Consider the following 288,358-nt stretch of genomic DNA (forward strand, 5'->3'; position numbering starts at 1 on the left):
CCGCCTTTCCACGACCCGGCTCACGGCTCACGGATCACGGCTCACGGCCGATAAAACGCGACCACAGCCACTCAAAACGATCCCACCGAACCTGTAATTACGGGAACGCGAGACTTTCGACGGTGCTGCGCTCACGACCAATCGAATTTCGACCGGATCGGGGGCAAAAGTCTTGTCGAGCGGGGACACAGGGTGAACTCGGAATCGGTGGGGTGGTTGCGCGAGCGAAATGGCCAAGCGTACGATTTTTGTTAACATTTACTCGACCGAGTGACTGAAATTAGCCAGTTCAGTGACAATCGCCGAGACGAAATGGTTAATGCGGTTGATCCCCGAGGTTTGAACCATTCCGAAATACTGTCCGCTTCGAACGAAAACGCGACGTTCGAACGAAGAAGCAGAGTAGACGCTTGGTCGAGGTCTCGCCTCTAAAAATGAATTAAATCTTCAATGTTTTAAGTAGGAGAACTATGTTCAAACTTTGAGGATCTACCGCATTAGGTATTCTAGTCAATTGTGTCTTGTAGAAGTCGAATCACTCTAGTTTCTTTGAATTTAAGTGAATTATCTAGTTGAGCTAGGGTGTTTGTAATGAGTTAACATCGAAGCGATATTAGTTAGAGTTTCCGTTCTTTTAGTTACAGTCTTAACACTGTAACTGCCATGTCACCCATATGTGGGCGACGGAATTATTTGTCCAGGTTTCAAAATGAATTTTTACGTTAATATATGCATTGCACCAAATTTGATTAGGATCTGTAAAATGCAAGAAAGTCGGATGACTACTCAATATCATACAATTATTTCGTTTTCAATTTTTTGAGGTTTCTAGTTTGGCAGTCAAGTAGTTTGTGTACTCGTATCAAAACTGTAGTCGTTCGTTTGCACAAAACATTTAATTTCATTAAAGTAGTGCAACCAAGCAGAAGCTGCATAAACTAGTTTTAACACTTTATCTACCGGAAGCCTGTTAATCGGCTTTTCAATAATTGTGCTATACCAAGTGGGAGCTTACAAATCTTCTTTTACACAATAATTCCAAACGAAATTATTATATTACGCTATTGAGGGTAAGTTGATGGTTCATGATAGAAGTTTCTGATGCTCTAGAAGGATCTATTTAAAAAATCCTCAGCCATGGGCCACAGACTTCCAAAATTATAGAATAATCGGCCCGGAGATAATGTGTTAAGATAAGTTAGGTTAAATTGTGCGTGAAACTATTATGTAATATGTTACTATGTTCGTGTATTGTATGTACTACATAAACCATACTTGGTTCAAAGCATTAAATAAATAATAATAATAATAATAAACTTTTAACTCTAATCTGTGTTCCCATACTACTTCGATTTATTTCGCGATGAAAATATCCGAAAGGACAAGTCGATCCCCGAAAAGAAAGACCGCGAAAGCGATAGAAATCGAAGATCGCGCGAGTTTGGTGCCCGGACAGAGCGATCCAGAGCGTTTCCGTGAATTAAAGTGATTAGCGCGCACGCGGTTCTATCTTTAGTCGCGAAAACAACCACCGGCATACCGATTCAAAGGGTTAATCCCGCAGAGCGGCTGATCTATCAAGCCTTAATCTACCATTAACCCCCGAACAGCCGTATCCAGGAATATCAGGAATGCCGTTTGATCGGACAAAGAGAAAGAATGCCGTGCGAGAAAGAGAGACGTTCGACGTTGAATGGTATCCAGCACGGAATGAAATTCATTCAACCTCGGAGATCGTGGGACGGGTCTCCCGTTGAAAAACCGAACGATCCCCGTGATCCCATCTCGCGCGGATCCAGCCGGGGAACAATTAACGAGCCGAAAGACTCCCCGACACCATCGCGATCTTTCGCGCGGGCTTTCCGTTGGCCTAATTTTAGCCCGATTCCCGACTTAGTAAAATATCTGCGAACACAATCGCTCGTCTCGGTGGCATCGCTCAACGTCCAACGCTACAAGGCCCGATGGCTAGAACGCCTTCGTCCCTTGTCACCGATGAAAGAGGTTAAACGGGGACGGTTGCATAAGGCTGAAACCCTAAGTACAGCGCGGAGTCGGAGAGAACGTCTTGGAACAGGCTGGCTACGGAAAGAGGAGAGCGGCAGGAAAATTACTATTCCACCGGAATTGTTAGCTCAATTCCTCCCTATCGATCGAGGTTGTGCCACGAAATTGTTCGACGATGTCGTTAGTAGACGCAGTATCATTTTTCAGTAAAGCCTTCCTGCGTTCCAAGTGAAACTCTAAGTAAAATTAAATCGCTTCTTTTAGAACTTGATGTTAGAAAAAGTTCCCTTTTAGGAAGAAAGGAATATTTTAGAATGAAGTCTTTGATGTTATAAATCTCATAATCGTGAGAGGACTTCGATTCAAGTAATTTAATAATTAGCTTGGCTTTTGCTTGGCACCTTCAAATTTGAAATCTCTGCAGCTTCAGTGGAGAAATTAAGCTGTTATTATGCTATTTGAGAATGATATTATTCAGATAATTTTGGTGTACGTTAGGAATTTTCATTCGCAAAACCAAACAAACGTTCCTGAAGCTAGTTCGCAGAGTGAAAGCAATAAAAATTCCGTTCAACATCCTCCATTAATTACTACCAGTTGATCAACTTACCCCACGGAAATCCTACTTCTACCAGCACTTACAAATCGTCGATTGTGTTCACGTTTAATTCAGAAAGTTCTGTGCATTTGTGGATTTACTGGGAAAAAGAAGCCGAAGTAAGAAACGAAAGCGGCGAGATGGAAGGACGCGCCATTTGTACCGCAAACACGGTTGCAATTTATTAGGAACTGCATTAGAGCACTCGGTAGGCGTCCCTCGTGTGTATAATTCCCGGTGGATATTCTCATTATTCTCAGGCAATTATAATCCCTGATGCACCGAGGCGTCGAGGCTATATTAATTCGCGGCGACGCCGTCTGAGAATGTCCCGCGTATTAACCCCGGGGCCACTGGACTAGCGGGCCTCGCAAATTTTCGCCAATGAAAACCTGCGTTCTTCTGTAATGTTCCAGAGTCCGGGCCGATTCCGCGTCGAATGATTTAGGAATACTCTCACCGCCTAGACGCTTCTACTCTTTCTGCTTCGCCGCGTCTTTTTGCCGGAATCCCGCTGAACCATGCTTGTTTGGTAGTTAGACGTCCGCTGAAGCTAATCCCCGCGACGCGTTATTACCGGCGTCGCAACAGCTTAACGATCAAACGACTCTAATTGCAACGGGAGGGGAGAAAAAACAGGGAAATCGCCGTGCACGGGGGCATGATCGACGGAAATCAACGATCCGACGAGTATACGATCCGCGGGCTCGTTCATGATAATTTAACAAACAACCGGGTGTCTTTTTGGAAGTTGAATCGCGATGAGCATTCGCGCAGGATGACGCGTATACGAATTTTAACATTTTCCACGGTTTTGTCTTAAAATAAAGGTATACGATAATATAAATGGTTCGGTTTATTTTGAGATATGTATTTGAATTAAGAAAATAGCTATAGTGACGTCATCGACATTAATTCGTCCGACAGCTGCGCCATAAGCGACGTGGTGCGAGTGTGTTAATAAAGCCAGTCATCGTAACGATACCGTACAAGTACGATTTGGTAATAACAAACGATGACATAGGAAATTAGTATGAAATGCCTACAGAAGAGACTGCGAAAAAATCTCGTTATAAATTTTACTCCGTTTGAGTAAAAAGAATCGTGGCATTTGCAATCGTAAAAGCTCCGAAAGAGTGGAACATAATAATCCTGGCAACATAAGCGTACAAACCAGAAAATGCTGGTGAAACAGTTTCACCGTGCATGAAATTACAATACTCGTAAAATGAGAGAAACTAGCGCGTGTAAAACGATCTACAAATTAGTTCCAATTAAGGGTGCGCAATTAGAGACGTGTAGAAACGTGTAACTCGTGATCGGCGGTATCGGGGAACAGAAACTTATCGACTGTCGACGTTGATCTCTTTGCGTCAGTCATCGATTCTCAGGTGCACAATGTTGAGACCATTACGTTGCAGGAATCTAATCGGCGAATCTCTGTTATGAATTATAATCCGGTGCCACGGACGATAGGTGGAGTTAGTCAAGTGTACAACGTGCCACGGACGCGTTTTGCTGTCGAGCGCGAGAAAAAGAAAGAAAGGACCATCCATTCCCGGCAGGATAACGCGAACAGGATCTGGAACGCATCTCGAGTGTCGCCAGGACATTATCGTTCGTCCTTCGAGAGGCTCGTGACTGCCTGCCTACGCAAGCGCGCGAGTACTCGTTTCGCGATTGGATGAACAGCCAGTTTAATCGTGGAAGAACCTGGTTCCACGTTATCCACCTTTTTTCTTCTGACCTGACAAATGAGCAGCACGCCCCCTCCTCGTTAAACATCGTCTCCATCGCCAAGGATGAAAAATGCCAAACTGAAGGATACTCGGCTCGTTGATACTTGAAAGCGGTTAACGAGTCCCCGAAGCTCTCCGTATGGTGGGATAATTATGATTTAAAGAAGATCCGGATCGGGCCACGATCGTGTCCTGCATCGAATTAACGTCGATGCCGCACTTACTCCGATAAATGTATCCATAAGTATACTTCATCGCGGATTAGCGATAGCGAAAGTCGACTCTATCGCAGGTTCTTTACGGTTTCTCCGCAATCGTTTCATTTCTTACGCATCTCTAACTGTCCCGGCTTTTTCTCGGCTATTCGGACGTCTTATTTGCTTATCCGATTTCGTGTTTCGTGATTAGGCTGCGAGACTTTATGCAAATGCCGTGTAAAAACCACCGGAGATCTGTAGAATGCATGGTTTAACCCTCGTACGATCCCAGGCAGTGGTTGTGGAGAACGTTCTGTGATTCTTGTTCAATTATTTTGGTTTTCTACTTTAATTTAATCAGTGGACTTAACGAAAATGATGAAAAAAGGGGAAGTCGAACACTTTACGTTATGCAGGATGGAATAGGAATGCATTTTCATTGAAGGTTCATAGAGTTTTATTCGTCAGTTTACTTTTGATGTTTAATCCTTCGCAATACTATTTATTTTGTGATTATAATCATTAGGAATTCTTCATCGTTCAGAATTTCATAGAAGAGAAAGAAAGTTTATATTTCTTGTATGCCTATGTTTTCTCCAAAGGATATATATATAAACTACAACAAAATAGAATTTTATTTCGGTTCAAAGGAAATTAATAACATATTTATTAGGCTCTGTCCAGAATCTTCATCACGAGTGTGACTCGATATTGTAGAGCAAGGGGTTAAAAAGCATTGATAAAGAGGGAGACATTGTTTTGACTAAAATTTCTGAAATTTATACTACCACCGAATGGCAACAATTGAGAGAACTTTTCAGAATAAACGCACATTATTCCATCAATTTTCTTGACATTTTTCGAGGAGTTAATAAATTTGATAAATGAGGGGCTCGATTGTAGAATGAACCCGCAGGTATTCGACTGTGTCAGGTTCAGCGTTGAAAGAGCAGGTAGCTTACGTTCCCTCGAGGGTAAATGAGAATCACTGGTCTCCAAAGAAGCGAGCGAAGGACAGAAACGCAAGGTACGCGGGGCTGTCGTCCTTAATGTTCTAACGAGCCGCGTATGTTAAAATGATGTCGCGCGCTGGACCGGGTCGTATATGTGGTTGCACCAGACTAGTAGTATAGTAATGCAGGCAGCCGTCGGGAGACGCGAGCGCCTTCGTCAGATGCATCGAACCGTTCTCGAACGGGAGGACCGGGGAAAGAGAGAAAGAGAGAGAGAGAGAGAGAGAGAGAGAGAGATCGCGGCGTGATTCAAGAACCCGTGGATAGTTTGCGCCGTCGATCAGCCGCCCTGATCCGGACTCGAACTAAAATTGCAGGACGGTTTGCCGCGGCTATGCAAATTCGCCGTAGGTATGCGACACCTTTCCACAGTTCGGCCATCATAACCGGCCGATCCTGGACGTCCAGTCGCGTTTACGCGGTCATATCATCGGCATCTATCGCGCGAAACTGCTGTCGACCCGACTGCTTCGAGAGACGAGGGAGCCTCGCGACAACCGTAAACAGAAACCACAATAATCTCGCGTGTGCAGCAGCGTCGAACGTGGCGCCAGGCGCGGCTTACTGCATCGGAGAACCAGATAATGCAACGGCTGGAAAGTTCGTGGCTCTCGGACAATCGGAAAATTATTCTAATTCCGCTTCCGTAACGCGCTATTACCGCTCCGACGAGCCTGCACCACCGCGGCCGGATGTGAGAAAGTTGCTAACGAGAGACACATCCCGGACCCGTTTCCCCGGGGGATTTTTCAGCATCGAATTCTGAAGCGACAATACTCGGCAACGCAGCAGCCGCCTGCGCCCGGGATCGTTCGATCGGCACGATCGGCTGTGATGTTGCAAAAAGGACCGAGGTTGGATAGCAGCGCACCTTGCTACGTCCTCTACCAGTTTACTCCCGGCACCGCGGAGCACTGTCAGGACACGAGAGCTAATCTAGCGGGAGCGAACGTCGCCGATAGGTTGCAGGATACTCGGTATTATACGGACAAGGTACGTACAGCCAGGAGATATTAGTGGAAGGAAGGACTCGCGGTGCAGCGAGTGAGCGAGGGTCGATATTAATCTACATCCAGCGCCGCGGCGAGGGACGGCCAGGCATTCATCATCTTTATTTTAACCACACGACCGACCAGGCGGTATATCTGACTGCGATCTGCACTAATAACATTCGCGTTATGAATGGCGTGCGCGATCCCTGGAACACCGCGAGCATTAATTCGCTCGGCCGAAAGCAGATCGAAAATTGCGGCCGATCCACGACGGCCACCGGAGGGCCGAGTCTTTCGGCGATCCTCGGAACGCCGTGGACCGGTGAGAAATCCTTATTCCGTGGAGTATGGAGTCGACAGATTTCGATGATCCGATTGGACAGTCCAGGCAATCACCTAAAGCGAAGTAAGTTTATAAGAGTGGCAGAGTTACCAGAATACCTAAGTAAGGAGGGAAGAGGGGAAAGTCAAAAGTTAGTAGCCCAAGTAAGATGCGGAAATGCAGAAAACTGGAACAAATACTGGCTGGGAGACGAAGCAAGAGGATGCGACCTGTGTGGGGACAGGTATGGCAATCTGGAGCATCTAACAAGAGAATGCAGGGAAATGGAGGGAAGGATCAGGATGGAGGACATAGTGAGTGGGAGGATAGATACAAATGTTGAAGCGTGGCTACAAAAGCTCAGAAAGAAGAGAGATAAGCGAGCAGAAATATAAAGGTAATATAAGGAAGCGTAAACCAAAGATAACAGAGTAGGAAATGGTGCAATAATCGGAATAAGAATAGGAACAGGCAGAATATAGGTAGAGTAGTCAGGGTAGGGATGGGTGAGTCGAAGAGGGAAGGGGAGAGAGAGAGAGAGAGAGAGAGAGAGAGAGAGAGAGAGAGAGAGAATTAATGCGTGGATAAGATAGTTATTTTTTGTATTCATAGGTTATTGTAAACCGAGTCCAATTCTTGGCCGTAAGGCTGAATAAAGCAATATTATTATAAACCTAAAGCGAAGTTCCTTGCAAGCGAATCGATCAAGAGTTTGATCCGCTGGACCCTCTCCTCGTGCTATTTATTATTGCGAGATGAAACGATTTGACTTGGAAGGAATGCGGGTCTAAGTGGTCGAACTGGAACGCGCGCACGCCCCGAGTCACACGTATTTTCGGCGCTAGCGACATATTGGCCGAGGCGGTCACACATACTATGTAGCGAGTGACGTCAAAGCCTAAACGTTGGGACCACGTGAGCGTCAACGGTGGGGATATGCCGACACTTGTGCCGTCGCAAGGGAAATCTTTTCAGCTCGCTATAGTACACAGTTGACTCCAGTGATACGATGAATTGATGCTTAGAAGTACAGTAAATTCTCGATATATGTCACCAACACGGGTCTTGCCAGCGTCGTGTATCGTCCAGGAGACATACCCGAGCCGTGTTATTTTTACACTCCTCGATCTCCGAAGGTTTCTCGAGCTTCGTGGTAGTGGAGATAATTCTGCGACGTTTATCATCCAGGTCTTGACGACATATATAGAGAAATCACTGTATAGCTTCTATTTCAGTCATTTTGTTCGACTCGAACACGTAAAATCGCATATAATTACATTGGTATTCAAATATTCCTGGTCGATAATGTTTCAATTTCGGCTGCATTGAGGAAATGTACCTTGAGAGTGTGGATCTTTGTAAAGCAAACGTTCTGCAGTCAACGTGTTATAAATAAATGATCATTTCTGTCGACCACCAGCAGTGAACAATTCTGAAATCAGTGAGTTTTCAAAATCTTCAAAGAACCCCTCCTCGCAAACCAGTAAAACATTTTCAAATTGAAGAACCAACAACCAGAATCAAGTGAAGCTTTCAACCATTTCTGCGAACGTTTAGTCTCTGGACGATCGCAATGGAGGATCCGCGGGATGACAAATGGCGCGTGGCGAGCAAATCGTCAGGCGTGTTGGAGGCGAAAACGGCGATTGGCGTAACAAGAAAATGATCCTTCTAACTAAGTCTCGCGAGCACGGCACAGGGGGAAGCAGTTACTCATCCCGTGGGATCGAATCGTCGAATCGAAATGGCCGATCGCGAGTCGCCACGTGGGCGAGGCTCTCGGGTTCGCGATGAAAGCCTGGACCCGAGGAAATTAGTATCTCGGTCGGTCCGAGGCAAAGTGTGGAGCACCGGGGCAGATTGGAAATATAGAAATGTCAAAAAGGAAGGCTTGAAGATCGGCGATGCATCGGACCCGGAGCGATCCGGGTGTCATTAATCTGCCGTTATCCGGTAGATTCATCGAGTTCGATAGAAATTTCCGTGGTTCGCGGTCTCGCCGGTCTAGGCCTCGGATAAATTGACTCCTCTAAAGTTAGCTTAGCTCGGGGACGGAGGGATCGAGCGGGGCCGGTCGTAATTAAAAGACCACGAGAGCGCAAACAGCCATACATCATATCGACCCTTTTATCGTTTATTGCCCGATACCGATCGCGGATACGATTCCTGGCGCTTTCTCCAGACGCGTGTTGCCGGGTCCGGACGGGACGATGCACTCCGGAACACGAGGACCAAACATATCGCTCCGGTTGGCAAGGGTGTGGTCGGATGAGAAAGGAGAAATACCGATATGGATGGCGTTAATGAGGGGAATAATCGAGCTGGCTTCCACCGTCGGAGAAAGAGAAAGAGAGAGCATAAAAGGAGCAGGACGATCCGTCAGCGCGTGCAGTACCACGGAAAAAAGGAAGAGACGGACGCCGAACGGCAGGAGCAAAGAAAATACGGGAAAGAAAAAACGAAAAAGAGACAAGACACAAGTGGGGGAGGGGGGGGAGACCGAGAACGGTCGCACTGGTTCGAGATAGAGACAGTCGCACAGACAGACGGCGAAAGAGAAAAAGAGAGGACAAGCACGAGCGAGCCTGAACGGTGGCGGGCTGAACGCGCCCAGCTAAATTAGTCCGCAGAAAATCGCGCGATCTATTCTGCCCCGCGGCTCTTTCTTTCCTCGCACCAACGTGTCCCGAAATAATTGGCAAAAGAAAAGCCTGGACTGCCCACCATTCCCGACGGACAATGTGAATTATTCGAGTTGGCGGCGTAGGGAGAGCAACGCGTATGTTACGTCGTCGCCGGCCGCCCTCTTTCCTCTTAGCCCTCTCCTGACCCTCCCATACCCTCCCCCGATAGCTTCGGGTTCTTCGTCGTTCTCTTCGGTGCAGCGTACCGCGAGATGCGCCAACGGGACCACGAGCAAAACGAGCGGACGCTATTGAGCAGCCGAGGAAAATCGCTTCCACGCTCTCCATTCAGTCGAGAATGCATTAGCCTCCTCTCTCGCGTCAGGGGACATGGAAGAGGCCAGAGCAGGAAGAAGCCTGCCCGGTTTGCGCGACACGGCACCTCTGCTCGTTGAATAGAACCCCGCGCGCCTCGAACAAATCGAAAATAGCACGGTTCCTTGACGATCGGAGGAAAATAGACGTCCCAACCGGCCGGTGGCTCTGATAGGCGTCGAACCAGGCCTGCGCCGCGAGCAGAAAGGATTTACGGTGACTGAACCCCTCCACTGTCTACTCCTCCTCTTCTTCCTCTTCGTCGTCGCCGTCGTCGTCTTCGTCTTCGTCTTCGTCGTCTTCTTCTTATCCTATCAAGGAACGTGAAAAAGGGAGCACGGTCGTCAGAGGTGTCGACTTCGCTTTTGTTAGGGGATGGAGGTCAGCTCCTCCGATCTCACGTTCGCGCGTGCCTACGGTGAACGAAAGCACGCCCCGTGCTAGTCGAAATGCTCCATCTAGGTGCAAATTCCTTGGTGTATAAATAATCTGTTGAATGGGTTCATATCGGGCGTCTTTAGTCGTCTATTCTGAGCTCGATCGAATAAAAATTTTACTGAGCTATTAGTATTATTAAATAACACGAGCATCTGTTCGACAATGTGTCATTATTTTCTACGTTTCCTCTGACTCAACCACGCCATTTATGTTCTTGAAATATTATTCTGGATTCGCACTGCCGCGCATGCAACGAAAACGATATGGACTTTCAAGACAACCTGATATTACGACATAAACTTTTCCATTTTCGAAAGATTAGAGATATTTAACCGGTTAGCTGTTGCGACCTCTTTGAACAATGTGTACCTAAATTGCGTCGCAAAAATGATGCGATGACGAGTATAGTCGTCAAACACAGAGTATGTGTAGTTGTTATAATATGGCATTAAGTTTTAGAAAGTTTTCGCAAAGGAAAAAGTTATTTCAAATCACCTCAGGGATCACCTTCAAAAGAAAACAATACATTTACAAAAAATATTTATTCTATCTTCAGTTTTCTTTTATTTATATATTTTTATTTCGTCCTGACTTCCAAATATTTCAAACATCTTGAAGTTTACCAATATATTTTAGTTTTCACTAAAATTGCAATTTAAACGGCAAATTGTAACTAATTTTTACGCATGACGAGTATACTCGTCATAATACAAAATATTGCCTTTTCTTCATGACGAGAATACTCGTCAAAATCAGCTGTCGGGTTAAACTGACATAAGTTTATAAAAAAGCAACGCAGAACAATATATCCGAAATTATATTAAAGTTGAAGTCTCTATTTTCAATACCCATCGTTTATTTGTTTTTAAAACGTTTTTACAATATGTAGCTGATGAAAGATACGGAGTTTCTCGATACTGTTACGAATTGAGACGTGTTTAAGGAAATTGGACAATTTTTTTAGAATTGAATCTACTATAGATTTGAAGATTGCAACTGTCCCAAAACTTGATATACGATTTCTTTTTGGTCGTCCTATTGAGCTTTGAAAAAAAGTGTACAATGTTTACTCAATATATATCCAAAACACGGGTCTAACCACGGACATATATCGGCCTGGATTCTTTGATCCACGCGACCTTACACTCCTCGGCGACTGAGGCATACCCCGCGGTGGTGGGGATAATTCTTCGACATTTATTATCCAGGCCTTGGCGACATATAACGAGAAATCACTGTACAGCGAATTTTACAATGATACAAGATACATCATGAGAATCTTTCCGTGGCCGAACTCGTGTCTCAGTTCTATTTGATAAAACAACTTTAAAAAATCATAAATCAAATTTCATGACAGAAATGAATACATGACACATGAAACAGTAGAAACATAAAAGGGATTTAACCCCTTGTTTAAAGTGACATCTCAGAGACATCAGTTTCGTACGACAAACTTTAATTATTTTTAACTTTCCATCATAAACGTTAGTTTTAAAGTTAGTTCATATGTTAATATGTAATAGCAACCTAACTTTTACAGTTACATTTAAAGTTAGATTGTTTTAAAATTATACAAAAAAATCTGATAAAAAAATTAACTTTTTCCGATTGAAATATTGGGCTCATATGCATTGGAAAAATATTACAAATGAAAAATTAAATCAAAATCCGTAGTATAATGCCTAGATAGGTGTGTAAGGAACAAAGTTAGCATTGATTGACCTTAATCAGTCAATTAATTACTGAGTCATCCTGCACACCAATTTAAAAAATGTAGTATCGAGAAAAATGCGTTTATAATTTAGTACTGACACTGTTACTTCGAAGCATCGTTCTCCTACAATCGACGCGACTGTGATTTCAATATAAAATTTTCAGTATAGAATTTTGGGAAAGCATTTTTAAGGTTCTAGACTTTTACAAAATACAATAAGAAAAGGAAATCGAGACCGATCACTTACACGAGAACCTCCACTAAATAAGGAGGAGCGGAGATCAGAGGACGGTGATGCACGCGCGAAAACCATATTCTCGTTTTGCAATGATCGCGGGTCGCGCGATGCCGTGCACTCTCGCCTGGCCTCGGTTGTTCGTCGGTTCGGCTGCTCCCGAGAGATAACTCACTGTATATCCCGGGCCGGTGTATAAATTACGGGCAAATAATAGTGCGCGAAACAGTCGCGTGCCACGCGCCCCTTTTCGTTTGGTTTGCTTGCTCAGTTCGCCGCTGGGAAGCCGAGAGAGCCGTGTTCAGCCGCGACCTTTGCCACGCGCGGCCAACGAAAAAAAAAATGAAAAAGAAAAAGACTGGCCACGACTATCGCGTGCGCCGATCTTGCTCGATAATTCGGCGAGATTACGAGCTACCGAGCTCGACAATGGACGTCGGCGGTCTCGGGAACCGGATTACCGGGTATTCGTTAACCAATTAACCGATTACCGGGGTTACGATTATACTGAACACCGGCGCGGTCCGTTGAAACGCCGCGCCGCGCCGCGCAGCGCTGCAAACCCCTCCGGTCATACGCGGAGCGGTATGAAAATTGATACTCTTACGTCTGCTACTGCACACGCTATAGCTGCTGCACCAGGTGCTGAAAGAGAGATGGAAAACATTTTCTTTACACCGATTTTCGTTGAATATTCCGACGCCCAGGGCCCTTGCAATCCGGCTTTTTCCTGCAGGGCACGTTTACGTTGCGGCTGCGATAAACGATCATCAACAGAAATGATGGGTATTCCGTAAGTAATGCGAATTTCGTTTCATACTTTTCAAGGGTGGAATACGAAGAAACAATCGCAATCATTAGTCTTAGATATATGTATATTATATAGGTCGTAGATAATGAAGGAAACCATACACATAGAATACTAGTGTATATGTGATATGCACACTATTATTTCATAACGGGAGTGTTCATATCTCTATGCATTTTTGACAAAAGTAGATTAGATACAAAACAGTACAAATATTCAAGGAATCTGACAATGACTGTATCACTTTCAGCTCGTTAAAGTTAATAATAATTTAGACAATTTTTATCACGTAAATGTTGGGCATATATTTGTAGAAACTTGTAATATAATGAATAAGAAGTAAAGTGTCGTCACTATTGCCTAACAAAATGTGGCTTTTACGAAAGTAAAACCATGTCCTCTAACAGGCTGTCTCCACCATCTTCACAATTATCAGAGAAAGAATGCCATTCCTATCAATTTAGGTTTGAATATGCATAGTAGCAGGTGTTCGTTACATCAATCAATGGCTGTTTTAAATATACATAGACGTTCGAGGAGAGTCTGAAAAGAATGCTCTCGCGATTAACTTCATTCGAGATTAATAATCGCACATTTTTGTTCAATAATTCGTTGGTTAAAAACAGTTCTGCCCCCCTGGTATACATATACACGAATTGTAATAGAATTCTTTAAGATTCATAATTAATACTGCCGACGCTTGTACGAGGACGGTATATAAATTCCATGAAAAATACGTTGCGTCCATGAGAATTCGAAATAAGATGCAAATTGTATACAATGACAGAGCAGTGATATACCAAAGCAGCGATAAAGTCTGGAAAAAATGGTGATAGAAAATTTCCGCTCGTGTGTATCAATCTACATTAGAAGCGGAATATTGAAATGCTAATTGACACACGCGGTACTATTTACCTTTTACAAAATGCACGCGCATACCGCATTTTAAGAAGGCGAAATATTTTTCACAGCGTCGTATGCCTGTCGAATTCCTGCGCGTAACGGAGAAATCATTTCAAATTTCAATGGCAGCATTTCAACATGAAATTTACATGAAATTTACGAAGATAATTAATAAATTTAACAAGAAATTAACAATTTTTATAAAAAACATTTATTTTTAAAAACTAACAAATTTAAAACGAAATTAATAATAAATGAACCATATATAAAATTAATAATAATAAACTTAAACACATTATAATAGTAGTAATCAAAATTAACGAAGTTAACAAACCGAATTTATATAACATTAAATGTTCCTGTCTCAATCTACACAATTACATAGAAAAATTCATGTTTCTCTATAAATTCCACAAACTTTGAGCACAAGTGACATAAAAAACACGATCACTAGTTTCATTTATGGCTTCCATAGTTACAATATTTTATTGAATGCAAAGTATATCTTTTATCAAATACGAACAAAAAAAAATGAATAAAGTAATTTGATTTTTGCAGATAAAATATGGTACCGGTTCTTGGCGAACATGTTAATTAGAGTGTCGATGCATGTTTCGTGAAATGATCGCCCGGCACGAAAACAATAAACTTTCATCGATGAATCGGAAGGAATTGTCACGTGACCGTGCGCAATGCTGATCGAATGCAATCGCGCTACCCAATCGCTAGCCTTCGTAACAACAGGTGTGCAATCGTGTATGAGCATGGCGTCAGTGGGCCATAAACAAACGATGCGTGATCACTCGCATTATACTTATCTTGTACTCGGAACAAATTTCGTTCCGAGATTGACATCGGCCGAATGACCCGCAAGGAACAAATATTTGTCTGGAATAATTAAATTTGTCTTGTTCAATGTGTCAATTATTCATCGCACTTCACGCAATTTAATTTGTTTGATCTACCGAAGTCTATTTAATAGTTCTTTGAACAACGTAGCGACTATTTAATTGTATTAACTGTATAGTTGAAAACATAGAATGCTGATGTCGAAATCGAAATGTCATCGTTCGGAGACAAGATATCACCACTGCGACTCGAAATATGTAGTAGTCATTAGAACGACCTATCTCGGATGACTCATCCCGGCTAATAATATAGTGCTGAAATATGTATAATCGAGTATATCACTATTATGTAACATAACGGTCTTAAACAGTCGCGTTAACATTCGATCATCGAACATGTTCCTTCATTACTCTTTGTAAGATTTTTCACTTTACAGATATTTAAGGATTCTCTACTACCAGAGGTCGTAAACTTTATACGTTCATAGTGAACGCGATTACCCAAAGTCCACAATCCGTATTAACTATATGATCTTATGTAGATCTCAACAGCGTGAATGAATTCACGTTTAATTCCACCCATTTTAAATCAGATGGTAACAGTATATATTTGCATGTACTCCCATAATGGATCAAACACACTTTAAAACTGAACAACTTTTTTTTACAAATTATCTTAACTTTTATGTATAATAAGTCCCTAACAATTACAGTTGAAGGGCATGTTTGTATTATTTGCTTCAAATTGCATTCTAAATCAACTGTCAAAACCTGAATTTCATAGCGTGAAACACTCTCGAAAAGGTTAGTTTTTAGGGGTAGTTTCTCATCCTAACAAAAAGATAATACTAGAATCGGGATCTATAATCCCAAGAAACTCTAAAAAATTTTCCATTTGTAGGTATAAATATATATAATTCAGATATTTATTAGCTTGGTGCAGATTTTGGTGATTTCGGACCACTGTACGGCCGTTTTACCGGAAACCTGATGGAACAATGTAACGTGGCCCGTAGATCTCCCTTGCGAGGGAAGATGGTGGCCAGATCGAAATAGATCGCCGACCCACAATCCATGCAGTCACACTGGTCAGTTAATCACCCCGTCTTCGACGCAATTATCCCAAGTAGGCGCGAGATCGGTGAGCGCGATCCACACGCATCCGTGCATCGTGCTTCTGTTCTCTGCGATTCTATAACTGATGCCCACTGCTCAGCGTAACCACGAGCTCATGGCTCACGGCTCATGGCTCATCGAGCGCGCGGTTGGATGCTCGTCCATGGATCTCGATCGACCATCGATCCTAACCGCGCATATCTCGCGAGCCCGCAACACGGATCCGCGTGTTTGCCGATTTTTCAACCGGTTCCCTTTCCCGAGCACAAGACGCGGAGACAGCGAGGAAAAATTGCTCTAGAACATCATACTGTGGCTCCAGAAAGTATTTGAACACTTCCAATTTTCAAGTTATCCATATTTAACCCTATGCACTCGAAACAATTTTAACAACATAACGAAACATTTCTTACGACCTAGAATATTCCCTTCTATATATTTGTCTCATGTTATACATACGAAAATGGTGGAATTTACTCGTACAATACTGAAATGTTTAGTAATTTATTAAACACAAACAAATTTAATAATGTAAACAATATTTTGAACAATGATATAGCAATTTTTTTATAGCAATTTGACGCCTTATAATACTATCAGATAGGACAAAATCATTTCTACCTGATTTCTTTTTTTAGAAGTATCGAAATTATAAACGTATTGTCCTTTATTAAATGAATCGTTTTAAAGCTCGAAGCCTCTTCTTTTATCATTCACAGTTCATTTTTTGATGACACAGCTACACAAGATATTTTCGTACGATGCAGCAGGTGGGGAACTGAAAATACGCTTTACATTGAAAATGCTACCAGAAACTGTATTGAAACGTTTCTAAAAATGTTGAAAAAATTTGTTCGTGACTGAATTTATTGTAGGTTCGAAGATCGAAGCTACCTCTTCACAATGACTCAATAAAATTAGATGTACGATTTTTTTCTACTTTTTTATTCACTATTAAATTCAAAGTGTATCACCAATTTTACATTAATATACAAACGGTTTCTAATCTGGCGGCACAACCGAAGAGGGAATAATTCTAAGGATAGAAGTAAGTAAAAAATATAGAATAAAATTTGTTTAAACAAGGCTTCATTTTCGAGAAAATCAGCTTTAATTTGTCATGAAGGGCGACACAATTTCTCGTGCGTTAGAATTTACGAGAAGTAGAAACGGCGGTTCATGATCAGACACATCGCACGAACCAGTGACCGAATATTCGTTACAGTATTTTCCTCTTAAGATTTTTCGTAATTGTCGAATTCGCTTTATCGATTTGTCTTACTTGATTTATTTAAATTAGTTACTTTATCCTGTTCATTTTATATATTTTACCTACTTTAGTTTATTCCTATATTTACTTCACCTATTTAATTTATATTATTCATTCTACTGTCCCCATTATACTAAAACAGACTATTCCTACCAACTCTGCTTTTACTAACACGACCACCATGACGATTTAGCGTCGTGGAGAATAAACTCATTGACCTTTAATGTTCTTTTCAATTTCACGGTTTTCCAGGAGACTAGAAAAATTCCTATAATGATACCGCCTGATATAGTCTAATCTAATTCCTTTTTCTCCTACGCCGAATATTTTTCGCTTCACGCTCGCGAAATGTTGTCAATAAGCGCGGAATCCGCTCGCGTACGCTTAGAACTTAGATAACAAGCGTTCCCCCTTTTAACGCGCCACGTCGGATTATCGGTGAAAGTACCGATTATCGTTAAATACGTGTCGGGAGCCTCGTGGCGCCTATTTAATTACCTTGGCACGGAGCCGCGTGTCCAAGTGCCAGCGGCGATTATTCTTTTCCGAATCTGGTTTAATGAGGCGCTCAGTATACCGTTCAAAACCCGCCGCAAAACGGTTTCCCACCTCGGACACCCGTTTTCCCAGAAAACCGATGCCCTGATCCGATGCTTGATCTCGCGGAGAGAGTTGCACACCGACAGATTATCTGCGGTCTAATGACAGCCTGAACATGCGCCGGCAACTGCGGCTGCAATCGCGTCATCGGACGCACGGCCTGCCGCCAATCAGAACTCGAAAAAGTGAATGAGGAACCGGGAGAAATGGATCGAGTGAAAGCGAAGCTTTGTCTAGCTTCGAATCTGTCCGCCCTTTCTCGCCGATATTCCTTTCGATTCCTCCCTCCCGCGCCGCTTGACTCCGCCCTACTCGTTCCTTTTCTGCTACTTTGCGTTTTAACAATTAGGTTACAGGTTACTGCGACGATAACTGGACAGCTCCAAAAGTCCTTCCTTTCTCAGAAGCGTATGCTTTGTGTTTGCGCAAACTTAATGATTATGTCTGCGTTTGTTTCGTTTGTTTCAATTGTACAGGGTGTATAAAAATTATATGTCAGGACCATCATAGCGTGATTCTACACCTCCGGACCGGTGAAGATCTGTGAAAAAAATGCACCGCAAAATTCATTTTGACCTCGGAACTTAAGGTCAAAGTATCGAAAAATTTGAGTGATGAGTACTATACGATGCAACAAAAGAAAGTTTGTCGACACTTTGACCTTGATTTCCAAGGTCACGGTGAATTTTGCGGTGCATTTTTTTAACAGATTTCCACCGATCCAGAGGTGTAGAATCATGCTATGGTGGTCGTGACATATAATTTTTATACACCCTGTACATCTGAATATGAATTCTTTGTTTTGTGATAGAGCGTTCTATTGAAATACGATTTAATCAGTTTGGATCTGGAATTAACTCAATCGGAATATTATGATAGTTTCAGTGTAAATACAATTGAGGAATATTATGATGTTTTCATTATAAATACAATTGAGGACTAGGAACTATTTTTATAGCATTGTTTATACCTTCTGCTTGACGCGAGTGCGTAAGTAAACTTTCTTTTTAACGAACTACGCTACCCACGGTAAGTTGAAATAGATTAAGAAATTTGTACAGCGTATTTTGAATGTTTCGTTGTGGTCTTTAGCAGTTCTTCATACCGAGCATGATCAATTGTCTTTCTAACCTTTAGGAGTAAGGCTAAGCAGTATTTCTTAGTTTCAAAGGCAGTTATGACTTTATTCAGTATTCTAGAAACGAGAAAACCAAAATGGTCTACAATAACAGTATAATGCCAACTATAAGGTTATAATGTATTGTACAATGAATGTAACCGGACGTCAACCAAATCCAAAAGGCACAGGTAAATAAATAATAAATAAATTGTAAGGATTTGTTCTACTCTAGCAGGTTTGTCTCTGCAAACAATTGTTTAGCGATTATTTCTTTTAGTCTGGTCAGGATAAATTCCTCTAAAATTTTGGATAATATTGGTAATAGCAATATTGGTGTGTTTGAGAAAAGTTTAAGTAGATTTGTGTTCGGTTTTGATACCCGATTGTTCTCTATTAATCAGAAATTAACAAAGTGGAAATAGAAGCTCGCAGACAGAGAAAGTGCGACTGCCGTAGATCGAGCAGCGGCGGGTTTCGAACGCGTGAAATGACTACAACGTCCCGAGCATACGACGAATTATCGCTAAACCAGGGAGGTGGCAATTGTACTTACATCGCACATCAATTCCCGTGACTTTATCGCTAACATTTGTCTTCGTGTTACTATTGTGGGACCGCAGTACTGGTTGCGCGGAGCGAGCGGATGGAATATAACAGATGAAAATACGTCAGACTTGGCCGGGAACCGGGTAAATTAGATTCGCGAGAGATCGATGCCCCCCCCCCTGATATTTTGCGCGCGACAGAACAGCACGGCCCGCTAAAAAATAACGAGACTGCAATTTTATTCGACTTCATATCCTGCTTCGACTGCTATTTCTACGTACCCGTCGCGTCGCCCGATTTCTGGTTGCCCTCCTCGCGAAACTGTATCCAGTAGACGTATGGTTACGTTAATTGAAGTGAAATGCTTGCTATCGGCTGTCCATTGCTGTCTATTGAGTTACTGAGAAATTTATATTCCTGTAAAAACGTGTCGATTTGACATATTTGCTTTGGATGATGTACTTCTATCTTAAAATATATGAATAAAATGTTGCTTCAATTTCCCTTCAAATATGTTTCAACTAGATAGTGGATTTTACGCGTTTACAGCAAAAACGAATAGAAGAAACACATCAGAAGAATGTTACTGTCACTTTATTTTCAATTTCTTAAAATTGCCGAAGAAAGAAATAACTCTGTTTGATTTTCGTTCCTCGAAATTCACGAAGACATTTTTTTTTAACCACGAATAGAAGTTGCATTAAATTAGAAGTTGTTCTGACAAACGAAACGATATGAAAAATTTGTTAGAGTAAGAGTCTTTCCAGAATAGGATTAAAAAATGACACATCAAAATGTATAATATTTTTTTAATAGATAGCAAAATGTACAGTATCTGCTATTGATATTCGGACACTCTTCAACAGACTTTTTTTTAAATTGGGTTAGAGGACTAGAATCTTTGTTGTGAAGTTAAAAAGATTAGTTTAGTAGATGGCGTGTAGAAGAAATTCCGAAAAAATTGCAACTGATTGGAGCCTCGGGGAATCTACCAAAGTGTTTATTATTTTCTTCTTTTCTCCAGACAGCGATGATACTGAATAATCAAATCCGTCAACGGCTCGTCCGTCGAAATATTTCTAATTATCCGACGGGTAGCTAAGAAGTTCCGTCGAGCAGTCCATTGTCACAGTAGGCGCAAGTTTTCGTAGCGGTAAACGATTTCAATGCCGTCTCAAAGCCCACGGGTGCATGCGACACGCAAAACAGACATCGCCGACCGCGGCCCCGTGTAGATTGTGTTTTCTTAAGCGTGTTAACGTCCCTCACAAAGGGAGTCACGCTGAAACCCGTATTAATCAAACGCATTGCGAGCCAACGTTGTCGAGCGGACACAAAGGACTAATTAAGATTTCTGGCCGGGCAGCGGTAGCTAAAAACTGAGAAAGGCGACCTTGCGCTCGTTATTTAGTGTTGATTTACGATTATTTTCAATGGGCCTCTCTATTATTTTCATCCTCTCCTCTCACCCTCTCTCTCTCTCTCTCTCTCTCTCCCTCTTTCTCTCTCTTTCTATTCTCCTCTGTCCGGCAAGACTCGCTCTCCGATTCGTTTTGCTCCGACCGGCAAGTGGCACGGCGCTCGCACTCGTATCGGATTTTACGCCGTGTCACTCGGCCCTCGTACCGAATTGCGACGCGTTAATCATTCCGCCACCCCGTAATCATCCGTCCTTTTAACTTACACTTCGACTCGTTCTTACAGAACTGCGACGATAACAACTTCCGTGTCCCCCGTTCCTCCAGGTGAGAGCGACCGAATCCAGGTGCTCCCTGCTCCATCCCGAATGTTTCCAGATAATTCGTGCTCACTGCTAACAAAAAGTTTCCGATTGAAATCGTGAACGGAGAAATCACTTTCTCGCTCGATAATAACAAGTAGACTGCGGATCTTCGTGCCAAGTAAAATTTTTACGCAAAAGATTGCAGTCACTTGGCAATTTCTTTGTCTCTTTAAAAATTTTAGTACGTCCAAAGCACGTCTCCCCCCTTCCCCCAAGCTTCCGTTACCTGCTATACATCAGTCTATTAGTTTAAATTTCACAGATGAATACTTATAAACAGAATTGAATGAGCTAGAAAGAAAGATTTTTGCAAATATCTCGGTAGCTTGTAATTTCCGTGAAAAATGAAAATCATATTCGTTTCCAGCGCTTCAGAACAAAAGGGAAAAGCTTTCGAGGGCAAAGTTCTTACCAACTAATGTTACGCTGGGCTGTAGTTCGTCTAGCAGAGGTTAAGAGCTCGTACATTACGAGTGTTAGCATTAATTGGTTCGCATAAACGACGTTCTACTGTACACATTTGCACAACCGTTCTAAAACAAGCTGACGTACGAATTTTCTTAAAGAATCTCAACGTTGGAGTCGCAGCCTCGTCAGCGCGCCGTGTACTGTTCCGCAGCATTAATCTCCGGCTCGACGCAAGCGCCACGAACCGAGATTTATCTCGCGTTGCTCGATCCTCGATCTCCGTCTAGGAGTACCGCGTAGTCGATCCGCGGAACGAAGAGGAAGGAAAAGCCGATCCGCAAACGGACCGATTCTGGTTCGAGGATTTTTCCGGCTGGGTCTCGGTCCGGCTTAACAGATCTCGGATAGACGATAGCGGCAATTAAAAGACTTTCCGCAGGTGGCCCGAGGGAGATCGACCTGGACCGTTGAACAGGTGACAACTTCATTCGCGAATGGAAAATACGGTTGAACGCGTTCTGCCGGAAGTTAGAAATCCGCAACAGATAATCGGCAATAAATAAGACGACTCGGTGACGCGGCTGCTTATCTGCCGCCCAGTCGGGTTTAATGACATTAGCAATCGCTTAGGAACCGGTAAGAATATCGTTCCGAGGTTGTAAACGATGACGTTAACGCGACTGAACGTGAACGCGCCGATAAAACAATATTTCACTGGAATCGCCTCGTGCGTGCACGCGCGCTCACGCGCACGCGCACATGCACGGAAAAACGAGGAAACACCGCGATAAGATTCGAAGATCTCGGCTCTATTAATCAAGGGCGGACGAGCAAAACGACCAGGAGGACTTTCTCGGACGAGAGACGCCCCCGTCCGCGTGCAGGAAACGATTCCGTTCCGTCGCTGAAACGTGGAAACGTCGTCTTACACCTAGGCAGCGTGACGTCGCCAATTATTCATCGCGTATGGTTGCGAGTAACAAATCGCCAGTCAAGTGGCAACACCGTCGGCAGCTTGCGCAAGCGGTCCGAGATGACAAGATCGGGAAACTGACGAGACGCAAAGGGGGGAGGTACGTTCGCGAGACAGAGACGCGGTGATCGCGAGGAGAACAGGGAGAGGACGAGGCGGACTCCTCCCACGTACGTCTAGATGCGCGTCACCAGAACGTAAATTTAGCACTAACGCATTATGCACGCTCGGGCTGCGTCGCATTGGGTGTACGATACCAGTAACAGTGGCTTCTGTTACCCCTGGCAAAACGTACACTGGGGTGCAAACTTAAAACTATAATTATATTCATTGCTTCCCCTGACACGCTCGCTAGTCACGTACACCCCCACTGAAAACTATGTAAACGCTTATCATTTGTATGAAATTTCTGAAGTATAAGTTATTTTAGTAACCCTCGTGTAGCCATCAGAGTACCCGGGTACCCACTTTTTACTGCGTTTCTTTCGATAATTTTTTAACGTTCCTCTACAAATATTACAAAACTGATCTGAGTGTGCAAAAATGTTAAACACTAAAGATTTTTAATTGTCTATACATTTTGATCGGCTACACAAGGGCTAAACGATTCTGCATTGTTATTTGAATTTATTCTAACAGTATAAGTGGAAAGCTTATTCAGCTTTATATTCTAATGCTGCATTATATTCTGATACATATAGACGGTTTCTTTTATAGACTTTCTTCTTTCATTTCACGACGAACTCATGGCTTCAGTATCGTCTGATGTCTCTTCAAGACTAATATAAACATTTAGGGTGGTGTAAAATTAATAGCCAGGACGCCTCAACTGAGTGATTATAAAAGCACGGGATGGGTATGTAGATGAGAAGAAGAAAGAATATAATTATTATTTATTATTATTGGTCAGATATCTAATGAATTGTTATTGAAATATGTTCTCTAATACTGTTCTCTAATGTACTAGATGTCAATATTGAGCAGTGTCCTGATCATCACAAACACAAATGAAGAATCCCAGTCATTGATCCTGCATTGCTAAGCTCTAACTAAATTATGTACAATGTCACTGATAGTATGAAATAAGGAGTAACACTATCCACTGGAGATCCATCACCAGTCGCCAGCCGCTCACGAACAGTCATCTCGATAGCGCCAAACATAACGAAGATGGGGCCAGGAGTCTGTCGCTAAGTGTCCGCGAGTCATTAGCCGGGCAAATGGCGTCACGGTAGCTGTAGCACGTGGTATGGGGTATTCCGGTCTTTCTCTCTTGCTCGCAGACAGGACAGACGTGTCATAATCAGCTGGCGGTGGAAACAGACGGAGAAACGCGCAGCCCATTAACCGAACAACATCGGCCACTGTTCCGCGACGGAAGCGTACAGTGGTCCAAAATCGTAAAAATCCGGACTAAATTCATAAATCTCTTAATTATACGTTTCTACTCACAAACAGGGCAATTTTTAGAGTTTTTTGAGATCATAAATTACCGATTGTGGTACCACCTTTTTATTAAGATCAGAAACCTCCCTTGATACCATTCTGGTAGGGGATGTTCCACGCTATGAAAGCAAGCTTTTGCCGGTTGATTTAGAATGTAATTTTAAGCAAATAAGTATATAGGGTCTCCCAAAAATATTGTAATTCCTTGAAAGAGGTGATTCCTGAGATCATTTTAAGTAATCTTTTCATTTACAAAAATGTCCTCCGCGGCTTTGCTAAGGAGCTATTAACGAAAGACACCGGACAATCAGGATGCAATGGACGGATTCCGGCTCGGCCAATGCCGACGTCACGCTTAGCGGGACCTGTCGCCGAGCCGGAATCCGATTGGTTCGTGTTTTTCGTTAATAACTTCTTAACAAAACCGCGGAGAACGACTCCGCAAAGGAAAAAGTTACTTGAAATGACCTCAGGAATCACCCTTTGGAAAAATTACAACATTTTTGGGACTCCCTGTATAAGCTCTCCTATATATTCATATACAGGGTGGCCCACATAACTCTGAACAGCTGAATATCTCGAAAACTATGCCATCGATTTTAAAGTTCTTAGTCTTAAATTGCATGGAACTGAAGAGCCTTTCTGACTACATAAACGTGAAGTTGCCTCCCTTCCCCTTTAACGGGGGAGGGGAGGTACCTTTGTAATTTTAAATGGAACCCCCTATAAAATGTTACATATTTAGATTCTACCGGAAAAAACAAGTCAATTTTGTCTGAAACATTTTTTTGTCAGATACTTCCATGATGAGATATAACAGTTTGAAGTTTCGAGTTGTGGGTACTTGAAGCGCTCGGAAATAGCGTTATGGAATTATACGCGCTTGAGTCCTTTGCTTATTCATGAAGAAACACAAACAATAATATTTACAATTCTTGAGTTTGACTCACTTATCTATGAAAACGTTTTCAGTTTAGAGCTGTTATTCAAGCAGTAACATTGTGATTATGGCTACTTTTGACACAGAAGTGAATATGTTATTAACGTTAGGTGAATGCCAAAAAAATTATCGGCGTGCAGCAGTGATGTTTTTTGAACGTTATGGGATCAAAAAATGTCATGCAACATTTCATAATTTAGAAAAGCGGATTCGCGAGCACGGTGAATTGTGTAAAAAAACTCGCAATAAACCTAAAGCTGTCTCTAATGAAAATAATAGTGCCAGTATTCTTGCTGCAATTACATTAAATCCTTATATTAGTCAACGTACACTTGCACAAACATCACATATTAGTCGTTCATCAATTCAACGAATTTTGAAACGGCAAAAGTATCATCCATATCACATGGTTTTATCACAAGAGCTTTCGATAGCAGATTACGATAAGATTTTGTGAGTGGCTGTAGGGTGTTGTGGAAAATGACTTTTTGTGCAAAATACTTTTTTCCGATGAGGCCACTTTTATGAATTCAGACAAATTGGATGCGATGTGTTCCCTTTCAACATCGATGGTCTTTAAATGTTTGGTGTGGCCTAATAGGAGATTTTGTGATTGGACCTTATTTTTTTCAAGAAACTGTAACATCTGCAAGTTATTGTGATTTCTTAAAAAATCATTTGCCTGCGCTTTTGGAAGATGTGCCACTGCACGTTAGAAGAGAAATGTGGTTCCAACAAGACGGCGCTCCTCCACATTTTGCAATCATCACCAGGCAATTTTTGAACGAAAAATTTGGGAACAAATGGATAAGTCGTAGGGGACCTCGTCAATGGCCTCCTCGATCCCCCGATCTAACACCATTAGATTTTTTCTTATGGGGATATGTAAAGGACAAAGGTATGTTTGAACCACCGACGACAAAAGAGGATATGAAACAAAGAATACGTGACGCTTGCGCTTCAGTGACTCCCGAAATGTTAAAAAATGTTAGACCAACTTTGATGTTTCGAGTAAATAAATGTTTACAAGCCCGTGGTGGTCATTTTGAACATTTAATTTAAAGTACATTTTATTTCTTCACGAATAAGCAAAGGACTCGAGCGCGTATAATTCCATAACGCTATTTCCGAGCGCTTCAAGTACCCACAACTCGAAACTTCAAACTGTTATATCTCATCATGGAAGTATCTGACAAAAAACTGTTTCAGACAAAATTGACTTGTTTTTTCCGGTAGAATCTAAATATGTAACATTTTATAGGGGGTTCCATTTAAAATTACAAAGGTATCTCCCCTCCCCCGTTAAAGGGGAAGGGAGGCAACTTCACGTTTATGTAGTCAGAAAGGCCCTTCAGTTCCATGCAATTTAAGACTAAGAACTTTAAAATCGATGGCATAGTTTTCGAGATATTGAGCTGTTCAGAGTTATGTGGGCCACCCTGTATATTAATAATAATATTAACATTATTTTATGTAATGAAACAGGCGTATGGTACTGATATCGCGACGAACAGATCAGCACCCTGTCGCGACGACGCGACGACGGGAAACGCCACCGTGAAGGTGGTTACGCTTCCATTACACGGTTTCGCGAAACTCATTCAGCCGTTTTCGAGCGGTTTCAATGAGATCGCCGCGGTCCGCGACGCTGATTCATGGAAACCGCTAACGAAAACGGTATTTATAGGCACCAAGGGACTGTCGTTTCGGTAGCGCGTCACCGGCCACGCGAATCATAATGGACAAATTATCTGTTGTTTAATTAGCATTATGTATCTCCGACGGGGGACAGCTGTTTCAATTATGACATTCGCGGCGGGCATTACGGCCGAGTGGCATCCCGGATTCCGCCGCGACGACTATTCGGGGGACGTGGTTGACATTCTTTCGTTGTTTCTATTAGATCGTTGGCGAATTCTGTTGCGTTATTCGTCTCGCGTGTTAATAAGATCAACATTAGGCGTACCGAGCAATAAAAGTCGGCGGCATGTGTCGTTTTACAGACATTACAAGCTGTACTTATTCCGATTTTTCGCAATTTTCATAATAACGCGTGCTCGAGTGAAGAAAAATTTACTAAATAATTTCCGCTGGAAGCATGTCTGTAATTCCTATATTTGCTGAATAAGACGCGCGAAACCGGTCATTTGGCTGGTGATGGTATGCTTACCGTTAAAATAATTTGTAGGAAGATGCCTGAGGCTTCAAAGCCAGGCAGAATCAGTACAAAAACAATAGAACAGTATTGTTCACGTCTTTAATACTTTGACTACCAAACTAGAAACCTCAAAAATTCCATAAATTCAAACTTAGTTATTTAATGAAATAAAAATTGAAAAAAATTTAATTATGATATTGAGTAGTCCTCCAACTTTCTTGCATTTTACAGATCCTAATAAAATTTGGTACAATCAATATATTAACGTAAAAATTAATTTTAAAACCTGGACAAATAATTCCGTCATTCACATATAGGTGACATGGCAGTCTACGTGTTAAAGAAATAACAGTACGGAGTTAATCCTCGCACACAAAATATGCAGGAACCAAAAATCAAAAAGGACAAAAGGGCTAAAAGGACAAAAATCAAGGAAATTATGTATACAAATGAATCTAAAAATTGAACAGTTGTTAAAAATAATTTTCTGTTGTCCCTGAGACGTCATTCGAGTCGCATAATGAGCTGCGTACGGCGCCGGTCGCGCGCAAAGGGTCGAATAATCGTTATCAATCTAGTAATCAGAAACACGGGCAAAAAAGGGGGGCGTCACCTTAATCCGACACTTGAAACACAGACGCGCGTACGGAATATCTGATCCTCGGCTGACAGAGACGTTCTTTCTTTTTTTATTTTCCCGTGACAGGTTTCGTGCTCCCACGCAAACATCAGGCACACACCGTTCTCGTGGCGATCAGTTATCTCCACGGACAGAACACGAGCGTCCCAGAGGCGAAGGACAAAATCGTCGAGAGACAGACGAGCGACAGGTGGCGTTCCCTCCTGGTGGACAGACCGGAAGCTTTCCCTTGGCGCGGCTAGCCGACGACGATGGAAGTGGGATTTTCGCGTGCTTGCACCTTCTGCACCGTGCGTTCGACGTCCGGCTACCGATCGCTGACAGGTTTGCGGTTCTCCTTATAACAGCAGCGAACCGAACACTGGCGAAACCACCGGTCGCACAGCGAAACGAAACGATCTGACAACGATTAAACGTCGATTTCCGTAACATTGTAAATTAGAAAGATATCGATGTTAACTGAGAGAGAGAGAGAGAGAGAGAGAGTTAATTGCAACGTAATTATTGGTAAGCTCCATTTTTTAATATTTCCTTCCGTTTTCTTGTGACCGATTCTTAGAGTCTTACGATTCCATAATTTGATTTCATGGAAATTGTATTTAACAAACTCTATCAGAAAGTCTATCAACAGTCAACAATTGAAAAACGATTTATTTCAAAGGCTATATCAATAAAAGTGAAAATAGTGGATGATTCTATCCAAAACTTCTATCTAAATATTCTATCCACCAAGGCTTCGTAACAACTCGTGAAAGTAGCGATTCTATATCAATAACAATCACAGTGACGATGAATACGTTCAGCTAGTAAACGCGCAAGCAAAATGTGGCTACAAATTACCCGTGAAAGGATGTTTAACTTGGAAGAGGAAGACACCGATTGCTCTAGTTCTATTATAAATGTGTTCCTGCGAACTGGAAGCGTACAGGTTGCCGATCATTAAAACATTAGGTGCGCGTAGCTGCACGATAATTTTCGAGGCACGAGGTAATTTAAGTTACATACCATCGTCGCCGGCAAAGTTGGTCCGATAACGTTACCTTGTGTTCACAGTATGCGTACATGTATATCGAAAGTATGTAACTTTAATCACTTACGTCATTAAAATGACCGGGCAACCACACCTAATAATTTCCATACATATTATCGGGCGGGGAGAAATGCGTACTGCCATCCCGTACGAAAGTTTATTATAATCGAAGTCGGTCGATCGGGCTGATTCCCTAATTAGCCTGAGGAACAACGTTTCAATACCGCTATTTTGTTCGCGTAGCCAGCCAATTCGGTTCTCGGCAGGTGCTACCATGTTGCGTTCGCCCGCAGGTGAGCCGAAAGAGATGAGACCGCAAGAATGATCTCTGTCTCGGACACCGAACGAATTTATTACCGGACACAGAGAAATTCGCGGAACTCGGCGAAACGCGAGCCCGATTTTTGATGTAGTGCGCGTAATTACGCGTGTCCTTGCACGGGAACGAATAAGGGTGCTAATTCATACGGCCCCGTAATCCCGCTAATTTGAAAATATGTGCGGCTTAATGTATGGACACTTGTTAAGACACCATAAATCAGTCCGCGAATATGAAATACGCGCCACTTTGCGTGAGGATCGATTGGTCGAACGTCGGGCTACTTCGACGCGGATGGTGCACCGTTTGTACGAATAATTATTAATTATTAATTACACACCGCCTCGCGGCAGCTGAGGCGCGCGCGAGTTACAAGCGTACGATCGAAGTTTCTGCAATGACAATTATTGAAAGGCGGGGTGAATTGCCGTAGGGCAATACATAACACATGACTAACGTGAAATATCGTGATATTAACTTCGTTTAATTTTGCTAACCAATTGGAAGAGGAACAAATTTTTCTGATCGATTTTATTGTGAACATTTTTTTGCAAAGTGTCCAAACCGTTGTTATATTGTACCGTTAACTACTACCAGTCGAAAAAGCGTGAATTTTCCTACAAACCCGTAACATTTTAAGTTTTTATAGAAACATTGCAAATAGATAAATTATCTGCGCGACATACATGTTTCCTGTTAGGGTAACTCACCCCATAGTGAAAGCAACAGATCGAGAAGCGATTAGGTAACCACATATTGAAATACTAGAATGTACTCACCGCAATTAACAAGCCTATTAGGTGAATGTCGCCTCGAAGACGAGGATATTTAATACCTAAACGTTCGTGCTTAAAATTATTATGGCGGGATAACCCGTCGGACTTGTTCAACTTTATTCCCGCAAAACCGCGGTTTCAGTTAACTTTGTCGCGGTCGGTCAACAATTTTATTAACACCTAAGGCGATATCGGATTACCCATAAATTAAACGAGCGTCGATAATTCCCGCCGTTCGGAATAAAGAACGGCGCTAATTGCGAAATCGAGACTACCGTTGACGTTATAGCTACTCATTAGCTTAATGGTCGGCTGCGACAATGTGGTACGTCCATTTCCAGCGACAGGATTCCATTGGTCCGCTTCGATACCGTATTCAGGCAACATGTTCCGTCGCGATGCTAATCTAGACAAAAATAGTCGGACGTCGGCCATCAAACCATTTCATTTCAATTCATATGTAACTGTGTTGTGGCCGCATGCATGCATCAGCCATTACTTCCTAGGACGGTATCGAATCTTTCCTTCTCTTTTATTATTCCTGGCATCCTTCCTAGGTATTCTTTCTTATTTTGTGTTAGAGATAGCATCCGCGGCTGATCCTTAGATTATGTACCACTATATAACAGTATACACCATCAGGCATACAACATACCGAAGATAACGACAAAGTATCTCGAGCGAACGGTGCCAGCGAAATTGTATCGAAAATATGCCCGGATGCGCAAATTGTGGCGGTGATAATGCGATAGAATAGACCTGGAAATACAAAAATAGATGGTATAATTTATGCAGAAGAAATTATTGAAAAGATTAGTGATTTTTAAAAATTTATGTAATGAGTAGACTACGGATGTTTATGCAATTTTCAATTTTTGTAGGCAAATTTTAGAAAGGCGGAGAAAAATAAAAATCGTACCAAATTCTGTGGAATTTTATATTATAGCATTTTTGGAAAATTTTCAGAAGCCATAAATGCATCAAGATCCGCAGTCTAAGTAATGAGACTGCTTTGAAAAATGGAGGAAGAAATGGGGATTAATGACATGCGAATTAAATTAACACGTTCGTTCGACTGCTAGTAAAAAAATATGTTCCAGTTATAAGAATTTGGATGCAAGTCACTACGGAACTAATGAACTCATTGTAAAACTGTCATATGCTGCGGATCTTTAGGAAAAACTAAAACTTTCAGTCAATTGTAGAGAACAGAAATTAAATAAAAATTCTTCTTTTGATAATTCTAATAAGTCAAAAATAATGTAATAAGGTGCTCCAGTTCCTTCGACATCTTCACAGTTTCGTATTTCTTCTATTCATTTTTACCATACATGAATAAAATCAAATGATTACACCGCGGAAAAAAATATTTTATAAATTAATTGTAACAAACAGGAGTTGAATAAAAACGTATTCCTTCCTTCTTTCAATCATTTTAATGAATCGAAGATGATGTAACAATATTTTTAAATTCTTCTACCATCTGTACAGTTTAATATCTTCACTACCCATTTTCATCAAGAATGCATAAAACTGGCAGTCTCCTTCTATTCAGAGAACATTGCAGGCGATCCTCGCCCATGTTCTACTCGAGTGAATGGTGAGGGAGAGCTTTCCGTAGGAGACACTAATCAACGAGTGATACATTGCGGACAATATTAGCGATACAGTCGTTAATGGTTGTCACGCTGCCAGACGCGCGTCAGCATCATTCGTCGAGCTTCCTCGCCGGACGCTTTTCAGCGATGAAGGAGTCGTGCGAGGGAACCGGGAGACAACATAAAAACGACAGAAACAGATTTATCGATGCAGACAGTGCCCACACTGTAGTGGATATACAATATTTAGGGAGTGTGCGTCACATAGTTTCTGTAAATGTTATCTCCTCGTGCATTCCTCAAACGCGTCGCAATAAGAAAGGACGCGCGGATAATCAGTGAAAGCTTCGCGGGCTTCTCGATTGCGCAAACGAACAACTGATCGAAAACGAAAGAGACAATGAGTCATCAACCATAGCTCCCGCTACCAAATCGGGACACTCGTATCCTCCGTGCCCATCAACCCATGCTTTCACTGTGTACAATAACTATTACCGCACATAACAACACGAATACTGATACCAATTACTGGACAGCTTTTCTGTCCTTCCAGACAAAACGTTACCGAAAGTATAAATTGACGTGTCTTTTAACTTCAATTTTACGTATACCACTTTCCGCTAAATTAAATTAGAGCACAGGTTTCATTTCGTCCGAAAACAAAGCGAATAAAGAATTCGAAAGCAGAAAGACTAAAATTCGATGAAAACCTCGAGGCGGAATACAAAGCCAACGAGATTCAAATTTGATTGAATGTCCACGATACACCGACTGTCCACAATACAGCTGCCAAGACAGTCGCGCGAGGGTGAGCACAATCGCGCGGTTGAATCATCCTCGAGCAGTGAAGATAGTCTCTCCTCCTACGCCTCCCACGTCAAAGTCGATAAAGAAACGCGGCTCAGGCTAATTGTTACGATGATGGATCGCCGGAGAGGAACACCGCATTCCCCTCCGCCGAGGGACGATGAAATATGTTCCGTGGTTGTTCGCGATAGGAATGCCATCGGGCCCCACTGTCTCTTGCGCAGAAGAAGCCGGTAAACCCGTTTCTCATTAGATAACAGATAATCGTCGCCGGTTTTCCCACTTTGCGATCGACCTGTTGTCGGACGATTAAAACCGACGACAATGAAGACGTCGACCGTGGAGAAATTGATCAGAGATCGCCGCTCTCTTCGACGGGATCCTCTTCGATCTTCGGGCCCCGGCAGTGTGACGGTTGTCGCGATAGTATAACGACATCGACACTGATGCCCCCATAAACGCCTTGTAAAACGCTCAGGCGCTGAACGGCGACAATTTATACGAACGGTACCCGGATCGCCGCGTTCGAGAGATCGAACGGGAACGTGGACTTATCGCGCGACATCGCGTCACCGCGGCCGGCCGCAAATCTCCCGCGGACGACAGGGGCCCGTGGTCGATCATCGTCCCTCTCGATCTCCTCGATCCCGGCTAGAGGAGCGGCCACGAGATTCCACGAACAGCAGAGGGTTCGAGTCACCGATGGACCGAGGTCACTCGAGCTTCTTGGCCACTCACGGGGTACATCCCGCGGCAGCGGGGATAGCTCTGGGACTTTTATAGGCTAGGCATTTGGGACAAATATACAGTAAACACTGTAGCCTGATTCGCTTAAGGAAACAAATGAATCTTCGGAGCATGATTGGAATAGACGAGTGTCCTGTTGAATACTCGCGTGATCCAGGCACCTCCCGTTTAGCTTAGGTGGGCGTGAGGTTTTAGTGGGTAGTCTTCAGGGGGTTCCCCCTGGAGATAGTCCCACAAAATCCCGGCTCTCCCCAGGGAGCCAGGGTATGCGAAAAGCATTTCCTCACGATAAAAAAAAAAGAGTTAAGGTGACGATGTTCCTCCGGAATCTATAATGCCTATTACGGTAGCGTTAAGAACAGGGTCTCAGAGCAGAGTAAGACGCGTATTGAATTGATTTAATAAGTCCTAACCCCCATTAAAATGTATGAGAAATTTCAATATTCTATTCACGTTCCCTATAAACTATCGGACACTTACGCTTTGACAAACGGTATTCTGCACTACGGCCGAGTTTTTGCGACAATAAAGAATCTTGGCAGGAAGCATTGACGCGCGAGTTGGCGCTATCTATCGGAGCAATATTCCACGAGAGGAGCGACCCTTCTCCCGGAGAGAAGCGGCGCGCGGTGCTCGCTGGCTATTAATTCGTCGAAGGACAATGGAGATATCATTCCGCGGCAGGGGATCTCGCGGGGAGCAATAATAATTTATTAACGTCCCACGTAATGCGACGCGTTATCTCGCGTCCGCCCACGCGTTCGGCTACCTCTGCAAGAGAGCTCCGCGACTAGCAACCCCGTGGACGGCTCGCGCTGGCCAAGCGGTCACCCGACACGCCGGACGGCAGCCGATCGTGTCAGCCGCAATTGTCATTTATCGTTCCGAGGATTTACGGTTCCGTTTACACCAGCGCCGATACCGGGACCGTCCCCGAGTTTCGAGCGATTCATCAGCAACCGATCGCTCGTATATCCTCGCCGACGACAGCGCAGCACCGCTCGTACGCGGTGAGCAAGTACCACCTTTTACCGGGACCGCGTATCTCCGGTTGCGTCGCGAGCGCACCTACAGCACCCTGCACCGAGGACACGGGCCACAGCCCTAAGGAGAACACCGCCCTTCCGACACACGACAACCGGGCACGGTCCTTCCGAGGTGCTCCTTCCTTTTTTCTTTTTTTTTTCTTTACTTTTTTCTCTTTTTTTATTTTGTGAAATTCTTCTTTGGGACCGGGGACCTCTTTGCCAATCGCTCGCGCGATCGAGAGCAGCCGGATGGGGATCAGGATGTCGAATGGATGATTCTTCCTGGTTATTTCAGTTCTTCCGGTCGATACGGATGTTCTTGATGATCGAGCACATCTGGGAACCTCGTTCTGTAAATGAGATGTATCCATGAATGTTTAACCTGTTCGCTACCACCATTTGTCCCGCTGCTTATTTATAATGGCAAAATGTTTTACTAGATGCAACGTACCACATTTGAGTTTGTCAAAACAGTTTAGCAGAGGAAAGTCGTGAATCCTCTGAATGTATTATGCTGTGCAGTATGCCTTGGAACGACAAAGGGTGTGAAATTATTATAACTATCTTATTCTGCCATTTTCTATTCTAGTCACCGTACCATTTGTAGCACTTCTCTATTGTCGTGTTGTAATTCGATTCATTTGTGCCAAATATGAGATTATAAGTAAAACGTAATTGATCAAATTAAAGTGTGAATGGATATCTACCGAGAATCTTCTGAATAACTATTTTGAATAGAGATATGGAAAACAATTTGTATAAAAATGCATTCACGGGACACGGTCGAATGAATTCCCTGATTCGAGCACATATTACAATCAAATTCGCGTAAAATCGAAATGAATTCAGTCGTGTCACATTTAGAATCCAACACCTACCAATCACTTTACGCACTCGACGTTAAAGTACACTGTCGAGAGATTTCAGTATAATTTTGTTCGCCGATAAATTCATCGGCTGAAAAAATAAGATAGAACTACATTAAATTTCGATTTTTACGGTCCATTTGCGAGAAAAAATAATATACGGCTGGAAACAAGTTGGTTGCGTTTGTTGTAGATTCGCCACGCGAGAGCCTATCGAAATCGCTGACTAGTCAGCCGTGTCCTCCCCTCGTAAGTATAGCCTAAGAGTGGCAAGCAGGTTTTATATAACTGTATCCTTGCTGAATATATCACATAGAACGCAAGCGTATACAGGCATGATATTGAGCTAATTCACAAGTCTTGTGCAACAATTACGTTACGTCACGCACGATGAACGGAGGAGGTTCGTTAAAAGAGAGAACTTCAGAGTCGAATAGCATTCTTAGCTGGTTGAAAAATGCGGCTTTCATGCGCGCACGCGTGTCCAATATTTTTCGCCGGAAAAATCGCGACGAGGCATCAATCGTCCGTCGATAATGGGACGGACTATTAACAGAAGAATGTTAATTCCATCAAGAACGAAATCCCGACGGAACGGTGTGCGTTACCGTGAACGGACCCTTTGTACGGTGGCACTCGTTGCCGGCGAGCAAGCCAGTGGAAAGCAACAGGTTGACAGTTCCCCGTGACACGGTAATTAAGGCCTGCTGGTTGACTCCGGCGATCGCGAGATCGAACCTTGCAATCATGTTGTAATTACCGCAAAAGCGATAGAAATATCCGGCCTCCGCAAGGGGATGAGTCTCCTTATTTCCGCCGGAGTGGTTGCCTTTTTGCTGACACCTATTGCGCCTTAAGCGCGAACGAATTATCCCAATACAACCGTATCAAGGATGAAGCGACAAAAAAGAATGTCAATTATCATAAGTCCTGTGCAATCAGATCCGGAGCAGGTATTCATCTTCGAGTCAGCACTGATTACATAAAACGCGACCGGAGGAATCGCGGATGGCTCGAGCCTCGCCCGAACGACTCCGGGCCAATTTCGACCCTTTATGTGCTCATTCTGGCAAAAACTAACAGTAAAGATAATGAAAGGGAGCTTGCAAAGGGAAATGATAATGCCCGATCGTCGAGTAAGTCTTCTCGTTCTCTTACTGTATTTCTTATTGCGAAACGAAGTGTAGAACAGATTCTCTATTTAATTAGCCCTCGTATTCTGCTCGTGTAATGGCTGAATGCGTGCACTCTTTTTTTTTTAATTGTAACGAGATTGAACAGGAAATCGTGAAAGACCGATCATTTGTATAGGTAGATGCCTTTGTAGAATTTATTGCTAAAAAATTTATCTGGAAGTTTTCCTTTTTCCTATTATTTAAGACCTCGATACCTAATCTACTTCTCCGAGGAAAAGACTGTTAGTATTGTTCTTTTGATTCCGTTGCAAATTCAGTGCCACTATACAGAATATTTATACGGAGCCAACAAAATATTGGTTACACTTCGTCCAAGATAGAATCTAATAAACAATCGTCCGATTTGTAATCGCTACATCAATTGCAAGATACATGCACCGAATGAAATTTATTTCTCTCTTTAACCTGACAACGGAGTCAGGGTCTATTTTGACCCAGAGTATTAAAACTTTCGCTTAACTATTCAATTTCTAACCATTGGATTGAATGAGTAAAATGTTATATTGAGAAGAACAGAGAAACTAATGGGCAAGAAACATCTTTAAAAATATGTAGTAGAAAATTGACAAATAATCTTAAATTACACGAACCTGTTCTCGTCGAAAATGCATAAAATCCAGTAATTAGCATTTCCAAAGTCGAGGAAGCTTTGTTAGCTTGCAATGCAACAGAAAGCAATCGATTCAAACAAAATGCGACAAGAATAGCTTACTATGGAATAGCAGAGCTACGAAAATTTGTATCTGGGTCCAAATAGACCCAGACTCCATTATCCAGTCACTAGGTCGACCTGATCCGCTGCAGGGGAGTAGAACACGGGAGAAATCGAGACTCGCTCGACTCGGCGATAAACTAAAGGAATTCTGACGAGCACGTCGGCGAGCGTGCAGCGATACGATTTCGAGAAATAAACCCGAGAGAGACGGGGAGACCTCCGGGGCCAACTTTCCTGAGATTCTTACGTCCGGTTATGTCGTAATTGTTTAATTCCCGGAGAGGCTGTAGCGGGTCAGATGAAAGGCGACAGATAGGGCTTCCACGACGCGGGAACAGGCCTCGGAAATGCACGTAGGCAGACGTCTCATTAACGAAGCGTGACCAGGTAACAGCGACTGGTTACGAGTGCGCATTTACACGTGGCAACGTGTTACACGGATATTATGGTAACTCTTATCTATAGCTGGCATGTGGTCGGAGAATCTTCGGAGACCGTGCACTGTCCGGCGTAGATTCGCGGAAACGTTGTTCTCGTAAACGTCACCTCGCAAACGAATTGTCGAGCTTGTTCAACGAGTACCACCGCGACATTATGTGGGGAAGCTGAAAAAATACTCGCCGAGATTACTGAACCAGCAACTCGCTAATTAAAGACCTCGGACGGTCTTCGAAAATTCACCGACTTCTTCATATTTATTCTATTCTTCTTAGTAAAATTTCGTCGGTAGTACTCGTTCTAAATGTTAAATCGTAGACAGGCTGAGAATCTTGTACGCAAAATAAACATAGTCTAAGTCGATTGCAATAAACAGAAGTAAAATGGCAATTCGGTAATGTCCTCAAATTCTTCTAAGGTTTTCACAATTTTATGTTTTTGACCCGGTGTAGTAATTCATTCAGTGCTTTAACAAATTCATTCGTCTTATCTGCACCAAATTTTAGGCAAACACAAATAATTCTTCTTCTTAAAATGGTCGAAAAGAGACTTGTAGACCCTGCAGTTGTTGCACTGTGTTGTTTAAGAACCAGTGCAATTTCTTACGGTGTTATACGAATTTTCGTGTAATTTAAGTACTGTGTTTTTCGCATGTTTTTTTTTTTTTGTGAAGAGCATATAAGGGTTAAAAGAAATTCATCGAAAACGAGCGACGAATTCCTCGAAATCCTTGACCTTTTAGATTTTTATTAAATAAATTTACTCCGTTACAAATCCGGAGGAATTGAAAAAAGGTAAAGCTTCCCCGCAAATCACGGATTGCTCACGCTATGAAATTCCACGGGCCGATTGTACTCATAGCAGCGCGCGTGCTCGAGACAACGGTCCATTTTAGACCGTGCATTTACAGCTTGATAATTTGCACCTTGTAGGTCCGCTGAACACTGGCCGCGTGTAATATAGACACACGCTCATCGAACAATCGTTTCGCACATGTCACTGGTACTCGGCGAGCAACACGCAAGGAAAATAAAGATATTGACTCTCCGGACAGCTTCATCTTGCATCGGCCAACAAGAGAAACCTGTATACCGATGGCCTCGATGGAAACATCAGGATGCGGAGGACCGTCAGAAAATAATTTGGCGCGTGCCATAAATAATTTCGTGCAGTCTCTTTGCAGCCTGGAGCAGCACGGAGGTATCAGGATCCGAGGGGGGCGAATGGAAGGCTTCTTAGAAGCCCGGGTACAACGTCCTAGCGGGAAACGTTTGAGGCCCACGCTCGAAGGCGGTGGATCCAGTACCACGAAGAGCACCATGACCTAGAACCATGAATCACATCACGGCCGAGAAACTTCAAGATCTTCTCGGGTACCTCGGGGAACAACAACCGTCTCTTATCCAGTGATGATCTTCGTACGCCAGGTTTCAAGAAGCGTAGTGGCCCCAGCCTCGGGACCAGCCATAACACCTGATTTTTCTTATCTGAAGAATTAAGAACAGGCCGATGATGAGGCCCGCGTCGGAATACGCTCCGTGGAAGTGATACCCTTCGGCGCGGAGCAAAGAGGCCGACCAGGACCGGCGAGGGTGTTAAAATCCTCGTTATGGGGAGTGCAAAGGGCCGTGAGTAAGTTCAACGACCAACCGGATTCATGATCCCATTCCGGATCGTCGTATCAGATTCTCGGAACGCTCGTTCCCCCCTTCATCCGCGACCGTCAACGACGATTACCGTCGCCATGAAAATCTGTTAGAAATTCGACCTTTTCTCACGCTCGTAGCGACGACACGGCGACATTTCCACCTGTGATAAATACCAGGTGAGTTACACGGGTTCACGCTGAAACGGGTGGACGAACTTTGGTAACGCTCCTCCTCGGCACGAGGAACGATCTCGAGGAGCACCGGCCAGAAAACTCTTCTCTTCCGGAATGCGCGCGTTTGTTCCGCAAAATTAACTCTCGTCTTGACAGTCGAGGTCAAAGGGTTTTATTCGGATAGTGGTCTGTGTGCATTCTTCACTGAACGCCGGGAACGAATTGCTTTCGGGCAACTGTTTCTTTAGAAATTGGCGATCGAGTTTCGTTATCAGTTATTTGGTTCTTGTTCGTACGATCGTTGTGTTTATCAAGTGTACTATCACGATGACGTTTAGGTTGAAGTTTTTCGAATTCGATTCTCTTTATTATTACATTCGTGCTAACTGTGCGTACATTCTTCTAAATTTTCATACGCACTGGTATCTTTGTACAACTAAGGTTTAGCCCTTTGCACTCGGCACTATTTTCAATGTAAAATTAAATTTTTCTTCCGTCTTACAATATTTTCAATTTATTCAAACGAAACTGATCCGATTTCTACATATAGTATTTGAATGTTTAGTAATCTATTAAATACAAATATTGTAATGTAACAAATATTTTGTAATATTTTTTGTAATTTCTTTGAAATAATGCCACAACAATTTCTGGTGGTGCTTCAGAGTCACCATTCGAGTGCTAAGGGTTAAATTAACCCTTTTCACGCGCTATTTTAACCCTTAGCACTCGAATGGTGACTGTAAGGCGCCATTAAAAATTGCTGTATCATTATTCAAAATATTTTTTACATTATTGAAGTCTGTATTTAATAAATTACTAAACATTTCAGTATTGTACGAGTAAATTGCACCATTTTCGTATGTATAACATGAAAAAAAATATATAGAAGGGAAATATTCTAGGTCGGAAGAAATGTTTCGTTTTGGAGTTAAAATAGCTTCGAGCACAAAGGGTTAATTCTAAAACTAAGTTTTTCCTCCGTCTTAGAATATTTTCCTTTTACTCATACGAAACTCATCTGATTTCCACATATAATATTTAAAAATTTTGTAATATTTTTTGTAATTTCTTGGAAATAATGCCACAACAATTTTTAGTAGCGCTTCAGAGTCATCACTCGAGTGCTAAGGGTTCATTAATTTATGTCAGTGCTCATGCCAAAAATCTTGCACTGATCGAAACAATCCGAATATAAATTTTCGAAAGAAATTTTGTGTTACGCGAACGCGTCCGCGGCTAGACTTTTTCGAAGTCGACGAAGGGCGTAAATCTCCGTCCGAATTTCATTCGTTGTCGCGAATCGCGTTGGATCCTGTCACTGGTTATAGGGATAGGGCTGATAGGGTGTTTGACGTAAAACAGAATGATTCGATTAACAGAATATAATTTCAAACTTCAGCAAGATATAATGTACAATGGTACAGTCGCGGTATGGTTGACAATGTGAACGGTGGACGCGCGTGGTCTTGTCCTTTTTGAAGGACGCATATTTATACGAACGTTAGTCTTCGCCGGACAGCCAATAAGCGTGATTTTACGTTTTGATTGGCAGCCTGATTGACAATGAGGTTTTTCCAGATGGGATGAAAAAATGACCTGGACCATACTCATAAAACTTTGACTCCAGGTATCTCGGAATTTTCTCGATCGGTAGGGTCTCCTATTTGCAATTATTGGGAGCTATGAAGTGTCTGAGATTTTTGCCTGTAATAAACGGATTGCATCTATAAACTAATGAACTTTGAATTTCGATTGCGGCGCGCGGCAATGAGGTTCTCGTTGGTTTTTTCCGTTACATTGGGTGCGTAACATTTTGAAACAGACTTCATTTGTCGCAGATTCGAAATAAATCGTATCGTGATCAGGTAGAAGATCGAGTACCAAAATGTGAAAACCGAATCGTCAGGGGACAGTTCTGCGCGATCAGGCTCGGAAGTATCAACGGTCCCGCGAGATTGATAGGACGCGTGGCGTGACGAAATCTTGATAGCGTGTAAATTGATTCCTTAATTACCCGCGAACTGCACGTGGAGTCTGGAACAGTTTTAGATGGAGTTAATCGATACAGTTGGTCTAAGGAAGTTCGCCGGTTCGATGATCACCGATGAACGTCATGCATCGGCGAACAGAGTATCGGGATAGAGGGACGGTGGAATAAATTTATTTTCGAAGACAGCATCACCTCTCAACCGTGGCTGCCTCGTAAATCGTATCCCCGAGCGGGACGACAAGAGCAAAATGGAAAGAGAGCAAGAGAGGAGAGCGGCAACAAAGCGCAAGAGCAAGCGAGGAAAGCAGTAACAGAACAAAGGAAAAAGGTAGGAACAGGGCAAAGGAGCAACAGAGAAAAGTGCCTGTACAGCAAAGGAACAACATGGCAAAAGAGAAAAGGTGTAGAGGAGTAAGAAAGCAAGGGGGCAAAAGAGAGTTAGGGGGTAAAAGATAGCAAAGGAGCAAAACAGATCAACCAAAGGAGCAAAAGGGCAAAGGGGCAACAGAGCAAACGAGCTACATAGTAAAGGAACAATATTAGAAAAGAGAAAATGTGTGGAGGAGAGCAAGAAAGCAAGGGGGCAAAAAAGAGTAGGGGGTCAAATAGAGCAAGGGGACAAAATAGAGCAAGGGGGCTAGACTAAGGGGGCAAAAGAGATCAACCAAAGGAGCAACAGAGAAAAGTAACAAGAAAGTAAACGAACAAAAAAGCAAAGAGGCAAGAGATCGAAAGAGAAGAGAGCAAAAGAGAAATAGAGCAAGGGGACATAAGAGAGCAAAGAAGCGAAACAGCAAATGGAAAAGAGAGAAAAATGGGGGGATGGGGGAAGCAAGAGAAATAGAGAGAACAGCGATCTGCCTACGCCCACGCGTCTCGCCCACAACCCCCGCGAGCTCACGGAATTGCCTCGAAGAGCTCTCTGAATAAGCCTTCCGTTCATCGGTCACGTCTTAATCGACGCAGGGCTCTCCGACAGCCGCGGTTGGGGGTCGAGTATCGACGTAACCAACCGAATCGTTCGTCGAACCGAACGATGCCCGCCGCTCGTGGCACTCGTGGAATGAACAAAACGAGAGAGAAAGGTATTTAAGAAACGGTCGGAAACGCGGCCCGGGCCGAAACCTTCGCCGGGGTCGAAGGGCAAAGGCGCTCGCCTCGACGCTGTTCTACATGGATCGGCCATCAGCGGCGGCGGATATGCGTCGACCACCTGTGTGCCTTCGATCAGACCAGTCCTCTAATCGACGAGGCCGCTTATTAGCTTCGAAGGGAAAAGTCGTCCGTGACGGCCAACAATCGATGAATCGCTAGCGAATATCCTGGGGGCTGGACGAGTTTGCGTAGCGCAGACGAGCGTGCTGCGGAGTCTTTAGAAGTAACATTTTTCCTCGATCGTTGATGTGCGATTCATTAAATCTTATGAACTACCTCATGAATTATCTTAGGAATTACCTTCCATGTTGTTTGAGCTTAATACATTTAATGTCGATACCCCAAATCGGTGGCATAGCCTCTACCATATCCCCATTTACCAATTGAATCATTTCTGGATGTTCAGGGACAAATCCAGGCTCGTCCATATAGTAATAAACTTCCAATCTTAGGAATTACCTTTGTTCCTATTTTTGTAGAACGATCTATAAAACTGGGAATTTATGCGAACATTTTCTGCTTGTTGGTAGCAACGGTTAAGTATAGTCCCATAATGTTGATTCTTGATTGCGAGTTTAAAAATATCAACAGTCATCATCGGAAAAGTGAATAAATACGTAAAACCCCTTCGGGACTGCCATTAGAATTATTGAAACAGTAGCGAGAACGAAGTGAATCTTTGTCGAAAAAGAGCAGGCCGCTTCGGACATCACCTCGAGGATATCTGTGTTCCTTTTTATTTCCAGCGATACCGTACAGCATATTAAGTTGCTCGGACATATAAGATCCTTGATAAACATCCATTAGAATCGCGGTCTATACTTATTGGCTTAATATTATACTTGCCGAGTGGTATTAGTGAGAACAGTTCCGCTGCAGGCTAAATGGAATTCTTTCTCTTTATCCAATGGAAAACGGATAGACAGGATTTATGTAGCAACCTGATATTAGCTTCAGCCACCCTTGGAACCAGTTATTCTACTTCTTCCAGTGGTACTTCTACCTCGTTTTTAATCGCAACGCGAGAGCTCACTCGAAAATGTACCCTCGCAACATCTCAAGGCAGAGAGCCGACGTCGAGACAGGTGTGTGGACCTGTAAGGAAGGGTTGACCGTCGTGCGATCACCTCCGAAGGTGTTTCAGAGATCTTGATCGAGACAGTACTTCTCCGAAGTGTCCTAAATGTCACAGAGGTTTTTCGGTTCGCGACCGGGGACACGCGGGTTAACGGGCCTCTTGTTTCGCGACGAAGATGCCAAGCGTATCTCGTCCCGTAAACGAGGCGAGATTTTACAAGGATGAAAAAGCGTTGAGTCAGTGAACGCCGGAACAGACTATCGAAGGCATCCCGGCGAGTGGCAGATGGGAGATTAGCGGGACGAATCGTATTCTCTCGGCGGCGTCAATTAACCGATAGGCTGCAATCGAGTAACCCATTCACCGTTTTCATCAAACTATATACATTTTAACAAGAGCGTGACCGGCATAATTTAATAACTACCTGTTGGGCCGACAGAAAAATCATTCTGTAAATTTTACTCGCTAAGCACGCAGCCGGTGTTGACGAGAAATTCTTTATACCGTGAATGCACGCTTTTGCACAGTGAATTATACATTGTATATGTACAGTGACTCGCAGCAATATTTCGACACATTTAAAAAGACGGCATGAGTTTTTTTGTCAAATTTTTCAGAGTTTAATTACTGTGTGAGTCACTGTATATTTTCGAAATGCGGACTTTCAAATCATTTTATCTTACGATTGAATTTCTATTTGAGATTTTAAATGGTAACAAATTCGCGCTGATTACAGGATTATTATATTTTTATGTGAATCAATTAGTATTTTATTTGCGATGCCATTGTTATCGACGAACTGCCGATTTCTATACCCACTTTCATAGATTATTTTACAAAAATTTGGAATTTCGGCAAAGTTTCTCTTTCATCGGTTTGATTAATTTGTTGTTTATTTACAAACAGCCAAGGTATATTGTAATCTCGAAAATAATCTCCATCGCCTTCTACGCGTTTGTTTCATGTTATGTGTGACTAATGCATCCGCTCTTGAGAAAAAGATGCAGCGAAGTTATCAACGATGTTTTATCTTATCCAGCGCTTTGAAGTGTGTATCAATCAGCTGGTGTGAACGGCAACGAAACAGGTGATAATTTGAGGTAACTAGGTCTGAGTAAGCTGCATAAGAGAAAACTACAACTCACGAAATATACGACTTCCTGATTACTTTTATCGAATGTACCATGTTCGTCGTGCAATAGCAGTATCAAGTAACGTGGACTTTGAATCTTCTGCAATTAGAAATTGTTCGTTGAACGACACGACATTCAAAACATGTGAAAAATTGTGCATAAAGATTTTATTGGATCTAACAAAATAATAAAAAATAATCTACTATACATGTTTATTATTGTTTCTTATATTTCTCTATTATATACTTACCAAATAATTATATATTACATATAATTATAAATAATTCTCTCAACAAATTCTTGTATCAGGACCTTGAATAAGTTCTCGCTGTTTCTTTTACAAAATAAAAGCTTTATTTAAATTATAAGGAACAAAAACATTTCATTCAAAGTATTGCCCATCACTAGCGACCACTTTCTCCCATCTTTCTGGCAGTATATGAATTCCGCCTCGGAAAAACGACATGTCTTTTGAGGCTATCCAAGAATCGATCCATTTTTTAGCTTCTTCATAAGAATGAAAGCGCTGGTCATCTAGGCCATGTGCCATCGAACGGAATAGGTGAAAATCAGAAGGGGCTATGTCAGGTGAATACGGCGGGTGGGGTAGAACTTCCCATTGAAGCGTTTCCAGGTAGGTTTTCACTGGTTTTGCAACACGAGACCGAGCGTTGTCATGTAGCAAAATCACTTTGTCGTGTCTCTGCTCGTATAGCGGCCGTTTTTCTTTTAAGGCTCGACTTAAACGCATCGATTGAAGTCGATAGCGCTTCCCCGTGATAGTCTCATTCGGTTTGAGCAGCTCATAATAAATTACACCCTGCTGATCCCACCAAATACAGAGAAGAAGCTTCGAACCATGGATATTTGGTTTTGCAGACTATGTTGATGCATGGCCGGGCTTACCCCACGATTTTCTACGCTTTGGATTATCGTAGTGTATCCACTTTTCATCGCCAGTCACGATGCGGTGCAAAAAACATTTTCTTTTCTGCCGTTGAAGCAGTAGTTCACACGTGAGAAAACGCCGTTCGACGTCTCTCGGCTTCAATTCATACGGTACCCAATGTTCTTGCTTCTGGATCATTCCTAAAACTTTTAAACGTTCTGAAACAGTTGACTCATCTAATTGTAATGTTTTTCCAAGTTCTGCTAGCGTCTGACATCGGTCTTGATCGAGTAATTCCTCCAACTTTTCGTCTTCAAATTTTTTCGGTGCGCCAGAACGTTCTTTATCCTCAAGTTCAAAATCATTATTTTTGAAGCGTCGAAACCAGTCTCTGCATGTCGTATCCGACAAAGCATTGTCACCATAAGTCTCAACAAGAATTCTATGTGCTTCAGCTGCAGATTTCTTTTCAATAAAGTAGTGCAATAAAATTCCCCGCAAATACACTTTATTTGGCACAAAAGTAGACATTTTCAGAACTAAGAAAAAATTGCTTTGTTTACACTAAAGTGAACTACCATACACTGAAATTTAAGGTTAGATACACTACTACCTTGCATGTGTGTTACCATTCGAAATTCCACGAACGGGGTACTGCTACTGCCATTTTTGAAGAAACAGCGAGAACTTATTCAAGGTCCTGATATAATCATATCGTATAATGTTATTTACAGTATTTCAACAAAATAATGACAAACTTTACAGTCAAACTCGAAAAACCCTGTGCACATAGGAAAGGTTTATAATGGGTCAAAACGACCCGGCTACCGTGCGCCGCGTCGCGTTCTCACTAACATCCGTAGTGCGAGGATTAATCGACAAGCAGAACGTTGCTTCCCAACGCATTGCAGAAGACTCGTGGACTCTGCGGGGAGGAGAGCAGAGCACGGGCCCATTTCGGGTTTATCGTGGATTATCTGCGCGATTGCGTGCTCGATAAGATTTTCTGTCCGGGGGCTGTGATCGCCAGGTAGAAGGTGCCTCGTGTTCGGTCTTGTTGGGTCGCGGAGCAAGGAAGTCGCGCGGGCCCAGCGCGTCGGGCTCACGGTCGTATATTTTCGTCGTTGGATAAGCGTGGGCCCACTCTGGACCACTTATCGCGCCGCACCGGCTCGTATTATTTAATTAATGAATACTCAATCGGCGCCGATTGACACGCGGCGATAACTGTTATTACGATTTTTACACGCACGGGTGCCGGGGACTACGTGTCGCCGCGATATCCCGCGATAACTCACGGCCCCGCACAAATGGAATCGTGGGACCACTTAGAGGGCCCCGGGCAGAGAACACCGTCCTCAGTTCTCGGCGACCCAACGGTCCCCCGAATTCATTTTTCCGGTGATTTCCTCCACCCACCGACGAGATATTGCGTCGTGCCCGTGGCTCGCGACGAAACGTTTTCGGATAGGGCCCCGACTAATCGGTGAGGAGTGTCAGCTCGGTGAAAGGCGGCCGTAGGACCGCTTAATGGCGCGTTCTTTCGCCTCTGCGACTTCCCTCGTTATCTTTACGGGATGTTTCAATTAGCTCCGTCGACGTAAAACGACTCCAATGTAAGTAAGTTCCCGTGGAATGCGGCTTTATAGAGTTTAGAAGTAATAGATTGCTCGCATCATCGTCACTGTCCAGACGTTCGCCGCATGAAAATGAGGAGGACCCGAAGAGACTCGAACGTAACCCGAATTTTGACGTTCGGCTCATTTTACGAAAGCTTGTACCAACTAAAAATATAATCAGTGTCTAAAGCGATCGAATTTTTGTGCAATTAGTCGAGCATTTAGAAACATTAAAGAAAACCTATTGCTGTAGAACAGGAACGTCACTTAGGACGACTCTTGTATATTTTTAGAAACATGTACAGTGTTTATTTTATACATGTCCCAAATGCCTAGCCGATAAAAGTCCCAGAACTATCTCCACTGCTGCGGGGTATACCCCGTGAGGGTCCATGAAGCTCAAGGACGCGTGGATCAAAGAATAGTATCTCCTGGCCGATATAGATCCGTGGCTACAACCGTGTTTTGGACATATATCGAGTAAACACTCGGCTACTCTGTTTTGGACCTTGCACAACTGATGGACACTTTCATAGTCCTTTGATTTGTTTGTGTAGCGCGATTGCAATATTTTTGACATGAGAAGCAACAAGAGTGTCTCGTTCTCAATGTCATAAAAATCACAATAATCGTAAAAGAAGGAATCAAATTCCTTTTTGCTTTTGTAGAAATTCATGCGGACAAAACACTAGGGGGCTAGTCAAAACGGATGCAAATTTGATATTTTATAATTATTACTCAAATTATCGAAGATATTTCTCCACTTAAGTATAGGTTATATTATAAGTGCAGTCATGCTTCATTGTTGCTCTTATAAAAGAATTCTGTAGCGGTCGCTTTCGGTAATCTATAGTTGAAGCGAGTGAATAAATAAATAATCAATTTTGGTCTGTGCATCCTCAAGTACTACAATCTGCGAGGAGCAGATCAGGCCGTCAGGTCTTCATCGTGGTCCGCGGCGACGTTACCCTAATAAAATCTCGAGAGGGGCTATTGTATGAATAATAATTTGATGAACACATTACAACCCGCTGAAACGGCAGTAATAAACAACGAAGAGAAACCGGCGGTGCATTAACTCGACGACTTTTATTAACGATCCGGAGGATCCACGCGGCGGATTCCGTACCCGCGGAGTGATTCATTACGAATCCATCGGCGGTTTCGACGGGTGCCTCGTGAAATCGATATTCCGTTCGACGCGGGTTTCAACCCCGTCCCGGCCGGTGAAATAATAATCGACGGGTCCGCCAGGTGGAGTAGAAGAACGAGAGGGGGTGGGGGAGATGCGTTCGCGTGTGACTCGCGTTAATTACTCATGACCATTAGCATTTAAATCGTTTTTTAATTGCGAACGCGCCTGTGCTATCTCGCGCAGCGCCCCATACCTGTTCTCGAAGCTTACGAGAGCAGGATTTCGGGTAGCGTACGCCACGAAACCGGCCATCCGTCGATTATTTATGGTTCACCGTCAGATATTAAGCACCGTGGGATCTCCGTAGAGTCTGCGTAGAAACTAATCCTCCTCCGGTTGTCACCTTTTCCATCGCATCCCATTTCTTTCACACTCTGTCTCTTACTATCTTCCTTGTCCCTATTACTTACCGCCTCTCTTGCCCCCGACTACTCTCTTCCTACACCTCTCTCTCTCTCTCTCTCTCTCTCTCTCTCTCTCTCCTTCTCTTTTTCTCTCTATTTCTATGGTTCTTTTTCTCTCTTTTTCTAGCACGATCCCCAGTCGCGTTCGACATCGCGAGACCTTGATGACAAATCCAAGTACGTCGGATAAAGTCGGCAGGTGCTCGAAACGCGGTCCCCGCGGGATCCGAGAGCGTTTTCTAAGGAAACTTTCGAAACCTTGCCGTTACGTAACTCCGTATAATACGCTCGTTTTTATTAATGTATTCTAACGGTCGGAAGGTGTCCAACGGAGGCTGGGTTTCGCGCGAGGCCCACCCACCGTCACGTGCGAACGACGGACCCCGGACCGAGGTTTTATCCTGCACCCAGTCAAGCGGACGCTCGCTGTATACGCGAATTTCAGACGAGTCCCATTGTATGGTTTCTGTAATACATATCAGCCGAGAGAATGCCCGGCACCGGAATTCCTTGCAGCAAGAAGAGCCGGCCGAGACAACGAGCGTCTCACGAGGAAAGTTCGGTAACCCGAACGTTCCCGGGTTTCTTGAAACGTTCAGAGTTTCTGGAGGATATCGATGTAAGCGTCAACTAGCTGTTTTTGATACAGTGGACGACCGAATTATTAGAACCACTTGCATAGATTCACGTGTTTATGGTAAAACAATCAATGTTTTAGTGAGACTCCAGCTACACTGCATATTTTTTGTTTTTTTTTTTTTTTTTTGTGAAATGTTTACGTTTCAAAATTCGAACTATATATATTTGACAGCACCGTAGGCAGCATTATCTGTCGCATTTCAGTATACACTGTGGCTTTAATAATTTGTCCAACCACTCTACTTTTCTGTTCCTTAGGTAACCCCTATAAATTAATATTAGTATTATATGTTTTGCTAAAGAAATTTAAGCCTATAGACATTTTTTTTGTTAACTGTTTCTGTAATTGTAAGGAAAAATTTTGAAATGTTTTGGTATAATTGTAGTAGTATAGTATACGTCTCTTCCAATCTGCTAAATACAACTCTCTTGTCTTTAGATTTATCTTATCAATTTATGTGTGCCTAGGTGTCATATTCATATTTATTAAGATTGGGACTTATCGAGATATATTTATTTTTTTAACATTTTAGTATTTTCTACCTACAGCTACCATTAACAGAACGAATGCAAAAGACATTACTGTCTGCACTGAAAGGCAGGAAATTCGGCTAAAATAGATGATGTTTTGAGTTCTCTATTGTTAATGGATTTCTGTTATTATATTTTGATTTCGAGATTGAATTCCTCCGATGAACTTTCTTTCTACTACATTATAGTATCCATCTTCCAAACATTGATTAAGACCTAGCGAGTGTGATTTATGATGGGATAACCACCCACGGAGTATTCAGATGGTTGGCCTACAACTCCAATTCGAAATAAAGAATGAAACAGCTACCAAAAATGAACGAGCAAGATAAATTGCTCTATCATTCTTTAATCAGTTAATTTTTAAAAAGAAGCTTGAAAGCTGAAAAAATATCTCAAAAGCTAAATGTATTACTCTTAGAAATTCCCAAATTGATTCCACAGCTCAAAAAGAAGTAAGACAAATTATAAGTAACTTATCTACGGATACAACCGTTTGTAAGAGCAAATGTTCACAATGTACATAATCGACACCGGTCAACAAAACGTATTTTTTAAACTTTCAATACAGGCCCACACAAGAATCAACTTTTAGTATTTTCTCTGCAGTCCCGACCAATTGTAATTTTACCAAAATTTCTATTTCACTTCATACAACAAATAAATTGTTCTAACTTCTCGGGAAGAAAAAACCCAAGTCGTATGGTGTAAAATATTGCGATCGACTGTAATTCTCTCGTTGTTGTTCGAGCCGATTTTCAAGGTGGCCGACGAGCTAGCACGGGCCCAGAAAATCGCAGAAGCGGAGAGTAGACGAGTTGTTGCAACGGTCGTGTCACCAACGGTTGTCGCGTGAAGAAATAAATTAGGATTCGTCGTAAAGCGCGTACGTGCGTGACGGCCGACAGATTTTCTCGAGCGGTTAATTAATAGCCAACGAGGAGATCGTACGCGTCTTTCTTACCGGGAGCGCCTATTATCCAGGCTCCGGCTCGGATTAACGCGTACGAACGTTTTTGCGACACCGCCGCAACGACCGCCAATCCCTTTCACCGTATTGATTGACCGCACCTGTCGCTCTTACCGCTTTCCGAAATTCAGCGTGCGTCTCTCGCACACCTTCTATCGAAGACGCCGAGAGAGCCTCTCCCGGGAGATCATACTTTTCCACGCAGGTTAATCGCGAAACGATTAAATTCGAACACGGCCCGAGCGAACGAGCGTTTAATAAGATAATCACGAAATTTAATTAAAGACGGTCACCGCGCGCAGCGGAGATTCACGCGATAAACGCGAAACGATTAAACCAACACGATCCCGGTAATAAGTACAAGAGTACTCGATCGATCTAATTTCGACGCGTGTAACGAAATTGACGCTCCGAGTCACGGGTAATTGAATTATACTCCAATGTATTCCGGAACGTCCCGTTCGAGGTGGTGCTATAAATCACGAGCGCAGCCGGCTTGTCACTGCAATTCTAAACTATTTTACAGGACGTTTCCCGATGCTCGTCACCCCATTTCGCGTGAATTAATTTCGCATAACGCGACCGGCTCGCCACGAATGGACCAGTTAACGCCGCGATAATAACTCCGCTCGGCCGGGTAACGTTTGCAACGCGAACGTGACTCGGGATACACTCGATGCACCCGATGCAACGATGCTTCGTCTAAGCTTGAGCACGGTGATCGCGATAGAGACCCATTTACGATGGGCAATAATCTAAAGAATCCCGGGGAATGACGGAAACGAGCGCCGAGGAATTTGATGGAGCTTTAGGAGAAACGGTCGTGCTCTTGTTATACTTAACGTTAAGATGGAAGTTCGAGATTCTATAGTCCCTATCACTGGAATCGCGGAAAGCATTATTACCAGAGAAAAGTCATTTGGTATCTCGAGAGACTGCCAAATTTCGGTTTTTAAAACATGGATACGATTTGATTCGATCAGTTTGCGTAACCGCGAATGATCGGCATGTTTTCTGAAAAGTTTGCCAGTTTTGTAAACGCTTTATACACGCTCATACAATATTTACCATTGTATATTGATATTCATAGAAAGATTTGTACGTGTGTTTCTGGTTTTTATGGTGGTTCAATATTCAGAATGCTATTGTTTTATTTTCAGCATATGGAAGCTTATGAATAGACTGCGGATGTTTATGCAATTTCCAATTTTTGTAGACAAATTTTAGGAAAATAGAGTGAAATAAAATCCTATTTTTAATGGGAACGGCCTCTGCAGACTCAAAGCAAATAAAAATCGTATTAAATTCTATCGAAATTTATATTATAACATTTTTTGAAAATATTCATAAGCCATGAATGCATAAAGATCCGCAGTCTACTTATGAAACAGGAAAGAGGGTAAACCAACCTACGAATGAGCAGTAGACAGAAAAATCTAAATTACAAATTTTTAAATCGTTAAATATTTACCGATGACGTGCAGTTGTACTTTCATTAGGCCTACTTTATGTTTTGAACCTGGCTTATTAAAAAAACATTAATAAGCACTGTTTCTATCGAACATATTTTAGGCAGTATTTGCGGTCATTTGGTACACTCTTAGACGTTTCGTTGTTTATTAATTTTTCATAAAATATTTTAAGAATAACTTATTTTTTATAAAAATGTCAAGAAAGATCAATTTCATTGCAATTTTGAGCAATTGTTTTCTTGTCACAGATGAATGTATTTACCTGACCGGTTCACCCTAATTCCTTTTCAACAACTTCGGAAAGTTGCATTTGCATAAAAATTCTATCAGAACGTTATTCTAACTAGCACAAGAATTCACTGATCAATTTCAGATATTACTCGTGACACGTTCGAGAGAAGGGAAATTTGAACTGTCTCGACGTTGTTTTCAATCAACATTTTCGCCGGCAGTCAAGTCACGCAGCCGACGAAACAATTACGATGGATTTGCTTCGAGGAATCATCGAACACCCTCGAATCACAGTTAATCCCTGCTGTTCAGGTGGCAATCTCGGTGTAAGTACAAGGCAGGCTGTAACAGGCGGGAAAAAAGGGGGGGGGAACAGCGTTGCCTGAAATATTAATCCCGATAAAGCGTCTGGGCGCCCCGGTCTGTAGAAAATTGCCTCAATTTAGTCGCGAGATAGCTATCGGTGGGTTTTTTCCCGTTTCAAGGTATTCGTATCCTGTTGCTGATTATCCGCGAGGCGCGCGGCGTTGCGTAGAGGCTCGGAACAAGTCGGGCCCGGGCCCAGGCCGGGCCGGATCGGGCCCCTCGTGTTCGTATGGTCGTCGCGCGCGTTGCGGCATCGACGCACGTGCGTTCGCGCTGCGTAGCTCGGCTCAGCGCCGCGGGAAAGGCGCGTGCGGATTACGAAATAACGAATTTAACGAAGCCGGATAGAAAGAACCAGAAAGAGAAAGAGAGAGAGAGAGAGAGAACAGATTCATGGGGCACAATATTCGAAACGATATTGTAAGCCGATAACTTTTTTACACCATTGCTTGTTGACTTATCTGGCTGGGTGCAAAAGCATTTTGGACTATTAACTGCTAAGAGGCAACACTTCAATAATATTGTTAAGGCAACATGTTCAATGCCTTATTTATTATCACATTTGAAACCTGAATAGTATAGCTTTTTATTTTTCTTACATGTGCAATGAGCAATATAAAATGCATATATTGTTTCTGTATAAAATTTTTATTACTTACATATGTGTACATATGTTAACCTTCATCGTAGAATTTGACGGCATCTATGGGAGATACAGAAATAATAAAGAGAATAATAACAGAGATAATAAAATCTGAATAATATTTATCTCTAACTGCATGACATCGATTGCACGGAAGGAAACTGAGAATCAAGCGTCATCCCTGAAGGGTGAACGTTTCCGGAAGCAGTAGAGCCGGCTTGATCGTCGTCACCGATATCGAGCGATGGTTAATAGAGCCGCAACGATTGCGAAACCTTAAGAAAGCGGTTTCAAAAGGAAATGGCTCGCACCCGAAAGCGCGAACAGCAAAAACTGTCTTTTTAAAACAGTTCTCCAGTCTCCCGGGCCGGCATAGTAACCGAAGACAGGTACCGGGACACGGAACCGGGTTGGCAAGCCGTACACGCGATTACCCGCGAAATAATCGGCTGTTTTATACGTCCCGCGAACCGGTATTCCGCTGACAGATAAATCGAAACACGAGGCGGCAATGCTGGAGGAAATCGTGGATGTCCTACTGATAATGGTCGTCGAAGTATCGTGATTATCGCGTTGCTGCCCCGCGGGTACCGGCTTCGATCGTAACCGGGCGACCGTTCCCTGAATCATCTAACGGTAGCTGCTCGTTCCCTGCTCCCGGACTATTGGGTACGTTAATACAGTTCTCCCTCCGCGAAGTAGATCGGAAGACACGCTCAGACCTTCGAGAGGATGCGGAAAGTTCGTCTGCAACTTCGTTGATCATTGATGTTTCGGAAATCGACGTTGTGCAGCGCCATTGTTCCGGAAACCAGAAGTGAAGAGAAACGGTATCGAGTAAACGAGAGAGAAGTAATTTTTCTACGAAAGTTTCAAGGTTATCTTGGCATTCGAATGTTCATAATTTTGTACGGGATCAATCATTCTTGTATATTTGTATATTTTTAGATATGGGGAACATTGGTCAATATTGTGTCATCCTTGAGCCTATAATTGTACCATGGGGCACAGGATGATACATATAAAACATTACGAAACTGTTCTCAAGGTAATCGCTTAATAGATTTCTTCATACTAACATTAGCTGGTTACCTTTGGTAAACCAGTGACTCTTCTGTGATGATTGCTACTTGCTAGCTGAAACGGAACGATACAACGATTATTCTGTTTGTGTAGCTCTTAAACAAACCCAATTACATTCAGAAACATCCTGTTATCCAGCGTAAAGACATACAAGTATGTATGTTTACGACAAAATCAAATAGGGAAGATGCTGTATCAACGCATTGTCCCCTCAATCTGCGTTCTCCTGATAACCGCTTATTCCGCGGCAAGAGCACGTCCAAATGAAGAGGTTTCGCGACAATCCTCGCTTTTCGCGATTTCCCAAAGGGTGGAGAACAAGTAGGCGCCAACGATAATAGATACGCCCCTCTGGATAATCCTGTCGCATAAATACAGTGATCAGACCGCGACGCGCTCGGTCGTTCAATTTTAGTGTTCGCGATTTCTTCTTTTTCCGAGTAGACTCGCTCTAGCAACGATTTCCAAGAAAACGATCATCGCGTACATTGTCCTATCAGGAAGACAGGCAATTATCCGCTGTTATCGCTAACCACACGTTTATGTTTCTAGAAAGCGTTTAGGCGGTCGCGGGCCTCTCTGATATGGGGAAGGAGAGTCTGCGAGGCTGATTGATAATCGTGTCTCGCATATATCGCGATTATCTCGCGTAACCTGAGCAGGAACGTCTGTTCCCCACGCTGGTACACAATCTTCACACTGATGTCGGGATCCATGTATACTTATGTCGGTATTTAAGTCGGCGCTTATCATTATAGTGAAACAACGACATATAGCGAAAATAAACAACGATACATAATAATACAACGAAAGGACATATAGTGAAAATAAGCAAAGAGCGAAATACTTATAAAAGTTTTAGGTCATCCCATAAGTAATGCAGTTTTCCTATCGATTTTCATCCATCATTCTTTTCTGGTCGTTTTAACGTGCCAAAGGCGAAAAATATTGAAAAAATCAATAAGCGTGTAGGCACATGGACCGCCTTTTTTTTTTTGTTTGTTGCTCGTGAGCGAGAGCAGCCCGTTGCAGCATGAGCGGCTGTTCGACGGGCCAGCCGCTGCGTGTTTCATGCAAGCCGGTAAATATCGAGGCGATGAGTCGCAGTAAATTTCCATTTCGTAATTACGCGGCCCCGAGCCCGGGTACGCGCTCCACGGGGCGAAAGATCGAGCATCGAGCGATACGCTAATTTGATCGGTCTATTCAGCGGGACCGGACGGTTCGTTAAGGATCGCCACGTTCCTTTTTCCGCGCGCGTACGTTTTTACCGGTCGCCACTTTGTCGGCGTTTCTTCTCTTTTACGTTTATTATGCAGCAGCGGTCCCGGACGCGATCCAATTTTTTTCGCGAGCCGCGATCCGATCCGATCCCGTCCGATCTCGGTTCGGACGGCTGCCCGTTCCGGTTATGCTCGCCCTGCGCTCGATCCTCTCGCGTTTTCATCATTTTACGCTCAGCTCCCGATCGCCGATCGACGATCGCGCGATCCCTCCGCAGGCAATCGCGGTTTTTGCCGCGCGCACGCCTCTCCCCCCTCCTCTCTTTCCAGGGAGCATTGCGGTTTCCGCGCAGACCGATATTTCGCCGATTCTAATACCTCCGCGTTGCTATTTTTCCCCGGTTTCTTTTCTTCCTCCTTTTTTCCACTTTCGTCGATGCACCATCGCGATGGTTTTTACTTCCCCCTTTGACGGCGAGATTGTTTATTGCCGCGAAAGATATTTGCGCAAGACCGTGATCGCGGATCTCCGCAATCGTCGCGATAATAAAGTCCCGAGACGCTCAGGAATTGGATTTATCTATCGGATCGAATTGTTCGCTTCCTTCCTCCTGTAATTACGTATAACTTCAACGGTAGGGTCCGAGTAATTTGTAACATCTTGACAAAAGGATATCTCTGTACTTCCACGAAGTGGTAAGGGAAATAAGATAAGACTCTTAGAACTTTCCACATTTGTGTTTTTAATATAAGGTATGACTGATTTAGATCAGCGCCGTGTTCCGAGAGATCGAATCTAGCTCGACAGATCTGCATCTTTATGTTTTTTCAACTGCAAATTGAAGTAAAAACATATGACTTTTAACTATACTAGGTAACCCTTTTCGGGCGAGGATATTTTAAAATACTAAAAATGTTCACCTCAACCCTTTGTACCGTCACATGGAGTCAGACTCGTGATAAAGATTTCGAATAGAATTTATTAAATTTTTATGTTATTGATTTTCTTTGACCCTTTGCACTACGATTTATTTTACGGTTTCAGTGATTCGAACTTTTTTTACAGTTCGTAATTTCCTAAAAAAAGGAGAAATTTATATCTATTGTATGCCTACATTTTCTCCAATAGCTGAACGTTAACAAACCCAAAATAGAATTTTATTTCAGTTTAAAGGAAATTAATAACACACATATTTATTATACTCTCTTCAGAATCGTCAAGAGTCTGACACGATATTGTAGGGCAAGGGGTTAAACCAAAATAAAATTTCCAGAATTTCGTACGTATCGCGTTTGGTAACGAACGAATACTAAAACCTAAACGAAACGAGCGACGAATGTGCCAATGGGATTGGTTGGCACAGAAGGTACAGCAACAGAGGTGTTACGTTCCACGGAAAAGGAAAGACATTGAAATGATCGCAATTTCGCTCCCTCGATTCCCCGTCCAATGTTTCATTACGCCGTAAAAGGATAATGATTCTATTCGCACAGGGAGCACTCTAAAAACTCCGTGTGCCCTATCATTCCTCGCAATCCCAATCTCTAAACAAGCAGCGAAAAAATCTGCGCGCCGGCTTTTTCTGCATCCCATTATACTCGTTCTGTTCAATCTCGTTTCGCTATAGCGATTACCAGCGGCGCTCTCCAGCCATGTATAAATCGACGCGTCGATCTTCTTGCCTTGTTCCGCGGCGGGTTCGATCAACGAGGGATCCGTCGATGGAACGAAATCAAACAGCGGATGTAATTCAAGCTGGATACGCGCCGATAAAGAGCGGGACACCCGCCGCACCGCTGCCGCCCCGAAGGTTTCCCGAAGGTTGCGGCGGGCGTTAATAAACCGTGTCGTTAATAAACAACAGGAATCCATTATAGGAAACACTTTCGAGCACAATGTAGTTAATGGCCATAACGATACAACGATGCCGGGAGAGCGAGCACACGCGTGCCCCCATGATCGTGTCGTAACGCGAGCACCGTGCAAGGGCATGTATGGTAGTTTGTGCACCTTATGCTCGCTCTCGGCTCGCTATCTGCACAGCATCGTTCCGTGCCACATACCGGGTGACTTTTTCCTCCTCCTTCTTTCTCTCTATCACAGTCTCCGTCTCTGTCTTTTACACGTCCGGAGATGCCGGCCACCGATAGCCACCGCCTCTAATTGCTTCTGCACTTCGACGCACGTTCCCATCCAGTTTCATTTAGATTAATTGCGTACCGTTTATCCGGAGACTTTAAGCATTTGTTCCGTGGCGCTATAAAAATACCAGCCCGCTGACGTGGGTTCCGAGAACGACGAAACGCCTGACGATTTCGATCATTCCGTCGGGAGCGCAATCGATTATCTTGGTCACCGTAGATGCTCCGCAGTGAAACCAATGGGGGAACGTGGGGACGATGTTCGCACACGAACACCCGTTAGACGGAGTTCTCAATTCTTACGGTACGCGGGTTAGGTGTATCTACCTGTTCAAGGCCCCTCCCAGCTCACCTGTAGTGAAAAAGGGTCAATAGCACACGGAGACCGAGACACCGCGAAAGTCTGGACCGGGATGCTGCTCCGAAAGATCGGCCCCGGGTACAAACGTCGGCCGACAATACTTTCGCCGTGAGCGCGGTGCGGTTCGTGCCGGGAGAAATAATTAAAACAAAACGAAAAACCGACCGGCCAGAGAAAAAAATGGAAAGGCAGAAATCCAATCGGGAAATGGCCCCGTAGCTTTTATTCCTGTTCTTCTTCTTCTTCTTGTTCTTCTTCTTCTTCTCTTCTTCTTCCTCGCCGCGAGTAACGAACGACGCTTCTGGGCGACAAGACACGCTCGTGATTTTTGTGAAAGACGTGGGGGCAAGCCGCTCGAAAGTCCTACCGAGATGACATCGGCCGATAATCTACGCGACGGAACTGTGGGAAACGGTGAAATCCGAAAATAATGATATTCATGGGATTGCGTAATGGGACGACATTGTAGAAAAATGAAACCGTCTGTTCCTGGCGAGCACAGATTACCATAAACATCGAATTATCTACGTTTCGATTTCGGGACTGCCCTTTGAGATGCCCGACACCGTTCGGCTAACTAGTTTTCTCTGTTTGGTAAACTTTGTCCGTGGACCTGTCTCGAACAGTTACAGATAATGGCTTGTAACGCGCAACCGACTTCGAGCGCTTCTTTGGAAATTTATCTAACGAGATCCAATTTCAGGTTCAGTGGGAGAGAGCGAAATTGTGTAAGTCTTGTTAGAAAATGAGAGATGTTGTTGTTTCACCACGATTGTTTATGCAAATACAATAGCACAGTACCAGCATCTGCTTCGTAGTTAAATCGTTTCATTAACCCTTTGCACTCCGGAATTATGTAAACAGCTGTTAAGTGTCGCCTCAAACTCGACATAGGAGTGCAAAGGGTTAAATTGCAACATTACACCTTTATGAAATATTAATCCTTTGACTTTGGAGCTCTCTATCTTAATACGTTCGATGCCAACATTTGCTTTACTGCTTAGCTTCTCTGTTTGACGGTTTTATTAACTGCAACGTAACTTTTTTAGGAAATATTAAAATCATTTAACAGGAAAAAAAAGTCACGAAAATTAGTTTCAATATATTTAATATATTTAAGTAAATTGCAAGATTGTGAACATCACACATCTGTGACGAATAAATTGCGAATATTGAATTCGAAGCCTGAATTTATGTACTGTATCACAAGAACTAGGATTACGATCCACATAAATTCAGAGACTCATTTATAATACTTAATTTACCTACACGGAATTTCTAGGAATCGTGTGCATAAAATGTACAGTTTGGTTATTATTAAACTGTGGCATTTACGCAAACATTTTTCGTAAATTATTTCATAAAAATTGGAATAAGAAAAATCACATTAAATTCATTAAATTACAAATAACTAGACTAGCATTTTACTCTGATTCTGAATAAGTACTATGTTGTAAATAAATGCTAATTCGACTCAAATTTTCATATGCGAAGTAGGAATTTATAAAGTTAATTATGTATGTTTCCATCACATTAACATTGTCTAGACTGCGAATTTTTATAATAATATCTTTCTTTCTACAATAATTTCTTTAGTAACTTGTTACATGAAAGTAATCCGTCGATGTTTCTAAACCTGTTTCTACTGTTTTAAATTTCACCTGCTTATTTTTTAGCAGGTTTTCAAAGTGTCAATACATTTTTAATGCGCACGAAAACGCATTTCGTCTTCGACGGTAGAATCCATGAATCTATGAATTTTTGACAAAATCAAAATCGACGAGAGACACGCTACCATTGCTTTCACCATTGATAAAGCGCTCAAACATCGGATTGATCGCTGACACTTTCTCCGCGTCTACGAGTCGAGAAACCCGTCACGGTGAATCAATAACAACCGCATTTACGAAACTATTGTCGCTTGTCAAGCTTTTCTTCTAATACAACGATTAGCGGAGTATCCTCTATAATTACATCTCCTCTAATTGATGGATACGGTAATTGATTATCGCCTTCGGTAATTGAAGTCCCCGGTAGTTTTTACCGTCGGCTATTGAGCCCCGGCGCGCGGAGGAAACGTGAATTACGCCGGCTCGAATGGCCGCGCGTACAACACGGCGAATCGTACGGTACCGACGGGTCCTTATTGCCCGATTACTTTTGACGGACGACTTCATCACCGGTGATCCTTTTATCTCCGCAGGACAATCAGTCGGGGCTGACGTAACGAGAGGGTCGTTAAAGTTTCGTCTCGCGCGACCGCGATACGTCCCGCGCGCCCGTTCCCGTGAGCCTAACGGGTCCGCGTACGCATAATGAGCGGCTCTGTCGAGAGCATAATGAACCTTGACCGGATAAATAAGGGCCCCGCGGTTGTCAAATTTGTCACGCCGCCTGCGAGGGCAGTTAATAACGCGTAATAACGTCCCGAATAATTCGGCTGTTACGCGTTGTTCGCTAGCCGGCCACCGGACTCCGCGTTACGTACAGGTAAATGGGTCGTACGCGTCGAGGGTCAGTCAAATATTAACAGAATTTTATGTTTCTTTTCTTTTTATATACACGGCGTCCCGCATACCGTTCGCTACCGATTGGGAAGTAATTCTACACGCGAAAGTGAGTCGAAAAGAAAGAATCAAATTTTGTTGTTTGACGTCGCGGTTTCGAGAAAAACGAGTTTAAAGTTTATACGAGGTTATATGTGCAAGAAGTAGAATCGGTAAGTCATGCTCAGACGCGTCAACTGTTTCCTATTTAATAGCACGCGTATTCGCTCAACTTTCGAACACGATTTACTCAGAAACAAAGCGTTATATGAACAAACTTAATTCTTCCTTTTCGACTCACTTTTGACTCACTTCCCAATCGATTGTCCACGGGATACGGGACATCCTGTATATCTAAAGTTGCAATAAGTCCGTAATTTTCAATATAATAACTGATTGGACAAGGACATTTATACCACTATTTTCCAGAAATGAATTCTTACAGTTTCAATGATTGTAAAATATAAAGCCGGTCATTTTGACTGTGGTAGATTTAGCGTTTAGATTTTCCGATATTTAGTAGCCGGTACCAGTGAAAGATTATGCATATGCGATCGAAAATTTACCTGCACTTATATTTGATACTCAGAAGCGTTTACTTATTTTTCTGCATACGACCAACGTTACCTGCGATACAATCGATCCACGCAAAAAATATAATCTCGCCGGGCATTCTGGGTCGACGCGAATCGGGTCGCATGCGCGGGTACCGCGCGTAGACACCGCGATCCGCGATCATTCTTCTTACGCAGGTCCCCGGCAGGAATGCCGTTCAGAATGTAAGCGGTTTATTAATTACAATTGCCAACGTCGATTACCTTCTAATTACGTTAGGCATGGTCTTAATGCTGACGTTAACTTCCTCGCTGGATACACACGCGTGCTTAATTGTAGCGACGAGATGCAAAATGGTTTTGTCGCAACTACCAGTCTCTGTCTTCGGAACGTTTCAATGAGCCGTTAATTGATCGCGAGTTAGATCGATTCGAATTACATATCTTCTCGCCGGGCGAAGATATTGCCGCTCTACGCGGCGGCTGTTACATAACGATTAACATAATTACAGATGTTTGCCAACGTTGAATCAAACTGTGCGGTAATTAATAATATAATTGTGTATGGCATTTGAGGGAGCTATGTACTTTTACTGCAGCGATAACTTCTCGGACAACGACGGAAGCGATGCAAGTATTAAATAAATACTGTGTGGGATACATGATATTAAGGATAGGGATATGATTCTGAATTGTGATTGTAAAATACTGAGTAAACATTCCACAAGATTGGAGCCCTTTATTCAACACGAAACCAAATTTCTGATGCAAAAACTAAAGAGATGTAATTTTATACTTTTGTCGCGTTAATTACTCTATGGCACGTCCGACTAAAAAAGAAATGTTAAATTAATTAATCCTTAAATTTCACTGTTAGGAATATTTAAAATTTGAGAATGATTCGATTTTGTACAATCGCAATGAAAACATTTGTTCTGTTCACCCATCATTTCTTCTGAAAGGATAACAAGCTGTTTCAAACGACAGAGTAACTAGCCACGATTGTCCCCATATACAGTGCAAGGTTGCAGAAAATGTAAAGCAGAATTACGCTCGTGCGAAGAAAGGGAACTTTGAATTTGAATAAAACAATTTGTCTGAGCATTTTATCTTCCCATCACATCGATTTCCTTTCATTGTTGTGACAACTTGACACCCACAGACAGACTAATGAAAGGACTGGTAACTGAATATACTAGACGGCTTGAACCTTGAGTTATAATATTTACAATACAGGATTGAATTACAGCTTGTAATTACGTGCTTCGAAGCCGGCATTTCCCAGCAGTTAAAGAGGAACGTACAGAAGCATAGACAGAGAGGAGGAGAAAACAGAAAAGTTGAAGCTTCCCGCTGCCACCCCCGTGCTTTCCCTTGAGCCATCTGGAACTCCTCCAGAATTTCTTCCTCCGGGTAGCCGCGTCATAAAGATCCGACGATTCCGGACAAGTACACCTACATACTTTCCTCTTAACGACCGTATTCGCATACTCGGCGGCGGGCCAGCCTAACCGAGCGGGTTGGCTCGCCGATGGTTCGCGGGAGAGCCTAATAACAAGCTGGGACGAGCGCAGGGAGAGACTAAGGAGAGACGTTAAGCCATGCTCGCCGGATTGTAAAGGCCGTCGTTTAGGGTTTATGGAGGGAAACATAACGGAATCCGCTGGAACGTGGCCCCGAGTGCCGAAAGTAACGCGCGAGCGCCACGCGGAACGGTGCAGTATCCTCTAACGGCATCGTTCGCAACAAGTGTACACGCCTAACCGCTCTCGGCGGTCCCCGAACGCGGATCTTTCTCTCTCTTCTTCGTCGCCGGAAACAGGGGAAAAAGGGCAAACAGAGAGAAATAGGGAGAGAGGGAGAGAGACAGAGAGGAAGGAGAAAACAGCGGGAGGAGCAAAAAGAGGAACGGGACCGATCGATTCACCCTCGTCGATACTAATTCGACTCCCCGTTAACAGGCCTGACGTTAACACGGTTCACTTGATCGGGACAACCGGCCCTCCTCTCATTTTTTCCTGGTCGTTTTGTCCTCATCCTCCTCGTCATTCAGCGAGACGCTAGAGATGCTATCGTCGCCGGTATCGCCTGCCACGCTCGCCGCGAGTCCTTGAACCAGTGGAGGAAGAGAACGTGGAAGGATGAAGGAGGTGCGTGCAGTACACAGCGAGAAAATCAGCGTTAATAACGAACGCACGATCCATCTTGATTTCTTCGGCTCCTTTCACTTTCGACAGTGCTCGATTCCTCTGCCCGCGGATGAGAATCCCGAGACCGACGAGGGCGGATGAGAGCGACTGAGAGATGCTGAGGACTGGACGCGCAGGGTCGCCACAAGTTATCGGCCTGATCTACGTCAATATTATTGTCTACGGGGGAAGCGGATGAAAGTTGCGTGGTTACGTCGCGCTTCGGAGATGGGACGAACGAGATTTTTGGAGGTGGAAGCAGGTTCAGAGATTTCTCAGAATATTTTTTTAGGTCGTCCCAAATGTTCTTGTCTTTTACTCCTATACTCCGAACTTGCACTTTTGATATCAGTCGAAAACGAAACGAACTTCTTCAGCGACCTGACCAGTGCAACGGAGGCGTCAGGAGAACAAATATGTCTTAATATGTTAACACTGTTCTCTTTCTTAATAGCCTCGCAGCACATTAACACTTGCGTCAATATCAAACATTTTCTACGACGCACTGTGGTCCAAATCGAGGAATTAGCTGCTCACAAAGATTTTAGCATTGTTTCGAGACTTAAAATCATAGTAAAGTAGGTCAAGGTAAGGTGAATAGGTAAGTAGGTCAGTAAGTAATTTTTTATTTAACAAAAAAATTTTTTTTAATTTTTTACATTGAACTTTATAGAAGAGTAATTACTGATTAATTTTTGTTTGAAACATTTTCTTGTCAGAGTATCGGAAATGTCCAAAAAATTGCGATAACATGTGAATAATGAATGATATTTAGTGTATTATTGAAACAAATGGTGATATTTGAAATCTGTCTTTGCAGGTGTATTTCTTCTAAAAAAACACACAATTTTGCCATGTACACCATTTTCCTACCTGCAGTAGTTTCCAAGATATTCGTGGAAAATGTTTTTTACCCTTGATTTTCAGGTTTTGACATTCGCTGTTGATTTTTAAATGCTTGTTATAATCACAATTTTTAATACATCTCGTTAATTTCACCGTTTCCGAATGTCATGGACATTTAAGAAGCAACATACATCCAATAAACATTGATACGATCAAGTTCCGCAACACAAAAATGAATCGAAAGACGAATGGAAACAAAGTTCCAGTCAAATGTTAAAATGTAATGTTGTAAATGGGCCATAATTTGTTCATTTCAAATGCAAAGCAAAAATGGATGGAGCAATTATCCTAGGATCTTTTACTCTAATATTTCTGAGAGTCGCACGAGTACGGTGGAACCTCGTGTGTCACAATAGAACAAGTACTTAATTACAATAATAGACTCGATCTTTATTTGTACAAAGATTGAGCTACATACTTACACGTGAAGCATGTTGGGCTACTAAAGACTTCAGACATCAGAGGTGACGGATAATCGGGGTCCTACTGTGTTAACCCTTAGCACTCGAATGGCGACTGTAAGGCGCCACTAAAAATGGCTGTATCATTATTCAAAATATTTTTTACATTATTAAATTTATTTCTATTTAATAAATTACTAAACATTTCAGTATTGCACGAGTAAATTGTACCATTTTCGTATGTATAATATGAAAGTAAATATATAGAAGGGAAATATTCTAGGCTGGAAAAAATGTTTCATTTTGTAGTTAAAATAGCTTCGAGTGCAAAGGGTTAACACTAAACCTACCAAGTGTTACGTATGGACAAGTTTTTCTCCCACAGAAGAATTTTCTAATCTCTTTCCTGAGAACGAAAAGCATCCCAATATGCCCCCTTTTATTAATGGAAAGATACCGTATGACTTCTTTTCGTAGAAATTCTTAAGAACACTCCCTTCTGGCATCCGTTAATTAAGTTTCTGATAGAAATAGCCTAGATAACCTTCCATTAACCTCCTTTTAACGAAAATCTAACTGAGGCCTGGTTTTCATTAGAAGTGACAAAAAATGTGAGTGCGATCCTACGTGACGTCAAATTTTAAACAGAGCACCCCTTTCATTTTCAGGGTATATAAACCTGCTCGTTTTCATCCTCTTCGGTCAGTAGCCGTGTAGTCACGTGTAGAATCACGTCGCGTAACACTCATAAGAGTCAATTCTAGCGAGATCGGGTTAAAGTCCCTTTCTAATCAAATCGTAACCTTATGGATTCCGTTAGTTCGGTATAGATTCTATTTGGCATTCAATAATTGCTCCCCGCATTGCCAGTGCGCCAAAACCGTGCATCATAGATAAAATTTCTTTAATTGTATACTTATTATAAATTCATTCGCGACACCAACACTTGCAACACAATTTTCAATTCAGATTATATTTGTCTTGTTTGGTAAATCGCGTAATCTACAAACCCTTAATTATTGTCCAATATCCTAATCCAATAATTGAACGTTCCCACATGATACAATCTTACCGCTCGGATTGTATCAATTAAATTATATATAAGTTACGAGGCTTATTAACTATCCTAGCGGCTCCCTGCTTTCGCATCAGGTTCGTCCGCGATATACCATAGTCCAACAAAGATTTCTCCAACCTAGTGGCTCCCCAGTTTCGCATTGGATTCGTTCACGAAAATTATATCATCCTAGCGGCTCCCCAGTTTCGCATTGGCTTCTTCCGCATCCTACAGCTCCCTGATTTAGCATCAGGTTCGTCTGTGAGTCATCCAACCTCCCAGCGGCTCCCCAATTTCGCATTGGGTTCATCCGCGCTGTTACACAACCTCCTAGCAGCTCCCCGGTTTCGCACAGGGCTCGTCTGCGCTTGACTCCATTCCCAGGGGCTCCCTGATTTCGCATCAGGTTCGTCCTCAACGTCTATTATCCTAGCAGCTCCCCAATTTCGCATTGGGTTCGTCTGTGTACCTTAACTAACAAATTGAAGCCATATTCCTGGGGTAATTAATAGCCCCTCGCCGGCCTCTCGCGTTGCTCGCAGCCCTGGCTCGTAACACAAGCATTAACCCTTTCCACTCGAAGCTGTTTTAACTCCAAAACTAGTTAACGTCTTCTGACCGAGAATATTTTCCTTCTATATATATTTTTTCATGTCATACAGACGAAAATTTATTAAATACAACCAAATTTAATAATGTAAAGAATATTTTTAATAAAGATCAACAATTTTTAGTGGCGCCTTACAGTCGCCATTCGAGTGCTAAGGGTTAACACTATCTGGTAAATATTGCCCTATACAAATGGCACCTCTACATTTATTCAGATTGTCCGCAATTTTTAGTATAATAAATGCTTGGCCAAGGAAATTTATTCTACTATTTTCCATGAATGAATTTGTATAGTTTCAATAATTGTAAAACATAAGACCGATCATCTTGACCGTGGTAGGATTAGTGTTAAGAAAGATGCTGAATGAAACTCGCATTTAAATATCAGACAATGGTGTACAAATCTTCAATAGAATAAAGTTCAATCAAGATATCTGGCTCAGAAGAGACACGAACGGACCCTCTACGGGCTCTCTAAGAGTTGTGCGAGGGTTTTCGAGGGTATCGGAGGGTATTGCAAAAAGCGCACTGGCTACCAGAAAAGAAAGGGGAATAATTATGGGGTATCGATTCCCAAAGCCGAGGCGGTGGCCAGTTGCGTGACTCGAAACCTGGCGATTCCCGGGACAATTCATTTCGTACACAAATAATGGAAGGAAGACGGTGCTCTGGTCGCGAGATGCGTGCACGAGGATAGAAAACGATCGGAGGGGAAGGGGGAAACGAGCCGCGGGAGAGAAATTTCGGGTGAATTTACCCAACACCGATCGGATCGTTTTCGGCCGGCCGAGAGAAGAAGAACGCGGCCGATTTTTGACTGGCAGACGAACCACGTGACGACCCGTGAGATTCGTCTCGGTTCGAATTCAATTCGCCGTTTCCGTTCCGTGCGTGACCGGCAAACACCAAAGACTCCCCGATTCGTCGTGCTCGTTAAATTATCTCATTATAATTCGAACGACCCCGCTCGATCGCCGAAAGGGAAACGAATCCTGCCGCTGGACCGCGCTGGAATTTGCATAAGCGTCTACGGTAGTGCTCTCTTAATGGGTTCGAGAGGTTTAAACAGCGATTCGACGTCTGATAACGGTCTGCATCCGTGGTTTAATCAACGTCCGTTTCACCTTCTGAACAGCGAAATCGTTGCAACCGAGGAAGCGATTCAAGCGAAACCATCCTGCGGAATTGCGATGGTATAGGAAAGAGTCATCTTCCGGAAACTGATCGTCGAAAGCCTCCGGTGCTGCCGCATTTAAATAATTCCACGAAACTATACTGCGAAACTACTATCGGAAGCCTTTCTCTGCTGGTGATCACAAAGGAACAGCCACGATGGCCAAAGAATAACAGGACGAAAATCAACAACTCCTGATCCTCGAAGAAGAAGTTGTTAGAGTCGTTGCTCCAGTTAATCCTCCAGCAATGCGAGTTATTGAAAAATGCATCCTATCTCTTCGTCGCTGATCGACCGAGATAGTACAAGTAGAAACGACCAGCAATGCACAGACAGTGGTAACAATAAGTGGAACTGGAATACGCGAGTCAGGCTGCTCGGGGGCGATCGCGTTTCCTCGAAAGGACGCTGCGTACGAAGCGATTTCAATCTCAACTTTCAATTCGTTTTTACCAGCGTGCATAACCAGCGGTCACTATTAAATCAGCGTGTTTGCTATTTCAATAAGATAACTATAGAGAAACAGTTGGCAATCCCGACAATCTAGCTGCGGCAAGCCTACAGTGACTTCGAACACTCCGGTGATTCCGCGGTACTCCCGTTCTACGAACTCTTTACCTATACTTAGCCGACGGTCACCTGCCGGTTAGGACTACGAGCGGTAAACGAGTAATTTCTATTTCGTTTGCAGCGGAGTCTTTATTGCTATCCGCCGTTGCCAGATTACGGAGCAAGCCCGGTCGGTGGCAACCTGTCGAAAATCATTATCCGGTCCGAGTCTCGGCTTGGCTGGAACGAAGCTCGGGCAGAAAAACTCGGTTTCCGATAGGAGTCGGGGCGCATAGCGAAGGAGTAACGATCGGTAGGATAACAGCGCGCATTACGACAATACCAGTCGTTACGGGCCGAGTCCGAGCCGGTCCAGCAGAGAGGTCTTTTGCTTAAGGCAAAGCTCTCTCGCAGTTTCTTGCCCGACCCCTTCTTCTCGTCCGTTCCAACAGAATCGATTTACGAGCAAACGCGTGCACGCCGTTGCGTCAGTCCCGCGGAACAGCGACCAACAGCAGCGCACAACCACCACCAGCGATCTCGCGAAACCTCGGGACCGGCACGTGTGCGCACGCACACAGCCGTGCGTGCAGAACCGTGATTCTAGACACGGCTCGTACACGCTCGCCTGCACGCGTGCGCACCACTAGACGGGAGGCAAGTGGCCTTACAAGGACGTGCCACGATACGCACGGCCTGCGACGCGCCGCCGCTAACGCCACTGCGCATAGGCGATACACATTAACGGGACGGCGCATGCGCGATCGCTACCGCCTACTCGCACCGGCACATGCGCGATGGATCGTCGATCGGCGCTGTTTCAGTCGAATGCTCGCCGAACCGGAAGGCTGGATGCGCGCCCGCAAGGACGCCACTGTTGAATCATAGATCACGTTGACTCACGCTTTCGATGGGTCGACTGTCTCGACTAACGTGCTGCTAACCTAAGTTTCGAGACGTTCTTTGCGAATTTGAAACAGATTTTATTCGAGACTTGCTATCTACATGGAAACGAGGGAGTCAAAAATGAGCAGGAAAAAGACAAAATACACTTACTTACTTACTTACAACCTATACAAATTATTAAAAAAAGAAATCAATTTTTATTTGACTCCCTTTCACAGCTATTGATGCAGGCAATTTTTATTCTGCATATTGATCCGCTATTTACTCATCACTATTTCGTGACTATCCCTATACCACAGCTGGATGACTCAATTCTGTTTAGTCTCGAGTATCCTCGTTTAGGATCACATGCGGGCTAAAATCCTGCTATTCATTAGTTATCTTATCGGTAACAAATTTAAATGTAAGCGCTAGAAGTGAACATTTTCACTAAAACTAAGAGAACGCAACGTTCGTTTATTGTATTGACACTTACGTCCATCGTCACTTAAACGCCATGGACTATCACCGTTTACTAATTTTATAGATTTTAAGGAGAAATTGCATGATAAAATGTTCATCTGAAATTTGTTAATTTACTTTATTTTGTTAAAAATTGTCTGCATCAATCGCAAAAAGAGAAGATTAACAGAATATTTTTCTGATCTTATTCAGTTTAATCAGTTACGAAAAATATTGATATACAGGATGTGAAATTAGTGTTTTAAATTTTGCCGCATTGACTCTATCATAAATGAAATTTAAAATCCACAGTCTGCTAATCAGTATTCCCCTCAGATTCTTCTGTCGAAAATCCCAGTATTCTTGAAATGACCAGGAAGGGGATGATCCCACACAAAAAAATACGCCAGACGCGTCAAACGTTACCTATCCAATGGCGCGCGCCATTTATATTTATATAAAGGAAGCTACATTTAGAAAAATTTCATTCTATATTTTCTACCTACTTTTGTATCCTCTTCGTGATTGTGTAATGTATCCATATAAAAATTTTATCTTGATGCTTTTTGCGAGCCGAAATTTATTTACAAGTAATAAACTTTTCGCCATCTGGCACACAGGTACGCTAAACCTCGCAATCAAGCACTAACCACGATTATTTTCTTTTTTAAAGTTAACATTTCATATGCAAAAAAAAAAAGAAGTATATCTCCCACCTCCTTTAGAGATCATAGATACCACAAGAATCATGGCACTGATTGTGAAGGGGCCCTCGAAGGATTAACACATTCGTGGTAGTTTCTAAAATCGCGGCTACTAAGAAGACTTCATTTTATTGTAAAACAATCAACGAATTAGGTGTAGACCGTTCAAACAGCTCGTGTGCGGAAACTTTCGAACGTCCCTGCAAAATCTTCTTCTAATCTCGAATTACGCAGCTATCTTCACGTTAATTCAACAATATTGACACTCTCTACGCGCAGCGTACACGCGTGCGTACAAATACAACCCGCGGCAGTGTCGAAACTCGTAAAACACTGATTTTCCAAACGAACCCCGGGCGCGAGGATCTTAAAACGCTTTCACCGTTCAAACAACGCTCGCCGCGCGGAGATATTTACACCGATCGGTACACAGTGGAATAGTTCCACGAAACCGAAAACCGCGTAAGAACCGAGCACGCGTGCCAAGAAACCGCCGCGCCGCGCCGGTGACGCAACGCGTATCGCATCCCGACGCGACAACGACGAAGACCACGACGACGCGCGACGGTACGGTGTAACAAATTATTTCCTTCTAATCCGACGATTCCACGGTTACCAAGAAGAGGCAGGTGGTGAAAACGAAGCACAGAGAACGATCCGCGCAAAATGGACGCGGCTTCCACGTGACGCAATCGTCGGGATCGCTCGCGTGTCCAGCGATGCGGTTGATAGAACGAATCACGGCGTTGATTGCATTCGTAATTCCGAGCATCAAGTGTATCAACTTTTTCGCGCCGGCCTCGGCCAATTTCTTTTGGGAAGGCCGCGAGCGATTAATAAATTAACCGATCCAACGTGAATCATCGTGTCCGTTAAGCGACTCCGGGCCCAGGGACGCGAATAATAAAGACTTTTCTCTTTAGAAGTGTTTTAACTGCCTCCTGTGCGCCTTTCTCTCACCGAGGAGCCCGATCAAGCCCGGATCAACCGTAAAATCAGCCACCCGGCAGAAGATGAGATCCTGACACCGCTCGCTGCGAATACACTCGAATCGGTTGGACATAAAACTGCATTTTAATTAAAGGTAGCAATTTGTGTTATCTTTTCATTAACTTCAGGAAGTCGAGGCTCTAGAAGTTACCGTTGCTGTTCTAGATAGGGTGTAAATCATCGTCGAGCTCAGATTATATCAATGTTCCTGGTCGTTCGATTAAATTGTTCAATTCGTAGCTTTGCAATTGACGAACGCGAGCGTTTTGTTTAAACGATCTTTCGCTGAAGCAAATGGATTTTAAGAACTCTTTTTAACAAATATTTTGTCATACAGATACATATCTATATTCTTGCCAAATTATTGGAATTAGTAATTTAATTTTTTATATTCACATAAATTTTCCTTGAAAAAGTGTGCATAAGTAAGGAGATCTTACCAAAGAACGTTTTAAAATGCATCGATGGTGGTCATAGATAAGTAATTTCCATGTAATTATAGTATTGTTGCACTGGATTACGCAAACCTATTAACAGATCAAACTAAAATCGTTTAATGTAGCTATCATGTTTGGAATGCACCTAAATATCCTGTATACCTAGGAAAATTGATAAGTACAGGTTTCAATGGGTCTATAGTCGTTCGTTCGTTCCTCAGAAACGTTCACCTTGCGGAGGCTTGCAACGGATATAAGTATTAATGATGTAGAAAGCAAAATGCAGCCTGGTCGGAGCTGAAAAAAACAAACGCAGACTTAATTGCCAAGCTCATTACAAGATCGCGAAAACTGCGTAAACTATCCAAAGATAAGTAACTATTAATTGCTCTGTGGAACGCACATACAATTTTATTCTTTTTCCTCTTGTTTCGAATCTAATGGACCATAGAAATACACTGTTGGTTATTGGAAATCGCGAAACCTCGTGAAATGTAAAGAACTAGATTAAATCGACACGTTTAAGTATCTAGAAATAATTACATTAATGACTTAACCGTTGAACAACGGAAATCGATCATTTTGATCCGATGTTGTTGCAATGAGAAGACAAATAAAACAGTGTACAGAAATAATATCGATTAATGTTAATTAGAAAACGTTTGTGTTACTAATGACTCATCTATACATGTACATGCATGTATCAAACATTTGCATACTCTACAAAATGTCAAAACTGACAGAACCATTTGTAGAGCATACAAGTAACGTGTACACTGCATAAATTAACTTAGGTTGTACGAAATGTCTATATGAAATATAATATACATTAATAAATAGCATGAAGGTGTAATTCTGTGTCTACTCCAATACTATTTTTAAAAAATAGTGACACAAGAATGATATAATCCGCATATGTATAGGTGCACTGTGTCAACTAATGTATGTGCATATTTTCTAATCAGAAGAAAGTCACGCCACAGAATTTTATAAAAATTGTCAAATGCTTCCAAACTTCTTAGATTATTAAAGTCACATAACGAAAACAATATTTATTGACCATTGACAGCTGTCTATAACAATGTTAAACGTTTATTTGCAATTTGGTACTTTATAATATACTCTATAAAAATAATAACAATTCAATGCAGTTATACTTTCATTCATAAACGGTTTGTTTGAATATAAACTGGTCAATTTATGCAAGCGGTTCTAATAATTTTATCACCGATACCGGTAGCGTCAATGTTGTTTATAAAATTGCAAACTGTCACAATTGTTTAGTACCAACAAGAAGTACCATTTCTAATTGATTGTCGTATTCCACGATTTTTAGTACATCCTGCATGGTATTGTTAATTACAACGTCGTCGTTACGAAAAGATATCGGCGCATTAATTCCGGGGGGTAGAAATCTGCGGACCGGAAGCGGTTTCCGCGATGGCTTGAAAGTTGCGTGGACAGGATCGGTCCGCTTGTGTGCGCGCACGCGCGCGAGCACGGAACCAGGAACGATTTATATCTCGTAATTACTACCCCGCCGCGGCACAATACGATGTGATAAATTAAACGTTTCGCGGTACCGGAGCTGCCAACACGTGAAAGGACGAATGGTAATTCGAACGTTGCCCGTTATCGCGGCAATCGGGACCACACGCTGGTTGTCTGGACAACCAACCAACCGTCCGTCCCTCGGGCTTTCCTGGTTTTCCAGGGGAAAGTGGCGGGTAATTATTAATGTTCCGCCGTTTCGCCGGCATCGACCAATCGCGAGCGCAACATGCAATTCTGGGCTACCGTTCGTGGCCGAGACGGTGGCTGCGTCCACGTTCTGGCACGGAACGGTCGCAGCGCGTGTGTAGGCTTCGGAGGCGGTGCGATTTTCAAATTAGGGGGTGGGGAATTGCACACTGTCCCCGTCGCTCCACGAATTGCGCAAATATTTCCTGCTCGGTGACCAGGGGAGGTGACTTTTCAAACCTAAGGTCGAATGAAACTGTCAGCTTCACGAACAATAGATATTCAGAAAATTTTTATTTTCTCGCAGCATATTCTTCTGTTCTATGCGAACCTTGTGTCAGATGCTTGCGAATGTTCGTGACCGATTTGAAAATCAATATGCGGATACATGTCAAGGTAAACAGTTTCATTAATCGATTATACAGCCACCGCCAGTTTTTACAACCGCAAGCTTCTACAAAAAGGGAATCTATAACTTGTTTGTAGAAGCTTCGTGGTTTTCTTAGAAAAAAATAAATGCCATTTGCAATGATTCAATATTTAGTCAGCGACTATGTCAGAAATCGCCCAGAGCAAATGTGTTAATTTTTACTAGGATTGAAGGATTCAGGTATACTATAATAAATTTTAGCTTTTCAGTCTTGGTTTCCGATTATCGCATCGGTCAAACTTTTTAATCCTACAGCAGCCACATAAATGAGAATCATTATCCAATGAATCCATACAGCCGGAAATTAAAACTACTACGGCGAATATCGTCGTTCTTTCGTTAAAAGTTTTATCTAAAAATTTATTTCCTTGCGTTATTGTATTATTACTTATCTTATTTGAAGAAAACCTTTAGAAATTTCGGATTAATGTTAGAATTTTTTAAAATATGAATACTGCAGGTTCAATAACAGTTTATTTTAATAACATTTCGGCGAATTATTTTAGAAAATCCACTACCTCTGTTAGGCGAGAAAGAATTTTATTGTGTGTATGTATCATGCACACATGACATCTGCATTTTATCTTCATTTTCATTGAACAAACTCTTTAATATGTGAATTGCATTTTCCATCGATTTTAGGGGAAAATATGCTGCCTTCATAGTTTCATTTAAAAAGACGAAATGATACAAGTAGATGCATTAAATCATACTCTTCATTGATGCTACTTAGTACTTGAATAACATCGCCACAACTGCATGCTCACCCATACAATTGGGTACGCGGGACATTTTTATACTGTGAGGTATGAGCATTACATCTAAATGAAGATATTAATTGTCCAATGGTCATACGATCCAGTCGTGCATAAGAAACGTTTTGTATTGACATTATTGCTTGTAGTAATAACCAATAATAACGCCAATAAAAAGATTAATAGTATTCGTTCGAGGAAACACAATAAATAAAATACCCGGCTGTAATTGTTGCATTGTGTGTAAGAGCGTTTTATCAGATTGAACGATCACATAAATCAAGTTATTTTGCCGTGGCGAGATCTCCGGCAGCGTTCACCAGTGTCAATCGATAAAACAGGGGAAAGCGTTCTAATAAACGCGTCGATTGGAACGATATAGGTTGTTACTTAATTATTGTACGACTTCGGATCGTAACTCATCGTTCATTCACTGCCTTCAGCGAACTGTAAGCTCCACGTCTGTCGTGACAAGATCCAATTCCTGGACATTACAAGACCTGTATAAACATTTAATATTTAATAAACCGCACGAAAACGGTGTATAGCCTGAGCCAGTCATAAATTACTTATAATTGTATTGATCTGTGCTTTACGTAACCATTCACTCACCCTCCGATATCATTTTCGATAAAATCAGCTGTTGGCAAGATTACATTTTTGATAATCACAAATTGCAGGTTGTTAGCCAAGTGGCATTTCGCCAATCATATAATTATTTTTAATCGCCATTAACCATAATTTACCGTACCCCTTAAGTGATCCGCGAGAATCAAGAAAGTGGTCCGAAAAGTCCACATTACTCGTAAATAGTAGCCTTTTATTTTTAAAAAGTGGAAGCAAGTAAAAAATGCCGTATAAAATATACGAGTGTCATTTATTACATTTTTTATAACATTTTTAGGTACTCAACATTGACCTGCATGCCTTACGCGATCCCACGATTGTTAGTCACTTACGGCATTAATTTACTGAAATCAAAGTCAATTAATAAACTCGCAACTCGAAAGTTAAAAATCCCTAGAAATCTTCCAGCGAAATCCACAAGTCCCTAGGCACTCGCAGAGGTCGTCGACTGATCTCCTAATCACTGGAGAACTATTGCTAACGCCAAGGGGTTTTTAGAGGTTCTAGGAAAAGCGCGAATTAAACATATTGTAAATGTTAATTGTCTCTTGCCGTAAAAAAGTTTTTTCCTTCTGTGCTTCGAAATTTCATTTCTTCGAAGTACGCTCGTATGCTCTAGCGCCGTTGCGTAAACTCGAAAATGAGCCTGAAAACCGTTAATTAATTTATTTCTTGCAACTCGCCGCCGCCGTACATTCACCGGGAAACGTTTGCCGATTTTACGCGAGTGGAACGTTTAAACAAAGTCGAGCATTCCTTCGGTGTATTTCATAAACGCGCAGGCGTACTTGCATACACACAAAGGAATTCTATGCATGTCAATGCTCTTCTCGCGCGAACGGTGAAAGTATCAAAAGTTTCGCGAACCTTTCATCATTGATGACGTTCACTGCGGGTGCACACACATACCAACCTGTGTTTCACGATTACAATGTACATTTCGCAACATTTAAGCAATCGATAAGAAACACGCTCGTGGAAAAATTGCATGCATTCCTCCGCTCGAAATGAAACTGTTTTCAAAATTTCACAAGTTGAACTATTTCACTTCGAGGAAGCTTCGTATAAATCTAGATTTAATCACAGATTGATGACTTGTTAAATAAGTAAGCACCGAAGACTGATGATTCGTTTTTCACCGATTAGCTAACAGAAATTTCTCTTCGAATCATCTTCGAACAAGAAAAACCGGAATTCTAACAGTTTGGTAAAAATCGTTGCGTGCCCGATCTCTATCGTGCCGCAACAATAATTAAAATAGCTTAACGACAGCAGAATAAGAGTCTCGTCATTAATTTCCCATTAAATCAACACACTTTATAATAATTATTTTCTTCGCAATCGATCTTGAATTTCGAAAAATCGGTAGATTGAAATTTCTCCGTTCAGTAGGAATCCTGAACCTTTCATCAACTTTATATGAGCACCATAAAAACACTTGATCTACTCATCTTACAGGAATCAGAAACGTGATTGAAGGTTTCAGAAAACGGTAGTATTGGATTACAGGATCTGAAACGTCTACTCGCTTTCCTGTTGCTGCCGGTATCACGTTCTCGAAACTTTAATGTTGCAAATGACAGTTTTCTTGGGTAGAAAACTCATCAGGCACCCGGGTAACGCGAACAAGATAGGAGCCTCCACTATAAATACACTCGCGCCGCACCGAAAAACAAGCAAACACACTTCCCTTATTATATGCACGTCGATACTCTGTGCCGTTTTATTTCTGTTTTCGCCGATCGTTATCTGGAGCATCATTATCATTATCGTCATTACTCCGCTATCGATGTCTACACTTAAAAACAACACAGCCGATACCGACTGGAACCATTACCGCGAAAACGTGTCGCCACCGTGGCCCACCATGACGCTATATCGCACACTCGGATCGTGTGACAAGTTCTTGATTAACTCGAAACGGCACGGCGTGATGAGATTCTAGACTATTAAGTCTAGAATATAAGAGACCTTTAATACCTCCACTAAAGCATCGTTAAAGTTGAACGATAAATCGAAACTCGAGCACTTGCAGGCGATTAAACACAGAGCTTCATGGTACTTTTTTCAACTTTTAGGTTCCTCGCGTTAGCGATTAATAAAACTTCAACGATATATTTTGCTACTGTGTGTTACTGTATACGTGAATATACACAATAGGTTACAATATTTAGAAACAATTGCATTAATTCTGAAATCATAATATTGGCGTTATGGCCTGTATCCATTTGAGAGTAAAACTCGTCAAAGAGAGTTAAATTTGTCAGTGTACCTACACGCTATTGAGAGTGCTATCGCTCAGGATGGACGCACAAATTCAGAGTACTCTCGAGAGCAACTATCGACAGAAATTCCCAAATGAACACAGGCCTTCAGGCTCGCTCAGGAATAAACCTGAAAACCACCACGTCCTCCCTTATTTGACGTACCCTTTTTCCGGAATCAATTTAAAATCAACAATTTAAAACCTTTCATCAATGAATTTTATATGCATTAGGGATGGTGTGTTTACTAGAAATTTATCAAAATTTACTACGCAGCACCAATAAAAAAACATTATGCATTATTTCGCGAATCACTGTCTCAATTACGACCACTAAGAGTATCAATGTCGCTGATCCACGTCGAACGAAACAAAGTCGATTTGAATGGACTCATTTAAGTTTGCTCTGAGATAATCAAAATCGCCAGCGTTCAGGGGTCAGCTTGCAAAACGAGGTGTAGGGTTAAGAGTTTAAGTTTCACCGACTGACCTTGGATCTCTCGTCCTAAACACCGTATCCCAATACCGAAAGGTTAATGCACTTATTGGCGGATCGGGCAGGTACACGCACGAGTGCATGCACGCACGCACGCACGCACGCACGCACGCATGCACGCAAGCGAGCGAGCGAGCCAGTTGCCAGGTAATCTCCAGAGGGAGACGCTGGCTCTGCGAACGGCATCGCAGGTGGTGAAGCTGCGCGAAATTGAAATTGATTCCGCATCGGTAATAAGCGGCTCCCTGCAGCACAGGTGATCCGGGTGTTACATGCACGGGCCCCGAGGTCGTCCGACAGTTCACGCCGCGTTGCTCACACGTAAATCACGCGTGTGTGGACACGTGTAACCTGTGCACGTCTGAAGAGCCGATACCGGTGATCCCCTTCCCTCATCCTCGTTTCCCCGCTTGATCCATCTTATGGCATTCATAACCATCACACTATCGTCAACGACCTGCGCCAGCTTGTTTGGACCTTGTTCGAGTTATTTGAATATGAACGGTTCGTCAACAAACCCTGCGGGCGACGATCCTCAGATTGTCATTTTTTAATGGATTTTTGGTGGACTCAGAATTTTTCTTCTTTCATTTTGAAATAACAATTTTGACGGACATTGAAACAGTCCTTGTTCTAATTTTGTTTACAAATTTATCTAAATCAGGTCAATTTTTTACAACAGCGTGAACTACACTACTCCACAAAATTAAGTGGAAGAAAATGCTACTATTTAATATTTAATACTAATATTTAAATTTAATATTAATGCTAATATTTAATGTTAATATTTCATGCCAATATTTGTTGTAACTCCTTAAGAAGAAAACGTAAAACAATCTTCCTAGGTTCCATTTTTGATGATACTAACTTACAAGTAAATAAATGACTAGTTTCTTTAAGTCAAAATGGCTTAACCTAATCCATGAACGTTAACGGTAGATCGAATCATAATTTATTAGGGAATATAAGAAACTACAAAAGAATTGAACAGCATGTATGAATCTTTTCACAGCGGTCCCAACGTATCAAAATAGTCACTTAATTATTCAATTTGAAATTAAGTGAATAAATGTATTATCCGGAACCACAGAAAGTCTCATGCGTCTACAAGAAATAGTTCCAAAAATATGTGTAACAGATTTAATGAATAAAACTGTGGATAAACATGGTCGATCACATCCTTATAAAAGAGGTCCTCCACCCGAGGGTTACTGTAGCAATTTCCCGAGCAGAATAATTAACATGTTCACTGTCCCGTGTGTCATATGCAAAAGTATCAGTGTGTGTGCCGTATTGCAAAAGTATCAGTATTGTTCGTGAAAAATGTCTACGTAATGAAACATAATAATTAACAAAGTGGAATTTAAACCGAACATTTGGATGTTATATAGAACGTCAAAGGCCTAAACAATAGACGTGTTAAAGTGTCCCGCACGATACTCCAGAAATTACGCTTTCCTTACACGCAGCATAACGCACAACTAACGCGGCCGCGAACACGTTCAAACAGCATAACAAAGTGTTTCGGGAAGCAAACTAGCGCTCGTTTCAAAGCGACATAGTAATTTATACCGGCGTTCAAAAGTGTCGTTCGAAATGGCCTGGCGCAGCAGGTACCCGGCGAAAAAGTCGTGCAAAAGGTACGAGATCTTCCCACGGGGCAGAGAGTAGGCATCCCGGTAAACCATTAACTTCGAAATCTTCGATTTACGGTCGGTTTCTCGCGCGTTTCAACTTTACGCGTGCGAACAATGGCCGCCCACGCTAGGCATTATATTTATTCGCCGGTCCACCGGTACGTAGCATGCGCGCACGTATGCATGTGGAAGTGGCTCGGCCGCGTTGCACGCGTCCGCATACACGGCGGCGCATCCCCGTGTACGGTGCGCACATATCTCCTTCACTTCCTCTACGCGGCCATAAACTTTCGGAGCACCTTTCTTGCCAAGACGCGCCAGAAACGAAGCAGAAAGGACGCGCGTGTCGACCACCGACCACTCTCGAACCGTCACCGCCGAGAAAACGAAACCGCTTTCGCCTCTATGAGCAAATTGCCGGAATGCTTTATGCCGCCGAGAATCGTAGAAAATGATGGATGCGGATTTTTTTCACGCGAGAATCCGATAAGTGCACGCCGAACTGCACGATATTACAGAATCGGAATTCCTATATTCATAATACCGGGAAAACGATTTTTCCGCGTAATGTATTAATATTAACCCTTCCTGGACAACGTCTGTGTATTGTACCGACTCTAAAGAATATTTCTTGATTACTCAGGGACAGATCACTAGGTGTGTGGTACACTTTCATTTTTGTTTGCTACTGAAAATGTGAACTTACTGTCTGCCCCACAAAAGCTAACTGCTGATATCTCTGTAAATACTAATATACTTGTATGAAATTTAATACGGATAAAAAGTCCATTTGGTGCTGTAGTATTTTCTTGCAATTACGTATATCAAAAAGAATTTGTCTAATAAATATTTCTCAATTTTAAAAGAAATCTTTGCTCAATTAGTTTTATATTGCACGAAGACCCGATTGCAAAATGTATGGAGTAAAAAGTCCTTCGTATCGTTAGTAAAAATATTTGCACATAGTTGTTACCAAATTACGCATAGGTTTGTATATTTAAAAAACGGTACTTTTAGCCGCACCGTTCTCTGTACGTGTGGTTTGCCTTACAAAACTTGATTTTTCACCGAGCTCGATTTTTATCGGGGATAGCGGTAACGGGAAAGCCGAAAAGTTAAGAACAATCGTGGAGCATCAAAGGGATCGCGTGCTGTCGATACGATTATTCTTTTTCTTGGATCTGTCTGACTGGACGAAACTCGTCCTCCACCTGTGGCCCGCGTGTTTCGTTGAACGTGCCGGACGAAGAAGACGTGGCTCTCCCGATCGTTCCCGACCGCGGAATCCGACCACGGGGCTCGTTTCGATTTTTTGTCGGGCCGGGTATGCGGGCACACCTACGTCAAATCGTAAATACATTTATTCATGTTAAGGCAGCCGCGAGTATTGTATTCCGCTCGCCGCTAGACAATGAAACGGGGGCGTTTTGGTCGTTCTCGCGCCGCCGCCGCATCGGGACATGCCGCTCGCACACCGAGACGATCCTGATCGAACTACTCGAAAATTTATCTCGTCGTCGACGTTTCAACGTGCACTGGAAGCGAGACTCGAGTTTTATATTATTACAGGCTCGCTCCTCACGTTTTACCCGTCCAACGCGAGCTCTCGATTTAACGAGCTTTCTACCGGCCATAGACATCCCCGAAATAAGGAATAGGGGAAAAGAGAATAGAACAATGACGGTATACAAAATACAGCTGAATTATGTATGAAAGATGAGTCTAAGGGACGTCGAACTTCCACTTTCCTCAGTTTCGTTGGTCCCGTATTTTCAGTCGATTTATCCTACGACGGTTTTGATACTTATTGTCAGTGTGGACTCGGATGCCAGTAAAAGTAGGAGCTTAGAGAATATTCAATTATTAATGAAATATTTTTAAATTGTATTAACCCTTTGCACTCGAAGCTATTTTGACTCCGAAACATTTCTTCTTACCTAGAATATTTCCCTTCTATACATTTGTTTCATGTTAGACATACGAAAATGGTGGAATTTATTCGTATAATACTGAAATGTTTAGTATTTTATGAAATACAAAGAAATTTAATAATGTATTATTTGAACACGATTTGCTGTTTGCCGATTAAAACAATCTGTAAGACAGTGTTACTCGTCCGCCATATTGATTAATGGCTACGTTCAACTACTGGTTCTAAGGCTCATACTATGTAAACGTGGTTATCACCTAGTCACTAATTTAGGTACTCTTTTGCTTGATATACCTGAATAATGCTTGAATTGAGCTTGATCTTCTGAAATAGTACAACAATGTGTGTAGTTATATTTCATAATAGTGATTGCATCATAGGTTACGTCATAATTCATAATTAAACTCTAAGCAGTAAGTACTTTTAGGGCAAGAAATCATTAACATTATTAAATTATTATCCTGTAACCAGAAAATCTTCAATCGTTGCTACAGCTTGTCTTACTTTTTCTTTGTATTACATTTTCCACTAATCCACTATGATGTAAATAAATAGTATTTTGCAGTAAATTATAATTAATCATTTTAAATTATTTATTTAATATATTATTTTAAATTATTTTAAATTTTAGTTAATTATTTATCTTTTCGTTGCATTGATTCTTTACCATTGTACCATTTTTAAACCAAGGAGCAAATAGAGTTAAACAAGGGTCGGGATGAGGATTAATAATTATTAGACTAGGAATCTTTATGCATGCTAAAAATTGTCCACATCAAATGCAAGAAGCAAGAAGGAAGTAGAAGTATACTTCTTTCCGTATAATGACTTCCTGAAACCTTTCTGAATGTTTCCACTTTTTTGAAATTACACCTACCAATTTTGGCCACAAACGCACAAAATCCACAGCCGAACGACTACAATAATAAAGACGTAAATTGTCCCGTAATAGTACAGCGACCAATTAACAAAAACCCCAATGTCCTCAGCCAATCGACCAACATGGCGGCGCAAACGAGCATAGTCCCGGGCCGCTAACGTCTCTGTAACAATGCCAACAGATGTATTTCCCGGCGGACGGGTGTAACGAGCATTAGGCTCGAGTTTCCGCGACCGTGTGGAATAAGTTGAGCCGGCTGCCCACGCGAAATTACGAATCGACACGGAGAAATACGAAGAAGCAGAACGGAGCCTCGGGGATCCGAGGCTGGACAGGAAGGATATCCGTGGTCCCGCAACGAGCAGAGCGGGCTGAACGATCGATGCGCGGGACGTTTAATTGGCAATTATTTGTTGAAGCAGCGAGACCGACACCATAAAGCATTGTAAATCGACGAAGAATAAATCCTCCCTTCAGCGGGACGAACGCCGACGATCGAACGGAGGAAAACGTTTGTCCAGGGTACGCGAATATCTCCCCCGTTCTTGTCCGAGCCGCCGCGCGTATTTACGGTCCCGGCATTGTGCGCTCGTTAGCGCGTATACCAGGCCACGGCGAGCCGAGAGAAACGCCGAAGGATCACGGGCCCCGAAGGAGGTTCGACATATTCGATCCTCGTCCTGGGATCCTGCGTTCCCGGGAAAAAGGTTTCGCGGTGTGATGAATAAAACAGGGACCCATCGCGCCGGTCGAGAGACCGGAGGAGATCGAGCGTGAGTGACCCACGGGGAACGCACGTACGTTCCGAGAATGCGGCCGGGGTACTCGACCGGCAGGTGCTCCGAAAATTCACGAAAAGTAGCCCGAGATGTGGATCGAGCCGATGGAAAAGGAATTTACCGAACCGCTCTAACCCGACGCGAGATCGGTTACGGAGCGTGGGAGACGAGGAGCGAATCTTAATCGGCGCTTTCGTCTAACACTCGTGATCCTAAAAACCAGAGGTAGAGTTTGTGTGATGCTTTAGCAGCGGTGCTAGAACCTGTGTTCAGTCGTTAATTGTTTGAAAAAGCAGTCGGAATCGTTTTACTCTTGATTTGTCCAGTTCAGATTTGGCACTTCAATATGTCCCTTCAGCATACGAATTCGCTTGCACGTGTCTGTATTTCGTTTGGATCGACAGGAACGGAAGTTTGAATTTTTATACCGGTAACGTTAACAAACGCAACCGACTAAACACAACAAAATAACAATCGGGAGATAGGGGAACGTATTTTGCTCTTGTTTTCGTTTCCAGTACGATTATTTCGAAAGCGAGACCAAACATTTTCGTGCAGTGATAGACGCGCGTGTATATATCTCAATGACTTTGGTAAAAGCGTTGTTATTGTTATCCTTCGTCTATTGGCAAAAATAATTCTCTCCACTGTGTCAGAACCGCGCCTATCCGAGGGAAGGGGTCGCGAACACAGTTTCCTGTTTCCGTCGACTCGCAGAAACCCGAGAGCGCAGTGTCGAGCACGCGTTGCGAAACCGCGGCAAAACCGCGTAACAGGTCTCCGTCTTTATTTGTAAATGGGAGGCCCATTCAGGACGGTAATTATCATGATCGATCGGGAACAACGAGCTGGCTGGACGTATCGGTGAACGTCCCCGATCGGACCTTTGGCGGGGCGAGGGGAGGGACGAGACACACACACACACACACAGAGGGAGAGGGAGAGAGAGAAAAAACGCTAGTGGCAGTCTAGAAGCGTGTAACAGGTCGATCGGAACGGACAGACGAGGAGAGCGTTATTAGTTTTGCACGATTTAGCAATAAATCCAGGCGATCCTCCGTCCTGCTCGCTCCGGCGGCGCTTTTTGTCTGAGCCAGCCCGTACGCTCCTCTCTCGGTTTGCTTCTCGCCGTCGTGGACAGTAATTAATGGGAAAATCCTGGCCGATAGAGCGAGGCCTTCCTTTCCGTCTCTCGCGAACAGAGTTACGAGGAGAACGCTTTTTCTCGCGTCCAGCGTAAGCTCGCGAATTGCCCGTTTCGCGGAACCTGGCTGGAAACTCGCGCGCCCAGCACGGATCCCTGATAATCGTCCAATCGAACGGACAGAAGTTGCTCGTTACCATCGGGAACATCACCGACCAAGAAAATCTACTTAGCGATAATGACCGGACGATTAAACTGTAGTACAGCCCGTCAAAAACAGACATACCCTTAAACACCGCCCCTATAGCAGAAGAAGGACAATTGTTCTCAAACGATATCGAGCTTTTCGTTAAATATGACAGTATGTTTCTTCAACGCTGGGGCGGTAAGTGTTTATAAAAGAAAGTCATACAAATGCTACCACACGTTGGCAAAGATTCATAAAAAGGTATGGTAACTACGTAATCGAGTGATTGGATTATTCTTCGTAATAAGGAACAAACGAGAGATAAACCGAAAATGGTATCAGGACTTTTGCAACGACCTAATACTCGCATTTTGATATTCATGCCTACTGTATTAACCATTTGCACTCGAAGCTATTTTAACTCCAAAGCAAAACATTTCTTCCGACCTAGAATATTTCCCTCCTGTATATTTTTTCATGTTACACATACGAAAATATGGAAATGTTCAGTAATTTATTAAATACAATAAAATTTAATAATGTAAAAAATATTTTGAATAATGATACAGCAATTTTTAGCAACTAAGGGTTGATATTGTCGTTACGAAGAGCAGCAGGATAAACTTGATTTTCTCTGGGATTTTTGGAAACGCCTCGCCAATTGTAGTCGAGGAGGGACCGTAATCGGTTACGGGGCACGGAAAGAGAAACTAGGAAGCATCTCCGAGAAAGATAAACTCCTCGCGGTTTCAGCCGTGGTATCGGCAGAAATAAAAGTGCTTTCGCTCGAGTACGCAGCACTTTCTCAGGGAGAGGATACGGTTTACTGGACCGAGACCTCAGCCCGGAGCCTTCCTTTTACCGTCGACTGCCCCGACCAATTGAGTTGCCAGTTCGCGAGCTTCTGATCCTCTTTCTCGGTACTCCTATGAAAGTGATTGCCGCCTACACGCTCAGCCTCGGCGCCAAGTATTTTCTACACCACCCGCGTACACCTCCGCTGCCATTCAAGGTAGCAAAAAGATTTCTGCAACGAAGATCGAGGAAAAAGGACCGTAAGTGCGCACGGTGGCAGCGCTCTGCCAACCATGGACAATAATCGTTTCTTGCGTAGAGACCTCGGAATTGCTCGGGTGATATAACAAAAACTCTGGTGAAATAACAGGTAGGTACTTTGTTCGAGTTTTAATCGTTCTCGAACCAGTTTGCTTTTGTTTTGAAACCGAACGATTTTGCAGTGTAATTTCATTCTTGTTGTTAGGCTGATAGAATATCTGTTCTGCACGTTCTGGATGTTATTGTTCGAACCAATTGGTTTTATTAGGCGCGATTCGATAGGTTTTCAAACAAGAACATGCTTCGTTCGAAATGTAGGTGAAATGTGTACTTTGATGTTGCTAGGCGACGTCAGACGACAATATGGTTGTCTTTTTGTCAATGTTTTATTACTTCCTAAGCTTTTATCTACGTAACAATGTCATTGATTTGTTTCGAAAATATGGAGAATTAAATGAAGCATTTGCAACATGCAATCTTGCATTATATCTCATTGTTCTAATTTGAATTGATATGGATTGTGCGCAGCAGGTTGGAAGGTTTAGGACCGGATAATTTAGCCTGGAAGATCGAGATCACTGTGGTAGATCATTCAATAAAAGTACGGATGTTAAAATCCTCGATCTAACTGTGAAAGAGGATATAAGTCTGTCAAAAGTATTTGCCTGCAGCTTGGCTACTTCAAAGTTGAGCTCACAAGGAAACAATCGAAATTAATGAAGCTTTTTATTAGTTATAGTGTTAGACTAACGTGGATCTTCTATACTTTAATTCATTAGTAAAAACGATACCAGCTGTTGGGACAATTGAATATTGACAAGAAGTGGAATAAGCAGGTCATAATCAGACACATCAGCCAATTCCTACTCAATAGGACACGTACTTTAATAAACCTAAAACTCTTGTAAAACGATGTAGATCATACTATTTATTCAGTATCTCTGAAAATTGTGTCAAATTGACCCGAGGGGCGGGTGAGTGTTAATTTAACTTGCAATTACAGTGTTTACTCGATATATGTCCAAAAAACGGACACGGACATGTATCGGCCAGGAGATTCTATTCCCTGATCCAGACGACCTTACACTCGGCGACCGAGGTCTCTCGAACTCCTTGGCCCTTCACGGTGTATACCCCGCGGCAGTGGGGATAGTTCTGGGACTTTTATCGGCTAGGCATTGGCGACACGCTATACGTAATAGATTTTGGAACATTCGTTACAGTTGGGACGACGGAGATACAGTGTTTACTCTATGTAAACACTGTATCTCCGTCGTCCCAACTGTAACGAATGTTCCAAAATCTATTACTTCACAGCAGATTTCATGAATTTAATACAAAAATGAATAAACGATACACAAAACATGTGAAAACATAAGAATACTTTATTTTGCATGCGACATCCACAGAGGAGACCAACGAAAAATATTGAGATTGATACAGATAAGAATTAAGAAGAAGCGAGTTGAAGGTGACAGTATTCTGTATAACTTGTGAAAGAGTGGCAGACATTTGCAATTGTGAACGTCGTATAAAATTATTTCAAATCCCATAGCGTAACCGTGGCGTTCCGACTGCCTTCATTCACGGGTACAAGTTCATTTCGTTCGACCTCGGGAGGCAAGCTTCCGAAAACGAGGGGCGCTCGATAACGAGATTCACGTAGCGAATCGGTACCGACCGATGGATCGATCGATCGATCGATCGACTGGGACCCGACCACCGTAAACGTTCGCCAACCGCCTCCTCGAACCGTGGCGGATAAAAACACGGTAGTTCTTTGCCGCGGTGGTCGTTTCTTGCCGTCTCCGCGGTTGTAAAGGCCAGTTAAACCGCGCGCCACGCACGAGAACGCAGCCCCGTCGTCTCTCCCGTTGGCCGCGAAGCAATACGCTTTCCCTAAAGGGTTATTACGAATATTGTCGAGAGCGGTATTCCCGGTAGATACGGGTCTCTTTCTTCTCCGGTTTTTCTCGTCGGGCCGGTGTCATCGGTGGCGGCGCGGCGGCGGTTTACGGCGAGACACGGCAAGAAGCGGGCGCGTTCGAACGCAAAAGCGTTTAGGGCCGTTGATAGAGCGAGCGGATGTTTTATAGATTGGCCAAGGCCTGGCCATTTTAGGTGACCGCCTCGCGTCGCGAGCGTTCAGTTCCACATCTGGACAAAATCAGCAGGCAACTGCCATGCCGCGCCGCGGCGAGCTGTGCCACTCGGGCTCGGGACATTCCGCCGGTGCTCAATAAATGTCGCAGGGTTTGACACACTCCTAATAGGATCGCCGAGAACCGACCAGGTAATAGCGGATGGCGCTGCGTGTGCGTACCGTGTACACGCACCGATCGCCGGTTTCCGCAGGTGCGTAGCTAGCTCACCGTGTTCAAGTCAAATTGAAAAAAGAAAATTCATGAGACAGTATTCGTTCGTTTCTAACACGTTTCTGACACTAGTCTTCGGCTAATTCATTTTTATTGTGATCTAATAGGATAAACGGAATTTCAGTAGGATCTTTAGAATGCAAAAGAGTCGCAGTATCATTCGCTGTAATAAATTTTTACTTTTGTAGAAGAAAATTTGTTCACGCGTAGGCGGGCACACGGTGGTCCAGATCGAAGAATTTTGAGACAGTTTGCCAAGAAACGACTAATTCATCGTTATTGTTTCTTTGTGATCCACCGTCTTCTTACTTGATCGTGTAGGAAATTGAAAAAGCATGTATTTCCAGTAACACCTTCCGTAAAATTTAACAAAGTATAAAGCAAGTATTGTTTAGAAGCTTTTAACACAACGGGTACCGAGCAATAAATGCGACTGATGTATATTTCTTTTTAAGGATGACAAGACGATATTTTTATCGTAATATGTGCTTCAATAAAGAGCTGGTTTCGGTAATTCTACTGTTAAAATCGTCCGTTTTTTATCTCGAATATGTGTTTTAACCATCCTTCAATTATTACATTTACATCAAATGTAAGTAACACACTATCTACATTATTTTCATATTAAGGAACACTATCTTACTTCATTAAGTGCTCTTACATCTTATTTATTACAGAAAATTTGTCTTATTCCTTTATACTAACCCCTTTAATTATCATAGTGAAAAATTGCTACAGTTTCGTGTGTAAATCTTCATTTCATTCTCCTCTCGTGTCGCAGTATGAAATGTAGGTAATTATGGCAAGCACAGCGCGACTTGTACTTTCGGACAACGCTGGTATATTCCTTAATACAATTATTGAGCACGTTTACGATTAATTTTTATTAAAATAGAGAAAAATTTAAAAAGATACAAACAAGATGGCTGTCAATTATCGTAGCATAACGACTTTGCGTGATAATTGGGAGAACTGGCGAAAAGTGTGTGACAAAGTTAGTACAAGATTGTACAGTGAGTGTGTGAAAGCGGTATGCTGTATGTGTTGGGAATATTAGCGAGCGTTAAAGACGTGCGAAAGCGGTATAAAATTGTATGAAATTGTAAGAGAAGCAGGTGAGAATTCAATATGGTGGGTGGGAGTGTTAATGTTAGTGTTGGCGGTAGTGTTAGTGCAGGTGGCAGGGCAGCGACTATGAGTGAGTGGAGTTAACTGAAGAAAAACAAGAGGACTATCATCGATACGAAGATCATCAATTGTAAACTGTCAGTACTAATCTGTAAAAAATTGTAAACCCCCAACAATATTTCAATTTATTGCAAACTGTGGTATACATAATAGGAACTTATCTATTATACTACAAATTTTAAAAATTAAAAACAAGAAGAAGAATCAAGAAGACACACTTTCTGTCAGTTGCTGTCACGTACACGAGATCAAGCGCGCGCACAGTGGTTAGTCAGCCGTGAAATCAGACAATAGTGATTATCACTCTGCCATCGACTGTTGATCTAGCATGTGTCCACGTATACGAGACGACTGCAAATGTTTTGCAGCAAATAACGTTTCTAAAATTCGGTGAGCACACATGCTATTGAATAGGAATCGTCTGACGCGTCTGTTCATGACTTACCGATTCTACTTCGTACAAATGCTAAGCTCGCGAACGTAAAAGTACTTCACAGATTTTCTCAAAAAACAGAGCCTTTTCCGATTACCCTGTACATTCAAAATAAAAAAAGGCAAAATCTGTTAAATACTATTCACGTCTATTCACGGACATATATCTGCCAGAAGATACTATTCTTTGATCCACGCGACCTTACATTCCTCGGCGACCGAAGTCTTTCGAGCTTCTTGGCCGCTCACGAGGTATTACCTCACGGCAGTGGGAATAGTTCTGGGGCATTTATCGGCTAGGAATTTGGGACATATACAGAGTTACCACTATATACATTTTAGTTGGCCACAGAAGGGATTAAAGGATTCATGGAGACATTTCGACTGACCTCAAAATGAATTCCCCACCAATTTCCGTCACCTCGAAAAAATCTGAACTCCCATCTCACGAAATCGTTGAAAGACACCATGCGACGCCACTGTGGCAGTCAGGCAAGGGTAATCGGGAAGCAGGAAAGCGTGCAGCGCCCATCGGTGTCCCCATGGGGCGAGGTAAAGAGTGGCCGTGGTGAACGGAAGCGTTGACAGGTACCCCGCAGTCGTAGAACCCGGCGTGCCCTTACGAGATCGGGTCGTAAGTAAACCTAATCGAAGCGTACAGGCTCGCTACGGGGGTAGGGCGGCCGCCAACTTGCCAAATAGAGAATCCGGTCTCGACGTAGGCGGTCTCCGACGACGAGCAAGCGCCGCTGTGACGATCGTCGATCTGCGCGGGAGGAATGATCATCGTCATCCCCCGGGTTGGTTGTATCCAGCGACCGGTGAACGTCGGCTGCGATCAAGTATGACCGATATACATGCGAGCCACGGATGATCGATCGACCGGCCGCTTCTCGTGCGACGTATCTGTCGACGGCGGCGACGGCGTTCGCGAGAGGAATCGCATCGTTCGTTTCCCGTGGAAGTCACCGACCTCCTTGCTCCGGACAACCTGTTACGCCCGATCCCCCTCGTGAAAAATCACGGAATCCTTCGATTAATATCGCGGCGCGGAGTGGAGCGGTACAAAGCGGAGAATATCTAAACCGATCGAGCGCGGAATCGTGTTCCGCGTCAGCTGGGCTGTCGGGGTGCTAAGACGTCGCGCGGATCGACGCGGAAAATGAATTATCCTTGCGAGCAATCGTGTCCTTCTTAGTTTACGATGATCGTTTTGATACAGTGGGCAATTTGGACAAAATCGGATTCAAAGTCAAGGAACTTTCGATAGAAATGAGGTAGAGCGATGAAATGTTTTTTAAATTAAAGCTGAAACTTTGTAGAATATGGGAAAAATAGGAAGATCATTACCATCCAATCATTTCAACGAAAAAATTACTTCATTAGTTTTTGTCACAAAAATCTATTTTTTACAAAATCCTGAGGTCGTAGACAAATTTTGAGACCAGATTTGAAATCAGCGTGAAAAAATCTATGGGAAATGATATATAGCATGTTAGAAAAAAATTTTTTCCGCGCGTGGTATTGGAAAAACTAAAATTTTCTTGAATTTGTGGGCATTTAACGAATTTTCTCGAGGTTAAAAAACGTTCGTACCACAATCTCCCTATTTTTCCCATATTCTACAAAGTTGCAGCTTTCATTTAAAAAAAGTTCCTTGATTTTGAATCCGATTTTGTCCAAATTGCCCACTGTGCGCCGGCGACGTTACTCCCGCTTTCCACGTGTCCACGAATCGGAGCATCTTGCTGCGTGTCGTTCATGCGGAATCGTATCGTGTTGTGGAGGCAGCCCGAATCAGAGTTGTGCAGAATTACAATTAAATTACACCAGCAATTACAATTACAGAGTAATTGGATTACATTGTAATTCAGTCATATTGTAATTTCTAATTCAGATCTTCATTCGATTAAATTACAATGTACCTCGTAATTGCGATTGGAGTACACTTAAAATACTAGAATAGTTTGTAATTAAATTACATAAAATAGCGTTACGGATTATGAACGAAGACGAGGAATGCAAAATACACCGCATAGACTCCAAACAAGTACATGAAATAAAAACATAAAAATACATTGCACTTCTTCAAAGTTCTGGCCCAAAAACTGGGGAGCTGTATTTTAATTATATTGTATTTATTTGAAGTTGCAAAATATGAAAGAAAACCTTGTATCCAATGTTATACATACTAAATACTAAACCTACATTGTAAAATACTAATGTAAAGTACACTTACAAAATTTTCAGAATCATCTGTTCTTCCGTCCGATCCACAGCACACTATTCAATAATAGTCAATACTCAAGCTAATACGTTGTACGAATAATTGGACCACAATCACTAAACTCTACACAACACACTTTATAAAATCGTGACAGCAAACAAGAAGATGTTACTCCGACCACGATCAAAATAATACTGCGATTTTATCCGCTTCGCTCCCACAGACGTGTTAGGGTCAGATTATACTACGCAGGTCAGACGCATGAACGCTAGATACAAAAAAAGGGTAAACAAATTCTATCGGCAGAATTATTTTACCCTGTTTTTGTATCTAGAGTTTATAGACCCTCGGCGTCTGACCAGCCTAGTAAATCTGACCCTTATGTCACAACGCCACGCCTTTACTGTTTGTATAAGGTCACAAACGTGTCATCTCGCGACACAATGCCGCTTATGCTGCTTCTGTTTTTGCTCCGTCTGGGGTCTCTTAGCTTGCTTCTATGTTATGCCAGTCAGTGCTCATTTAGCTGTTCGCGGGTGTAGGCGATGATGCCACGATTAAGAAATCGTATTATAAGTGATATAGTACAATGTAAGTGATGAATCTAATAATGAAGCACGCGAGATATATCGTCTGTGGAATCTCAGGAACGGTATCGCGTCGCAGGATAACACGTCCATGGCATCGCACAAGCGGCATTGCGTCGCGAGATAACTCGTCTGTGACCTTATACGAACAGTATCGGCGTCGCGACGTAACACGTCCGTGGGAGCGAAGCGGTTAATACGATTTCGGCGCGAAAACTCTGCTCTCGCAGCATACAATGTATTTGATTAAAGCTGATCGATTGAAACAAAAGAAATCGTCTCCAAGGAGATATTGATTTTTCGAGAATCATCTGGCAATATTGATTCTTGTGAATTCAGACATTCGATTGCTTCAAGTTCGCTTTCTTAAATAAACGATATAAAAGACAAGTTTTGAAACGCATTTGAAGTGGTTAGAAATAAAGTAGACATGTGTGAGAAAGTGCGTCGGAAAGTGTGCCCACATTGAGCCCGGAAGACGAACATAATTATTAGGACATATTCGCGTGAGTACATAATAGTGTGCTGTGAATCCGACGGAAGAACAGAAGATTCTGAAAAATTTGTAAGTATATTTTACATTAGTATTTTATGATCTAGGATTAGTATTTGTACGTAGAACATTCGATATAGTGTTTTCCTTCATATTTGGAAACTTCAAATACATGATCCTAATGGGCAGGGAGACAATGACATAGTACGGGCCTAGCGACGAACGTCCCTTTAATTTTCGTTTGCTCGAGACACGCACACAATTATGTTGTGTTTCATCGACACGGTCAAGGGGAGTGTAGTAGTAGGCTTTTGTCTATACGTATAACTTGATACAATCAAATTTTGCAAAAACTTTAGCTTATATCTACATAACTATTTGTTTGCGACATATGGTTCCTTTCAAACTTTCTCTTTTCTCGATGTATAGAGGTTGTTGATGTAGAAAAAACTTTCACAACAATTTACTTTGTTATAAAGAATTGTGCGACAAGTTTTTTTGACAAATGTCCACCGATCCAGAGGTGTAGATTCACATCTGGAATGGATGACCATTACTTTTTATACACCCTGTACAGTCGACCCACTCGTAACGCTGTTAATCCCTTGCCGCATTATTTTCTTCACGGCTTACCACGATCAGAACTTCTTTGTCCTTAACATTCTTCCTCGCAAAAAACATTTACACTTACTTCAATGCAATATATTATCTACCGGCGATTATTGCGCAAGTAGATTGCAGATTTTATGCAGTTATGACAAAAACGAGGCAGTCAAATATGAAACAGTAGAGGAATTAGAAGAATTTAATACTGTCGATATGTTATCGTCGACTTGTCAAGATTATTGAAGCTAGAAATAAATATTTATTTGGATCCAGTGCTACGAAAATAATGCAGAAGATATTTATTTTACGCGAAGATACACAGTCACATAAGTTTTGAAAGTCTACGGTCTATCTGTGAAGATTTTTCCAGAATCCTAGAATCCTTTTATAGCAACCGCAATTTCACTCATAAATCGAAAAACCACTCCCAGTAACGTAATCTTCTAATTTTGCTTGGAATTATTATGCGAAGGAGGATTTTTAAGCCAATTCCTTTTGGTACATCAAAATTATAGAAAATCGTATTCATGAGCTTCTGATGGATAAAGTGTTAAATATTGATAATAAACAGAACAAATTTCCCATTGCTTTTTTAAAGAAAGAAGTGACACGTTAAAAATTCGAATTATTTTCGGGAGTGCACCCATCGAAGCTATTACTCGGATCATAGATGATTCACGTCAACCCAAATTGAAGCCGTTGCACCTCCCAGGAGTCATTACAGCCGGACCTGTCAATAATATCCGACACGAGCTCCCGTCAATCACGCAATTCCTCAATTATTCAGAACCCGATTATTCGATTTCGAAGCCTCGCATATTCTTGTCACTCAAATGTCCGTTTGCTTAGCTCCGGCGATGAATCGACGGGGCAACAAACGCAAATTCGTCGCCGAATTCCGGTGGAAGTAACGGAAATGAAGCAGCGTCCAGTTCCATTCAACTCGTCCGGCTGAAAATAACAAATCCATCTACCGTTCCTTCCAGGTTGGTTAATCGTGATCCCGGTCGATCAACGACAACCGATCCAGGACCACCGTCACCGGTTCGTTGACTGACGTCGACGTTTGCTCTCGTCTCCGGGCAATCTGTCCCTGAATGAACAGCGTCCAGGATCCGAAGAAACGCGAGCGACCAACCCCGCAGCTCTTTTAGAACTAACGACCGGTGCCTCTACATTATTTATACCCGGTTCGCCAATGCGATCGAGTCGTTGCTACGAATCGGGAAAACAAAGGGAGGAAACGATCATGTTTTATTAGCCGGTGCACGTCGCGACGTCCGCAGGATTTGAAGCAGTTTATCGAACAACGGATAGTGACGTTTAAAAGGTCATTTCACGTACCGGGTGTCCCGATCGCAACGCGAACCTTGCACTGTCACTGATCAATCTCGAATGCCCACTGCTGAAATTTTTATTGAACCGGCGGAGGTTTAACCCCTTCTGATATAATTTCTTTCACAACTACCATAATTGGGAATACCCACATTTAATCCTTAATCCGTGAATTAAACCAGAACCTGTGTTCATTCATTAGAAATTGATTTTCATTCATGGATGGTTTTGCCCATTTTTCGTTTAAACCTATGCTAGACTTTTAATACAAGTCTGTAGGCAATGAAGTTCAATGCTCTTAATTACATTCTATCCAGCAGCAGATATAACGTGGAACCTCTGCTCAAAAGAGAATATAAAATTCCATGGAATGATGACACCCGTTTTCATACTTCCATAATTCATTTCAAAGAATATAAAAATTCAATAAAAAGTTAAACAAGAACACAAAGGAAAACAAGAATAGATATACATACAAACATAGCTGAACCAGTTGTCAGCAACTTAAACATAATTATATAATACTTTATATAATTTATAAGATGCCATTCGTAATATCGCTTTCGAATCGATGTGACTGAATGCTGTTAATAAAGAAGTATTTTTCATCGGTAGGACGGAAAATATGAGAATGGTCTAGACAGAATAAACGTTCTAACAATTTTCCATCTGCGTGAGGTCTGCCCACAGGCTTAACTTATCAACCGTGTCAAGTTATTTGCGAGTAATTCTGTCGCGCTGTCAAGATATAGCCGTATCCTGGATAACTGACACTCGCGGTAATCTAATTAAGTGGACTGATTTATTATTGAGAACAACCGGCGAGCTGAATCTAAATAAGTGAATCCGTCGGATACGCCGCGGCTCGGAATCGGGAACAGGATATTTCCAGGATCAACGGAATTGGATTAATTCTCGATCGTGGGGGCCCGGTTCCGAATCCCGTTTACCCACGTCTTGCGACTCGCGATCGATAAGAGAATTCGCCGATGTTCTCGAGATACGGCGCAGCAAATCCTAGACTCGGAAGACGTTCGGGACAGTTTAATTAGGAAAATGAATTCTCGCGTTTGTAACAATTGCGGAGGTATGATTAAACGCCACGGGGAACAGGTGCCAATTCGTTCCTTCCGATCGTTGTCACTTCAATCTCGCGACGTATCTGTGTCGAGGAAGCCGTTCCAAGATTACACCGAGAATTATAGTTTCTAGAGAATTATGGATTTGAAATAAAAGAAATAAAGGGAAGTTACGAATTTACGAAGACTACGGCACTATACCAGCTTATTTGTAGTGAGTAAATTGAAATAACGAACTACAAATAATAATAACAATTCACACTTGATTCAAAAGTACTCCGGAACTTCTTAATTACATTCTTTGAAATTGCAACGATGAGTAAGAAGCGATCGGTTCGATTATGCAGCACTATCGACTAAGGATAAATATAATGGTTACAAATAATAATCCAGCCATTAAAAACTTTATATCCGGATTAACAGTGAAACTACCAGAGGGTGAAAATGACTATGCCTCGGTGTAAAGTTATTAAATAAATTGATTCGTTTATGCGCTGATATAATAAAAGTCGAATGAAAGCTTGATAAGCGATATCCCGTAGTTTTTACGAGAAGAAGTAAGCCGTTCATTTGAACAACTCGGTGATTCCAGCGTTAACATTCGTAAAACTCAACACCGAGACAATGTAACCGCTCTCCCATTCGCCTGTAGCCTATTACAATTACTACATGCGATAGAAGAAAGTACCCTGCAAGTATATTTGAACTTTGATTGGTTAGGTTCGACCCCACAAGTATTAAAAAAATTAAAATCTTACTCGCAATACTGAAACAGATCCAAGTAGATTTGAATCTTTTACGATTAAAGTTTCTTTTATAATTGCCAATGAAATCAGTGGGACAAGAGGAACCTAATACTATTAACGTGAAGGCTTGCATTAAACCTACCAAATCAACATAAAGAGCCAATAAAAGTCAATAAACTCGTCATGAAACAGGCTACACACCTAAATAAAAACATACTGTTCCGTATAAAAAAAAGGTTACCTTAAGAAGAAGTACGTCCCCACCTAGACAAGACTTTTATTTGACACATTTTTTAAAAGAAACTGTAATTTCGGAAATAATTGCGTGCAAAAGTTTAACGCTTCGACTGCCAAACTAGAAACCTAAAAAATTCCATAAAATCAAAGTAAGTTATTTAATGGAATAAAAATTGAAAACAATTAAATGTACGATATTGAGTAGTCCTCCAACTTTCTTGCATTTTATAGATCCTAATCAAATTTGGTACACTTAATATATTAACGTAAAAATTCAATTTTAAACCTGGACAAATGATTCCGTCATCCACATATGGGTGACATGGCAGTCAACGTGTTAAACAGAACGAGATGTTAAACAGATCGTACAAGAAAATGCTTGTACGATCGAGCAGAGTCCGCAGAGGCTGCTAAAGATCGAGGAGGGATCGCCGGCGGAGGGAGTGCGCGTCGCCAGCTCTCGGTTTCCCGTTCTAATTAGTATCGACGTGCCACTTAACGAAATCGTACGGTCCCGAGTCAATAAGGAATCATCGGAACCGGGTAGCGTAGGCGGCCGCTCGTTACTGTCGCGCATATAACCGGTACTTTAAAGACTGCCCTCGCGGCTGTTTCAATCGGTCCCCGGGCCGGACCACACAGAGTGTCCGAATCTGGCGGGCTTAATTAATCGGCGTTAATTCTTTCCGGCTCTGTGGCGAGAATCCAGCGATGATCCTCGGGAATCGAAGGCCGGATCGGATGGGAACGGAACGGAACAAAACGGGGACCCGGTCGGAGACACACGGTTTGGCCTGGAGCAAAGGAGCATCAGAGAAGGACAAGGCGGTCGGCGAGGTGGCGAGGGGGCGAAAAGGAAAGGCAGAGTGCAAGGGAGGACCGTAAATTTCCGTTATGGGACTCCTCGTAAAGCCGGCTCCGGCCGGCGCGATAAAAAGGCCAGTCCACAGGTTGCTGCTCCCGAGAACGATTCTTCCTGGGCTTTTTTTTCAGTTCCCCCGCCGCCGCACCGCGAACGAGAATCGCCGGGAAAACTGTACGCGAGAGGAGGCGGCTGTCGTCCTCTCAAAGGTGTCCCTTAAAATTCGTGGGACACCTCGATCGGTAATGGAGACGAAGAGGGAAAGGGGGGCTACGGTGCACGGACGAGGGGCCAGTCGGAGAACCGCTCGTTAAGGCCGCTTCGCTCATCGGCTCGTCCCCGGGGCCCGTAATTGCTGCTGCCGCTCGCCCACGCAAAATCGCGTCAGGCGTAAATACGGCTTAATGCCCTGCTCCACCCATTCCTCTTTTTCCCGTGTCCTCCTTCTCTTCCTGGACCCCGATGGAATTTTTCTTTCGTACCATCGCGTCGGGCCATTCGACCAACGACTACTCCGTCGCGAGACAAATTACCGAGGGACTTCTCCATTTTGATTGCTTCAATTAATCCCTTGCACCACTATTTATTTTGTGATTGTAATGATTAGAATTTCTTCATCGTTCAGAATTTCATAGAAAAAAAAGGTAGTTTATATCTATTGTATGCCAATGTTTTCGCCAAAGGATATACACTATAGGAAATATGTATTAGCATTGCATAAAAGTTATTTCAGTGCCTAAAATAGTGACTAAAATCGATTTTTATTAGTTTCTTATGAAATATCTAACGTTCTAAATTAAAAATTACGTATGTGGAACTTACCAATACTACACCTAATACTTTTGAACGGTGGTGTAGGTATATCAACTACAACAAAATAGAATTTGATTTCGGTTTAAAGGAAATTAACACTAAACCTACCACGGTCAGAATGACCGGTTCTCTATTTCACAATTATTGAAATTATAAAAATATTTTTATAGGACATTACCGAATCGACTTCTTTATTGCAGCACATATTATAATGAAAATCGTACAAAGTTTCATTAAATTCAATCTTCTCCCTTCTATAAGACGTTTCACTTTTATATGTTTTGTGCTTGGTAAGTTTAGTATTAAAGTCTCTCAATGAGGTTAGAGTATTTTGGAGGGGCATAATTCGTTGCCCACAATGTTAGTGACTAAAAAGAAGATATTGAGGATAAGCGAACGAATTTCTGTTACGGCCCAACAATAAGAACAATAATCGTACTCGTACCATTTAGTCCGAACAAGGAAGGAGCCCCGCGAAATGACCGAGGAACATCAATATCCTCCAGAAGTCAGCGAAACACGCACCGGCCATTCACGTCGCAGTCGTTAATCTACCTCGATGCATCCGATTAAGTTCCGATCGTCGCGGCGGACTGAGTTATCGCAGCGCTTCAACTGCCCTTAACCGAACGCACACGTCGGCCGAACGATTCCGTACGGTTGAAATTCTCGCGGCGAGAGTCATAATTATTCCTTCGGGTCATTAGTCGCAAATATATCAACCGGTTGACACGTGAAAACCGCTGCGCGCCGCGCAAACGTTCACCGCGTCCTCGGTCTCCCTCTCTGTCTCTCTCTCTCTCTCTTTCTCTCTCTCTCTCTCTCTCTCTCTCTTTCTCACTTGCTCTTTCGTATTCGCGCACACTCGCATTCGCACTCGCACTCGCAGATATTTATCTGCGATATCTCTCGCGCGCGCACCTTTCTTCGACGCGACGCTGCGAAGCCGCAGGTGAGCACGCGTTCCTTCGCGGCTCGGCCAATCGGCGCTTTTCAACGCGGTGATACTTATTTATCGACACCGGGGCTCTTTGCTGGCGACGCTCGGCGCCGCCGGAACGCCGCGAGACCACTCTTCGACGCCTCACGAAACGATCCGCGAGCGGAAGACGCGGCGAAAGGATAAGTGTTAAGGTCTACCAGTGTATTCATCGGCACCGGCTGACAGATCCATACGCGGAAAGACAGAAACCGACAAATTCTATGCGATTACTATCAGACGTCTGTTGATGCTAAATAAAATTGGTACTGGGTCATATTAAACCAAGTCAAAGCTCTCGCTGTTTATTTTCGAAGCAAATACGTGGTTCGAAATGCATGAAGGATCAAGTTTTTATTATTCCGTGCTGGACGTTCTGTACGTTCGGGGGACGTCCCGAGAAGGTCTATGTGTCCTCTATACGTCCTCGTTACGCTCTTTAAATATCGTAGGAAAGTCCCATTTACGAAGTGAGATGTCCTGAGGACGTCCTGCGTCGACATCCTCAGAACTTTCTCCGAACGTCCGACAGTAACATTCTCTGTATGTTTATAGAATTTTTAAAAACACCATGGTAACCTCTCATGTTTAAAATTGCTAAACAATGTTGAATTGAATGAAAATTTCATTGAATACAAACACGTAGATCAGGTATATAAAAATTATACATGTATGTAATACATACATATACATATGTGGGATTGAGATAGGCCCTAAGAAAAGTCCTAAGAACACCCATGATACTTAAGAAATGGACGTTCTTAAATCGTACGAAATTTAAGTCTTGCGAACATCCTAGGCATGTTAAAAATGGACATAGGACGTTCGGACATGAACTGAACATGAAACGGATGACCCTAATAAAATTTCTATTCACTAATTTTCGCAACTGTATCATACAATAACTGTAAATATGAAGTTTCTTTAACTTCTTTGAAACAATTGGGGTTTTTAGTTTTAAACTACATACTTAAAACAACCATAGTAAATTTTTACGTAATTTCAGAAAAGCCCCAGTACGATACTTCATAGTCGAGTAGACATGATACCAAACAAGGATTAAAATACGTTTGTATAACACGTAATATTTACTAAAAGCTTCGAGTAAATAGAAAGTCTAGTTATAAGGAATAAAATTAATCTTCAAACGTATAAAATTAATTAATTAATTTTGTTAAATTAAGGTGGCAACAGTTACTAAAGCATCGTCCTTACTATAATTTAACAATAGACTAAATCTAGTTCGTGTTATACCTTATTTCGCGTCTTGTATCTTAATAAGACTGCGGATTTTATGCAAAATGAAAAATCGTTTGCATTAATTGCAAGACATTGGAACCAAATAGAAATGTATTCCTCCCTGTAGTAGTTTTATTATGTTGTGAGAAATATATTGATACTCTTATATTCTTGTAACCTTTTTATGGTTTGAAATTACACCCACCCATTTTTGCCAGAAATGCATAAAATCCGCAGTCTAATCATAATAATTTCCGAGATTTTACACCGACGGCATCTTTTAAGACTACAACACACATCATCTTCATATTGTAGAAGTCACGTGGCCTCGAACTTGTGTCGAAACTACTGTTAGCAATTCCCACGACGCTCAACAAACTCGGTACAAGGTTAAATCGTTAAATCTGCAAATTATTTCATTAAAAGCGAAAGACAATATTTCCGTGAGTCGGGAAAGAATTCGTCAAGAAAACGGGTGAAATTATAGGACGCGAATTAATGTACTGTGTTGATACACCACCTGAAACGTTTATACACTCCTCCCATAAAATTCCTAAAATCACACAGCGAATTTGTCAGCGCTTATTCAATGAAACCGAACGCCAAAACGAAAGCTGCGTAAAATCCGAGTGAAAAATCGGAAGGCGGTTAACCCGGTCGTCTGAGTGGCTCGTAAACCTGTTAAAAATCGGCAGAAATGAAACGGCCGTAAAACCGAAAGCGATCTCATTCTGCGGCCGTGGTGCGGGATTCCGCCGACGATGTAGTAAACGATAGCGAGAGTCGCGCAAATACAAATTCGCGTCCGATCTTCACGGTCGTTCTTCTCGCGGGAACGGAATCGAAACGGAACGCGATCGGCGGCGGCGGCGGCGTCGGCCGAATCGAACGGAACAGGTTCCCCGGTAGCGAACGGAAGCGGATTATCGTGCGATCTCTCGCGGCGGCGTGCATCGAATGAAATCGAGCCAATTACTCGCGTAGGAAAGTGCTCGCACTCGCGTGATAGCGAGATCGGTCCACGCACACGCACCGATAAAGGCGGGGCAGCTTAAAGCCGCACGGTTTCACGCGAGTCCGGGCGAAACGCCTCGCACCTGTCGGCCGGCGATATTTAAAATTATCGGGCGTTTACATTTTTTATAATTAACGCGAGGCACCGCGCTCGAACGGGTTCCCTCTGTAATTTCAGGCGCTCCTTTGCTCCCTCTCGCCCCTTTTTTTACCAGCCTATTCCCCTCCCCCGCTCGGTTTCCTCGGTGCCATTATTGCCGGGGTATTCTGGTTTTGAACTTTCAGAGAGTGAATTCTTTTTTAAGTATTTTCTTTAACCTTTTCGATATAACCAGTGACCATAGTCATCCAACGTCTGACGTTCACGTTAAATTTTCGGATTGTTCCATAGCTTTCCGCGAGCAAACTATACTTGTTGTCTCAATGGTTAGCTGGTCTTATGTTCTGTATTAATTTTATTTTATGTTACAATGGAATTTAATTACATCAGTGTTGAAATTACAGCGTACCGTGGTAACAAAAATTTGTTTGTATTTGCACACTTAATTTAGTTGTAGACAGTTGAAGAATGCAACTCGCAACTGAGACGCGCCATCGTGTCGTAACAGGAGATACAAATAAATAAAAAATTGGACCATTAAGAATTCAAAGAAGTTATGTTATGTTACGAAAATTTATAGATTTGGACGCATTTGATGTTGGATTCGACGAGCAGAAAAGTTAGAAAAATGATACGCGGAAGAAGCTGTAAGATGATAGTGCATTCGCGATATGGGGGTGTTTAAGTGGCACATATGGCGTTGGGTCGCTGTGTCATGTTAAAGAATACAAAAATAGATTGAAAATTCAGAGTTTCGAAAAACGTAGTCTATCTTTGAAACCATCAACCTCTCCACGAACCAGAGATCGTCGTTTGCTACCGCGGAAAATCATAAAATCTCGAATACGTTTCTCCAGTTTCGATTTAACGAGCCCTCGGATCGATTTTTACCGCGCCTTCAGCGTTTCGCGCAGTGGATTACTTTTGACGGTAATATCCCGCGTGATAGATCGCGTTAATCCCGGCCTGATCCGACGAACTTATTAAACAAACACGCGCTCGCGCAAAGGGGATCCAACGTCGAGGCGTATAGCACGATTGACGCAGCGCCACGAAAGGAAACCGCTCAACATTAACGCGTTCCACGTCTGCGTGGGCGGCTCGAGCGCGATCTTATCGCGGTGATCGCGAGTTACCGGTGTCCGTTCGGTGTTTCACTTCACCCGGAGCCTGCTGGGTACTCGGACAATGACGAAAAACTCGGGTGTACGTCTGTCCAACTAGGAAGAGATCGGGGATAACCAGATCAGCTCCGCTATCGCTCTACAAACTTTTTCGCATTTCGGTGCTTGTAGAACAATGATCTTATCGAAGCGGTGTGTGTACGCCGCGTCCGACGCGTGTGCGTGCGCCACTATGCGTGTCCGGCAACCGGATCGGTTGCCAGAAACTTTTCCAAAACGGGAACCACCGGTTGCATGGCGACGTCTTTGGTTCGAGCTCGATGCTTTTCCGTCGCGTGGGCGTCGTTGATACGATCAGAACAGTAGTCACATGGTGCTCGTACAGAGAACTCTGTCTCTATTAGCCGATTAATTTCACGCGACACGTCCGAAGTGGAACGCGCTTAATAGCAAGAGCGTTAAGGGGGTATTCTGGTTTCGAGTGCCATTTTCTTCGGAAGAAACGTTAAACTTTTTGGATTAGAATTCTGCACACGTTAGTTATGGATATTTGAAGTACACAGAAGAAGGTAAGCTAATTTGGACCAATTTTATATGTTTCAGTATATAGAGATACATAAGAAACTCACTAAGTGTACCTTCAAAATAATACCATCTATTAAATTTTAAAGAACATTTATAACCGTGAAAAATGAATTTAAAAAAATCGTGTCATCGGTCCAAATAAGGGAACCGGTTTCCTAAATTGGACCATTGGCTTTCTTAACGACAATTGGAACAAATGTTTAATGTTTAATGTTTGACATTGTACAGAAACCTAAATGTAACATAAACTCTCAAAATTGTAACTGCAAATTATAGATGAATAAGTAAGCTTTGTGATGATATAATAAGACTTGTAATTACTTACGTTTAGATGAATTAACGGCTTTCACTCTTACGTCGAAATAACTAATTTTCTACTTACAAGATGCTTATTCAAAATCGCACAGACTTCAGCAATCTTTGGATATCATAGTGGTCCAAATTAAGTGATGGTCCAAATTAGGCTACCTTCCCCTATGTTACTTTTTCAAGGAAAAACAAATAGAATTACGTGGATTGTATATGGTCGGGGAGAATATTAAGAGAAACTATTCTTTGATACACGCCGAACGTAGAAAAGGACAATAGTGAAAATAGGAAATAATGCAGGCCTCTCGAGCTTTGAGACTGCTCACGGGGTATACCCCGCCATAGTGGGGATAGTTTTGCGACTTTTATCAGCCAGGTGTTTGCGATATATATCGAGAAAAACTCTAACTTTTCTAAAATTGGACCAAACAACTTAAGTCATAGTTCATGCGAAAAACAAAATTTTTCTAAATTCCTATTGCTACAGAATTTGGAAGAAAATAGTGAAGGTCACGATTTTGAACTTTTTCATCTGTGCCTATGATAAAAATTTAAAACATGCGTTTCGTAAATCTATAGGAGTTATATACGCGTACAAAATTTTGTCGAAATCGGTTGACGCATAAAAAAGCTATAAGCGTTGAAAGATGTTAGAATCTTTGAACTGTGGGCTTACGATTGATCTAAATCGCAGTTTCTCACAATTTTGAATTGTTCATAGCTCGTAGCAATTTTAATCGACTTTTAGTTAGAACTACAAAATGCACATTTTCAATTTTTAGGACAGGCACAGGTAAAAGAGTTAAAAATCGTGAACTTTACTTTTTTCTGAGCAGTTTCGACCAATCGTAATTTTTAATTAATTTTTATTTATACATTATCTGCTAAACTAATTCTTCTAACTCCTAAACAAAAACTTAAGTCGTTTAGTTCAATATTAAGTTGAAGTTATTAGTTGTTAAAGGGTGTCCACTTTATTTTGTCCCCGACTGTATATATATTTTTATAGAATAAATCGGGAAACCGGAGAAATTTGATACAATCAAATTATCTAGACTATAAGTAGCACAATTATGGCTAGATATTTGAGGTTTGTTAGTTAACTGTCACTTACAATGAAATTTACCAACTGACAAATATTGAAAGTACTTTAAACAATAAACGTACAGCATTTCCGCAATTATCTTTACTTTTTATTTTGTCGAGTTAGTAATAGGTTTACGGAGCATTAAAACTGACTGTTTTACATTATAAAAAAAAACAATGGATCAGGAAAAGTAAAGGATCATCAAATAAGAGCTATGCATGTTCAAATTGAAATAAAAACATAACAGTATAAGATATCAATGTAATTTTATTTTTTATTCATTGGTATATGCCATTATGTTATAAAAATAAATTCATTTACGTGACAGCCTCTGGGCTTCTTTAAAAAATCGATGCGTGAACACCAATTTTTGGACACTTTTTCACATAAATCGGCACCTGTGGCAGCAAAAACAAAATTGATGTTGGTTTTTAAATCTTCGAGCGTTGTCGGCTTATTGGAATAAAGCAACAATTTATCAGAACCCCAGAGTCAGTAATCTAAAGTTGTTATGTCGCATAATCTTGGTCGTCAGTTCACATCAGCACTGCGAGAGATCGATCACCAAACTTTCTCTCGATAATCGAACAGATTAATTATTTTTCGCATAAATTTTAACAATCTCTACACGCTGTGCGACTGTATATTTTTCCATGGTAAAACGACAACCAACACTCAACTAATTTGTAAAACCTGAAAAGAAAGAAGAAAAAAATGAGGATTCAGTATGCTGTCAAAGATCTATAGCCTTATTTCGAGTACCGTATATATACCCAAAGAAATAAATATATAATGTATGTCTTATACTCAAGCGAGTTCAGATTTTATAGTTGCGTCTGTTTAACATTACGTTTACGGAGCACTAAATGTGACTATTTTTCATTACATTATAAAAATAACAAAAATGTATCTATCCAAATCTAAGCCCATCTTTTAATACTGCAAATATATAAATGTGTCGAATAATTCCTCACGGATGCATCTTTACAATCTCAATAATCGTAAATTGAGAATATTAAACCTAGTGTTAATTGATTTGGCAAATGAACAGCTCACATAGCATAAGGGACGTTTTTCAAAGAAGTTCTACGATACATGTACTAGACAGAACTTGCCAAAAAGTTCGCGAACGTTTTCGATCTGGTGTAAACGAATCCGCGTTAGGAACTAATGAGACGACCTAATATGTCGAGAGGGACGTCCAAGAAATTCGCGTGCTGCCGGACGTCGCGGACGTCGGCAGTCGAACGCGCGTTGCTCGATTACGCCGAGCGGGTGATCTATTGCCTGAAGATACGGCATAACGCCGCGACGTCTTGGCCACCACGGCATTGCCAATGTCCGTCGTGAATCCTGCCGCGGTGCTGGATACCACGTCGATGCCGTGCGCCTTTACTTTGTCCTCAGTTTGTCATGAATGACAATTTATTGGGTCCACGCTTTGAATGGGAGCCCGGCCTGCGATCGCGCGCGGACTTGTGTATGGAATCGATGCTCGACGCAAACAGCATCTGCGATCCTGCTCGGGCCAAGCTTTCCATGAAACTGCTATCGGGCTCTTGGAACGTTCGGAGTACCTGGTTCAGTCGTTTCAAGGCATACAGAGGCTAGCTTGATAGCCAACGCGCCGTTCTACTGCCTTTACAAATCGGGACATTTGTGTTTGCCGTTTCTAATCTGTACTTGACAATCTCAGAAATTAGAGTGTCCTGTCTTCCTCATTCGAAAGTATCGAATTAACTAGAATTAGCTTAACGTTAGCTTCCTTCTTACTTGTTCGCATATTCTTCTCCATTACTCTGTAAAGGATCTTATGTATCTTATGTCTCCTTAATCGCTTGCTTTGTAAGCATGTTAATATATTGTTGAATAAAAACTGGTAAAAACTCGTTGGCAGACTGTGATACTTTCAGGTAACACCAATTTATATTTCTAAAATAAGTCTACATAACAATCCTAAAGTCACCATATTTTCAGATGAACATGGGAAATTTCTGAAGAAACTATGGACGCGAGAACAATGTAATATCTTTATTCACTCTATATTGAGAACTTACAATTAGACTGTAGTATGGTGATAGTTTAAACTTATAAAGCTAATTCCTTATCGAAGCTTGAATTTAAAAATTAATGGAGTCTGCTCCCACAAGGGTGGGAGGAACGAATGTTTGGAGGATTAGGTTCCTCAGCGAGAGAACTAGGGTATCCGGGCATTCAATTAGCCGCGAATGCTAGAAATTAAAGTAGGAATCTGTTTTTCGCCGCCAGATTCGACATAGAATGACAGACATAAACGCAGCTGATTTTCTTGCCACGACTTCGTTATATCCTCTCCTCAGCACGCAGGATGTGCTCGTCCTGACTCTCTTCCTGCAGGGATGCTAGCGACTCGCGGAATGCGTTCTTTCCGTGTCGAGATTTACTGCGTCATCTGGCGCGGACAGTGACACGCGGTGGAATGTTGACTGTTCGTTGCAGCTCGCTATCTAGACATCGAGAGATAAAGTTTCGGTGGTGGATTCATCGGGGAATGATTCGCAAATGTGTACGAAAAATTGATACGTGAGGATTTCAGTGAATCTAGTCGTGGCTGCCATAAAAAATCGTCAGAAGCATCCGCCTTCGAGTTGATCGTAGAAATTCCATTTCCAGTGAAGAACCAAGTGGGAAGTATGTACAGTGAATCCGCGTTATATGTCAGCAGGCTGAGTCTTGTCGTCGTCCGGACACTATTCTTTGATGCAGTGCCGAACGTAGACAAGGACAGCGATAGTCATTGCCATTTACAGTTCACCACGGTCCGTAAATAGGTCGTAATTCGTGTGTCCTATGACTTATCTGTCAAAGTCACAGCGGGAAAATACCGCCGACAAGACCCTGTTATGTTCACACTCCTCAGGCGGCGGCGCACAATGGGCAATTTGGACAAAATCGGATTCAAAATCAAGGAACTTTCGATAGGAATGAGGTAGAGCGATGAAATCTTTTTTAAATGAAAGCTGCAACTTTGTAGAATATGGGAAAAATAGGGAGATTATTACCATCCAATCATTTCAACGAAAAAATTACTTCATTAGTTTTTGCCACAAAAATCTATTTTTTGCAAAATCCTGAGGTCGTAGACAAATTTTGAGACCAGATTTGAAATCAGCGTGAAAAAATCTATGGGAAATGATGTATAGCATATTAAAAAAAAATTTTTTTTCCGCGCGTGGTATTGGAAAAACTAAAATTTTCTTGAATTTGTGCGCGTTCAACGAATTTTCTCGAGGTTAAAAACGTTCGTACCACAATCTCTCTATTTTTCCCATATTCTACAAAGTTGCAGCTTTCATTTAAAAAAGATTTCATCGCTCTACCTCATTCCTATCGAAAGTTCCTTGATTTTGAATCCGATTTTGTCCAAATTGCCCACTGTGAGGCGGCTCTCGAGCTTCTTGGTCCCTCGCGGGGTATACCCCGCGGTAGTGGGGATAATTCCGCGACGGCTAACTCAGAAGTCTCGGCGACGTATATCCCGGATTCACTGTTAATCTACCCGCAAAAGAGAGTCCAAAAGAACGAATAAAATTTGTTCATTCAAAACTTTGTTTTCGAGTAAATCGACATGAAAATTCAGCTAATATGCGCTGATATTAGATAGGTATGACGCGTCTGATCACCACCTACCGATTCTACATATTCTTGCATATACTGAACCAAAGCACGCGAACCTGATGAATCTATAAACTTCCTTTTCTCGAAAACGAGACGTCAAACAAAAAAATGTTATTCTTCTTTCTCGACTCACTTTTGCGTATAGAATTACTTCCCAATCGATTGTCCACGGTACGCGGGACACCCTCTGCAAGAATCACTTCTACTAATTGTAGACTACACTCTCCACCTCGCGCGAACAAAGTGCAACGAACGAGGTTCGCGTAAAGAATGATGCTATGCGTAACGGCTGATGAATGTTAAAAACGAAAATGAATAATAGCGGAGGCAGGAGATGCCGACGCCGCTTGTCGATTGCGACAACTTATTTCAGAGGTATCTCGATAGTCGATCGACGTTTCCCGGTATGAGACTGGCAGGGCCACGGGAACGGACACCGAAGACAAAGAGAAAGGGGCTGTGGCATGGGAGAGATGAATAGATCGAGAAAGAGTAAAACGGGAGGAGAAAGATCGAGAGCTGCCGGAGGCGGGGGTTCGGGGAAGGAAAGGTAGACGGGAGAAGGTGGTCGCGACAAAAAGTTGGACCGGTCCACGACGCAGAAAGGCAAGCGTGGCGTGGCGTAGCGTGGGTGGAACGAGGACCAGTGACAAGTACGATCAGCCGGTTCACCGGGCTGATCGAGGGAAGAAGAGGAAGAAAAAGAGGCAGCTGCCGCCACAGCGAAGGGAGCCGGCGCGCGGGGGAGTTTAAAAAACGAGGAAAGAGAGAGAGAGAGAGGAAGAGAGAAGTCGGTGATGTCGGTTGAAGCCGCGTTCACCGGCAGCACTTATAATTTCTAATGGGTAGCGGCGGATTTTTTTGCACGAGGCCGGAACGGGCCGACGAGGCCCGCAATAATTTATATCCGTGAGGACAGCGTCGCGCGCGCGCGCTCGCGCCGGCGTGCACGTAAGAAAAAGCGAGAAAACGACGGACTCGGATCGCGAGAATCACGCCACTAAGCGTCACGCCGCTTCCTGTCCAGTCTTATAAGTTATTACAGAAATTCTATCGGTAAAAATGCCAAGACGTCCCTGCCACTTTCCGCGCAAGTCGCTTGAAATGTTCGCTATAAATGGTAGGAAACCTGTTCACCCCTTCCCGTACGATAAAGAGTCAGCTGGCGATGAAATCTTCATGATTTCAGAAAGAGTTCACCAACTATTAATGTCCACTCATCTCTTTCACATCGAAATGCCATGTTGTTCGTCTGTGATCAGCAGCGGATTTTATAGGTTCATGGAAAAATTGAATACATGAAAATTAAAACAGTGAAGAGATTACAAACACTCGAGGATGTCAGTATACCATTTTCAACTCTAGACTCAACTCTATTTGAAGATTGCAAGATATTTTGATCTGTCTCCAACAATCGATGCAGACAATTTTTATTTTTTACTAAAATTCGCAGTCTAGTGATCGATGTTTAAACGCGTGGCACCTCGTATGAGACGGAAATATGAACTTACAATTTGTTATATATTCAATTTTTAATCCTCTGGAACGTTATGAAATTTTAGAGACGCGTTGGCTTAATTACAGTAGAACCTCTGTAGTTGCACGAAATGGGACTGTAAAAGTCTGCGACCATCGAGGTGACCAACCAACTGCACGAACTCGCCGGTTTCAACTATGCTGCTGCTGCTGCGTCGAATCCCCACTTCACTTACTATCGCGTGCCACGTGTCACGTGTTTTCTGTAACTAGGTAACTATCCTTACCGCGTGTTGACGAAATGCAATTGACGAGATTCGCGTGCACGTATCGAGAGTACAACTACCGAGGTTCTACTGTATATAATTCTGTATTTATTTGACAAGAAGTAAAACCTCATTAATCACTAGATTTAATGCAGGAGACAGATTAAAAGAATTTCAAAATATCAGTGTATTCGTTTCAGCTTATTACAATGAATAAAAGGAGAAAATATTTCTGTTTGGCTTCATGCAATTGATGCAAACAATTTTTATTTTGCATGAACATCCCCCAGTGTATTAGTAATACTGTACTATAACACGTAATTTCTATCAAGCATAAGGAAAGAATGTACACGAGTTGACTTTATCAATATCAGTAGTATAGTCTACTTTGAGACGTACGTGTATCTTCATAACGAAATTTCGCAAGCATGGAGCAATAAAGTTATTGAAACATCCCAGAATTTTCCATTTGTACATTTTCGCATCGACGACGGACTATATTGTTACAATTTCTGTTTACTTGCAAGCACGAAGATACCGGTCGTATTACGTGTTTATAAAATGTTAAGACCATTGTGTACCCCTGTTATGCAAAGAAGCGATATAGTTACCGATCTCGAAAGTGTGCTGAGAGAAGATTGGAGGTGGATGACCCTCCTCACGATGGCTCGTCAGCAGTTTTTCAAGGCTCTCCGACTCCTACTCCCTAGGATACGGTATCGTCACGTTCCTCCTAAGGTAGCTAAGATCGTCTTCTTCCTCAGTGTATCTGAGAACGATATCATAATACTGTAGACGAAAGAATATTTGTAATCTGTGTAACCCGATCGTTGTAAACGTGAAACGTCATGCAATACACTTTGATCTGATAAAGCATCAAGTCGAACATAGCATTTTCTTATACAACAATTCTCGATTAATCTATAGTTTCTTCCCCCTTTGATAATAATGAGTTTACACTTATCGATTACAGTGTACAGTAATACCGTAGTAAAATGGCGCGCATGTTAAAATAAACGACAAAAGATAACTGGTTACCAATATTTTACAGCATCTTTCTCAAGTGTGATTTACAAGTTAAACACAGGAGTATAGACATCAAACCTTTTGATAGTCATTAACATGTCAGATTATAAATAGTATGGATATCGTACAATTTCTTCGTAAATACCACCGATTCTGACCCTCACCCTTAAGACGTATAAATTAAACACTGAGACGGTTAACAATGTGTCGCATCATTCGCACACAATACAGTTACAATGATGTACCAGCGACTGAAGTCTCTAGTCATAAAAACATTCTAATGCATCTATGACAAAATTGTGTAGGCAAAACATAAAACGGTACAAATATTTACAAAATTTATGAGCGCCCACAACCGCGTGTGCTTGTGAGTCATATTATTTTTTAAAAGTATACAAAACTCATTGACAGAAGAAATGAAGTTTTATTTGAATACTGTGGCCCGTGAATGATACAGGCAATTTTTACTTTGCATAAAGATCCACGGTTTGGAGATGATCGATAGCTATGATCGGAGAATTTTTAAGCAGTGTGCCATATTAACGGTACCCGTGTTCCGGCTGAAATAAAGTTGAAACGACACGTGTATAGATTGCCCGGGAAGACGTTTCCGGAAACTCGCTGGAGCCACGTGTGAACATCGATCCGCAATTTTCGCCAATAAACAACTGGGAACACGATTAAGATAAGCCTGACAATGGTCCGTTAATCCAATTACACGGTTTCCCCTTCACCCCGCTAACCGGTTCGCGACGGTTCACCGTTCAGATACCGAACGATAGCAGTGAATATTTGAAAAAAAAGAAAAAAAAAATTGTGTCACCGGATATTGTTATGGAGATATCGCGCATCGGATAGCTGATTATCCGAATATCCTTTACACGAAACGTCGATTATTCCATTACCACTTATCCGGGGTATCGATCGCGCAGGGAACAGGATACGGCTGCGTCGATATGCATGTACACGCCTATCCACGCACACCGATCAGCCGTGCATATAATGCGCGTATAATGAGATCTGTATATGTACACACCTGAAATCCCGGGCGCAGCGTAAATCAACCTGAACATTATTATGCATTCGCGCGATAACGACCTTGTACACCCTTTAATGCACCGTCACCTGCATTGCTTTTCGTAAAATTCGAGCATGACGCCAATGTGGGACCGATGCTGCTTTTCAACGCTTGACACGTCAACGGCCTTTCTCTCGTTCTCTCCTCCCTTTCTTTTTCTCGCGTTATTCGCCACACAACGTCGCCCTTCACCTTCGACTAATCGCGAAACTAACTTCTACAACGAAATTTTCGAGCATCCTCGATCAACGGACTGAAAGAAACCTTGCTTGCAAATAGATTTATCAGAGAAATCAATGGACCGATACAGACACATAATTTTCACAAATTCATTCTACAGATGACAAATAAAAGCTACATGATTCCCTTCTGCTTGCACTTTCAATTTTAGACAGTGCAAAATCACTTACTCGAATCGGACTGAAAGTAAACTTCTTCAAGCTTTTTTAAAATACTAAGAATATTTTTTCTTCAAAGAGCTAAATTGTGCATGGAAATCTTATGTAATAAAAAAGAATGAACAGTACGTAGTCATCTTTTACTATGTACGTAATTAAATGATACATTTGCAGCTTTAGGAATTAGATGTGTAGTTTTAATGCTTCTCCATTTCTTGTTTTCGATTCGACCACTATTTTTTTATATCACGTAAATAAAATCCAATTAATTGTCTGCATGTCGTTATATAATGCAGAGCATGATATTTATAACGAGACTGCTGACTTTATATGTTAAGATCCGTAGTTTATTCATAAATGATTTATAATTTGTCTGTAACAACATCATTTTTCACATTTTACAATATATAACATTCAACAGCTGACAAGCATGCTAAAATAAGACGACGTGTACGAGACACAGATTAAATTGGAGTGTGAAATGAAAACTGAAACCGCTACGATTTTTCTGGAGCGTACGAAGATTAAATTCTATTGAGCTTCGTATGTCATCACTTTTGGAGATTTAATCACGCAGTGCATAAAGTTCCGTGGCAAAACGATGAACCTCTTTCAACCCTGATTGTAAGAAATTTCCTTAAGCAATTACATTTCCGTAGTAATTCTGTTTTTGCCGGGTTGCGTGTCGGGCATCATTCGAACCGATATAAATTACATTGTTAATAGGTAGCGGAATGGATGTTAAGTAGTCACGTCGATCAACGAGATCGCGATAAGTGAGACTGCCGTTCGAGATAGGAAAAAGTTATACACATATAAGCAATCTTCCATTTCCCTTCGCGTTTTACTTTTGTTCGCTTGCGTCGAACGTCAGGCTCGATGCTTTTCAACGAGATTCGGATAGGTGTTCGACGGCGATACCGATCTCAAATAGAGCGATTGCAGTTCAAGTCGGAAGTCGTGGTCTTGATTTAACGAGAACAGAAAGCCGCTTTGATGAACGAGAGAATGAAAGAGAGAGAAAGAGAGAGAGAGAGAGAGAGAACTCAGGGCCAGTGTATCGATCGAGATATCTCGCGGCCGGCGTAATCGATCCCATAATTAAACGTGTAATCTACCGGCGAGATTTAAGGACGAGGGTCGAAAGGTGAAGGAAGCGCAGGTTCGTGATTGGGCGGAGATAAATTCGGCGAAACTTTTTCGAGTCCCTCGGCAACGGATTTCTTCCGTTCTTTTTCCACAGGATCAATTTAATTACTGCCGACAGAATGGTAATTTAAGTTACGCCGCACGATTACTCGTAATAATACGCCAGACTTAATGCTTCTTTCAAAAAGCATACCTTGGGCTCTGTTGCGGCCGTGGGAGATTGAAGCTTGCCGAATAAAAATAATATTCCTCGTGTCTAAAGAGAGTCTATTCAAGTGTTACGAAATGTTGTAGACTACGGATTTTTATACAAAATAAAATTAGCTTGCATTAATTACGAGAAACAGGAGCCAAGTAGTATATTTCTGCTTTCAATGGTTCAACAAGCATTGCACTAACACATTGACTTCTTCAAATTTACTTAATCCGCCTATTGATTTAAATTGCGTCAACCCATTTTTGTCATAACTGCATAAATTTCATCCATCTTCTTACTTTCAGTATGACTATGATAAACATTTTCACTTAATTTTTCTAAATTCTGCCATACTGAATATTAGAAAATAAAATAGTGTCTCATTTATGACAAAAACGGGCAGGCGTAATTTAAATCAATAGAAAGGTAATGTTATTGTTAATGGAAGAAGTGAATTCTTATTTCGTTCCTGTATCTGGGAATTGATGCACAACATATTTATTTTGCACAAAGATCCACGGTCAACTTATGGCTGTTTGAAGAACACAAAATAAGGTTGTTCATCTTTCGTTCTCATAAGTATGGTAAAATTATTTGTGTAATAAATGTTTAAAAAATTCATCTTTTTTCCTGAAATCGTTTGATATGACTACATTCCTTGATCGAAAACACACAAATTAAAAAAATAATCATTATCCTAAACCCTATAGCTCCCGAGATATTGACAAAATAGGGTTTTCACCCCCACTTTTGAGAGCTATTTTCACCCCCTAGATGTGGATCATTGCAGATAAAAAAAAACGTGTTAAATATTTTTCAACGAGCTATAACCTCTAGAAATTTCATTAACACTAGGTTTACGGGACCCGTCAAAATGACGGATTCTAATATTTTTAATTCACGAATATTGAGATTGCAAACATGGATCCGTGAGGAATTATTTAGCAAATTGATTTCTCTAGGTATATATTATTTAAAAAATGGTTACAGATTTCGATAGATATATTCATGTTATTTTTATAAGGAAATGTAAAATAGTCATTTTTAGTACTCCGTAAACCTAGTGTTAATATCGACGTGCTACGCTTGAGACCTAACGTAAGACAAATAAAATTGACAGAACAAAAATGTTGACACAATCGACGTAAATACGATATAGTTTATACTAATACGGATATTATGGCACGATAAAGTGAAAGAATTATTTATTGAATTAAGAAGAAAGGGATAAATCGTAGACTTGTATGTATATTGGATTCAACTATGAGTATTATTTTATATCAATGTACGGACAGATTTCTTTGTGATTTATTCATCATTTCGAATATTTCAGTAGAATTCATCGTCGAGTAAGGATTTTGCAAGGCTAAAAAGATTAAAAAGAAGAGACAGGATTGGCAAAAGTGTATCGTTCTCATAAAAATGACTGCTTCGCCGATTTCAATTTCGAGTCGGTGAGACGAAACGTGATGGAATTAACGACCGGCATCGTAATCTTATAATACTCACGGTCCCGTGGCGCAAACACGCGGATCACGTCGAACGTTCGCGGCGATCAGAAAACGTTTCGACCTGCCGATCGCGTGCATCGCGAAAATTAATCATCGCGAGAACGCCCGGAATAATATTTTCGACCCGAGAACATCCGGTGCGTCGTTTTATTTCGAACAGGCCGGGAAACGTACCGAGTCAGCACGTTGTCGAACGAAAGCTTGCTTCGTGTTGCGATCAGTCAATTGCAAAAACCATTTTTGTTGCCGCTGCATACGCTTCGCGTCGACGGTGTTTTCCTTTTTGTACCTCGCTACAAATGTTTCCTACTGGTACACGAATTTATATTGTTTTTTTTTTAGGTGAACAATATCGCGCGTGTACGAACATGGTCGATTATTCAAGTCGGAGTGTAATCGGGAAACAGTGTGTTATCGGTAAACTGCGAATATTATGCAATTTCTGGTAAAAATAAGTAGATAAAATAATGAAACGGTGAAAACATCAGAAGAATTAACCAATACTGTTACTCTCATCTCATTAAAATTCTTAGAAGAAATATATTTTTATTCAAACTTCCTGTAATTAACACAGACAATTTTCATTTTGCATTAAGACTCTCATAATTCATAAGTTTAGACATTTATTTTCTGCGGCTTGTTTATAACTGGCTATCTTCATTTTCAAAAGTTATTCTCCGTTATCTCATCTGAAGTAAGTTATGGTCGTGTCTACCATCTTTTAATAAGATCATAACTCGATTTCGTTCTACGCATCTTCAATAATCTTAATCTTCTTTTGCTAATGATTACGTTCACCTCTTAAGCTAATCGTGACTACCTTCTTTACTTTTAATTACCCTTTTCTTACATAGAAGAAAGAACATGATCATCTAGGTTAACCGTCGTTAAAGGTCATCGTCTCATAGATTATAAATTTATTCCACGTTCTAATGCGCCATGATCAAAATTATCCAGTTCCACTTCAGAAAATCAATAATCTTAAGTTTTTCTTCGAAGATTTGCATCATTTCATCACAATTATCTGTGAGCAGTAAGAACGAAAATATATGCAGTTGTAAGGACTGTCGTGCGTATAATAAACTTCTCGGAAACGTCGTGATCAGTATATTGGTAAAATATTTGTAAAACAAAATGTAGTATTAGTTAACTTACCGTAGCGTTCCAGGAAAGGTCTTGATAACCAATACCGTAAATGCGTTAAATCTATTACAGTACTCGACTGCTCTCGATGAGTTAAAGTAAAAGATTCACATGAACATGATCGAATATGTTGATCTAGATTTATAATACTCGTGTTCAAAGTGTTTCATAACGTATCTTTCGAGAAGGATCTCGCTCGATCATTCATCTTACGCGTTATAAATCGTGTGATTCGCGACTTCTGGTCAGGAAGCAATTCAAGTAGTCCGAACATACATCAGTCTGGCGGACGGTTGAAAAACATTATTTTGAGATATGTTGACATTGGCAATTAATTGACGGTTTATTACCAGCGAGCGGTAAGCTTGATAAAGATCGCAGTTCGGTTTACCCGGGGGCCTAGGTGTGCTGCCGTGCACTCGTACTTAATTAACGGTGTCGCGTTTACCTATGCGGCGATATTAACCTTTCCCGGCGGAGTTAAGGATTATGGTTATAGCAGCGATATAAAACATGACAGCGCCATAACTATAAAAGGATGAGAGGCCGGTAGTAAATATTCCTTTGGAAATCTATTCCCGTCCGATTTTACGATTACAAATCTGGAATGATTTAACTCTTATAAATCTTGATCAAAGCCAACGGTACGTTTCATCTCCGCTAATGACAATATCCTCGCCCAGCAGCGCCGTATTTGTCGAATCTCGCTCGGCCCGACTTCGAGAAATTCAAAAGCGCGTGAATCAGGTGTGTGCAGCTACTCGAGACTCAGGTACACGAAAAGATAAAATGTCAAATTAGATTGGAACAGAGTTGTGCAGAAGTACAATTGAATTACCCCACGAATTATAATTACTTTGTAATTGAATTATATTGTAATGCAGTCATATTGTAATTTATAATTCAGATCTCCACTCAATTAAATTACGATGTAAAACGTAATTGCAATTGGAGTACAACTATAAAATACTTTGTAATTAATTTACATAAAATAGCGTTACGTATTATGAACGAGGACGAAGAATAGAAAATACGCCGCGTAGACATCAACAAGTATACGAAAGAAGAACATAAAAATGTATTACGCTTCTTCAAAGTTTTGAGCTATATTTTGGAGAGCTGTATTTTAATTATATTGTATTTCAATTACAAATCTGATTAAAATAATTAGTAATTGAATTAATTGAAAGTATTGAATTATGTAATACAGTTACGACATGGTTGAATTACTATATAATTGAAACACAATGTAATTCAATTGTGTTATTGAATTACAATGTATTTCAATTAGCACAACTCTGGATTGAAAGGCCATGAAAAAACGTCGTACTCATGCGGTTAGAAATTTTTGGAATACTCAAGCTCGACTCCCCTCCCCTAACTGTATCTTCGCGTAACCGAACATTGCAAACTTTCGGATCCTGACCCGACCCGGCCCGACTAGAATGTCGAGTACCCGAACTTGAAGCGTTGAGATCCTGAGCAGATTTCCCGACCCGACCCGATCCGAACCCGAACCCCGAAATTTCAGATACCAGCACACCCCTAGCATGAGTAGATTCTCGAGCGAACAACGACGAAAACAGTGAGAATTCTCAGGTATCACAGTCAATTGTAAAAACAATTAATGTGTATATATATTTCCATCATAAGTGTGCAGCAACATACAGATTCGGTTTGTCTTTCGATGTACAGATACAAAGATTATCAACTTGTAATTGTATTGTAGAAACGGGTACGAAGGGGACATCACAAGATCTGTTCGAGCCTATTCCATCCGAGAAAGGCCGTGTAGATTTACAATGATAGACGTGTGGTTTTCGAGCAGTGTTGTGCAGTAGTCGGGTAAATGAATCGTGCCCTCGATTATTGTCGCGGATCAAACAGAATGATAATTATTCCTTTATCACGTTTATGCTCGTTAATCGAACTTCGTCGAATTGTATCTGTTACTTAATTTTGGATCTAGTGCTGACCGAAGCTGAGACGTTGATCAACGAAACCGAGAAAGAAATACCGTAAACTTTCGTCGTTATAAAAAATCGATTTCCAGCCATTACGGTTTCAGTTTCGGTCGGCCGAGTAGCACGAGGAGATTTAGCGGGTTCGATTGCACAACACTCATCGCAAATATAAACATGGTACACATTTCCCACATACTCGATAGTGTAAAAGAAGCTCCTTCGACAGAATTGTATCGGACATGGAAAAATATTCTACCCTCGCGCACGCGCGCATGCGCGTATGTGTGTGTTCACCTTATCCGAATCTTCAGCCTTAAAAGTGATATGTATTTCTGGTTCGTCGCGATTCTCGCAGCTTCACGAAGACGAAGGCACCGTGTATAATTAACAAACGATCGAACGGATACAATCGCTGCGTGAGAAACGAAAATAGGGTGGGGGGAAGCCGACGCGGTAAGAAAGAGAAGAAGAAGAAAAAAAGAAAAGAAACGGAAAGCAATGATCCGGGCGGGCGTGGGAGAACGTAAAATGAATCATGGAGACAGAGAAAAAAAAAATCAGAAGGCGGAGTGGTTCGTTGAAAAATTATATTTTTGTTCCATTCTGGCACGATTCGTAAACACAACATAATTTATAAATTAACATACACAATCGTCGTCATCAATAATTTACAGAAACTCTCTCGCGAGCGTTTGTGTTCTCTGCTTTGTTCGCCGTGTCGAATACAAAAAGAAAAACATGAACGGTACGCGTTCTCGCTCGGGGGTTCGTTGCGGGCCATTTTCATCGCTATCGTTCCGCAAGTTCCGTTCCCATTTCTCTTCCAGTTGGGGAAAAACGGAACGACCGGACTGGCTGGAGAAGAAGCTCCGGCATACGAGGACGCGCGTAAAAGAAAAAAAAAAACGAATCGCACGAGCAAACGAAAATGAATATCTTTTTTTTATTAAATGCAGCCGCGTGCCGTTCGTGCACGAGCGACAAGAAGGAAATCGTAGCGTTCTTCTCCGTCCCTCCGACGATGAAATCGACCTAATTCGAGGAACAAGGGGTTGAGGGTTCCGGGGGATAGTGAATGTAAGAATGGGGGCGAAAAATAGGAAGCTTGACTTGCGAATAGGATAACAAAATAAATAATAGAAGCATTAAACATGATTAATCACTTAACAACGTAACTAGGGCGTAATAATTAATAATAATAATAATAATAATAATAATAATAATAATAATAATATTATAATAATAATAGAAATCATTATAATCGTACGAATGTGTTAATAATTACAAGAACAGGTTGTCTGGCACGGCAATCGCTTAATTGCCCTCGGGCAAGTCGAGCGTGTTTTACGCATCGTTTTCCTTCTTTATCTTCTTCTACTTACACATTATTCTCTTCGTGTGTCGAACGGGCGTCTCTCGCGAGAGATTCACCCAGTTTAAAGGCTGAATCGCGTTCAGGGACGGGCGTCGAGACGCAAGGTAACGACAACGCGCCTGCGATCGTTCCGAAGTGAACGAGCTTCGCAACGTTTCGCAAGACGCGGACGGGGACCACAGGGGGGGGGGGGGGAAGAGAAAATTTAAGTGTCCGTTAAGAAATGGAAGAGAACTTAAAACGTAGGAGGGGGCAGGCAGAGAAAAACGGTTAAAAATGGAGTATGCGCCGTGCGGCGCGATTCTCCTAAAATGTCGAGACCTTCCGTCCCGAGGTCCCTCCCTTCTTGTCCACCTTGTCTCTCCGACAAGCCACCTTCCGAGTAATCGTTCGATCGACAGAGGCAAGTTTAAATGGCAAGCAGAGAGCGACAGTTTTTCTCCTTAATGGCTAATTACTCGTTCCGTTCCTCCTCGAGAAAACGCTTAAACGGTAGAGACTAATTAGAAAAAACCTCGGTATACAAAAATACAGATATACATACCCCTGGCGCGGGCCACGCACACCATACCACCGTGTTTGTTTGTTTTTTATCTTTGTGTTACAACGTTCGTTCGTCCGTCCGTCCGTCCGTCCGTCCGTGTCCTATCATACGGAACGCGTGTCCATGTACGGATGAGCGCGACGTACGCATGTGTCTCTCGAAAGTAAGAGAGAAAAATTAAAAAAAAAAAGACAAAAGAAGGAAAGAAAGAGAACATTCGGGGGAGGAGTGACCCACGACGCTCGTGTGTATCACTTCGCCTGCAACCGTGGCCATGAACGGTGGACCCGCCGGTCGATCGGCGAGTTATGGCAAGGGAAAAGGCAAACGGTCGAGATTGAGCAAGGTTCAAAGTAGTTGGTGCCACGCGTGGTCGGCTCGCATGTCAGCGAAAATCCAGCCCGACCGATTCGTCGACGGGCTCACGTATGACTAACATCATGTGCACTCCGATTCAAATGACGTTCGCCCCGTGACCGAAGTCCTGCGGAAATCCACGCTATAGTCCGATCAAAACTCTCTAACTTTTGCCTATCGCTGTTGTGGTGCCTGCGTAGTTCTTAAATATAGGAACCTTGATTGTCGTTTCATAAAGTATCAGTGTAGTTTCAGTGTAGCAAAATACTGGAGGAAGAAAACTATTTTGTCCGTGAACAGTGATGTGTTGCAGTGTTCTTCCATATTGTGTATTCATTGAAAATTTATGTGACAAAAGATTTTGTATACCTTTTCGATAACAAGTAACAACAAATACAGTGAATTCTCGATACGTGTCAACAACACGGGTCCTGCCAGCGTCATGTATCGTCCAGGAGACATACCCGAGCAGTGTTATGTTTACACTTCTCGGCGTCCGAGGCCTCTCGAGCTCCGTGGCCCCTCACGGAGTATAGCCCGCGGTAGTGGGGATAATTCCGCGGCGTCTATCATCCAGGCCTTGGCGACATATATGGAGAAATCACTGTATTTAGCACTTTCACTGCCGCATCAGATTTAAAAATTAATTTTTACGGTGATATTTCGTTGGGATCTACGAGATGCAAGAAGCTTCGATCTTTTAGGACTTTTATAAATGTTGATGCAGCTGTCAATATATCTTGGTAAAGACAGTTTGCTGGTAATGATCACAGGAAGAGATAATATGTTCGCCGAGGAGCCTCGAGCGATCAGCCAATTTTGTTCCGAACTATAGGGACACGAGGACTTTGGTCGACTAAGCGTTCAAGGCTGACTGTCCCGTAGATGGAATCGAGCCGCGAAACTGCGCATACGTCTGTGAAGTGGTGAGTATTTTCGAGGGATCGTCCGAAAGCATCGTAGTTCCGAATGTCGTCGAAATCGACCAGCACTTCGTCGGAATACGCTCACAATCGATCGTTCACGATCGAACAGTCGAACGGGTCGTGCGCAAAAGAGCCGAGAAGAGAACCACCTAGCCCCGGATCGTCGAAAATCGGAATTTTGAGTGAACAATTAAATTCTATGCGCACTGCGCTCTCTCAGTGACATTTCTCACCAATTCTATCTTTCATGTTTTCCGTTTCTCTCGACGGACCTAGTTCACGAAACCCCTTCGACATCGTGTAAAAAAATATTTCTCTGTTCCTCCGCATGCTTCGCAAACATTCTCACGCCAACAAATACAATGAGAATAATATTAATAATTAATAATATTAATATTCGTAATAATAAAAACGCAATAATAATATCAATATTACCCACTAATTAACGTTACGTCTAGACGATTTATTATGCTTTAAGTTTCATTCATTTTGCAGGTACGATTACGTTCGTTTTACTTCATTTTTGTTCTGTCTTTGCTGTGAGCCAAAAGCACGCCCTCCAGCTTCTTCCCCTCTTCATCTCCGCACGTCCTTGGTCTCCTTCGTGGCTCTTCCGACTTTACCGTCACGGTCGCGAGTTAACAACAAATTTCGATATAAATATTATACATCACGACACAGTTCGAGAGGAATTTCGAAACGCGCAATAAAAAACAGTCTATCCTAGTCGATCAACAATGATACCAATCGCTGCTTGGTACGTTTTACGTTCGAACAATCGTCTCGAGGACACCGGTTTCACACCTGGCGGACCGACAATTTAAATAGATCACGAGCGACGACGAGCTTCGAGAACAGCGCTGATGATTCACGAGTTTGCGGAAACATTATCTCCCTTATAACAACGGCCAATCGAACAGCAAAACGAATGGACATCCGCGTGGCCAGCGGTTTCTCGACAGACAAAATTTGGCACAAGGTTTCGCTCTCGGGTCGAGGAACGACGACGAAGCGGATCCAAACGATCGATCGCGTCTCGATACCGGCGGTATCGAGCCTTCAAGCACCGTTTTCGTGGACCTTCGCGGCGAAGGCTTGTGGGAATGCTTTCAGACCGTTAACGTTTCAAGGCGATGGACAAACACCGCGTCCGATCGAGATCGCGTACTCCAAGAGATTCCAACAATGATCGTCCGTCGCGCAACTCTGAAGCCCAACCAGTCTCCGCGAAACGCGACGCCCCAAAAGCCATAAAAGTCGCCGTTTCCGTAAGAGGACGCGACAGTCCCGACGATTCACCTAAAAGAAAAAAACAACCACGAATTCCCTCGGTCGAAACTAAAAAATAATTCCTGTGTATAAAATCACTCGACTCTGCTTCCCTTGAAAGCGTAAAACGAAACGCTCGACGGATGGTCGGGCATTGCTGGAACGATCTCCGAGTAGCTGTGTTTTTCCGACGTTCGACGAAAACCTGCGGCGAAGATCCGCGCGAGTTCAGAGGAAGCAACGGGGAAGACGAAGAGATACGATAATACTGTGACAAGCTTGAAACGTGTTTAAAACGGCTCGCGTAAAGTTTGTTTTGACAACTGTGAGACAGTGAAGGACAGCTTCCGAAGAATGCCCGAACAGTCCGGGGAAGGTCTGAATATCCTAAAACTGTACCGCCGAGGTCCTATTGAAGCTAGGAGACGAGCTTCCGGGATGAACCGGTGGATCCGTAACCCGTTCGCCGTTGTCCTCTTCAGCACCTGCACCGTCGACGGCGTCGCTGAGACGGGGATCTCTGTTTCCCTCGAGGTCCGCGCGGAACCACCGGCCGTTGTCATTCGGCCTTGATCGTGGCGGAGGGCGAGGCCATCTCCTGCGCGAACGTGGGGCTGTCCTCGCCGGCGAGAAGGCCGGGTTCGCTCTTCGGCGTCTGGATGTCCGAGCATTTCGCGTGGGTCTTCAAGTGTCTGGTGATCATGTCCCGACGACAGGCCGCGTACGCGCATTGAGGACACTTGTACGGTTTCTCGCCGGTGTGCGTCCTCTGGTGGGTGCTCAGGTGATCCGACCTGCTGAATACCTGGCCGCACGTCTGGCACGTGTACGGTTTGACGCCCGTGTGCAGCCTCATGTGTCTGGTGAGCATGTCGGACCTGGCGAAGCTCCTCTTGCACACGTCGCAGAGGTACGCCTTCGCGGACGCGTCCTGTGGACCCTGTCTGCGATGCCTGGAGGCCATGTGCTTGGCCAGCCGATCGTGCAGGCTGAACATCTGACCGCAGACAGGACAGACGTAAGCGACGTTCGCGCCCGGTGGCATCTTCTCCACCACGGGCCTGACCACGAGGTTGTATCTCTCGGCGACGCTCTCCTCGGTCGTCGGTGACGCGACGTCGCCTTTGACGACAGGCACGCTCACCGATCCCCTGGACACTATGCCAGGCGGCAGCAATTGGAGCGCGGGTGGCCTCCCGGAAACCGCCGCCGCCGCGGCCGCCGATGCCATCAGGTTCTTCATCGAGAGGTCCAACGGCGACTCTTGCGGACTCGTCGTGTCGCTCTCGAGGGAGCCGCTCCTCAGCGGATGGTTCACGAAGACGGACGAGGTCGAAAGCGGCGGCTTCTGGTCCCAGCCCGGGACCAGGTCCGAGTCCGAGTGGCTGCGTCCTCGGAATATATCCGGCAGGTACTTGGTGTGCATGTAGTGCTCGAAGCTGTACGACGACAGGGATCCGGGCGTTAGCGGCGGCAGGCTGAGCGGCGTGAGCGGTGTGAGCGGCGTGAGAGGAGTCAACGGGGAGGTCGGCGAAGGTAGCACCATCGACGGGGTGGCCGACTGGGAGCACTGGACGCATGTGCATCCGGCGTACTTGGGCGCGGACGATCTCAGATGGGACGGGTGAAGGTGATCGTACACGTGGTTCGCGTTGTTCCTGTGATGATGCCTGTGCCGGTGACGATGGTGATGAGGGTGATGGTGCGGGTGATGAGGGTGATGATTCTGCTGTTGCTGCTGCTGCTGCTGCTGCTGCTGCTGATCGGCGTCGTTCGTACTCCCCTCCTCCTCGGTAGGCGTCACGGGCTCCTCGCTCTTCAGCCTCAATGGTAGCAGGCTGATGCCCGACGGCGGGTCCGCCGCCGATCTCGAAGACGACCTCGGCGAACCGAACACGTCCTCCTCCTCCTCGGACGCAGGCCCGCTGCCTTCGAAGCGCAACACTTCACCCTCCGACGGCGAACTACGATGTTGCAGGATGTCGTCCAGCACCTGGTCCAACCGTTTCCGTCGACGAAGGTTCCGGTGGTTGCGGTTCGCGGTCGCAGCCAGGGTGTTGTTGTTCGTACAGGAGGGCGGTGGCGGCTTCGCTGGACCCGAGGGCGCGGCTGCGGCGTCCTCCACGGCGCTCTCGGCCATCGTCATCGAGGATGCGCGGCACCCGCCGCCTGGGCCCTTTATGCCGCCTACTACACCCTCGGCTACCACCGTACTGCCTCCCACCTCGTCCTGAAACAGCCAAACCAAACCACTCTCTTACTTCTCTCGCCTTACCCTGCAATCTCGGTTATCGTTCAATTACAGCCCCCGCGCCGAGGCAACCTCATTTCCGATTGCTAAACGAAACCGCTCTCGACACGCGTAATTCTATGAATCATCGTTTAGGGGAAGCGGATCCCACCGGGGCTCGCGGTTACGCGTTATATTCGCTTATCTGCTCCAAGAATCGCTACGCGAACCGAGGACTCGCTGTAAAACAAGGAACTTTATGCTTCTAAGCTCTTCCCTGCTACGTGCAATCGAGGCTCCTTTTGTATCTTCTAATTCACTAACTTATCGTGCGTTTCTCAAAACGGAATAGTTACAAATTTTATACGGTTGCTCTCAGGAGATACGTTTCTTTGATTACGATCGTAGTCATTCGTGACTAGACTGCGGATGTCTATGCAATTGCCAATGTCCGTAGACAAATTTTAAGAAAGTGAAATGAAATAAAATCCTATTTTTAATGGGAACAGCCTTTGCAGATCCATAACAAATAAAAATCGTAATAAATTCTATTTAATTTTATATTATAGCATTTTTTGAACATTTCCATAAGCCATAAATGCATAAAGATCCGTAGTCTATTCACGACTGCAAATAGATGTTCCTTTTCTTATCACTGCTTTTCAAGAAGAGGAAGTATGTCCTCATTGAACAGCAGATCACCAGGCAGCTGATAGTGGGTGTTCAACTGAAGAAATATCAATGTTTTTAAGCTCACGAGTTATAAAATATTAAAAATCTGTTATTTAACCTGTCGAGACTGTTAAACAAATATTTACTGTTGCTTATGTCTGGAAGATCGGTATTCAAGAATCATTTTTAGGCCAGGAAAAATCGTTTTTGAAAAAATACTGCCGAGGCGGACGACTATTTATATATATGTTTATTACAGACGCTATTAATGTATTGTTGTAGACAATCTAATAGATGATAGAAACTGTATTATTATAAATAATCTAGTGGATGGAGCACCCTAGATTGTGCTGTTCCGTTTGTAAATCTTCGGCAATTTACGCAGTTACAAATGAGTTGGTTGGTCTTTTTTTGGGGTTAAGTGAGATTCGTTGCTTACCGAATCGAGAGGAGATACGAGGAAGGAGTAACAGGAAGGTGTGAAGATCTTCGATCGGAACGGGTACCGATCGAAGGAACAGGAGACCGGACGTGACGCCGATCGACGGCGGAAACTTGAATTGCGGTCGCAATAAATCACCATTAGATCGTTCGTTCGATTTCTATGCCGAGGCGGAGTCGGCTGACAATCTGTCATCGAGCTTGGCGCGGCCATTAAATAAAAGGTGAGACGATCGCGTGATCGATTTCGATTCCGAGATGGCAACGGTGACGTGCGCGGGCGCAACGCTGTTGCAAGATTATGCCCGTGTGTGCGTACATTTCTGAGAACGACCGGCGACCTCGACGATATTCAACGATCTCTCTGTTCGACTTTTTGTTTTATGTGCTAATTAAAATTGAGAAAAAAGATGACTTGTAAAAGTATCGCGTTGATTTAGTGGTCGAACAGGAAATCACCGATCGTCGAATTCACGAGCCGGCGCGGTCCCCGGAGCAAAAATTCGTTCTCGCGACGCGTCTCGTCGCTTGGTCCTTTTATATTTGTTCGTTTTAATGCGACCAGGGGACCACACGGCTCGTCTTGTTCGACGCGACAACGGCACTTTGTCATAAAACCACGTGTAAGCGGAGAGCTGCTATCCGGCGACCATTTGAAATTTAAATCGCCCGCGCGGCGCGCACCGCGAGCGCATGAATCAACGTGTACGAGCGATGAATCGAGCTGAATAATCCTCGTTTTTCGGTGTAGACGACTTTCCGAGGAGAAGTTGTTCGACTCGTCCGAGAACGCCATAAAATTTGTAATGCCGGCTGTCTCCTCAACGCTCTCCCTTCGACCCGAGTAATTGATAGCTGGGAATTAGCAATTGCGTCACGGGAACGACATTTTTTACGGCGAGAATTCCCCCACATTAATGACGCCGCTCGGAAATCTTGGTTCTACACTACAATTAACGCGATCAAAGATAGACGCGACGCGAATGTTGCTTACATTCGAAGATAGAGAATTTTTAGATAGAGACTAGCACCAATAAGAAACACTATTCTGACTGTTTTCTAAATATCATGCCCGGAAAATGCTTAACCAGTTAAGCGTGTTTGACGTGTATACACGTCATTCAAAATTCTATTGCGGTGCGGTTAACGTTAACGAATTGTTAATTTCTTATCGAATAAAAATGTAATTCTTTCTCATTTAGCTTTACAAGGGCTTTGGCTTTTATAATAGCCGCATTTGGCCTGGGTTCGACGTGTATATTCGTCATTGCTTGATTTTAATTCCGCGCCGTGAGGGATTTTTCAAATTAAACTCCACGCTTAACTGGTTAAAGCCTCGTCTCTCATTAACCCATTGTCGACGAGGATTTTTTGGATTTCCTTTCCAAAGTCTTAAATAATGACAAGAATGAACAATACGTGCCGGTCTTTTGTTATGTACATAATTAACCCTTTCCACTCGAAGCTATTTTGACTCCAGAATTCGTATATTTCATCTGATATATAATATTTTCGTTGCATATGATCTTTTTCATTCCGAGTGCGTTTACTCGTACCATATTGGAACGTTTAGCAATTTATTAAATACAAAGATATTGAATAATGCACAGTTTTGAATTGTATTATAGTAATTTTTAGTGGTGTCCCAAAGTAAATTATCTATATATTTGCAACTTCAGGAATCGAATGTACTGTCCTGACGTCGTCAATATGTCGACATTCGTCCTCGAAGAGTGAAATTGTCGCCGCAGACAGATAAGTTTAGAATTTTAACTGGTCTCGTTTTGTATAATGCAAGTCCGATTATATGCATAAACGGTGGAGTTATTACGAAACAATATTTTCCGTTCGGCGCACGTATCATTTATGTCTCGTGGTATCGGTAAGAAAAAGCAGGAACGACATAATTCAGAGCTGCGAGCGTCAAAGTAGTAAATTTCCTGGCGCGTAACGCCTGAAATTAATCAGCAGCAGCGACGTCTCATAGAGCTCGGACAGTTTTTACGGAGGGTAGCGGGCAGTACGTTCGAAGAAGCAGGAGAAAACGCGGCGCGCCGCGTCGAGAGAGGCAGCGAACGTCGATTACCTAAATTACCCGCAGTAAATTAGACAGGGACGACGCGCGTTTAAATTTTCGATCGCGATTTATGGCGGCGATTATGCGTAAAATATATTCCCCGGAATTCCGCGCGGATGAAACGCGCCGCCCGCTTTCAACGGCCTCACTCGGTTGCCGGAGCGGTTTTGCGCACGGCGTTGCCACGGTGTGCTGTCCCCGACGACGACGACGACCACGACGACGGTTAACGTTGTAACTTTCAGAGCCTGTGCATCGATATCTTCGCGCGAGAACGTGACGATTTTCCAGCACACCGATTAGCCGCATCCGCGGAATAGAAATTCGCGTTCCCGGAAGGCGCGGCCGCGGCGACACAGATGTCTCCGACGCGACGTGGACTTTCCACCGGGGCCCCGAGACCCATTACATTCCGAAGCGTGCGCGGGCAGTTACGAGCTCTTTCAAATCGATTTGATACCCGAGTTCCTCGCGCCGACAGGTCCTTTCATGGCAGAAACGCTCGGATGCTTGGACATTAACGCAGAAAGCGTCCCCGACGACGCCGGCGGAAGCTCGCCTCTGTGTTTACCCGAGAAGAAACCGGCGCGGTGCCGCGTTTGCGACACCCGTGGCCTTCAACTTTACACCTTTGCACTACGGCTTGAGAACCTCGAAACGTTGGCGACATTTATTCCTTGAAGAAATATATTCTTATATTGTTCTTATATATTTTACGAAATTGTCATTTCTTTTTGGTCAATGTACCTCGGTTGTTTTAATTCATTTCGATTTGGAGAAGCCAGATTTATTTACTCCAAGACGCAAATGACTAATATCATCAATACTGCTGTTTGTAATGCTTATATTTGTACTGCTTGGTCGTTAGTGTTTGTGGTCAAATGACTGATTGTAATCATGTGGTCGGGTATATGTTAATCAAATAAATGACTCCTCTGCCAGACATCTGAGAATGCGATTATTGTACAATAAATTGGCTACACATCATTATGTGAAATACAAACAACAATTGCGAGAAACAGAAACCAAATATTTCTGTCTTTCTTTAATAACTCTAGCAAGTTGTCTTCACCTTCACGCCTCCAAGATTGAACGTTTCTCAGGGAAAACCTCGGATATAAATGGTTATGCACGCAGATAGGTTGCTAAGTCGCGCGGCTTAGTGTCTTCAGGGTTAAGCCTTTATCTCTTAAAAGCTGGACGAGTTGAGTTATAAAGTGCCTAGTCAAGCTATTAATTCGTGCACATTTGAAAGTATACTATCTAAACGTTTTTCGCGGAAGGCAAAGTCCGTTCGCGATGGTGTTAGAAAATCGCTTTTAAAGTTCTGCAACGCGGCGAGGCAATATAAATCAATGATTCCTTTAGATTGCTATTCTCCAAGTGAAAACTCGCGAGCGCATATACATCAGTCTATTTTCTTGAATGATCTAAAAGTGTACCTAGAAAACAAGTTTCTATTAACCTAAACTCTTGCGAGGTGGTTACTTTTGCAGATTTCATGTTGGCCGTGGCAACATCCATTCAAATCCTTTCGCAGCAATTTTTTTTAACGTACAATTTACAACTTGATCTTCTTATCTAACCTGATAAAAGTATCCAGCGATTTGAACTGGCTACTGTATATGATTGATAGACGACTGCGGATCTTTGTGCAAGAAGAGAACGTTTTACTAGAATTGTAACAAACTGGCACGAAATGCAAAATTAAATTTCCTTTATTAACCCTCAGTTTGCGGTACCGGGGTCCATTTTGACCCAGAGCTACAAACGTTCCATCGCAATTTTCATTTTTCAGTAGTAAGTTCAAATGATTACCTATTTGTAGTAAGAAAAAAATTCCCAATAAGAAAATCAAAATTCGAAAATATGTAACAAATATTGATTTACATGGATTTCGAGAGATGGGTGACATGAAATCGTCTACAATATCTGCCTTGCGAGGGTCAAAAGAATATAACAATAGTTTCAACTTCTAACGTTTTACTGTTTCGTGTGGCTTCTACCTTTTTGCTTTTCACCGGGACTGCATAAAAACCGCAGTGTATTATTAAAGAAGAAATCCGTTGTTCGAAGAGTGGTGGACCAAGAGAGATGTGCGAGAAAATTTGGCGCGGCATTGTAGCCTGGCGAGATCAGAGGAATAACAAAATGTGCGGCGCGGTGGCGGCGAGATGTTGCTCGGTCGAACAAGGGGGCAACCGAACCCGCTATCGATCCGATCTCTCTTTGTATCCCCCGTCGATGGACTTCCATTTTCCTCGGCGGATATTCCGCGGCCATTCGACGCAATATTCGTATCGGGGATCGGGAGATCCGCGGCGGATAGCGCGCGAGAGTCTCACGGCGGTCTTCGGCGTCTCTGTTCTTCCTGGTGGCGGATGATCGTCTTCTTGTTTCCTCGTTCAGCCCTCCCTTTTCCCTTCTGGGCTCGGCGTGCAACGGAGAGAGCCTCGTGGCCGGCTGTGTGCACGGCACGTCGGTAGAATCTCGCAGAGAGAAAGGGCCCCGATGATCGGTCGTAAAACGTAAAGGGGACTCGTAAACGGAGTGAAAAGATGTCAGAACGTAAAAGCCGAGAACAGGTCCCCGACGAGGATGTGTGGGCGTACGTGGCTGCCATCCTCTCCTCGACTGTTTCTTCTTCTATTTCTCCCTCGCCATCCACGCTTCTTCGTCTTCCACCTCCTCCGCCACGTCCTCCTCCTCCTCCTTCTCTTCTTCTTCTTCTTCTTCGTCGGGAGAGCGTCCTTTTCCTGTGTTGCTTTTTGCCTCTTCTCCTCGCGACATCGAGAAGCCGCCCCACCACAGGAACGATTATTTCAAGCAGTCCGCTGCCAGCACACGCTCCGAGAGATCGAGAGAGCCTCGTGAAACTCGAGAACTAAATACGCCCGCTCCCTTTCTCTCCGCGGGACTTTATCCCCGGGCCGGGCACGCTATCGAAGGGCATTTAGGAAAGCTTAATGGCCGGGCCGGTTACGTTTTGAGGCTGATTCGGTCGGACGTGGCCGTTCGTAGAAACCGCTCCGGCGACACGGTCCTCGCTGGGTTTGCGTCATCGATTATGTAACCCGATTACCGCAGTGCGTTTCATTAGAGAGGAGAAACTTAATCGGCTCGTTAGATTCCTCCGCGTCGATGTTCCGTGGGTGCCACCACGGCTCCTCTTTGATTTTTCATGGGAGATAGCACCGAGAAATGGAACGCAGACTCTTTCTTTCTCTTCGTCAGTTTTTCTCTCTTTTTCTCTGTCAGTCATCTATCTTTCTCTCTCTCTCTTTCTCTCTCTAGATTGAAATCGTGGGTCTCGACCGCGGACAGGAATCTTCGAGACGATTTCGATCCGCGTCGGTAAACCGCGACGCGACTACGCCACGGGAGAATTTGCAGGAGGGCCGAGCGAAGATCATCGGTGAAGAATTCCAGCAGGAATGTCCTCGGGGAGGCACCTGTAACCGCGGCCCGACGGCAGAAACAGAACAGGTTGAGACATGGGCGTGGGTGGAGCGCTTGATCTTTCTCTCCCGTACGATCTGCCCATATACCGGGTGCCCCGACTGCCTGGCGATGGATACGACCTGCTCGTAAATCATTTCGGAACATTTTGCACGACCGTTCCTCATTTTTCCAGCCTAATTTGCCTATTGGTGTTCAATCGCTAGTAAAGAAATAGTGTTACCAGATCATGTCGTCAAGGTCTACAATTCTGGGGAAAGTGAGAAATATGAACCGATCACTCGTTGTTATTAAGCCTTGATGTTGTTAATTTAACGACATTCGTCCTCGATGACCCTAATGTCAATACCCAACATTTCCTACAACGATCAATGGCGTCATAATCGCTGGACTTTATAGCTCCAGCACAGCTATGTACATTTATGTCTCAAATCTAAATCAATCTATATTTATCCAAGAAAATAGAAATCTACGAAAATTTTGTTATCCATCAACATGCGTGAAATTGTAAAGGAAAATTCGGAGTAGGCACCTTGGAATTTACGAAAGTGTTCAACGCCATAAAATGATCTTTGAAAATGACAAGTTAAGGTAAATTGAGATAAGTTTGAAGTAATACTATGACTTAATAGAGCAATTTACAGAATGTACTATTTATTGAAGCTCAGTGAAAAATGTTTTATATTGATACGAGAGGGTTAACCAGAGCTTCGTTTATATATACTTCATTGATTCATTTAATCGAAAATGAGACGAAGAACTGTCTTCTGTCGTCGTCCATGGTCCCACTAGTTTGCGGAGATTCTAAAGGTCACGCGCGTCTTCTTAAAATGTCTAATCTGATATGCAAATCAAATCGCGGTTACATTATTATCTGAAAACGTGGATTGAGATATATTGAAGACCTTGGGCATCTTTCTCTCTCTCTCTTTTTCTTGATTATTCCCCAAATTTCTTAGGATTACGTCACCCGCGAAAATCGCTTCGTCACACGCGACGATCCGTTCGGTTTTCGTCTTTGTTTGATCGATGAGAAGTGTCGTTCGTTCATTCGCATATACACTTTTCATTGTGGAGATATTATTTGCTTCGACCCTGTCAGTTACGTTTAAAGAACTGGTACATGAAAATTACTGTTATTACTATCGCTATATGTGTTTTAAATTTAGATTACATTTTCTTCTGCGCACATTGTATTTGTGTTCATATTTTTTAAATTTATTTCAGTCGGAAAATTCGTTGTTCGTACGTTAGAAATATTCCTCCATACTGCGTCTTAATGCTTTCAACTTTATTGCCCAACATATTAGTTTAAACAGTCATTGAATGCGTGATGGAAACGCTGCGAGTAATAATCTACTATTTATATTGTCGAGTCCTTGCAATAAAATGTGCAGCTGCAACATTTTTTCGGTCATTTACAGCAGTTGCCCGCATTAAACGATCGGATGTATAAAAACCGTCTTCGGCAAGGTGTACGGTACGAATTGTATCAATTTAGTCTATAAATAACATCAACCACGGGCGATAACAAGTAACTAATAGAAACGGAAAAAATCGGATAAAAATTACAATTTTTCAGAACGATGGAAGGATTAATTTTAATATGACTGAAATAATCCTAACTGTAATAATCTGTTGATATGATTCCAATTATAGATGTTCGAACGTAAGCATACAAATGTGTACAAATATATTGTACTAAAATAACGAAGCATGATAATCCATAGCACTAAATTATAACATGAAATATACAATCGATGATCTGGTGGAATCATTTTTCATAAAAATATGAGATGAAAGACAAGGGTTAAATATTTTAACATTGTATAAATGGGTACAATGCGTTAAAAATGTAGTTATAGAGATTAAAATACAAGTTAAAGTACATATTAAATAATATTAATCGTTACGGAGATTTAAAAGATTAATCAGAATTACCGATAAATCGGCAAAACATTACAGTCTTTTAACATCTCAAAAAACATCTCAGTCTATTTTCACCATTGTCCTTTTCTACGTTCGGCGTGTATCAATGAATAGTATCTCCTGGACGATATATGTCGCTGGCAAGACCCATGTTGCTGACACATATCGAGAAAACACTGTATATAGCAGTCTTGAGTAAATGCATTCGTATAGTTGCGAGGATGTTTACGATGATTTTGTTTCTAGAGTATTGTTACTGTATTTCTCATTTATTAAAATGTTCAATAAGACAATGAGTGAATGTTTACCGAAACCCTGTTCCAGGAAACTTTGATTTAACAAGAGGATCTTCAGTGTACTTCTAATGAAGGATTAGCACTTTGTTGACAACTTGAGTTTTAGGTTTTGTTCCGTTAGCGTGGACTGTGTGACGGTTCGAAGCCATCGCTGGGCAGCGTCCATCTACCATTCTTCCTTCGGAAGGAAAGAGTGGCCTCAGGGCAGGCAGGCTGGACTCGGTGGCGGTGGGACTCCGGCAAACTGCTACCAAAAAACCAGACGGGCTACCGAAGAGAAGCCGATCATCGGTATCTACATAGGCAACGGGTGGAGGAACCGTCGGGGTGTCCGTGTCTCTCCGGGAGTAGGACCGAAGATCAGGAATCGTGGTTGAAAATCTCCAGTTTAAATCGCGACGTCCAGTCCCGTTCTCGTTCTCGTCCTCGTTCGGTCTATCGATCGTCCGAGTTCATTCTCGGTCTCGGAGACCGCGAGCTTAGGGTTCTCCTGGCCTATTTTCCTTTTCGAGCGAGCAACGCCTTCGGCCGTGAAACCGAGGAAGGTGCAACCGGCGCCGAGGAAAATTTTATAAAACACAGGGACGTTACTCTGCAGCATCTACCGCGACGCGGTTGCAAAGATCCGCGCGGGCAGCGAACGAGAGTCGGCGAGCGGTGTCGCGCGACAGATTTTATCGTTGCTGGAAAATTACGGGTTATCGGCGGGGTGATTAATGGCCCCCCTTTGGATATCGGACGGTAATTAAACGCGCCGTAATTTGTGCGCCGCGAAAGGGAACGCGCGCCGCTTGGCTGACAAGCCAACTAGGGTTGATTTAAGGAGCTATACGACGCGACGCGAAACTACACGCACACACGCTCCTCTCTTTCGTTTCCCCGGTCTGTCGGGTATTTTCCCTTTCTTGGAGACCGTTTTAGCCACGGAAGCCGTAAAAACTTTATAAACCGTTCCTGCTACAATTAGTTCTTGCAAATAGATGAGCGCTGCTAGAGAACGTCAATTATCTGCGATTTTTTTGCTCATAAACTTCCATATACGCACGATAAATCCGCCAACGACGCTCTATATTTCAAATTTTGCATTCTTCGGTAAGAACTCAAAATGTTGTTTTTTTATTTATTCTACTGATCGAGTGAACCACTTTTTAGAGGCAGTCCAAATTCACTGAACAATTTTCAGGTATCATAGACACTTCTCTATAGTTCCCAGGAACTTTGAAGTCATATACTGATAAATATGTCAATATTTTTTAGTTTTTAGTAGACTTCTTCTCAGCTCCCAATAATACCCATTCCTATACAGCGACTAAAGCGTTGTAACGATCCAGCAGCTGTTACTATGTTTGTTTACATACATATCTGTTGTGTGATTATGCATGTACGTACTTATATGTAAATGCGATAAAATGGTATGCAAGATTATTTCAGAAACTGAAATAAAAGAAACGTCTCCGCTCCAATACTTTGAGGAACAGGCAACATCAGACTGCTAATCATATGCAAAATCATGTTTTCTACGGTCTAATTGATGAAAATGGACATTTAGCAAAAAGTTGCTGCATCGGCGAACGTTTCTAAGTAACGAATATTTCATTGGTGCTCGAGTTTGTTTAAATTTCTATCTCGTAGAGCTCTGATCGCTCCTAATGCTTGGAAATCTACGTAATAACAAGACTGGTTTTATGCATTTATGATAAAAATGATCGGAGACAGCAAAAAGATTCAGAGAATTGAAGTCTGTCAATTATTGGAGCTCGAAAGAAATTCCTAGATGGCTTTTGTTTCTTTGCCATTGATGCAGACAATTTTTGTTGTGCGCGAAAATCCGATGTTTAGCAATAAACATTGCAAGTTATCTCTCGAGGAATAGAATCACTGTGCTCACAAACCTACACAAATTCTTACAATTGCAAATAGAATATTTTTTAGAGCACAATTGTATTGTACTGTCTTTTATATTTTGTGTATATTGTCTAGAATATTGTTTAATTTGTTGAATTTTGTATACATGGGTGTTGTATAGCAGATGATCAATGGATGATTTCCAAACGGTGTCCGCATCGGTGACTAAAGAAACACGCCGTCGCCGATTCAGGCGGATGCAAAAAGCGGCGATCATACTTAACGTCACCCGGGAATGGTTGTAAGTATTTTATAAGGTTCCGTGGACCACGGTCGGTCGATCATGCCGGTTCTTTCACGAGGATGTTCTTTCCGCGGGCGATATCCCCCGTGACGCTGCGAGCGAGAGGCTTCTTTTCCACGAAAAGCCGTCGTGGTCCTTTTTCTGGCGCACCGGAGGAACGACTTCGACGACAACCCTATACCACGGGTGCCTCCTCTTGATCCAGAAAATCCCCGCACGAGTCCCCGACACACCGATACACGCGATATACACGGCTTCCAGCTCCTCTCCGATGCGTTCCGCTTCGAGTTCACGCGCGCGACACGTCGTCACGCTGCACGACGATTATTAATTATCCTCGGTGGCGTGTTAGATCGACGCGATAACAAAATCAATTTATCCTACTCCTCGGGTCTATCCGTCTCCCTCTCTTTCTCTTTCTCTCCCATGCTCGGTGGCTAATGGACTGAGCCGCAACAATTGATTTCACCGAGCGGAGGGATAGATAACTATCGACAAGAATTATCTTTCCTTGCTTCGTTAAGCCCCGTGATAGATCAGACCCGACTGCGAAGAGTATTGAGGTAGTGACAACACCGATACACGCTGCTGGAGGCTGTACCGGAGTGCGCGAACGCTGCCGCGTTCTTGCCGGCAAACTGAAGTAACCAATGCTCAAGGATTTAAGCGCAAAAGTTTTATAAATTCAGAATTCGTAACCACGGGGAACATAAATTTTCGTTAATTGGTTTTCGATGATTCTCCACGCAACGACGGTCTTTGTTATAAAACACATTTTCAAGCTAGTGCGCACGGAAAATTGGGTGTACATAGAAAAGTGTCCGTTAATCATTTGTACGAAAGTTTCGAATTCCCGTTTTAACATTTGTTAATAATAGACGAGAAGCTTGGCGCAGTGATCGAATATTTATCGGGCACACTCTCCGCTAATGAAAACTCGAGATTCACGTTCGTTCAAATGTGTATTAATGTAGAAGTACAGCGAAGCATTACCGGCTGTGTCAGGGAAATCAAGTTTGACGAGAAGCTCTCCAGCGATCCGGAAACGTCTGGAGACTTTCTTCTCTCTGCGACACGACCGGCTTAGGATTTCCATATCATAAATAATTTGAGGACTCGGAGGATGTTGCAATCTTGCTCTATGAACGGCGAGTCATCAAAAAGCGGCCGTCTCTGACGACCGGTCGAGGGACCCGACGACAGCTCGAACTTCATCGGTAGCGGATAAACCGTGATTACAAGCTAGTATGGCATCGATCTTTTACGATCTAGTTAGCGCGATCCGTCGATCCGATTGCCGTGTAATCGATTGGCCGGCACCGGTATGAAAGGACGCCGGGAATCCGCTGAATCATTCCCCAGCATCGGGACACGACCGTCGATGATAACGGCCGATGCCCTTCGTCTATACTTGTTGATACTCTCCGAACGGCTGGGACTGGTCGACGTTATCCGTCGCTTAATAAGACGTCAATTCTCTTCTGGTCGGTTTTAATGACGCGACAACTTCTCATCGTTCTCGCTTTCGTGCGCGCGCGCCCGCGGTTTCGTCTCTTTTCAGCTTGGGACGCGTTAAGTGCGCCTAGAATCGAGAGCCTATGCTCCTCGATAGGAGTCGACGCGACCGACGACTGTTATTGGATTACCTGCTGCTATATCTGCCGATGGAACAGGGAACAGAGGATTCAGAATTCTTATTCAGAAACTCCAGAATACGAGGAACTAAATAAAAACGTAAACGCAACGCGAAATGTTTGGTCCTTAGCGTAAACGAGAGCGTTTAATACTCTTATTGTCTTAACCCCTTCAAACGAAGTCTACTAAATGCACTCCTTTCAACACGGAATAAAATTCTCTTCTCGTAACCAACGATGTGCTGTGTTTAAATCTTTCTGCAATAAAAACAAAAATTTCACAGAAAATTAACAAGACACGGCAATGTGCTTAGAATTCGGCGACTCATATTGTTGGTGCAAGGTTAATTATAATAAACTTAATATTGTCATAATACTGTTCTTCATATAGCGTAGAGTAATAGAAAACTCATTGATGAACAAAATCTGTGTTTCCGACGTACAAAAATGTTCATCTTGCTAATCTATGGGTACCGTTCAGCCTAAGACTGTTACTTTCAAGAGCTAGTGGGTATCCATTGCCATCGACGCTTCAAACGTGACAAGATTTTGGAGAGAAAAAAGGTCCACGGTTCCTTCTCAAAGAGCACCGATCTGATCCAGATCTGGACCGATCAAAAAATTGTGGAGCTGTTTGAATGACTGCTTTCGGCTCAACGGAGCGCAATAACTCGAGCCCAGTGTCAATCGAAAACCGATTTCCTGTCGCTCTCTCGGCGAACGACGAGACCGTTCGGAGAACCACATCTAAATCGACTCGTTTGCTTCCAGGTGCTATTAACTTACCCCCGTTTCCGTTTCTCATTCCTCCGTATCCCGAAGTCTCGGCTTTGAAGCGCGCGCGTGCGCGCGTCGCGGTGCGGCAGTTCGCGCGTTAATATTTAACGCGTCATTTCGTTCGCCGCCATGCAAGATAGACGAGCCTCGATACGACGTTCTTATTTAAATGCCGGGACGCTGAACCGCGGCGTAATTATTTAACCGGCGCTCCCTGCCATTAGAGAACGAAGGATGGTATAGGAAGGAGCCGCGCGTCAGCCCGGAGCTGCTGCTGCGGCGCCATTGAAAACGCGCTCCTGAAACGATCGTTATCGGTTGGTGAATCTCTCCCTCCCTTCGGTCCTCTTTCTCTCTCGCTCTCTTTCTTTCTTTCTCCCCCTACCATCACGTCGGATAGCCGAGAGTCGTTAGTCGGTCGGCCACGGTTGACATCCTCCGTGACGCGAGCCGCCCTCTGGTAATTAAACTCTTGCGATGTCTCCCGTCGCAGTTGCGTCGGTGTGTAACCCGGGCTTTTTACGGGCCCGAGCCGCCATCCACCCTCCGTCAGCTCGTTTCTGACGCAGTCTGGCCCCGGCACGGGGAGCAGAGAATCATTAGCGATCCGCCACTCGACGGAATCTAAAAAGGAGCCCGGCCTGAAACGCCAGCTGAGAGTCCGCACACGCGACTCCGATCTGCCAGGCCCTTTCCTCCCAGGAATCACCTGTGTGCTACAAGAGTGATTAATGCGGGTGGACCTCGCCGCGCCGGCTCCGTCATTCCACGCGCCGAACCGACATCCTCAGTATTCGGTATCCCTGACTGGCATTCAGTACAGCTGGATCGATAGCGATCTCTGAAGAAACGATCGATGCGGGCACGCTCTCTCTCTCTCTCTCTCTCTCTCTCTCGCTGCCATCGCGATTTCATCCCCTATTTGTACGTGCCAGCATAACACAGGGGATTGGCTAACCTCTTCGCTCTGCTCGACGAGTATACTCATCATCAGAAAGTGACAATCCATTTTCCCACATGGTTATATCGCGCAAACGTATCTTTAAAGAATGAATGGTGAATTGTGAACGTAGGCGTTTCAAGCTTTAAAATGAGCCCGGGTTTATTGTTGTACGATTATTTTTTACGAAATTATCACGTTTTACGGACACGTTTATAATTTCGCAGTTTTCTTTGCACGTTGAACGCCGCGGGAGAGAACAATTGTCATTGAATTTTATCGGTCCACTAATGCTGAAATTAACTAGACTATACATACATAGTGTAAGGTGAGGACTTCGTTATCATTCCGTGAACAAAATAGGTGGAACTATTTACTGAATGCATAAAATTCGCGTAACAGCCGACATGTTAAAGATAGTCCAACTAATTTGATAAATATACATTATTGCCTGCAATCATAGTACACAGCATGATATTTCGACATTTCTTCTACAAATCGTTTTAACCCCTTGCCTTACAATATCGAGTCAAACTCGTGATGAAGGTTCTGAACAGAGTCTAATAAATATCTGTGTCATTAATTTCCCATAAACCGAAATAAAATTCTATTTTGTTGTAGTTGATACATATCATTTAGAGAAAACGTAGGCATACAATAAATATAAACTATCATTTTGCCTATGAAATTCTCAACGATGAAGAACTTCTAATCATTATGATCACAAAATAAATAGTAGTACCCATGGAAAAGCTACATTGAATTTGAAAAAATATTTTATTGCAAATGCCGCTAGCGAATGTGTTGAATTGAAATTTTTGTAAAAATATATTCACAAATTTCAGAACAGAATATTTCAAAGCAAGAATGAAATAAGAAAATGAGAAACTAAAAATTTCCCTTATAAACATCCTTGCAATACAACACGTCCATGCACACATTAAAATCGAACTGAGAGTTAAGAGTTAAGAGTTTAACTATAAGAAGACTTATCGCGCACCTTCTCTGTCCAGTCTCCACAAAAAATTATGCACTATTTTCGAGATACATAGTTATCCGAGAATCGTTTCCACGAAGGTGTCATTTATCGAAACAAGTGTCGAAAGAAAATAATATAATTGGCATTTAAAGCAGTGTCCACGCCTAATAACAGGCGTTAAAGTCCTCTTAAAACGATACAATCAAAACTGTATAGCCGGTGGTAGTTATGCGAATTATTTGCGTTCCGTTTTGGTACGTGAGTCTCGTTGAACGTTCCAAGCATATTATTTACCCTCCCCAATCGAGAGTTCTGATTTTCTTGGTCGGTATACTGAAACGTAGTAACCAATGATTGCTAAAGTCCAATTTAGGTGTAAGCGTCCGAGCACTCCGAACCGCGAAACGCAAAGTATGCTCTGAATTAAAAAGTCGTCCGCCGCGTATGAATTTATTACCAGAGACCGGGAAACAGGTCCAATAATTCGACGTTGTCAACAGCGAGTCAAGGTGCTTATTTGTCTGAATTTTTGAACAGGTTACGAAAACCAGCGCGACACCGAAGCAAGACGCGACGCGGAACCCGTCGTTTTCCTTAACTAGACGGGCAGGGGGGGGGGGGTACAGTGACGCGCTCGATTCTTGCAAATAAATAGCACGTTCGTTTAACATTTGCTCCTGCTCGCCTATTTGCTCCTGATTCTTTGCGTCACCGAGCCGGAGCGTTCCGCGAACTAATAACATTGACCGCGTAACAAGCAGCATCGTTTGCAAGCGTTTTACATCGTGCGCGAACGTTTGATAATGCGATCGCGCTCGTAAAATCCTCGCCGCCGGCTGATCGCTGTAATAAGCGAAACGCGAAACTTCTCCGATAGTCGTCATTTTCAGAAGTTCGGATTCCAGAAAAATCCGTCCATGAAGAGCAACGAACCTTGAAGGGAGACCGGAGGAGAAGTCGACGACGATAAATGCATCGGGTAGAACTGCTGCAACGAGGAAGCCACTTTAATTAGAAATAAGAAGCATTACAAACGAACATTCGCCTAGTTGATAACACGGCGAGATTGTGTTCATGCATGTCGAAGCGGAAGATTTGTAGAATATGATTGCTAGGAACTGGTGATGAGATTTGAGAACATCTTTCTTCTAGAGGCTGTCCAAATGGGAATACAAAAGGAGACTTCAAAATAGTGTAGGTAAATCAAAGTAGAAGCAGTAATCGATCTAGTACTAATCTTTATCGCTAGACTGTGCATTTTATGCAAAAAATTGAAAAGGTTTAATCCTAGAATATGATTGCTAGGAACTGGTGATGAGATTTGAGAACATCTTTCTTCTAGAGGCTGTCCAAATGGGAATACAAAAGGAGACTTCAAAATAGTGTAGGTAAATCAAAGTAGAAGCAGTAATCGATCTAGTACTAATCTTTATCGCTAGACTGTGCATTTTATGCAAAAAATTGAAAAGGTTTAATCGTATCATTATCTTTAACTTATTCGAATTGTCAGAAGAAGAAACCCCCGACTCCCTATCGGGCACCCCTTTTCTCGAATCGACGCAGAGAATTTTTCTGCTGCGCGAAGTTTCTTCGTTCCACGCACAAACACCGCGGAATCTCGAGGCGATTACGATAATTTTTCGAGCAAAAGGAAACCGACCGAGTGAGTGCAATCGCAACTATAATAAATGTAGTACTGCCATGCTGCGAGTGGACGCAAGATCCTCGCTCGAAGAAAGTCAGAAACTACGGATTTTATATTCGTAATCCAGGCATTTTCTGTTTAGAATTTACAGCGAATGTATAATAGAATTGCCTGTTGCATAAGACCAATACGCAAGCAACCCCGTCGACTCCGGATAATCGCGCGGAGCGTGGTCGTCGTCGCAGCGTCCACAGCAATGTTGAGAACCGTAGAATTCCTCGTGGAAGTAAAGATTTTTTCGCGGGGGTCGCGGGTTTCGAAGCGGTTGCCAGTAAATGGCGGCGCGCCGCAGAAAGCTGTCTTCGAGCCGCATCGGAAGAATCATGGCACCGCAGTGCAGCAGGACTGCGGATACGGGAATACGGAGGCTTGTAACGGACTTGCTGCGGACGTGTTGCGCAGGAAGGACGGAGGATCGCACGGGAAATTCGAGAAAAATAGGGAGAAAGCTGCCGGGAGATCTCCCCCCCTCTCTCTTTCTCTCTCTCTCTTTGTACGGAGGAGAATCGAACGAGAAAATCAGCCCGCGGCGACGTCGGAAACGATCAGCGGCTACCGAACGAGAGAAGTAAGTACTTCGAGTAACTCGTCCGAACCGCGACGAAGTGAATAACCTACTTCGACATATGATGATCGAGACGAGATTCCAGTATTCAACGAAGTCTTGGATGCTCGGGAATCGACTGGGAGATTCACGGAGGCTGATCTTCGCTGAACGTTTTGCCTTCAATGGCACATTTCGCTCCGGGAAACTTCACCTCTCAACGATCTAACCCAGATCTCCACGGCGTGGATAAATGTTACAACGAAGCCGTGGGAGCTAATCAAATTTGGGCGCGGTTTCTGAATTGACTTGACCGTGCACACCAATGTTGCAGCATTCGAGTCTAAGCGAGTACAACTGAAAAGTTTTCAAAGAAAACGCGTTTCAATTCTTGAAACGCCTATAACCACTCTCATGTTACCACTTCAAACAAATCCTTGTGCACACGTATTTGTACAACATCTATACGTAACCCTTCCATTGGTATACTGAGGTCTCCCGATAATTGTAAATGTCAAGTTTCTTGAACGCATTTCGATTGTCTAATGTTAGCTTATATACTTAACCCTTAGCACTCGAATGGCGACTGTAAGGCGCCACTAAAAATTTTTTACATCATTAAATTTGTTTGTATATAATAAATTACCAAACACTTCATTACTCTACGAGTAAATTGCACTATCTTCGTATGTATAGTATGAAAAAGTATATATAAAAGGGAAATATTCTAGGTCGGAAGAAATGTTTCGTTTTAGAGTTAAAATGGCTTCTAGTGCAAAGGGTTAAACGTGTCTGAGAAATTTTTATAGAATTTTAGGAAGGTCCAGATGTTCCGTAATCTGAAGAAACACTGCACCACTTAAGTGTAAGGAAACCGGAAAAGAATAAATTTTCTGTCAGTGGGAGATCAGAATGTTCGATTTAATTGCGGTTATTAGAGATTGAACTGGGATAATAAAGGAAAATAAAAATAAACTAAAATTTATGCAAGACGAAGCGGACTCGGTCCGCGTTGTATGGGGGTTAACTGTATGCGGATTGGAATGCACGAAAGGATCGGAAGAATCTGGCAGGCAGCGGTCTCGGAGGAACGTTATCGCGTAATTGCGGGTTAATTCGAGGCTGGCGGCGGACAGTTCGAGCGTGGGCGATTCCTCGACTCTATCATATTGTCGTCCAGCAGCATTGCACGCGACGATCTCCACCGAAACGACTTGTCGCGATACGTTCGGTTGTAACAGCGTTTCGAAGCGGATGCTCCGAGTAACCGTATTCTCTCCGGGCACGAGATAAGTCCGGGGTCACGCGGGATAGTTACCCGATGCATGAAAATCGTTAATAACGACGCGAAACGTAACGCGTTGCGGTTAATCATTCGGCTACCATGCCGTTAGACAACGTCATTTATTACACGCTCGGTCTGTCTCTTTCCGTTCGCCTCGGCCGCCAGTCGCCACGTAATTTCCTCCGCCGTTGCCGATAAATGACTGATTTAAGTTAACTCCGTAGAGGCATTAGCCTAATAACTTATCCGTGGCGAGCTCGCGCGCGGGCGCGCGAAATCGGTCGCGCGAGACAGAAACCATTTCTGGTGGATCGGGGTAATAACAATCGACGGAGAAACGTTAGAGGAAAATCCAAAGGGACGCAAGAGGAATAAACTTTCCATTAAACAACGCGTGTATACCGACGTGTCTAAGACACACATGCGTTGGCAGGCAACCGGAAATCAAGTGGAAAATCAGGGGAACGTGTACTGCAATACGGACATGGGTGCTGTGGAAATTGTACAGCATCGTACTTCATTATTGCGTGGTCAGAATGTAATAATTAAGACGCAAGGCGAGAAACTCGATTCAAGAAACAAGCTGTTCCTAGGGTTTCGTTGGAAGGATAAAGTCAAAGTTGAATTCATATTTCTATATACGAACAACTATATCTTTCTCTTTTATAAGAATGACGAATGTAATTTCTTATATTGAATGAGATATATTACGTTATGTTGTATGAACGTTCGTAACTAAAATTTGCACGAGAAGCTGACCTGGTGTAGGCTAAACAGTTCCAGTTACGACAATTGATAATTATCTATCACGTTTAATACTGAGACTAAATTTTAAAAAATACACATTCAATTTTAATGTTCCAATTGTTCCTTTCATATTAAATTTTTCTCATGTATTTTTGTACTGTTGTAATTTTTTCGTTTATTTTTAATCCAATTATAAACGCAATTCTATATTTAGTTCTTTTTTTGTGTTGACACTATTGTTTTGTGTCTCTCTCGAGTCAGACTCTACATTGATTTTTGCAACAGTATTTTACTAATTTGCATTAATAATTTTTGAAAGTCTATAACTAAGAATGTTTTAGTAGCTCCCTCGACAGCAGTAACTTCAATCATGACTCTACAACTTACTCGCAGTAACGTCATCTAATAATAGTTTTTCTTAGATTTATTATATAAAATATGATTTTTAAGAATGGCAAAGAATAGCCCCATTTGTTGTTTTTCTTTACGAGTAAAGAAACAGCAGTGTGTCTATCTGAATTGTTGGAAGATTGAAATGAAGTTTTGGGGGAACATTTTTAGATACATAAGTTGGTTACATACGATTTACTTGAAAAGGGTCCGTAGACCCTTTTTCCAGAAATGTCCTGAATTATTGAAAATGCAATTAATATCGATATCTGATAGATAAAGTGTTAATACTCAACACCCCCAGTGCCAACGGACCACAGGCCAGTAGACGAGTTCTTTGGAAGTTCCAGGACGGAACGCTTCTTCAAAGGTAAAAAGTGAGCTAAGCGGTGGAAGGGAAAGTTAGAAAGGGGCTAAGGGAACAAAAGGAGCTGGTGGATGGTGGCTGGAGGAACAGAGAGATCCAAGTCTCGGATAGGGCGAGTTCGCCGGTGCAGGGCTCGGTCGCGCGCGCCTTAATAGAAACACCCACGCCCTCATTATGCGGATATCGTAAACATTCCCCTCATATGCGGGGCTCCGATCTCCCGTATGCAAATCACCCTCGGCCTGCCCAGTTCTCCCTCTCTCTCTCTCTCTCTCTCTCTTCCCCGTTTTCCTGTTTCCCTCATAGCCGGTGGAGCAGTTTGCACGCCATCGCGTAAAGCAGTCGGTTCCTCTGTGTGTATCGGTGGTTGGCCCCGTGCGGCCAGCGACCGGCCGCCACACTTTAGCGGCTGATGTGGTCCCTTTCTTTGATGTCTGCCCCCGCACTTAACGAGCCGAGCCACCTAGGCGAGAGCCCGACGAGACGCTTTTCCGCGCCGCGAAAATAATCGACCCGCTATGATCCGCGAAACGAACCGCGACGACGAGGGATCGCGCGTCGCGACGCGCCGCATCCCGACGACCACATAAGCTACTCGCCGCGAGGATGAATTACGACCAGCTGGATACGCGCCGCGATTAGGACGCAGATTTATAGGATTCTCGCGACGCCGCTGCTGAACGCCTCCGGGAGACGGATGAGCAGACGCTGAGGGGAGATTGATGACGACTGCCACAGGAATTTCGATGGTTTCGGATACACTTCGATCCGACGGTTTGCTTCCCGATATCACACGTGATTCTCCAATATAGACATTTTCTTTGTCCTTCTCTGTTAATGAGTCTTTTTTTTTTGGGAAGTCGGAAGGGGAGTATCCCTACTGCTAGACGGCACTATAGGACATTAACGATAGAGGATGATCGAATTGTTAGAGCCGTTTGTAAATCTATTTGATAGTTTAATTAGAGACTGATATCATTAGACTACGGATTTTATGCATTTACCTTAATACATAGGTAGGTCAAATTCAAAATTCTGAACACAGAAGAATTTGAGCATATTGTTACACAATTTTCAATTTACTAGAATTAAATAAATTCTGTTTTTTTTTCAGTTGAATTAGACAAATTTTATTTGACATAAAGACCCGCGGTATACTTATCGTAAACTATTTCATTGTATTATCGATCGATAAGGAATTACCTCCTGCATGCTAATTCCCACATCACGTACCATTTTCTATACACGAAATAAATACTTACTATAAAACTATATTTTGAGCGTGTATATCATCCAACTAGAACGTGCGTTTTTCATACCGTGTCACTAATGTTTTGATCATTGACTGTACATCTTGACCCTTCCCTATACGATATCGAGTTAGGCTCGCGATGAAGATTTCAAATAAAATCTATATCTTAGCTATGAATATTATAGCAGTAAAGTAACTGTAGACATACAGCAATAAATATAGATTTTCTTTCTCTGTTAGAAAATGATTAAGAACGGAGACGCTTTAATCAATGGAACTGGGAAGAAAGTAATTGAACGAAGACGCCAATTGGCAGTGTCCATTTTTCGAATATTGTTGATCGAAGACAATAAATTTTCAAATTCTTTTCACGAAAATAACAAAATGATGTGCCCGGGTCCATTTTGGCCAATAGTACCAAGGTCGTCACACAGTTACTTAAATTATGACGATTAAATGAAACGAATAGATGTTGAATTCCGAACAACAGAAAGATTAATGAGTTAACAAGAAGCACCTTCAGAAATATGTTTAAAAAATTGATAAATACACTCATAAATCTGTCTTAAGCGTCATTAATAATACAGTCACGGAAAAGGAGTTGAAGCACGATCGTTTGCACCGTTCACGAATTCAAGTACGGAAGAATACGTCGCGTGAACGGGAGAACTAAATGACTAGCATCACTTGACACAATTCATAAAATTGATCAGACTTTCTTTATGCGAAATACGCAAACGTTGGTTGTTTTTTAACGATCGGTGATCGAGCAAAGAATTTCTTCTTCAATTTTTTAACAGCGATGACAGGTGTAGATGTGAACTAGCAAGTCATCTCAATTATCACACTCTAACTATTTTTGAAGGGATTATTATTTGACCGAAGATTATTAAGCTTCTTTTTATACAGCGTAGTCATCGAGAAGATCGTTAATGAATACATACAATGCAAACATAGACACGCAACATGCCTGCCAGCCTGCGTATTGCATTTATTTTAGCTCGTGCTTTTATAACTAAGAAACTAACAAAACTACGATACAGACCAGCAGTCTATTACTAAACGAGATCTATTATGCAAAATAACAATTCCCTAAGTCAATTACCAGATACAAAAATTTTATGAAACTGCATTTTTCCGTTTAATCATTTTAGTAAGCCAAAAATTACGTTAATGTTTTGTTCGTCGCCAATTCATTTTCATCATAAATGCATAAAATCTTAGTACTATGATAATATCAGTTATTAATCGTTTCTATTCATTTCAAGCAGAATAAACCATGAACAGCAAAATTCGAAATCTTTTCTATCAGAGCGATAATTCGAACGCGGTGTGACGGGAAAAGTTACGAGCTCCGTCCGTCGTCGATACCACCTGCTGGTTCGAGGCTCGGTCTGCTACACTATGCCGTTATGTCCACGGATTTTCCATTAGTCCCTAATTTTCCAAGACCTGTGATTTGGCCTGGCTCCAACGATTCCATGATAAAACGGCGTGTTTTACACAACACTCATTAGACCCAGGCCGTCACATTTTTCTCGGCTCTCGGCGTGACGAAGAGTTTTTTCCCCGTCACGCGTGAAGTGTCGTTTAATCGGCGAGTAACGCACCCATGCGCATTAGCATTCGCTCGCAAATAGGAAAATGCGGTCTAATTGCTTGTGCGATGGAAGTTTACATAAACACGCCCATTATTATCGACGTACGGCCGAAGACAAACGGCCTGGCTAGTAAATCAGCCGGGCACGGCCGCGGTCCGAATATCCCCGTCCCATCGAAACTCAATTAAGCGTCGACTCGCCTAATCCCGCTCATTTAATATCCATCGGCCGCGCTTACAAGCCCATTACACGTTATTTAGTGTCGCGCCGCCAACGGATGAAACTTTCCGTCGACGGGACTCGTCGCGATTAGGTCCCCAGACCGGCCGCCTATCCCCGTCGACGATTTAGTAGCGTATGCCCCGGGTAATCGCTGTCGGATATAAACTTGTTCGCGCTATGATGAAGAGGGAGGCGAGCATACTTTGTACCCGAAACCTTACCCCCACCCTAGCGACCAACACGCGAACCGAGGATTCAAAAAGAAGAAACGACCCGGGGAGACGAGAATGTCTTGACTCGTTGGAATAGGGAAAAGCGATGTCGGAACGAGAATGGGAGAAGGAGCCGGGTAATAAGCAGGGTCGACGATGATGAGTGGTCGGTGCAAATTAGCCGGCGCGTAAAGTAACCACCCCCGTCGGAACGACGCGCTGAATAGCGGTCGGGAACGACGCGACGCGATGGGGGCACAACATACTACACCGGATCGCTATACTATTCCAGCCTCGAGTGAAAAAGGCCCATCTCGTCGGTCGACCTTGCCAGCCTTAATGAACGTCGCGTGCCGCGCGGCAGATCTGTCTCTCGGACGACTAACCGAGGGTTGGCTCCCTTTCCTCTCTGTGTAAATTCACTATTAATTTTCGGCACAGACTGTATTGGTTTTCGGGTCCTGCAGGAATGCCTTTGAGCATGACAGGGTCGAAGGAATGTCGCGATCCAGTGATGAATGGCCCACGGTGCGGGGGACGTGTAACAAACTGCTTGAAATCTTCATTATCGCGGACAGCTCGGACCTTCATCGCGATACACTAAATTCAAATGATTTGTATCGTGGTATGAACTACTGTTTTATAAGAATCAGTGTAAAAAAGGGAAATAGCACACTATTCCAAGCTGAACTGTTCTTGCTTGATTTTTCATTCCTGATGTTTTTATATTATATTATTTATATTTATATTATATTATCTGACGTTTGTCTGACTTTTTCTTCCATACGTACTAAAATTATAAAAATGTTTCTAACTCTGAACTCGTTTTTAAAGTATCTTCTTCGTTATCAAATAGGGTGAGGAATTGAAATTGCTTGTCTTCATTTGAAATTTTTAATACTTCAAAAAACTGGAAGATCTTAAAAACAATTTCTTCTCATATTCGTTTCAATGTAATCTTATCTCTATGTCGTTTTATAACAAAATAGGGTCTTTCGAGAAAACTGTGTTCAGGAATGTGAAAGCAGAGAATTCACTCTTCGAAACGAACAAAGGCAGACCATTTTTATCGTTTTTTACACGAAGTTGCAGGAGTTCAGAAGTCAGTTCTTGGGCAATGTTCAGTGCTCCTTGAATTTTGCGTGAAGTGATGTATTTTCTTTTTATTTTATGAATTCAAATCACCTCCATTTTCAAGGTGCTCATTAGTGAATGTAAATTAAATTTGTTCCATAAACTGTAAAAAATCTTTCTCCTTCCTACAAGCATTCGAGAGTACAAAGTAACTACCCGAGTGAATGATAGCAAATATCAGCGAAGCAGCAGTACTGTCGAGTCTAAAATTGTGATAACGCGACTTCAAGAAAGTAAAATAATCTTCGGTGGCAACGTTTCCAAGATTGAGACCTGGCACCGTTGACAATCTGACCGCACGAGGAGACTGACTAAATTGTCGCCCGGAGGGGACGCAGGTGCGATTTCATTAGACTCCCGGCGTGCCTCACGGTTGTTTCCGTGTTTGTGTTTTGCAGGAATGTAAATATCTTCGGATACGTGGAATCGTTTGCGATCGTTTGCAAACACCGTCAAGGCTGCGAGACACAAAAGTGCACCCGCCATCGAGCGACCGCCTGTCCCGCCAATTTAGCCGAACGATGAAATCGCGATCACGTAGCCGCCACCTTGCCAATCCTGTCGACGCTAGACCGCGACGGGAATCGCAGAGTCAAGTGCACCGGCTCGATGGAAAATGGAAATTTCCAATTAGAGGCGATCTAAAACGGGGCCGATTAATTAACGCGACGCAAACCACTAATCCGGCCCTTTAAACGGCTGCTCGGACTTTGAGCACTCCTTTTTCTTTCACGTAGGAAATAAAAAGCCGAGGCGAAGAGTAGAGAAAGAAAATGCAACGAGCCGTGTTCAGAATAGAAGCTGAACAAACTGACTGCTGAAAACTGAACTGAAAAATTGCGCTTTTCAATTAAACGTGTCACGATTTCCTTATACCCCGCATTTTCTATTCGTCATTCCGTTTGTACTCTTTTACCATTTGATCTCTTCGAAAAGTCAATTAACAATACCAATTCTTTATTTAGAATCCAGTTTCATTCTCCTAGAAAGCTATTTTAATTCTTCATCGTGTTACTCATATTCCCAAACTGATATTTAATAAACCCATTACTTGTAATTTGCATATACATAAAAATCTCTTCGTTCAGAAATTTTCGGTTTCTTATCGATTCGCATAAAATTTCAATAAACCCCGTTTCTTGTAGTCGTCACAATTCTTGCAGTTCTAAACATTGTGCTTCAGAATCTTATTGTATAAAACAACCCTGATTGCTCGTAATTTTATTTGGACAACACGGCAAGTATTCCGCAATTGCAGAACGTGTTACGCGAATTCGCGGGAAGATCCGCTGTGCCACGTCACCGTGTGCGTGCCATGTTAAAATAATGCGTACGTAAACCGTGTACGCGCTTCCGGAATTTTGTTATTGTTGCATTCTACCGATCCAGCACGCACGAGCCACGACGAACCGTTGAATCATCGTTTTTTCAACGTCGATTGTATCACGAATTTCAGGGCCACGTTTGTCTCCTCTAAAGCTCAATATTTGAATCACTACTATTTACTATAAAAAAGGGAACATGATATTTATCGTGCTTTAAATTATACACATGCATTCGTGAGCAATCTATAATTCGCTGCGCTCTTTTTCATTAACCAACAGAATTACATTACATGCTTCTAATAAATTAGTATGTAGATTAAGAGTATATGTAGATTTCCATGCCTAAAGTATATGAATGTGTTATGCGAGGTATTTTCTTGTCCACTTAAGATTTAATAGATGTATTCTGCTTGCTCAGAAATGTAAACCAGCTGAGACTAGTAAATAAATAATAATAAAAAATAATGCTCCTGAAAAAAAGAATTTAAGGGGAAAGAAATGTTATAGGTTACCACAGGATATCTCTCAATCCAAACGAAATCGATGGCTTCCTCTAGTAAAAATATATGTAAAAAGCAGGTTCTATTAAACATCGAATGATTGAGTATGTGCACGAGGAATTGTGGGAAGTAATTACTGTAGTACATAACTTTTCCGTAATTATTCAGATAACGAATGCAAGAGTGTAAGTGCGATTACCATTGGGCGGGAAACAGGTGTTAAAAAAAGCACGACAGGAAAGGAACTCCCCGTGCAGTCCCGCGCGAATCATGCACAAGGTTGCCACTCTGAACCGAGCCACTTCGTGATGCTGCCTTGGTCGCGGCGGCGTGCTATTCCGTTCAGTTTCCATTTACTGGTTCTTGGGGATGTTTTAGAATCGATGCTGCTGATAGTGCGTCAGCCACTCTATCGCAATTAGCGGTATTAACAGGCCCGCGGATCTCTATGTAAATTTCGAATGACAAGTGTTATACATTTTGTTATTGCAACGAAGCACTTCCGTCGAATAAAAAACAACAATCTGCGAACGTTGTTAAACCAAACTGAAGCCACTCGTTTCTTGCACGCTTGCGCGTTCGAACATGCTCTTCGAAGGCATAAAATCCGCAGTTAATTAATGACACCAGACGCGATAGAGTATCTCACCTAATATCAGTGGCATCGGTTTTAAAGCCGATTCGAAAGAACCAGTAAATGGAATCGTAACGGCGTAACACGCGATAATCAATGAACAGAGCGCAGAGCGCGATAAGACCGTATTCGATTAACCGCAAGCGAGTTTAGGCTTGCTCGAACAGGCCTACGACGCACAGTGGGCAATTTGGACGAAATCGGATTCAAAATCAAGGAACTTTCGATAGGAATGAGGTAGAGCGATGAAATTTTTTTTAAATGAAAGCTGAAACTTAGTAGAATATGGGAAAAATAGAGAGATTGTGGTCCGAACGTTTTTTAACGTCGAGAAAATTCGTTAAACGCGCACAAATTCAAGAAAATGTTAGTTTTTTCAATACCACGCCCGGAAAAAAATTTTTTCTAACATGCTATACATCATTTCCCATAGATTTTTTCACGCTGATTTCAAATCTGGTCTCAAAATTTGTCTACGACCTCAGGATTTTGCAAAAAATAGATTTTTGTGACAAAAACTAATGAAGTCATTTTTTCGTTGAAATGATTGGATGGTAATAATCTCCCTATTTTTCCCATATTCTACAAAGTTTCAGCTTTCATTTAAAAAAAATTTCATCGCTCTACCTCATTCCTATCGAAAGTTCCTTGATTTTGAATCCGATTTCGTCCAAATTGCCCACTGTGCGACGCGTCAACTACAGGGTGATCCCAGCTCTTCTTCCCATCGACAAGATCAGTCGGTATGTTAGTAAAATTCAGAAAAAGGAAAGAAGAAAAAAAAAGCAACGTTATATATACCAACATCGTAAATACTTTATTAGTACTTATTACTGGTAATAACTTTGTAATGAAGCGCGTACCCGGCGAATATGTTTATATAACATTTTTTTTTCGTCGATTTCGCTCGCGGAACAGGCCGGGAGCGTTCCAGCCGGAAAACCTGGTGCACCCTGTGTATTATGCAGATTAACTCGTCTCTGAAAGACTCGTTGGTTTCGCAGCAAGGCGCGATCGATACTCGATCTCTAATCGTCGCCGGATCTCGGGAACGGAGCGGATCCGAGGACGCATTGAAAACGGCGCGGCGAGGCGGAATGGAACGGTCCGCGGCGCGTTTTCCCCCGGTACTCTCATGCTAATCGATGCCCGGGTATGATTTACTCGGCCCGCGGAAAGAAAACGTTCAATGGTACGATAAATATTTGTCGATCTGGTAAAACGGAACGGGGCGGCGTCGGGAGCCGGGCAACGGGGACCGTAAACGTGAAATATACTAGAGTTTATGGGATTATCCGCGGCGGAATCGGCCGGGAGAGCGCACGGTTCTGCTGCCGCAGTTTCTGTGTACCGCAACACGCGACGCGTCCTACATAAATCACCGGCGGACATCGAAACAGCCTTTTGAAATTATATGGCTCTCAACCAGTCGAGTCTCTCTCTCTCTCTCTTTCTCTCCATCTCGGTCCCGCGGATTTTCAAACCTCCTCCGAGCGATATCACCGTATCTAGATATCAGATCGCACCGAGTCATTGACTGCGACCGGCCACTACGCACCGTGCACCTTCTTCCTTCCCGTTGTCGATGCGTTTTCTTTACCCGGTTCCCTTACCCGCATTTTTCAGCGACCCGATGCCGCTGGACCGGAAACGCGTTCGACGGGACGCTTCCTGGGCTGGAAAACTTTCGCGCCTTCGCACGCTGCCTGAACACACCCGACGAAAGGAACTTCGGTCTTCTCGGGCCGCAGAACTTTAGGATTCATGGAAACCGCGCTGCAAATTTTTGAGGAATTTATCCGATCAATTAATTTCAGTGGACATATACTATGACAAGAGGCTCTAAACATCTGATTAAATACGATCTTGCCATTTTTATAAAGTACTGTACAATAGTTACTTCCAGTACTCCGTAGATCTAGTGCTAACCCCTTGCCATACGATTTTCTTCAGGATTACAATGACTAACGAGCTTCTTTGTCCGTAATAATTTTTCAGAAGAAAATTCATTTCATTGCTTAAATACCAATAATAACAGAAGAGAATTATATTTGGACTTAGAAGAGAATAATTCTCGACAGAATTTGTGTGAAATCTTTGTCAAAAGTCTGAGGCAATTAATGTTGCAATGCAGGGATTAATTGGCAAGTTAAGTAGAAATTTTCTTACACGAAAACTTGGTAGTAATAGATTGCACTAAGCCTTGCATTTTACTATCTCCTTGCGATTTATACTTAAAAGAGCTTCTCTTCTTGCTGAGGAATACTAAATATCTTCGTCTGCTTGTTTCTAATTTGAGTCAGGGCTACACTCCACGTACTGCATCGTACTGGATCTACACCCAGTGCATTCGTTGCGATTGTCTCGATTGAATCGAACACAAGCGCGCGTGGACGAACGCTGGTCAAGAGGAACGTAAATCAATACGAGATAATCTTTGCTCGGACATTTCGATACAAGCGGCGTGGGCGTACACGTCATCGTCAAGCGTATCCTCTCGGTCTATGAAAACAACGTCGCGCGATACAGTTCAGGATCTCGGGGAAACGATCACTTACACCATCCATGGAGTTACGAAATTAAATTTTACGGTGGGGGCCAGAAATCGTCCCAGGCCGGATGGGAAAGGGTACAAAAAGATACCGTCAAATGGATCGTGTTGATTAACCGACCGACAGTGTTTCTCATACCTGCTAAAGTAGCGTCAGGACATGGCAACGGAATGATGAATCCTCGCACACACTACAGATTCTTTATCCGCGCAATGATCGAATTCAATCACCTAAGTCTATCTTAGGTCTCTGTGTATTTCCAATAAATAATTTTTGAAAATATTTCATACGATAGAAGTAACACAATTTTGAATATTATGTTACATAAAGGGTTTTCGAATAAGAGCTACCGAATATAAATATTTTCAAATATATAAAAGGTTCGAAAAATAATTTTATTATGTATAAAACATTTTTCAAATTATTGGTTATGAATCTGTTCGAATACACAAACATGCAAGAATAATTCATATGTTTCTAGAATCCGTTTGTCATATGGTAACATATTACCGATGTTTTTGGCAACATGTTATTACAATTTTGGTCATGGAGCGAAACACAGTAGAAAACAACGTGTAACTATTCTGTGATGTCAATTGGCTGCCAAGATCGTGTGATTTGTCGCCGCTGGATTAATTTTTTGAGAAGCTTCGTCAATGGTTCGAGAGTACACCAACAATCCGCAATCTACCAGAAATCCCAAAAGCGAAATTATTGCGCGTTATTGAGCCACAATTGAATCACGAGGCAAAAAGAGCTATGGTGGCCGTTTCAGAATATATGTTACAATAAAGATTTTCAAAATTTTCTAAATCTGAATGTGTTTTATTGGAAACCCTTTTGTAAAAAGCATTTTGCAACTAGTACTGCTGGAGCCGCCATCTGAAGATGGTGTTATAGTGAAGATGTTTATGGATTCGAGAATTTCTACTGTTAAAAATTTCCAATACGGCCAATACTTGGAGGGTTAATGGACCATTGATCGCCATTAATGAAACATCTCTTCGATCTTCCGTCAGTAAACTGCAGAATAAAAGTTGTTTGGATCTGTTGTGCGATACAGGAAGCAGTTAAGAACGTTTTCGTCGATGTCGTTCGTTTAATTCTTTAATCATTCTACTGTTTCAAATCGCAGCTGCTCACAAACGTATAAAATTTATTTAAAGCCAAGGAATTCGATGGAATGAGACGAAGACCATCATAATCTCTGTGGCTCGGTCCACCGGGTTGGCACCTGTGTTTGTGCTCCTAGAAACCGAGAGGGTTACCGTTAAACAAGGAGTAGGGATCGTTGCGCCCGAACAAATCAATCTTATTACCGGCGGAGTTATTGGAACATGATAAATGAAGGACCAGCCGCAATGTCGAGAGGCCTCCGTTAAAACGCCAGAAGCAGGGGGAGAGAGCGAGGAAAAGATCGAGCCGAGTGACGAGGAGAGAGGAAAGAGACGAAGAGCGGGGTTCCGGGAGAGGCAGACGGAGAGAAAGACACGTAAGGATGGATGGACGCGGATGGAGAAGGTATTATATGGCGAGTATGGTCGCGGTGAGGCGAGTTTTTATCGTGGCCGCCATCTGCCGACCGATCGTCATTACCGCGCTAAGTAATCCTTCGTACGATTGTATGTGCCACGCCAGGAGCATGCTACGGCCGCGCCACTGCACCTCGTTACGAACGCGTATCCTCCATTTTTTCGCGGGTAAAACGCGTCGATTCGTTCTTGCCCGTGAACGCACGCCTCGAGACCACGGGATCGAGAATCCACCGTAGATCGCGATTTACGAGGCGAACGCCGCCGCGCCGCCGCTCCGCGCCGAAATGAGCTGCTCAAGGTGATCGATTCGAGGAAACTCGGATATCGGGGAACGTAATCAAAAATCGCCGATAAAAACTGCCGATCGCTGTTGGAACGACTCTACGATCGTAATTGACGACGAGCGTTTTCGAAACCCGAGGAACGTTGCGTCCATCGGCGAAATCAATGCGTGTTGGTACCCGTGCGAATCTTAAACCTTCAAGAGAATTACAACCGATTCCTGGTCTCTTTCTACACCGGATGTGTAATGTGTAGACTGTAGATTTTTTAACAACATTTTGTACTTAGAATTGCGAGAAGCGGCAGTTAACCCTCTGTAGCTATGTACGTGTAACTTTGAAGTCGCATACTACACTTTTAACAATTCTAATAAATTTCGAATAATTTATCGACGTTTTTAAATCCTCTCAATTCTTCTACAGTTTCGTATTTCACTTACTCATGTTGGTTATGAACACATAAAATCCGCATTCTACCGATCACATATTGATACATCAATATTTCTGAGTCTTTGGCATGAGTTTGTATGAATTTACATAACGTAGATCAATTTACGTTGGCTAAAACGTTAGTTAATACAACACTATTGTCAATATCCTATCACTTTTCTTCTGAAAACAGTGTCATGCGTTAGGAGGGTGCAGATACTAACGAATTTAGAAATCAGGAAATACAAGAAATCCAGCGACCGATATCCCAAGTGTTGAAAACTGACGAAGAGACATTTGTAAATATGAGCCGCTCATTTACCTAATCGATTAACTCAAATTTTATAAACATAGAAATTAGAGAAAATCAGAGAAAGTAAATCGAGAAAATTAGAAGAAAAATTAGAGAAAGAAATTAGAGAAGTTATCATTCATTCAGTACTCATTCAGTTAAGTTTAATTATTAAAGAAATTTCGATTGAAAGGGGTTCAGCATCAGTGGCGTGCTTTTAAAAAATTAGAGAAAGAAATTAGAGAAAATAAATGTTCTTTTCACACTTCTCATTCAGTTAAGTTTAATTATTAAAGAAATTTAGATTGAAAGGGGTTCAGCATCAGTGGAGTGCTTTTACAGTAAAACGTAACAAAACACAAAATGATCGATTTGGCCAGTGAACGCGTGATATAATGAAAATTGGATGGACGTGTTTCCGATAAATATTATTCCCAGGTTCCATAAAACGCTTTCAGTATGCCAGTCAGAAGTGGGATTAACCGGCAGGCATGAAGCACGCAATAAAGGAGCGCGTAACGACTCGATCGGGATCGCATAGGAAGAAAATTCATTATTAGAGTTCCCTCTCCGCCCACGAGAGTCTTTTCCGGTCGTTGGTCAGCTGGCGACTCACCACGCGGAACGATTAAACGGTCCGCTGGAATCGCATTAGTCCGAATGGTATAGCAGAATGTCAGAACATCGGTGCTTATGCTCGCACGGCTGCTAGCTCTCGAAGCGGAGACGATCGAGATTCCATTTGAACGCGCGGGAGTTTAAAGACGCATAGCGGAAACCGATTTATTCTATTCGTGCCGATCGTGTCGATTGGTCAACGTTGCTCGGCCCCCATCGCGCCGGAGGCACTAACCTTTTCTCGGGCATCTCGATCGAGCCCGTTTTACGGTTTTATCGCGCGACGGATTAACCGATCCTTTTCGCCGCTCGTAAGTTTCCGCGCGAAGAAACGCGGTTTGATTGCCGCAATAAAAGCGTTTCGCGTGGTTTCCTTTCGTGCGCTCTCGGTGTACAAGGCGCGCAACCCAGACGGCAGCAGCAGCAGCAGCAACAGCAGAAGCAAAAAGAAAAAAAAACCGAGGAACGGTCGTGCAAGAACGAAGGGGAATCGAATACCCGCGATTCCCCGTCAAGGATCGGTTAGCCAACCCGGCGGAGAGAGAGAAGCGGCACGGAATTCTGGGCTGCGCCCACGACGACGATACAATGTGTAGCGGGAAAAACGGCTCGATCAACGCGCCCGGCATGGTGCGGTGACCGCGGTACGCCGCAATGCGCGAAATTTTTGCCACGATAAAAATCAATCGAACAAGACACTTCCTCGAGAGCATGCCTACGGGACAAACCGCAAAGCGAGATACGCAGGCGGATCTTCCGTGCGACTCGCCTCTCGATCGCTCTTCGATCGTTTCGATTGCGTTCGACACCGCGAGATTTGTACAAGAGTGCTCGTCTAAATTTAACTGAAATCTGCACGGTTAAATTTGCACGACTCAACTCCACTCCTCTACCACGGCTTATTGGACAATTATACTAAACAAGAAAGGTGTCTCGACCACCAGATCTCCTGAACTCGTGTAAATGTAACCGTGCTCTACTGTAATTGCCAGTGGCCAAACGCATTAGCTAATGCGTTTCGATAGAGGACACTTCAAACTTTGCAGGTTGTTAGAGAACCCCAAGGGTGCGTCAAGCAATGCATCGTTTAAAGAATATAATACTATAATGCTACAAAATACCACGAGTGTGCAGTGGCAAAGGTTCACGCAGTCATGCACCACTAATGGTTCAAAAACGTGAACGTGTTAAATAGAAAATGGCAAATCTTGTGCTTAGTTAGGGTACAAAAAGATGAAGCACAAGAGTCAAACAGATACATTTTTCATATCTCAGGATCCAAGTCTGAATAATACCGATTACTAAGTGTATATAAGCAATGTCCGTTTAATTTTAAGCAGGAAATTTAAAATCATTGCAAAAGTTTCACCATCCGAGCAACAACCACCCCCGGCAAAGATAATTCTTGCACTATCACAAGACCCCTCTTTTCGCGCCACAGTAATTCCACCGACAGGTGAATCCATCGGCCACGGTGATTCGAACAGTAGACCATATCAAAGCGATAATTACGAGCTCGATAACAGCCGAGGCCGGTAATTGACGCGGGGCTTCCCGCGGTGTAACGTTGCAACGAACTTATTGTGCCCAGGCACGCGGTGCCACTTTAATTCCGCAATATTCATCTCGGCGCAGCGCAGATATGCGAGCGTAGCAACAGCCGGCTTAATGAGAGACTCGGCGCTTAATTTGTTGTGGGCGAGAGTGTGACTGTTGCAGGTGTATGAAACGAGAGTCCCTAGGACTAGGTTTATGCAGGATTTCTGGTGATTTCTGCCTAAAGCTCTCGTTGTCTGTACACTGCTAATTGGTGATGGTCCGTCAAACGATCGTTGAACTTCAATGAATAGTCTTTTAACAGTTCAATAACGTTCCTTACTCCCTTTTTCAGAACGAGACTTATAAAGCACACCATCCGATGACAGATAAGTCTTGACAATTCTCGAAACATTTATTTCTGCGAATACTGTATAATTTCTCTACTCTAGTCTGCCAAATGCAATTAACCTCACGTTCAAAATAATTGGTATTAACCCTTTAATACCAATCAATGATGAATAAATGATTAACTAAATAATTAAATAAATAACTAGCAAATAATTCAATAAAAAAATTGGATTAATAACTGAATAAAAATCGACCGAGTTATGTTGGTGTCGTCTTTATGCGCAGTAAAGTCTCAAATTCGTTATTTGTCAGGTTCCTTCTTATTTGCAGTCAGGTATAGCGTTTACTGGTTTCACAGTAAGGCCATCGATGACGGTGAGATTCTAAAGCAATTATGCACGACTACAAAATATTCGAGCAATAAATCTCGCTAACGATTTTCAGAAATCGGTAACAAGGTAAAACGAGAGTGAACGAACAAAGAGGTGTTTACCAGTTTCCCTTTTCAAGAATACTGTCTGCAAACGGCGGGGAAAGGGGAAGATCGCTTGAAAGTATCGACAGCGGTGGGTGAGCAAGCAGTCGATATCGAATCGGTTCGAAAATACACGCACGTGTCGAGTTCGAGCCAATTCGAAATGATCGCTGACCCATCGCTGGTCGCAAGGTGACGGGAGCAAGCTCTTAACGACCATTAACTCTTTAAGTATAACGGATGCATGCACGCGTCCAGCAAAAAGTTACTAGTATGAGCTATTTCCATATAGAATGGTTTTTCAATCTTTTCCATTTCCCGCGTGTTGTTGTCGGAATTATCAGCGTACGAGATGAATACATGCATCTGTACACGTGTTTACGGATTTGATGCGTTTGTGATAGAAACGGCTACTATTTTTATCTTGTTGAAATGATCAAAGAAAGAATCAGTTTTATTTGGCTCCTGATTGTCACAATTGATGCAGACAATTTTTATTTTGCACAAAGAACCGTAGAGTATTAACGAAACTGCGGATCTTTATGGATTTATGACAAAAACAGTAGAAACATTCAAAAAATTTGAAAATTCTCTTGTATTATTTCCGACGTATTAAAATAATTAAATTAAATCTTGCAATGAATGTAGACAATTTTTAGTTCCCACAAAAACCCGCAGTCTACTAATCAACTGAGTTCACATCAACAATAGGGTAACCATTGGGGGTGATTCGGCTGAGAATATTCGGTCCTCGAAAGGTTAACCCTTGGCACTCTAATGGCGACTGTAAGGCAACACTAAGAATTGTTGTATCAATATTCAAAACATATTTTACATTATTAAATTCGTTTGTATTCAATAAATTACTAAACACTTCAGTATTGTACGAATAAATTGCACCATTTTCTTCTAGGTCCGAAGAAATGTTTCGATTTGGAGTTAAAATAGCTTCGAATGCGAAGGGTTAACATCGTTCGCCGCTTTCGGGTAGTCCGTTTCTTTTGTTTCCGTATGCGTGCGACAGGAAACGCGACCGCCTAAGAAGCAGCGGAGAAAAGAAATTAGCGCTCGGTTATCTGATAATTAGTCGCGGCATTTAACTCACCGGCCGGCGATTCGATACTTTGTCGACCGTGCGCCGCAACAACGGCAGGAGGAATTTTAAAAATACACGAACGCCCGATAAATATCGTGTGCCGTGAAGTAGCGACGAAGTTCGCGACAGCGACGGTTAAAAATAATTCCGCTCGCAGGATCGATCGATATAATTCCGCCGGACGACGACGGTACGGAGGGAAAAGACCGACACGACGACGGAAGAGAAAAAAGAAATTCGGCGGAAGCGACGCGTCGCTAAGAGACGCGACGCAGTCTCGAACGACGACGTGTAATTAAAACACGTTAATTCGAGTCAATTAAACCGAACGCTTACGAAATCACGGCCGCCGGGCCGCAGCAAGCTGGCCCGTATTCTTAATTACCTACGCCCACGAACGTATTTCTTCTTCGCCGGCCGGCCCGTCCTGCCTTTCTTCTTTCCTACCCTGTGCCGCGATCAAAAAGTCGCCCGCGATAATTAAACACCGACCGGGACCCGGTTATCGCGGCTTTATCGTTGAAGACCGTGTGAAAGAAATTTTGTCGATTTTTCAGTTTCAGGGTGAAGCGCACGGCTCGGAGAACGAAACTTCTTTCAAATCATGCGAACGTTTTCAGTGATTACGCGAGGCGAATGCTTTCAACGATTTCATGGCAGCCATGACGATACATTCCAATTTTTTTATATATATTTTTGAACCCTCCTGCCATGAGAGGGATTCCTTAAAATTCGAATTTAGGTGGAACGTTCTCTATCTTTCTACCATGTGTCAATACCTACAGCTTTTCATTCATAAAAAAAATCTACAACATTTTTCTGCCAACAAGAAACCGAACCAATAATAAAGTTTCTGGCGGAGGGTTAATAACATAACGATTAATTTGGTAAGCTAAGATAGATAAAAGGTAACTTCGAAAAAGATACATTAAAGCATAAGGCTTGATTTGTCCTTTGGTGTCAAATTAACGTTATATTAAAAAATCAATGCGCCGGAAAGACAGATAGTTAACTTTATAAATTCCTTCGTTGAAAATGAAAACCGGACAAAATGAGACGAGTCTGAAGCAAGATCATTCGCGTTTCATCGTTTAGCAAAACGAATAAGTAACACACTATTTGTTCACTATCAATGTACATGTATCAAACTGACTCGATGGGCGGAAGAGGGTTAAAAGTGTGCAAGAAATATGTAAAAACATTAGAAACACGAGTACATCATTCTTCCACAAGGAAATAGAGCCTCGTATCTTCGAGTACTTAAACCGTTATCAGTGAACCGCGGATGCTCATGCATTTATAGCGTTTTCTGACATTAAGACGCAGTAAAATAATGATATTGAGGAAACTGTGCATTACATGTAATCTTTATGAAAGGAAAGAAGCCAGGCGGTGCAGAGAATCGAATCTTATATACTCTCCATTTTAGGAAATCAATGTCCGGAATAAGAGAATCTGCATAAAGATTCGCGGCAGTGGTTACCAGTGCTACCGGAAGCGATTAAAAACCCTTCTCGTACGATCAGATGAATTATCCATCATCATTCCGACTGGTAACTTTGTAATTTTTGTAGAGTAAAGCGTGTAAAGATTTTTTCCTCTTTGCGATAGACCGCGAGATTTGAATTTCATCCGGGGTTTCTCCGAAACGCGAGCTTCACGTACGCGTGACGCTCATAATTTTCCAGTTTACATGATGAGACACAGAAGTTGCGCGAAGTCAATTAATTAAGAGCACAATGTGTAACATAATGTTCGCGGAATCTGTTGCGCCTGTAACTTCCTTTCGCTCGAGGGATCAGAAATCCCATACCGGAATTCTAAAACGTTAATAATCGCGTAGCTTGCATTGCACGGGGAAACACGGTTGGTACTCTTAATGATAGATTGATGAGAGTAATTGCTCGGCTTCGGGCCGCGGGAATCGTGAAAGGACCGTTGCGTCGCGTCCGTGGACGTTGCAACAAGTTATTTCTCTATGCATGTTCTGCTACAATTACACACTTTTGCCAATTGCAAATGCTCCACCTCTTCGTTATTGTTAAAACGATATCCTTCGATGTCTGTTCGAGCGACAGCGAAGGGGTTGTTCAAGAATAACCGAATGCAGTTCTTGAAATTTTTCTTGTGTTCAAACGGCATTCCAATCAGCCCTCGAATGACGTAAACGGTTTTTGGTGACGATTGCCTCGATGTAGTATGTTTTCATCGTGCTGGCGTTCATTAACGAACGATTTATGTTAAGCAACCACTTGTGTCCTCGGTAACGTCTCGCCCTTAAATCGTTGACACGATCTATGCAAGATTTCAATGTATTCTGCACCTCGAATAGTTAAAAACGTGATAATGATACGTTATGCAATGGAAGTCGATATTCGCTCATTCGTCGTTCCAGTTATCGAGAGAACGGTTAAGGAGAATAGCCCATGGTGCAGATTGAATGTCAGACATGTCTACTTGAACTTCCACTTGGTCTAGATCTAGATGATAACGACTATGCTGTCCGTAAAATACAAAATCCCGTTAAAACTTGCCTTAAAGTGACGTTTCAAGAAGGTCATGGGTTTCAGACTCGAAAGTAATCATTTTACATTAATTCTGCAACAATAATTTCGATTGAACGGTACGCTTCTTAATTAAATTGCATATTTGACCGAGCCTCGTATTATTCGTGAATAAATGAAGTTTTCAAGCGACACCAATTTTCGTCCGACATTTTCGAATAATCAGGCACTGCGCGTCGTTCCGAGAGGATCACAAGGACGAAAGGAAGGAAGGACTGCGGTCAGACATCTAAAACACGAAGGACTGAGGGCGGGTTGAAGCCGAGCGCGCAGTAGACACGCAATTCCGGACAGGTGCCACACGCTGGGGCGCCCACCATACCCGGTTAATGGGATCTCGCCGGTTTCGCCGTCTTTCTGCACCACGAGTCGTTGCGATAACCGTCGCATAAAGTCGGCACATTATTGCGTTATAGGTTTCCGCGGCGTATCGCGCGATATTACGGCTGTTCCACGGAGCCACGTAATGGTGGCCCCACGCGACGTCCTCCTCGCTCGTCGTTCCCCAAGGAATGCCTGGCCTCCGACGACTCCTTTCGATCCCTGCCTCTCCAAATTGGCAGAAATAAACGCGCACGAACGGGAAAAAAACGCGCAGGATGGCTTAGAATAATATGTCCCCCCCGATCGTCTTTTTGGTCCCCTCCCCTCCGCCGAATAGAGCCAAGATAATTTATGGCTAATCGTCCGGATGAGTTATCTGCCGCTTTCGTGACAAGTTCGTAAATTTCAACTTGTTTTCGAGAATTCAATAAAAAAAAACTCCGAAGGACCAATGTCACGTTTTGGACGAAGTTAAACAGTCCAGTACGATTCTACAGTCTCTAGAGATCGTTTTAGTGTACACGTGTTGCTAATAATCCGTAACAAATCAATGTGAAGTACAAAAAAGATATACGTCATAGCGTAGACGTAGGTCGCGTTGATGACGAACTTTACTTGAGCATACAGTCAAACCTGTTTTTGAGCGGTATATCGGGACCGCATAAAAGAAACTGTACGAAAAAAAAATATTCAGAAACTTCATAAATAGCTATAACAAATAATTTTTTACAAAATTATCTGCGGTGGAGAGGGATAGGATAAAAAAAGTCTCACTTAGAAAATATGTCAAAGATTTGCGAAATAGCGAGAATGTACTTTCCAAACAAAATAAATAATTAAATTACACATGGAAACATTTAAAAAAAAATTTAATTTCCTATTTTAAACATGGAGAAATTTTCAAAATGCACATGTTTCAATACTACTCGTCGTGATGAGAAAATTACAAGGGTGTTATAATGCCAACAATGTTGGCATTCATATACCGCAAAAACAAATCGCACAAAAAAAAAATCGCATAGAAAAGGACCGCACAAAAACAGGTTTGACTGTACGTGTAACTAAAACAATTTAGTTGATGACTTTAATTATTTTGCTTCATTCCAATGGGTATTGAAATAAAATCCATGGAACTGTGATTGTTGTTTCTGAACACTTCATCTACCGAAAGCCTGCTCAGCTGTATGTAAAAAGAGCTCGATAATTATCTTTTAAATAATAACTCATTGCATCATGATAATTCTAAACATTTGTTGAATCATGAACAAAATTGCTGTCGCTTTTGACCAATTCCTTAAGATATTCTCAAATGTTGATCTTTGATTCTGAAAAGACTATTAGAAAATTTCTACTGTTAATAAAAATATACAAATGTGTTTCGAAATGATTTTAAAGGTTAAAACCCAATGTAATTTTGACGCACAATGTAATCGTTACAGTTGCAGACAAAGACCAAAGTACTAGTGCAGTGTGATATTAAATCGAATATATTTACTCACACACACACACACACATTTAATAATGTAGGAATTGTTTTCAATTACAGTATGGTCCCTTTTAGTGGTGCCTCAGGGAGGACCGAAATATTTGTGAGTAACTCTGCAAAAACTCGTGCCACTACAAAGCCAAGAAACAGATCCAATAAAAAAGTCTCGATCACTTTCGTCCAATTAGATGACCCAAGGTAAATCTTGAGGGGTAAGGCTCGCGCCTTAAGTTCAGTCCACACCAACATCCGAGATACCGGCGACTTTCAATAAGATAGCATCACTCCGCCGCCTAATCAGTGAAATGTACTACGCGAACGAATTTTGATAAACGTTATCTGGAAGTGACCGAATTTTTGGCGAACATGGATACGTGTCTGTCTGCAACGGAGATCGATCGAGGTTGGAGGACGTGTTGGATAAGAGTGTAGACGAGACGATGAGAAATCGGGACAAGCCACGAGTGGACAATGCTTTCACACCGATAATTGAGGAGATAACCTGTCCGCGGATTTTGGAATGTTAAGTAGCGTTGTGGGAGTCGCGCGACGAACATCGTCCTAAGAGTTTAGGCTCGTCGTCGGTTTCGGCAGGACATCAGAAGAAAAGTGACACCGCGGGCGGACGCGTAGGACGACGAGGCTTTTATCTCTGGGATCGCACATACGCGGTTTCGCGCGTTGGCGGACATCGCTTTCTAAATCACTCACTGCCACTCGATGCCGGCTTTCTCCCTTTTTCCTCGGCTCGTCTCCGTCCCGTTGCTCTCTCTCTCATTCTCTTTCTCTCTTTCTCTCTCTCTCTCTCTCTCTTCCTGACATCGCACCGAGAGACGCGCGACAATGTCCCAAATGACGGTCTATTTTCGAGCGGAGACATCGACCTCCCGGTGAATCGTAAAACCGTCAAAATGAATCCATTAAACCCGGAACAGGTACGTCGCGAGTTCACTGGCGGCCGTCGAGTCGCGAGCGTTTCTCGCGAGGCCAGCGGAGAATGCCGAGGCGAATAAATTTTGCGGCCAACGGACTTTTGTCTATTCTATAATTGAATCCGGAAATACTTGTTGGCAGGACGAAATTCCGGCGAGCCAGCGGACAAAATGCTCGGAGATACGTGTCAGGAGAGGCGAATTCGTTTCCGGGCGACGTAAAATCGTTACCCGCGGGAGGAACGTGGACGCCTCTCCTTTGTGCAACCGAGAAAGTATCGTGGGACGGAGAGCCTCCTTATCTGCCAATAACGAATGGGACAAGCCTCCGCCGGCCTCCTAGATGGACTTTCGTCGTAAACGGAGAGTCCAGGAATTTAGGAATTCGGAGGTAAGAGACGATCGTGGAAGGAACAAGGGGCCCCGGGGGTTGGGATTGAAAGGTAGAACCACCGGAGATGATAGCGCGATGCTACCGCCGACTGCCGCCTCCTGACTCGTGTAATTAGCGGCGAACGATTCTACGCGGCAGGTGAATCGACGCGATGGTTCTCAGGTCAAGTATCCGAGCCTCCACCGATTAATGCGTCTTCTCTGTTACAATCTGAATATTTTCTGATAAATCTTATCTGGCCGGAGGAGAGCCAATAGGAATTTCCTCGTCGGCAATCAAGGTCAGTCTATTATAATTTCAGTGGGACACTTTTCTACTTGAACCCCTTGCAATATAATTTATTTTATGATCACAATGATCAGAACTTCTTTGATGCGTATAATCACTAGGAAAAATAGAAAATTTATATTTGTTGTACAACCACGTACTCTAAATATTGACTGCGATAAAATAAAATTTCATTTCAATTTCTGTTCGAAGTCTTCATCACGAATCTGACTCGATAGTATAGTACAAGGTATAGGTTAATCATCTATAGAATTTTTTTTTATGTAAATAGATGCGTGCAACTAGAAAACAGCAAGTATCATTCTCTAGATACAGATTAACGGTGAACACACAGTTCCAAAAAATCGGATTTACTTTGAATCGAGAATTGTCAATAGCAATGTAGGTAAAAAGTTTCTTGGTTGCAGAAGAGATGGATACCTTTGTCTAAAAAATATAGATACATCCAGTGTGTAACTTCAAAGTTACACGGACTAGGGCTAGAGAATTAATATGAATAACGTCGACAGCATACACAGAATATTAGTAAAAAATTCCGATGAGCTGGGAACGCCTACGAAATCTATCATATATCAGCGTACTTCCGTATCTGGTTAGCCGCTTCCCTTGACGATTACGTTTAATTCGTTGCGTAAGGGGCTGTTATCGAGGGAGGACGTGGTCAGAAGGCGTCCGGGAGCACAGAAGACCTTTTCATCCGTTTCTCGTTTCGATCAATGGGACCGAGTCGGCAAATATGTATCGCGAAGCTACCCAAACGGCGGGAGTCAAAGGATGTTATATTGCGATTCTTTCTTTTTTTCTTCTTCTTCTTTTGCTCGGCTCGATAACGATCTCGGAGCTATGTGAAATTGCAATTCTCAACGAGGGCGCGGTGAAGCGCGGTAGTTTCGCTTTGAAGAAAAGAGACCGTGGACCAGATTGAGAACCCCTAAGAAGGGTCTCCGAGGATTTCGATGACGGCGTGGCTTCAGGAGGAAGACGACCTACTTTGCTCGTTTGCATCAGACCAGAGGCGGTACCTTTTTTCCCCGGTTCCCTTCAAGACTGCAGGTAGTTCGAGATGACGTAATGCAACGGGCCAATCGTCGCAAAAGGCAAAGTTCCAGCCCGAGGAGTCCCGTGTATGCGCGCGACTTTTCTTATTTCGCGGGGAACGAGTCCGGATCGAGCGGGAAAAAAAAAAGGAAGAAAGGGGAACACAACGAAGGGAGCAGAAGAGGAGAGGTGGCCGATATAAAGGGACGAAGGGAGCGAAAATCAACCACCCTAACACGTTGCTTGAAATCTCAATCGCGAGTTCTCGCGTCACGGAGGAAAATCTGGGACGAAATCGTCGCCGCTGCCGTCAATCGCTGACGAAAGCAACACGTATTTGACCCTCATCTTCCACGGATAATCTCGGCGAATACACTTACGTATGCAGATCTTATTAACGGAGGATTCGCCGGACGTAAATCGTCGACGAGAAAGATATTCGGAAAAGGAAAAAGAGCGCGACCAGGCAAATCGAGATCCGCCAATTAATCGCGCTCCAACACCTTGAACCAGCGATGCGCCGATCGATTCTGAATTTTACGGTCTCCCGCGACGGTAATGCTAGCGCCTATTATTTCAATGAGTAATTCCGCGGAGAATTTATGCGCGGGCTTGCCCCGCTGTCTGGATGCACGCGAAGGCGCCGATCGAATTTGCCCGCAAAAACCGCGTGTGTAATGAGTGGAACGTTCGAAGTAAGTTAAGTACAACACCGCGACCCGGTTTTTGCTCGCTTTTTACCGTTGAATTTTTGCAAAAAGTCTACACGTGATTTTCTTCCAATAGCGTTTCCTCTATTTCTCAACCGCGAAGAATTCTGCGTTCTCGCTCGGCTGACATCCGAAGCCGCTCTTGAGCACCTCGGACAATTTCAACTCTCTCTCGGGAAGCCGCGCAAACGAATCAAGAAACGTTTACATGCGTTTACGAGTGCGCACGAAACCAGTCGTAATTTTTATACAAGCAAGTCCTGGCCACATTTTTCGGGCGTCATCTGTTAATATCAATAATCGACGGGTGGTCACGATAAATATTAATAGCGTGTTATTAAGTAAACTTGGCCAAGTTACGTGCGGGCGCGATCGGTAGCGCACGCACGCCGCGCCGACGCGGCTCCGTAATTACGATTTGGGCGTAAACGAAAGTCCGAGCCGAGATTTCTACAATAACCGCGGCCGCCGCTGTCGTCGCGATTTGCTCTCGTGTTAGCGAACTCGCGACACCGATGGCTAGATTAATCGACCGAAAGTTCATTGGAGCAGCTCTTATATAATAACCGGTTGCAATTGGCGTCATTAGCGGGTCTACGAGCGGACTTAATCAACACTCGACAGTGTCGCCACCTTTGCCATCAAAACCCGTTGTCACGCCGAATTGATATTCGTCCATTTATGACGTCGGCCATAGTACTCGACACTTGGCTCGCGCATGGCGATGGCGTGAAACTGTGACGGTCGATCGATCGCGGCCCGATAATTTCGATCTCTCTATCTCTCTCCCCACGTGTCGCTTCGCGAGAGAGAGAGAGAGAGAGAGAGAGAGAGAGAGAAAGAGAGAGGGGAAAGAAAACCAGTGGAAGGGAAATCGGCAAAAGCAAAAGGAGGGAAAACTAAAAGCAGAAATCATCGGGTACGGGCAATTAACTCTTATCGGTGCAGTCGGGACAGACTGATTAGGCCAGAATACAGATTATTTTCTCGCGATTCCGATATTTAATGCGTATCTCGCGCTATCGATAACGGCGATCTCCTATCGACGCCGGGAGCTCTAACAGATAATTATCGGCTAACTCGTTACGAGCGTTCGTCTCTGACTCGAACGATCGGGTATAGGTCTCTGCAGCTGAACCGAATATCAAACCTGAGCGCGCTGTAAATTATTGTTGACAGGCAAGATCGAACCGTGACTATCGCCGCGCCATCGAGAGTATGCTCGCGCTTATCAGTTACAAAGCATTAGAGGAGCGTTTTCGTATGGGAAACTGTCGAACATCGATACCATACGGGAGCCAGAGGCTGCGCGAAAGTACCTTTAAAGGCGGCACAGCACAATGGAGAGTCGCGGAGACGGAATATAAGGCGAAGAAAAACTGTCGGTAGAATATGGAGGCCCCGTATCTGGAGAAGGAGGAGGAGAAAGAGGAGGAGGAACGAGGCGAAGAAGTAGCAGCGAAGAGAATTTATTACCGGACGAGACGCGGGTCCCCGAAGAGGGAAGAGCGAGCATAAGCAGTTAGGGTACCTGCACGAACAAATAACGGAGAGGTGGGAGGGCCACGATACCTACAAATGAGGGACGCGCGTGCGAGAGAGAAAGAGAAAGCCGTGGAAAGAGAGAAGAGGAGAACCAGAGAAGAGAAAGAGAAATCTCTGGAGAGGTCCAGCCTCACTGTAACAGGTGTACGGAGCGGGCTTCACGGAGAATTGCCCTCCGCAGCTGAACCACGTGAAACTCGGATTTACGCCTGACAGTTAATGGCATAATTTTTTCGACTGCCAGCTGAAGATAAGGATTAATTAAAGGAACGCGCGAGACCGGGTGACGCGACGCGACTGGTTACATTGCAACGAATCCAATCGAAAGAGATTGGAAGAGACACGTATAACTCGTACGATCTTAATATCAACCGGGACATTGTAGAACGGCCTGCCGATTTTAATGCGGTGCACGGGATGATGAAGTACGCCCGCAGCTGGGATTGCGGCTAACTACCCGCGCGTAATTGCCGGCTACCCTCGCGGGACAGCTGTGGCCGTCGGCTAACGAAATATCAAAAACGTCGCGTATCAACGCGAATCACCTCGTCGCGTCGTCGGGGATCGCTTGTCAAAAATATATTCCCGCGATGGTACCGGTTGCTGCAAGGACGACGGCCGCCCGGCTTTATGGGAACCACTGGCCGAGGGAACCGGCGCGCGGCGCGGCGCTGGAACGCCGAGAGAGCAAAAGCCTGCCCCGGGAACCAGCGAACGAAGATCCGATCGCCGATAACGCTCTCTACGGGCGCATACGAGAGCGCACCGGGGGTAAGGTGGGTCCGTACCTCATTTTCGGCCGAGGGCACGTGGTTGGTTACCGATATCTCGATTCTTCTACTTGCTCCTTCTCCCCTCTCCCTCTACCAGCCGTCCACCACCCTCGTCTTCCACCGTCGCTATCCGTGTACCCACGCGCGCGCGATCACGGACGAGGCCAAATACCTGTTCGGATCGGGTAAAAAGCAAAAGAGAGCAGCGAAAGCGGGCGATGACGAAGAGCGAAGGACGAGAGAGGAGAACGATGGGTCGACGACGCCGAAGAGACTCGTTAACTCCGGTAGCCAGGCTCTTTGGCGACTTCACGATCACGGCAGGTATGTACACCTACTTAACGACCCGGCCCAACCCAGCTACCTGCTCGACTATAGAGAACGATCGTTTTCCTAGCGCCGGCGCGGCAATCGTTCAGCGGGCCGTTACGGAAGCGAGTAACCGCAACCGAGAACCGTCGAGCGCCGTCGCCGTCGCCGCCGCCGCCTGGAATAACCGGACACGAAGGATGAGCCGCGAGACCAGCGCACCGGCACGAGGATTCAGATTTAACTGCAGATCGCGATTAGCGATCGGGGAAATTCTGGCTTATCGGGCCTGGTTTCCACGATTCCTATATCGCGTCTACCCGCGGCACGAAGGCGTAATGATCCTTTTGGTTCTCTCTCGATTCCACGGTTCGATCGACCGCGCCGTTTCGTCGCTCGATGCGAACAGCAACACGAGGAACACTGTCGACGCGCAGTTGTTTCGACGGGTGTGTGCAAGCCGGCGAGAGAACAGGGGGTTCCCGGGATCGCACGTGTGCCAGCCGAGAGCGGCGGCGGCGCAGCCTCTGAAACGAGATGCGCGACCTTGAACTCGAACCCGAGGGTCGATCGATAGGCGCCACGCGCCTCTCCCGACCTATATAAACACCGGGAATTCCGGGAGAGAACGGCGCTCCGGACTACCGCGTGGCTCGATGCGTTACCGGACGTGAATCCGTTACGATATCAACCCTGAAGAGCTCTCTTTAATTTCACTAGTTGTACGACATATGGAAAGCCTGGTGGCTGTTTCGTTTAGAATATTTTTCATTTGATTATTTCATTCTATTACTATCATTATGGAACGTATTCAAGGATATGCTCACTATGTCAAATGAAAACATTGATTGATAGGCTTTTCACGAAGAACATTCTTCACGAAAACAGTAAAATATCTCAGCAGCGGTAAATTTTAGGACAAATACACTTTAGTATATTTATAGTCGAAATACGCCAATCTATCGAAATCGGGCATAAAAAGTTGGACATTGCATTAAAAAAAAAAACAATGGTGTCCTCTATATTCTCTGTACGCCTTCACTTGCAAGAATATCATTTACACCATATTATGTAGTTTCTTAAATCCTACAATTTTTGTAAGTAACATTTTCTCGTATTGTTTGAGATAACCAAGATATTCAAGTGAGAGTTCGTGGGATACATTGTGTATATATTGTTTATACGAACGTTTATTCGCACTTCAACGTCCACCTCGTGAGATATTTAATCGTTTGCATGTTCACACCGTTCGGAACTAACGACCAGATTTTTGCAGACACCCGCTCGAACGGTTAATGCTCGGAAGTCAGCGTTGGAATATTTACTGCGTGGGAAGGTGACAGTCCCGCCGACTTCTACACCGAGTCCTTGATAAGATTTTTCCTCGCGGGAAAAGTGGTCGCATAATCGAGAAAACCGGGACAAATAGTCGAGACAAATCTTCCTGTCGCGCGAGCGAAGTCAATCGCGCCTGACTTTGCCGAAGCGGTCGCGTGGGCGTTAATTACTCCGTTAAAACCAGCTCGCGTTAGTGGGAGTATTACACGAGACGTGGGCACGGAACGTCGGACAGATACGAGCGACTATCGCCCGGCTCGTTGTAAGTATATTACACCGTCGCGCACGCCGATAGACACGGTTCGCGATCATTTTTCTCCTCGCTCGTTTTAAGCTGATCAAAAACCACCCAAGTATCTCGGCTGACCGATAGACGCGCGCTAACGCACGGCTGCTAAGCGGTGTTTATGCGGTACGTTGCTAAACTGAGATTTAGATCGGTTCGTATCGTGAATCATGGTTGAAAATTACATTTCAGCCGGATCGTTTGCGGTCGGTTCGCACATCGTTTCCGTATTAATCCAGTAGTAGCATGAAAAGTGAAATTCGAAACCTAAAAATAAAATATTCTACCATTCTTAAATGTCTTCTGAATCGATAAATTACATTCGAAGAGGTTCGATCGATTTCGTAAGCTGAAGTCGAAAAAAAAAAAACGATTAATTAAATCGAACTGCTATCGTTGAAAATAGCCACTCATTAGCTGGAAACAAGGCTCGCTATAAAATCTGCATAATAACATAGCCGACTGAAATACCGTTTCGTCAGAGTACGTTCGCGTCGAAACGTGCCTCGTAACCGTTTCTGGCAACGTTCGCAAACGTTGCATCTACCTACGATTTGTTTTTTGAAAAAAAAAGACACCTAACATAGTAAGGTGCACAGTATTAACCAAAACTGGTGCATCTCGAGCAATTCGACTGTCTAGCTCTCTTGAAACGCTTATGCGATGCATGTGTGTGTTCATTATAGTCTCTGAAATTTATTGTGCTACAATTATTGAAATTATAAAAATGAACTCGTGGAAAATTATTGAATAGACTCAAGGTTGGGTGCACGTGAGAGACATGTATAAGATTATTGTTTCGTCTCTATCACTTCCTCTCATAATTTTGAGATCAAGATCTGGACAAGAAATCTTTAATACCAAAGCTTTCAAATTACTTAGCAAGCAAAATGACTATTTCCAGAATTACTTCCCCGAGTCCTACTTCTATAAGGAGATTGTGTCATTGTTAACATCTGACAGCCCATAACACAATGCTAACAATATCTGATGTGGTCACAGCGGGTATAAAAATGCGGAAGGAGATTAAACGAACATAGATTACCCTACTTCGTTTCGTCCGACACTCTAAATACGGAACGATGGAAAATAAAATGATTAGGTTGCTACTACATATCTTATGATGGAAAATTAAAAATAATCATCTTTAGCGTCTGATAGCCATTGCGTCTCTGAAACAATATTCTAAGGCAAGGGGTTAAACACTTACGAATCATCCCTCATCGCAGAAGGTCATCCTATTTGATCGCTAGCATAGGGGTTAAAAGTATCGTCTATCGTACAGGAGACATGCCTGAGCGGTGTTATGTTTACACTCCTCGGCGTCCGAGGCCTCCCGAGCTTCGCGATCCGTCACGGGGTATACCCCGAGGTAGTGGGGATAATTCCGCGACATTTATCGTTCGGGACTTGGCGACATATATAGAGAAATCATGGTATTCCTAATTATGGTGGCTGTGAATGAAACCATAAGGCAAAGGGTTAAAGCTTGACAACAGTGTGCATTCAAGATTTACCCTGACAGAGGAGGATGTGCGTTGCACGAGCGCGCACCCCGACCGAGAGATGGTTCGGTTTGTAGGGTGGCACAGTTTCTGCCACGAGCGCGGTGTAGAGAGCAATATTGATTTCCAGTGTGGCACACGGCGAGGAGATATTCCCCGGTGTGCATCCCAGCGTGCAACCCAACCAACCTGCTGGCTGGCATGAGCCGCGCGCGCACAGGGATGAAATTCACGGTCAAGGACGCCGCTACAACCCCTCCAGCTCTCACATTTCTCTCGGGCAACCCTCGCTCTCACCCACCACTGTTGCCCAGGCAATCCATGCGGTAACGCTTCACGGTACGGTTAACAACTCTATCCTCTGGCTCCGCGTTATCGCTGCCTTCTATCTCCTCGAAACTCCACCTCTTTCGCGTCCGTGCTTGTGCCCCTGTAAAATGCGCATGCAAGCGCGAGCGAGCGAGCCGCGAAGATCGGCACGGTCCGATAAAAATGAAAATATTTTATCAAGGCGCCTATGGCTCCTCCATTTCTGTTGTATTTTAATCGGCGCGCTTCAAACGGAACCGAACGAAAGGACGCGACGCGACGCGACGCGACGCGTGCGCGCACGAGGCACGAGGAGGAAGACTGGATGGCGTGCATATTAGCATAACGTAGGAACGTTCGAAATGAAAATTTATGCCGAAGAGGACCGATTCACGAGGACAATCTGCAATGCGACGGGATACACGGATCCCGGTGAAACAGCGGGGATTTACGCAACGCGACACGCACTTTCGATCCTCTCTCTCTCTTTGTCTCTCGTCGGAAATCGACCATGGACGGAGAGACCCGGATAAAATATCGTCCGAGGGGATTGCGTCGCGAGCCAGCGTTACACCTGCGAGCCGGTGAAGAAACGGACCGTGAGCAACCACCTACGCACCGCACCGTTCCGTTCGGTCCCATTATAGTCCGCTCGACGAATTAAACGGACGAAGATTCACACGGGTTCTCTCGCTCGATAGCCTTGCTCGGCCGCCTCATCTCGCGCGCATAATTTCGTGTGAAGCTGTTGTCATCGCGGCGTTATGTCCCGTTTATAAATATTATTCGAGGTGAGAGACAGAGAGAGAGAGAGAGAGAGAGAAGTTGTCGACGCTTTAAATACAGAATATTTTATTTGATCCGGAGACCCGGCGCCATTACCACGGTTAAATATGAACCGATCGGATGGCGCTAACGAGACACGAAACGTTACGTGATCCACGCGAGCCAGGCAACAGAAAAATACAATGATGCGATCCGAACGCGCGTGAACGTCTAATCGAGTCCGAGTACCGTTCGTAACCTAAATTCGGTCGAGTATTTTTCGCCAGCGCCCTCCGCCCTCCATCTCGCCGGGATGAAACGTATCATTCGAGAGCTTTTCTTCCGAGCGACGCCGTTCATTCTGTTCATTAGACCATTAGACTAACAATGCCGAGTGGCCTTTCTGGAACGTTTACATTTCCAGTGTAATAGCCACTAGCGCAAACTACGAGCCCGTACAGGCTGCAATTTGCATGATATATATCTCTACGAAATGCGTGTACGCTCTTTGTACGCGCAGGTGACAATTCACGCGGCGTGGTATCGCCGCGCGAAATTTGCCCTCGAGTAAGATTAGCATAATGGCCGATCATTACACCGGCGTCATCCGATTTCCGTGGGCGTACGGTCGAAATCGCGAGAACCGCGGCCGATGTTCGCCAACGGACGAAAGATTCGTCGACTGTACATATTGTAGAATCTTTAAAAACCTGGAACAGGCTCTTAGTGGAACAGTGTTTGAGATTAAAAGCTTGCCGACATCGACGAAACACGGGAGCCTAAATATATTTCCTAGTTTAACCCTTTGCACTCGAAGCTGTTTCAACTCCAAAACGAAATTTCTTCCACATTTCTTTTAACCTAGAATATTTCCCACCTATATATTTGTTTTTTTTTCATGTTATACATACGAAAATAGTACAATTTACTCGTACACTACTGAAACGTTTAGTAATTTATTAAATACAAACAATGTAAAAAATATTTTGAATAATGATACAGCAATTTTTAGTGACGGCTTACAGTTGCCATTCGAGTACTAAGGGTTAACAGTACTGGACGGGTCGAAATGATCTATTAAGTGCTCTATTAAAATGATTATTTTCAGACTTTTCCTTAATGAAACTATAAATTAATGAAACTATAAAGATTCTTTCACAGAAAACGATTGATTAAATTTCTAAATTTTTAAGTGCTCAGTAGGTTCGGTGCTAGTACATACTAGATTTACCAGACTGTTCAAGAGGAAAACTAATTTGCATACAATACAAATCAGACATTTTTAATTCTCGGTGATTCCAACGTTGAACGGATTCAAAATTTGACCACTTGATACACTTTTAGCATTTAACCCTTCATACTATCTTTGTGTAACGTTTTAACTTTAACTTGAGCAAAACGAACAAACATGACAGCAATCAAATGTTAATACCAAACACAATCAGAATTCTTGACAGGTGACGATAGTCACCTTTAGGATGCACAAAGACGACTATAGTCACCTTTAAAAGTGAGTGTTCAACGTCGACCGATTATAGCCACCAGCACAGGCGAAACAGTTCATTTAGGATCGAAAACGTATGCGAGAGCGTGAAGTGCAGTTGTTGGTTATATTTTCTTGACGAAAAAAAAAATTATAAATGTTACTGAAATGTGTAGGGTAAGTCCGAGAAAATCCGACCAATGTTAATATATGTTAAAAACAAGAGTAGGGCGGTGTGCCGCATAAAAGCGGAACAAATTAATCAGCTTGTTGTTGATCTCTTACTTTATTTTGTAGAATTACTCATGAAAATTAAAAGCTTTGCGAAAGTGTGAAGGTTTTTTGACGGAGTTATAGTGTTAGTGATATTTGAAAAATAGATAAGTTTATTTACAATATCCCCGATATTAGGGGATATAATATACATAAGAATGTAGCCTCAATAATACGTATGTAACTGTTTTTATTTGGGTCAGGTAGTGACGAGTTACCAACAAATGAACGCGACTGAAACCCAATATCAGGACTTGTCATTACATGTCATTTTTTAAAAGCTGCGGCCATAGTGTATATAAGCGTTTGGTCTTTACTGTATTTAGTATTCATGTTTCCATTATAATGTTTATGTACCTTCAGTTCTCTTTTCTGTAAAAGTTTTTCTCTCGTTTCTAATCTTTCTATTGTATTCTTCATCATGTTGAAATAAATCTCATATGAGTTTTTCTATAATAAAAAAAAAAAGAAATAACGAACGCGACAGTAATTAAAGCTTAATCGCATTATTCTTGACAGGTGACAATGGACACTTTTAGGAGAGCTCGAGGTCACCTTCAAGAGTGAGCAACCACCGGCACAGACGAAAGAGTTACTTCCGAGCCGAATAATAATTTCCTCTCGAGAAGCAGGAAAGTTTATTGTAGAGCCGCATCACACTCGATCCAGTTGCCGGCGCGGCGTCGCGTCAGGTCCGTCTCCCACCGCGAGGAGTCTGGCTTACAATTTATTCGCCGAGTATCGGCCGTGGATCGTTAAATCGTTAATCGGAGGCCATTACGATCGTCAACGATCAATACCGTCATCTTTGTTATCGTCTCTGTCCTTCGCGGAGCACGGATCGTCGATTGGCTGTGCGGAACGAGAAAGGCGCAGATACAGGACTCGATCTCATCGAATCGGCGATTGGATCACACGGTGAAGAAGCTCGATGCGTATCTCGGGACCGAGTGTATTGGTGGCGTGGTGGCTGCTGGTGCCGAGGCGAGCAGGTACGCGGCGTGGTCGGTGGCGTGGCAGGCCCCCCTGATATCGGTGTCTATAGGTATAGGTAAATGGCCAACTGGATGACTACGGGCGTTTGATTAAGCGCGGTAGCTGCGGAGCCCGGCGAGCTACCGGCGAGCGCGATCGTTCGCGCAATTACGCCAAATGGATTTCCTAATTGCGGCGCCGTGCCACAAGAGATTGCTCATGTTCGAACATCCCGCACGAACGAATCGGCACCGAGAGCCCGATGATACCGGTCCAAACGCGTTCCCCTCCGTCCTCTCTTTCCGTTTCTTGCCTCGTGCTCGCGTGGGTTTGCGGCAACCGCGCCGAGGAAGACGTGTATGTACATCTCTCCTCCGTGGTTCCGGTTCAATCAGCCGTGGATCGATTTATCGACACCACGCGAACCCACCGCGCTGGAAACCCGGAGAACGGATTTACGGGAGTTACAGTGTGGTCCGTTTCGATCATCGAACGGCAGGAGGGAATTAATGAAGCCGGAGAGCTTTCGCCGAACGCTATTATAGACCGGCCATTTCCGAGTCCCGCTGAGGGGATAATCCATTTCAGCTTAGAAACGGCGAAATTTCAAATCAAGGAGCACAGGGTCGACACGACCCTTGTATCTGCTCCAAAATTGCAAGACGATACTATAGAGCTGGCAAGTGCACTACACCTCCGGGTCACCGAGTTCGTTCGTCTGTTCACGAATGTGTACCATTATGGGGTCAAATGCTTATGCTCCAGCTAATAGCTTGATACTCTGGCGAGCCGTGTACCATGTAATAGCGAAGCTGGCTGGTATAGGTTCGGCATTGACGGCCAGGAAAGAAGAATACAAACCACGTGTGTAATCGTGTTTGGGTCCTCTCGCTGCATATAATCTTATCGAGCAGATAGCGCGTACTTTAATCCTCGCTTATTCTATTTCTGTACGGCGGCTGTCCCCGGTCCGTGGTGAGAGTAAGACGACCCGCGAGAACGGCAGCAAAAGGGTGGCAAAGGTGGCGGAGTAGAAGGGGGCAAGATTGCAGGGGCTGCGTCAAGGAGCGCAGCACCGAAAGGCCTTGGATCTGCATAGCAAATTGGCGATCGATATACGGTCACCGCACGGTGAATCGCGCGAGCCTCGAATTAAAGCTTATAACTTTCATGTCCGGCGCAATGTATCATTATGCGCGGGGCGGCCCTGGTCTTGATGCAGCTGCCCGCATGCGGCGCGCGCGAGCGAGCGAGCGAGTGTGCAACGCGGTGCAACGCGGTGCAACCGCGTTTGCACGCTCGGCGACCGGCGCGGCGTGGCGCTGCAACGACGGCGGGCGCGAATATGTGCATAAAGCACGATAAATCGTCCACGCGCGGCAGAGATACGGATCGACGAATGACAAGTCACTCGATGGGCGGTGCTCCGGGATCTTTTTCGCTTTCGCGACCTCCGTGAAAAAGATCGCGAATTATGCAACCGGTGGTGGAAACCGCGCGAACGGTCGGTGCAGCGCATAGTTGCGTGAGACGAGGTGGCGATCAGCCTATCCGACGAGACTATTAGACCAATGGAAACGTGCTCGACGTCTAGTCACGCCTGTCGCATAGGTCAAACGTGCACGTTGTCGCACGCAAAACGCTCTCTCTGTCGCGCAATCCTGCCTGTCTCTCCTTCCCCCCTGTGCTCCTTGATACACTTATCGACGATGCAACGATTCCCGGTATGCAACCGAAAAAAAACACACACACACACACACACACACACGCGCACGCATACAGTGGGAATAAGCATGTTCGATGCGGCGCGTTTTGCGAAGTCAACAGGCAAAAACGATATTTCCTCGCGGCGCTCCACGAGCGCACGCAGATGGAACCACCTGGAAGATCACCGGAGACCGATCGACAAGAAGTGTTTTTGTTGCTCGGCGTGCTTGCAAACGAAACCGGACAGCCGTGACACCTGACACCCGGTGCACTCTCTGACGCCGTCTCTTTTTCCCGCACGGCCGACCGGCGACGCCGCCACCGACTTCTTCGCTTATCGCCGTACGTTCGGCCGATTAAGACAATAGAGGTTCGCACGACTGGCTTACACACGTTCCTTGCCGAAGGCGACAATGAACCCTGGGCGGGCGGCGCGGCGCTCGGGAACGCCGAGGTTGGTGTACATACCTCATTGTATCGCTTCTGTTGACGAACATCGATTCCATCGGTACTTCCCCTTTAACCCTTTGACCGCGACGCGCTTACCTCGATACCATCAGCAATTTGCGGCCTGGCATTCGATTAACAATCGCCCCGACTGGCGGAAATGATTCACGATACGATAATAGCTACAATTAAATTCTAACGAACGTGGAAAAAAGATGGCAGTTTCGGAAGCAGCTTTCGATATTCACTCGTTCCACAATGCATCGAGGCAGAGCTTCGGAGCCCACAGAATTTCTCCAATGATCATTTAACTATACGTCTCGAAAATAAAATGTTAATAGTGCCACTAGGAGCTCTTGGTTTTATCGAAATTTTACTACGCAAAGGAAATAGATTGGGGTACATAATAATAATAATAATAATAATATTGCTTTATTCAGCCTTACGGCCAAGAATTGGACTCGGTTTACAATAACCTATGAATACAAAAAATAACTATCTTATCCATGCATTAATTCTCTCTCTCTCTCCCTCTCTCTCCCCTTCCCTCTTCGACTCACCCATCCCTACCCTGACTACTCTACCTATATTCTGCCTGTTCCTATTCTTATTCCGATTATTGCACCATTTCTATAGATTGGGGTACATCAAAATCCCAGTTCCAGTGGGCCTTCAATCCAGTTAAGGGTTAAGGTTTAATTGTCTCGGTAAACGCGGTGAATCGATCGGAATTTTCTTCCTTGTTCGAATCGTTCAACTATAGGCGATCGGAGAATGTGGAAATAGGAAATATTTTTATTGTGATGGTACGTGCGTTTTTGGGGAACTGTGTTGAACCGACGTAGAAGAATCAAACGGGTCAAAATTTGGTCATTCTTCGGAAAGATGAATAGTCATGCTGATGATGTTTCGTTATACTGTGAGAGGACGAAATGAATAGGGAACGCGACGGGAATGGAGTGAAGAGAAGGAAGAAATTTAGGTCTGTTCTGCGACGCGCGGGAAATTCGTTTACGCGAGGGAATTTTTAGTCGAACGGTCACGCGCGATGCTCGTATACGTTGGCAACATCAACACAAAGGATTAGCACGCGCACGTCATGCCTAGCACGCGCATCAAAGTCACGAGCCGTGAAGGGACACGCGTAAAAGAGATTGGTCGTAGCAGATCGTTCTACGTGGCTGGTCTGACGCGCGTGTTCGCTCCACTTCCGACATTAAGCCACCCTCGCACGTGACGCAGCAGGTTGGAGCGACAGAGATTTTCCGAGTGCGCCTGTTAAAAAGTTTGAAAGCAATGGATCGAGAAATTGCAGGCCATGTCGACAACGACTATCGTCACCGAACTACACAAGCTTTTGAAAACGAAATTTGCGTTCAATGAACTATTTCATTCTTCAATCGTGCTTCCACGAAATTCGAATTACCTATTTTCTTTCTATCTTCCGAATCCAATTCAACCCTTTGCAGACAAAGACTGCCACCTAGGCGGTCAAAAATTATTATTCTAACATAATATCAAATTCTCATTAAACACATTTTTTCATTCATTCAAGTTAGATCTTTGGTACATCGTTCTGTCTCATCGAGTGTTCCCTATCGTATACGATTTCGTACACCGTTCTTGTCAGCAAAGGGTTAAATCACTTCAGTATAATCGACTTTATCTCGCTGTTGTATAATTTAATAATTGAATTAATCTGCCAAATGCAAAAGATTTAACTATGTTAAATAAAGTTCTACAGTCATAAATTCGCGTTAGCAAAAGGATCTAAGCAACAATCGTTTTAATCAATGCGCGCCCTTTTGATCAAATTGAACCTATTAGCTGTGACTTCAAGGTCTACCGATACAATCGTATACACGAAAAGTGTATGTAGGTCGCCAGTAAATTATGTACGATGCACCACATTCGCTGTTTCATAAAAGTGATACAATGAATACTGCATATCTGAATACTGACAACTGCTTCGATGTTTTCTCATTCGGTATTGGTTTCACTGCTGCTAATATCGAATGGTGAATCATCTGAGCTAGTCGCAACAATTTTTTATGTGAACGTGGTGCCACAAAATATTGACTTGAGTAGGAGCATGTCACATTTAAAGCCTCAATAGGTTTCTTCATGTTTATAATCACTTCGTTCTCGAATAATCGTGACATTGCATTCAAGAAAACAACGTCCTGCAAACGACAACTCCAAAATTGAATTCTTTCAAATGCGAAAACTGTCATAATATCGAGTCAAACTCGTGATGAAGACTTTCAACAGAATTTTCTAAATATGTATATTATTAATTCCCTTTTTTTTTATCGTAGGCAATATTTAGCAACTGCGGAACACGTGGTTATACAATAAATATAAATTTTAATGAAGTTACTGAAGTTCTAATCATTGTAATCATAAAATAAATTGTAGTGCAAGGGGTTAAAAAAGAAAATTATAATTGACCTAAATATATCTAGTTCGACGCGGAAAGAGTTGGACGAATAGTTCTTTTGAAACCATGAATGGAATCGCGACAGCAGAACGTTCGACGCGCAGAGGTTTCAATTTGATCTGTCGACGATAATATCGGACGAGTTTATAAATTTGTTACGACGTCGTAGAAGGGAAAAGGTCGAGCGTGAAAAGAGACGATCACACGCGTCCACCCTAACGCGCGCATCCGCTCTACTTCCGACGCTTAGCGCCGCGACGCTTCAATGATCTCGGGGCTCACGGTACTAAACCGCCCTCGCACGCGACGATAGGTGCAGAATTGTGTGACACGGATTATGAATGCACTCCGGTGTCCAGTAAACGTGAGAAAAATGGAGCTTTTAGGCCGTTCGATCATTATCGCAACGTCGTTCTCCACCAACAAATTTTAATCGCCAAATTAATATACAGAATGACCGGTGGCACGACCGAAAAAAGGGTGATTATTCTACGTAAGAAAGTGATTCGAAAGTCTACAGGACATTTTTTGCATACGATACTTTATGCGTAAGAAAACAGAGTTTGAATATTCGGCGAACACGCGTGCCACTGAATAGGCATCGTCTGACATGTCTGTTCATGACCTACCGGTTCTACTTACAAATTTTAAGCACACGAACTTGGCGGATTTTCAAAGCGGATTTTCTCGAACACAAAGCCTCTTACGAAAAAATTGTACTCTACATTTTCCACTTACGTTTCCATGTAGAATCACTCCCGTTTCAGCTCAGTTACCGATCACCCCGTATATTTTCAAGTTCTTCGCTTCCAGCAAATGAATAAACTACTCCCGTCTTCCCCCGTGAAAACGATGATATCCCCCTTTCAAATCTGTACAATTGCTTATGACTTTATTATACAAACACATTTCACGTTCGTTAAATTTATAAACTGTATAAAAATTTTTAAAAAATGAGTTTCTCCTAATTTTTACATTTATGTTTTTCATTTTCCCCGTTTGAACCGCTGTATTGTGTTCTATATATAGGTTTAAAGCCTAGCTATGTTTCGCTGTATATTAACGAATATATGTGCATTATCCTCCCACCGTATTTGCAAGATTGATCACATTATTCAAAGCGTAAGCAACATTATTAAACACCGCAAAAATATAATATATTTACTACAAAATTCGTGACACCGAGGGGAATGTTTCCCGATTCAAAATTCGAGGATTGAAACGAGCATGCGCGGGCGTCGTGGACAGGGAACATTGACTTTTCGAAGTCGACGTGGAAAACGATACGGGAAACAACACGGTGGTCTCGCGGTAAATACGATCGATACGGATCGGTGCTGATAATTGCAAACTGAACAGACTTCGAGTAATACCGGCAGACGGGGAGCACTCGACTCGTAGATAACGCGTACATCTCTCGAACCGAACGCGGCGCGGCGGGCCGACACACGTGAACGTTACGAGGCAAAAGAAAGTCGCCTTTTAATGGCTTACCCGGTGGTCGTTAAAGGCGGCCGCGCATCCGATGCTCGCGAAACTCAACTCCTTCCAGCGTATGACACTTAAAGCTGTCTTGATGACGCTTTCGAGGTAACTTCCGACGGCAATAATGTCACGAATCACAGTGGCAGGCACTAAAAACTTACTTAGTCGAGTATCGTTCGTTATCACAGAGCAGCGATCGTCTCCGAGCCGTCGCGTCGCAACGAGTTTCGTCCACGGACGGCAACACAACCGGAGAGATAATATTACGATTACTATTAAACAACAATCAACACCAACAAATCCTGTGATCGATGCCGATCGAATATATCACACACTATACACGCCGCGACTTCCTCCCTCCTCCTGCTCCTCCTCCTCCTTCTCGATTTCGCCCTCCTCGTAATCTCCAACGTGCAGCAGCAGATACGTCACAGAACCTCTTTTTGTCTCTCACTACCGAATCTCTTTTCTACCGTCGTAGAAAATGGCACTACGAACAACAAAGTTCCCTCGACGGTCTCAACGTCACAAAGAGCGTATCCTTTACTCGTTTCACGGTGAACACACACGTTCGTGAGAACGCACTGCTCCTGCTTCACCAGTTCTGTTTGCGAGCCCCGTACACAAACACGTTGCGAACCGATACGTTTCGTAAATCTACATTAGAACCAGGCACATCGAAATCACAGACTTCTTCGGTCCCGTCGGTGTCCCACCGATCGTGTGCTTTTTCTCTTCCGATCACACCGCTGCTTCTCCCCGTTGTCGGTATCGAATCGATAAACGATTCCACAGCGATCGACAAGTGTTCCGACTGTGATCGCGTGCAGAGATGATCCTCGACGCATGTGCGGTACGCGTCTGTCTCCTTCGTGGTACGAGCTGACAATTAAAAAAAAACCGTGTTTCTCTCTCTCTCTCTCTCTCTCTCTCTTTCTCTCTCGTCCGAGCGGGAAAGCGTGGTTCGCGCAGGCCACACGTCGTCTCTTCTTGACACGCTCGTTTTCTCTAAACAGCCTCGCTGTCGTCAAACGATCTTTATTTTGTTGTTGGTTGTCTCGCGCGGGTGAGGTGACTGCGTGCGAGAGTGGTGGAAAGAGAGTATCTGAGAGAGGCGTTGCGTACATTCACATCTACGACAGCACACCGACCCTTCCAGTAGCGCGGTCTCGCGCCGACTGCGAGGCTACGGCGACTCGCGGGTTTCACCTTCGGCCGTGCTCGGCTCCCTTCGCCCCTCTCTCTCGCGTTCTCGCTCTCTACACGTGCGCAGGCCGCGTCCCCACCGATTTTCGTGTGTGCGAACCTTAATTCCCCTTCTCTCCCCACTGCGCAGCCCGTGCCGGCTACCCCCACCGTCGACAATCCTCGGCGAGACTCGCCCCTCTTCGTGCGATCGCCGACCTAACCGAGCTCAGTAGGCGCGAGGTGGGCGCACGAACACTATCGTTACGGAGTGCACCTACGAGAATCGAACCACGCCTATCCCCCTACCCCTGTTCGCGCGACCGACCACCTCGTGCTGTTTTTACCGGCAAGGTAACCGATAAGCGGGACAGAGAAAGAGAACCGCACCGGATTCGGTCGCCGGAAGAGAACACGAAGAGAGAGGACAGAGAGGGAAGTTTTCTTACTGGTTTCTACGCTCGGGCCTGCCCACGCGCCCGGGGTGCGTGCTTGCGCGCGCAAAAGCTCTTCGATAAGGAGCGAACCGCGTCCGGATGCTGCTGCGAATCCCAGGAATCAACCGGAACTCGACGATCTCTCCAGACTCGTCGTGCGTTCTTGCGTGTCATCTGCGCGACGTCCATTTTTGCCCGTCTGACACGTCTCTTTGCGTGCGCGCAACAAGTGTGCGCCCTGCACACGTGACCGCGTTTCCTTTTTCAAATTCAATTCGAAAAGGTCGAGCGGTATCGACCGTGTTTCTGGGAAAAACGACAGCAACAACGGAAAGTGACGCAGAAATATGCACTATTTTTGCGCAGTTCTGTAAATATTTAAATATTTGTATCGAACGATTCACATTCTAGTTTAGAATGTTTTCTCTGATTTCTCGAAACTCCTTTATTGCCGCAGCAATTTATCATGCTTTTCCTTTACGATTTTACTAAACTGCATCCATGGATTCTCGATGCCTAAGAGTAATATTCGAGCGTACACCTTTCAATTCGGAACCCTAGTTGAGACAGTGCATCCGGTAGGCGTAGTAAGTGCACGACCACGCTTTTTTCCCGACGCCTCCGATAAAAATGTCGAACGCGTCTCGCCTCCTGTATGACTTTCGTAAACAAACGTCCCTTGAGATATTGACACGTGGTCGAGGCTCCAGCCACGCTTTAGACACGTGTCCACTATGCCGAGAGTACTCGCTAAGTGGCCGGTCGACCATTTGAATTTTTTCTAGACGCTCGCTGTTTACCTTCTTTCTTTTTCTTTTTTTCTTCAGCGGAAGAACCGGCACGCCGCTCTTCGTCGGGCTCAACGCTACGCGGAAGAACCGTAAAATGCAGAATACTCCAGTCGATTTATTTTAGGAGCTCGTGTGCCATGAATATATTCAACGATCGTCTACTTCCTTTTAAGTGTTACGCAGCCCGTTTACGATGTATTAACAACGCATTCCTGTATTAACGTACGGAATATCGCTCTCTTTCCCCCTCCGACTGTGAACGTTAATACACTTTGTTCACAACGGCTCTGAGGAAACGATTACAAATTACTGGGTCGCAATCGCGTAGCATCTTACAACAGTTGTTAACAAATCTGACGTGTTAAGGGATGAAAACTAGGTAAATTCAGTGGTATAGATTCCCCTGCCAAATACGATAGAATTTTGACGGGAATTTCTTCTGTAGTGTTGGGGAAACGTATGCATGCAATGCTGCAATTTTTCTTATCTTTCAGGTACACAATTCTGAGAAGTGGAGCAGGCACTAATAACCAACTGCTTGAGTACCGAAATTGTAAGTTCCTGTGTTAGCCTAATCCTAGGCATCATGGTGTGCAAATAAACGACAGTGCAAGTTTCATTTCTGATATCCTGGAGTGGCGGTCGTATGTTGATGCGTTTGCTCAAAATCAGGCGGTAGTGTTTTCGTTGCGGTGTGGACAGGAGAGGAACGTTATCTACCGTTCAAAAAGAAGCCGTACTTTCCCTTTCTTCCGAGCGACTTCTATGTCACGACGAATCCCACACGCGCGTACACGCATTGTCACGCACGCCTTCCAGGGTTTCCGAGGTTGCACCTGGGTCGAGCGCGTACCCACCTTTTCCGCAAGAAAAAGATCCTTACCTAAAGGCACGCACGCACGAGATGATCCAGCTGTTTGATCTCCGCCACGTGCTCCCTTTTTATTCCGTATCTTGGAAGCTGGGGTGGCTTCTTAACAGCATCTGCGTTTACACAATCTTCGCGCGCGATTGTTCAACTTCTGATCGCGGGGCTCGATCGATCTTTCCATCGCCGGATGTTTACGTAAGGAACTTGGGCGAAAGTCACCAGTGTCCCCGACACGATCATCATAGCAGTACGAAGGGTATTCTATTAAGAATTTTCCTCAATAAACTCTGAATAATCTCTATTTTGAGCAATAAAGTATCTTCGACTTGACCAGGTTACCCTCGTTCAAAACAGCATGACGCACGGTAAATCCGATTTTGAAAACCAGCCGGTTTGAATCGGTTGATCGCCTAATTATGTTGAACGGCGCAGTTTTATGATAACGGTGAAACTTTGAGAAGATATTCGGGGTTATTATGGAAGAGACGCGTAGGCAGACCGACGAAAGACTCGTTCGCATAGGATACAGCGCGGAGAAAAGGGCCACGGCGACCCGTACAAATCCCAAAATAAATGTCATCGTGTATCATCGTGGTAACGTAATCCTGGATCGCGAAGACAAATGGCGGCAGAATACGATACGATACACCGCGGTCGGTCGTCCGAGATGAGGAGCCTTCTCGTTCCACGTATTTACATACCGCGACGAACGAGGTCCGTAGGACGTAGGTCCGTCCTTCTCTGAAGCGAGACCAGGCACGAAAGAGCACGATGGTGCGAGATCGACGAAGGACGGACGATGACTCTCCTCCAGGAAAACTAACAGGAACGGACTCTGTCTCGTCCTGAGACAGTTTCGATGATTTTGGACCCTCGGTCAAAAAATTCATCTGGGACAATTTCGTTGAGGAACCGTACGAATTATCAATTTATTTGTCGACAGATTTTTCCAATTTACTCGTCTGAAAAACGTATTCTTAGAGAAGCAGATAATCTTAGAGTTAAAAGGGTTTCATTTTTCCTTAGTGTTTAACATTTTGTTAAATATTCATCTACATTTCACACATGCTCTGTGCGAGTTAGACATTACATATTCGTATTTCTGGCAGAAAATAGAAGAGAAAGAGTCTAAGCAAGTCTGAAATCAGGTATAGTAGAACAGGAACATTATTTATATATACAGTATATTATATATTTGTATATACACTATTATTTTTATGTAAAAACAGGAACATTATAAATAACTAATTGAAGTTATTTACTTGTATTTAACTAAACTTTTATCCACATATTTATGAAATTTTTCTGATTGAAACGGCACCAAACACGACGCAATTTGGATCATATTTACTCGTTTGGTATACGATCGAGTAGAACTGCGATTATCCGAACTGATCTGCGGGACACGAGTGTCCGGATAATAGAACCGTTATTCGGCTGCAGTATCGAAGTAAATATTTATTGATTCTTGCAAAGTTTGTAAAAGTTCTTGCAAAGTACAGATTTGGTGTAATAACCCACGGACAACAAAAGTGAAATCGTAAAACTGAATGAAATAGCTCGGAAAATACCGTACAAATTTTACCCCACGATTCCCCGCATAGAAACGACGCATTTGGACGACCTAATACGTCGGTTCACGAGTTGCCCCGTCCCTGGAAATGGGAAAACAAATCAGTGGACTGTGCGTCAAGATTTTAAGCAAACACCACGCGGTGCGTCCGCACGTTCATGCGTGGACACGCAACAGCGCCAAGCAATTCTAAAAAGCGCGCGGGTTTGCTCTGTCTCGGAGGCTACTTCACGGCCGCGTATATACCCTAGAAGAGTAGTCTAGCTCTGAGAACTCTCTTCCAGATATAGCTGGTCGTGTCGCGATGTCTACTTACCTTGAGAAGGTCTTTCTCCAAGGTTGAGAAGACTAACGACCGGGGACGGGTGGACGTGCAAATATATAATACCAGCATCAGTCATGCGGATGGCCATTGCGTTATCCTTACAAGCCCGTCCTCCATTGATGCGGTCGCCTACCGGCTCCGATGCTACTAAGTTGAAAATCAAGTTCTAATCGTCCGCGCGCGAGCACGTAGAATTCGTGGAACGAGCGTCGGATTAACCAACACTGCCGAGAAATCTTGTCCTGGAGTATCGCAAACACAAACGCGGGTCGCTAACGAAGACACGTGAAATTAATCCTAAATTATGACACTAGCTGTACCTAATACACGCTAATGTGATCGGCTCGGCTGACCCATCGGATCGGCGGGAATGTATATAAGAATAATTTGTCGTAGCCCCGGCCGACTTTAGTAGTATATCAAGAACCACTTTTCCGCGATGCTATCCGCTGGCTGGTGCCGAGGTGGGGGAAAAAAAAAAGGAAGAGGCTCGGGCAACCTGTGTAGAAGACAAGAACAAGTGGAAAGCGTAGGCGGGGCGCATACCAGAGGCACCTGCTCATTTACTTTGCGGCGGTCGGTCGGTCGGTCGGTCGGTCGGTCGGTCGGTCGGCAGCCCATGGTAGGGGATCCTCATTAGGGTTTGCCCCTACCAACCTATCGCCACTACCACAACCCGACCGTGTTTGTACACGCGACGGCTAACAAGTGGTCGCGCGGCCGTGCCGGTGCCGCCGTTAACATTTTCTTCTCGAAGAGGAGCCAATTAATGAATCTCTTCTCGCGGTATTCTCGGGACGGACGGTGGAAGTCTCGACGGGATTATCGGTACCGTTCAAAAAGAAGGCACAAGTATCCGGGTCGAGGGGGGACGTGTAGTTACAAGATCGTTAATGACCGAAGATCGTGTCAATTGTCAAACCTGAAGATTGTGAGCGAGAGGAACGGTCGCTCGTAAAAGATCGGCAGGTCACTGGTCGCATGATTGATCTCGGCTTTTTACGACGGACCGACTCGTTTTTCTTTAACGATTTCGGACGGCAACAACGGCGAACAAGTTGCTCGCCGAGTCGTCCGTTGCTCCGTGCGACAGCGTAGCGGCGCTCGACGGGAGCAGAGCAATCGTAATTCACCGGGGCGAACGAACCGAATCCTGGAAGAGATCGATGGAGATGAAGAGAAAGGACTCGTTGGAACGCAACTGGTTTCCACGCACGTTCGCGTCTCCTATTCTTTGCCACCTGTTGCTGCTTTCGCTCGCGGGACCCCTACCGTCGCCGATTTCCCCGTGAACTAAACGAATCTAGCCTACGCGCCAAGCTTCCAGAATGGAAATTGCAATTCCATTCTGATTACGTTTGCCTTCGGGTGAAATTTCAGGAAAATTTTATTCGACTTTAATTAATTTATCATTTTTAAACCGAGGTTCGCATCGTTTTGGAGAAGCGCTCGTAATTAACCGATTTTTAATAGTGACAGAGATGCAGGACATATTCGACGGAATGTGTTATTTACAAACGTTCCCTGTCGAGCAATGGTACCGGTGTAAAACCATTACTCAAATATTAATAAATCAACGCGCAGAAGAAACTTTATGCAGACCTTCTGCTGTGAAAGAAAACTTCAAACAGAACTCGCCTCGCTCACCGTGTTACCATAAAAATGACCATTCAAGCCCTGACAGCAGGTAAAGTGTTAATACAGCTCCGTGGAGCGTGGTCTCGTTGCTCGTAAAGCAACGGCGGCGATTCGACGTGGTTATATCGAATAAACGAAGCGTTATCCGTCCAAAAGAGACCGAACGTTGCTTTTCGACGTGTTCCACCCCGTGGCATAAAACCCGTCCTTCCTTCAAATGTTTCAACACCTAAAGAGATTTACGAGGCGGCAAAAGGGAGGAGAGCGAGAGAGAGAGAGAGAGAGAGAGAGAGAGAGAGAAATGGAGAGAAGAAAGATTAAAGGTGCTTCCGAAGGAGGGAGCAGGAGAGGGAGAAAAATAGTGAAACCGCAGCCACCCTCGACGGCATGGGCGTGCGCCGCAGGACCCCATGGGTCCCCGTGTAAGATCTTACATAAAGATCGTCGTCCGTATACAATAATGGCCTGGCTGCCCGTCCTGTCGCCCGTATTCCCCATAACCTCGTCGACGACCGTTATGACAAGGTTCGCTGTTGCAGCTTGCCTTGTACCGCTCTCCGTGTGTGTGGAACGCGCCTATACGCGCCTTTTAGACTCTCGACAGCGTTGCGCGCGTATCCGCGAAACAATGGCGCGGGAATAACGAAAGCCGTGGGGGTGCGATGTAACCCTGTGGTGTCTCTATTTGTTCTCTTTCGCTCGGAAGAATAATGGAGCGGGAGCTATATTAAGTTACTTCTTCGCGGGCACCTTCGGGACCGCGGGGCCCTTTGAGCGATGCCGCGCCGAGATTTCGAGCGCGATCCTCACGGTGGACATACATGTATCGCGATCTGGAAACGGTGACCCTTCAAATATCGATTAACGAAGATATTTATCCGAGTTTTATCATATTTTGCGCGCGAGTCGATCAGAGACTTCCACGCCAATGGAGCAGCTAGGAAAGCCCTCGGCAGGGGCTAACGCCGGAAAGAAAGCAACAAATACAACTCTTGGTAGACGCGCAGAAGAACGACCGTTCCTTTTTGGTTACCGATGGCGTCCTGCAGCGTGACGAAATACGTTGACGGAATTGACACGTAATTGCACGCTACACTCTGATTCCGCGGCTCATAATACACTCTTATTATTAACGATCGCCCGCAGCATCGTTTCGATGGTTTCGCAACCGGAGAGCTTCCCTTTCAGCGCGACAGCACAAAATGCTCTCCTCGCCCTTCTCAAAGAGGTCTCGCGATCCATTCGAGACAGCCTGAAAAGAAGTCGACGCATTAAAAGGGAACGTAAATTGTTCTGCCGTTGCATTACGCGCGGTAACGTCCAATAAATGTTATTATCGGTGGCTTCCAAAGGCGGAGCGCGCCGCACAACAGACGTGTTATAACATCTTACGCAGTTTCGAACGGGCACGCGGAAGTTCACGGTCCGTTCATCGTTAGAATGGCACTCGACCTACGCGATTAACCGAGAAAACGAGTAAAGTTAATACCCACGGAGTGCGGCAAGGGACCGTTATCGTTGCGCACGTTGATATTATACCGATTTTTCTGCGCGATTCAGTGCGCGATTGAATAATTACGGTCGATCACGGAACCTCCTTAGAAAGTTCTATAAGAAGTTACCTTATAATTGCTGCGATATTCGCGGCTGGTGATTACACTGGAGTTTTTTGCGCAGACTTTTCCATTCGAAGCTCTCGAAATCGTATCAGAGAAATTACAGGCCTGCTGCGAGTAAGAAAACGATGGTTCGTAACACAGATTAGATGGTCATTCCTTTGAGCGCACGCCTCCGGGCAAAACGGTCGCAAGAATGACCCCAACCCCGGCTCCATCCCTTTCTTCCTCCTTCTGCTTTCGCGTTTGCTCCCGAAGGAACTCGGGCGCGCCTACTTCGACCGGACAATGGTCATCGGTGTTCGTTACATTTTCGAGGCGTGTTCGCATTGTGTCGGTCTTAAATGGGGCAAACAGGATCGGCGGGTGGCAGGACCTTCGACAATACTTCCTCTATGCCGGGCCTCCTTCCAAGGAGAAGTCAGAGGAACTGCGAAAACCAATGTGCTCGCCGGCGTACTCCTTTGCAGAACGCTCGTAAATGGAGTCCCGTGGACTCCGAAGGGCGTGTAAATGGCCTAACTATCCGAAACTTCCCGTGATTTATGTCGACGAAGGAGCGCGGAACCGTTCGCCACTGACAAATTGCCCTGTTAGTATGCGGCGCCCAATATGGAGGGGACTTCCTCGGGAGTTCCGTTTAGCAAACCGTGCGCCGAGGACGTGGCCAATTTTTTCTGGTGCTCACAGTGAATTAAACATCCTCCGACGTGCGACGAATTAAGTGTAAACACGAAATCATTTCAAGAACACTGACGAGCCTCGAAGGTAATCCAATATCTCCATGTCCTCTGCTCTGCGTCATCGTTCGAACCGAGGATTTTCTGGATCGGTTGAAAATAGCCGTGTCGCGGTTCTTCCGTCTCGTTCGCCGCGTCGTTTCAATCTAATTGGCCGTCTGAATTCGAGAATCAAAAGCCAGAAGCCTGAAGGGCAGACGTTATAACTTCCTGATGCGTGGCGCGATAAAAAAGTGAGAAAGCTGGGGGAAGGTGAAAAAGAACGAAAACGAAGAGACGGCTGAATTGCCGCGTTCTCAGATTGAACCCTGGGTCACAAAGGAGCCTGCCTCGTCACGGTCTGAATAGCCACGGCAAGGAGGTTGGATTAGGTTAGGTTAAGTTACGAGGGTGGGTTGTTCCCCTCCGCGGTGTCTTGAATGGGGCACGTGCTACCGGCGTCGTAATCTTTTGGACAACCAGGATCTTCCGCCTGTCAATCTCTCGTTCCGTTTGTCTGTCTGCCCCTGCTCGGCCGTCTTCCGTCTCCCTAGGAGGATCTAGGTTTAAATGTCTAGGATACGCTCTCTCGTCGAGGCTTCTCTCGGGAACGGGCAGCTGCTCCCGGATCATCAAATTTGCAAGTCCGCCCTATCGCACGTGCCGCGAGCGCGTCTCCTTTATCCGAAGATCATGCGAGACAGCGCTGGAGTGGTCGTTAAGCGCTATTATATTACCCGCCGACAGTGACGATTAACTTTCTTGATACCAGGAAATCTAGCCTCGTTTCCGTTAGAAAACACTATGTACACAATCCGTGTGCTATCATTACATCCTTTTGAACCGAGCTGCGGCGCGTTCGATATTCCATAAACGCCCTCTTAGCTACCAATCAGTGCCAATAAAGTGTGGTTCGCGAGTTAACGTTGTTCAGCGTGCGCGGTAATACACCGACTACTTGATTATTGACAGTGAGGTGCACTTTAGCCGGCGAAAAAATATTTCCATTTTCGATAAGTTGGGGAGCAGAGTGAGATCGCAGAGATCGATCGAAGTCGCAGCGGTTCTGTGGCACAAAAAGGTTTCGTCGCCTCGGGAACCTCGATGACCCACGCAAGACGATCCTCGAGGACGGAACAAAGGGGCCAAAGCTGATTGTAGAATCGAGCCAGACGCGAGTCGACGAGAAAAGAGAGCCGAGGGGTCTCGCGTGTCGAGATGTAAATGCGTGCGCGCTATGCATCTGTCTCCTCTAGGGGTACGCGTGTACACGTACACGCGTCGCAGCCTCGCGCGCTATTTACACGCGGGACAAGCGTACGTAACTCGGTACGCGGGCCGGGCCGGGTCGGGCTGCGCTCGTGTTCGCGCACTCGCACGACAACCAACAAGTTCGCGCACGCAACAGACGAGCATAGTGATGTACGAGGGATATACAGGGTGTTCTATAAACGGTGACACGGTCCAAGAGGCAGTTCCTCTGTATCGAAAATATGAGTCCAAAGAGATACGGTCGAGCCTCTTATTCTGAACACACGATTCCAATATAACACGCTGAAATGATGACAGTTGCGAAAATTCAATATTTTAACACGATTTCCAATTTGCCCCCGAAGTTCACCTTTACACGGGCCAGTTTCACCCTTTTGCAAATTCTGATTTCATTTGAAGTCGCTCGAAGGGTCAATTTGGAGTGAAAAATCTGGACAGTCAATATTCTTTTTATACGATATTCTAAAAACACAGTTTCGATATGACACGGTGTAAAAATTGCACTAGTTCACCTCTAATTATAAAACGCTTTCCAGACAGCACGACGTATCACGCTTCGACTACCCTCGTTTAATATGAATGTTTTCATCACACTGTTTCACAGTTTGCCATTCAAGAATTCAGACATTACTTTTAGTTAGACTAGATTTACTAAGAAATCTAAGAAAGAACAGTGAAAAAATGCCGGTCAGGTATGTGTCAAATATCTCAATGGATTCGAGCCCTGCAACATTCAACAACAACCGCTTAAATTTGACAATTACGAAACACACTCGGAAGTAATACAAATCGAGGAAATTCCGAGGGTTTTCCTAGTCTATCGAGTCATGTTATATGGAAACCTTGCTACAAGCACATCGTTTCATACGCGTTATAAGATTCGTATTAAAGCTTCGTTCCCATAGAAACCAAAATTTTCATACATCTCCAAACTTCTGTCAAACACAGTGCTTCAGATGCCCAAAGAATTGTGTTTCGCTAGTTACCGCCGGTATTCCACGTGCATTGGCTCGATTCGTCGAATGAATTCTGGAATCATGATGCTGTAGATTCGTGTCACCGATCACCGAACACCCTATATACGATCGGACACGTTCAGCAAGCCGCATCAAACTACCGGTAGAGGAAGCATCGCCGGGGTTACGTCGAGCGAGGAGGAATTTCTTTATGACACGCTGCCGGGGAAATTCCGGCCGCGCGTTTACGCTTCGTCACCGAATGTCAATATTTCAAGAACGCTTAATGGTCGCGGCGAGAAAGAACGACCGTGCCGTTGGTCGCGGTCTAATCGCGCGGCGCCGTGTTTACGGTTTCGTTCAGGGTAGAACACGCGTTCTTTTTTTTTTTTTTTTAAACCGCGTGCACGCGACCGATGGAAATTCGTCGAGCGGCGGCGGCGGCGGCGGTCCGTAATTACAGTGGTTGCGCGACTCGAACGCCGCAAGAACACGAGATTTTCAGGAAGTCGCCGATACGTATATACCATCCGACAGGTTTTTTTATCGAACCGTGGAAAAAAGAAATGATCATCCTTCTAACGTTGGTTCCCTTTGAGCCGGGCGAAAATGATTTCTTTCGATCGGAACAGGAAGTGCTTGGAGGAACAGCGTTCCGGCGCAACACACGACTGTTATTAACCAATTTTTCCTCAAAGTGGCACATTCTCGAGGTAATTATTCGCTTTAGATGCCGGTCGGTCTGCCGTAATTTCGCCGGTTTGCATGGAAAACCATAGACGCGCGTGCGTAACCCGGCGAACGACTTTGGGCACGCGAGACGATTCTATGCGTTACATATAACCGAGATCGTAATAAATGCTGCCGGCACGCCGTTCGCTAGTAGTTGCTATGCTGCTGGAATACCAACCGGGGTTACAATGCTACCGAGCTGTGTCAGGACCTGGAATTTCTTTGCGACGGTACGTAAAATGTCGCTGACCGCCGTTCCCTCGATTTATTTTCATTCCGTTACAACTGTCTGCAAGGATGTCTGCGATATAAAAGATCGACCTTCGTCGAGGCAACTCGAGTAACCAAAAAACAGTACTTCCGACTCGTACAGCTATCGGCAATTTTATTTATTTAATCACTGTGCGGTAAAATAGATTTCATACGACTATTCTACTCCATAGAGTAATTGCTCCAATGGTCTGCCATCGTGAGCGTTATTTTCTAAATTTTCTACCTGTATGAAGACATGATACCTCTTATTTTTAAGCAATTTATTTTCGCGAAGGCTGACTCCCCTGATTAGGCCCCGTTTGCGTGTCATAGTCTTCTTAGAAAAATAATCTGTTCATAATAGTAAATTGGGACTTCATCGTGATAATGAAACAACTCCAGAAATAAGGTCAAAGAGAATTGCAATGAATTTCGAAAATATCAGTTTGTCCGCTTTGTTAATAGAACTTTCCAAATTGAAAGTCGATTGGTAACCTCTCCTGATAGGTAACATTATGCGTTACCATAAATTTATCACCACTTAAAGTTTTTGGCAAAGCGAACTAACTAACTAACCAAGCTAATGACATTTCAGTTTCCGAATCTTCGGTATGACTCATACTGTCATCGTGCCAAATATTACAAATATCTTCAAAATTCGGCTGATGAACCGATGTCTCTATATTTCGACGATCTCAGCCGGCCGTCTATTTTGCGATACGAAAAGATAGTATAATCACTTAACTGTGGATTTTTACGCAAAATAAACATTGCAAGGAACAGGGACCAAATAGATACTTGATCCTTACTTTTATGATGTTAACAAGTTAAAAATAATACATTGATGTTCTTAAATCCTTTTAATCCCTCTGTTTCAAAATGCACCTACTCACTTTTGCCATGAACGCATAAAATCCGCAGTCTAATAATCATCCACGACTCGTTGTAGATCAGCAAAAATGTTTAAACGACACGCCTTTCAATGATTTGAATTGTAATGTTCACCAAAGTGGAGTTTCAAACTCGTGACCCACATTAAACACAGTGTTCTTCGTCTACGTTATTGTTAGGGTTCCCAGCGACCCAGTCACCGTCATGCGAGGGTTAACTCGTTTACCGTAGGTTCTTCCACCCGTGTTTACGAAACTGCTTATTACCGCGCGCATATTACCCGCATAGGCCAATTAATCGGACTTATTAATGGTAAGGTAATAATATAGAATCGCCAATGGAGAGTACTAATTATATTTTGGAGGAGAATAAAAGCACGTGGCCGGCGTAGTCCCGAAGAAACCGCGCGGCATTTGTATCGGAGCGAGCAGAGAGAATGTTTTCCTCGTTTCAGCTTGTTCGCGGTCATGTAACGCGTGTTGTTGTTGTACTTACACGCCGGCAGTCGCGGTTTATGAAAGAAAATCGTCGAATCTCGCGGGGCGCGTCGACCAGATTCGTTCGCGCGTCGTTCCGCGAATATTTGCAGTGCTCGGGGGGTTACGAAATCGGCCGAATCGCGCTCGTGCACGTGAATTATGAACGTGAGATTATTACCGCGTGGCTTCTGGCACGCATATTTCTATTGTGGGGTGATCGTCGTCGTCCCTATCCTTTTTCACATTTCTTCGTGGACAAGCCGCGATCGTTAGTTTACTGGCGACCGTTTAATACAGTGTCTCGTGGACACAATTTTATCTGGCTCCATGGATTTACTCGTTCGGCTCTCACCACTCCCCGTGGAAAGTTTCCGCGTTGTACTCACGGTAATGAAAAGCCGGGAATCGGCCGTAGATTACGATTTTACGATAATACTTAACGGTAATTCTTTAAATATAATTGCCGGCCCGATCGGGCCACGATTAATACCATCGCGTGTATTAATTATTTTCTCAGTAGCTTATTAGATATTTTCATAGCTGCTCGTTAAACTCTCCGTGGAACGTTCTCCGCGAATGATATCACCCGAAAGGCATTTTCTGTCTCTATTTCTTCCTCCCCCCTTTCCCGCCCCCTCATACCCTGTACGCCAACCTATCCTCTCTTTTCCCGTTCAACCGAATGAGTTTTGCGGAAAGGTGTCGTAAAGTTAACGCTCTTATCTCGCTGACAGTTTTACGTTGCGCCACCGTCCTGCCGTGCGGGGGGTTTTGCGCGGAATGTAGTAGAACAAAGAGTGATTTAATTACCCGGACGGAAAACAAAGGTATGGCGGGAGGGGGAGGGCGTAAGTACCTATCGACGATCGAAAGCGAGATATCACCGATGACCGCGTCGGTAATTAGCGATCCCCGATAAGCAAAACAATCGTTTGTCTTAATGACGACTTTACTCGTTAGAGCCACGGCGTTCCACCCCCGTCTCGGAGCAATTAGTACGCCGCATCTTCTGATACTCGGCCTAGATAAGCCACTGACGCATTCAACGGTGCTCGCCACGTCAACGACATCGGTTACCGTGAATTTACGACGATTCTATCGGACTCTGAAACGACGTCTCCAGACGAGCACCGGTTTCATTACGATTATTTTATAACGCGTTAATTAAGGGGGAGTGATTGATTAACGCGGAGAGTGCCGCGTGGGCCGTTTCGATAATTTACTGTGCGAGCATGCCATCCGTCTCTCTGATCATACAAACTGTCCAAAAAAGCGGCCGCGTGCCTCATTATATAGAACCGTTTCTCCATCTCATAACCTCATACATAGTATCAGAAAATATGGACCTTTGTATATTTCCCTCTCCGCTGTTACTGGCGATAATTATCTTATAGTACTGTTGTTCCGCTAACGTGGGGAATAATTACAGCAACGCGAGCCACCGGTGGCTCAAGTATAATGCATATAGAAAGTCACGTGAACATGACGCGTTGCTCCGAATCTAAGGACCGTTTTGAAGAAATCATGGTCGCAGGGGTGAGTTTTCGAGTCCGCGAGTAGAATGATCGGCTCTCACCTCTCGTGCAGACGGCAGCGTGGATCTGCTTGTCGACGGTCGTTCAATCGTGGCGACGAGGGACGCGCTCGACCAGGCACACGTCACTTCTAGCACTCCACTTCACTCGTTTCATGAAACTTGTTTGCGTCTTTTGTTCCCGCAAGCACTCTTCAGGAATTTCGTCTTGGCCGTCGAGGAGTCGCGTGACTTGATGATTCGGCTGGCCCTGCGCCGACACACGCGTTAAGGGTAGCTTCGAAGATGGCCGACGTTTGACGAATTGGTTCCCTCGCTACACTCGATCGATCCTCATCATCCAAACACGCTATTGCCGGTTGATCTCCAATTACGACAGGCTACCACGGTGTTTCCTTATCCCTTTCACAGTTCTCATAATATTATCGGTCACTGTGTCACAGTAGGTTTAGGCGGGCGATCGACCAAATACCGCGGAACTCTATTGACTGGCGGCATAACACCGACGCGACGAAGATTTTACGATGCTGGCTGTCGCCTGTTGTCAATATCCTTGACCTTCTCCGCTTCAATCTCATCGATCACTGTGTTTCAGTCTCCCGCTCTATACAGACATCCTCTGTAGTTTCGCGAAACGAAATCGCGTTCCCCGTGTATTCTTGATCCGCGACGCGGATCCGTCTTCGAGGATCTCCAGGATATCGTTCTTTCGTTCGAGGATCGATCGGTCCCCGCGGGTTATCCAATTTTTCGCGGGAGTTTCGAAGACGAGGCGAGACGAGGCGTCGCGTGGCAGACCGGCGCGGCGCGGGACACCAAAAATCGCGGATTAAAGAAACGCGCTGCAACAGGTGAGAGAGACACGCGGACGAAAGAACGAAAAAGGAGGACGAACGCCGCCTGCAGAGGATAGAGAAAGACGGACAACGATGACGATGGCGTAACACCGCGCGTAGTAGCGGACAGTCGGCAACTAAAGCCCCGAGGAGAGTCACCTCTCTCTCCTTCGTCTCTTCTCTCGTCCTCTCTTCTGGTCTCTGTGTGTCTCTCTCTCCACCACACGTGTGGCCGCCAACACACGAGTGCGTGCCTGCACCTCGAAACACGTACGATGTTCCTTCTCCCCCTCCCCTGTCCTGGTTACCCTATGCTGCTCTGCTCTCCACTCTTCGCCTCTTTCTTCACCCCTCCACCCTTAACCCACCTACAGTACCCTCCCCTTTTTTTTTCTTTCTCTCTCATCACCGACGTCCTTGTCCCACCCGGCCGTGGAACACCACGCACCAACTGCAACCGTTTGCAGATGCACATCGACTCGCTTCTACGGCTCCGACCGTGTGCACGTGTGTTCGTGTGTCTCTTCGTCTCGCTCGCCTTTTCTCTCTCTCTCTCTCTCTCTCGGTTCGTGTCTCCGTGTGCGCGTTTCGCCGATTCCCGTCGGTGTACGGTACGTGCGGTAGGAGGAGTGGGAGGTAGGACACGCGACACGAGCCCTGGTGGGGGAGAGAGAGGGTCATCGAAAGAGGGGATGACCTCCCCTCGTTCCTCTTTCTCCTACTCCTCAAGCGGTTCACGCGGGGCAACTCTTCCCCGCGGCCGCTTTCCTGCTTGGCCGTTCTTTCTCGCTCCCTCTCCCTGTCTCTCTCGCTTTTTCTCTTGTTCTCTCTATCTATCTCCTCGCTATTCCCTGCCGATCATTCGAATCCGCGGATTTTCGTTTTGTACATTGTCCCTAACATGTTCATTGACGCGACGCGCAATGGACTGTTTCTGCAAAATCGGTGGAATTAAGTCAACAATTGTCATGTCATGAAATAAGTTAAAATAAGGTCTTTCCGTAAAGTAATACTTGCTCGAGATAGACTGAAAAACTACAGGCTTATCTCATTCGTTGAACAAATAATAGTCAAGTTCGAGTCTCCTGAAGTAATGTATGTATTAGTTTTCTTCGCGTCTCGACGCTTAACGCCACGTTTTGTTTCTAAGAGAATATTTTCTTGCCAATTAACTCTAGGTTTACGGGACCCATAAAAATTACGGATTCTACTATTTTTAATTCACAGTTGTTGAAATTTTAATGATGCATCCTTGAGGAATTATTCAACAAATGTATTTCTCTGGGTATATATTATTTAAGAAACGATTAATAATTTGGATAGACACATTCTTGTTATGTTTATAAAGTAATGTAAAACGGTCACTCTTAGTGCTCAGTAGATGTAGTGTTAAACACGGATTTTCATAATACAAGCATATTTATCTGTTTTTACCAAAAACCTTTTATATTTTTACCTACATTTTTAACTATTTTTAATTGTAGATATTGACGCTAACTACTTGGGTAATTGTTTCAGTAATCAGCCATCTTAAGCGTTGTTATTATTAATCTATTTTCTTTTTATATGGGTACACGAAACTATACATTGGAAGTGAGAAATGGGCTGATCATCGTGTTCATTCGAGTACACGGAAGTTTGTTAGTAAATATTTATTATTTTTAAGTAATTTATTTTCGGGAAGATTAACTACTGGATTAGAGTCGAATGTACAACGCAGTGACTCTACAGAATATTTTCAAATTTATTAGGATCAGATTGTTGGGATTGTTAGGCAGACTTATTTTTAACTACTTATTCGATATCAACCTTGATCTTCTTATTGCACATAATCAAAGTAGATAGTGATACGGAATGGATACTAGATAATTAGAATTTAGATGAAACGTTCGTAACGCTAGGTCTAGATGGACCCAACTAAATAAGCAAGGAATTCCTTTTAAATGAACAGATATTTATTAAATTAATTGTCCTCGTTATACTATATTGCGGCATTATTTTAAATAAAAGAAAGATTTTTTTAGATTTAACAAGCTTAAACGAAAAATTGTACAATAATCTTAGCTTCTTGTATATACTGAAAAGTAAAAATATATCTTTCTTTTAACAAAAATAAAAATTATTATCTTTCGGATTCAAATCATGATAAATTTATTTTTAACAACTATGCAGTTAAAGTATATTCTTGTTCAACGGAAAATATTTGCCGTTTAGATGCATTATTCGGAAGAAGCTTTATTTGGATTTTCCAATAAAATAAATCTTTTTATAGAAATTCTACAGATATCATATTCTGTAGTTGCTTTAGATAATTTCATATTTCCTTGTATCGACCTTGTAATGAATTTGCACCGCGCGATCAGTTTGCCTTTTGTAGGGTCACATTCTAAGAAATAAAGCCAAACGCAAATAATTTCCTAATTACATTGTACTTCTTCTGCAAGTATCAGTAAGAAGACATATTCAAGTTTATAGTCTTCTTTCAATAATATATTTTAGAATATATAAATAATTGAATAGACGTATGGCGTTTATTTTAACCAAATGACTCGTAAAAGAGTGTAACCGGAAAATTCATCATGATTTATCGATGAACCATATGGATCACTTAACATGTAAATCTCGTGGAAGTCTAATTGCATATTACTAAACGTTTTTGTCTCAAAAATCGATTAAAATATTCTTTTGGATACAGCAATTCCATTAAAAATTATTCAGTTTTCAATGTTTTGTACAAGGTCTAAATTTTCAATACACGCGAAAATTACTTACGAAAATATCCTTGTTCACAGAAGATTTTGATAAATAAAATGGAATTTACGTACCACCTTGACACTGTTGTTTTGATTCTCCACGGGGTACGTCAATTCGACCATTCTAAGACCATGTCGATGACACTTGTCCAAAGAGCGTCGATTCAATGATTGTTCACAAACTTCACTGTCGATTCAACAAACAAGCTTCTCAATCCTCGTAAACACACTCTTCCAAACACGATCGTTCCAAATTTCAGCTCACTTGTTCGCACGAACGAACGACGCACCGGATGTCTTCGAAACAACCTTGCCGCGATAAAAAAACAACCGCGTCGGTTCGATTATCCAGTCAGTGGACTGACAAACAAAGTTGCGTAAATCACCGGTAGCCAACACGACGCTCGACTACGCAGCAACTGTGATTATCGTCGCCGGCAACTGCGTCTCCAGGTTGCAAAATCTCGCCCCCTGAAGGGTCTCGGTGAAAGAGGGGTGGCGAGGCGGTCTCTCCCTTCTGATTCCCACGCCGCGTTGTGATTCCTCTCCTCCCCTTTGCCTCTCCTCCACCTCCACTTCCTCATCGACGTCACCAATGCGGACTCCTCCCTTGCAAAAGGTACTCCAGCGGAGGAGCAAGGACGACCCCCTTGTTTCATTTCACCCTCTCCCTCCCCCTGTATATTTCTCTTTCGAGCTGCGGGGAACGGCGGAGTTCCGCGCCCACCCCTGTTCAAAACGACGGCTATTCGAAACGTATTATTCCACGCCGAGGCATTGCTGCACTCGAGCACGATACTAGCTGGATATGCAACTGGTTGCATCGCCGCTCCGTGCCGACTCGCGGGACGACCAACGGCCTGCACCGATGCGTCGCGTCGCGTCGACACACGCTCGCCGCTAATCTCGCGTAATCTCTAACTCACTTTCGATCGTACCCGAGGGAACTTGCGAATCGGTTTCGTTCCGTCTCGAACGATTCACGAGACATCTTAATTTCGAGATCTTTTGCGTTCACCTGGAGTGCACATCACGGCCTCGAAAGTTCCCCGAAATATTCACCTGCAAGATATGCGGCCGCCTAAGTGTTAAGAGGCTGTACAAATTAGAAAAAGAATTAGAATCTTGGCATGATTGAGGTAGCGACTTGTGCTGAAGACGTATGCGAAACTTGTGATCGATTGGTACAATCGTTTCGAAGAACATGGTTTCGAGAGAAACCTGTTGAGAGTTCAAGTCCTCTCTATTGTCAGCCTTCGACGGGCCACGATAAACGAGCTGTAACGTCTTTATCTTCTCGAGTCTAATTAGAAAATTTTAGGAGTTGAAAATCCTGCACTCTCGATATTTGTAAAAAATATCATGAACATTTTTTACCTGTTACATTAAAGTACCTCTTAACATACCTAAATGAAATTTTTAGGAAACGGGTATTTGACAAAATGAAAAGGAATTATATACAAAAATATCATAATGAAGGAGCGGATTTTGAGTGGCACAAATTTCCAAGTCCAGTAGATCGTCAAATTCAAACTTCAATTTCTAGAATCAGAATTCGGCACTCAGAAATAACCCATTCATTTTTGTTAAATAAGAAAGAAAATACGATCTGCGATATATGTAGAGTACCAATTAACATAAACCACCTAATAATAGAATGCAAAAAATATGAGAATGAAACGAAAAATGCTAAGTTGCCTAGATCCTTACCCATTATGTTAAGTTCTAAGGAGTATATCGCCGGTCTTGCCAATATCAAGGATACAAATATGTATAATATATTGTGAGAAAATGTACCGTGTTGCTAATGACCTTTGATGTTGAAGCAACATTAAACATATATATTAAGACATATATACATACATACATACATACATACATACATACATACATACATACATACATACATATATATTATTTCAATATATTAAGTTTGTCACTAATAGTTATTTTACTAATTTTTGATACATTCGTCAGTAATGCGACAATTGCATAGTGTGTAAGAACAATTGGATGGAAACCTCGTATATGTACGTGCAATGTAGAGCCTTATTCGAGGTTCCCGTTCAATCGAACAGTTTCCTTTCGATATAAGTCGATGGATAATGGGTTGGTTTTCGACATACAGTGTTTACTCCATATATGTCCCAAATGCCTAGCCGATAAAAGTACCAGAACTATCCCCACTGCCACGGGGTACACCCCGCGAGGTGCCATGAATCGAGGCCTCTAGAGCTTCGCTGTCCTTTTCTATTTTCGGCGTGGATCAAAGAATAGTATCTCCTGGCAGATATATGTCCCTGGCTAGACCCGTGTTTTGGACAAATATCGCGTAAACGAGGGTTTTCATTGTTCTTGAGTGGCCTGAGAGTTTGTGGGTCCCATAAAATCGTCCAGTAGACCACGAAGTTTTTGGCACTAAGCGGTGTCGAGCGGACAATTTCAAATGAAGAGGAGGGGATAGAGATTTTCTGGTTGCGAAACAAAGCTCGCCGTCTTATATCGAAAGAAAACCGTAGTATTTTTCAATTGTTCTAAATGAGAGAGAGAGAGGAAACGCTTTGGACCGCAAAGGGTTAAGAGGTCAATAATACACTTAAATATGCCATTAACTTCGAGCGTTTTGGCGTCCGACAGAATTGATTTTCGCGTTCCTGTCGGGATAATTCGTTGATTCGGCGACGTGTAATCGAACCAGGGACGTTTCCCAGGTAGAGATATCTGAAGGGCCGCGGCATCGCGGAGCCGTGTGATTAATTTACGCGGAAGACGCGCGCGATTACCGTGCACAAGCTGCTCGAGGAATGCGAGCGGGCGAAGCGGAGAAGTCGGTTCACGGAGAAACAAAAATTGACGCGGAGCAGGAAAAAAGGCCCCGGTCGGAAGGGTGGAGGATTGAAAAATAAAAGTTATATTCGGCTGATCGAGGCTGGGCGTGAGCGCGCTGTCAGCCACGTCCGTGCAACGATGTTTTAATTAATGTATTGATAGCGGCCGGCACGGATATATCGGGCCTCTCCCGCCTCGATGTAAGCAGCCACGATGCCCACGCAACGGTCCTCCGATAATAATTAGGAATCACGTAGGCTCGCACGATTTCCTTGGACGAGAACCTGGCCGGCTCAGGTTGCGATGATGTTTTGCCCTTGCTGGTTTTCGGGGCCCACGGGCCCAACGCGCGACCGCTGCCCGCTACGGCGACCGATTAATTACACCCGAAGTAAATATAATATGTTAATCGAGTGTATATTGCAGGTGGTAATTGACTGCTCGATAGCAGAAGGCGATTCGCGAAACGATCCGCGCGTAGCACGCGATCGGCACGCGATGATCACTCGACGAGTTGTCGAATTTCGTGTTAGGGTCGCGCAGACCCTTGACTCCCCGATGGCATGCATGATTTTCGCTCGAAGAGAGCTTACCATTGCTTCTTCGCGACGTTAAATTATGCTCAGAAATCAACCCTTCCGTTGAAATGTGTAACTGAATTTTTATCGCTTCCGGAATGGTCAGTTAACTTATCGTTAAACTGCTGATCTTTATGCAAAATAAACATGCTTTGCATCTGTTGCAAGAAACACGAGTCACTTCGAAATCTAGTTCTTTCTTTCATGATTTTCTTTATATCAGGACTTTTCTAATCATTTTTATCATAAATGCATACAAACCGCGGTCGAATTATTCTAGCGTACACAGCCCGGACCTAATTTTATGATTGCAGAAAAATTCTGTTCGTCTCGAGCATACTAATGAAATTGTGGAAGTATGAAGGTTTTAAAAGCATGGAGTTTTGTAAGTTACATGATATTAGTTATGTATCTATAATATCTATTTCGATAACAATAAGGACTATAATTACATTTTTCATAATATGTTACAATTTAGTAAAAGAAGCAGTTGTGTATTGTAAAAAGTCCTCGATCAATAAAACAAATAATAATCAAAATATTCAATAAGGTCGATATTAAACTGTAACATTATCTACATTTTAGGTATATCAGAGTTTCAGAACGATTAACCAACTTTCCTTTGTCGTCCTCTTTCAAGTTTAAGAAAATCTTGAACAGGCTACACAATTTTTTCGTTGATTTCCGTTAACCGATTGAAGGACACGCAGCTTTATATTTGCTGAAAGATCCGCAGCCTCGCGATGACGATCCAAATCGATGATCCGAGCAAATGTTTTCGCAGTGGGTGGCTGACGCAGGAAAACACGATGACGACACGCTGATCTAACGAGTTATCGTCGTAAATAAGAGAATGTTTGTGCCTGGTTTATCGCGATAGGATTAACCGTACAATGAAGTTCAATGTTTTGTAACGTTTGAACCGAACATGTAAATTAGATTGGTCTGGGATAATTGAGAAGGAATGTTCCCACAGTGCAGCGCAAAAAGAATTGTTTCCCTGTCCCGATATCGGGCCCCGCTAATGTAGCGCAATCAATGAACAACGTCTGAGACGCCCACGCTGAAAGTTACGCAAACAACGATAATCCCTCCTTATCGGCATGTATTTATAAATCGGTCAGACGGCTGGTTTAAACCTTCTCTATGATCGACCCGCACCGGTTTCCGCGCCGCGGCGGACAAAGGAAATCTGCTTCTTTGTGCGGAAACGGGCGACATTGGACTTCTATAGGTCCTTGTTGGTTTATTTCGAGGCATAAATTTATTTCGAGCACACTGGGCTGGGTCGGAGAATTTGGCGACATTTTTGTGCAGCCTTGAAGTATGACAATATCGGAATAAAAGTTACAGTGGAAAACATTAGGAAATAATCGTTTTTCAATTATATACAATACCCATAGCCCGCGCCCTCCATTTTTATGAAATAGTTTTCTTCGGTAATCTGTCCAATTTAATATTTGTCTAATGTAATATTTTATTCGATATTATTTATAACTATACATACCGAGCACCAAAGGCGACTAGCATGTGTGCCTTATAAAATGAACACTAGGTTTGCGGGACCCGTCAACATGACGGGTTCTAATATTTCCAATTTAAAATTATTAAGATTCTAAGGATGCATACATGAGAAATTATTTAGCAAATTTATTTCTTTGGGTATATATTATTTTTAAAATATTGCTAAAAATGTAGGTAGCATGTTCCTGTTATTTTTATAAAGTAATGCAAAATAGTCACTTTTAGTGCTCCGTAAACCTGGTGTTAACATGACTGAATTTACTTAGATATTGTGCGATTTTTATTATAATACACAAATTGACTCTGCAATCTGAAACTTTCTATGCCATATTTTTGTTTTACTAAAATAATTGAGGGCAGAATAAAATTCTTAAGTGGTTCCTGTTGCTTGGGACAGATATAAAAATGTTGGCATAAAGATCCACGGTCTAATAAAGTCATACATTTCACAGCATATGATTCGCAAATGATATATTACAGATGTACAAACCACCTTGAAATAATGCAACACGATTAAAAATACCTTTGAACGTATCGATACTAAAATTGACTAGGTGCCGTTTCATCCGTGCAATTGCCTGAATTTGTTTAAAATCGTGTGCGCCAAATGCATAAAGTCCTAGTCGGGTCACGACAATGTCGCCTACGTCTCGACGTGGAAAGTTTTGCTATCGTTTCTTCGAATATCAAGATCGTGGCACGGTAGCGCGTCAACGGGCACCACGCAAACCACGTACCCCCTTCATCGTCTCGGTTATCGGCGTTCTAGTTTGTATAGCTGGTGCTTGCTCACGCGTTCCGATGCATCGCGGATTTTTCTCGACCCTGGCAACTTTTTTTTTTCGGGGGAAAAAATATTCACCGAGACAGAGAAGCGCGGACAACGAGTCGGGGTAAACACGCTGGAAGCGAAGTCGCTACAGCAAATATTTTGCATCCGCACGATGACCCGCGGTGACCCGCGGCGTGAGACTCGAACGATCTCTTCGTCTATCAAGTCCCGGACAACAAAGGCTCCGATTTTCGGCGAGTGGAATATTTCTGTTCCGCGATACCGCCGACACTTGCATTATCGTGCGTGGGCGTAACGCCCGCCCGTGATAACTACGAGCGAATCTCGCAAATACGTGCGGGATGCTCCGGCAGAGACAAGTGCACGGTGCAGGGTGAGTCACTGCGACTGATCATCTTGGGTCGCTCATTCGGTTTTTCCACTGCCGATACTTTCGCATTTTGCTTCTGCGTTCTGTAAATTTATCACAAAATTGAATCGATGAAACGTAAAATAGCAAGAAGATTATAAGAATTTTGAAGTATCAATATATCATTTTCAACAAAATGAATCTACCTGAGACACCATGTTTCAATCTTTATACTTTATACTAACCCAGACCTTTTCTTCTTCATCTGTTCCACATACCTTAACCAGAATTCTACTCAATTGTAAGAAAGAGATTTCTATTTGACTCCTGTTTCTTGCAACCGATGCAGCTAATTTTTATTTTTATTTTTATTTTCCCGGTCTAGTTATCAGGGATCAATGAGTGATAACTATGCGGACTTTATGAATTTGTAACGAAAATGAGTAAGTGCAATTTAATGCAGTGTCCACTTGAAAGAACCAAAATGTGCTAGTTTCAGTTGATTAAAATCATTAAAGAAAAGAAGTTTTGCATAATTTATACCGAGAATGTTTATTTCACATAAAGGTACATCAGACTAGTGATAACTGTGTTGCATGCTACACTGCGGTATAGTGCTCTCAATTTAAGCGTGAAGATGAGACAGGGATATTGTGAGGTAAAACAAAAATTGTAACAGTGATTCAGCAGCCACAACAGTGTTGGAGTGATGGATACAACGTGTGTGGTAGCAGTAATGATGGCATTAAATGTGCAATGAAAGATATGTTCTTTTGATGAGTTTAATGCGTCTGTGCTTTTTGCGTTTTAATAACAAGTTCTTTGAGGTACTTCTACAAATGAGGTCGAAAAGAATTTCATATCGATTTGTGATTGCGTGTATCGTTCGCATTGAAATGAGAATTAGTAAGCATACGGAAACTAAAAATTTTGGCATTCCTAAGCAGGCGATTTTTACGGTTTTACAGTAAAAATTGCGTTTGTACGTTTAATTGAATATGGTATCTTAAACTATATGAATATATCTCATCTATGTTGGATCATACAATTTTATGCAAATATATGAAACACAATTGATTGCTTTAGCGAAAATGAGTTAAATTTTTTCACAGTTTAAGAACGCTCTTTTCGATATCAATTTTGTTCTGCTTCCTCGGAAGTTAGTTTACAAAAACTTGGAATTTGCATAAAGATTCGTGGCGTAATTCAGCATAAATTTTCAGGTTTTGATCGAAACAAAATGTCCGCGATTTAGCAAAGGACAGAAATTTGGGATGAAAGTGAGGAGGGGATAATCGCGGCAGTTCAATAAAATTAATATAAGGTTTTCGACGAGGCATCGACTAGGCACGACTAGCGGGTTCGTAGCAACGAGACGGTTCGGAACGCGCCTAACTAAGGGTCGACTAACTTTAAATCCGATAATGAATGTAATCAGCGGAAATAACATGGAATCTACGCTGGTCTCGGTCAGGCTGTGGCCAGGTATATATTCTCTGACCACAGCGTGACTAATAATTATACTCGTTGTGGGACCCTCGTCTCCTACGCCGTCGTATCTCTCGACGAGAGCGAGAGTTAAGGTCACACGGATGAAACGTAGAAACGATAGTCTTTTCGTACTGCATCATCTCCACGTTTCTCTACAATTTATTGGCTCTCATCGAACAGTTGTGAATCATTTTCCCGTCCTTAGAAATCAACCGAATGGTGAAAGAATATTATGGTATACTTCAAACTCGGCAGGGGAAGCACGTGTCGGGTCTTTGTAAACAACCCTCGTTTATCTGTTTCCAGTTCTATTCAGGCGAAAACAATTGATAGCCGATGCTTATACACCACGTTTTCCTCCTGATTATTCAATGTAATAACTATCTTCAAGCTTACCAATTTTTACTGTTACATACTATTCTTTAGCCTTTATCTGTTGCATAATTGCTATCTGTACTCAATATTACTTCAGACTCATTGTGGTACGTCATGTTATTTCCTGCAAAAAATTAAGTCACGATATCAGATGCATATACTATTCATTTGAGTGCTACTCACGCGTTGAATTTTTCTCTAGATTTAAGGAGGGGAGAATGTATAATGGCAAAATTGTAATATTTAAATATACACTGCGATTGGAATTATATTACACTCTTCGTGTAACTTTTTTTATTCTCATTTCTAAGTCGATTATTTCAAAATCAACTGATTGTAACTGCCTCAAAATCGAGTCAAACATCCTCGAACAAACTATGACCAACTCGTACGTTCTATATGTATACAGTGTGTCCCAAAAATGTTGTACTCCCTTGAAACGTACAAGCTTGCACAATCAAAATTAAACGTCGCCAAACATCGTCCACCGCAAACAACGGATCCATTTGTAAATTCTATGCACACGACACATTTTTTTCGTACCTCCACTTCCAACACAATTCGCCACATTAAATTATGCTACCTGAACCTGAACTTATAAGTTGCACAAGCAAAGTCAAACATCGTCAAACGTTGTCAGACGTGAGCAATGAATTCACTTGTAAACTCTATCATCCCGTACGTTTCTAAATTTCATTACACCGCATGCAACCATAAATTACGCCAGGTGACCCGAGACCAACAAAGTTGCACGAAGTCGCACATCGTCAAACGCGACTTATCAATTGATTTGTAAATTCTCCGTGCACGATACGCATTTTGATTCCGCGGAGCATCGCTTCCGACACCACCCTTGGCATAAATTACACGAGCGTCGTTCCGCATCTATTACATCGGCGCAACAATAAACGAACCGGCCTGGCCGGCGCGGCGCGGCGTGGAGCGGCGCGGAGCGGCCTCGGCGCAATATATAACGGAAAGAGCCGTGTCGAGGCGCGACTGGCGGTAGTCTTAACTGAATTATTGTTTCAGTTAACATCGGGCATTCATCATAGATGCGCGGCTCGCGGGCTCGCGGCCCCGATGGAACACGCGTCCCGCCCAGGGAGCGAGTTCGCGAAAGCGTGGAGCATTCATCTTCCGTCGGTGTCGCGTTGTCGAGCCGCGACCAACGACACTGTGTAATCTTCCTGTTGCGACGGCGCGGCGACGCTCCCGCCGCCGGAAAGATCGAGGGAAAGAGAAGGAGAAAGAGGAGGACAAAAAGAGAGAGAGAGAGAGAGAGAGAGAGAAGAGCCGAGAGACAACTAGATCGCTCGCGGAACCGAGCGCGGCGAGCATGGCAGGCACGCGTGAAATCCATAGAATCGTTCCGGGGCAGTCGCGCCGCGTCGCTACGTTCGCGGAATATTAATCTAATTTGCCCGATATAAACAAACGGACCTGTCGGCCGTGTCACTCGGTCGCGCAGTCATCCGTTTCACTCGTCGACACTGTGAATAGAAGGCTTCTTCAGCTCGGCCGTGCTCGTTTCCCTTTTCTCCATGCGGGTTTCTATGCGGTCTAAAGAAACTCTTGTTTTACGGTATTCACTAGGAAGCATCGCGGACGCAGCACGCGTACGTGCGAATTATGGCCGAGTGAAATTCGCGGATCCGCGGAACCTCGCGTTCGAAACGGTTCTCGAGCGTTTCTTTCTCCGCGAGCGCGTGTGCGCGCAGTCCCGTTGACCTTAAATCACGGAGTGTACCGGAGAGGGATCCTTCGTCATGGGCTGAAAGTTTATTTCTCATTCATTTGCTGGCTCCTCGGTTAATTAACCACCGCGTCAAGGGGCCGGTAAGCTCTCCCCCTTCCGACCCGGAGAAAGGAACGGCCGCGAGGAGGCCAGATGGAGGCCGCTTCCTCGAGCCGCTCGACGATGGCAATTAAATTAAAGCGAGATCTCGCCCCGCCGATAGACCGTCGATTAATCAGCATCGCGACAATTGGACGTTTCATTAACGGGTCCGCGGCGGCGGCGATCATAGAGGACGGCCTCTCCCGGAATTGGAATCCACCTGCCTACACGTCAAGCGAATTCATTAACGATCTCGTTAACGGTAAGCCGTTTCGTAACCTCGATCCCCCGAGATCCGCGTGGGAGACGAATCTCTCCATTGGTCCGGTTATCTATCGAAAATCTTTGGTCTTGGTTCATTTAACTCTCTATAGGTCCATAATGATTTTAGGCTCGTCCGGATCGCGCGACGCGAATTCGACGCTGCCGATTACTGTTGATATTCTGAGTACATACATATGTACCCTACGCGAGGAGATCGTGATCGATGATCCAGGATTTATCGCGCCAGATGTTTCGGAGGCTCGCGAATTTGATGGACGGCCGCTTCATCTACCAGTCAAAGTAGGTCCTTGACCGTCTGACGAGGCGTCTGGGTCAGCTAGGGAACGTTACATGGAAATTCTAGCGACTTCGATGCTGTACTATAGTTTAACCGACAGTTTTGCGTGCACGTGACTTGGTTCGGACAGAGTCGCATCTGCGCGACTGTGCTCGTGCCGCTTCCTTTTTAGCACAGATTCATTCATTCGATTACGTTTGATCATTTTTCCTCGCTAACGCTGAAACCAAATGACTACAATGCTTTTTTTTGTGCTATCAAGAACTCCAGTAGGTACAAGAATATTATTATTAATTCCTTGACCTTCATAGATGTCTCGCATACGTCATGTGTTACGTCGTACACCTTATTCCATTATACACATTGATGGTAGATATTGTTTATTTATTTATTTATTGCTTTAAACCAAGTGGTTTATATAGCAAGTACAATATTATTACATCTAGCTTACATTAAGTAGGTTTACACCGTTTCTAAAGTCTAACGGAACATTGTTTAAGGAAATTATAAATTATTTTCAGTCCTTTTATGTCAGGTTTACATAAGAAGGAACTAATACAAAGAGGGAAACAGTACTTGCCTTTGAGGAGCTTTGTTTCCAATGTATTGCGTTCGTTTTCATAGTCTGGGCATTGCCATATAACATGATTTAGGTCATGGTAGATATTGTTTAATATTAACAGCAAGCATTACTAACAACATTTTTATTTTTAATTTACACGAAGATTCATTGTTGAGCATGCAGAAATGATAACTTAAATAATAAATGGTATTTTTAGTCACGTCGAATTTCATTTAATTTGTATATCAAAGGATTAATGAACGTAAGAGGGTTAACTTCATTTTGTAAGCAACTGCAGCAAGTTCTTGAATATTGCAAAATGAAATTGATATGTGCCAACATTATTTGAACAACTAATATAAAACTCTTGTGATTTTTGGTGGTTCAGGCATTCATGAAAAACAATTGAGTGAGTTGCAAGAACAGCAGGACTCGGAGCTAAACAACTTTTAATTCATTCGGTAGACATTTGTCACGGAGTACGGGGTTGTAGCTCCGTAGGTAATAAACGAAAACAATAAAAGCGCGCTCGATAATGAAAAATAGCGAATATGTGAAATTTACTACTAGTCTGGCCTGTGGTTAATCATTTAAACGAATCATAACGTGTGTATGTTTTTCTGAGAATTTACAAGAATAAAAGATATAATAACGTGTCGCCGACGAAAAGAATTATAAGCATCTGTAATCGTTGTAAAGAAAAAAAAAAATGGTTGGACATTGAAGTGTTCATAACTCTGTGCACGATCCATGGAATTCCAGCATGAAGAAGAATGATCGTTCCGTCAGAGAAAAATGCGTTTAATACACAATCGATTTATTGTGCTTGTATTAAGCGGTACGAAAACCATAAAACTCTGTAACGATGGCTGCTTCCTGTAGTTCACGGCAGAAAGATTACTTTAGATGAACAGAATTAACGATCCTATCTTCTCTGATAAACAGCGTCGAAGCGATGTATCGCCCCGGCGCGGCGCGGGGACTGAAAAATTCCTGGTACCGTTCCTCCCGATAAATGATTACCGAGCCGGCAACATAGTTGCTGACACCTGCAATAATTATTGCCCTTCGCGTGTTGTCGGCCGCGGCAGCAATTAACCGTTTTTCGCGTTGCAGTAATCCGCCACGGTTAGAGAGCGGCTTAATATGCATGGGATATTGCGGCTCCGCACCTTCTCTCCCGTGACATTTTACGAGCCTTGGTCAAGATCGATCGATCGGCATCGAGTGCCTGTCCGGTATTATGTTTTTCGACCGGTGCAACAGAGATTTCGATAACAGTGGCCACGGGAAAAACTGGATGTTAGGGGCGAACTGGATCAATAGAGTAAAAAAGGACGGAAACTGTGTTAACCGGTGTTCGTTCCGATTAATTTATTACCAACGATCTCGGCGAAATGTCATGCAAACGCATACACGAGCTACAAAGAATTTCTATTACAGGTGTAAAATCGATAATTTGTCTCTTTGTCTGTAAACGGCGTTTTCAAACGTCGTCCACTATATACGAGCTGCATTTCAATCAGTTCGAGGCGAGAACGATTGCAACAGGACCATTTCTCAACTCCTACTCCCTTTTCCTCTTCTCTGAGCGCGAGAGGTCAAATATTAGAGAGGTTAAACATTTTTCATTCGAAAACCGAATGTCGATCGCTACCTCGAAATCAAGTCAAACGTCGTCAAACACAGATTATGTTCCGAGATTTTATTACTCCACAAATTGTATCTCCTGTTCGAAATTTATAAACTGGTACCGTAAAAATTACTCCATAAAAATTACACTTCCGCACCATTCCCCGTCATAACTCAAGCCATCTGAACCTAGATTTAAAAATTTGCACAATCAAAGTCAACTATCGACAAGCACAAGCATATTTATTTTTAAATATTATGCACACAATAAGTTTCTAAACTTCATTTTTCCACCTTCAACAAGATCCTCAGTACAAATTATATTTATCACGTGATTCATATGTAAAAAATTTACTAATTGAAGGTTACACGTGGCTAAGCTCCGTCAAACGCAAGCAATGAATTAATTTCGTTACTCCACATCCAACACCGTTATTCAGCATAAATTAATTACACCTGAACCTGAAGTTTGTCTAATGTAAGCAATCAATTGATTTCTACATACAAGGCGTACGATAAACTCTTCTGTAGACAACGAGAGGTCAAATATATGCGGCGAATCAAATCGGAATCGGGAGGTCCAGATATTCGGAGACGCGCCGAATTCGCAGAAAGTTCGGAGTGGGAGGCAATTGCAAACCGGCGAATTTGGGTTTGGCCTGCTCCATCGGCATTAGCATCGTTTGCGGAAATCGGACTGCGCCGATCGGCGCGGCCGAATATATGAATCCCGATTTCGCGGGGCCGATGCCGAGTGCAGTTTCTAGTGGCGGATGGGGCCTAGATATTTGCTTAGCAACATGCGTGCGGTGCGAGCACTCGGAAAAAAGGGACGCTGGCTTGTCGCTTGTCGCGGACAGAATTAATTACTTTCCACCAGCTGTCCGTGCATATCGGTGTCCATTTTCCGTGACGGTCTCGAGACTGATTTTAATCACAAGGTTCAGCGAAAAGCTACTATATACATGACTCTAACGTGATAATCGAATTACGTGTTGCGTTAGTTTCGTTAAGCACTTCCTGTCCTTACATTAAATGCTAAACCTTCCTCTGACGTCCTCAAACACGAATGACCATTTCCGTTTTACTGAAACATTACAGTTGCAATATTCAGCTCCAGTTTCCAATTTTTATATTCATTAATTTTTCAGTGCTTTAGTCCTTCAATCATCCAGTTTCTTCATTTCTAATTGTTCCGCAGTCTTCTGAAATATTTTGCTTCTATATTTCTTCACCTTTCAATTTTTCAATACTCTGAACCTTAAATTATCCAGTTTTTCAATTTTTCAACGTCTCAGTTTCTCAATCTTTCCTTTGAAAGTGTTAACCATTAGCACTCGAATGGCGACTGTAAGGCGCCGCTAAAAATTGCTGTATCATTATTCAAAATATTTTTAACATTACTAAATTAAAAACTTCAGCATTTTACGAGTAAATTGTACCATTTACGTATATATAACAAGAACAAAATCTATAGAAGGGCAATATTCTAGGTCGGAAAAAATGTTTCGTTTTGTAATTACAATAGCTTCGAGTGCAAAGGGTTAATATTGTAATATTAATTCGCAATCCGCTGAGGTTTCGACGTTCCAACAGAGTTTATTGAATTTTTTGGAATAGAAAAATGGAATTGTTCGAGGTTGAGTCCTAGACGGTCGGGTTCTAGGTCAGCAAGACCGCGACGCGCAGAAAAGAAGGAAACGAAAAATGGACAAGGAAGAGAGATCGATGCATAAAGAGAGACTGCGGATCGAGTCTGTTGGATTCTGCATAATTCATTCGGTTAGCCGGCGAATGCATATTACCTCAGGATATCTAGCCGAGCCAAACAGAGGAATCAGGATGCAAGGACCTCCGCTCTGAATATGAGACCAAACCGCCGAATCGTCTGGAGATAGTTCGATATCGATAAACACCGGGCTGCCCGTACGGCCACCTCGATCAGGATCCAGATCCTGGATCGGAGAGGAGCCACATGGTTTCTAGAAGCGTGTTGCCTACAAAAAGAATCCAAGGCGGAATATTCCGCAATGCGTTCGGTAATCCCGACTCGAGATCGCCTCGCGAATAATACGACGATTCGGCGATACATTTATGGAGCAGCGGCGTAGAATTTTCCGTAGAAACTTCAGCCTTCAGGCATTTCCTAGATGTTTATTATATATCGAGCCTCAGAGATTTGAGAATTGTGCCATACATACAGTCGCGCGCAATAATATTCGGACACTCTTAAACAAACTATAAGTTTTTTAAATATGGGACCGTACGACGTGAATTTTTTTTTAAGAAGTTAGAACAATTAGTTTACTACATGCCGTGGAAAAAGAATTTTTGAAAAAACTGCAATTCATCGGAATTGCGAACCACATACTATGATTTGTTTTTTAGAACTTTTTTGTGTGGGCCTATACTGAAAATATACTAAAATATACTGGTCAACGTTTCAGAATGTATATAATTGACCCAGATCTACGAAACTTATTTTTTAAATTTTCCCTATAGACCTATATAAAAATGTAAAAAAACAAGTTTTAATATTTTCTCTGCATTATGACCAATTAAATTTCTTTTTCACATCATGTGGTAAATTAATTGTTGTACCTTCTACAAAAAAAATCCAAGTCGTGCAGTCTAATATATTATTATGAGTGTCTGTATCTACATATGTATATGTATATTAAGTATATCCAGTACAATGTGTAGTGTAATATTCCAAGGACATCGGAGAATAAGTTGGAAAAATTTGTAGATGTTGAATCCTTTTGATTTTGGGTTTAGGTTTGGTGTAGCTCTTGAAAAATTATTATTTTTAGATAAATTAAGGAGCCAAGACGTCAACAGAATTTAAGAATATTGTTATATTATCTCCGATTTATTAAAACTGTGAAAAGGAGAAATACATTTTTTCTTACAGTTAATACAGAACATTTTTATTTTGCATAAAGCTTCGCAAATTAATGATGACAAATAGACTAGAGATATTTATAAAAATTGATGTTTTTCTGCACCAGGTTATAATAATAAATGTTGCGTTGCTATTTTATTATAAAATACTTACATTAAAATTGTAATGAGACCAAAAAGAGCGTGGGATCTGGTGGTAGGTACACCATAAGAAAATATTTGATGAGATCTTACAGAGATCTTACAATCGTAAAAAGAATGGCAGAATTTTTTCTCATTTTCAAATATTAACAACTATTCAAATATTTAGTACAGTATATACATACTTGAAACGCTTCTGTGATACAAAAATTTACACAATTCCCCTGAAACGTTTAAAAATCACTAATAAGTAAATGACGTTTCAGGTAGTGGTTAAGAATGAAACGTAGATCACAAAATCTCTTGACTTTCGACACGATTCTTCATACATTCAACTATTTCAGATAACAAAAATTTCGCGTTTTACGCAACATTTTTAAAATTAACTTTTTTCGCGCTTTTCCGGTCAAATACACCACTGTGCGTCACTTTTATTGCCGCAAGGGTAAAAATGCAGTACAAGCAAGGAAGAAGAGGATGTACTATCGGATTACCATGTACAATGTCTACTCGATATTTGTCCAAAACACGGGCCTAGTCAGGGACATATATCTGCCAGGAGATACTATTCTTTGATTCTCTAGAGGCCACGATTCATGGCCCTTCACAAGCCATACCCTGCGGCAGTGGGGATAGTTCCGGGGCTTTTATCGGCTAGGCATTCGGGACATATATAGAGTAAACACTCTATTTCGTTCTCTTCCACACTTTTTAAGCGGTGTAAATTTCTTTTAAAATGAAGACGTCAGAAATTGGAATTCTATGAGCATTCGATCTCCAAGTTGCCAGAAATATAGCCAAAAATCATGGAACGAAATGAGTTACTACATCATCGAATAAAACTTATTCTAAACAGTGAAAAATCGTCTTTCAGTTTCCCTTGAAGAAACGTTAATTACATTACAACCTAATATTTCTTCTATGACCCAGGTTCGATTCTGTTTATCGCACAATCCATACGAAAGCTTCGATGTTATTTTTCGCACGACCTTGCAGTTCCGATCATCAAACCTCGAATCTCCTGGAACACGGTGCAACAATGATCGTGTTTCTCGGAAAACACCGTAGTCGATCCCACCCCTCGAAAATCTTCTCATGTCCCGGAGCAGATGACCAAGAACATCATCGAGCAGGTAATCGTCGACAATAAGGTCTTCCATCTAGAAGAAGCATTAAAGTCGCCGCGGCGCGCGAGGGTCGACGTCGTGAGTACATCTGCGCCACCTGTCTATCGATTTTTCCGGAAGCGGGAGGGAGAGCGTTTCCGCGCGTGGAAGGTAGGTGCGTGCCCATATGGGTGGACCTTCTTTTCTCTTCCTCTCCTCTTTCTCCTCTCACGCATATATACTTCGCGCGAGGGGGAGAGAGAAGGAGAGAGAAAGAGAGAGCAAAAGAAACGGGAACGAGAGAGAGACACCCCGACCGAACCGGAATCAAGTTCAATTGTCTCGCGGTGGCTTTTGGGCGCGTGAGAAATCGCGAGCAGCTGTTCCACGTCGTGGGGTGGTTTTGCTTGCGGCACGGTGACGTCACGTCACGTTTACTCGTCGTTTACTCGGCGAAAAAAGGGAGGAGGAGTATTACGGACGAGGAGAGGAGCTACACGTGCGAGAGCAAGGAGGGCCGATTGTGCCCTGCGAATGCAAATTAGAGACGTCCGCGTCTCGGAGGGGTCGCCTTCGGTAAAGGGTTCCCTGCGACCCTCGCGCATTCAGAACTGTTGCTACGTGTCCTACGCGGCGGAGGAAGACGAAGAAGAGGGACGAGAGAAGAAGAAGAAGAAGAAGAAAAAAGAAGCGAAGCAGCGTTTCTCGATATCCTTTTTCGAAAATCCCTCTCTCTCGCCGAATGGTTCCCACGACCGCCCCCCGACCCTGCCCCGTGTATTTTAATTAAGTTCCAATATTGTCGCTCCTCGAGAGGAACAATACGATTGTAAGCTGTCGGCCCGGCGGAGTTTTGTAATTGTTCCCACTTATAAAAGATCCCGCCGGAGTGGCCGTGTACCGATCCTTAATTCGAGAACGCTTTTCTATTAACGACGCAGGCTGGCTCGGCCGAGGTAGCTCGTTCGCCGACGTCGGCGCACGAAACAAACCGTTCTCCTCTTGTTCCATTCGGCGTGTCCGGAGGAAATCAGAGCCCCGCTCATGATGAAATCCGTTACGAGAACGAGGCACACAGATTGGCCGCGATGTCGTGATACAGCGGCTGATTGGCAACAAGAAAGTTTGCACGACGACGCGACGGTGGCACACCGGGACTCCCGCATAAAGGCGGATGTGCCCGCTACGCCGTCCTGGCCGACGTCTTCGTGGCATTTTGAATTGCAGATAATCAAGCACGATCGACGAGGACGATAATCGTACGGCGCTTAGACATGCAGTGACTTATCTCCGGCTACGGGTGGGTTACCTGTCTCGGATACCTTTCCCCGTGCAACGAGAGAGTCGACAGGCCCGATAACGATCCGCATGAGTCAGAATCTCGTGACCTCCGATTGTCGGTCGACCATGCACGAAATATACAGGTTTCAGGCACGGGTCTTTCAAACAATGTCTTGCCAAATTCACCCCGTTGCAGCGGAGGCTCGATCGTTGCAGCGAACTTCCACCCAAGGCTTTTCATACGAAAATGTTGTTTGGCAAATTTACCCCGTTACGGCGGAGTTTCAATCGTTGGTGCCTCGTCGCAAACCGAATTTCGACTGTTGTATTTTGTCTTCTCAGAAATATATTGTTTGATGAGCCGCTGCAAAGAGGCCGAAATACATTTCGGTTGTTCTTGCAGATAGAGAAAAATCGTACAGAAAATTTCTGCATGGAGTAACAAGCTGTATAATCCTGCAACGCGGTTTTTTACGGAAGTGCATCGCTGTCAAGTACGGCAGAGTACAAGCTATACGCGTTACAAGATCGAAAGGTGCAACCTTTTCTTCGTGGTCTCGTCCTGCTAAAATCAGTTACCCTGTTTTCATCAGTTACCTCCATTTTCTGTACAGATATTTCTAGGAAATATCTCGATCTGAAGCAATTGATGTGCGAAACTGAGTCGCAATGCCGAAAGCGTCCGAGCTTCCGCAACCTGACATTTAACAGAAATTCCACGGGCAAACTGTCGTTCGCAGAGTGCGAGGTTTTTGTTTGGGGTGGCATAGGTGTGGAGCTCCCACGTTGAAGCGCACGGTGCCTCCAGGTGGTAACTGGCAATCTCCTTCCAGTCAGCATCTCCCTCCCCAAGAACACGAGAAGCGGCCCCCCTATTGTCGCGGAGGGAGTTATTAACGAGGAACGACGAGGGGGATCTCGAAGCATGCAGCCTCCTCGTGTGGGAATCGCGCAAGCTGGCCGGCCCTGCTCCTGAACCGGGACACCTTATTCCTTCCCGCCAAAAAGCCGGTGGAGGCCTGTTTACGTCACCGTTCCTCGTTACACACTTGCATCGCGTCATCGGCTGCGACCTAACAATGGGGAAGATCCGTCTTGTTGGATCCATTAAGATCGAGGGTGCGCGTTCCCCAGCGAGGGTGCCGGATTTCCCGCCAAAAAATTGGACTAAGGGAACTGCCGAACATTGAACTCCCTGGGATCGATAATCCTTAAGAGATAAAATTGGCACGCTACAGGATTTTCTCTTACTGTTAACGCAATTTTAACCTCCGTGAGATTATTCCGACAGTTTAAATTTATTCGTAATATTTTGACGAAATTCGGCAATCTGATACACAAGGGTACAAGTGATCAGCAGAGCCATACTTTATCGTATAGCCGACAGAATCCGATTTCATTTTGATCGAAGCCTGTGTATCACGTTGACTTCCATATCACCCACATGTGAATTTTTACGTTAATATGTTCATGGTATCAAATTTTATTAGGAACTGTAAAATGCAAGAAAGTTGGAGGACTACTCAATATCATACATTTAATTTCTTTCAATTTTTATTCACTTTGATTAAACTCACTTTGATTTTATGGAATTTTGAGGTTTCTAGTTTGGCAGTCAACGTGATATAGAACGCTTCCCTAAAATCCGTGAAAGGGATACGCTTAGGATTACTCGGTCTCTGATAAGGACGACGTAGGATGCCGAGTGTCGCGACACAATAGACGAGATCTAGCCGGGGTATTCGAAAAATACTTTCGTAATCCTCGGATGCCCGGAGGCTCTTATGGGAATTCAGGTTTTCGCGCTCAAACAATGCATAACTGAACGCGTTACGCGGAGGACAATGATATTTCTTTGGATCCAGGCTCGTGGGGGAACGAGTATTGTGAAGAAATTTTTCAAGCATGCACTCCCACGTGGGGTATGTCGCTACCCCCAACATATTCCGCAGAAGGGCAAGCACATGTGGGAATGCAAGTAAGCAGCTTTAGCGGCGCATAAGAGGAACGAAGCCGACAGAGGTGCCCGGCCTTTTTTCATGGCACACCCTCGTTGCAACAGGGTACGTCATGACCCCACCTTGCGACCCAGGGAGCTGCTGAGAAATCTGTCGGTCGCGTCGTTTAACTTCGCCGAATTGTGTTTAAGCGACGCGCCGCCTGTCGTTAAGCACCGTAAACGATTCCTGAGAACACCTGGACTCTTTTTTTTTTCCTTGGCCGATCAACGGCCGATAAAACTGATTTGCGAAGGTATAAACATTTATTCGACGGCACTTTACTCCTTTGCGTCCGACGATCTCTGGAAGCCTTCGATATTTTACTTTGGAAGGACCAAAATTTATTCCTTAATAATTCGGTGATAAATTTCTCGAAGACGTTCAAATTTTACGAGTTCCTTTATGGTGTATGCCAATTTTGAGCACTTGTATTGTGACGAAACTGTGACAAAATGAACATTGTCTTCATTCATTTTTTTATAATTTCAACAAGATGAAGATAAGTGATATTCTTAAATTCTTTTAAGCCTTCCACTGGTTTAAATTTCATCTATCTCATTTTGTCATAAATGCACACAATCCGCAGTCTACAAATAACCATAATATTTAAGATGCAGTTTATTTTTGGGCGAACGAATATTAAAAGTATTGATCTATACAAAAACTGTTCAGTACAGTCTTATTTAAAGGTGTAAGAAGAATTGGTTTGGTTATGTGTTCTTTCAAATAGAATCTAATAATTCCTGTATTAACACATTCGTGACCGCTGACGTGAATTCACGTCCTGCAATTTTTGTTTCTGAATGCGGCAACATTAGGCGCATTAATGGGATTGGATTTAAATTTAAATTATCAATTAATTTAATAAATTAATTAATCCTTGCTTTAGCGACACAAGTTTGCAGCAACCAGCTTCAGAATTTCATTATTTTCGCCGCTACTCAGTATTAGAAACGGAAAAAATTTGCCGGTCGCGAATGTGTTAACACGCCATTAATAAAAGAAATGAATATCCAAAATGTAACATCAGGATACGTTTTCAGTGAATAACGTCGAAAACAGTTTCTTACAATGTTTGCCCACCGAGAAGAGCAAGTCCGCGCCTCGTTCCAGGAACAGTATACATACTATACTAAAGCGTCATCATCGACAGACACGGGGTATGGGGGCAAGGAGAAAGAGCCGTGCCATTTCTGTGACGCGTCAATTCGGTATAAGTCGCAGATTAAATTAACAATCCTAACAGGCGGTTCTCGCGGCTCGGTCTCGAGGGTCTCGCGGGACACGTGGGTGGCTGACAACGGTTGGGACACAATGGCGCGTCTGCCTCGCACACCGGTGTCTCCTTACGAAAGGACGCGCGCGAGGAAAAGAAACTCTGTTTGCCCACGCCCGATGGTGTCTAACCGTCGGTGTACACGGCGTGTCGCCAACGCCATTGTTCTAGTAAGAGGTCCCATTACTCCGCCGTTACGACGTGGTAACGGTGCTCGTTACAACGAGAGTTACACGCGTACGCGCGCGAATTGACGAGCCTCGGGTGGATCAGCTATCCGCCAAGGCGAGACCGTCCCCTCTATCGTGACCGTGTGGTTCTATCTTTGCTAGACGTCGTTCTCGCGGGACATCGTTCCCCAATATACCGATCTCATCGAATACCGACCGGGGACGATCGGGTGGATTAAGATAGCAAGGTGCCAGGGCTCTCTTCAATTGCCGCGATAAGCTAATTGGAGGCGAACGCCGTACCGTCGTTCGGCCCCGGCCAGGATCATTCGGGCGGTCGTGAAACTCAACTACGATCTAGAGCGAGTGCGGGGCTTATCGGGGTTCGCCGTGATGAACATTGATAATGCTGTTCACCCGGTCGGTTAATTGAGATTTGTGGACGGGCACGGGGACCTGCGTCGAACAGAAAAACACTTCGATCCGGTCTCGTCGGAGAGAGAAAAGATCGCGGGACGATTTGCGCTCGGTATCTCACGAACCGCATCGTTTCCCCTGTCCACCGTTAAGATTCCGCCGACGCGACGCGACGCTGAATGTAAAATTCCTTAACGTCCTGTACTTCGGCCCGGCGCACTCTCGAGTGTCCTCTTCTACGCGCCGTTCTACCTGCTCTCGAGCCACGAACGAGAGAAAGGACGGTCTCGCGGCGCTTCTGTTTTCCATTTACGAGTGCCGTATCCCCGCCGATGCATGGGAAAAAATCCCAAAATTTTACCATCGCCTCCTCTCTCGGCTCTCGTCGAAGGAGGCGTCGCGTCGCGTCGCGTGAATCATCCCGAAACGCGTGGGCAGCTGAAGAGCGGCTACACGACGCGCGGCGACTCGCTTTGCAACAGGACCTATTTCGCGGAGTTGTCGACGGTGCCGAACAACTATTAGCGTGCCTGATGGCGCATTATGTTCCGGCGTGCACGCGCATTAACGAGCTCCCGCGTTTATATCGCGCGCTAGGCCGCCGGCGAAAAATATAAATGATCCTCGTAAACGCCCACAGGCGTAGATTTTTGCGTTTCGATGCGGGCGCGCGCGCGCCCGTGCGCGCGAGTATGTTCGACGCCCGAGACGAAACTCTCTTATCCGACCATCGATTCCATACTCCATGTTCGTCGGCTTTGTCCTTCCCTGAGATCGTCCGCCGTCAATATTCACTTTCCGGTGCTTGCATTATTCAAACGTTCCCCTGGCCGAGACACGAAGGACCTTCGAAGGTAGACAAGTGTCTTCGACGAGGTCAACGCGAGCCAAGCGACTGCACCGTATGCCTCAATTATCGTCGCTATAGTTTTCCTGAGAGCGTTTGGGCGTCACCACGTCGTAGTGGGACAACTTCGTGGGGTTTATCGTCGTGATGAATCAACGAAGCGATTTCTTCACTTTTGGACCTTGCGATCTTAGAAATGTCCTACGAAATCTTTTTAGGAAAGACGAGGAGTTAGTCTGAATCTACAAGGATCCGAGGAAATAGTCGAAACATCTAAACAATTTATTTTTTAAATTTTCAATATAGGCTCCCACATAGAAAGTTGAACAATTTCTAGTATTTTCTCTGCAATTTCGCTCAACTGCATTTTTTCAAAAATTTTTTTTCGCGTAATGTAGTAATACATCACAAATAACTAAGTACAAATTTGTAAAGTAGAAAGAATTTAAAAAGTAGGTTGATGTACCTCAACGAATATTAATAGTATTATATTTTATTTAGTACAAAGAATGTTTTAGTGAACGAATCGACGTATAGATAGACAGTCTAGCTACGAAAAGTAATGCGCTAAGCTTATTATTACATGCCATTTACAATCGATATTATTATCAATAGATTGCGAAACTTTATACAAAATGAAAGTTGTCTACATTAATGGCAAGAAACACGAGTCGAACAGAAATTTCATTCCTCGTCTAATCATTTTAACGAACCGGTAACAATGAATCGATATTCATATATTGTTTTAGTCTTTGCAATCTCGTATTGTCACCTATGGATAAAATCGACAATCTAATTATCAGAAGTCAGTAAACTGCGGATTTTTATGTAAAATAAGAATTTTCGAATACAGAGTTCTTTCTCCCCTTTAATAACTTTGATAAATTCGTAATAATGTATCAATATATCTAAATTTTTCCAATCTCTCTACTGTTTGAAATTTTACCTACCTATTTTTGTCATAAGTGCATAAAATCTGCAATCTACTTGTCAGTCCTTAGAGGACTGTGAATTTCTATGCGACGCAAAAATAGTCTGCATTAATTACAAGATATAGAACCTACATCGTTTTTTATCTCTTCCTAACAATTTTAATAATTCGCAAATAATACCACAGATTTTGGAAATTCTCTAAACGTTGTTACTGTTTCACGTTCGATCTACTCATTTTTGTCGCAAACGCAGAAAATCCGCAGTCTGGTAATCAGCTAAAGTTATGCAGAAGCGACCTATCGGTGGAACGACGGCCGAATGACCCGGAGGGCGGGTCACGCGACCGTGTTCGTGTTAATTGGCAGCGAGAGTGAAATGAGAGTGACGGTTATGGAACGCGGCAGACGCATCAATTCGCCGCGCTAGAAAAACGGAATTCTGCTGTTATTCTTATTGCCGGCAGGTTCTAACATAAGTTACGCGGCCGTCTCGTCGTCCGGGAGTCACGTTCGGTAATCGTTCGATTCCTCTTCTCCCTGGACGATTTCTTCGGCGTACCCGTCGCTTCGCCGAACGACATTCCGCTTCGTACGAACACTCGGACGTGCAAACACTTGCCGGTTTTCTTGCGGCCGCCGCGACGCTCGGCCAACCCCGTTCGATCGTTCGCTATCGCGATTTAAAAGCCGCAAAAACGCACCTACTGCCTACCCCCTCTTCCCTCGCCGCAACCCGCCGGCCACCACCCGCCTCGACCCGTACGGTACCGAGGATAAGAAATGGTAATCGCTTTCGAGGAAGATGAACAATTTGGACGTTTCGGGCTCTGCCGGAGCTTCTTCTTCATATATGGTCGCGTCCGAGAGACTCGAGGGTTGCTCCGGCACACCGGTCTCCCTTTCCTTCTGACGTCATCATAATGGGACCCGTTACCTGGTATACGTCAGATTACGTCACGGAGGCAGATGTATAGTGCGAGTACTGGAATTTCTGGACAGATGTGCCGCCGCGTGGCCCTAAGATGCCTGGGCCCTTTCAGGTCGCTGCGACCTACTGGAAATCGAAACTTTGAATTTTTGATTGTCGGTGGGGTAGTTGTTCCGGTATCCAGGCATTTAACCCCAGTAGTTGGCCATCTTAAGCGTTGTTATAGTTAATGTACGGTGATCTGCCCAGTGAGTGAACACGTAAACTCTATGTTTGTTGGAATTAATGTTCGCAAATAGTTATTTAATTTTCTGAGTGACTAATTTTTATCATAAGGCTGTGTGCCGTTAAGATCTGGCATAGGAGTAAACGATAAATGGGCTCTCCCTATTTTGATCATTTTCTCTATTTTTATTAAATGATTCAGTAGCGAAAATCATACAGCTTGCGAGAATTAATTAATATGTTGTTTTGTCCAGAACAAAAATTTAAATATCTGTGATTTCAGACAGTTATGACAATAATTTAGTTAGGAATGGTTACAGCGTTTCGAGCGTAGCTGAACAATTCCCAGTAATTTAAAAGTCGCAGATATCGTTAATTCTGCAGTATGTGGAACACAATGGGCGATACTTTTTCGCTATCATCAATGTTCAACGCCACTGATAAATAGTCGTGTACAATGCAACGATAAAGCAAGCCCCGACGCCAGTGTCGGCGATGGAAAAAGAATGGCGAGTCAAGGGGTTAATAACGTCCATACCTGCATACATCGATCGAAATAGGTCAGTCTGTGTTACACGCACTAATAACATAAAATTCACGGTGCGTTTCGCAACGCGCGAATAGATTACCCACACACACCATGAATCTCTTATTATTGACCAGCCAGTCCATTCAGAATAATTTATCACACCCACACGCGACAGATATCTCTCTTCAATTATCAATCCGCAACCCTGCGCGTCGGGAAAGAGAACGGGGCCCCGAGACTCGTTTGATAAACGAGCCACTTGAAATATCGTTCGTAACCGATGGTAAACGATCGATGATAATTAACCGCGCGTTAATGACTTAAATTAATACCAGAAGCTTCGCCCGCTGCCGTCGCGATCACGATCGAGTTCGACTTCCAATTAATCCCTGCGTTGTCATTAATCTGTACCGACGATTGTTCTCGAAGCGAGATACAAAGCGCATAGGTGTACGTATCTAAATCATTTCATAATTCGTTTCAGAATATTCGTGACATTTTCTTCGCGATTTCTCTTTAGCATGAAATTTATCATGCTCGCTATGTAAAAGTCGGTTGATTTATTATTTGAATCCCGCACAGTCTTCTATTACACGCATTTATCATTCAAAATTACATAGGGTCGCCCAGTGTTCTTGTACAAGCACGCACGGTGTATTCGATCGCGAATTAAACTTGAAGATGGATGTACGAGCAGAAATAAAATCACTGGCATATTTCTGCCAAAGGATACATTGGGTTGACCGATATTAAATTTTTTCCTTTTAGTGGCGATCGACAGTTTACTGAAAGTACGTTCCTCCTCTTTGGAAGTGACACCATTAACCTTGTCGGAGATAGCACGCAGGAGCCATCTTTCCGGCTGAAGATGGAGGAAATGGTACCACATACGGTGGAAATATGAGAAGTCATTATCAAAATCTCAACGTTTTTGACTTGTATACAGTGCTAACAGTTTCAACAATGAACACATAGCGACCATTCTTGATAGACATCGTTCCTTTGTTCAATAAACGTTTTAACACTAAACCTACCAAGCATTAACAGTATCTGGTAACTATTGCCTTATAAAAATGGCAACCCTAAATTTACTGAGATTTTCCCTAATTTTCAATATAATAAATGCTTGGACAAGGAAATTTATTCCACTATTTTCCATAAATGAATTTTTATAGTTTCAATAATTGTAAAATATAAAGCCGGTGATTATGACCGTGGTAGGTTCAGTGTTATGATGGTCGTCCATTTAACAGCACAGCATCTGATGGGTGTCAATATGAACGTATTCACTCCAACGAAAAGGAGGGGGAAAAAAGAGGAGAGTGTCGATGCATTTCGGTACATTATTGAGTGATTATGTCTATGCTGGTCTGGCGTGCTGGTTAAACGAGCAGACCTTTATTTTCTATGTACATAACCCTTTCGTCGGAGAAGTAGACTTGAAACGTTGAAGACGCGTCACGAGATCTCGGTGACGTCGATGCCCGTCTTCTTCGAACCGGTCGGAGAGAGCGCGGTCGTTCAAGTTTCAGCGCGAGCATTCGAGGCAGAAGGCACACCAGCTCTCGGGTCCTTTGTGGAATATTTCATCGTTTGATTAACGCACCGACTCTAATCACTCACACGCGCGTTTCTTCTTAACGGGGCCCGGTTCGCGGCTTAAGCCCGGTTCCCAGAGGCCGCGCGCACGCCCGGCCTGGCACTCTCCGGGGCTCTGTCACGAGCTTCGTCGCGCAACACTTGTCACGTCGCGATAATCTGACACTGAATAATGAACTGTGAATAATTACGCGAGGCGAAAGGCGCGCCACCGGCTCGTCCGGTTGTCCCCGACTCGCGTGGTCCCGATCTTCATCGTGGTCGCGCGGAAACCATCGGGGCTTGTGGGTGAGCCTTCAAAGTCGAGGTCATCGGGCGGCCTTCCAAGGTAACGAACGAACCACACGATGGGAAACACATACTCGCGAAATGGACACCTAGCCAACGGTGCAATGTGCCATTTTTGAAAACCTCAGCTTCTCATTCTTCTTCCTGTTCGGATACCCTAAACGCACGGTCTAAGAGATGCTTTAACCCCCACACATTCTCTAAGATTCTGAGTAAATAATGTGTTCTACACATTACAGTGTTTACTCGATATATGTCAAAACACGGGTTTTGCCAGGGACATATATCGGCCAGGCGATACTATTCTTTGATCCGGGATGAACGTAAAAAAAGGACAGCGAAGCTCTAGGCATTTGGGACATATATATTTGTGTTAAGAATGCACGACATGAATAACCTTAGTTCAACATGTTCGCTCTAGTATTTATGTTGCTAATTGTTTTCATCGCTGTAACATTTTACATATTGAATGTAATTATACGAGCAAACATATTGTCACACAAAAGTCGTGAACTCCTTGAATATTATAAGGTGTTACAATTAGACTGAGGATTTTATTCATTCATGGCAAAAATGAATGAGTGGAAAACAAAATTGTAAATATATCAGAAGAATTCAAGATTGTTATTATATTATTTTCGACTCATTAAATTTATTAAGGAGGGCTTCTCGTGTAACAACAGTGAAAACAAGTGATTTTTAAACATTTTTTCAGAATTAATGGTGGTCATACGATAGCCCTTGTGGGGATGTGAACAGATGGTCTTGAAGTGCAACAGATTTTTTTTAATTTCAATTCTTTTTATTATTTATTGTATAATACGCACATTTCCTGAACTATGTTTCTGAAACTGGCCTGCAGGATAACTAAAAAGCTAGTAAAGTAATCAACTTTGGACGAAGCTCATTTCTTTAAATGTTTCTTTAGGGATTGGACCTACAATTTATCTTTTATTTTTTATTTGTAATCTTTTTTTGAACAATATGAATTTAACTAATCAGCCCAAAAAAGTAAACTTTTCTTCCGAACCCAGCATCTTTTTCAACGTTTCACTTTTTTCTTTGAAAATAGGTCCTAGCATAAAGTATCTAACTTTAAGAAAATTTCTTACTTTTTGTGTTTTGATCAATTTTAATTATAAAATAAGTAATAAGAAAAACTTAACTAAAAAAAGCACTCGTGTTTCAAGAATATCTGTTTATATCCCAAAAAGGTCTAGTTTCATATATCCAATAGTTATTCTAAACAAGATTCTTAAAAATTACTTATTGTCATGGTCGATACTCGAGAAGCCCCACTTAAAAGAAGAAATAAATTTTCAACTACTTTCCATTTTTGTCGTTTGGCTTACAAAATTTTTAATATATACCTTCGACATGTAAAATTTTTATTTTAAAAGCTTTATTTTGATAGAAGAAAGAATGAGAATTGATGGATACTCGTACGAAGCTTCAACATATAAAATTTTGATTTTAAAAGCTTGAATCGTTGCAATTTCGTTCAAATATTAAGGATTTCCTGCTCAGACAAGGATTAATTGACCATATTTTTGAATAAAGTGATTGACCCCGTTTGTAGTTCCACTGAACCTGTGCTCTCTTAACATATTTTTAATTGGTTTCTCAGTTTATGAGAAAGTAAATATACCCCAGATTCAACAAAGTGCTTTATCAGTAGATTATCAAAGTAGAATTGAGATTTTAGTAAAATATGTATGAGGTTATCCAGTGAATCATTATGGGAAACACTGATATCTAGTAGCTGATCTTGATGTGCGAAACGATAAATTGTTGCACCACCGACTTGTCAAGCAATATTTATTCACTAATTGAGGTGATTAAGGTACAAATGATTTGCACTCGCAACGGAAGAGGGAACACAATTACATGCATGAGAGAAGTGGAAAGAGTAATTTGCAGATCAATTTAAATACTTTCTTATCTTTGCGGAATGCAAGATGATTGATTGTTGCTAGAAATTTTGTTCCGACCAGTGAGCTTAATTACCATTGCCCTTCGCTAATTCAAAACCTGCACTGTGTAACATGATATCCGTCGTGGACTATATAACTGTTGAAATTATGTGCGTAGGTAAGGTGCGCCAGAATTTATAGTGTAATCAAGAGATAGTTAATGTTTCAGCTCTCAGATACAACGAGGCGATCAAACAATTTTATCCATTTTATATCGGATGATTGCAAAAGCTCGTGACCGATTGTCAGTGACCTCAAGATTAAAAAAAAAAACACGCAGTTTTTACGAAAAAGGAAAATAGTAAGGGCTATATAATTGATTAATATTTAATAATATAAGAAGCAAATACAAAAATCCAGCAGACTTAAAAAAAGCCTTTAGTGACAAAAGCCAAGCAATTACAATAATCTGGTTCATTAGCTTGCAGTAACTTTGTTCATTAACGAATTTAGTTGTCAAGTAGTCGCTAATAAACTGAGATGTTGATGCGACTCCATACAGACGAGTAAAAAAACTGTCATTTTAAAATGTAGCAACTTGTATTTGGTTTTTATGTCAGATACGAACTTTTATAATTATCTAATAGCTATTTATGATTTTATTTTCGAAAGGCCATCGAAAAGGGTTCGTTTGGGATTAAACGAAACGGAACACTCGATCGAATCAACATACCGGCTCTCGACGATCCATGAATGAACAGACGAGGAGGGGAGGTCGAATAAATCCGTTTCGTTTCAAAGAAGGATCGGTGCAGGCGCGAACGCCGATGATTTATTTGTGAATCAACACACGCGCTTAGCTCGGGAGGCACGTCGAAACCGCGCGGGACAAAGACGAAGCGAGTCGGTTCCACCGGCTCATTAATTTTCTCTATTAATGACTGCAATCAGCGGCGCGAGTGTGCTCGGTGAGGGCTTAATTCTGTTCTCGATTACGAATGATCCCCGGGACGCAATGTTGACGCCTGACGACCATCGAAAGCAGGCAATCATCGAGCCGAGTCAGCCACGATCTCTATATCAGCGTAATATCCTCGCTAAGCAGCTTGCGGAGATCGATGAGGAATAATTGATTCGAGCGTGTCGCGTCAACACGCCCGCAAAAACTTTCATACCTATCGTGACTTCGTGGTTTTACCTTACCCTATTACTACTATCAGCCACGCGTTTCACGCAGTGGCTTCGTGCAGAGATAATGGAGGACGTTCCCGGAAAAACGGCCCATAATCGAAAATGTTGCATGGAGTAAATCGCGTTAGAAGTTTTAGTTTTCGTTTTTCCAATTATCATCGTGTTCGAATTGTTAATTTCGTGGTTCTTGAAAATATTTTTATTCTTATAAAGTACAGTGATTTTTCTATATATGTTTCCAAGGCGTGGATTATAAATGTCGCGGAATTATCCCGACTACAAAATGGCAATACAACCTTTTATCCGCTTTGATGTTTCTAGTGTGCGAAAAATCGTGTAAAAATACGTGAAATTTCAATATATTTTATAATGTATTGTAATGTATTGTATAAAGATTCGTAATTTGACAGCAGAACGTGGGTCCATTTTGACTCGAATGTATTAGGTCCAGAAAGAAGATCAACGTTGTTTTCAAAGAAGTAGGTTCAAAAATAAATAAAAATTTGATTGAAGCAAATTGCCTCAAAATGGAGAAACAATCAGTAAGAGAAGTCTTCTTCTTGGGTTTCAAGAGCTTTGTGTTCACAGTTGTGGTTGCTGATAGCATAATATTGGAGCATCAACGATTACAATATTATAATAGACGGTTAGAAAATTGGAAGCTCAGAGAAATCAGAATTTTCTTGCAACGTGATCGATTGTGTGCAAGAGCGACGTTTGCTGGCTGATCTTTAATAAAATTTCGCGGGGTGGGATCACCTCGTGGCATTTTCAATGCCAGCAGGCAAATAATCTTAGCGCGAAGGGGTGGCGTAATGCATCAGCTTGCTTGCTCCTCTGTTTCGCAGAAGACTCGTCCCTCTTCCTTCCGTTCTATCTTGGTTCGTTCCTGTCCTCAGCTGTCCGCGTTTCCCACAGTTCGCCTCGAAGGGGTGACCGTTGTTTTGGATACGGATAAATTTCGCCTCCTCTCGACCCCGAGGCTTTTCCCCCACCGAGCAGCCATTGTCGGTTTCCACGTAGCGCAATTTATCGAGGACGAGTCGTAAAAGTTGCGCGATTGTGCCTGCTTCCGGTTCACGCAGCGTGTAGTAGTGTCTCGAGCCCTGAAGGGCGCTAGGAAAAGCCGCGCACCCTTCTTTGCGCGGACAGTTCGCCACCCTTGATCGAGCTGCGTGATCTATCATGCTACTGGACTTACATCACGACGCTGAGGAACGAAACCGCATTCTCGAGTGGTTTCGGCCACAGCATAATTAATCGTTTGTTCTCGCTCTCAAAGCCGTCTCTCGGCTCCGATTGTGACGAACATAACCGATTGTGGTACGAACAACGTTTCGTGCTCGTTACTTGTATTTATTCAGGCCTGCTCAAACCGAAAGAAATTAATTACAACTATTTTATTAGAGTTCGAGGGAGTATTCTGGTTTTTCATTCTCAAAAAATTCATGTTTTTCGCATTTTCTTTAAGTACCAGTGTTGCAAGATTATGTGTGCAAAAGGATTTGTTTTGTATTCATAAAATTGACGCAGTACAGGTGTTTAAAGGCGTTCTTCTCGGAACATTGTTTTGTGAATAATTGGTTTCCATGATTTTTCAAGATTGGGTCAACCGATCTATTTTAAATTTTATATGCATATATAATGGGTGTACCTTTATCGCCTGTATTGAAATAACGCCATTACTTACAGTAGTTCTTTTTTGGCTTGCAGAATTAAACATTTTTATAACAAAAATTGTGTTCTTCGCTTCACATACCTGTCGGTTTGCCAGGACCCTTTATTTTTTCATTTTGGTACAGACTATAGTCGCATTCATATAGATTAAGATTATCATGGAAGCCAACCCAAATCACATATTAAGGGGAGCATGTAACAACACGAACAAAAATATGGATAAATATATAACAGTTTGATAAATTTCTTTTCTACGACTCGTCCAACGAAGACTAACCTCTTAAATATATAATCTCCGTATTACTAAAGAACCAGTAACAGCACTACTGTAGTGCAAAAATTCGGGCGAATAAACAGCGTGTTTATCGCTCAATCAGCGTGAAGGCTTGCGAATTAAATCGTAATGTATGAACCATTTAAATAAGAGCCCGCGATATTTCTGTTGAACGGCGAGAGGAAAAGGAGGTCGTATCGATCCGAGGCTAAATGGAGGCTCGGAGAAAATAAAAAATGTTTTTGGCTCGCGAGCGGAACAGAGAAACGGCCGGGACCACCCCGCACACGCGTCCGGTATCAACAGGTGTTGGTTTATGACGGCGCGGTGGATACCGTGGGCATCGACATCGATTCCGATGCAATTTAGATAACTGAAAGCGATTCAACAACCCTGAAAACCTGAACGCGCCGCGATAAAGGCACCGGCACGACGGGATCGACGCCGACGATTCCTGTATAAATCCAGGCGCTCCCTCGCACGGCATAACTCGCGCGTATGCGCGCGGCTCTGTAACTTCGTTCAATGTTGAATCACGCTCAGAACGTTCCGCGGGAGTAAAGGCTGACTCATCCGCCGAAGGAGAGACCCGTAATTTAATTACAAATGGGAGGCGAGCTTTTAATGCGGCAATTTCACTCTCGTTCGGTCGCCCGATCCGTCCCCGCTGCCCGCCCGACCCCGCTCCCGGTATTTCATTAATAATAATTAACGCGGTTTCGTTTGAACGGTTCCCCCCGTGACGACAGAAAAAACTCGTTTCGCGACGCGTTCCTTTCGCGATTTTGCGGACGAACCTCGACTTCCAGCTCGTCTAAAAAACGACGATTCCCGATGGCGAAACAGGATTCAACATGGCTGGCCAAAACCCATAACGCCTGCTGGAAAAAAGAGGGCCAACAATTGGACCAATAGGACGCACACGCTCCGTGAATTTTCGTCAAAAATGGGAATCGTGAAATACTCCACGTAATTAAAGAAACGCTAAACTATAGCCAAAAAATTGATCACCTTTCAGCTCCTGTATCTACGTGTAAAAAAATATTAAAATATGCGGTTTTTACTCATTTTACAGGATGAATTCTCAGGTATCACACGCACAGGAGTTGGAAGGTCGAGAATTTTCTGGTTATAATTTGGTGTTCCTTAATTTTATGATGTAGTGTAGAATTGAAAGGTGAAATGCAAAGCAACAATCACAATTATTAGCTTCCTATATAGAAACCTATGGATTGTACAAAATGAAGGAACATACGAATAGGACACTAATGGCAGTGATTTTGTTTGTGTATTTCAACTCCCAAAAATATGAAAAAAGTCGCATTATTTATGGTATGACCTGATACGTATTGTTGCATGTACGTGTATCGCAGAAAATTTTCTTTGTAGAAGGACATTTTTTAATGAACCATTTCATTGAAGCACATATTACAATCAAAGTTGTATGAAGTCTGAATGGGCACAGTCTTGTCACTGTTACAAAGCAATATACGTCAGTCGCATTTATTGCTCGGTAGTTTTAATGTTAATGAAAAAGTGATTTACACAGTACCCAGCAACCTAATTCTTCTAACATCTCAAAAAGAAAAACTCAATTCGTTCGGTCCAATTTTAAAGAAGTTATTTTATTTAAAGGATGTACGAAAACATTACTGTATATATAACACTTACTGTATATATTTATGAAAAACAATGGGCAAATGGACCAGAAAATAGTTGAAACATTAAAACAATATGAAGGAATTGTTATATTCTTTTGAATTTATTAAACACGTGAAGACAGAAAACAAATTTCTACTTCATTGGAGTTTGTTGTAATTGAAAATGTTTATTTTGCACGAAAATGAGATCAGTAATACCGTAACGGGGGATGCAAGATGGGATAAATTAAAAAAAGTGGCCGGACAGGTATCACCATGGGCAAGGGAGAGCATACGCCCCGACCAGGACGTATCGATCGATAGTTTTAATCGAGGGTTCGGCCATCGAAGCCTATCTGGTGCGACGGAGTTTATGCGAACAAGAGGATCGCCAACGCAAGACGCATAAAAGAGCACGGGCATTGTCGTTCCGACGCAGATATACCCTCCCTATCCTCTTTATTCTTGCGGTTCCATTGTCAGCCGGCGCGTATACCTCTCCTCCTTTCTTCACCCCAACTTCTCCTTTCTTTCGTAACTTTCGATCTTCGTTGTCTTCGAGGGCCGTTTGATCAACCAGCTTTCAGCTGTGCCAGACATTAACCCCATATTGTTCCTTTATTCCGTGTTCCGAGTAGAATCGGTTTGTGCTACGGAACTCCTGGAACGTATGTAGAGCCGATAGACCTTGTAAAATATGCCTAAGAAGTATTTACAAAATATTTCCATGCAAAATAAAAGTATTTTGGTATAACTCGAAAAGTTTGAAGCTAAACAGATTTTACATTGAACAGATTATATCCAACTACGACTTGATGCATATTAAGTTCAAGTAAAAACAATATTAAGTTTAATTGTATTTTACGTCGTGAACTTGTTATTACGTTTATATATATATATATATATATATATATATATATATATATATATATATATATATATACGCTTTAGTGTTTAATATAATATTTCGCAATGTAATAATAACATTATAGTATACAAATGTATTAGATAATCATTTTCAAGAGTCAATATTACATTTATTATTAGGACAGTAATCTATTCATTTTCAGAATGAGTTATTGGAAGTGAAAAAATATGGTGTTGCAGCAAGTCTTTATCGTCCCCCGTGAAACGGCGTCTGCGCGGTAACGAGCCTGAAACACGGCAGAACGTAAAAATAAATTATTATTTAATAGACAAGATTTTGACATATTTTATTTATGTAAACTATATGCCACAAAATGATAGTTATTACATTCACCGATAGTCACCGGCCATTTATTTCCCATTTACTTAATACTAATTGCTAGTTTGTAGACTCCGATGCAAATCTACGTTTTCGCCGAGCAATTTCCGTCTAGAATATTTATTTAAAAATCTACCTGCTCCATTAACAAGGCTATTCGATTAACAACAGCGGGAGGAGGTGGGGAAAGTCTCTCGTTGGGACTGTAGAAATTCTGTACGTGCGTAACTAGTATATGGAGATATGTAACAGTATAAAGACGGTGGTGGTCATTCCGGCCTATGAATGCTGCGGACACCCGCCCACATCTCTCCGACAAATAACGAAAAAACAAAAAGAAGAAAACATTTCGTTCGCCTGATTTCTCCGTTCGATTCCAACGTTCGGGCCAGGGCAAGAAATGTTTCCCCGTTTCTGGCGTTTAGTATGATAATGTCATCCGGATGAGGCGTTTAATATTCATCGAATGCTGGACGCTTAATCGGCGGGAGACGGCCGGAGAGGGAACCCGGCTAATTAAGAAGCTTCAATTTCACGAAGCGAGACGAGTCCTTAGCCCCGCCAGGGTGTATCGGTTGCAGGACAACTTCGGCCGCGATATTTATTGCCGTTCACGTCGCGACTGTCGAAAGAGCGAGCAGCGAGCAGCGAACGTGACGTGTGGGTGGAACGGAAAGTCACCCACGTGCCCCACCCTCGGCACGCACGTGTAAAGCACGCACGGTTTACACATGTGTTTACCGATGTACCTGCACGCATTCGTCACCGGACCACACGTGTAAGCGCGCCTTTATACGGTCCTCGACGGCCTCTATAGCCTGCCCGTTGCATATTCATACCAGCGCGGTCGCAGTCGATGCTCCACTTCGCCATTCGGGAGGTGTAGGAGGACGGGCGTGCATAATTTTTCGAGTGCCTTGAACTCGACGCTAATCGATTCCGCGAGTCACTGTTTCGCTACTTGCGACGCGGAACTGCTCGGTGGAAAGAGGCCTGCCCGGGGCACCTACTTCTCTACAACTATTCTACGATAGAGACCTTGCACCGAAGCTTGAACGAGTACACCATATTTTCCATATTTTTCCATATTTTTTAAAAATTAGATTCATCTCTGGAAGCAGGCCTGCTCGAGGCACCTACTTCTCCACAACTATTCTGTAGAGATTTTTTACCGTGGCTCTAGAATCGCCGCCACATTAAATTTTCAAAAATTGAATTTTTATTCCATTGAAGCGAATTCTTCGATATTTGAACCTCCTCTCTGAAGAGAGGTCTGCTCGAGGATTCTACTTCTCCATATCTGTTCTTCTAAACGTCTACAATGGCTGAGAAAAGCACTAACACTATGGTATTTTGTTATTTGTGTCGTGGATCTGAGAAGAACCCTACTCAAGGCACACACTTCTCTACAACTATTCTGATCTAGTACAGTGGCTCTAAAAATTACTGGTACACTAAACTTCCAATTTTCGTAAAATCGTTGACATTTAATCCATTGTGCATTTCGTCAACACATTTCTCTCGTACTTTTCTTTCGGTGAATTTGTATTTATTACTGAATTGTATTATACATGTTGCAATTATTAAAGCGGATTTCGAAGATTTACTTGATTTACTTCTCAGATTTACCAAATTCTATTATTAAAGTTCCAATTACAAAAGGGGATTTCAAAGATTTACTTAATATTTATGTCCGCCGTCTGCATTTTTATTTATTCTAAAATTTGCAAAAAATTGTAGTGTTCGTAGAACTGTGATAAACCTTTTCTGTCTTAAGTCGTGTGAATCTTTTTTCATTTACCATTTCTGTGCAATTGATTAATATATGAAGACCAGCACTAAATTAAAGAACTTGTCTATATTGTTTTGTCGAAATATAAATATTGCATTACAGTAGTAGATTTACAATTAGAGTGAACAGTAAAACGGAACATTAAAAACGGTATTACTTTTTTAGGAGATTTTAAAAATACTGTTGCATTATTTTCAACTCACAAAAATGATTAAAAAATTCGATAATTCAAAGTTTATTTTTCTTCGTTACATGCAACATGTCATTAAAATCGTTTCTATATTCTTATTGAAAAATAATAAAATTGTTACAGACTTCTACTCAGGGCCGGCCCAAGGCACGATGCAAGTGATGCACAGCATCAGGGCGCCCCGTAAGGGAGCGCGTTACATGATTATTTTTTGAAATAAAATGTATGCTGTTTTTAAAATTTTTAAATGTCAACCAAATGTGATGACAAAATGAATTTTATTCAGATACAATTGACATATTAAATTTTATTTGTGCCAACAATTTGGAGTGTGTATTTGGAAATGTAACCATTGTTCTACGAATTTTTTTAACTTTGCCCGTAACAGTAGTTTATACCGAAAGATCTTCCTCGAGATTAAAAATAATAAAAAATTACTTTCTAGCATAAAAACCAGAAAAGTAAAATTTTAATATTAACGTTTGCTTATAAATTTATAATCCGAGTAAATCCGTTTTATTTTATGTATACTTCTTAGTACTTAGGTAGTGTTTTATGTAATTAATTACATTACATTGTATACTAGGTACTCTATAAAAATTTATGTTAAATTAGATTATTAATAACAATATTATATTTTTATTATTTTTATTACCCCAACTGTTATTTTTGTTACCCCACTATTGTCTGCAAGAAAATATAGGGAGGGGGCTACTTGATACATTATTTTAAAACTCAATTGTACTCACAGCCTAAAGGTTCACGCCGAAACTGCTATAACGACTACAATCATACTGAATGTCGTAAGAGATTTTGTGTATTGACATAAGAGTTGGAGGTTCATCGGAAACGATCGAATGGTTCATTTTGGCGGTTCACTAACATTAAAGCTCGAACCGAATGAAAGCGAGCTCGATATCACGAGAGCATGAGAGCGCTGCGGAGGTGTGTGCAGCCTATTAAAATTCGACTCTCCGTTGCGGACCATCTCGTACGTTCCTCCCACGCGCGTCGAGCATCGTTCCACCTTTCGAACAGGAAGAAAAAACGACAAGAACGACGGTAAAAAAGATCGAGACAGAAAGAAAGAGAAAGGACGGGGGAGTGGGGAGGGCTAATCGAAAAAGTCGAGCAACCACGAGGTCTGGCTTGCACATGCCGAGAAGCATGTAGACTCTATCGGTGGCCGCCCACGCGATGGCCACGAACCTTTAACGCGCTTGCAATAAATGCCTATAGTTCCCCACCGGGACAACCTTATAATCTCTTAGAAATCGCTCTCGTCCTTGGCTAGAGCCTCTCGTCGCGAGCGTACCCGTAAATCCGAGCTTTTATCGGGCGGCCCGGCGTCGTTATGGCGGAATAATTTTGATAACAGATCGACATAAATTGTCCTCGTCATTAGTTTTATTAATTGATCCTTCACGAACTGGTTCCTCCCGGCTGCAAAACGGGCAAAACAAAAATATAAATTACTCCCGGTAACGAGGCTCCTCGGTGAAAGTCGTCCCGAAATCATGAAAAGAAAAGAAAAAATATAAACAACAACAATAACTATAAAACATCGTCGACGATTAGCAGTGATAACGACTTCTTGTTATTATTTCCTCCGGGTCCGCGGAGGCACGTACGGCAGTTTATCTGAAACGATCCGAAAACGGCCGAAATTGCGCAATATACTTGAATTCGCAAACGATATAACGAAGATAACCCCGAATACCTTAATTGCGTACGTATCTCGGGCCGCATCGGAGATAATGCACCTGGGCAGCCCGGGTTTATACGCCGGCCTAAATCCGTTCATTAATTAACCCCGCCGCGGGCAACGTTAACTCGAACGCGTTTTTATCGTTCCGTGGGATTGCGCGTCGTTATCCTCGATTCCGCGGCGCGAGGAAGCTGGAAACCGCAAAAGCAGCTGATCCGCAAACGCTTGCCGCGCCTTCCCTCGCCTTCTTGGTTCACGCGGAGCGAGTCATCATCATCGCACGGTAGTTTCGTGGCCGTTTCAGCGCCCACCAGCAGGGCAGGCCTCGTTACAGGCCTCTGGATATAAAACTTAATTTCACTTCGCCGAAAAATAAATCCCAGGTGAGAGAGCTGCCCTCGGGGCCGCGAGCAGGATTCGGGAGGAGAGGAGGCGCATCAGGAAGCACTGTTTCTTCGCGCCGACCAAGGAAACCAGCTGCGCTCGGTCCTCTTTATTTTTTTTTTTTCTGCAACTGCCTCGCACTGCAACTTTTCTTTCCAGGATCGTTCGTTCGCGGCGGTACCCGCAATTTCGCGAAGCGCATCCCCTAAAATCCGCTGACCTCGCTCGGATTGCGATACGAAACGCTCGCTCGCTTGCTACAGAGCGAGAACATCAGAGTTCGAGGCTTGTTTCTCCGGTGAAATCCTCTCGAAACACGTAATTCGTTCGAGGGAGGCTCCCTTCGCAGCTTTTCTCACGCCTCGGCCAGTTTAACGCTCAACCCCTCTATTGTGCTCGCCTAATTGCTACCTTCGTATCGTATTTGTATGACCGTGTTGCGAAAATGATAATTGGAACGGTTATTAACCTGTAATTGCGTGCCAATGTACACAACAAGTTATTAAGATGAACATGAAAGCTTGTGCGCAGCAAAGAAATTTGAATGTCCGCTGTTGTGCGAATAATAATAAGTAGACTGTGGGTTTTTCTACACGGTAAAAATCTTCTACTTCGATTACACGTGAGGAATTCAATTAACTAAATAAATACATTATAATAATTAGACTGTGGATTTTTATGCGTATACATCATTTTCTATATTAATATAAATTCTCTGTCAATATAAAAACTGTCTATCTAAATTACTAAATTGAGAAATTTATTTTAAATAACAAGAGGTATGGAACAGACTACCGAAGAGAGAGAAAGGGTAAAACTGATTGAGACGAGTAAATCGATTGGCTTAGCTCCGTAAGGTTAGGATACGTGTAAACCAAGTTCGATTAAAGCAAAAGAGTGTATAGAGAACCGAGCTACAAGAAACGTAACAAATGTCAAAATGTATTCATTGTGAATGGTACGAAGCTTGAAGATGTGTAGAAGCGTTGATCTAAGCGACCCGTCCTCTAGCTGTTAGGCCAGTTGTCTACCCAGCGTTGAAATCACCAACGCAGCGGTCGATCCGCGCATTGAAGTTGCCGATGCGTCGAGCTTGATCGGACACACTGATCTCGTTTGTAAGCTGCATTATCGTTTCCCCGTTTAATTAACCGACGCTTAATTGACGAACGGCGAAATTAAATTGATACGTATCTCGCGGAGCATTGATTGAGCGGTTCGTAATCGTATTTCTTCGAACCGGGGCAGATGTATCTTCAAATAATCGCGGTATGATTTATTAACTGAATAAGAGAAGTATGTATAAATTCGAACCTTTGGATACACGGCGTTTTCATGGTTGAAATGAATTTCATGGGGCCACGCGTGCGCAACGTGAGTAGCGTTTAGCGTGGCGATTGTCAGAGTCGATCAAGTGTTCGATCGAAAAGCAGACAGCGGAACACAGAACATCCATGTAGCGCCTAATTCGATGACCTGATTTCTCTATCGAAAGCACCCAGCATCGGCGATATCTAAATCATCCGAAGAAAATCGATAAAGGCAACAGTAATAATATATGGACAACACGACGGAAACAAGTTTCTCATTTCCAACGTGCCGCGCCGCGCCGTGCCGCGTTGAAATTCTCTTTGCAGCTTATGCGATCAGGTTCAACATTTCAAGCGTTGACAAACTCGTGCCCATTCCCGGTAGCTAGAAAAAGATAACCGGTGGTCCTATAAACCATCATTCTTATCTCTGCTGCCGGGTTTTTCGAATACTATCGGCTCGAGATCTTGCGGCCGGCGTGGTCCGAAAGATCACGAAATAATAATTTAACAACCTGTAATAAACGATGTAGCACGAAAAATGGGATTTAGAAATAAACGATATCACAAGTGTTTTAGATTCCGGAATAAGCCATGCGTTGCACGTTCACATCTCTGTAGATCAGGTTTCTTGGTCATCCTTAAACTTTCATTCTCTATTATCCCATGGCGGTCGGGAACATTTTCTTTCCAACGAAAATGCACGTTTCCTGTAGCATTCTTGCCTTTCTTGTCCCATATCATTCGAAATTTATTACTAGTCACGAGAAAATACTGTTCAACATATACACAGGCGTTAAATAATGATATTTAAGTGAATTTTCTTATCTTTTGAAGTGTCGGATATTGGCACCAGACGAAAAATTAGTATCGTTACTATTCCGTGTTGATTTTCTTAGAATTTTACGCTCAACGAATAAAATACAATGAAATTACATTTTACTCCAGCAGTGTAGGATCTGAGTTTCGTTTTTATTAGTTTAGAAATTTCGGATAAATATCTATCTTAATTGAAAAGTCATTGCAGTGGATATAGTAACATGTACTACGTTCTTTCTCTTTAACACTAAAACTACCGAGCCCGTCACAATTACGGATTTCAAATTTGCTCTGTTACAATTATCAAAACTATAAAACTGTTTGCTACACTTATATATTCAAGTATACAGTACTAGAAAAATCGTATGAGATCAGAACAAATTCCATCCTGTTATTATCGTAAAGAGATATACGTCACACGCGTTTAGGGATCGGTAATTCGAGTGTCAACGTCCCGGATCGATCTATCGATCTCCTTCTCGTCAGCAACGACTCCTACAGTCCAGAAACTACAATCTCGATTCCGAAGTAGAGCTTGCTCGATCACAGGGATGGCTTCGCTTCAAACATCTGTGACATGTCGCAAAATATTCCAGAAAAATGCCATAATTTCGTGTACGGAAGAAACACCGCGAAATCTGAGAATCTGGCAGTTATAAACAAGCAGAACAGAGCTTAGCGAAGATTGGTATGGCACAAAGGCCGACACGAAACGATCGTCGATGCATTCTCGGGCCGTTGAAACCGAACGAATTCCCGAGTCCCGCGATCCAACAGTGTCGGGAGATAGATCCGCCGATGGATCGTCCGGCGTTGCGGCGAGGCGATGATCGCGTGCGATCGATACCGCGTGCGATGCGCACCGATACTTCGCGGGCCGATCTTGGAGCCGCTAAGGGAAAATCGATTCTCAAGATCTTCCTATCTCGAATCTGGTATCTCCGATGCAACGTACGTGCAGGTTACGGCTGGCTCGTTACCAGCCGGCCAACGTTGCCAACGAGAATCGTTCCACAAAGAAAGAGAGAGAGAGAGAGAGAGAGAGAGAGAGAGAGAGAGAGAGAGAGAGAGAGAGAAAGAGAGAGAGAGAGTGCTCGTGTCGGACCATCTTCCCCAAGACCCTGTTCCTCTCCCCGTGTCCAGTCCGTGCCAATTCATTAAGCTGTAATTGAGTTTTCAGCTCCGCGATGCGAAGACCAAGATACATCTATGTAGGATGCTCAGGAGCGGAGAGGGGTCGGGGGAGGGGGTCTCGAGCCTGATAGAGAACCTGAGGACCATCTGAGTTGTACGGGGGGCGACTAAGGGGGGACACGGAACGGCAGGTCGCGAATTAAGTACGACAACGTGTGACCGATGTCCGGGCCGTGATTAACTAAAGTTTTAACAAGCTCTCTCTAGCCTTACCCTATGGACAACACGTAGCCGGCTCCCGAGATGCTCTTGCGCGCGTACCGGTACGGATTAATCCGGAGCCGGCGTTACGAGACTTATTTCTCGATGGTTAATCTACTGCGCAGTTAATGTCACTATGGGGATCACGTTGGAGGGATGGGGGGAGGAGGGGTGGCAAGCGTGGGGGCAGTCATTACGCCGTCCAATAGCCTCCTTTTATTTTTGCTTTTCTTTTGATTCAGGTCGTGCTCGATTATGCTCGTTACGGGAATTCTCCCGGGCGACGCGTTACGGGAATTCGCTCGGTCGGAACGAGTCTATCAAAATATTGAGTGGAAATTATTTCTAGCCAATTTACGGAGCAGAGCGGATTTACGCGGCTTCGGTTTCCAGCCAGTCATTAGCGGTTTTTGCGCAGAAGTGTTGAATTAGGGCGTGCCCGCGCGACCAGTGGCTGCGTTAGGTTCTTTCGATCCTCGGGTTCCCGTGTCGAATGGTTTCTAATTTATTCGCCAGAGGGGAGTAGTTATTGAATGTGCTACGGTTTTGTATGTTTCCGGGCTTGTTGCGATAGTTTTCTTGACGTCTGGAAGGTTCTCGGTATTTGGCATTTGACAGCAACGTTGTGGGCGATGGTTTTACGCCTAAGCGTTTCTTGTGTTTCGACAAAATCGGAGCGCCATTGTGCAATGAAAGTAAGTCGAAAAATGTTGAGATTTTCACTTCCGAGATTTTAATAGAATTTGGTAAATATATGTATTTGTTAAAAAATTACGATGCTACAAAACGATCTATAGACGTCGTTGAAAAGATGCCGTATAATTTTTCTCTATAACATACTTGATATATTAGCACTAACTACATATATTTTATTAATAAAATATACTCATGAAGACGGAAACATTTGCCATGAATAACGGTGTCATATGCATGCATATAATAAAGAGCTTACAAAATAAACATAACCGTAATGGAAAGCGCGTTTCCAATGCATTGAATGCAAGAAAAATGTATTTACTGTAATTTTTAGAGTAAAAAATGTAATAATTTGTCACATACTCGGTTAAGAAGGATCATTATTATTGAATATAAAATAAAACTTTTTACAGATAAAAATATACATATTTGTACAATAAATGCTAAAATATGTTTTTTTCACAAGCTATTACATAACTTTGGCTTGCTTACTTCTTTGTGACAAGAAAATTGTATTTTTACATGTGCAGGACACTTTTGACCCGAAGACGTATTACGTTCAACCAAATTGGGGAATGTAGCCGAATTAAAAACATCTAAATGAGCCGGTCAATCGCCAAATCAGTTAGCTCCACGAAATAAAAGGTAAGCTAAATTAATAAAATAGTATACTTACATCCATGTATAAAAGTTCTTTCAATTTTTGTCATTCAATAATATTAAGCCTAATTATTCATCTTCAAGTACTACAGACATTTCAACTTTACACAATCACTGTAAAAGGTCTTCCTGGCCGCTAACATTTATTGCCTTATTGCATACATGCACATGACAAATAAAAATTCAATTGTACTTGCTTTATATATTAATAATAAAAAGTTTTGAACGAAATTAAAAAACAGTAGACATCGGGGTCGTGTATCGTCCAGGAGACGTGACCCCTCACGGAGTATACCCCGCGGTAGTGGGGGTAATTCCGGGTCGTTTATCATCCAGGCATTGGCGACATATATAGAAAAATCACTGTATATTGAAAAACGAAAATTCTGTAATAATCAAAATTGAAATACAAATGAATAGAAATATTACGTGGTCTTACAGGCGACCTATATGGCACTTAAATATTAAGAAAATTTATTCCGAATGTAAAAAGTTAAGCAAATATGAATATGCCATAGCAGCAATATGAGACGTTCTGAAAAAATTTCGAAACAATTCAGCTGCTCCATATATCGATCACCAGCGTCCTCCAGCTAAGGCACAATCATCTCCGACGACAAACCGGGATCGTCGCGATAACAAAAAGGATATCGTGTCCTTCTTTCAAAGTCGCGGGGAACAACTTGGTCGCCGCGGCTCCGTAAATCGAGATGAGAACGAGTTTCGAGAATTAAGGTAACCGAGCCGGCGCACCTGACCGAAGCTCGAGTTACAGTCGCCGGTGGACGCCGGTATTCGCCGTTCGCAGCATTTCCAAACCACCCACGCGGCCTGAGCGGCACTCATTATATCTGGAAACGGTCGGCGGCGTTTTGCCTCCCCCGGTTACGCGTGTTACGCGCGCCCACGCGCTCCTAGACACAAGCAAACCGCGACGTGGGAACGAGTTTCAACGTTCTCCCTCTTCCACCGCGGGTAGTTTCACTTTCTGGCATCTGTATTATACGGACACGATGGACGTGCACGCCGTATATTTCGTCCAATTACCCCTTAATCGATAGGTATGCAAATAAACGCTGCTCCAAAGCAACGTTCCACGTCCATTTTCGTCGCATAAAATCCGGACAACGAGTCGAAAAACCGATTACGCAACTCGGAAATTTATTGTAAAACTTGTTGCTTTCGAACGATACTAGAAATACTTCAGTAAGGCCTGCCAGTTAGTTGTTTATATGTTGACTATTAAAGTTGTAATTCCTTGCAATCGGAAAAATGCTCCCTCCCTTAGACGTTAGCCACAGCTTGACTCGAGAGTTTTGAATACGAAGATTCAGATTGAGATTTCAAGATATGAATTGTTATACTGCCTGAATTCTGAAGTATTATTTTTGTTGTGTTTCGTAAGTGTTCATTTATTTTTCTCCCCGGGTCTCATAAATTCTAATTATTTCATACGGTGAAAATTCATTTTTAAATTCGATCAGGGACTTGTAGAAATGGATTGGAGAAAATAAAGAGATACGTAGAACGCTAATGATTGTGATTACGTTTTAGCATTTTACTTGACTCGATTCATCAAATTCTAGTTCTAGTTTTCAGTAATTATCTTGAGAGTATTTGCTAATTTTATTATTATTTTCGAATTTTATTTCGGTTTAAATGAAATTTATAGCACATATGTTTAGTAGGTCCTGTTTAAAATCATCGTCACGAGTCTCATTCGATGTTACAGTGCAAGGGGTTAAAGCAATTTTAGCATGAATTTCGCAATCAATCGTCTGCATATCACGCGATTTTTCCCATTCCATGCACAATGCGATTGTCGGTGAACCCGCGCGAATATTTTTGCGGAACTGTTCAACAATGGAGTTACGTAGGCCACGAGTAATCCCCGCGTAGGTTTGGAAAAGCTTCTTACCTCGAATTAAGGTAAACCCATAGCACCTACTGCGCTTGCTATTGTGCGGCGATGACATAGAGAAGCGTCGTCGACGGAGACGGTGTAGTCATTCTCGATCCTCGATCATCAGCTCTACTTACAGTGGCGATCGAGCATTACGTCGGGCGTGTTGCTCGAGTTTCATTATGGGGCCCAAATGAATCACGAAGCCGCGGGTCCTAATTAACGACGCGGTACGTTTCGTCCTGGCGAACGCTGCCACGGGATCCACCCGTGCGGACGATCTCGCTCGTGAGTCATCGGGATCAAGATTTACGGTCGTACGAGGACGCTAATAGAATTCCCGAAAAATTTCCGCCCAGTCATTTCTCTCTAGATGATCTGCAATGGTTCGTTGCCATTCCTCGTTTCTTTGCGTTCGCAAAAGTGGAATACTACTCTGTTCGGAAAGTTCGGAGAATGATTTTTTTCACTGGCATCTTGGAAATGCTGCGGCGATTTGGTCAGGAGAGAAATATCGTTTATAGTCCTACCTATACACGCACTAAGTTTCACGAGCCTGAGATAACCCGTTCGTTTATGGCAACGTCTTTAGTACTGCCATGTTTGATGAATACGAGTGTGAGCGTCGTTGAGCCTTATTAAGGAGCTGTGGTTCAATTGGCCATTTTTTATGTCTTGACAATACTTGCATACAAAAATCAGAAAGTTCTTAGAACCAACATAGTTATTGGTTAAAAATGTGGAAGCAAGTAGCAATAAGAGCAATCGACAATAAATTACCTTTGAACTTTCATTTCTCGTAAACCGCAGCTCGACGTGTGTGTCAGATATTTGTTTGTGTATCTAACTACTCTCTTTATTTTTCTTTTAAATTTTACCGTTTTTGTTGAATAATAAAGGTGAGAAATAAAAATTTTTTCTTTGAAACGTAACAATTATATGAATTGAAATTGAAATCAAATCATTTCAAATGTTATTACGTTCATGATATCTCACTGCAATGTTGGTAGACCTTTTTTAAAATGTCTGTCTTAGTTGGTCACCTGACTATAAAATTTACTATAATGAAAAGAATCCAGCAGTTACAGTTACGACTCGTAAAATATTTTTACTTGTACTTTCCACTTGTTCGTATGATACTTTTATTATTTATGATTCTGAAAAACGTCAGGGTCTAATGCCTTGACTTCCTTTGTTTTCATTCGAACTTTTTACAATTATAAAATTACAAGTATACTTAGCTTTTATATCCTTTGACTTTTCTTTTCGTTTTAAAATGGAGCTACAAAAAAAAATCAAGCTTTATATGTATTTAATGGGGCCGGTCTGTGTAATAAATTAACAATAATAAAATAGGGGGTTTTATAATAAAAAAAAAGTAGAAACGGGGTCGTTCAGTTTCGATTCATGCTCTGTAGGATCATCTGCCGATAATTGTCAGACACTTGAACGCGCTCGACAATAATACAGGGTTTGCTAAGCGTTCGATGGTACCCGCATTAGAACCGTCCTTGGCGTTCGAAGAACCATAATCGGCATGGAAGGAAGAGTTATTGCGAAGGCCGAGGTAGTCGTCAAAGTGTCGTCTTTTGTCCGAGGAAGTCAGCCCTTGCTTTGAAAGAAGAAATCCGTCGCAACTTGAAGAGATTATTTCACCTTGAAATTGTTACTTAAAATTGCTGAGCTATCGAGTTCCATTCGTGATTGACGTATGTCAATCTTGTCACTGGCCAAGTCTCAGCTTTAATTTTCGCAGTTAATTAACTCACATGCGCCTAGTAACACCTTAAATCATGCGATGAACCATCCGCAGGCCACGAATGATTCAGAGTTACTCCTGCCACTAATATTTGTTTTAAATAAATCGGTTGTATAATTTCTATAGACAGAAAATTACATCCACTATACGATCAATGAAGATGATAACGATAGCCAATGTCATATGCTTACATTTACGAATGTTACTCGTTTTTACAATAATTACCATTTTTTTTTAATTTATAGTGGCACGGTACAGCCTCCAGTGAACTACAGAAATTTTATTGAGGTTTCAGTCTATATTAGTCGGTCCATAAAACTTGATATCTGTAATGGTATCTGCAGACTAATTATATGAATTTAGAGGGAAAAAGTTGACCGACTTTTTCCCTTCCACGATATTTATTCACGATAATCTCTGAACCCGATATTTCATTTTAGCAGAATGACTACATATATACCTTAACGATCGATGAAATATTTCATACTGGACGGTGCAACTGCATTCAGCATAAATATCTTAGTACACCGTAAATGTCGCAACTGTGCCACTAAATTGAGATACGTAATGAAACTACGCGATTTTTCTACCGGTGATAAAATAAGAGAATCGGAAACGCGAGAGATAAAATCGCTGCAACGGATGCTTGCAGGTTTTAATGCATCGCGGCCTTCATCTCGAGCTTGTCTGCAACAAGTCTGCAGGGAAAAACTCTTTGTAGAATGTTCCTATAAGTAATCACGTGTGAATAGCTCGATCTAAGGCGATCTGTATGCAACACTATGTATTGCGCGTCATCCTTATAAATGACGGTTTCCGAAAGTAGAGGTTCCAGAATTTCAAAATTAGTCCAAATTTAATATTGTACTACTTGTTTCGACGAAATGATCACAACTTCTCGAGAATCGGGAATTCAGTGTTGAAACACTTTTCGGATCCACTGTACTCGCGTCGAATTCCGCTGTTTAAGAAACAACATGGTTAGAAAGTCCTCTTCAGAGGCCGCGATTCAATTAAGCGCTCGGCTGCTTGTTCGCGAGCACTCACGACAAGAGTGCACGGTGGCGTTAAACGAACGTCCTTGAGGCGGCTCGCGCATAGACGCCGCGGCGAAAAAGCGCGTAACTCGATCCGGTAAAAAGGTAATAACCCGTTCATGAATTTTAATTTAAAATTAAAGCGATACCGGCGCGGGGGAGGGACTCGCGATATATAGCTCGGGCCGAGAGTGGTTTTGCAGGTAGCCGCCAAGCGGACACACCCTCCTCATCCCCGTTTCGCTCCCACTCTTCATCTTCTTCTTCGTCGTCGACGTCCGTGTTCTTCTTCTTCTTCTTCTTCTTCCCCACGGTCCGCGGGGAGAGAAAGAGAGCTGGTTCTCTCGTTCACACGCCTCCTTCATTTTCGAGACACCGTGCCCGGCCATGGCTTTTGGCATTCTAAGGGAAGCCTCTAAAATGCGTCAGACGAAATTCTTATCCTTTATGGGGCGACAAAAAAAAAACCGTGCATTAAACGAGAAAAAAGAATAGAGGGTGGGGGGAGGGGAGGGAAAAGGAAAAAGTCGTCGTCGCACACGGACATTGAGGATTAAATCGGCCAGCTGGCACGCACCGAACATTGTAGCCGACTTTTCAAATATCCTGAAATACACCGGGCCGATCGTCGTTAGCGGAAACATGATTGAGCTGATTATCTCCATAAATAATATCGGAACGGTCCACCGAAAGCGGATTTTCGCTTAATCGCCGGTCCCCGTTCGTTGTCCGCCGCCCCGTAAAGCCACGAACGATAGCTCGCGATCGGACGACCCGAAAACCGCGCTGCTCCCTTGCTAAGATAATTCCTCGACTTCATAAAACAGAGAGAACCACATGGAAATAAGAAAAACCGCTTACGAGCAGTGTGTGTGCTTTTGACATAGGTCGTTTCATATAATACAGGCTTAATCCCGAGGTCGTAAACAGTTCGTCCGTGTATCCGGACGCGTCTGATTACCCGCGTTAATAAATTCTTAATGGCGACGATTTTGTTTTTAAATAATACGCGTGAGGGATTTCGACCGTTTCACAATTAAATAATGCATGTTACGGCCGGATTTAATTTAAGTGCCGTTGAACGTTTCTTTTTTCCACCGGAGTAAATCCTGCGAGGAACGCGAGCCTGTAGTTTGAATTTCGCGGAATCGTGAATTCCGTTTATGCTCCATTAAAACCCGTTGAAATTAATCATAAAATTATTAAATCATTACGCGGGTTAACATCTAACAAAGCTGAATTTATCGTTCGTGCGGTGTGGAACGCGTCTTTTTACCAAGTTGTATTGCGGATCTATCTAATTGCGACTCTTAAATCCTATAATTGACATTTATTATTAGACATCCCACAGTTTATAAAACTGCTTTCCAATTTTGTCTCTAGTTATATTTAAACGCAATATTTAATATTTTATTAATTTATTTTATTTTATTTTTAATATTTTATTTTAATATTTAAACACAAGTGCATATTTCTATAGAAAAAATAAAATCTGTCAATTTAATGAACTAATTAATTAATCAATTAATCAACGATAACTTTCTTCGTTACGGTAGAACCTCGATTAACCGAACTAATCCAGGAGACGTAAGTGTTCAAATAATAGAACTACAATATTATATTAATTTGTGCAATAAATTGTGCTGCATATGGACCACCTTGCATTGAATAGCTCAAATGTGAAACATATTCGGATAATAAAGAATTCAGATATCAGAGGTTCGAATAATCGAGGTTCTTACTCTGTCATTTTATCCAGGAACCTACCAATTAAGAAAACTGATCCTTCGATACGGAAATGATGTTTATAAAAATCTGTCGATGTCGACTCGTTTAATGTTTTGGAAACACCCAGTATATGCGCGCGGAACGTGGACGTGTTCGTAAACCACAGTGCTTTATAAATACGTGAATTTACTGCTTAATCAGTCAAGGCGGTGAGGCCGCGCAATTAAAACGCCATTAAGCGGCCCCATAAAAATTCCCGGTAAAATTCGGCGATATCGGGTTACCAGAGTTTTTCTTACCGGTTCCGGGGTTACGGTCTATAGGATGCAGGACTTTATAGTCATCCGAGAGGATCCTCGGTGTTCGGAACGCATTAAGGACGGTGCTCGGTTTCCTCGCATCGAAACTTTTCCTCGAAACACGCGAACTGTACACCTTGTCGGCCAAGAATGTTCGCCTCGTTCCCCTTAAAATATCTGCTTCGCGATTTCACTCCCTACTTATTAATTCTGTTATCCTTACGATATTTATGGCCACTGATGATGACTTATTTTGTGAAACGTGATTGTGCCAAACGAGAGAAAAGTGTTTTTAAATTACTTAAACACATTCGTTACCAGCTTGTTTCGTTGCTTATTTTCTTTGTAAAAAATTCTTATTCAGTACAATGTATGTACATACTTAATGAAATATTAAAACAATTTAGGAGAAGAAATGTATGCATTCTCTGAATACTGTGCGGTGCACTATGACTTTAATCCCTTGCCGTATAATAAAATGACCGGTTCCAGATTTTTTATTTCACAATTACTGAAACTATAAAGATACCTTTGTGGGAAATTATTAAATAAATATATTTAGTAGAGCATTTATTATAATACGAATCGCACAACTTAGACGTGAGCATACAATCAATATACACTTTCTCTCCTCTTTTCGTGAGATTATTAAGAATAATTGACTATTTTATACTCGTGACAGTGGTAGCGAACGTGGTAATTTATAATCAACAGACTCACTGCATCTACTTCTTATCGTTTCGTTAAAGAAATCAATTTATTTACTTTTATTGTGTTTGGTGCACATTTGTACCATGTAGTAGTAATTTTCTCTATCAATTAAATTTTTTAAGCTCCCTAACAGTTTATTTCTTTTTAAAACTCAGTGTGAGGGAATGCCACTAACTTGTAAAAGTAATGCAACCATTTCTGTCATGTAAATATACATTTAAAAAAATCTTTCTCTTTGCTTCTGTATTTATTTCACTAAGAGAAGACAGAGTTGACTAAAAATCAACCACTGTACTTATTTTGAACAAACGGTAACACGTTAACTGCCAATGCCCATAGAATACATAAAATAAAAACAACTTATTTATTAATTGTAAGAGAAGAATACAAAAGATAGAGTTTACCATGACAATGATTATTGCAACATTCTCGAATCTTGTAGATCCTATTAAAATGTGGTTTACTTAATAGATTGTGGTAAACTTTGGATAAAAAACTTTGTTGGCCATATGCATACGCCAACAATTTATATACGTCGATATACGATTTTGTGCAACTGTATGGAGTGGTAAAGAAATTAATTTTGCATCGGCGAACTTTCCGTCAATTCGGAACTAGCTTTAACACTTTGACTGCCAAACTGGAAACCTCAAAAGTTCCATAAAATCAAAGTAAGTTATTTAATGAGATAAAAATTGAAAAAAATTGAATGCATGATATTAAGTAGTTCTCCAACTTTCTTGAATTTTACAGATCGTAATCAAATTTGGTACAACGAATATATAACGTAAAAATTTATTTTAAAAACTGGACAAATAATTCCGTCATCCACATATGGGTGACATGGCAGTCAACGTGTTAAAGTAAGATTTTGTCGGTAAGATTCTCTCCTTCGAAGAAAATACGGCCAACGTCCTCGATCGAGCAACTCAATAATTACATGCACCTTGTTCCCAGCAGGCATTTCCCCGGCTCCGTTTTCCAGCCGTAATCATGGCTCTGCTCTATTACCCTCGATCCACCCACTAATATTCTTTTCCACCCCGACATTGCCATTCCCCGGGGCAGAAAGCTTTCACCGCGGGTCGCGATAAGCGATCTCCATGGCACACAGAGACCGGTGCGCGCCCATTGTTTCTTTGATGTTGCGCGATCATTATGTTCCGAAAATTGTTTTTTCACCCGCTAGAAGGGTCCGCGCGCGTTCGCCCCTCGGGGCAGGCTTCCTCTAACGGTACGTCAGTCGATCGGGAACAGGTGATTAATTATTCGGACGGGTAGGCGTGGGACGTTATCGACAAATTCACCTTGGGTAAAGGTGCTGCCAGGGGAACGAACTGTCTTGGTCCTTCTCTCTTTCTGGCTCTCTCCCTCTCTCTCTCTCTCTCTCTCTCTCTTTGTTTCTCTCTCTTTCCCGCACTCGAGGCATGGCGAACACGCACTAAACTCTCCGCCTCTCAGCGTCGTTTTATCTGACGCGCCGCGACGTCTCTCCACTCCTCCGGCCCCGGCTGCTCGTAAATAAATAAAAACCGTGAAGTTGATTCGTCCGTCGGATCGGCGCCTTTGCTCCCGCCCCCATCCCCCCACCCTTTAATTTTTACGATGTCTCTCCTATCTAAAAAGTCCGCTGCTATCTCCACCGCGGATGGAACTTTATTGGTCCGGCTTTAACGACGAAGACAACGACGATCCTCTCAAACTCACCGAAGCGGTAGACAAACGCGTGTTCCCAGATTCCATCCGCCCTCTCCCCCGCCCCCGCCTCCGATCGTCAATGGAAATCGATTCCTCGGAACGGAAACCGACCGATCCCGCTGTTTCACGACCCCGAGGATCCCCGGCACCGGATAATCACACGGGGGCGTGTTACACGGCAATATTTCTTATTTTCACATATAACGTCCCGACGCGATGGATTTACGGGCGATCGTCCCCCGCCGCGCCGCGGCGTTCCTTTAATTGAATGTTAAAGTGTCGTTTTGATGGGTGACAACCGGGACACCTCTCCGGCTACGCGACTTTTCACGCCGCATAGGGGATTCGCTATTCCACGGGGCGATCGGCGAAAGGCGCCCGGAGATAATTGAAGGCCAATTAAAATTCCATTCGGTCGTAGTTGCGGCGATAAACGAAATCTCGCTTTGTGCTCGGCTCGGTGATTTACGCTGGCGTTAATCGCACCTTAATTATACTTTTTACAGTTGGCCCGAGCCGAGTTTCATCGTTCGCCTGCTCGCTTCCTGGTTGTTTTATCGCGTTCTGCGTTTTCGAGCTCGTTATCCGAATCTGTTTTCTCGGTGTTCGAGCAGACGATATTTCTATAAAAACACTATCCGTGTCGTTGAACTTCGAAACTTTTCGTGGTTAGGGTAATCGTTCCAGTGAACAACCATTTAACCCTTCGTCCACACACTGGATCATCGAGGTACAGGCGAAATCCCAACTCTTCATAACTAGACAACAGATCTTTATGCAAAATAATAATTGTTTCACTCGAATTCCAACAAACTGGAGTGACATGGAAATTTATTCTCTTTCTTAACGTGCTTAATAGGCCGAAAATAATATAACAGAATTTTTCAATTCTTCTGATGGTTTTACTGTTTTAAATTATATCATTTTTATCATAAATACATAAAATCCGCTGTCTATTCATAACTTTCTTACAAATTCTTATTTTTATTGTTAATAAGTTTGAATAGCTAAGCTTATCTAGCTAAACTACTAGCTACACGTTAAATTGGAGACTGTAATGAATACCTAAGAATTTGGCTAGATTTTTAATAATATTATAATAATAAAATATCAAACCCGGAAATAAAAGATCCAGTTTGCCGTCCGCGTTAGTGAAAAAGACCATTGCCAGCTGAGAGCTGGGGCCAGTAGTCGGGCTTCTCAAGCGTTGTTGTTATTATTATCATACTATTAATGTACAGTAAAAATATTTTTTCTTCGATCAACTGTTACGTAGGAGCATAAACACTACAGTGACCGTATCATTTTTTTCAATCCGTTCACGTCTTCATTTCTCAACAACAGTTACACATTTGAGAAAAGTAAAAGAGAATGATTACTATCGCGAATCCTCCTCCTTCTCTGTACACAATTTCCACTGGACAGCTAAGCGTGGGCCCACTGCAAAGTTATACCACCAACAAAAACATAACGACAATTCCTATCGCATGCAACTAATACTTCCAGCTCGTATATTCTTCTCCGTAAGAGAGAGGGAGAGAGAGAGAGAGAGAGAGAGAGAGAGAGAGAGAGAGAGAGAGAGAGATAGTGTGGATCGAATCAACAGATTTATCAAAAAAGACAAAGGACGCAGTAACAGGTTAGCCAAACGGTATGTCGGGAATGACCCCCGACTGACCCCAAGGGACCGGTCAATTTTCTCCGGCCAACGTTCCCACTACCGAGGCACCGTAGAGACAGTCAAAAGGATTAATTCGAAGTGTATGGCGTATCAGGGAAAGCCGTACAAAAGGCGGTGGGATGTTTGATCGTAATTGAGGGACGGGGTATCCATTTCGTTAGCGACTACCGTTCGGCTCGATTGGTTATCGAGAATCGATCAGGAAAGCTTCCGGACGCTGGTCGTTCGCAGTCGTAGAAATCCCTCGTTGCCTCTCCGCAGCTCGTATCCGTTGAAAGATATGACGTTGATTGCTGGTCGCGGAGGTCTCCGGGATGGACCATGCGAGTCGACGACCTCGAGGATGCTCGACCCTTCGGAGGACAAGCATAGGATGGGGAAAAGGCCGTCGATGCATCGCGGAGAACCGATTCAACCGCGCTCGAGGAAAAGTGATTTTCCTCTGGAACGATCTCCGTCATTCATTCGACCACTATAGAGACTACAGTGGACGAAATTTCTATACGAACTCTGTTCTGAATGGATGGTTACGAAATGAGCCGTTTGATGCGAAAATGGCGCAAGTCGAAACAGTTCATCGTTGAATAATGAGGAACTAAATTTTAGAAGGTTAAACCAAACGAATATTGACTTGCATCACTCACACGATGACGGACGATTCGGGAAGAAGAACAATGTGCTGAAACGTAACAAACTACATTTGTTATAAACTGTTATAATAATTTCACTAGAAACGTAGCGGTACACGAACATTTGTGCATTCAATTATTACAAAGACATAAATATTATAATATTAGTGACCTCTGCTAGCACCATTGCGCTTAATTACTTCGAATATTTCCATATTACAAATTAACTTGTCGAATTCATTATTAATGTATATTAGAAGATAAGATCAATGTTTTCATTTCAAGAAAATTGTGAGAAAGTTGGATGAATTATAAGAGATCACTTACAATAATTTCAGTCAGAATTTTATAGAATTTTCGTTAATACATATATACAATGGAGGACATTAAAAAATCACCGGCAAAATTACAAAAAAGAAATAAATTCATGTACCTAAGCGTTGCTAGGAACTGAGAGCCACTCGCCTTATACACATTATAATACAGTAGGATGAGGGACCCAATTACTGCACCTATATTAATTATACCTATTTTTAAAGCATAAGCAATATTAAAAAAGTAAATTAAATCTTTATAAATGAAATCTTAATCAATATTAAATTAAATTAAAATCAGATATTATATATATTTTAACCTTTTTAGTATTCATTGTGCATTGAAAAGAAGTATAATTAATACAGGCACAGTAATTAGTACCCCCGTAGTAATTGAGTCCCTTACTCTAGACCGACATTCAAAAGTTAATGGAGCACGTCAGTAAATTCTGTTTGAACGAATTATACCACAACTGGTATAATTCAAAGATATAAGTCCCTAAAATTTGCAATCCTCCATTCTCGCCACCCCCTACTTAAGACCTTCCGTTAAAATTCGCTGAACATAAATCACAGTCAGTTCATAATTTTTTCGTCGGCACTGCCATCGATTCAATCCCAATCTCCGGGCCTCCCTCTCTCGTTACCCGTTGATGAGCTTTTCCGCGTGTCTTGATTGTTCTTCCATCTCTTTCACCGCAGCGGCGAGGTAACAAGCCTCACGTAGTGGCGCGGTTCATCAGGAGCTGAAAGTAAAGTGGACGATACCGCAGAAGAAAGGATAAAGAGAAAGAAAGAGAGGGAGGGAGATCAGGTTGATGGAAGGGGTGGGGGAGGGGTGGTGAGAGGCTGATGGCCAGACTGCGCAAGGTGGATGCTACGACTTCTGCCTCCTTATTCCGCGCCCGGCAAAAAGCCCCGCTATTCGTTAGAGACTGCTCGCGCTATTAAGATAATTGCCCGCGGGTACGGAATCGACCGCTCCGCTGAATACCTCGATGCGACCCGCACTTTCTCCGGGTTTCCGCTCCTTCTGTTTTGCGTTTAGAGAGGAACCTCTAACCCGGATTCGACCATTCGCAACAGAAACTTTTCTGGCTTTCTCCGTTGCACTATCGAGACGGAACGAAAGTGCAAGCCATTAGCTCGATCGAGGATCCGTTCTTTCGCCAATCTGCAGAAAAGTGTAGATGAAACTCGAGATACGAAGCCCATCGGGGGAACGCGAGACATCAATATCTTTTTTGTCTTTTTGAAACTTCGTCTTTCTGCGGAGCCAGCCGTGTTGAAGAGCTTATGGTTGTAAGAAACACCGTGTTGCAATGAACTCGAGCAATTACAGACTACACTGCACCCTAGTACAGTAGTTCTCACCTTCTAGGCCCCCTAATTATTTTAGATGAAAGAGGATCTATAACAAATACAGTGATATATACGGTAGTATATACGTCGCCAAGACCTGGATGATAAACGTCGCGGAATTATTCCCACTACCGCGGGGTATACTCAGTGAGAGACCGCGAAGCTCGAGGGGCCTCGGACGCAGAGGAGTATAAACATAACACGCCCCGGGGTATGTCCCCTGGACGATATATGTCGCGGCAAGACCCGTGTAAATCGAGAATTCACTCTAGTTACAGTTTTTCTTGCGACTTTCATGGAGGAAGTAAATTTCTCTCTGTCTTCCGGTTTCGTAAGCTAATATCTGGATGCATGATTTTGCATAAACATTCATGACTCGGTGACTAGTCGACCATTGGTCGCTTGACCATCTCGAGCACAGCAAAAAGTGTTGCGCAATTCGAACACAGGTCACGATATTGTACATGTACTATTAAAGGCAGCTTTCCTCGTTAACAGCATTCGTTAAAGAATTCTGAGGCGAGGATAAAAGAAAGAGCATCTTTTCCCCCGGTGGATCGTTACGATCGGTAAGCGTGTTCGAATTAGCAACGCAATACTGTCCCGTAGTTTTTGCGCAGAATTGAAAGTCGAACGAATTGGGATCGAACGTTCACCGACGATTATCCATCTGCGGTTTCGTTGTGCGATCCTCCCGGCGTAATCGACGATCGGAAATGGCCAAGACTGGCAATGAACAACACCCGATTAAAACCGCGGTCATAAAGCCGATTGTACTCTCTCGTGAAACGTAGATAAACGCGTTATTGATGGACAAACGAGGTCTAATGAGTCCGCCAATGGCATGGCAAAAAGTTTCACCAGAAATGAACCGTGACTGGAGCGCTACAACAGCTAGAACCGTACAGCCCAGCGTATTCGCAAAAACCACAATTATCGAAAGAGGTAATTAAACGCGCACGGCCGTTGTTCCGACCATAGTCAGGGGCATCGTGTAGTCCCAGCAGCCAAGGGATCGATCTCTGCTCGGTAAAAGGAAATCGATACTATGAGTCTACCATAGAAACCACTATTTGAACCCTCACCTTATAATTAAACTGCAGATCTCCATGTGTGTTAACGATTCCGCGGAGTAATGACTGATCAAGACAGGAATTCGATGGAATTCCGAATGTTTTTTTAAGTCCACGGAAGAATATGAAATCCGTGAGCATCGGTACTAGTGGTACTAGTGGCATGTCCGTGAAATTAGTAAAATATATACAGTGGCCCACAAAAGTATTCGAACGCCCTTTAAATTAGAATAACTTTTTTTCTATTGAACTAAACGACTTGACTATTTTTTGCAAAAGGCAGTTTTAAAACTTGTTTGTTTGAGCCCGTAATGAAAGTTTAGCGTTACATCTTTAACATATTCATTTCTTTTCATATTCTTACGTATTCATTCATTTTAACGTATTCAATTCTTATGTATTAATAATAAAATCAATGTATTAATTGGTACAGTAATAAAACGTACATACGGATGAAGTTTATTCAATTTAATTTTGTTGGTTTTTTAATTATTTCACATGATCCCGTCAGAGATGACATGACGCCCGATCGTCCATTTCTTTCCATATGATCAACGCTGTATACGAATATTACCATAATCATAGCTATCTTCAAATGATAGAAAGTAATCAAGGATGCATGAAAGCGTATCACCTCTAACAGTTTAATCGTATGTAATAAATTTCGAAATATTCGCCAGAGTCACCGTACAGACGTCGCGTTCCCGAAGGGTTAAAGTAGAGTTCTTTTGACTGAGTATACTAAACTATAGCAGTGCTACATAAAAACGTTAGTAAAATACGAATAAAATAAAAAATGATTGAACTTCATCGGTTTGTACGAACACTTTCGTGGACCACGGAACACATGAAACGGTCGAGACGTCGTCTCTAGTTGGAAGACTAATCTGTATCTCTAGTAGAAACATCATATTCGCCAGACAAGTAGATTATCTGGACAGAGACGAACACGAGTCCAGGGTCGCGGAGTAATTTTCACACGACGCGTCCCGGACAAATCGCGGTTCTAATTGGCGAGAAAGCGTTTTTCCCCGGGTGCAAGTGTTCGAGGCTGCTGGTCCCCCTGTTTCCAGAATCGGCCATCCTGAACTCGCCGTGGAAGGTCATGCTCGCTCTTTCGAGAAATGAAATCTCCCGGCCGGGTCCGGATCGAGGATGCTAAAGGAATCAAATCGCATTCCCGGCGTCGTCCCGGTTTCCCTAGGGAGTGTTCGCCGCCTCCCCCGTCCCCCGCGATCACGATACGCGCCGCTGAATCGGGAGCTGATCGCGAACCGTGGGGACTTCGATTCCAGGTACAATGGGCTCCTCAGCTTCCTACACGTCGCTTTCGACCGGTCGCTCGGCATCGCTAATTGATGAAGATGTAGTACGCGCTTTTTTTCATAATTTCACGGCGAGGGATCGACCCGTTCCCCGCTCGAACGACGTTCCTCGTGCGTGTTGTCGGATGACGAGGCGCAGTTTCGCCTAGGCGTCGTACAGTTGATTTTTCAAAAAGAAAAAGGAATGGAGCAAAAATCAGTATGACTTGAAAATTCAGTTTATTCGCGTGTAATAGAATTCAATACACCTGTTGATCTTTGTAGACAGGCGTATCATATTTGTCATGTAACAACTCAACGTCATCGATCGTGATCGGTTTTTCCAATGAAGATCCCATCAGATGTTATAACGGAATATTATAATGTATTTCGACATGCAAAGCATGGGAATCAGATCTTCCACGTTCACACTCCTCGAAAACTGAATTTTGCTGTCTCAAAAGTGTATTTTTCAAATTCTTTTATTTTTATTGGGTATCAGGCGCTCGAACCTTTTTATGACTTTCAGACCATAATTCTCGAGATACCGCAAAAGGCCGCAGCTACTTTTTGGTACAGCAATTGCAGTAATGAGCACTGAAGTATTTCGAACAAGAAAGAAGAGGTTCTAGCAGGTTCCAAAGAAGTTTTATACAACTATTTAAATTACGGGATATATTATGAATTACATAAATTATCTAAATGATTGTTCTGCTGTTCTACTACTCTAAAGCCAAATTTCAATTTCTTAAACAATTCGGAATATACGTATTCAGTTCGACAGAAGAGAAATATGATTGTAGAAATTGAAATAATTTTCAATTATTTGAATTTTCTTAGTTAAAAATTGAAATTCAATCGAAAATTGAACTTATCAGCCACGCGTATTAGACAACAATTTTCAACTTCCGGAATAATATTTTTTTTATATTTTGTCTCAGTTTCGCACTTATCAACCGCTGTGCGTGGTATGATCATCAAATGATTCAATATGCGCTGGGTTCGAGGAACGATTATGTTGATTTTCTTTTAGGGTAAAGTAGCCTTATAAAAGACCTTCTCTAATATGAGACACCTGCTTATCTCCGCACATTGACGTTGAAAGCAAATAATGGTAAGTGTATAATTATTTCCATAAATGCTGTTGTATATTGCATGCAATGAATTTTAAGATTTCATAGTTGTTTATCATTAAATAATGAAGACATCACCTTGCAGCTATTTATAGTTGCTATTTAATGCTCCTATTATAAGACCGATCTTGCATTAGATACTCAATTTTGTTTTAGGCGAGGGTCGTTAAAAAGCAGAAACAATGGAATAAAAATCAGAATGATACTGGCGATTGAAGCAGTTGGAGAACGTACTATGCATTATAAATCGGCGGTAAAACAATATTATTAGATCATGGGACTGAATTCAGAAATAGAAATGTTGAAGAATATCTGTTAAATAAGGCAATCAAAAATATTACAGCAGCTCCTTACGACCCACAATAATTAAATTACAAAAAAATGTTTTTTTTCTAAATCATAATTATTATAATTATCTAATTATCTTGATCTCGGTAAATTCTTCTAATAGACGCTGATGTGTAATACATCAAAAAATTTTTAATGAACGTTTTGCATGGTTTAACAAGTTATAGCATTCTGTAATACAATTGCACTCGTTTTTTTAATGTTACTACGATTTATTTTTTATATGAACCGATTCTTCATGCTACTTCCAAAACATGCAAGCGGATAAATTTAATATTTTATAAAATATTCTATCAGAAAGTTTATTACATCGTACGAGAGGCTAGATGCAAATCAAAATTTATATCTAAAATTTATTTTACACGTAAAGCGTTCAAAAATTCACTCCGACATTTAAAACACAAGGATTAGAATAGAGATTAAAGAGGATTAAAGTATTGTCTAACGAACACTTTCCTCGAAAGTTCTTCGGTATATATGATGAAGATTGTTTGCTGATAACACACGTTAGTAGGAAGGAATACCTAACAGTTCGAATACTAAAATATTTAATCAGTCGATGTTAATTGCCGTAGATTTATTGAAATTCTTGTTAATCCAAGTTTTTATCGAATCGAACGCAGTGTAAGGGCTATAATTCGAACAGGCTGAAAAAAGAAACCGAAAACAAATCTGTTTATTACCGGTAATTATTTCTTTACCGGTGTCATACGTTTTCGTTAATATCGTTTCACCTTCGCGTTTCCTGTTTTAATTTAACATCAGCCATTTGTAGCCCCCTAACAATACTGTAATTGGTCAGAATTAAATTTAACGATCTACCGGTAAGCGTTCCAATAAAATAAGAATATCACAGACGGTTATTTGTATCGCGTTTTATTAGCGGAATTTTTTGTGACGAATGTGTTCCCTTAATTTCGAATCCAATTTGAACGCGAGCACCACACTTCGGGATTCTGAGTATAATACACGACCGAAAGACGTTCCCGAGAACGGAGCTTCCACTATAATTTGTGAAGCGGTAATTAGTTTAGTCTAACGACCGTAAGTTTTAAAACGCGAGCTTCGGGAAGTTTGACTTGCGCGTTTCTCGTCCCTTGTTTCTGTTCGGAGCGCGATCCGCGCGGGTCGGCCTGCACACGAAGATCGAATATCATTTTACGTTACTCATTAGTTTGCTTAGACGGTGTAAGCTGTAATTACGCAACATCAACGCGATGATGGTGTATGCAGGATCGTGGTGTGGCGGAATGAATCAACGGAAACCAGTGGAACGACTTCTATAGCATCGTTGACGAGTAGGTATCTACAGCCAGGCCTCCAAATGTTTGCGCGCACGGCTTCTCTGCTGTATTAATCGTTAGCTCCTGGAAGCCGTGTGCAATTAGTCGATGATTACTGACGTCGGTCGGGCAAGGAATCCAAGGTAAACAGAAATGAATTCCTTCGTGTGTGCGAGAGAACGCTTCATCATGTTTACGACGAGATTTGTTGTCGCTCTGTCGTTCCTTGTCGCTGGGAATCGTTAGATTAATCATTGTTCTTAATTATTATTAATGAAACATTCAGGAAAATCTGAACGATCAACAAAAACCAAGCTAACGTGCTTTCATCAGCATTTTACATACTGAAAATAATCCAACTTGATTAATCATATTAATCAGAAAATCATTCTCGTTCTATGTATCGTTGCTTAAACTTTCTTCGTTATCATTGTTAACGAGATGTGTCAGCCTATTATTCGACAAATCTAATTGAACCAATTCCAAGAATAGTACACTGTTCTGGATCTCTGTTCAAATAAATTGTCTTCCATCAGTTTACACAAATTCTTTTCTCAATCTGAAAGGTAAAATTTTATCTGGAAGTGAGAAAATAGATTCATTAATTCAATAGCGAGCGGAAAATACGATTACACGTACATGTGAGGTTAACTATTGTGTGAGTACACAATTTGTGTGATTACCACACTCTTATAAGCTTTAGCTAATTATCAATCTTTAGCTGAGTGGGCGCCCTGAAGAGTACCAGAAAATATACGAGAGTTGACAACCCCTGTACTCACGTGATCGAGCAAACCTAACCTACAAGATGTTCTGCATGACAAACGAAGATGCGTCCGGTCACAGTAATATTATATCTTTATATTTTTGTATTGTTTAATCAAAATATAATATATTGTTAACCATTGAACGGTGCTTGTTATCTTTTACGGACCCACAGAAACTGTAATTATATTTCCTAAAAATTTAACTGTTCTGCGTTTCACCTATAAATCGTGGGCAATTACAATTTCGGTCTGTTGTAATTCATACTAAAACTCATGTTCATATTTACCCAATTACAGATCCGGCTGTCTACAGCTTGCTTTCTCGGTGGACCATAGTGGTTCAAGCTCGTGGTTTCCAATTTCTCTCCGTGGTCGGGCACGTAAGTACAGTAGATACCTCGAAGACGTGGTTACCACGCGAAGTTTAGCCTCTTGTAAGACTCTACCTGTAGAAGCTGTTCCACCTGACAGCTATTTCGATCTTCCTTTCATTCTTCCTACGTCTTCATTTTGCACTGAACCGAGGAAAGAATGGAACTTGCTCATGATTACGGTCTAGTGCACTTTCTCATCCGCCGCAGCTTATTCGTCTTCAGCTTAATATCTTTCTGTCGAGCTGCTCTGGCCACTCAACGCGTACAGTGTTTTACCAACATTGTTATTAAGTCATTTATCCGATACGAACATAATGGCGAGACGTTCGAGCGTTGTACTTGGGGAAAATAATAAGAATTTGCGAGTTACGATCAGTCTTCGTGTAAGCACGTGATTCAAGGGACACTTTGTATTATTTACGGAGAACGTTTAAACAAAATGATACGTCAGTGTCTACCAGCGAAAATGTCTTTTTCTTAAGCTTCTTAATTACATCATGTCGATTTTATATTTTTAATAATTCCTTGTCTCGTTAAACAACTATTAATCTCGACTACTTGCATTTATCGTGGAACACCAGGCTTTCACCAAAAACGGAAAACACAATTGGTTTTCATAATTTTGACCCTAGAATCTGTATATAAAATGACACGTCAGTGTCTAGTATCGAAAATGTCTTTTCCTTAGGCTTCTTAATCACTTCGTGTTGATTTTATATTTTTAATAATTCCTTGTCTCGTTAAACAACTATTAATCTCTACTACTTGCATTTATCGTGGGACACCAGGCTTTCACCAAAAAAGGAAAACACAATTGGTTTACATAATTTTGACCCTAGAATCTTTAAACAAAAGTGACACGTCATTGTTTAGTATCGAAGACGTCTTTTACTTAGGCTTCTTAATCACACCGTGTTGATTTTATATTTTTAATAATTCCTTGTTTCGTTATAGAACTATTAATGTCTATTACTTGCATTTATTGTGGGACTCTAGACTTTCACCAAAAAAGAAAACACAGTGGGCTTGCTTCGCTTTAACCATCCAATGTTGCGAAGCTAGTTGTCCCAGCATGTAGCAATTATCAAACAGCGTTGCATGATGCTTCGTGCTTTATCTCTCGTCCATTCGATCTCTCGAGTCGTCGCGTTGCATTAACGTATAAATCAGAACAAACTAGAAGAGAACGAAATTACGAAGTTTTCCAATCCAGGCGTTCTATTTACGGTCTCTTATACTGTGTCAGTGATCCTGATATTCTAGAAAAAGACCTGTTTTTGCTACGTTATCGTTGGATCGCGTGAATGTAGTTATAATAAGTTGGTGGCGGGGAACGTGATAAATACCGGTTAGAAATATTTTAATAATGATCGATGAACTGTGAATTTTACGGATTTGCAACGTTACCAGCGAGCATGCGAGTGCGCCAGGCCACGGCGAAATAGTACGCTCAATAAATATATTATCAATTTATTAGCCTTTTCTAATCTATTTTAATAAAACATTCAATAAAGTAAACAAGTTTCTACCTAATTCCCTTTTTCATGAACTGGTCCGGGAAAAATCCATATTTGCATAAATATTCGCTATATCTGCCCGATCAACTTCTGCTAACGCACCAGGTATTTCACAGCTGAAGCGTTTATGGGTAGACGTTTTTATAGTTTGAGTAATTAAAGTTGGAATTACTTCGTGTGTGTGTATAAGAATCATTTAATTCTCCAGAAGGACGAATCCTTTTTAATAGCAATTGCCAAGAAATAGCATTAGTGCGAAACATGTTACTTTGGAAATTACTTATTTACTCATTTTACTTTTGTAATGATTAAATTGTTCAGTGTGTTTGCGACACGTTTATTAAACTGTAAATATTATCATATCTATTGCTATAGGCTCCTCTACTGCTTCACCCACGCACGAACACAGTGTGCCCCTTTATATCAAACAAATTTTGTAGTAACAACTTTTTGATAGCTTCAATTTAACAGCTTGTATACTTTTGTTTAACCATAGCCTTTCCTCAACGAAAAGTCATCGAAACGAGGAGTCATCTTGTGTCTCGTAGGTTAGACTCAAGGAATTGAAGAAGAAACCAGGGAAAAGCTATTGTAGGTGGTCGCACTGTTGGGAAACTGTGCTTCAACATTGTTGCAAGTGACCTTTCAACGATTGTCCAGATTTGTTGTCCTAATATTTATGGAAGTGGGCATGGACCGATAGAAAGTTGCGTTTCTTCGTGGCCGGCCGATATCGAGTACCGAGTGTATCGACTGTTACAGGGTATTGGTTATCAATGTATAGGGGGGCCGTATGCCCAGGAGACCGAGGTGTGGACAGGACCCGATCTACATGAGAATACGATGGGCCCCCATAACGAGAGAACGTGTAACGCCCACGCGATCGCTCTGGTATCCGCACTTCTACTCGATCACGTTCGCTATATCGCTCCCCTTCTCCCCGTTGAAACCCCCATGGCCGTCCGACGCCATTTCCACTCTTTCATCCCGCAGCAGGAACGATGATGAAGAGCGAACCACCGCTCGGGGAGATCCATTCTAACGAACGCTGCTCGCTGGATTTATGTCGCCGTTTATCAAACCGGCCGATGAAAACGTAAGCCTCTACGAATAGAGGGAGTCCGGCGAGATTCCGACGAGAAAGCTGTTGATACCCCTGTATTCTGCCGTCCTGTTATTATTCCTGGAACACCGGGCCCCGGTAACTCGGTAGCCGTCTCACGGGTTCCGAATAATTCTCGATTTTCTTCTATCGGTCTATGCAGATCCCCGGACAACAAGATTACCTCTGGTCGAAACTATCATGTATGGTAGAGACTTCTCTCAAAGTACATACGCCTTTTTAAAAAGAAAAAGAAAATTGTTTTGTTCTATTCCTTGCATTACATTGCATTAAGAATCTCAAGTATCCGATTAAATAAGCGAAACAATCAGATTAGAGAGTGAAACATTTGGACCAGCGTATCGGAGAGACAAGTGGTGAAACTCTTCTGTTTTAATGATTTTTTTTTTATGAAACTTGCATAATCAGATTCGTGATATTTTTCTGGTTAAAACGATACCCAACATGACACAATTTGGATCATAGTTGCCAATTTAATCCATGGTATAGTAGAATCTCTATTATCCGAACTGTTCAGTGGTACGTGAGTATTCAGATAATGGTACCTAGCCACAGTGCTGGTAGACAAGATAAATGAAGTACACCCCGTATATTGTACTTATTTTTGCGGATATTTTTTAGCACAGGGGATGAATTGATAACAGACAATATAAATAAAATAGTTCGTTATATCTGTTTCTGATAGACGGAATTTTGCAGCAAGAACAAACAAGGACCTCGCAGACTTGTTTCACACTTTAGATTTTAGTTTTCAAACAACGAAATACGCGTTTATTACTTTTAGTTACAAACGCGCAGAGTCTGACTGCAAAGTTTAAAAATGTGCAAGCACTTCTTGTAAGTAGTTCTTTGGAAATGTAATTTCCAGCGGTACCGTGTAAAAAAATCCTCGCCATTGATCGATAAAATGAGCTTCTCTATTCTTCGACCCTAGTAACTAACTTTGTTCGCATGATCAGCCGCGGTCCGATAGGAAGTCCCGGGTGAGACGCATCACGGAACGCAGCAGGGAGACAAACGAACTAGCACCGCAAGGCAAAACGACGAAACGGATTCATCCGAGCGAGTCACGCATCCGTTTCTCCTCGGGCACCCGTGAGACTCTCCCATCCCCGCGGGAACACAGGTTGAATTTGCGCCGAGGCAACACAGTGGTCCCTTTCAGGATCCTCCTGGTCCTTAAACGACGTCCACGTAGCGTCGCGGTGAACACACGCGCATAACCGCGTCGCATAATCGCTTGGTTAACCATTCCCCGGGTTTTCCGTTCCCGCATTCCGCGGTCGATTCGTCGTCGCCTCCATTTTGCATACATTCGTTCGAGACGTGTACACCCCCGTTCATAAGTCTCAGAATATCTAAGCTTATTACATAATCCTCGCTCTTATATAGGATGATTCTAATCAATAAATGCAATTATCTCCAAAACTATTCGTTAGTCGAAAAAATGATACGATACTTTTTCTGTTTCGAGGGGGATGTAATCCAGTGCCGCTATTTTGTTTGTAAGCAAGGTCACATGAAGGTCATCTTTATTTTTTTTTTCAGTGGAATCAAAATAAAATTAAAATTAAAATATCCCTCAAAGTAATAGTTTTCCGAACATAAATAGGTCAATACATTTTTATTCAGAATACCGAGGTGCATCGAATACTGCACAAAAAATTATATGGTTCCGTTAGAAAAAATAGAGGTGATCTTCATGTGTCCTTCATGCGTACACTTACAAATACAATAAAGGCACCGGGTTACATCCCCCTCGAAAGTAGAAAAAGTTTGAAACATTGTTCAAATAACGAATAATTCTAGAGATAAATCGCATTTATTGATTAAAATGGGACAGCCTGTACAGGATGTGAAAAAGACCATTCAATATTTACATGGTACATAGGACACACTATACTGAGTAAAAACACCATATTCAACACAGATCGAAAAGTCCACCGTTTCTAAGACATAATCAATTTTTATACGTTAGCATCGTGATGGGCATGCTACAGTAATCCACGATTAGATGTCTGAAATTCACACGGTTAAATGTCCTTATTCCATCCCTACTCTTCTCCTACCACTTAGTGCCTCGTGCTCAGCGGAGAATGAAGACATTCAGAACGCGGTTTATTGTACGGTAAACATCGCATGTGACAATACTTTGGACACAGTAGCTTGATACTAACATATGGAAATGTTTCTATGTATTTAAAAAACGGGTGGCTTTTCGACATATGTTTATTACAAAGCACAATATGTCCTATGTACCATATAAATATTTAATGATTCCTTTAAACATTCTGTATAATATATCTTGCAAATGATCCAAACAATTTTCATAGAAAATAAAGTTGTTTGCATTCATAACGAGATACGAGAGCCATATAGACATTTACTTCCGTTTAAAATAATTTTAATGAATTGAAAAATAATATAGCAGCATTTGCCAGTTCTTTAAAAGTTTCTACCGTTTTACATTTAACCTATTCATTCTTGCCATCGATGCATAAAATTTACAGTCTAATAACAAGGTTTGTTAGAACACGACAGTATTTTTGTATTAAATTGTGCTGAATGTTGCACTAATTTGATTATCGAATAGTCGCTTCTACCCTGAATATATAATAGAGCAACATAAGCGTTTAGTTTTTTTAAAAATAATTTTAAGGAGAAATAATGCAAAAGTATTTTGAAATTCTCGAAATGTTTTTACTGGTTAGCATTTAATGCACCCATTTTTATCATAAATTCTATACAGCTCTATACAGTTTTCGTAAAGAACATTTTCTTTCTTTCGTGGAGAATTGCACGAGCAAAATGTTCTTACAAATTCTTACAATGTTTGTACCGCAAGGACGCGATACAAACATGCTATTATTGTTATTATAATTATTATTATTTCACGTGGACTGCGTCAATACATTTCTCCGTGCTTTCTTTCCTGCACGAGACCCGCAGATGTCGCGAACCGGCCCGAAGAAAAGGGGTGCACGGGCACGTGCGATTTCACAACGCTCGTTTCTCGTTGGCAGAGCCGCAGGTGTGTCGGTCCGGTGATCGATCGACGCTGTGAAGACGTGACAACGGACGTCAGAAACGACGAGACGTTATAAGTGAGCCGGGTTCGGCAAGACCGACGGCAAGCTGGACACTGGAAATTAAAAGGCGCGCCACACCGGTGCCGTTTGTCGTCCGCTACTTGCCCCTCTGTCTTATTTATCAGCAAATGGGTGGTGCAACTTGTTAATTTTTCTTCCCTCGTTAACTCGCCGGTGGAACGATTTTTGTTCTTCTATCGCTGGATCGCCGGTTTCTCCAGTCGAATTAACGGTTTCCTCTAAATCGCTTAACTGTAAGATGAATGCTCCTTTTCCTGTTCATTTTTCATTGAAATTTCACCTTATTATCTAGTTTGATAAACTGTACTTGATACAGTTATACGTACACTGTGGAACTGTACGTGTGCATTCACACTGTCAAAGATAAGTCTCAGAAAATTAAAATTCTTTCCACCCTCGGCTATATCTTTAATTTTTTTCTAAATAGACTGCGGATCTTTATGCAAGATACAAATGTGCTGAATCAATTCCAAGAAACAGAAACTAAATACAACTTTGTCCTATCCTTATTCATTTTAATAAGCTGGAAATAATACATTGGCATTCCTACATTCATCTAATCACTTTACTGTCTTAAATTTTACTGTCTGATGTTTGTCATAAATACATAAAATCCGCGGTCAATAATTGAACTGAAATAGTGTTAATTAAGTCTTGCCATAAGTGTAAAATGATAGAATTACTGCCTGAAATTATTAAAAGAAAAAAATAATTTTTGTGCCATTTCTAGTTCTTACAAATTCACTCGAAAATTTGTATTTTGCACACAAACCTGCAGTTCAATAATGAGGTTGGATTAAGATGACATAGATATGACATCAAATTGCAATAGTGTAAACAAATTCATGAAATCAGGAACGATACAAAATGTGATATGGAATGTATTTTTCAAACGAATGCGTTTATTATTATCACAAGCGCGATAAACGTTACAGTGTTATATTTAGATTGTCATTTATTCAATTTCAAATATCATAAACGCATAAATATGCCAGTCCACGCGCAATCCGGTGTATTAATATTGACACAGTTTCGATTACCGTGGTTGCAGATGCGATAACCGGCATAAGAAAGTCCGGAAGCCAGCCGATTTGCGCCGGCGTAAAACCTGGGACCCCTTCGCGTGTGTCTGTCAAAACAGATTCTTTTATCGATCGATCTACCTTGCCGGGTAGCTAGGCTGTGAACGCGGATCGATATATCACTTGACGCCTTGGGGTCAGAAGGCGTACCAGCTCCGGATCCTTGATGGCCCAGCTGATATCGGTTTTCGTTTCACGCGGCTGTTCAGTCTTGTACACGCACGGTGTTGCTATAGGTGCTTGTACCTCGCAAATCTTCTTACCGGTTGGGAATATTAGCGCTTAATTATTGTCGCCGATAGCAACCCCGTTTGGTATATTTTCATCTTCCAATGCCTGAGGTTTCTCAGGATTTCATACAAGTTAACTACCAGTTCACACTGCTAGTGCTAGACTCACTAGGTCTTAAACAGTTGCCTACTATTTTAGTTTTATGGCATGACCAAATAATGTTAAGAACTTTTCATCTGGAAAACTCTAATTCCGGAAAAATTTTGAAGTTGCTTGAAGTATACGGTGTACTGTGCATAGTCACCTATTCTTATCAATTTAAGTTACATGTAAATTCTTTATTATGTTTCAGACACTTTCATGGTATCAGAAGCTTATAATGTTATTTAAGCCTATAGTTCGAAAGATTACTAAAGAAATATGAATGAAAACTATTTGTATGGTTGAAAAACCAGTAGTTATTAACACTGGAATTACGGAGGACTGAAACTAGGGTTGCTAAAATTTTTTATAAAAATGATATGATCTTAAAAGTTGAAGCTTTTGCTGATTTTAGAACTATTGGGGATTATGAGCAAAGGGTATTTTAGGATTTGAAAGAATCAGCTGCATTCGAGAAAACACAGCACCGATGGATTGACCCGAGGCTTTCCTGATCGAATTAAACCGAAGGTCCCCGGGAGCACGGTAGCACAAGCAGACATTAATTGCTTGCCGACTTGGATGCAAGACGTTCGTCTAATCGTCTGTCCATCTGGCAGACGGTGCGCCATCGGAGCCCGAGTTCCAGGAGTTGCAATTGCACCGAGTGATAAGTGTTCCTTTCCGACTTTGTGGCCGCGGCACTACTCCTGGCTACCAAGGCCAAAGACATCAGTTCCAGGATGACGGGAGAGGATATGTTCCCACGTGGTGGTACCCGGCTAACTTGTATTCGGTTGTCTATTAGAAATTATCTGCCCACGTGATTCGCTACCCGCGGAAACAAATGACGTTTCGATGCACGAGTCGATAAGATTTTGCTATCCACTGCAAGATTTTACTGTCCTCTGCGATAGTAGAATCGTCGTCGCTGACGAGAAGTGTATTAATTGTTACTGGACTGTGGATGTCTGTGCAATTGCAGTGTAAACTACTGCTGAAAATTGTAAGAGAACAACTTTTGTAGTATTCTGGTTCTTCTTTCGATCGTTCAGTTGGTTCTAGACAGACTGATCCTCGAATAAATAAAATTATTTGTCTAGAGATAATTTCACATACATTTTAGGCATTTATATCTGATACTTTTGTTAGAAACCAAAAATGGTTCTTCAATATTAATCTGGACGAGATAAGTGGTAGTAGATATGTGAAGTACTATACACGAGAAAAGTAATACACTTTTAATATCTTGAACGCATTTAATTCTTTCATTTTTATTTCATGCAACACGTTGCACATCAGTGACATCCGGTTATTTCTTAACTGGTCCATCAGCTGGAAAAGTATTTTATTCCATAGAAATCGTACTGTATTTTGTAAAATTCGAAAGTAACATTAGACAGTTCCATGTCCTCAGAAACCATAAATTGTTATTCTAAACAAGTGTTAGATAATGTGCTGCTTATACAGAAACAGTAGTTAAAGAGTTGTTTTGAATTGACGACAAAGATGTTACACAGATACTTTGTTCATTCAGTTTGTTTGTTTCTTCATGAACCGGGTAACTTACATAGAATTGATAAAATAATATACAGGGTAAGTACACTTGAAGTTGAGGTGCTTCTATATGTGTATTAAAAGAAACAAAAACTGTAGAATAAGATATAACTTATAAGTTATTAGTTTTCCAGAGAATCGAATTTGAGTTTGATTTTGTCGAACTCCCGTGGTAATGAATAGGAATTGGCTGACAGTGTCTGTGCATGATTCACTGTTTCTCCTTTCGGTCAATATCCAAGCACGCGTGCTCGATGATGTGTTATTCTCACTTCAATTTAACATAAAGGGACGAATTAAACTCGGCGAACAAAGCATGAGCAAAAGTTTGCGATCAAAATGTTACGTATTTGCAAACAGTTCTGGTCTTTTCCAATAAACTCATTGCTTCCAAAACGATATCAGATCAGATCAGTAGTATTCTCTTTAATTTGCATATGATTCGCTATTTGAAGTGTTTTCTGCACTGGGCTCATTGCCGGCCGGACAACTATTTCGACCGTTAGGGCTCGATCGTAGAGGTATATTTATTTTCAGGAGCGTACGATCATGGTACACGTATATCTCGCCCCGAGGGCGGTTACGCAAGTATAATAATTATCGTCCCGGCGTACCTGGAGAGTCGTGAGCGGCGGTGATCAAACGAGTCTGCCGAACGGGTCGCCGGGAGTCGAGGAAGGTGGGGACGAGAAAGGAGCCCAGAGGGAGATCACTGGAGAACCAGAGGACCCGGCAGCACCTGTCTTGATGGGGCCCTTAGGGCCCCGAGGTCGTGGCACGCGGATCGATTTCGGCTCGCTCTCTGTTCCGCGAAGTTCACACATCGCCGAGCAATTCGTAAAACCGTTGCAATTGGCAACGCTTCCCCCGTCTCAATCTAAATTACACACGTCCACTGAACAACGTTCATTGAAGCTTCGTCGCTGCTACTAGATTATTCCTATAATTTTAACTCGCACTAAATTATTCTTCAAACATTTGCATCAAATCTATTCTGATCAGTAAGTCCACCACAGAAGCTAATACACTTTGAGCGCGTGCAAAAGTTTTAGTCCTTTTTCTTGTTCTTTTATGTTTATACACGACATATGACGCTACCAGTCGATAACGAAGTTATTTCAACATATCGATAGCAAACGAAGAATTGTACGACAAGGAAGACGATTATAACCATCACAGTAACATGAACAATTGAAGAAGACTCTAACGGCTCCTAATGGTATACAAGGTTTGAATATGGTATGGTATGAATCCTTGAATTCGATCAATTTTTGAAACTACATTGTGCAAGTAGATTCGCACGATCGGTTGGCCAAGTGTTAAGCGAAAAAGTGACATGACAGATTGAAAACAAGAGCCTCTGACACGTAACCCTCGGGAAAAAAGTTATTGGTAATAGCAGTCCCCCGAATTCGAATTCGCGTTGCGTCACTGTTAGCTGTGAAATATCGGTTTCTGACAGGTGACGCAACCTCTGAAGCAATAATTTAGCGAATTAAGAGCGGGACCCGTGGCAGTGCAGGTGTGTGTGCCGACGCGCGGAAATTATTTCGGCGCGCCCTACGGCTGTAATATTCTCACGCCACTTATCTTTTTCGTAATTAAACATGAAATCGTAAGGCGCGATGCATCATCGTTGGCAGAAGCTCTTCGCGTATCAATTAAGCCGGATAATCGTTACCGACGTGTTTCTGGAAACTTTATTAGAACAGGTGGGCTGTCATTTTCGGGTACAGAATTAGTTATTTTATGTGCAAAAATTTTACAGCATACAACAACAAATTTTACAACGTGCAGTTTTACTTTCGGAAACCTTGAACTTGAAATTCTATTTACAAAATAGTAGAACACTGCGCGTTGCTATTGCGTCTGTCTATTGCAGACCGTTTTCACTTGCAGTGAACTTCGACGTTGCTCCGAGAGTATTCTTTTTCTATTTTCTACGGTACATTGTTATGGAAAACTAACAAACACGTCACTATCAATATTTGGAAAGTTAGTTAGTAGTCACAACTAACAAAAGCTGTTTTCATTAATATTTTCATGAGTGCGTTATTCTTTCAATTAATCTAGCGAGGTAGAACATATTTTTCCATAAAGTTTACACCCAAAACTTTCTATTTAGAGACATAGAAACATAATAATTAAATACTTATTAAACGTGAGACGTATTACTAGCTTCATAACCTTATTTCGCATGTATAATTAGAAAAGGCTGTACTAGAAAATTCTGAACTCTCGATCCCGAAAGAAAGCAAGCTTTTCACGTTTCACGTATCCCAGCTCATAAAAGCGTTCGTTTACTTACGGTATTTACAATCTACAGAAGAATGGACGTAAAACACACGACCGTTTGTTAACTGTAAACAAACCATCAAATATTTTTGAATAGTAGCGTATATGTTCCACCTAACGGAACGCGTAATTATATGATCACATACGTACACCAAATGCACACAAAGGACGTATAAACATTAGAACATCCATGCTGCCGTTCCCTTAATTACAAATAACGTATTTAACTCGAGGATTAAATAATAGTTACGAGGTATTAGCGGTTAAGTGCCTGGCACATTAGTGATCGGTAAAGTCGCGAAACAGCAAGATCTGTTTGCTTACAATAGTCGGCGATCGGTCTCGATGATGACTGTAGTCGCGTTCGCGATTTAAGCGTTCATAGGTGGGAAGAATGTAAGGGCCCGGTCTTCGTAGATTCGCGACAAGGTATAGTGACTACATTACCGTCAAAATATGGTTTTACGTGCTTCAAGTTTTCGTCCTTGTATAAGAATATTTTGTCGCTGGTAGAGGGTTCATTCGAAAGAGGAAGGTTCAATCTAGTGCGCGCTGGACCTGCCAAGATTATGCAGATATTTGGTAATATAAGCGTTAGAAGTAGGCCAAAAATTGACGATGTGCATGCCGTGGAATCCAAGCATTTTTCTGCCATTGGATGAGTTTTCTAGATGAAATCGAGAGCAGCGCGCACTAGAAAATATCTCCAGCAACAAATTGAGCTATATTTTGTCTTGATTCTCTGCGAAATAAAGCCAAAAACTTGAAGCACGTTTCTGGCGTCAGAATACATAATATCGATACTACACAGCAAAAAATGTGACGAGTTTAGTTACAGACTTAAGACCGGATCAAGATCAAGACGGATCTTAAGTCTGTGTCTGAAGGCTGTGAATGAAAATTATTAATTAAAAAGTCACCTGACTATCCCGGGCCCTTAAGTGGACCGTACAGGGGGGCCGTATCGCGTCTTTCAGTTGCAGTTTTCGTGGCAGGGAATTTATGGTCGGATACCGCGGATGATCTACATTCCGAATCGCCCGGGCGATAATGTATTCGATCAGTGGATATATTAACGATACTTTATTGCTGGCCACGCAATGCCTGCCTGTATGTGGCCGCTGGCATACGCAGCCGAGCGTATCAGAATTCTTGGATTTCCGCGCGGAACATCATGTATCCGTTGCATCGCGCGTGTGGAACAAGGAAAAATAACGACGCGTGCTAAACGCGCTGTTCCGGGTCAGTTGCCGCGGGCGGAGCATCGACAAGCACCGATACAGCCGAGTGTCGCTAGTCAATTTCATAACTAGTCTGCGAATGCTTAAACAAATATAGTTTTTTTTCAGGTTGACGCCACTTTTGCCGCTCCTTTCGAGCGCGTTTGCAGAGTACAGTGACTTCTCTATATATGTCGCCAAGGTGATAAACGTCGCGGAATTATCCCCACTACCGCGGGGTACATCCCGTGAGGGACCTCGTAGCTCGAAAGTTTCGTGGGCTGGACGATACAAGACGCTAGGAAGACCAGTGTTGTTGACATATATCGAGTATTCACTGTACACTCTGTAGACTCCCGTGTAACGCGATTGAAAAATTGTTTAAACAGACTGTATATGTATATCTGCTAAGACAGTAAATGTACAGTGTTTTTATATAATTATTTGTACATTCTTTTTAAATTTCTATTGAGGATTATTTCTGCATACAGTATTTACAGTGACTCCCATTAATATTCGAACGCTCTTAAAAATCGCATAACTTTGCCAATATTGGACTATACTACTTGAATTATTTTGAGAAGTTAGAGCATTTGGTTCGCTACATAACGTGAAAAAAATGTTTGATTAAAATTGCAATTGGTCGAAATTGCAGAGAAAGTACTAAAAGTTGTATTTTGCAACTTTTTTATGCGGGCTTATATTATAAATTTAAAAAGTACTTTTTGTACATCTGTACCAATTATACATATTCTGAATATTTCATCTAAATTGGTCAACGTTGCAATGAGCTACGTTAGTTTAACTATGAAAACTTAGGGCTGAAAGTCGCAGAATTTTGGCCTTTTCAGGGAATGTCGCCCTTATGTGATCATTTTGAAACATCTGTAGGTCATTAGAACGTTGACCGATTTTGATGAAATTCTCAGAGTATATATAACTCGCACAGATCTACAAATCGTACTTTCTAAATTTTCAATGTAAGTGCACATAAAAAAGTTGCAAAATACAAAATATTTTATTAAAATATTTTATGTCATGTATCTGGTTATCAAAATAAAAATATTTTATTTGCCGAAATTTTTCGTTCTATTTAAAGTTCTATTTAAATAGTATTTTAAATAGTTCTTCTCGAAATTTTGCCCAGGTCCGGTTTAGTGTTAACGAATGGCTTATCTCATGCTTGCGGAACTGTGTTTGTTTATAGATAAGACTATAAACAATATTTCTCGATCAGACATATCGCTGCATCTGTGCCGACACGGTACACAGTGGTCCAGAAGCCCGGTTTTTGTGGCCAAAATTCAAAATGTTGTCATAATTTTCTGAAAGTTGGTAATTAGGAGTTTTTGGAGTCGCTGATAACGAATTTGACATTAAAAATTAAAATTTTTTTACGGCAGAGTTATTATGGCGATCTAGAGGGCAGTATTTCGTGACCCGATTAAAAAATTTTGTAAATCGATGTTTTTCATCATTTTCATAGAACAATATCATTGAGATACTTAATGCCATGTTTTAAATTAGTATAGCCTATAGAAAAAAAAAGAAATAACAATAGTAATAGAATTTTTTATGATTTAAAAAAAGACTGTAATATTCACCTATATTTCTTCCATATCTAAGTCAAAGTTATTCAGATGTCTAAATATAGGTAATGCGTCATCGGTATCCTCATTATCGTCTTTATCGTCAGATAAAGCGGGTTCAGGTCCCGAACGCAACGTCAAAATACCTCGGACGCCTTTATTAAAATGAATACAGAGTTGAAAGTAGCAAGAGGTAGCAGCTAAACTTTGCATATTCTTTTTAACAAATGTTTAAACTTTCGTATAAACTAAGTCCAAAGTTTAACACTTTCAAACATTTTTTTAAAACCCTTTTTAAAGCTTAAATTGTTATAAACTTGGAATATTTGTTTATGGATTAAAAAATGTTCATGATGGCATTTAGAACTTAAAGTACATCTACTAACATATAAAAAATCATAATTATAACTTGTTTTCTGATATCCTATAGGTGGTATTTAAAACGTTTAATAGAATGTTAAATTTTATGATTTTGTGTTTAGAACGCCGTATATTTTGGATTTAGGAGTTTTGAAGAGTTATCAGTTTGTAGCAAAAAAAATTTTTTAATCTATTAATCTTGAAAAATTGAATTTTGGCCACAAAAACCGGACTGCTGGACCACTGTGCGGCAGTGAGAACAATAATTCTACGAGCTTCTTGGACCGAGTAACGGATAGAACGAATGAAATGAAGCAGGTAGGATGCGCTGTTCGAATATAAACGACTGTCGGTATATAGTGTGTTGCAGCGATCGTGTCGGTGGCCGGCGGCGGCGGTGAGGAGGCTGCCGGAAACGGGTGGTATCACCCGCTACCACCGATGTCGGCCTGGTTTCCTCCTTTTTCGTCAGCTCGTACGCACGCAACGTTGGCGGGTCGCGCTTAGCACGCGGGTACCTGTTGCCGAGCCCGGAGTCTGCCGGCCGGGCCGCTCCTTCTTGCTCGTAAAACCAAGAGTGCACAGGATACGCGGCGAGAAAAAGGACCTCGAGGTGAGGATTTCGTGGAAGCCGGGGCAGGACGTTAACGTAAATCGTCTCGTGTTTAACTTCTTTTACTTCGCCGGGGCTGTTTCGTAATTTTCTGGTATTAGTAATTTTCTCGGTCGTGGCTCCGCGTATCGAGACGTTGCGCGGGCCACGGCATGGCATGGAATCATGGAAAGTCGTTCGAGGGGAGGCTCCGTGTAGCCTTTTCGCCTGCGTGTGTACAACGCTTAACGATTACGGCAATTATCGCTATCATAAGCACCGGCGGGGAACACGAGCTGGCGAAAGAACCCGGAGCTATCTCTCTCTCTCCGCCCGATTCCGCCCTTATCTCTATCTAAATTCGCCAACTAATAAAGTTAGAAATCCTAGAGCGCCTCGCCGATAAGATGCCTACGACTAAATTACCCCGACGAAACGCGCGAACTATCGATGCCTCGCGGACTGCCCCACGGTGGTTTCGCGAAGGAAAAGGACGCCGGATCGATTGTAAAACTGGCCGACGAACGCGTATGCATCCTTTTATCGTTGTCGGACCCACGTTCATTCTGGCGTCGTGTCGGTCGTTTCATTGATCGCCGAGCGACGACCGACCGGTCGCCGGTGTGACTCGGCGACCAGTTTGATCGAACGATACGAGTCGCAGAAAATCATTAATGAATCGAAACACTGCGCGCACCGCGCGGTCCCGGGAAAATAAAATCGCGATTAGCCGGCGGATAAACGAGCTAACAGTCGTGTAGATCGCTTCGAGCATTCGGCGGACGTGGGCTTCGAAGTGCTTGTAGATCAACCGACCTCGTTATGTTTCCGCGCAACAAGAATATAACCGATGCGTCGAGATAGTTTAATAGTTAGCCGAACGACTTCGGATTAAGTGGAGTCGATAGACGTGATTTAGGATCCGTTTAGCTTGATTAGAAACACGTGGGATGTGTTGGATATGGTCCGCGGAGAATGCAACCTGTTGCAGAGGATGCTGGGTCCGTTCACTTCAGATATTAATGACTTCATATTCTTGTGGCTGGGTATGCAGACGAATCAGTGAGTCGTCGTCTGAGTCATCTAAGTAGAAATTATTCCAATATTTTAATATTTCACACATTTTATAAAAATTCTTTTATAGTTTCCTAGTGATAATTAAACAATATCCTCGACTCTAGTGTTTCTCTAATAGGAAACGTAATATGTAAAACATGAAAATTGTGTGGCATGCAACATATATGATTATGTGAAAAGTTGATATGCGTCAGTAGACTGACATAAACAAATTCTTTTAGTAGATATAATATCCTGTAAAATCACACTGTCTAGAACCGACGCAGGTCGAAATGGGAAGGTAAAAGCAACACCTCGCAGCACAACGATATTACGTTACTATTAAATATTTAACCACTTTGACAATCTCCACAAACACGGAAATAACCCACCGCCTTTGATAGCGACACTGACATTTAAGCAGTATTTTCCAACCACGGTAATTAATTCGAGCTGTTGATAGGGTCGTCTCTTTCTGCAAAATTGCGATAAATGAAGGAAGAACGTAAGTGCTGTAAGCTTTTGATGGAATTAGGATGTGTAATCTATTCCATAACATCAATTATAGTCAAGTGCAACAGGTAAGATAATGAAAAAGATCGTAGGCTCATTAGTTCATTATAATTAAACAGCGGATCTTTATGCGAAATAAAAATTTTCTACCTGATTTACAACAAACTGGAGCGAAATAGAAGTTCATTTTCTTTTTTAACATGTTCAATAGGTTGAAAATAATATAACAGTATTTTTTAATTCTTCTAATGTTTTTACTAATTATAATAGAGACATATCGTTGTTATTTTCCATTAATTTTTTGCCATACGATTTTCTGTACAGTTACAATGATTAGAATTTCTTTATCCCTAATAGTTTCAAAGACGAAAAAAGAAAATTTATATTTACTAAGTATGTCTATATTTAATTTAATGCTGAAATATTGATAACAAAAAATAGAATTTTATTTCGCCTTGAAAGGAAGGCATAGCATTTATATCTAGTAGATTCTATTGGAAGTCTTCATCATACAATCATGATACGTTATTGTACGAGTCCATTTTCTACATTTTTTGAACCGTTAATTTATAAAAAAAAAAAATAAATATTAGATATAGGATTAAAATTTTCCCAAATTCAGTATTGCCTTCAAGAAAATTTAATTGTTAGGCAGATGAATGTTTCTATACGATTTAACTACCTTGTCTGTCCATTGCTAATTATTTCTACTTAAAATAAGCGCTACCAACTAGACCCAGCAATTTATACATGTATAATAGTTTGAATAAGCTGTGGAATTTGCATTTAAAAAATCCATTTCTTTATTTGTCAACCTTAGTACTCCGAGAACTTTCATGGTGAAATTTTTGAAGACTGGAAATTTCGTTTTAACACTTTCACTGCCAAACTAGAAACCTCAAAAATTCCATAAAATCAAAGCAAGTTATTTAATGAAATAAAAATTGAAAAAAATTAAATGTATGATATTGAGTAGTCCTCCATCTTTCTTGCATTTTACAGATCCTAATTAAATTTGGTACAATGAATATATTAACGTAAAAATTGATTTTAAAACGAGGACAAATAATTCCGTCACCCACATGTGGGTAACATGGCGGTCAACGTGTTAAAAATAGCGAATTGGAAATATTTGTCTATTTATTGGCTTCTATTTCCTCTGTTGATTTGCTTTATTCTAATGTAAACAAACTGTGAGTAAAACAGTAGTAGTATCATGACTATTATTGATACAACACTTTAAGAAACGTTTAGCACCACTGTGGGCAACAAATCTTTCCTATGGACCGTACCTTTTACACCGTGATTCTAATGATTTGATCACCCGTTGTACAGGCATGATGCTTTTATGTCGTTAAAAATTCAGTTTCTGCTTTCCCGCATCACCCGAAGAAACTGTAACTCTCCGTAAGATTGCACATTCTGCTAATTTCGGTCGAACGCATGCGCGTTAGATAAATACAAGAAAATCTTTTCCTGTAAAACCAGTCTTGTATAGAAGACCTTTATTCTCGACGATCGAGAAGGTTCGCGCGAGAAGAGTTATTTACGATCTTTGCGCGGCCAAAAATCGGTAGCATAACAGTCAAGGGAGAAAAACGGTCGGATAAAGGTTTCGGAGAAGTCGACGGAAATCATCGGGACAGAGGTCATAGGTTCTCTAATAGTAAAAGTACTTCCGCGTCTTGCGGGCCGTTCGCGGTTATTGACAATAACTATAAACCTCCTGGGTATCTCCGTTGGCATGCATGCACACGCGCGACACACTGGTACTCGCGCGCGGATATAATACGAGCCCGCTTCTGAACGCCTCGGGCGTTGCGCTCGCGATAGGAGGTCGTTCAAGGCTACCAGTTTCCTTCCCCAGCCTAGCGTCGGATCTCGATTCCACCTACAGAAAAACATCGATTGAAATGTCTTGATTGGACCGGGTCGGGCGATATCGACCGTAACAATGCGATAACGGCACGATATTCTGGGTCTCGGTTCTCGGGTACCCGAGAAACACATGCTTGAACGCCGCAGCGATCTTTCTTGCGGGCTCGATACGTTCGCAAATGCCTCGCGCAAAGAAGGTGTTGGCAAGATCGTTTTTGCCGGGAATTAATTGACACGTTGACCGGCGAACTACTGCCTCGAAAAGTCCAAGTAATTTGGTTAATGAATCTGAAATTGTAGAACGCAAGTTCACCGCAGAAATTGCTTCTTCAAACTTTTTCGAATCCTACCAATTTTAACGAAATTCACACAACCAGAAGAACGAAGAATTATTGGTAGTCGCGACGTGTCAGAAGAATACTGCGACAAATTATTTAGTGCGAGACGAAAGTTAACCCTTTGCACTCGAAGTCATTTTAACTTCAAAGCGAAACAATTCTTCCGACCTAGAATATTTCCCTTCTATATATATTTTTTCATGCTATACATACGAAAATGGTGCAATTGACTCGTACAGTACTGAAATGTTTAGTAATTTATTAAATACATACAAATTTAATAATGTGAACAATATTTTGAATAATGATAGAGCAATTTTTAGTGGCGCCTTACAGTCGCCATTCGAGTGCTAAGGGTTAATAGTTCACACAAGAATGGTAAGAGTTCAGTGTAGCTGGAGATCAGAGTAAAGTTTCGTTGAGAAATTGATTTTGTCTCCGTGTAGAATCGTCAGGTTGCGCAAGTGATTCTAATCATTCGAACACTCGCTGTAATACGGTCTAGCTTTAAATTCACGCAGCATGACAGAACGCGCCGAGTGAACCAGAAGTCGTAGGAACGGTACATTGGTAGCATAATCATTAGCGTTCGGCAACGGAACAACATTTTTCCCTCATTTAGGGGTGGCAGACGCGGAAACAGGCATCGCGTAATTGGCTAAAGGGGATCCATTAGGAGCCATCAGCCACGTCTGTTGCGTCGCTTGTAGCCCGTGGAGAAACGGAATTATCGCCGGGTTGAAACAGTGAATCGCTCTTCCGTGGTGTTGAGTGTTTCCTAGTACGAATACGTTTCGCATCGGGACACCGAGTCGGTAATCTTCTCGGTATCGTTAGGGCGTTGTAAATTAATTATCTTCGCACTTTTGATACCGCTACCGCTCGCCAAATGACGGTTATTATCGGCGTGGTTATTACGGATGTTCCACAGGGACTCGGATCTCCTCGTAATTGTGCTTTTGATAAGATTTAGATCACTTCGGTGTGGTCCTTCCACTGGAATCATTATTCTTTACGATTCCGCTGGAAGGACACTGGATCATGAACACGACTCTTGATGTTAAATTTGTAGATACAGTAGAACCTTGATTATTCGGGTCTCAGGTATCCGACTTCTGTATTACCTGGATATGTTCCACATATAAATAATTTAAAATGATCCACGTGCAACACGATTCATTTTAAAACTCAATAATGATCTAATCTAACACTGCAGCTAGGTGACTGTTCTATTATCCGACCACTCGTGTTCCATTGAGTAGTATGGACAATCGAGACTCTACTCACACGCCAATTATCCAGCTTATCATCCTGGCCTTGGCGACGTATATAGAGAAATCACTGTATATCACTTTACTGTGTCGAAATATCATTTTCGTATGATGTTTAGGTAAACGGTGAATCAATGGTGCATTAAAGATTTGTCCATTACTTGTTGGAAATAAATTACTCCGGAGCAGTGAGCAATGATATTGTTTTTTGGTTTCTCCCCCTAACCTTTTCGTTTGCAACCTTTCCAGTCGATCTATAATCTTTTCGTCTTGCTTTCCACTCAACTACCTCTTCTATACTAATACATCTGCCGGTTTCTTTGCAATCCCGTATTAGATGTTCCAAATTGCCGAATCTGTCTCCGAACATCCCATTTTCGTCTACTAAAAATCAATTATGCAAGCAGAATCTCCTTTCCGAGTGAGTCCGACTCGACTCGACCGACTGTCTGCAGCGGGTACCTGCATCACGAAAGCACGCGGTTCCGTTTAAACGAACGTTGTAATTGCGCCTGAAAACGCATCGTCCGGCAGCGAATGGCAAAAGCAAAATGATCCCGATACGATTTGCCTCGCGTTAAGTGACTCACGTTGTAGAACGTCTTTTCCCCCTGACTAATAACAGTCTCTGGTATTGGGCCCGTCCGTGGCCGTCGACAGGTTTCATTTTTCTAAATTCAATATCC

General features: G+C 42.8%; 1 protein-coding gene and 1 long non-coding RNA gene across 2 annotated transcripts; both read right to left on the minus strand.

The window, feature by feature from the left end:
- Window positions 1-33,448: 33,448 nt before the first annotated feature.
- Window positions 33,449-201,419, minus strand: LOC143356914 (uncharacterized). Its single transcript, XR_013082746.1, has 3 exons — window positions 200,777-201,419; window positions 111,097-111,254; window positions 33,449-34,468 (listed from the first exon to the last, which is right to left on the minus strand). It is a non-coding gene; the product is annotated as an uncharacterized LOC143356914 (long non-coding RNA).
- On the minus strand, window positions 121,943-185,604 carry Klu (zinc finger protein klumpfuss). Its single transcript, XM_076792962.1, has 2 exons — window positions 185,473-185,604; window positions 121,943-125,651 (listed from the first exon to the last, which is right to left on the minus strand). The coding sequence occupies exon 2, from the start codon at window positions 125,565-125,567 to the stop codon at window positions 123,981-123,983; it is 1,587 nt and encodes a 528-aa protein (XP_076649077.1). The 5' UTR covers window positions 125,568-125,651; window positions 185,473-185,604; the 3' UTR covers window positions 121,943-123,980.
- Window positions 201,420-288,358: the final 86,939 nt, after the last annotated feature.

This window comes from Halictus rubicundus, chromosome 9 (genome assembly GCF_050948215.1).
Source record: "Halictus rubicundus isolate RS-2024b chromosome 9, iyHalRubi1_principal, whole genome shotgun sequence".
In the NCBI taxonomy this organism is placed as follows: Eukaryota; Metazoa; Arthropoda; class Insecta; order Hymenoptera; family Halictidae; genus Halictus; species Halictus rubicundus.

Bases quoted from the DNA above. Each gene is read 5' to 3' on its own strand.
- Klu (XM_076792962.1), bottom strand. From the start codon at position 125,567: ATGACGATGGCCGAGAGCGCCGTGGAGGACGCCGCAGCCGCGCCCTCG.